This window comes from Cyrtonyx montezumae, unplaced genomic scaffold (assembly GCF_038088225.1).
Source record: "Cyrtonyx montezumae isolate F1298 unplaced genomic scaffold, pur_monq_1.0 scaffold_6, whole genome shotgun sequence".
NCBI lineage: Eukaryota > Metazoa > Chordata > Aves > Galliformes > Odontophoridae > Cyrtonyx > Cyrtonyx montezumae.
The window spans coordinates 4,577,379-4,819,358 of record NW_027072067.1 but is presented as its reverse complement, the minus strand read 5'-3'; the positions used below and the strand labels follow the sequence as shown (position 1 = coordinate 4,819,358).

At 45.4% G+C, this 241,980-nt stretch overlaps 6 protein-coding genes across 36 annotated transcripts; 4 read left to right on the top strand and 2 right to left on the bottom strand.

Moving 5' to 3' along the window:
- Positions 1-2,887: 2,887 nt before the first annotated feature.
- On the bottom strand, positions 2,888-19,722 carry DENND6A (DENN domain containing 6A). The gene is made up of 20 exons (XM_065749230.1): positions 19,537-19,722; positions 17,654-17,692; positions 17,518-17,560; positions 16,128-16,240; positions 15,044-15,124; positions 14,587-14,692; positions 13,464-13,543; positions 12,134-12,196; positions 11,423-11,478; positions 10,956-11,078; positions 10,685-10,780; positions 8,981-9,075; positions 7,771-7,836; positions 7,614-7,678; positions 7,009-7,098; positions 5,445-5,498; positions 5,250-5,359; positions 4,557-4,659; positions 3,943-4,017; positions 2,888-3,418 (listed from the first exon to the last, which is right to left on the bottom strand). Exons 1-20 carry the CDS (start codon positions 19,699-19,701, stop codon positions 3,287-3,289), a joined length of 1,755 nt encoding a protein of 584 aa, XP_065605302.1. The 5' UTR covers positions 19,702-19,722; the 3' UTR covers positions 2,888-3,286.
- A 6,161-nt stretch (positions 19,723-25,883) lies between these two features.
- Positions 25,884-99,279, top strand: SLMAP (sarcolemma associated protein). Of its 25 annotated transcripts, none has more exons than XM_065749776.1 (24): positions 25,884-26,747; positions 55,469-55,616; positions 59,435-59,507; positions 60,800-60,836; positions 62,239-62,301; positions 63,200-63,295; positions 63,620-63,691; positions 64,474-64,614; positions 66,247-66,384; positions 67,478-67,646; positions 67,732-67,782; positions 68,333-68,383; positions 72,189-72,251; positions 77,900-77,956; positions 80,671-80,751; positions 80,993-81,052; positions 86,102-86,224; positions 86,938-87,012; positions 91,038-91,358; positions 92,446-92,563; positions 93,225-93,396; positions 94,407-94,541; positions 97,888-97,977; positions 98,964-99,053. In XM_065749776.1, exons 1-23 carry the CDS (start codon positions 26,550-26,552, stop codon positions 97,969-97,971), a joined length of 2,526 nt encoding a protein of 841 aa, XP_065605848.1. In that variant the 5' UTR covers positions 25,884-26,549; the 3' UTR covers positions 97,972-97,977; positions 98,964-99,053. The 25 variants fall into 25 exon arrangements, with proteins under 25 accessions (XP_065605848.1, XP_065605847.1, XP_065605850.1 ...); XM_065749798.1 differs by lacking the exon at positions 97,888-97,977 and adding an exon at positions 43,965-44,384 and having other exon boundaries at positions 26,691-26,747; positions 98,964-99,279; XM_065749775.1 differs by lacking the exon at positions 97,888-97,977 and having other exon boundaries at positions 98,964-99,279.
- A 26,722-nt stretch (positions 99,280-126,001) lies between these two features.
- FLNB (filamin B) lies at positions 126,002-191,161 on the top strand. 5 transcript variants are annotated; one of them, XM_065749752.1, is made up of 47 exons: positions 126,003-126,336; positions 147,217-147,465; positions 148,419-148,516; positions 149,579-149,726; positions 152,226-152,344; positions 153,063-153,140; positions 153,786-153,948; positions 155,200-155,397; positions 157,052-157,189; positions 158,243-158,369; positions 158,816-158,952; positions 159,225-159,418; positions 159,766-159,879; positions 160,427-160,570; positions 160,883-161,006; positions 161,275-161,435; positions 161,999-162,089; positions 162,327-162,496; positions 164,674-164,791; positions 165,410-165,672; positions 166,275-166,872; positions 167,109-167,282; positions 167,669-167,831; positions 168,208-168,368; positions 169,346-169,513; positions 169,698-169,787; positions 170,612-170,735; positions 170,939-171,095; positions 172,326-172,515; positions 174,157-174,404; positions 175,295-175,369; positions 176,093-176,195; positions 177,065-177,205; positions 178,730-178,858; positions 179,371-179,544; positions 179,697-179,855; positions 180,201-180,404; positions 180,989-181,141; positions 181,457-181,579; positions 182,136-182,402; positions 182,744-182,881; positions 182,972-183,087; positions 184,868-185,000; positions 186,024-186,200; positions 188,404-188,622; positions 189,526-189,729; positions 190,019-191,161. In XM_065749752.1, exons 1-47 carry the CDS (start codon positions 126,045-126,047, stop codon positions 190,204-190,206), a joined length of 7,902 nt encoding a protein of 2,633 aa, XP_065605824.1. In that variant the 5' UTR covers positions 126,003-126,044; the 3' UTR covers positions 190,207-191,161. The 5 variants fall into 5 exon arrangements, with proteins under 5 accessions (XP_065605822.1, XP_065605824.1, XP_065605820.1 ...); XM_065749748.1 differs by lacking the exon at positions 169,698-169,787; XM_065749750.1 differs by lacking the exons at positions 169,698-169,787; positions 188,404-188,622 and having other exon boundaries at positions 126,002-126,336.
- Positions 191,162-192,959: 1,798 nt separating this feature from the next.
- On the bottom strand, positions 192,960-197,034 carry DNASE1L3 (deoxyribonuclease 1L3). The gene is made up of 8 exons (XM_065749335.1): positions 196,078-197,034; positions 194,967-195,055; positions 194,557-194,646; positions 194,318-194,430; positions 193,877-193,989; positions 193,627-193,784; positions 193,238-193,334; positions 192,960-193,095 (listed from the first exon to the last, which is right to left on the bottom strand). Exons 1-8 carry the CDS (start codon positions 196,207-196,209, stop codon positions 192,967-192,969), a joined length of 921 nt encoding a protein of 306 aa, XP_065605407.1. The 5' UTR covers positions 196,210-197,034; the 3' UTR covers positions 192,960-192,966.
- A 4,802-nt stretch (positions 197,035-201,836) lies between these two features.
- Positions 201,837-211,304, top strand: ABHD6 (abhydrolase domain containing 6, acylglycerol lipase). 2 transcript variants are annotated; one of them, XM_065749822.1, is made up of 10 exons: positions 201,837-201,855; positions 204,225-204,288; positions 205,841-205,983; positions 207,600-207,759; positions 207,966-208,079; positions 208,267-208,399; positions 208,795-208,952; positions 209,584-209,638; positions 209,936-210,036; positions 210,742-211,304. In XM_065749822.1, exons 3-10 carry the CDS (start codon positions 205,865-205,867, stop codon positions 210,916-210,918), a joined length of 1,017 nt encoding a protein of 338 aa, XP_065605894.1. In that variant the 5' UTR covers positions 201,837-201,855; positions 204,225-204,288; positions 205,841-205,864; the 3' UTR covers positions 210,919-211,304. The 2 variants fall into 2 exon arrangements, with proteins under 2 accessions (XP_065605894.1, XP_065605893.1); XM_065749821.1 differs by lacking the exon at positions 201,837-201,855 and adding an exon at positions 201,950-202,571.
- Positions 211,305-224,067: 12,763 nt separating this feature from the next.
- IP6K2 (inositol hexakisphosphate kinase 2) lies at positions 224,068-241,738 on the top strand. Of its 2 annotated transcripts, XM_065749818.1 has the most exons (6): positions 224,068-224,119; positions 235,000-235,296; positions 237,390-237,612; positions 238,329-238,504; positions 239,501-239,676; positions 240,954-241,738. In XM_065749818.1, the coding sequence occupies exons 2-6, from the start codon at positions 235,095-235,097 to the stop codon at positions 241,449-241,451; spliced, it is 1,275 nt and encodes a 424-aa protein (XP_065605890.1). In that variant the 5' UTR covers positions 224,068-224,119; positions 235,000-235,094; the 3' UTR covers positions 241,452-241,738. The 2 variants fall into 2 exon arrangements, with proteins under 2 accessions (XP_065605890.1, XP_065605891.1); XM_065749819.1 differs by lacking the exon at positions 224,068-224,119 and having other exon boundaries at positions 234,985-235,296.
- The last annotated feature ends 242 nt before the right edge of the window (positions 241,739-241,980 follow it).

Here is a 241,980-nt window from a genome sequence, read left to right as displayed (position 1 = left end):
CGCGTTCGTGTGTTAAGGTACGGCCCCCAGCTTTCGTTACGCTTTGCACGGCTGTTTCTCTGCAGGGCTGCCCCGGTTCCTCAGGCCTGGCCTCTCACTGCGCGGCTCTGTCTGGACTGCGCTCCTTCCTCGGGGGAGGTGATGGGACACGGGACAGAGCAGCGGGCAGCGTCACACTCCGGCAGGTCTGGGCAGCGGGGAGCACAGCGCGTACTGCGGTAAGACACTCTTGGGAGATGTTATCTTCACAGTAGGGAAGCACAGCTTTATGCATAGCTCTGTCCGAGCCAAAGTGTTACCTGAAAAGCTTCAAAACTAATTAAACGTTGGCTGTCTCTGCAGAAGTAAAGCTACTGAAACAACATGAAGTGCACTGAGATCGTTAGTTCTATTTCTGTGGAGCAGTCGCTACTAGCTGTTACTGCTGAGCAGTAAAAGGTCACTATCCAGCTCAAACTGCTGAAGGCTAGCTCTAAAAACTCAGTTAATGCTGTGTTAGGTATCAGCAGGAGAATAAACAGTCACCTTTAGGTAGGGACAACCCAAAGCTTGAGCAGGACATGAAGAAAACCCAACACCCACATATCTTTAGCTGAACCACCTTCAATACAATACTAAAAATCACATCTGTAGGTCAAAACGACCCCTGCCCCAGTAAAGACCCTTCCCCTGAGCACGCGTACTGCTGGAAGTAGAGTCAGCAAGGTTGTAATTGCAAATGACCAACGAATCATTGCAAGGACAGGCTGGAAAAATTGGTAAGTCTGTAGCACAGATAGTTCCACTTGGGGTGCCTGACTTGTGGGAAACCACTGAGCACCCAGGCTTGTGCAAACCCAAAATAAATACCCAGTGTCTCTCAGGAGCGTGTGATGATTGACTTATTGCACACCAGGCAACAAACCCACATTTCAGACAGCACAGCTATAGAAATCTCCTCTCACCAGCCAAGAAGTAACACAGAGACTGCATCTCCTCTCCTCACCATCAGCCAGTTGAGGCTTTGATTGTTTTTTAATAGGCAGATGAAAACACAGGTACTGAAACTAGTTGTTCTGGCAGTCATTTAGCCTTCAAGCCCCAGATGAGTGAGGCTATCACAAGCTCTTTGCCTTTACAACTGAGCTGGAAAAAAAAGATGGAAAAATTCCAGCCCAGCAAGCTGTCAGCTACTTTCTGCAGCTGATTCAATTCCTCTGCTGTAACAACACTCCAAATGGCTGAAGCATCCCAGGTTAAAATGTGTGCTCAGCATCAAAGGGACACAAGATTAGAAACCTCCGTGCCCATCTTTGTGATTACATTTTGCCTAGAGCTGCAGCATGAGGTCTTTTTGAACTACTAGCACTAAAAGCATTACAAGTCACTGACAAAGATGGCAAACAACCCAGCACAGCTCTTTTGTCTTCCTCTTGAAGAAGATTCTAAGGTGCAGCTGGTTCAGGGATTTGAGCTAATATCAATAAAGGACACAGCTCCATCAAGTTGCACTAAGCAGCAGTTTCCACAAAGAGCTGAGCAGCCTCACTTACATCAAAGAGAAAAGTCACACCCACGATCCAATCACGTAACTTCCAAAAACTGAAACTTTTATTTTCTTTTACAAAAATAAGTATTGCAGTCGTGATGATATTTATTCGCAGTTGTTAGCAGCTTACATAGTTCCAAGGAACTACACAGTGCTCCAGGTTACCTTCAGTGGAAGAATGGCCACTTATTAATTTCTCAATTAGAAATTATATTCATCAGGATGTGCAAACAAAATTCCAAGTTAGAAGTTAATGCTGAAGTGGTGTAGTTTAAGTAACACGAAACATGCATTAAACCCTTTGTCATGAATAACCGTATACAAATCATAACAGTATTAAAATACATATCTTCATAAAAATAGTTGCAACACTTTGTATCTAAATAAGACATTTTTAGGAAGAGGGTATGAAATATTTATTATACAAAAGCATTTTCTTATAGCAGGATTACAATGTCATATGTTTTTAAAAATTCCATCCAAGCACTTAGAAGTAGAATTGTTTATATTTGTCATATAAAAGTGTATGCTGTGCATACACTATAGCACTGTTTATTCTACTTAAATTGGTCGAAGTATAACACTGCATGTAGAGCAGCTGAGTATAATGTACCACTGAATCTTGCACAAGAACATTAACATCACAATTGTTGCATAGTATAGAAAATTAGTTTTTATGCACATCTGCCATATGCATATACCAAAATAACGTCCCTCTACAATCCTTCCTTGCCACAGTTTGACCTCTGCGTAGGCTTTTGTCAGCTGAAGTCAGCATCCTCTCCTCCCACCCTGTTAGCTCCTCACTGACCCTATTGCTGAAAGCAGAAATTAAAACTAAAAATAAAAAATACATATTTATAAAAAATTTCTAACAGAAGCTGACCACTGTCTCCAGTTGGAACAGATTGTGTATCAGCTAACTCCACTGAACTCACTGATGTTTAATGCTGTATTACAGCATCAGTCTGTTTACTGTGATGAATACATTTAAAATAGTGATCCACTTTAAATCCTGAAAGCCCGCAGTATAAAACCACAAACTGGAATACAGTTACTTGATATTTGTTTAAGGCATGTGAATAAAAGCACCCTAATTAACCAACATCAAATGGAAGAAATTTCTCTTCAGGAGATGTTTGTTTGTCAGCTGCCTTCTCTTCTTTAAAGATGCTAAATTAATATGGTCTCTTGAAAGAGGGTAAGAAGGTGAAAGGAAGATATAGCTAAGAACCACTGTGATTATTTCAGCTGTCCCTGAAACAGTTTCATAAGCTGTTAATGGTTTACAATAAAATACCTCAATAAAATGTGTACTGACCAAGTCACACGTTATGCCAGTTTTTGTTTTTTGTGTTTTATAAAAGAAAGCAATCAGATACTACATCAACAGGACAGAAGAGGATCTATATTGCTTACCCCTGAGTTAACAGTACTGGGTATAGCAGCACCAACTAGAAAACATTCTGCAATGCCAGCACTGCACTGTGGTCCTACACTGTGGAATTGTTTCGGATGCCCACAGATTTTTCTTTAAGAGCACTTATTTCAAACATTACTAGACACAGGAATTCCTTTAGTTGCACTGGTACTTACATGGGAAAAATGCTGAGAATCTTACAGTGGACTGCACTGTAATATTGTAGTGTTACTGTACTGTTTAGATCTCTGTCCTGAACTTTGTAAGCCACTGTCTTCTGTGACACTACATTTGCCTGTTTCCTGCATGCACACACACACACTCCCCCCCAGCATAAATCACGTTGTGCCAGTTTTGAGCAAGATGTCCTGCAAATCATCTGGAAGTGCAAGAATAATATCATGGATGTGCGTCTGCAGCTTTTTCAGTGTATCAGTTTTCACAGGAAGATGCTCTCTGTCAGCCTGCAGCTGCAAAAGGTACAACAAAGCATCACCTCTGCCAGAAATGCCAGCTTACCTCAAAAGGCACCAAAATGACATATCAGCAAACACAGACAATGAATTCCTCATTTTTTAACTAAACAAATAGGACCCGCTGGTCTGGTTGGGTTTTCTCAACACCCAACTACCAGCATGAACTAATGCTCATTTGGATTTCCGGGAATCACAGTAAAGTTTGGTTTTCTGCTTCCATGAGCATTCAGCCTTGCTCCCACCCAAAGCAGTCACAAAGTTCCAACTGGCTTTAACCGATCAAGATTTGTGCCATGCTAACACAGCAGGCTGAGCTGAGAAATTGGTCAGCTTCTCAGCCATGGCTGAAGTGTTTTGTGTTTTGTTTTAAAATAATCAAAATTCCTGATTTATGGAACTACCTTGACCTCGAGAAATATTTTCATTAAGTACCTGTAAACACAACTATTTAAAACACAACTATTTAACACCTCTACCTCATTTAGCAGACCATTTTTAGCCATATTCAATTCACTTACCAGTTTATTCTTTAACTTCAAGACAAGATCCACTGTTTCTACTTCAGTATGCTTCTGACTCCAGAAAACCAAGTTCTAACAAAATAAAAATTAAACTTTGATGTATTTATGTCAATTAAGTACAATTTTCAAATATAGCATTTATTTATATCTACTGTTCAGACCAGGTCTTCTACCTTCCCTTATTCTTATGCCATTTACTAATATCATATTACTTACACACTACACTCACTACAAAATCAGTTTTATTTGCATATTTGCCCAGGACTTGCATAAAAGGACCCAACCACAATACAATTGGATATGAAAAATATCATGCCAAACAGGCTTAGCTTAAATAACATCTAGAACACAAAATGGCAGTGACTATTTACCAAATCAGATCAGCCAGCATGATGAAAGACTGAAATAGTGCCAGGGCATTACAGTATACTTACCACATAGTGGGTAACCAGGAAATGTGCTTTTTTTTTGTTGTTTAAGTTGGTTCTAGCCTGCACTTGGTTAGCTAACTCATGTTTTGCTAGAATGTACTTGACAAAATTCTTGACATTTTTATGTTTAACCAAAGAATGCAGCAGGAATTGATAACCAGAAGTGCTTGTTTTTCTAACCTCATTACAGAGTGCTTCTAAATGAAGTGCCTCCAACTTCTGTGTCATTTCTTTTTGTCGGCTTCTAAACCAGCCATCAAAGTTCGGTGACTTCAGGAAATGCCTGGTAAAACACAGAAGAAAAATAAATTTTATATTTTAATTACAATTCTGATAAGCTCCCCACATCTTCAACAGTACAGCAGTTACGTTTGAGTTGAGCAAGGCATTGGGACCCCTCCTTTGTTTACTGCCTGAAGAATGCAGCGTTCTGAAGTAGAGTGTAACAGGTAGCTTCTGTTAATCCAGAAAAGGACTGAGGAAAAAAAATGTAAAGAAAAGGTGTTTGAAAGACAGTAAATGTTGGGAATTTTGTCAGGAGCAAAACAAGTCTGAGTTTTAAAAGGCCTCATTTTCGTGTTTTATTGGAAGGAGGTATCAGCCCCTCCACACACCCACTGCCAAATAATCCTTGCATACAGACACCCACAGCATTAGCAGCATCTTGTGGAAACTCGTAATGGGTTAGAGAAACCAATTTAAGCAAGTAAACTACTGTAACCATTTTCAATTTCTATTAAAGCATAGATTCAAGTAGTTGGTCTTGGAAAGCGTTACTCAAACCAATACTGATAATAAGCTTGCTCAGGGAAAGAATATTGATGTTACTGTTGTGTCTTCTGTTGTTTTTTTTATATTCATGAAATAAATGACCTGTAAAGTCCTATCCAGTCTCCTTTTAAACCAGAGGTGAGCTGTGGTCCCGCTTTTTCCAGCGTCTTCATGAAGTCATCTTGGCTAAAATGCCTCAGCTGTGGTGGACTCTATAAAAAGAGAAAAGACATCATTAGCATACAGTAACTGTCTTCTCTATCAATCTCCATCTCATTCCAGTTGTATTCTCCATACCTTCCATGGTGATATACATTTCTGCAAAGGCATTAGGCTTGCCACGTAACGTTCCTAGAGGAAGGAAAAAGGAAGGTTGTCTGAATAACTAGCATTTAAGATCCAGAGTCCACATGTATATTTACTTATCACTTGTGACCACGGAGTTTTCTAAGTACTGCTACAGGGTGGGGTCAATGCATATTTACCATATAAGAATATAAGGAGGAGCTTATCTAATCCCATTTATATTTCTCAACTACCAAAGCAGATGTTTGCACAGTTCTACAGGGACACGGGGAAAAGACTGAGCAGGAAAGAAAGGAAACAGACATATGGAATATATACATACTGAACTTCTGCCACTAGCTAATAGTTCCTTCTCCCATTCTGGTAGTCTGCAGGTACCTTCATATCAGGGGTGATTCTAAACGGTAACCTCTTTTATCAAGTATTTGGAAGTGTATCTTAGAGTGCAGCTGCTGCACCAGCTGTTGGCCTCTGCTATAACAATGCTTGGCAAAGGCACTGGCAGCACTCAGCCAGTTATCTGAAGTACCAGGGGTACTGTCAAGCTTCAGCTCTGACTACAGGAGGCAGTTCCACGTTGCCAGATCACACAAGCTTGTCAACACAACCTGTTACATGTCTTAAAAATCTGTAGGTGAATAGCCACATGTTTTGATAGATGAACGTAATCAGCTTTGATAATATTATAAGAAACCTGGTTCTATCTTTTGAGAAAACAAAGCTCCCTCCATGCTTTTCTTGAGGCAGAGAATGTAAAGGGTGATCTCAACCTGTGAATTTAAGATTCGTAACAAGTTAATTCATTTTCTTGGTTGAAATGCAAGTTTGAATACAACACTGGATATGCCAGGGAAAGGATTTAGGTTTACACTACTTGCCTATCCTATCTCAAAAAGACATGAAAGACATATTAAGAAAGAACTCCTCTAATTTGATTATCAAAGAGCTGTCAATTCATAATTTCAGTGAAAGTCAAAGCCCCCCAGGCTGTCAGTCAACAACCTCAACTCAACATTCATTAGTCAGCATAAGGTTATGCCAGCCTGTAGCCAGTAGAGTAAGATTTCCAACTGGTAACTTTTTACTATTACAGTAAGTAAGAAATCCTATATTTAAGTTTATTTCAGCCAGCTCTCATTTCAGTGAAGAACTAAAACCAATGTATTAAACACTGAGCATTCCAGCAAACCCCATGTCCCCATTAGAAATTGAGCAAAATTTTTGTCCTCAACTTAGTTGTAGAGAATTGAACAGGTGAAGAACTATGTTTAAAGAGCAAAACAACAGATATCTGCCATTTCTCCAAGAGCAAGATTATTCTGATTCAGTGAAAATAATATTTTGTGATGCCCTGACAGACACCAAGTAGATGTGTGTCCGTCTTTAATACGTCAGTCTCTCCTTTGTAAAAATGTAAATAACATCTTCTAGAGCCAACTGAACTTGCAGAGGCTGCTGGGAATCTGCTATGTGTTAGAAGAAAGACTACTTGCATTATCCCCTGAGCTTTCTTAAGAAATTACTATACAAATGGACATGAAGTCTAACAACTTACTAAAGGGATAATGAAACTTTCTGTCAATTCCAAGAAATACCGCCGAAGAATCACACTTTGTGCCTCCATTGGACGCTTCTGTTGGACACCCTTCAAAACGAAATCACAAGAAGTCCATTACTACAGATATTAAAAAAACCAACCTTATTTTACGTAATTATTTATTCCAGTACTTCTGTATACATTTGCCATAACATATCACACCCTCTATGCTAAAACATGAAAAGAAAGCAACAAGAGCAACCCTTCAGTTGCTGATTTATAGTTACAAGTTTGGAAGCTCTAGTTCTTGAACACATCATACATGACATTTCTAGATGTGAGAGGGATGGCAGCAAGGTAGAGAAGTCAAAACAAGACAAACTGATCTGTCACTTCAATTACCTAAACTAAAAAGCTTCTTGAGTTTTAGTTAATTTAGTCATGCAAACTGCTAACAAGAAGGCCTTTCTTCTACAGTGAAGAAGTATCTATTCAGTTATGAACTGGCGCAGAGGAATAAGAAAGCAGTTCCACTGTGGTTATGTAGACAGAGCTCAGCTCTAAATGACAACACGGTAGGACAGCATGCAAAAGAATTTCCATTAAGAGACATACAGTATTACCTTTTGTAACTGTTTAACAATTTCTTCATCTTTGTTCAAGTATGGCTTATAAGAGGTATAAACACCTAAAGAAAAAAGGCAGCAGCATATAGCCAAAGGAAACTGCTTTTTTTAAACAAAAAATATCAGTGATTTAACTCTCAGGTAACTTTATTACCAGGTTTGGAGTCCAAAGTTTTTAAGTTCTTCAGTTTTTTCACTTTCACCTGCTTTGGAACATCACCTGCCAAAACATTCAAAGCCACCTGTTAACAATCCTGGGAGCTTAGCAGCCAGAACTTCCCATTTATCTAGTTGGGTGTTTGACTTCAGAAAAGATAATGGTATGAACTCCTACTGAAACTGTAGAGTGGGATTGAAAGGAGGGGAAAAAAAAAAGAAAAAGGACGATTCTAGTTTCTAGATCCTAAGCACAGAATAGCTAGGTTTTTTTTTCCTCCTCCCTTCTCTCCTTCTGAAAGAAGTATTCTGAAGCTTGAACAAAAATGGTATGTTTTGAAGTAAAGCAGAAACTTCTTATACTGAACACAGTACCAATCCTCTATTACTGTGCTAAATGCAGCATAGCTCATTTTTACAGATGGCATGGTGCATTATCCTAACCAGATATTTATACTTCCCACTTGCAGAACAGAACCAGCCTGTTACAGTTCTGTGATTTGAGTTATGTTACTGATATTCCACATCACAGCTTCATGTAGTGTGCTGGGAGCCGGCGCTCTCACTGCCGCGGCCCGGGTTCGATTCCTGGTCAGGTATACCCAGAACACAGCTCGAGCACTAGCTCTTAACTCCCAACACACTACATGATGTTGTGATGTGGAATATCAGTAATACAACAATCACAAAACCATAACACAGCCACAGCAAACAGCCACATCCAGGAATTCCATGCCATGACTACAGCACTGCAGAATTCTAGTACAGACTTGCAACTCATACCATGCAAAATATTACACTGAAATTCTAATCAACTATGCAACAAAAATGCCCACCATGAACAATTAATAATTGGCAGAACATTACAAGATTAATTTATTAATGTGGCTTTTTTTATGAGTCCTACAGTTCTCTGCACTTGCTGTGACTGATCTATTACATTCTGCTACTCCTAAACTTAGGACAGAAAAAATGTTTCTCGACACTTGGTATGAATGTAAATTTTGAGAAAACATTTGTTAGTCATTAATATTGTCACCTCAAAATAATAAACTAGATTTGGCAGTACAAGACAGATAGCACTACAGAGCCTAATCTCACTGAACTGATTTGTAACCAGTAAATTAATTAAACCAAATTACACGTTCATTTGTAAACAAGCACACAGATGTTGTCAGGCAGGACTGCAGAAGACATTTATGTTTTACCTGGAAGTTTAATATCTCCAATCCTGATAATGTGGGGCCAGTGCTGCAGAGTTTTTGCAAAAAAAGGATTTGTCACCCCTAGAATGACAGATGGTCTAGAAAAACAATGACAGTGTTTAAAACAGGACAGCAAGAACACGTGTTAATGAACGCAAAAGGTCAGCTTTAACTTGAAGCTGTTTCACTTTTGTATTTATTTTCAGAAGTTAAAATTTAAGATACAGGTAAAAGTAAGTTTACAGGACAAAAATCTGAACAGGCTGCTCTGTAGCTTTGTATCACATCTGGGCTATGAAAATAGCAATTTTCATCTCTCAGCCCCATTACACCACAGAACAAATGGTGCCAAATTGCATCAGTTTCTCTGAAGTCTTTTCTTGTTTCTTGCTGACTCAGCCTTCCCCAGCAAATCACCTCTTCTGAAACTTACTGCTCTGCAAGTATGTTTCTCAGGAAACATTTTCTTTCAGATTTTTACTACATATTTCTTCCCCACTCATTTGAATTCAGTTTCATTATTTTTGATGTCTGTACAATCCCGCTAAAGTCATTAGCATTATTCATTTAAATTCACTTGGATTTGCAAATACTGTTCATTATTTCTCCATGTTAACACACAGTTTACATTATCTTTTCCAAAACAATGATAAAGTCCATCATCCATAAAAACATCCCAACACTTTATTCTGTTGAACTCAATTTGTGATGGCTAATCTTATGTTCTTCTCATCATCACAAGAAAAAACGATCAACATAAGAAACAAACTGACTCTAAAAAAGCACAACCCAAGGGATGTTTACTTCACATGGAATTAACACGTCACACCTATTTTGTGCGTGGTCAAAAGCAGCCTTCTTAGAGCCACTGTCTATTTCCAATCCTTTTATGTTTTTATTTTTCATAAGAAAGACAGAAATTCTAGCTCTGTTTCAGATACTAAGGTTCTTAACCTCTCTATTTTGCTACAGATGAATACATGTACTTATACGAAATGTGTGGCTAAAGCTTAGCTAATTCTTCTTGACATTATTTTTAGAAATTAAATTACATGCTGCATAACTATCCCCATGGAATACAATTGTAAGCACAATGCCTATGTTTAGATATTTTTCCACTGCTGCATCTCTAGCAGTGTTTTTTGTTTTGGTTTGGTGTTTGTTGTTGTTCCTTTTTTTTTTTTTTAACTGAGAGGAAAACAGTAAAAACCAACCAACCAAAAAAGCAGATACAACAACCACTGTCTGTTCAGGCGTTATGAAGAAAAACTGTTTAAAAAACATCAGTAAATCTAACTCACATAATGAAGATTGATGTGGGTATGGACTTAAATAATATAAGAAATAGTGTAGGTGAAATTCAAGTTACAAGGAGTTGTTAAAGGAGTTGTCTGAGACTCATGCTCTTAGAAAAAAATAAAAATAAAAAGGTTATTTCTCAAGTATTCAGAATGCTCTTCTGACGAATTTGCTGAAGAGAACTTATTTTTGGAAGGACTGCCTCAACTAGTGGCAGTGCCAATAGCCAACTGCTGTATACCATAAGATAATCTTTAAATATAAGCAGTATAAACTTAACTCTCTAATAACAGAAATTCAGAATAGCCGAGCAATAACTTAAAGCAGATTTACGGTTACAAGTGGCTTTTAAAGACACCCTCATAAGACACAGTGACTTTTAAAGACACCCTCATTTGGTTTACTTACGGAGCTTGCGTGCGGGTTGTATATTCTTTGAATTCACTGTCATGGATGGTAAAGTATGGCCTGAAATCACTGCAGTATTTTAAGGGTGAAATACAACTGCAGGGTAGAAAGATAAGAAGGTTTTGTATATATACAATTCAAAGTTTAATTAAAGAAAAATGAAATCTAAGATTTATAAGGCTTTGCTATATTCAGATAAACTCAAGTGGCACTCAGCTGCAATTGACAGTGACTCACTTGGTCATCTGTTTGGCAGCTCCACTACATTTACCTAACAAGTGCCAACACAGTTTCCGAAGATTCTGATGGTGATGGTGCCATGACAACAAGCGGTTCTCCTAGCAGTACCAGTTCCCAAAGCATCTGGATGTGAAAGAACACTGGACAGAAACACCTAAAATGAGATGGAGGGATTTTAGTACATTTAACATAACCAGAAGGAACATGTGTTTGATGGGTAGCTGGGTAAAAACAAAGTTTCCAAGAGAATTTGAATCATTTGAAAAATACAAAGTACATTGCAAAAGGTAACATTTAATGAACTTATTTATTTCAGTTCTAAACTGCATGCTGTCTGAATTCTTTGTTTAGGTAGCTTTACAGGAAAAAAAAAAGAGTATTAAAAATAATACTGATAAGCATTAGCTTGTGACCTATGAGCTACATGTTATGGAATCCTCATTAATATTTAACTAGTGGGAAGTTCAAAGTTAGGAATAAATTAGTTTGAATTCCTACCTGAAAAGATCTACTTCATGAACAGTTGGTAAGGTCATAGAAATCTGAGCATCTGCCTAAAAGACATCACAGTACTAGCTTTTTAGTCATTACAGCTATTAATTAGAACCTCCTTTTAAATGCTTACAGATAGAAAGATAGTACATACGCTGTGTACCATGACTGTACGTAATAACTACTGCAGCATGTAGTACATTATGTCCATAAGTAACTTTCTGTTATGCTAAAAGCAGGTTTCTCCTAACTCCACCTCCCACATAGACACACAGCTTTCAGTGCCAAAGTGACACAACGCACTGAAGTTGCTTCAAACAAGAGTTATATGCTTAAGAGCATATGAAGACACAGACAGATCTGTTTTACAAACGACTTCTATGGGAAAAAATTTTGAACGTGTTTTTGTCCTCCAAAAATAGCTCAGTATAGTTTCACTCATTAAAAGCATGTTGTTGTTAGCCAACTATCCTTACCCAGGAGCAGGACAACTCCTGCCATCTCCTGCAGTGCCTAGCATAACTGGGTTAAAGCACCTTTCATAGCAAGAACCCAATACTAGACTCTTCTGTTTGAAGTTTCAACAGACACTGAATTTCATTATCAGCAAAATATATGGGGATTTGCAACCAAGCTTAAAAAAAAAAAGCACAACAATGAAGACAACTATTTAGCTTTGGTTTAGAGTTATATAAAATAGCAGTATCTGATCTCTACCTGGTGCATATTCTGTACTACTGGGGTCGTTCCAGGCTTGTCACGATATGTTGGAATTCGTAGCTTTGAAAGAAAAAGAAAATAATTCCTTTTCCTTGTACTGAATCTAGAAGAGACCTAAAATAGTCACTTACAAACAAGCTGCAACATGTAAAGGCAACGTTATAGTACAGTGCTTAACAGGCTCTACAGAACATCCACACAGCAGGAAGGTTCTGTGGAGGGATCTGGATAGGCTGGACTGATAGGTAGAGGCAAACAGTATTTGATTTAGCAGGGCTAAGTGCAATGTCCTTCACTTGGGTCACAACAACCCTGTGCAGTCTGAGGGAAGAGTGGCTGGAAATCTCCCCGGTAGAAAAGCACCTGTGGGTGTTGGTCAACAGCCAGCTGAATATGAACCAGTAGTGTTTTAGAGCCAGCAGGACTAGGGAAGTGATTGTCCCCCTGTATTTGACTCACAGTGAGGCAGCAACACAAATTCTGTGTTCAGTTTTGGGCCCCTCACTACAAGATACTGAGGTGTTGGAGTCTCTTCAAAGAGTGCAACAAAGCTGATAAAATGTCTACAAAACAAGTCTTGGGAGAAGCAGTTGAGGGAACTAAACCCAAAGAAATGGAGGATCAGGAGAGACTTTATCAGACTCTACAACTACTTCAAATGAGGCTGCAGCAGGTGGGGGTTGGTCTCTTCTCCCAAGTAGTAAAGTGACTGGACAAGAGGAAATGGCCTCAAATTGCAGCAGGGGAGGCTTAGGTTGGATATTACAAAAGATTTCCTCAAAGAGGGTTGTGAAGCACTAAAACAGGTTGACCAAGGAAGTAGCTGAGTTACCATCCCCAGAATTACATAAAAGACTTACAGGTATGGCTCTTAGGAACATGATTTAATAGAAGACATGGCAACCCTAGGTTAACAGTTGGACTCAGTGACCTTAGAGGTCTTTTCCAATCTGAACAATTCTATGGTTTTATTTCATTTTTCTTGACCAGAATTTCATTCTCAGTATTTTCATGTAATACTTAATTTATTTGGCAAATTTAATTACCATTTCCTGCTAATCTCCTGCAAATACCAGAAGACTAATATAGACACTGCAATGAGCAGTGATCTGGAAACATCTCTCTAATATTCCCAAGAACTAAATGTTAACCTGTACACCAAAAAAAAGATTACTCCCTTATCAAGGAACCTTATCAAGAATGGAGTGTAAATCTGCTCCTGTTCTCAAGCACGAGACACTGAAAACAAGGCAGAGTACAGTGTGTACATACTCAGTAAACAGGGAGGAAAACACTGTCAGAGAAAAAGTAGGACTGAAGTTCTTACCTTCATTATGACACCCATAATAGGCAAATGCAGAACTTCCCCTGGAACTGGTGGGGGCCAACGATCAACATCACTGCAAACTTCAAGAAAAAAAATATACAAAGTACAATTTCTAAGTAGTTTGTACGCACAATAACTTAGGATATTGTAGTCAACTTCGTGCACGCTGAAGTTTTAAGTTAGTTATAGATAACACTGTTGTGAGATATTAGATTCTCTTCACCTCATACTCTAAAGTTTTACAGCACTGCTGATATTCGTCATGTATTATTTCATTAGAACTATGAAGGCTTTCATTTCAAGAAAAGAGTATTATCTCATCTTCCACTTATAGTGACCTGGTTCACAATTCTCTGAAGGAATGTTATGAAAACCCTTGACAGTACACATTAAAAAACTGAACAGAACACACACACACACAAAAAAACCACCACTGCAGGACAGAGAGATGTAAGCAATTAGGGGGAAACAAAAAAGTCTTAGGAGTGAATAATAAAGATTGCCTAGAAAGTTTTCTAGTGTTTTGTTGTAAACAGTTCTAAGTATCAGCACTCATTCTAGTAGTTATTTTGTTCTAGAACTTACTTTGTTCGTAATACTGTCAAAAAAGCTGTTTGTCTACAAATGATAATAAGCAAAATAGTTCTTTCATCAAGAATGGTTTCCACCAATTCCTGCTCAGTGTAAGCACAAAGACAGGGATTTTGTATGGGGCAGGGAGAGGGACCTGTTACCAGCACTGCCACGTTGCTGCTCCTATTTGGGCAAAACAAACACACTCCCTGCCAGCCCAAGAAGACAACATTTGTACAGCTGCCGAAGAACAATTGTCAGAATGCCTGAAAGGATTCAACTTGAGAGTACAGAGTAAGGCCTGATGTCAGCTGCTTGTGCTGCTACCCCACTACAGGGATCTTCCACCCTGCCAGAAAGGATCCAAAATCACATCAGTTCTGTTTAATGATCTAAATAGAAATCAAACAAGTTTGCTGAAGTTGCAGCCCTTTACCCTGCTGAAAGACAAATGCACGAACTCAAATTTGTTTGATATGACAGTTGTTATTTCTCCAAAACATATGAGATGCTACCCGAGCGTTTCTAGGACCATGTACAGTAGCACTACCTGCTTCCAGGAAAGCTTCACTTTTTTCAAAATATTCTGGTGCTATTTGCTTAAGCACACTGCGAAAGAGATGGACATAGGGTAGCTTGCTGATGAGGACCAGAGACTGGAATAAAGAATAACAGTACAAAAATATCATTTTAAGTTAACCCTCTCTATTGCAGTTCTAATTGTTATCCACAGAGAACATAAAACGTGAGCTCACACATACAAGCCAACTGCTCATGACCACAAGCAAATGCAAACAAAAATCTCCCGAGTTTCCAACTTTTTGTTTTAACAAAGTTTTCTTCCAACAGTGGAGCTGGAACATACTAAAGCTGATGGAAAATTGGACTAGTTTACTACAAATCACCACAGAATTTAGCTAAAAGAGCAAGATACTTGTTCTGCTTCTGATGTCACTGAAAAATAATTACTTTGAAAATATATATTGTCCTAGGAAAATCAAAATTACCTTCTGGAAATAGCCCCGTTTTAATGATTTATCTCGAACTTGTCTGAAATACACATAGCCATAGTAATAGGCAGGATCTTTCTGCAAAAGAACCAAGAGAATTCAACGTATTGATACTTTGTCTTTTCAAAGAATTCTATATGGCTATTAACCTGCAAGCTCCGGAAGTGGTAAGATACAGTTAAGAAGGATTAAAATCTTCATAAGTACTTCAAAGAGAAAGCACCACTGTGTGGAAATAGAAAAATAGTAAAGCTATGAATCACAGCTATCTTCATTCTCTTGAAATGCCACTGAAAGCAAACCCAGAATTAATTCCCAGAGGAATAAGTCAACACCTAAATTTTGCTAAGTTGCACTTTTTAGCAGATTAAAAAAAATAAATGACAAACTTTAAAAGGAAAAACTAGTATCCAATATGTTAGTGTTACAAAAGGACCATTGGAATAGTAGCATGCTCTCACATTTCAGTGATAAAACATCAGCTTCATACTTCTTACATGCAGGAATATATGCCACGTAAGCAGATTTGAGAGTCAGACTCCCACTGGCATAAGGGCCTCAGTAATTTCAGTATTCCATAAGAAAATGCTGATAACTTTTTGGCCATTAACTCCTCTGATAATGCCTCCATCTTGGACAAAAAAAAAAAGAAAAAAGGGGTTGGGGGGGAAGGAGGGAGAATGGGGAGAACAAACCACAGAGAGACCTCTCAACATTGTGTGCTTCTTTGTTTCTGTTTTGTATTCTGTTTTTAAAAAGTTATGAAGTGTTTTAAATGTAAGAGATTCTACAACCTGATCTCCAGATCTCCAGTCAGAACAGCTCTGATTTGGCACTGATTTGATTCATTATAGTCCAAAATTCATGAAAATTTAACACGTAGTGGAACTTATTATTAGTTAATTGTTATAATAATGACATACTGCAAAAAAAAAAAAAACATCTGCTCAGCTTTATTTCTCAGAACATGCAATTTTTGTTCTTCATGCACATATTTCAGTATTAACCTAATAGTTAACATTATTTAGCAGAACTTTTATATATGTACACACACAACTACTGTATTTTCTTTATTTCCAACCTTTAAGTAAACTGGTAGATCTCTGTCCAAGTGGTCCAGAAAACAACACAGAGAAGCTTTCCTTCCAGAAGACCGTCGAAATCTAAAACAAAACTGCGTGTCGCCAAGGCAGCCTGCACGGGGGGAAGAGATAAACAGCAAATGACAGCATTCCAAACTTGTTCAACATTAGAACTTGACCACAGAAAAAGGGAAATGCACAGCAATTGTGCCTGTTCATTCATATATATATATATATATGCTTGTTTGGGCTTTCATTAAGTAAACAATTAGACAGCTCTGTCAATAATAAATAGCTTCCTTTAAACAAGAAAAAGAAACAACTCTACCTTGTAGCAAGTTTTTTAGCTTTGTAGATTCAGATCATTATGTCCCTGAACAGCTCTACTGACAGCTGTTGCACTGTTCTTACATATTTTATTGGCCTGGCTGTACAGTTCAGACCAGACTTGGTTTCTCTCTTCAATGAAAGCATGTACCATTTGTTTCTTGTATACCAAGCAGGGGCAAGTTAATGCAGAAGTTGAACCGTAAGCAGTTCTCATGTGCAAGCTTAGGACTACATGAATAATTTTACTTACCACTCTTGTTCAGGGAAAATAAATAAATAAAGCAGCCTTTGTTCCTAACACATTAATTTGTACCTTCAGTACTTTTCAAAGGTTGGACAGATTTGTAACCATTATCAGTGAGAATCAGAAGAAGACAACTCATTTCCAGTAATAGAAACCTTTCCCCTGTTTACCCACAGGATATTAAGGACAGAGAAAATATCTCAATTTTAATGACACAAAGACAAAGGACAAAACAGCTAAGGCATTTTGTTATATTATGTATACTTTCAGTACATAAGAGCTTTCTGGTATACATCTGCATCATTCCGTATCAGAGTTGTTATGCTGCAGAGGAATCAAAAGCAAAGAGTACGTGCAGTCATGGGGACAAATGTGTTACTACAGGTTTTGACTTCCATAAAGAAATAAATGTGGAAAGACATGTCTGTACTTCTGCCATCTCTTTTTGCAGGTGGTCTAAGTCATCAGCCACATGCCTCTAATTCCTCTTTGGCAGCAGAACAGGGAAAGTTTAGATGAAAGAACTCAAAAAGCAGGACCACACACAGCAAATAAGGAAAGAATAAAACATTTAAATTATATATTTTTTTCCTTCTTTCTAAATGCTTTTGATTTTAAAAGTCCATTTCACTGTTAGGAATTTAGAAAACACACATTTAGATATTCACAAGAAGGAGATCCCAAACCCTTCCATCTGTATCATAATATTTTCACTGGAAGAATTTAATCCCAAGCCCTGGATATATACTGTCAAAATCCTGTTGAATATAGCTTAATCCAACAACAGATGACTATGGAAGAAAAAAAGCACTTACCTGAGTTGGAATCTGGAAAAGACAAGTAGCAAATATTGGTTTTCTAAAGAGTCAGGAAAAGAAAGAGGGCAGTCACATTTCCTGGTATTTCTGAACTAAAACTAGATGATCTATTTACACAGCAACCGTGACTTACCTCTTTATCTGTGAGTTTTGAATGTGGAGGATATATTACCTACAGGAAAAAAAAGGTAGTATATCATTTAAAAATATACTATATATAAGCAAAAAGCTTCGTTAAGTATTTCTACAATACAACCCTCAAATACTTGCCAGCTCTAGGCTACTGTCTGCGATAAGTTAATAATACCATGCGTCTGCTATTAGTCATGTGCTTTTTAAGTTAATGATCTCTGAGAGCAAAGATTCAAGAACACCTTTACAAGGTGCTCTGGGTGCCAGATGGAGATGATAGAGGTACATTCAAATATCCAGGGCTCTTGACACGTTAGTACAACTGTTCTTAAGGAAGAGCAGTTTGTATTTAAGTTGTATCTCAAAGATGCAGCTGATGATGCTACAGAAAACCAATGTGTTACAGCATGAAAGTGCAAGAATTACACCCACAAAGCCACTTACACTGACCAAAAATAAAAGTCATTACACACTGTTTTCAACGCACAAATAACAATGTGGCAAGTAAAAGTACAATGGTAACTATACCAGTAAGTAAAGAGAAGAGCACAGAAGAAAGCAGAACCTTGTAGCATCCTGCTATGCCGAGGTGGTGATGTAATCAACTTCAGTAATGCACTTCATCAGAAGTCCCTCAGCAGCTGAACAATGCTGCAGTCACCTGTGCCTAGTCAGGTCATGAAGCCTACTGTCCTGGTTGGAATTCATTCTGCTGCCCACCAGCTACTGTACCTCATCAGAAGTCAAGCAAAGATGAAACCAAAGGAAGTAAAACCAGCAACAAGCATTAATGTCTATCCCATCACATCTCAGCCTTTCTAAGCTGCAATGGGTGGCCACCTCAAGAGTGATGAAGGATAATGAAAGCAAGCAGAGCCCACGTGAAGGGTTTTTGTATTTGTTCTTTTTTTAATTACAATGTTTTGAATGACCTTACTAAAGAAATGCAAACAGAGAAGAGCAAGAACACAATTTGTGAGCTGCTGCTAGGCCAGAAGGTGCAGAAAATGAATCTGCCTATTGAAAGCACAGAAGAAAATGCAAAAAAGAGTACAATAGTACACAAAGAAGCGGAATGACAGGAGACCATTGCTCCCTGCTTTCCAAATGCTTTCCTCTGTAACTTCAGTGCTCTCACACACATTGTCTTTCCTGCCTGAACTGCTCATCTAACACGCTGGGCAGGAAAGAAAAGCAGCAGCCTGAAAGGCAGTGTCATAGGAGATCCCGTGCCAGGAATTCCTGCCTCCCTATAGATGCAGCTCTTCTTGTGTGTGGTTTGAAACTACACTGTGTTTGCTTTGCATACATGCACCTTTTAATGTGCTGTAACGTTAAGTAATCTAATTCTTAAGGATTCTGACTGAAACTGAAAATGTGACTGAAAAAACTCAGTCCACAGTTCCACACACGTTTGGAGTTTCATTTTCTGTGTGCATTCAACTAAGAGCAGTGGGAGTGCCACCAGAGCTGTCCGCGGACAGCACACGGGTCCTGCGCTTCCCTCCCCCACACACAGCACCTCTGCCTCAGTCCTGGGTAGCACAGTAATACCGCCCTTCTCGCTGCCAACATCGCATACCGTTAGGTGGGAATAACACAGGACAGTATCTATTTCCCATCCCCACGCAGAGCGGCGGCAGCAGCAGTCAGCCCGCCCTGCCCGAGGGACAGCGGCCGCCCCGGCCCCGCCGCAAGATTTCGCACCACCGCAGTTCCCTCCCGGGCACGGCCGCGCTTCCCCCGCGGCTGTGCAACACCGGCCCAGAGGAAGTGCCCGATTCCGGAGGGGCGAAGGGCCGCGCCGCACAGCCGGGCGCTCCGGAGGGAGGGGGGGATGCTGGGGGGCAGCGAGGCGGCCCGCGCCCGAGGGCCCTCACGTACCTCCACGGCCTGGCCCAGCTCCAGGTCGAAGCCCACCACGCACACGCAGTGCAGCCAGGCCGAGAAGCGGTCCCAAGGCAGCAGCGGCAGGTCCCGCTCCGGCCCCTCCGCCGCATCCTCCCCGGCCGCCGCGGAGCTCCCGGCGCCCCGCTCCCGCAGCGCCATGGCGCAGCCCCCGCCCCGCGGCACGGCGCCGCCGCCGGGAGTCACGTGACGCCGCGCGCCGCCTCCGCCGGGAGAGACCACGCGGGCGCCGGAGGGGCGCGGCGCCGGAGAAGCGGCCGAGGGATGCTGCCCGCCGCGAGCGCGAGGGAGCGGGGCGGCACCGAGTAACCGGCAGGCAGCGCGGGGACCGCGGCCCTCCCGCACAACACCGGGCATCGCTCGGCAGCGAGCTACGAACGCCAGAGCTCTTCTAACCCGTAACTCCTGGCATCCCGCGCCGGACTCGGGCTGGCTGCCGCCTGCAAAGCTCGCAGCGCCAAGCGGACGCGGCTGTACGTCCTTAACGGGAGACGCAGGATTTGAATGCACTTCTTCCTCAAGACTCATTAGCAACATTTGGTTAACTATCAAAACAAAACCGTAAGAAACTAAAGTACGCTTTCGTCTTTATCGTAATTTCCTAGACAAAGGGGAACAAGCGCATAACACAGACAAAACAACATTAGCATTTTCGTGGTTGAAGATACGGCAGCCTTCAGTTATCGTAAGCCATTAGCGGCAATGCGATCTGTAGATACAAAGGGAGATAGGAAGGAGCTGGGCAGCGGGAGTGCTGTGCAGGAAGGCTCTCACCGCCTGCAGCCAGCCCAGCTCTCTCCTTTGTGACATTTCAGCCTCACCAACTTGTACAGGTTCACTCCCACGTTCTGTAAAAGGTGCTATGCAGAATAACGTAAGACAGGCTCGGCTTCATCAAGTGAAACTCAGGGCAGTGATTTTAGCGCGGTACTGAATGTGCTGGTTCCACTTAAAGCTGAAACAGAGCCTGGCCAAGAGCTCTTCCCACTTAAAGAAAGGATACTACGTTGTGGCTTCTTACAGACCCTCCCTTGCTTATATTCATGCTCTCATTGCCACAACAAAATTACAGCCATTACTATGTATTTCCCTCCAGTTTTAGGTTTTAATGTGCAAAGTATTTTCTTAGCTGTATCTATGTAACTGTACATATGTAAGCTGAGGAGAATAAAGTGTTTTGCTGTCCCTGCTCATTTTGATCAGTATCAGCCAGTAACCCAACTGCATTGCATGCTTAACAGGAGTAACCTGGCAGGAAAAGATTTTGAGAACAGAGACGATCTTTGAGAAAGGATTCTCGCCTGGGACAGACTTTCTCCATCAGGAAGCTTACACTGGGTCACATTGGTGCAGGACAAACTTCCAGGCTGGAAATCCATCAGTGGAGAACACTGCTACAAGCTGCGCCTAAAACTGTACGGCTCTACCAATCGGTTTGCCCTTACAGAGCTCCCTGAACCCCATCTCAGTTTTGCAGAAAGAGAGTAATCTGTTCATACAAACATCCTGCAGGGTTTGGACAAGATTCTCTTCCAGGAAGAGCACCCTCTGTAACAGCAGCTCCTTGACTAAAAATGAGCATAGCCCTAAGCAGGACACGTGGGCTCTACAAGCCCAATGCTGTTCAGCATTTCAGTCTATCTTGGTCTCTCCCACCTCTGGGCAGGGTGCTTTCCATCAGGAAGCAGCACGCACTGTGCTGCTTGCCTGATTCCCATCAGCTTCAGCACAGAGGGACTGAGCAGATGGCACATTTCCTCTGAATACCACCAAAGAACCAGAGAAACATCTCCTGATCATCTCACCTTGCCTCCATGCCCTTTAATTTAAAGCAATACTTAATCTGTATTGGGAAATAAAGTCTAATAAAATGCACTTACATACATATAGAGGAATAGCATGTTTGTTCTTAACATCTTTTTCTTATTTTTCAAACAACCACAGAAAACATCAAACATTTCAAGATCTCCACCCCACGTTAATACGAAAGCAATTAGGGACTGGTCGCATCACAGCTCTGTCCTAAATGCAGGGAAAACACCAGATACCACAGTGGAGTGAATTTGGTTAAAAATGAGGAAACATAAGTAAAATCAGTCATGTATGTGTACTAACATACAACTGTAGTAAGACTGCATGCTACATTATGGATATTTATATGCTATGAAGATACACTGTTATCAAGAGTGTCATATACTATATATGTAAAATGTATTTTCAAATAGCAGCAGAGACTGAAGTCCTGATGAGATTTAAGGAGGAGCTTTGTACACTTATAAAGCTATTCTGTGACCATTGCAGCAGGAAGCAAAGGGGCTCAGCATTCAGATTCATTTCACTCACGTCAGTGTCTGTGTCCACACAAAAACTTTTACCAAAGTGTTTCACAAACAGTGCTTCAAAGTCTGAATAGCGAAGTTCAGAGCCAAAACAGAAGGGCAGATCAGCTCTTCGATGTATTACAGGCTCTGTGTTTTCTAAGATCTTTATTTATCTAGGATACTTGGGCTCTTTTTTAATGTGACCATGCAACTAGCAAATAAGTTATTAGCTAACTCCTGTTGTTACTTCCCAGGAACAGTCACTACTGTGTGGACACAATCTTGCTCCATTTACATCTCATGACATAACCACAAGGACAGAAATACACTGCTACAGAAAACATCTGCAGAATGTATATATCCACATTCAGCAGCTCCAACATACACATAGCTGAAAATTCTAATTGGGTTACTGCAGTACTGATATGCCCTGAAACAACACCACTCAGTACTGCAGCTGCCCAGGGATGCACACTATCATGCCTGCAGAGTACTGTACACTTAATGGAAAGCAGTGTGTTTTAACAAATTGTACAGAGAATCATCAGTGTCCCAACAACATCACCATTCCTTGCTTAACATATGTTGTGAGGCCACTTGTCCTGATTAAGAGAAATATAATTTATTTTCAGTCACTGCATCTAGAAAGCAACTACACATCAGCAAACTGTGTGAGAGCCAGCAGGACTGCCCCAGCCCTCGAGCAGACAAGTGATTGCTACGAACCTGACCATCATTGTCCCTTACCATCCAAGTTCATACATTCAACTGCTCTGAAACCATCTGTCGCCCTTTTACAGTTCAGCTTATTTCTGCAGCTACTTCTGTGGAAAGCCTGCTTTGCCAAAGATGAAACACTGCAACATAGACACAAGTTCAAACTTTGCTTTGTGTTCCCATATCGCTCTGCATAACAGTACACAATACATAGTTATATTTTAAAACATGCACTACCTGAAGCCATACCAATTACCCATACAATTTATTCCTGGAAATCAATGAAAAACCCATTTAGCAAACCGCTGCTGTTTCAGGGATGAGAACTCAGTAGAAAACTGTGCACTTCCAACTTTCTCCTCATCTTTTTGTCCTGCTTCCACTTTCAGTTTACATCTTACTTTTTATATCCCAAATGGACTTTCTATCTCATTCATTCCAAACCTAACAACTTTTCTTGACTCAAGATCTCCCACTAAGCCATTGTTTCACGACAGCTTCTCAGTGACAACCTTAAGCTAACAACTTTTTAGTGTCCTTCTAGATTATCATTACACAATATTCAGGAATATGCCACTGACATGTCTATAACGATGCTTGCTGTTTTTCTCCTCTAGGCACTTACAGGTAATTTAGAATTCTCAGCAAGCACCCTTCAGCAAAAGATCATATTTTTCAGTAAGTCATCAGAACTAAAGGATTTTTCCTGCAGACTGACACACTCAAGCCAAAATACAGATGTCTGGCAGGTATGTATGTCAGTTAGAATTTGCGTTTCTGAAACAAACACTTCTTCAGGGGATAAATGCAAGTCACCTCCCTTCCATTCCCTTATCCAAGAAGCCATAGAGCAGGCTGTTCTGCCCTCAGTTACAATGGCTATCATTAAATGTCATGGACTTTCTGCCTGAAAGAAGAACGGCCACCTAAGTGGCATATTGCTGCCCTTACCTAACGTGGCTGCCACAGCTACTGCCTCTGCATTTTGTGGCAAAGAGTGGTTTGCAGATGAGAAGCACGTGCTCACAGGTCCTCCTTGCTCCTGCAGAGCAGAGTGCAATGCATAAGCACATCAACTTTTTTCATCCACCTGTTGCCTTCCACAGTTCAAAGATAAGCATCAAATTGTTCATAGAACACTCAAGTCACAATTTGTATTTTCAACCCAGAATGAAAACACTTCTGTACTTTAACATAAGTACAAGCCTGCCTCTAACCTTTGAGTTCATTAGCCAATTTGAAATAGGAGTATAGAAGTCTGAAAGAGAACTATACCCATCCAACTTCTCTGTGAGCTGGCGTTCATGCAGAGGAGGACTTGGATTAATCCCTCTGATGAAATTAGGCAGAATTCAGCCGTACAGTGAGACACTTGGCAGCATCTAAGGCATTGGGTAGTTGGCAAGTGCCACTGCTTGCCCCTTAGGGTTGTCATAATGGGATCTCTCTGAGGGACAGAAGGAGAAGTTCAGGATATCATAATACATATGGCTTAGGGTTTAAAGGACGTGTAAACTCAGGGTATTCATTTATCCAGCTGGTCACAGAAGACCTTCAGATACTGTACTGATAATACAGTATGAAGCACGTTTGACTCTCAATAACCAGACTGGCAAAAATAAAAACACTCAGAGAGAACGTTAGTTAAATGCATCCACTGCTCAGCTGTTTACCTTTGCTGTGACTCAGTTCTCTTGATTCTTACTGTCTCTAGATGGTAACGCTTCTTCTCCAACTTGGATTTGACTTTCAAATTGCTTTCTCCGTGTAAATAACTCCCAAGGATGGTACTTCACAAAGAAATAGCATAGAAAATGGCATATTTTGAATAGCTCTATAGAGATAGCACACAAATAATACAAAAGAGAAAACGGCTCACCTTCAGGATGTCAAGGCTCGCAGGGGACTCCACGTGGAAGGGATCTCCAAGAAGAGAACCTTCCCTGGTGGTGGTCAGCCCTTAAATGGGGTTTGGGAGAGGTAGAGCCAGGCTCCACCCCTTCCAATCACACAGGTATATCACCTCCACCTGTGGCCCCATGGCTGACTCGGTGCCCACCTCAGGTGACCAATCAGTGGTTCAGGCCGTGATTCAGCAGTTCCCATAAACTCCATTAAACAGGCATACAAAAACACAAGGTATGCTCTCAAAAGCATTATTTTCATTCCAACAGCTGCACTAGCACTTGTCACCACTACTTCTTATCCTTTTCCAATTCCAAGCACAATTGATTATTTCTACTTTTGCAGCTCTTTCCCTCGAGTGGGACTCCTGATGGATTTTATTTTATTTTTGTTTCTCCATCCTCTTTTTACACTCCTTCTCTCCTTTTGATTAACTATGGCACTCTATATGCTACAAAGAGACCGTATCAAAATGGCATTTATTTAAAAATGAGCGATTTAGAAATATAGTTGTCACAACAGTAACATCTTACAGGAGGCTGTTGAAAGATATGAGGTGAGAATTGGTTCTGCTCCTAGGAATAAAATGGAAGATTACTAATTGGCAGTCCTAAGTGCTCTGCTTTTATCCTCAGAAGTCGGATTCGTCTCCCAGTTTGGATTTCATTTCAAAAGAGAAGAGGAAAAACTGAAGAGTGAGGTTTTGCTGTGAGCACAAGGTCTCCCGCCCCTTGCTGCTTTACCTCGAGCGCCGCCCGCGTCCCTCAGAGCGCTGCTTACCCCGCCCGGAACCCGCTCCCGCCTTCCGCCCTCAGAGCGGCGCACCCGGAAGAGGGCGGTCGCACGGCCTGTGCCGCAGCTTCACAGAGCGCAGTGCGCATGCGCGGGCAGTGGAACGGGTCCGCCCTCCGACCTCCGCCCCTCCCCGGCAGCGCCGCGGCTGTTACACCGGGTAGGTTTCCAGTCACTATGGCGGCCGCTGCGCTGAAGGTAAGGGAGGGAGCGGGGCTCCGCCGCGCCCCGTGGCTCCCTCTGGGCCGGGCTCCGCCGGCTGTGGGGAGGCGCGGGGCCGCGCGGGGCGGGGAAGGCGTCTGACCCGGTTTGTTTTCGGCTCTGCAGGTCGGAGGAAAGTTTTCGCAGTCGGCGGCTGCCTGAGAGGCAGAGCTACCGAGCGGGCCCGGCCGCCAGGCCCTCTCGCACCGCCGGGCCCGAGGAGCCGCGCTCGGCGGGCGCACAACGCTCGGGGCGGACCCACCTTCCCCCCCATGCGCAGCCACCTGCGGAGGGGCTGAGTGGAGCCGCGCGGCCGCCCCCTCCCCCGGAGCCCCGCTCCCCGCGCCGGGGGCTTCGGCGGGACTTCGTGGAGCTGCCCCCCCTCAGGTCGGGGAGGAAGGCGGTGTTGCTGTCGTAGCCCGGCCCGAGGAGCACCTGTCTGTTTTGTTTAATGCACGAAGATGATGAGATGCGGACTGCCCTGTGACACGACCCGGTCCCCGCTGCGGGGTGCGGGATCTGCAGCCACGTTCCTGCTCCGTGCACTCTGAGGGAGGACGCCGGTCCCTTTTCCCCCTTCCCTAAACCTCTCTTTGCTTCCATGGTGCGGTGGTCAGTGTTGTTTACGGAAGGGGGAAAAAAAAGGAGGCAGTCGAGGTCCCAAACAAAAGTATTTGTATGACTCATTCACTTGGATTTAAGACGTTCTCTCCTTCTCTTAAGGAGCCTTTCCTTCTCTTTGAAGAAATCAGATGCTTGTTCCTGTTCTTTCAGAGGAGGATGGATTGAAAGTGGTACGTTTTAGACGATTTCTGGGCCACTGCTGATGTTGTTAAGAGACATAATGGGGCTTTTTCACTGGATTATTGCCAGAATTAGTTTACACACTGAAACAGTGAGTTGTTAGACCTCTCGTGCGCGGTAATGTTTGTCGTGCTTTATTGTAAACTTGCTGTGGAGGTTTGACTTAAAAAGTGTGGAGGACGGTCTGCACCTGCGTCTGAAGAGCTTCTCTTCGTCTCTGGTTGGTGTGGCAACCCCAATCTGTCCTCGATGCCTTCAGCCTTGGCCATCTTCACCTGCCGCCCGAACTCCCATCCGTTTCAGGAGCGTCATGTCTACCTGGATGAGCCCGTTAAGATCGGCCGCTCCGTGGCTCGCTGCCGCCCAGCTCAGAACAATGCGACTTTTGACTGTAAGGTGCTGTCCAGGAACCATGCACTTGTCTGGTTTGATCACAAGACAGGCAAGGTAAGACGTTTTGCTTGCTTTATTTTGAAATAGCAAACTTAATATTTATTTCAACAAGCCCACAGATGTTGCAGTTTTATTTCAGTGTAATAAATGTGGTTTTGAGTGGAAGGAGTAAGATTGTGCTATGGTTAGTGATTCATTTTCAGGTAAGTTGGTAACTTCTCACTGAGCAGAAGCTTTGCCTGTCCTTAAAACTACTTAAAGCTAACAGTACTGAAAAATTTGAAAAATTTGTATGTTGTTCATTGATGGAGTTAAATGATTTTGAGGTAATAGTTATGAATCTGAGAGCACAGGCTTCTGTGAATAATAAGGTGCAGTATTTTTTTTCCCAAATATTGAGAAATGATTATCTGAGTATATAGGTAAAACTCACTGTGATGAGCTATCAGCAGATTTCAAAGCATGCTGGGTTTGTGTGGCACTCTTCCTATGCTTCTGAAATTGTATGTGGTGCGTTTTGTTTGGATCTGGTGGATACAGTGGGGATGTAGCAGATGGCATACAAGGTATTTTCTCATTGCTAGTGAAAATGATGTTAAAATACATCCAGTATTGTATTAACCTGCCGCTGTTCACCTCAGAAAGGCAGTAGCTGTGTTGTTAAGTGAATTACACGGGCTCTGTAGTACATGTTTTGTCCACTAGGGATTGAACTGGGACAAGTAAAGCCATTTTACTTAATGACTGTGAAGTTAATTTTAAAATTCAGCGAGAGAACGAAGTGCAGATTTCAGTTGCTCAGCGTGCTTCCAGATGTGTTGATGTTATGCCCTAGAACTTTGCCTGCTATAAATTAGCTCCTTTTTTAGCTTCCCCGCGTGCCCTTCTGTGAAATGTGGTCAGTGTAGCACTTGATTTTAGGAATAGTGAAGTCAGTAATTAATGCTGTGTTTTTAAGTAGTATGACACAGCATGAAGAACAGTAGAACGAGGTTCTTAAAACCTTCCATTGTTAGCTATCCCCTGTTATGCAACACCTGGGCATGATGGGACAAGACAAGCATTTAATTTCTTAAGGCTGGGTTACGGCATGGCTTTCAAGTTACTTGCGTGTAATTGTGTGAACTGCTATCTGTGATTCATTAGGAGTATTGTTTTCGCTCTGTGGTGTTTGTGATATACATTCTTGGACGCTCTTAAGTGCATGAAATATGGCTATTTTTAGTTTAAGCTTATCTTTTAACTATTTTTTGACTCTAAGTAAAAGGTTCCACTTTATTGTACTGATTTTTAAATTTAAAAGTATTGTGCATACTGCTTTTGATCAACATATTCATGATTTATAAACGTTTTAAGGCCCTCATGTGCCCCGTGATGGCTAAGAATACTCTAGGCATATTAAAGGTGGTTTAATTTGACAAAGCATTGGGTGTTGAGCAAGTCTTTTAACTCATAGAAGAGCTTAAAAGAGACCCAGTTGTTGTTTAGTGCTGTTCTTAAATGCTCAGTTAGCTTTGGCTCTTCTTACACATGTCAAAAAATGATATACTTATTCCTTTTATCTTTAGCTGATCTAAAATAGCAACTCTGTAGTAGTAAATAAGATGGTAACATGTGATAGCTCTTGAAATACCATCATGTGAGAAGTTGATGGGGGGAAATCTTGATGAAAATTGTGCAGATGAGTGTCTGAATCCGTAGCCATAGTGATAACTAAATAAAGAGTGGTGTTTCATATGATGTGCAGGACTGTGTTACTGTACTTTTTACGTGCTGTAGCATTGTAAAAGGCAGGAAGAATTGATAAAGGAGATTGTAGAGTTTTGGATTCTGCTTGTTTCATGGCATCAGTGGTAAACTTTGGGAAGAAAGAGTTGGAGGAGAGGGGAAAATGTGAAGAAAGAGAGAATGTGAAGTGCTGTTGAGAAAAGGCAGGTGGTGGTAAATGCGATCTTAATCTTGAATCACAAAAACTGCTCAAAATGCTGTGGTGTTTAAATGAATAAACAAAAACCTAAATTATGCCAGAATCTTTGCATGTGGGAATGTTTATTATCATTGTTTACAGAGCTTCTCTTAAGTGTTTCTCATGTAGGAACGTATCATTATCCTATCAATGATGTGTATTTAAATCTGCACAAGTTGCTTTTGCCATAGTAGTTCTAAACATTTCTTAGAAGCTTATCGATAAGGCTCTTACCAATTCCGCTGCTTTCAAAGAGAAGACCTTGAAATGTTAACTTAATAACAAAGAGAAATCCTTGAGAAATGTAAAAATAGTTCATGAATCATCTGGGGCCAGGCGTTGGTGAGCTGTGTGCTTCGATGGCAATAGCAGATCCCTGCGTTCCCAGTCGTGCTCTCTGCTGCCTCCTGAGCCGCCTTTCTGCTGTGCTGCTGCTTTTTCCCTTGAGGGTTCGGAGCTGTGTTTGTTTTGTTTTAGTGAATCGTGTGAGTGGTCCTGTGTTTGCTACATAGTCTGTAAATAATTCTATCACCGTAATCTGTAGGGAAGGGTGGGAAGTGGGGAGAGGGAGCATCAGTAAATATTGTCTGGAGAGCTAGTTAGTAAACAAACTTTGATGCAGAAGCAATCTTGAGATGAAGTGAAATACATAAATATGTTAATACATTAGTTTGGGTTGAGACATGTCAATATTTACATAGCATAAAGGCAGCTCATATGTGTTGAGTTGCCTGTAGTAAGGAGATAATGCCTGTCACACCAGCATTATTAATGATAAAAGTGGGACGAGTCTTCGAGACCGCAAGAAAACAGCAGCAATTACAAGTAGGTTTTTAAAGTTGCATTTGTTTTTTGGAATCTTTTAAGGTGGGTGAAACCTGTGCTCAGGTTTTTGATTATTTTTTGTGCTTTGCAGTGCATTTATAGCAAAATAGTGTAATGTCTTCTCTTGTGTTTATAGAAGCAGTGTGATGTGTCCTTTCACTTGTAGGTTTTTCATGCAGGAATAAAGTTAGAATATTAGTCTTCAACTTGATTTTGATTTGTTTATTTATTGGATGAGTGGGGAAATAGATACAAGTTAATAAATCTTTGTAAGGGAGGCCTGTAACAGCCAGTCACCAGGTATGTAGGAAGTGGATGCTGTGCTGAGCAAGCAGTGTTCTGAAAATGTGAATCAGAGCAAATGGAAGCATGCTCTGCTTCCTCAGCTTCTGTCACTGCAAGGGGGCAGAAACTCTTAAGTGCTTAATTGGAATAGTCTTAAACCTGATTTGTGTGTATACATTGTATGTATTTAAGCAAGTTGAGAATCATAGAAACGGGTTGGAAGGGACCTCAAGAGATCATCAAGTCCAACCCCCCTGCTAAAGCAGGTTCCCTACACCAGATCGCACAGGTAGGCGTCCAGGTGTTTGATAGTCTGCATGTGACATCTCCCAGGCTGGGATGTTTGATAGAAGAAGCTTTTGGTATAAATAAAGTATTCAGACTGTTTAAAAAAAAAAAAGTTTCTTGATTAATCCAGTGCCTTAAGCAGATTAATGGAAGTGGCTTTCATAGCAGAGAATTTGACTGTATGAGAAATAAAGGATCATTTTATACCAAAAGGACTATGAATTACTGGTCATTTTTAACTGAAGAAAATTGGGTAGGCACAAGTTTTCCTTCAGAATGGCAGCTAATACTGCTGTTTTCATTTAATCCAGTGTGGGTAATAATTGAGTTAAACAGGCTCGTGTTATCTTGGTTACACAAGTGCTAATTAGTAGATTAAAGCAAAAAAAAAAAAAAGCCAAATAGTCAATATGGTAGCAGATAAAATTTATTAAGGCTGTACTTCATGGCTTCTAGCCTTAAATTATGTGGAATAAAAAGTGTGAAAGAGTGTTCCCTGCAGGGAGCACCATCTTCAAAGAAAACAGAAACACCCCAACCCTAAAGGCATGGCCGGGGCAGTACAGGTGGCTCAGCTGTGTGCTTGTGTCTGGGAGAATCTTGCAACCAAGTTTTGGAACACATCTCTTGGGCACATGGAGGAGAAAGTTACTTGGTAACAGCCAGCATGGGTTTAGCAGGGATAAATCATCTCTGCTGAGATGACTTGCTTAGGTCCCAGGGTGCATGGCAGTGGGACAGTGCCCAGTGGTGTGCCAAGGTAGCAAAGGAGGGTAAGGCTGTGTTGGGCTGTAATAACAGGGGCGTAGCCAGTGATTATCTCACTTAGCACTTTTTTAGGCCATATCTAAGGTCCTACATCCAATTTACTTGACCAATACAGGAAATTCATTGGTAAACGAGTTGGAAGATTAGTTTGTTTTTTTTTCTTGTACAAGAGATACAAGTATATTGTCTGTGTAAGAAGAGCAACAAACTGCAAAAAGGAATCACGCTGTTCACATAACATTATACCTTGTATTGTGTGTGGATAAGAATTTGGCAAGGCTCAGGAAGGGTAGGGTAGCTTCTCTGGATGTGGAGTTTGTTCAGAAGTGTTTGGATAATTCTTATTCATAAGACTTAGTGGGATTTGGTAGACACTACCTGGAGCTGTGGGGTTTCCATGAGAGCTTGTTGCTGCTGTGTCCTGTAGATTCCTGTACAGTGCTCTGTTCTGCTTGGTGTTCATCTGTGTAAGTGATGTTTAATTTCTCATGTCAGCTGTATTTCTTTAGATGAATTGTGTATCTACTGCTTATTTTTCCTCTAATAGCTCTTTTCATCTTCGTTACAGTTGTTGCCTTTGAGAGCTGAACAGTGCTTTCACTATTTTCAGTGGTGCTTTCTGCTCACAGTCTGCAGTGTCTGTTGAGAGGCACTTTATCTTCCAGACATTGTTTGTTCCAAGTGCCCCACGAGACACAGATCTTCCGTAAGGTTCCAAGGTTAAACGTTACTGAGAGCAGTGAGATCTGCCAGTCCTCACAGATACGTGATGGTATTTTCATGCAAGTGATTATCCCCCTAAATGATCTATCCGATTTGATGCTGGTATGATTATAAGAGTGGTACAGAGCAGGGAGCTGTTTCAGCAGACTGCACCACAGTGCTGGTACTGGAGCGTGGTGCTGAAGGGCCGCTGACCGCAGAGGTGAGTTGCTGCCGGGAGGATTTCCCTGCAGTGATACCATCTAGAGCCAGTGCTGCAGAGCTAATACTGTCATTCTTGGAGCTGATCCATTGCAGTCATGATACATCTGCTCTGTGCCAGGAACACCAACACATTGATTAGGTTTTAAAAACAAACAAAAATCCCTTTTGTGTTTGAAATGAATTTTTACAAACCTCAAATGAATTACGTTACTTAGCGGAGATAAAGGCTGGTTAATGTGTTTTCCTTGGGCTTCTAGTGGCGTGGTCTGGGCTCACTTCTGGTCCCATGCTTACAAATGTAAGGCTTTCCTAAACCACTTCAATTATACAAAGTGTTTTCTTTGAAAAAAAATCTGTTGTTTGCAGTGATCCATTCATCTTTAGCAGGCGGATTTATTTACAATGGAAAAATGCTTTTGATTTTGTCTTTGCCTTCTAATTATCCTTACTGAGCTTGAAAAGTTTAAGTTGCTTCACTATCTAATGAAAGTAATTATAGTAAACTCTGAATAGCACTCTGGCACAGCGGAACTCTACTCCTGTTCATGGCTACAAAATTATATGATTGTCTCTGGGTTGGTTTGTTTATTAGTCAGATCAATAATTGCTTTCTGTTGATATTTCTAACATGCTGAGTTTGGACTTGGTGAGACTGAAGCTCAGTGAAGTCTGAAGTCTGACTGTGGCAAATCGTTGGTGTTCTCAATTTGTCTGCCTTCTCAGAGGTATTTGTTCTTGCAGCAGAACCGATGCAGGAAGGCTGGAAGAACTCAAGTTTCTATCAAGCATAGGCAAGCCTTTTTGTTTGGTTTGCAAGTGGTCACTTCAGGTAGAAAGGTAGAGAGGCTTGTAACTTCTTAAACCCCTTCAAGAACGTGTATCTGCCTGCCAGTGACCAGTAAAATCTCTGATAGAGCCAGACCCTGTCAGATACCATTTTTGTGTTATGTTGCACCAGACGCACATATTGGATTAAATGATGTCTTAGAGTTTATTTCACTCTTGAAGAAAATGAACTTCCAGCAGCCTTATGGTAGGAAAAAGTCCAAAACACAGAATTAGCACTGGTTGGGTGGAAGAGCACAGTGAATTGTAGCAGTAGTACATTTGCAAACTGTAAAAATTAACTATCCTTGGCAAATCCCAGTGCTTCTTCTAGTTAAGGGTATATAGAATTTGCAGTATCTTTGCCAAGCCAAGTTGTGCACTGGTTAGTTGGTTCTGTGTGTTCTCATTGTTATGACTGTAATGTCTCTTCCATTAAAAAAAGTAAATGCAGGAGCTGAAGATATAGCAGTTGGGGGTGTATGTGGTGTATTGACTAGTAACCTTTTTAAAGGAAGGAGTAGAAATGCTTATGTTTCAAATCAAAGAAGGAAACCCATGTTAGAGGCCAAATAAATATTTATATAGCATCTTTGGAAGGCATTGCGTACTGGCTGCTGTTTGCATATGCCATTGGTCTTGCCTGGTCTGGCATTTTATTTTCTCACCTGGCACTTCGGCAGTTGATTCTTTTCTGGATATTGAGCAAGATCAAGTTTACATAAAGATTTTTTATAACTTTGATGTATTTTCAATGACGAAATATTATTAATACACTATAAAAGGTTTTTGCTTGTCACCTCTCTGCAGAAAAGCATGTTTTGATAACTTAGTCTTGTTTACTATTATTGAATAACTTTTCTTGACTTAACACTAAGTATAGAAGCCAGATCTCCTGGCTGTGCAGAGCTGGGATGTTAACTTTTTGACTGCCTATTTGCCTTCTGCATTTTGGTGACTTTCCCCAGTAATTTCTGGCACAATTAATTGTCCACTCCCTCCTGCTTTGGCTGTAATAGCTGAATGGACTTAAGGGCTGTAGCATTATGAATCATTTTTGGCAGTGCTGTTGCTTGCAGTTTCATTCTAGCATTTCTACATTTAGATTTACCTTTTCCAACTGCTACAAAAATGTAATCTTTCAGGAGACTATTCAAAATTTTGTTTGGGAAAGGAAAAACAAGGGTTTTTTTATATTCATATGTGAAAGAATCCATTCTGTGGACTGACAGTTTGTTCTTGGCTTTGATCTTGGTAGGTAGTTGTGGCCCCTTGTTATTTTCCTGCTATCATTACAGGGACTCCATTTGCTAAATGACAGAGGGTTTTTAAGTCTACACGGAGTCAGTGTAATCACATATTATCAAGGGGCAAGCTATGAGTTTGTCGAAATGTTTTTGTTTCTATGGATTCCAGAGCTGTAAGTCATTATGTGTAGTCTGGGCGCTATCTGCTTTGAAGTTCATAAGTTCATAAGTTCATAAGGTTGGAAAGGACCTATAAGATCATCTAGTCCAACCATCCTCCTATCACTATCTCTACCCAACTACTGAAGGAGGTTACAGTACTGTGAGCAAGAAACACCAAAACTGTATGACAAGGACATATTGTTGCAGAATAAGTGAAACTGGAAGTTGCCTAGCCCAGTCCTGAGCTCCAAGGTAGGACTAAGTAGATTGCCTGTGGATTTGGGGTAGAATTTCAGGTATAGAATTTAATCTGTAGCTGCATTGTACAAAATAATTTCTGATGACTGAATCAGGAGTACTTGTGAGGTAGGCTGTTACTGTGCTGCTGTTGTGCTAATTTGTGTATGTTCTGAGGATCTACAACTTTCAGTATTTCTTGTTAGAAAAGAAGTTCTAGATAAAAGACAATAATGTTCCTAGTTCCATAGGGGTGGAAATAATGTAATACTTTCACTTACAGTTCTCAACCACGACTTCCTTTTTAAAAACTCAAAGAGGAAACTGGTATCTTTAAATCTTCCTCTTTGAGAACTTTTCCTCGACTGCATATTCCAGAGTTTCTGGAAAAGGCAGGAACAGAAAGCATCACAGAAAGAGAATATCTGGTTTTGGAATCTGTATGACTAGCTGACAAGGTAAAGATCCAGTTGTGCTGTTTAAACAGGACTTCTGGCAAGACTATCAGTATTGCTTGTGACCATAAGCCAGTAATTTGGTTAGAGGACAGAGGCTTCCCTATGGAGTTTAAGGAGGGACACACAGACTGCTGTTAAGTTAGCATAGAAACACATGGGTACTCTAAGTCTCTTTGACTGCTATGTACCATTGGCTTCATCCTAATTTTGAGTTAAGTTTGTAAGTCCAACTATTAATTAGAAAGTTAAAGCTGTGTCTGCTGCATTTGGGTAGTTGTTAACTTACACACAAGCAGAAGGGGAAATGCATTTGGAGTGCTTTGTGTTTAAGAGTTGTCACTGTAAGTCAGTACAAACTTGTGTTCTATTTCAGTACCTGTGTGCTGAACACTGAATTCAGTGCAGGTTATGCAACACATCCTATTGCACAATATTGCAATATTCAATATAGACCTGCCTTTTAGCTGAAGGTTCACTTAGTCTGACCCCGTGTTCCAGAAATGGGTTCAAGAGGCATTAATTTGGTTAAAACAAAAAAGAAATTAAAAAAAAAAACCTGTCCTAAACACCAGCCCTTCAACCAACCAAAACACAGCCTGCCCTAGTGCAGCTGTCCTGGTTTCTTTGAGCTACTCTGTGTGATCAGATTGCATTCCTGAGTGTTGTACTGGTCATCCTTGTGCTGCTTCACAGCACAAATGTGCCTGAACTTGAACAGTCTTGTATGCAGGTGTACACGAAGGTGGGGTTATTTGATCTCCTTTGGTTGATCAAATGAAAGTGCATTTGATTGTCTTTTCCCTTTATTGCAAAGCTTTGAGTCTTCTCGGGGTAGGTGTTGGATGACTTTTAGATGGTGATGTAAGTTTTAGGATGTAATCCTAAAGAATCTTGATGACTGGAGTTTCTTGTGAGATCTGTACTCTTTGATGTGTTTTGTATTTTAAACTTTAACGTATACTTTTTTATATTGCAGTTTTGTTTCCAATAGATTCACAGAAATAACTGCCTTTTACCTTTAATGAGGATGTAGTTTTGAGTCTAATGTTAGGGGAGCTGTAATCTTGTTACATTATTTTAGTGATCTGTCTGCTGGTGTCATGCCTCAACCTAAATTAAGTCTAAAAAGTATGTTACATAATGCTACTTTAAATATTGCTTTAGACAGTTCTTATATAGGTGAGAAAAGCTGAGTGGAAACTATATTGTCTCCTACACAGTGCAAACATTTGCAGTCAACAGAATGGTCTGAGAAATAATAAGTGCTTGCTTATACTTGTGGACAAAAGAATCTTATTCCATCATTGGATTCATGCTGAGATTTCCCAGATATCTTTTTCATGAGGTATTGAGGACCAAGACCTAGCTGCAGTAGATGGAAGAGCTATGTAACTGTTGGCAGTGCTCAAAATGTCTACGATCTTTTAGTGATCTAAAACTGAAATCCGTTATCTGCATCCAAAAGGAAGCTCTTGCTTTTTATAATTCTTTGGTGGAAGAAAAGGATGTTGGCAATTAATCAGCACAGGATGAGATGGGTGTTAGATGCACTTGCATTCACCCACACAGCTGCCTGAGCACCAGTCCTTTTGTTGTGTCACTGAGCAGCTCTCAGGGCTTGTTTAATTACTCTAGCAAGATTTTTTTTTCTTTTTATGCATGTGCTGTGTGCACTCTAGTTGGTGGAGAAACCCAGTTCTCCCAGCGGAGCAGTTTTTGAGCAATTGAAAGTGTAGGGCATACTGGAGTTTTGCCTTTTTAATGCAGTGTTTAAAGTATGAGCTCTATTTGTTGGTAACAAAGGGAGGAGAAAGTTTATCTGCATTGAAAAAACAGCCTTTGGAAAGAGCTCTGTGACCTTGCTTGAGGAAGAGCTCCAGTGGGAGGGATGCCTTGTATATTTATTCCTTATAACCAGAAGCCTGGAGTCAGAGTGCAGCTTCTTTGAAGTGCAAAGTGCTCAGATACCTGCCTACCCTTGAGGCATAGTAAGTGTATTATCATTTAAATGCCTAAATTACAATAATTAACATCTTTGCTTAATGTGCTAAAAGTGTATTGGGCCAAGTTTAGGAGTTTTGGAAGTACTCTCATTTAAGTACTGTAGTTGATTGTTTTTCTGAAGTATGATGACTTCAAGGCCTGAAAAATAGGCATGAAGGATTGCTTTCTACTAAGTAAACTATTAAATGTTTTTCAGATGTTCTAGTATTAAATTTGGGTAAAATTTAAACATCTCACAGCAGGAAGCTTGTATGTCTTAGGATTTTTCTGCCATGCTAATGAGAAATTAAATAATGCAGGCTGTGTCTGCAAGACTTAGTGTTGCCATTCAGAGAGGAATCGTGCTTCTTAGTTTTCAGTTCTAATCTCTTACAGGATTTTGGTCCAGATCAAGAAGTACTTTTCTCAATCTGTATTTTCTAGCTCCCTTCACAAAATAGCTAAAACAAATGGGGTGAAATAAAACCTAGTAACATGTTCTACATCTTTCAGCGAAAATACCTTTCAGAAAATCCAAGGTTACTGAACCTTCGTTGATAACTCATTTAGTGCAAGGTGTCCTGATACAGTGTTAGGGAAGGTTTGGTACAGTGGCAGGAAGAGCAAAATGGAGTAGGCAGAAAAAAAGCACCACTGAGCAACAGCATTGGAGCAGGGTGAGCCTTGTTGCATTTACCTAATCTTGTAGCAGTGAGTGCTTTGGTTGGCATGTAAGTTGTCCTGGTGGTGTGTGGGGTGGATGGTGGTTGTTTGTTTAGGTAGTAACCTCATTTTATTTGTAATACAAGCAAATAACCATTAAATGCTAATAGAGTACAAAATGCAGTTTCAGTTTGTAGACCTGCCTGAAGTTTCTCTTTGGTTTTTCTACTGAGATGGCAAAAAAAAAGTTCTGTAAAATACTGGTACTTAAAGTGTATAACAATATTGAAAAAAAGTCAGAAAAAAATCTGTGCTGGGAAAGCTTGTTGAGTGCGCAGGATTTTCCCAAGCTACTTCTCAGGTGGTACATGAGCCTTTCTACTTATGGGCTCCCATCCGTACACTGACACTTAGTCTGCTCTTAAAACAGCTGGACTATGGATTTCAGCTCCCTTGTCTGTGCTGTGCACCTGTGTTAACGGTTTGGCTGTGCATTCTGCCCAGTGATGGAGAGGAAGGAGATTGCAGCTTTACATAAAGAGCTACTTTACCTACTTGCCATCTGTTTTCAAGCACTGTTTTCTCACTGGGTACTACACAGTCTACCTGAGGCTTCCTGAAAGTCCCTTCCTTGTACTGCTGCCCCTCTCAGCAGAGGAGGAGAGATAAGATTCACAAGAACTATGGTAGTGTCCCATCTCAGCTGCAGCTTTGTTTCCTTTGTTTTATCTGGATGGATTCAAGGTAAGTCTTGCATGGCTGATGAAGTCAAAGATAAGCATTGTGAAGGGCTGGAGAGAGAAATCTGGGTGGAAAGGAGTGAGATAGAAAAATTTTATCTAGCTTTTCGATTCTGTATCTCTCCTCCAAATACAAGCAGTCTCTCACAATCTTGTGATTCTTTGATTCTTGGGAACACTAGTCACGTAGAAAAAGGTCTGGAAGTGCTTAGGTACTGTGGGGAGCAGGAAGCACCTCTGTCCAGTCAGGTATGAGACATGTGGGAGTGAGGTTTGTGCAGCACTTAGGCACAGATAGCTTCTCAGTATTAGGGTTAAACAAAGGAACACCAAAGAAGTGAAGATGCCATGGGATTTGATTTCATTGGAAATTTAGGGAAGGTGGGATACCGATGACTGAAGTTGCAAGTGGATGAAGTGATGAAAAAGGGAATATTGAAACTTTAAAACACTTGAAGTTGGACTACATGCTGCAGATTGCAAGTGCTTGTAAAACAAAACAACAGGAAACATGTTATCACTTCTTCTTTTTAAAATTTGCTTCACTTAGTGCTTGAAGAGCAGACTTCTGTGCTGTTGGGAAAAAGTCGTCATAAAGGTTACAATTATCATTTAAGGTAACAAAGCTTTTCCTTGATAGTTTTCTGTTCAGTGTTTGAATGTTTCATTTTTAAGAATGTGTTATTTCTGAAGTTCTATCAAAATATTCTTAAGGCATCAAGTAGAGCCATTGTTAGGACAGGGCAGCAGATGGGATTTCCTTGAGCAGGCAGGCTGCTCTCATAGCTCTATATTTGCAGTGACTCTTAACGTGATGAAAGGATTGTATTGCTTTAAAATGAATTGTGTGTGCTTCAAAATAAGAGCTAGCATTTTAGTAAATTAATGTTTTGATTGAATCAGGGTGGGGTTTTTGTTTTGTTTTTTCTTTTTTCAGTTTTGTTTTATGCTTGGAGCGGGTTAGGGAACAAACACTCGTGGTATGTATTGAATCTTCAGTGGCTGCACATAAATCTGAGAGAAGTTGAGCAGTTGAAGTGGTATGGAGATAGCTGCTGATCCACTGACTCACTTGGGCACACCTCTTCCTGAATTTGCAGAGCAAAGCATCTGTGAATTGTAAGTTACAGAACCTTTAGGAAGAGGGGAGTGCCAGAGTAAAAGGTGATGGTTGTTCCTGAGAGCAGTTCCATGATGATTGTTGTCCTGCTGGGGATGATGTAAATCCCAGGCATTCTGCCCCTACCCCAGTGCCATACTGCTTTTATTGTAACTTACAGAATGTTACTGTTGAGTGAATTGCTTTGTTTAGTGATTAAAATATTCTTTTCAGTAAGTGAAAACTAGGGAAAACTTGCCTGTTGGTTACTGGCTATTTGAATGACTGATTAAATACAAAGGGAGTTTTAAAAATGTCTGGTATGTTTGTAAATTATTGTAAACCCAGTAATTAAACTTTGATAGAACAGTACTGACTTCCAGTTAGAAATGCCTGCTAGTTTTCCTCCAGAACAGTATCTCCGAGTTGTCCTGGGATTTTCCTTTTATTTGTTACTCTGAACTATTACTGTGTCTGAACTGTTTACTGTTGCTGTTGTTTAAATTCTCAAGCTAAACTTTTCAAAAGGAAGTGGAGAAAATGTCACTGTTCCTGATGTGCCTGTTAGGAAATGCTGAGGTTATAAAAGCATTGAGAAATTGACGGAAGGTGACTGCTGCTGGCTGGTGCACATCACACTTTGAGCTGGTTGGTGTTCACTGCTTGAATGCCTGGGAGGTGTGGAGCTGCTGGAGTCTGCAGGCTGGATTGGTGTGTGTGGGCACTGTGGGTGGATAAGCTGTTCAAGCTGTCCGGCTTTGAATTGAGTGTGAAAAGTGCAGTTGAACAGTGTGAGGGACCATGGTTAACAAAATGCATTTATCTTGTTCATAAAGGTAGGAAAGGCACGAGGAAGGCAAGCCATAAAATACATAAATGCTGTTTTAAAAAAAAAAAGTCTTTTTGTGTCTTAATAAAAATTTCTTGTACTTATGTCTGCAAGTGCAGTGCCCCTTTTGTTTTTTTAAGATACCTTCTGCTGAAGTCTGACCCTACAGCACAGGATGTCCTGTGGTGTGCTTCTGGTGGCTCATGTGCTTTGGACACACTGAGATCTGTGGTGGGAAGGATCCGTCTGCACTCAGTTCCTCCACATGCCTGGTTTTCCTTCCAAGAGAAACCGAAGCTTGTAAGCAGGGAGGAAGCTGGGTGTGCTGTGGAAGGCTCCTGGAGCAGATGGCTGGGAGAGAAGAGTGGATGTGTGAGAGGCACAGTACGTCTGCAGCATGGACTCAGGGAGAGGGAAGGAGCTTGTTAGGATGCAGATACACAAAAGAGTAAGCAGAGGACTGATTCCTGATGATTCCCTGAGAACTTAGATGGGAGATACCGAGTGCTGTCAAGGAATGTACTATCCAGTATAACCAAGAGGCACATACAAGATGAGCTTGTGTGCACGCTTCTTTCCAGGAACTGCTGCTGAGCTTCCCTTAAGAGTATCTAAAATTAAGCTGCTGCTCCAGTCCTGTGCAGCTACTGTCAGGTGGCAGCAGGGAAAGGAGGCAACCTCAATTCCTGTAGGAAAAGACCCGGCTTATTCCTCAGGCTAAATACTGCCTGCTGAGGGGAGCAGTGTGGAAAAGTGCTTCATGTGCAGCAATTGTAACTGTATTTGTTGTCTGTGTCTTCCAGGTTATGTACCTTCACTGTACATAATCTTTGTATAGGCAAGCAGGAGAGCTGTTACTGATCTACCTATAAAACTATTATTCCCTTGTTATTAAGATACTGGCATCTCACTTCTTTTAAGACTGGTTGGCCAGTCTTTAATTTGAGCATTTCACGTATTTTTGAGTGCTAAGCACTTCACCAAAATTGTTTTAGCAAATTGTTCTAGCAAAAGAATTTGTTTTTTGACATCGATGTTGGGGAATAAATAAATAAATTAAAGCAAAATCAAAGCACTAACAATCCAATGAAACATTGCTGCTCACGTTATCTGTCGGGTTTGATGTGCCTGGTGTTTTTGTAGGACCCCAGCACTTGACCAAGTTGCAGGAGAAAACTTATTCAAGGAAACCAAAAATGGGGATGTGTGTTTCTCTGGAGTATATATTTAGCCATGTTGCTGTTAGTGCTGTCTACTCCCAGAAACCCAAGCTGTTTTCCTTTGAAATGAACCATGGATAACATCTAATCCTAATTCAAGTTTATTAAAACTTCATAGCAATGCTAGACTGCTCTACCTAATTATAGGTAGCGTAAAAGACTTGCTGATTTTTCTTTAATCAAGGAATAAATAGTCTTGTCTTCAGCCGTATTAAATTTAAGCTTGGATGAGAAAGCTCTTGGTACGTCAAAGCCCACCAGTTAACAGCAGATGCATTTTCCTGTGAGAAGGCCATGTTTATATTAGGAGCACAGAATGAGTTTCATGTGAGCTGAATTTGAGGGTTCTTCTTTCTTTGTTTTTCCACAGAATAGATGAGCCAGCATAAATGGGACTGATCTGATGAGTGCCTGAATGTGCTGAGTGTCTGTTCAAGGGCATTATCATTTTTAATGACTACAGAAGCTAAGCTTGCTGACTTTTCTTCCATCTTCTAGTGGAAGTGTAGGTTTTGAATTAATTCTTTAAATGTTGCTGCTTTGAGTTACCAGTGCATATCCTCCTGCCAGTCGTTTTTCTTCTTGTTCTTTTAGTAAATGATTCTGGTTTGCTTTAGTTTCAGGACTTTCTCTTTTGTTCTTCTGAGAGCTTGGATAATGAATGGTAGCAAAACTGGACACAGTAAATGTCAGGAACACGTTTCAAGAAATTGTGAAGGAAAAGCCCTACTGTTGTCAGAGCAGCAATATTTTTGAGCTGCTGAATAGATGTGGAAAAAATTCCAGTTCTTTTGGAGCATATGGCTTTATTCTGGCTAGATGTGTTTTCACCGCTGATCAGAAGTTCACTTCCTATGTTTAATCTGAAATGACTTTGACAACACTGATTTTTACACGTGCTTACTTATTCTGGATCGAATTGCAGTAGGTTACGTAATTTCAGTAGCAGGAACATTGAAGCTGAGAAACTTATTTTTCAAGTCTGAGAAGTATTGTGAATGTCAGAACTCATGTGAAAATTGAATGAACAGTATAGACAGCCCACAGCATATATTCTGCAATTAATTCCAATTTCATTACAGAAAAAACATTCAGAAAATAAACCAGAAGACTGCTTATTTTGATAGTGCTTCTTTTTCATAGAATTGGTTTGCTTTACTGAAATTCAGTCTGAGTGCATGTAATTGCCCTCTAGTGGTTTAAGTAGCACAAAGAGGGGCATTTCTATGCTCAGGGAAGGAAAGCAGTGGTCTTGCTTGTAGGCTGTAAATACAGCTTTTTTGTTGGTTGTGGGGCTGCTTGCTGCTCCCCTGACAAATGACTGTCACCAGCATTTCACTATTATGTAATTTCATAGGTGGGTTTACTGGGCATAATTATGATGGTGTAATTAAAAAATATATCTTGACGAATTTATTGTATGACTTAATTATTTTCTGTCCTTAAGAGATTATAATTTTGGTCTCACCAGTGTTAGCTCAGCAGCTTTTCTTGGTACATAGGCTGATTTTCTTGCCTTACAGGTTCTCTACAACTGCTCCCTTCCTCTCTTACACCATCCCCCCCCCCTCTCCCCCGCCCCATATTTTTTTAAATCAGTGTGGAGAAAGACATTATTCAAACTGGTTCATTAAAAAAAAAAGGTGGGGGGGAGAGAAGGCTGTTGCAGGGGGAGAAAGTAATTTTGCTTTTGATGGTGATACTGTAGTATCTGAATAAATAAATGTACAGAGCTCAGCAACTAATGCTGGTCATCTTAGACAGTGAACTGTACAAAAGACCCCTGTGTGTCTCTAGCCATAAAAAATGATTATGAAGTTGGTAAGAGCAGTGTTACACTGTGTTCTGACCATGGGGTGGTGTAACCTGGGATCTGCACGTAGTTGTCCCTGGTTTTCATACTCAGAAGGATTTGCTGTTTGAAAAATTACTTGAGGGCTGTATGAAAATCAAAACACCTATTTCCCTTTGTTGGTTTTACAACTTGGGGGGGGGGCTGGATATTCATTTGAAAGTCTTGAACAAGTGGTGCTTGGATGAAGTTCTTTTTGGAAGAGATTTTTGCTTTGCTTCAGAAAGAAAATGTGGCACATGGAGCCCAGAAGCTGCAAAGCTGAGTGGTGCTGGTGACAGCAGCAGGCTCCTGTGGCTGCCTGCTCTTCTGCTCCTGCCATGTGGACTAAGTACTTCTTTTGTTGACTAATAGACTTGAGAAGAAGGATTTCTTTATGCCATCTGAAGAATAGAAGTCATGTGTACAGCGTTGTCAGCGTTGTCCCTGCTGACTTTGTGGAAGTGCTGGCATATAACTAAAGGAAAAGACACTGGAAGGCGTTGTGTGGGAAGCTGTGCTGGAGTAATTAGCTTGGGAAGTTTTGCCACGTTTGCAAACCTTTTAATCTGTTAACCCAAGGTACCCTGTATGTGATTTTTGCCCTTGACTAAGTCCAGTATAACTGGTGAGTCACCGCGTGTGCCGCCGAGCACACGCATCGCAGTGCTCTGTGCACTCCTCTTGCCATCCCCAAAGCAGAAGGGCACACTGCAGCACCCAGCTGGGCACCCCAAAATCACCTATCCCAAACCTGCTCCTTCTCTGTCGCATACTGGAAGACTCCTGTTGATATGTGCACACGTGCTCCAGGCTTGTCTTTCCTTAAGCTTAAAAGAATGTTAAACCTCTGTTATTGCCCACTCGTGGGTCTCAGAGGGACACAGAATAATCTGCCTTTTGTTTCATGAATCCCAGCTTCCAGGTGCTGCCTGCTTCAGAATTCTTGACCCAGAAGTGAGCTGCACATGAGCATGGCCCCCTCCCAGCCTGTGTGCTCTCTGCTCTCACTTTGCTGGAGGTGCAGCTTGGAAGTGTCTGCAGTTCAAATAAACTCCCAATTGTCAAATTTCTCCTCTATCTGGAAAATGAATTTTCTGTCTTTGTCAGAAGGGCGCGGCTCCACCCAGTGTTTTGCTTCCAGTTAATTACATTTGCTCTCTGCACGGAATGGTGAAGTTCAAAACACAGAATGAAAATAAATTTAATTTAGTACTTAAAAAAAGTATGTTGATCTTTGCCCAGTTCAGAGGAATTTTGAGGAAGACAGAGAGGAGCAAAATGCTCTGGTAACCCCTCTTTTCAGTGTGATGTCTGCAATGAATTTGCCATGCTATGGTGAGTTACTATGGAAATGTTTGTGCTGAGGTCCTGCTACAAAAAACACCTGGTTTGGCGTGATTAAAATTATTAGAGTCATTTGTGCTTAGGTGGTTTTGAATTAGGACTTAAATCATAGAATCATAGAGGTTGGAAGGGATCTCAAGAGATCATCGAGTCCAGCCCCCCTGCCAAAGCAGGTCCCCTACACCAGGTCTCAATGCTTCTGCATCCTCACTGTCTGTGTTGAATTTATATCACCGTGGCATTAAATGCGTTCTCAGAACGGTCATTTTAACTGCAGTTAACTATAGCCAATCAGTTTCTTTTTCAGAACTCTCATAGTCTGGGAGAAAATGACGTTGGATACACAGAGCAAAGTTTTATTGCTGAAGAAGAGACAAATTAAGTAGGCCTACTCTGATATTGGTAACCAGTGCAGCAGTTACATTAGAGATGGAATCTGTCCCTTGCTTAAAGGGCCACTGGTTCTTCATAAGTTCAGTGTTTTTACAAGTGTTTATTCAATATTACTGAGAAAACTGCTTACCAAACCATGCTTGCATTTGGAAGTGTTTGTGGATTCTGATGGTTTTTTTTTCTTTTGATATCTGAATGTGTGATCAATGGGAGGTCTTGCTGTCATCAGACAGCAGTAGTATGGAATTAGTGATCGTAGGTAAATGCAACAGCGCCTTATGTAGAAGGAATAAAAATGGGGAAAGGTTGCAGTCGTTGCAGCAGATACTGCCTTCATTCTCTATACAGTTAAAAAGTGAACACGTGAGGAGAGAGGAGCAGAGGAACGTCGATGTAATGATTAACTAAAGGGAGAAACTTCAGTGTGTAGCAAGATAGGTAAGCAGCTTTTACAGTACTGCAGCAACGTCCTAACGCATGGGATTGTGCCGAGAGTTGGGGTTAGCTGATGGGCTCCATACCTGCCTCGCTCTGATTGCTTCTGTGGGGGAGATTCTCGTCTGACTCTTCATCTGGTGAGCTATCGGGTGATCTTGTTGGCTTCTGTTTTCTGTTTTGCTTGCAACTGAAAAATATAATTGCTGATAGGAATTCAATTAAACTTCTAAACAAAAATCTCAATTTTGGTAATATTTTTTTGGCATACAACTTAGTTGCCTGGTTACCTCAGGAATTTTGAGGAAGCAGAAAAATAATGTTAGTGTTGAGGTTCTTGTCCTAATAATGTGCTCTGCAAGATCCTGTTAGTATTTGAAGACATCATTTTTTAAACCTTTCTTTCATTCATTTTCTACTTTTTCTGTCAATTCTGCCTGTTCTCCAGTGTTTTCTCACTAAAACAATTCAGTGTTTCTTTTAGGAATAAAGAGATTTGTGCCTTACCTCCAATCTTAGAGCAAAGCCGTGTCCAAAGATGCCCAGCTTCCCTTTCTGTGTTTCACGTCTCATTGCTGCGCTCAGAGACGAGATAAGTTTTTGTTTTTTTTAGTTTTGAATTTGTCTTGTATTCAAGCATGCTTGTTACTGAGTTGGTAACAGTAGCTGTCAAGAGTGTAATCGTTTCCTCTTCATCATGAATTTAGGAATAAATATTTTAGTTCTCCGAATAATTTTACACTTCCCAGTGCAGAACTTTAGTACAGGTGCTTTTGGGAAATGGAGGTAAGAGAAGCTGCAAACTTTTAGGAACATACATTTGAAAAGAAATGAGTTATACATGGGAACCTGCTCTTTGCAGAGCTAATAATTCTTGGCTTATTTTACTTGGATATATGCTTCCTACAAAAACAATCTTTGGGACTTTGTATACTTTGTGATAATATTTACTTTCATTATTGCAAAGTTTAAGTATTTCATGTTGTCAAACCTCCATGAAATTTATTACAGCATACAATGGTATTTGGCCTTTAGTCTGGTTTCAGAGGAGAGTATTCCTGCAAGGGCGTCACTGTTGATGAGTATTCCTGCAAGATTTTGCACGTTGGAGCTCCTGAGTTATTTTAAGGGGCTTTCCTAAAGAAGTCTGAATTTTTGGGTGGTAGCCTAATGAGTCTTTTTCCCTTTATTTTAAAGCCATACTGAGTTGCAGTGTATTTCCATAATTGATAAATATAGGGAGCACAGTAACATGTTAGAAAGGCACTTTGCTGGTGTGCTTTCCCCAGGGTAAGTCTGTGTGCCATGGTGATAGAAGTTGATGTAAATTATACAAAGTAATCAGTGCCAATGATACATAGCCAACAAAATGTCTTATTACATAAGAGAATGGACTTTTTTAATGAAGTAGAGCAGAACAATCTACATGGCAACAAGTACAATATCCTTCTGGAAAACCTGGTTTTATCCTTTACCCTCTGTACCAGTCTCTAACACTGGCCAGGTAATGCAGAGCTACAGAGAGGCTTTGTCCAAGTGTCTGTGTGTTGTAAATGATACTGTCATCCATGACAGCAATAATGCAAAGTAAGTCTCTTCATTGTGTTGTTTTTATGTCATCTTGAACATCTCAGGACAATGTGAGTAATCTTTCTGAGAATTGCACTTTATTGTTCATCTATTTTAGCTTAGCGATTAAAGCAGCAATATGTGTTAAAATATCTCAGCATCTTTAGAGAGGAATGCAGACTAAAATTCGTTTTTTTCTTCTCAAGAAAATTATATAAGATTAGTAGCTGGGGAATGCTTGGCAGGAACATTTCTGCTTTGTCTGTTTTCAGAACGGAATTGCATCTCCTTTTCCGAGGCTGTCAGTGTCCTTCATCTGTTTTGTGGTTTGCTTATGAAGGGAGGTTTCAAGCATGATGTGTACAAAGTGAAAGACTTTAAGATTCAGCTGTGAAGAGAATTGAGGTTTTTTTCTTGCTATCCTGAAACTATCCAGCGTTTGTAGCAGATTTTTTGGGAATTCTTGTGAAATATGGGGACAAAAAGTTAAGTAAAAAGAGGTATTTTAAAGACTAGTAATTAGTAACTATGGTGACAGATGTCTTACTGTTGCCAGTCAGTCAGCTATATATAAACCAAATTACTTCTCGATTAGAACTCTTCGTCTAGATCTCATCCTCTTTAAAAATAGCCTTTTGCATCAAAACTAGTGACACTGATGGAGAGAGATCTATTTTTGCATACTGTTCTCACATTTTGTGTTAAAAAAGGTTTGTTTTTTCAGGAGCATCTTGTCATCTTGTTCTTTTGGACAGTGCGTGCATCTCTGGATCACTTGCACAGTCTGTGGATGGAGCAGTGTTGCTGAGTAACGTCAGCCTTCTTGAGCTATTTATTCTGTATCGTCTGCTCACCGCAGAGAACTGTATGCAGTAAAGGCAGTAACACGGTGCGTGGTGCCTGGGATTGCGTCAGGTCACATCCTTTAACATCAGTCCTCCACGTGAATGCTTAGTACGGAGTTTTGAGGTGCAAGGTGTTATAGTACAGAGTGTTCAGGACTCCATCTTCTACGGTGGGATGTGTTAATGCATTCTGCAGTTACAGAATGTGTTTATTGGGGGGTGTTAAATTCATAACTGTTAGGTTATAAACTGCTTTTAGATACAGTGTGTGAGGTGAGCAGTGTGTCACCAGCTCTGCTAGAGGAGTGGGAGTGCAGGTGGGTTAGCAAGGGTAACCCACCTTCCTGAGAATGGTTCTGCTCTTGTTGGTTCCAGTTCAAAAAATAACAATAACAGAAAAGCCAGGACTTAAGCACCTTTTGTGCAAAGCTTGGGATGAGAGCACAGCCCAGGAGTAAAAGCTCCACTCTCAGTATGAGCTGTCACTTAAATGTTGCTATCCTATCATGGTCTTCTGTGAAACAACATTTTCCATATAAACATTTGTCTTTTTTCCAGATGTTATGTTCCAAGTGTTTTGGGTGTTGATAGTTCCTTTTCTAAAGTAAATAAAAGAAATGTGTAAGTGGTTAATGACAGTCACAGAGCTCTGCCCTGATCTGTGGGATGTTTCAGGTTCCAGGAACTGCAGTGCAATTTGTTCGCATACAGTTTGTGCAAGCACACATGATGTAGGTTTTTATTGTTCTCTAAACAGACCCCTAGTTTCAGACTACTATCTCATAATACAGATCACCCCCAGTTTTGGTTGCGGGACCAACCAGGACCTTGGTCACAAGTGGTACTGTGACTGTGAGAGATGGGTGGGACTGCTTTGGGGCTGTAGGCAGCAGTGCACAGCTACAGTGAATTTCTGCTGATGGACAGTATGGTTATTTTCCCTCAAGCTTTTGTTTATATCCATGGGCTTTCAATGGTGACTGTGAATTTTTGTTTTAAACTGGAGAATTTTGATTGTGATTTGAGATGTTGAACTTCAACTTCTAGCCATCTTCTGACAAGTTTTGTTTTAATACAGAAATGCAGCAATGTGATTTGGGAAATTTTTGATAATGAATAGCCTGAACTCTTTGCATAAAATGCTTGTGAGGTCCACACAGATCATTCTGAAACTGAGCAATTAGAAAGTATCATTAAGTCTCTAATAGCATTTCTGTTAACAATGAATGTTTCCTAATATAAATGAAAAAAAAAAGTTTGGCATCCCATTTCTGAGTTTTCTGTGTCTAAAGCAGATTATGTGGGTAACAGTGGGTACTGGAGAACGGTATAGTGCTATTGCTATGGTTGCCTTGGGTCCTGAGCTTTCCTTCTCCAGGTTGTTACAGCTGCAGGCAGACATGGGGGTTTAATACTGGTTTAGAAAGTCGATCGCTCTGTGTGTGCCTGACATGGAGGTGGTATTTCCTCTGCAAACACACTGTACTGTGGTTGGTGGCTTTGTTTGGTGTGCATGTGTGAAAACTTGCAGTGTGTCACTGAAAATTCAGTTAAGTGTAGATTCAAAGCTTAGCTAATAAAGTAAGCTCTGCGACACAGTGCATCAGAAGGAAGGTCCGTCCCAAGTCCTTCACGGGTACAGCGCGTCTCTGTTTGCTCTGGTTTGTTGGGAAAGGTGACCTTTTGATACCAAGGAAAACACGAGAGTAATGTGTGTCTGAGTGTTGAGCACAGCTGCAGCTGTTGGTGTCCAGCTGTTTGGCACTGCCCTGTCCCGCAGTGCTTCCTCCTCCCCAGCCTCCCAGCCCCAGACAGCCCTGTGCCCATTTCAGGCAAAGCCGGCAGAGATCGCGCAGACGAAAGCTGAGCTGAACACAGGGCCTGCAGTGAATTTGAGAGCTCTCAAGCTATCAGGGCATGGCAAGCAGCGAAAGGATTCATACTTAAGAGCACTTCAGCTACGTCCAGAAAAGGTTCTCTGTTTATAACCAGACTCAGTTATGCTGGCACGAAGCTGCTTTTACTGCTACAGTTTATTTTGCTTGACAACAGGTATGAGCGGCCAGCAGGGTTGTCCTGGCAGTACAGTCAACAAACCTTCAAGGTGGGAACAGGACGGAGCTCTCGGTCAGCAGAAGGGCATGTTCCCTGCTCCCTCCTGCCCTAGGCCCTGCTGGCAGGCTGCAGTCACTCTCCTCAGCTGCCACACTGTATTTCACAGCATGCCCCTGTCATGGGGAGCTAGAATCACTTCAGGACTGGTCTGCTGAGCTCTCACAAGTTAAAGCGCTAGTTTTGTTTTCAAGTTGTTCAGTGAGCAAAGAACTATTAGATCCATGTGTTTAACTAATGCAAAACTAAATAGAAAAGCAATTTTGCTTGATGTACCCCACCCTGTGAATTATGCTTGCTTATGGAGAAAAATACTTCTACTTCCTTGATAGGTGGGTGGAGTTAGTCAAGTGAGTGAAAAGGAATTTAGGATGTGTCTAAGCAGACCAGAATGAGGAACTCAATCATTTGAATCTGGAGATGATTTAGCATTTGAACTTCTGTCATCTATCTTACAGCCAAAGGATCAACCTGGAATTTGTTGTGGCTAGCACAGTGTGCTCTGCTAGCAGAAGTGCTGCTCCCACATTCAGAGAATACGCAGTGTTAATATTTTAAGGAATGCTAGTGACCTGCTAACTGTATGGGAGAAGAAACCTTTTGGGTACAGTGTGATAAATGTTGGCCATATTGTTTTGACTCCATCTAAGATCCTTGAGATTGTGCAAAACAAACATTCTTCACCACTTAGTAGAGTACTTAGTGTAAGACAAATCCACACAGTTGTGTCTTGATTAATTTTGCATTAAAGTACTGCAATTTTTAGATCTGTTTATTTGCTACATTTGAGTACTGGCTTTAGTCCAATGCATTTGTCTACCAGCATTAATTGCTCAATGACTGATCATCCAGTGTGTAGTGTGAGAAGAGGGAAGAACCTGTTGTCTTTTGGTGTACAATTGGATGGCTTTATTACCGCAGCTGCCACCCTTGCTGCCCCTTTCTCATTCACATTATAGCAATAAATGAATTTGTCAACTCCCCTGCATCAGAATTTGACATATTTAAATCTTTCTGAACTAAACTAATGCCTCGAGAATGTGGAACGGGGCTCTGAAGCACGTGGTAGTTGTATGTACTTTTTTCACAAAGGAAATAAGAGATGAGGAAATTAGCAGTAACTTAAGGAGGTCCTGAAACTGAGAGATTCTTTGTACATCTGTAGCAGCCAAGGCAGTGAAAGTGTATTGAGTATATTAATGGCTGACTTTTGTAAAGGAGACAGTGGCCTACATTTTGGTGCTTCTTGTTTGCTTAACAACGTAGCAATGGAACAAGGGTGGCACACAAGTGTATGCTGCGGTCTGCATTTGTAGATGTAGATTTCAGTCCATTCATGGAGTGAATCTCACATCTGTGTAGATGAATTCCCTCAGTTCTTCAGTAATTCTCTTCTCTATGATTTTCAGTGTAATCGTCCTGAACAGATGTTTCAAGTTGGTGGAGTAGCAGTAATGTACTCTTCACACTGGAAAGGGAGGCTTTATGCAGAGATTGCAGATGTTCTGTGAATCTGTCACGATCTCCATTTTTCACTTGCTGCCTACTGCAGTACTGGTGTATTTCCACTCTGGAAGAGGCTTGAGGGGTTTTTTGTACATTGCTTTGTACTTGGAGTAGTTACCATAAGAAATTTAGGGGAAAAAAGAACAACACTATTTGAGTGACCAATAACTCTTTAAGAGAACACTTTTTAAACATGGATTTCTTTTTGTCTTGTGTGCGATGCCTTTATTCTCTGTCTTTACCTCGTGCTGTGTCACAAACAGCTATATGCAATAGGAAGCTGGTTTTTGAGATTTTTAATCTTGCTCTGAGGGAGCTAATATGTTAGACTAATGAGTTAAGAGCTCATTTTTTATTTATTTGGCTAATTCTAGAGCTTCATGTTGAACTTCTAGATTGGTTCTTGGTGATGTAATGTGGTGTGTTGAAACGCTGTATGTAGTCAAAGGTTAAGGAGGGGGTGCTTGCTGAAGGCAAGTTTTATAGTAAAAGGCTAAAACAAAAGCGCATCAGTTGTTTGTTCTACTCTTGTACTGTAATTAAATTGAACTAATTAAGCTACTGAAAGAGCATGCTTCTTTCTTTTCAAGATTCTTGTATGCATCTCTGAGCCCATCATTTCTTTTGAGATCCCTCAGAAATGTCTCATCCTATATAAGAACTGCACTCAGCCTGGAGAAAAGCAAACATCAGAAAAGCCAGAAACCATCTCACTTTCTCACTTGTCTGGTTAAGTAAGGAGTTATCTTAAGTCTCCCTCCTGGAATTAGCATGTTAGTTAAGTAGTAGCTATTAGGCAGAATGGTTGTTTATTTGGTTTGGCTTTATCTCTGTAAAAATGCTTCCACATTTCCTATGTAAAGCTACAGTCTGTCATTCTGGAGCATAGCAGTTTTCAAACTCCCCAGTATCACCAATAATCCATGCATAGTCTATGCATGCATTTCACATTTCTTTGACTGCATGAAAGTAAAATGTAGACTGAGATTTACAAGTTGTTGGTACTGTGAGTCATTGACCTAAAAAGCGATGGAACTTAAATGGTGTAAGGTTTTTCTGCCACATAGGTGAAAACAGAGGAGGTAATTTTGTTCAGTTTGCAAAACTCATCCGTAAACTGAAGTGTGATCAATACTGCATAATACCTTGTGAAGCACTGCAGAAACAAAGTTCTAATATTTTGGAAGTCCCATAAGGAGGCACCTAATATGGGTTCTCCTGGGGAAGCCTGACTTCTAAATAACATCTTACACTTTGTGGAAGCAGCATGTAGACAACTGAGTGAGTTTATTAATGAGGTATAAATGAGAGAGGATGCAAACAACCATGAAAACCACAAAATCAGAACATGGACTGAATTTATTTTTCTGTCTGAGAAGGCATTATGATACTGGAAAGTAAGTTTATTAAATAATTGTACATTGCCTCAGAGGGGAGAGAGCCATTCGAGCCGTAGATATCATTATCTGATTTAAAGGTGCAATAACTCTTTAAGTCTTCAAAGGTTCTGCCCTCACCTCTCCCAGCTGCGCTTAATGTAAGACACAAGAGGGCTGAGTCTTTAGTTTGATCTGGAGGGAGATGTGAATTACAAAACCAGGTGTAATTAGGGCAGCACACACTGCCCTTTGTTCTGGCACTACCAGGATAAGCAGTGTTTGCGTCAGCTCTCCAAACTGGTTTGCTGGGGCTAACAGTGCTTGAGCCAGTACAGCTGTGGAGGTGGTGGTGTGACTGCAGTGAGCGTGGGGCAGCAAAATGCCTTTGGTTATGCCCAAAGCTGGCACTGCTGCTGGAGTTGGGCAGTATGCACTGTAAGCAGGAATGCCTTCGTGGAAGGCACTGCATTACACAGCTGCTGGTAGGAGACATGGAGTACATAATACTGTATTAAACACCAGTATACTGCCATAAACAGTAGTAAATGTATACAAGTGAACTTTTCAGGTTATCAGCTTGCTTTTGTCTTATGAAGCACTTTTTTTTTCATTTTAGGAATTCATCTTTAGGAAAGATCAAGGCAGCTAGTGAAAGTAGGGAGGCAATAACATGTAAATTTGCTGCATGAAAGGGACCAAAGTTGTGGGTTGCTTGCCAACTGCTGCATTAAGGATGGGATGGCTGACCTTCTTCCTAAGTGCTGAAGTCAGTGCGTTTCTGCTTAGACACCAGCTTATTAACACATTGCTGGGGCTATTATTTCTTCGCTAGTTGCAGGGGGTAGAGTGTTTTAATCCTGTTTTTAAAGACTTCAAGACATTTTAAGAGCATCACTTTTCTAAAGTGTACATGATGAAATTCAGTAACGTGCTCTTAAATGGACATCAATGTGATAATATAAAATTGAACGTGTATTTTTTACAGCCATTTATTTACACTTATGTTGTTCCACATGGGTCTTTGTGAGTTTAGCATTGCTGATGGTGTGTTGCAGTTCCTCTCCTGTGGTAACTCTTCCTGCTTTTTTCTGTGCCATCTTCTCAGTGCTCCATCTGTAAATGCTGCTGAAATATGTTGGCATCCATGAGTCCAAAATGTAGGGGACTAAGAGGCAGGTATTATGTGTAGGAAATAAAAGGGTGGGGTAAGTAAGCATAAACATGTTTGTTTCTCCTTGTCAGTGACTCACTTCTTCATAACAGAAGGATTTTCAAAAGGAGCAGAGTGCTAATTGAAAACAAACAGGAAGTAAAAATAATCCTCTGCACTGAACCATGAGGGTGGAATACTTTCAGACAAGTAAATTAATAAGCTAATTAATTTGATTGACTTTAAACCTAGAACTGTTACAAAAGCCATATGACTATCATTTATTCTAATATATGATATTTAATAACATGGAGTACTGTTCAGAGGAGGCAGGTCTGAGAGTTAATGCAGTGAGAACAGTTGATATTTCTTGATCTGTCCACAATTCATCCTGATGGACATATGACTAGCTGATTTTTTTTTTCTAATTTAGGATCAAAGGCATATCTCTTGAAAAGAATGAGAAGCAGCACATGAAAGATTCTGTCATTACCTCCATCAAGCTGAGCTTGCTTGTTTTGGCATTCACCTTGATTGCTGTATTGAGTCCTATCCTGTGGACCCAACAGCGTTGAAGCTGTCAGCTGCTCAGGACAAGCATGTCAGATGTGTATCATGCTTGGTGTCATGTTCCAAGATGAAGTTTGAAAAGTACCAGTACTGATCTCTTTCATTTTTAAACCCAAGTTTTCCTTTAATATTTTTAGTTTTTACTATGTATACTTTTTTTTTCTTTTTGAGGAGTATGGTAACAGACAAAAGTATGATGTTTTTCCTTTATTGAATCCTCAAACAAAAAAAGTCTTGAGTTCATTTTATAGGTAAGACATGGGGATATGCTCATTTCTGCAGGCTGTGCTTGGCCCCGCACCTTTTACTTGACAAGTTTCCGTACGAGTGCAGGAAGTCAGGGACTTCTGAAATGCCATAGGATCCTTTAATAACCACTGTTGCCTTGAAGTACTGCCCGTGCCCACTTCAGCAGAGCTGCATCCGGCTGCCTAATATCATGGCAGTTCCTCTGCCATGGTGCCTGCTGATCGGGTCTCAGCCAGTGACTCACTGGCCAGGTGCTCTCCTAGATGGGGCAGTTCCCCTTGTGTCATAAGACACTTAAAGTTCAGTAAGTTGCTATTAAAATTTAATTAACTCTACAAATGGATATTTACAAAGTTACCTGATGATGAATCAATCCTAGGATTAACATAATGATGTGTGCTAGTTTCCTGAGAAGTAAAAGCAACCTAATTCTGTTTTCCTTATTTCAGTAAGGTGTTATTACAGTTCCTGAGCTCTGTCATCTTCCAAATCATTTCTTTTCACTCTCAGGCCTTGCCTTCACTGTAGCATGTTTGTATCACTCAACATGGACTCTTCACGCAGTTAGAATATCATACTGATGAACAAATTCTTATGTACAAGTGGCAAAACATATTCCTGCATAGTCTGATCCTTTCCATTGCGGGCAGTAGTGTCAAACAACTAAAAATCAAATCAAAATATTGGTTGGTTATATGAAGGTGTTATATCCTGAGGAGAATATCCTGAGTTTAATGTGTCAGTTCTCTTCTGTGTTGGGCGTCAAGTTGTATTTTAAAGCGAGTACAATTCTACTGGTGCTTCTGTTTCATCCTACTTGTTTTATTTCTCCAGGTAACATGATGTTCTTTTTGTTTGTTTTTACAGTTCTATCTTCAAGACACTAAAAGTAGTAATGGTACCTTTATTAATAGCCAGAGACTGAGTAGAGGGTCTGAGGAGAGCCCACCATGTGAGATTATGTCAGGTGACATCATCCAGTTTGGTGTAGATGTGACGGAGAACACGCGGAAAGGTAAGCGTATGGATCACTTTTTGTTTCTGTTTTTTTCCAGTATTCTGATTTAGAATATCTTACTGCAGGGCAATCTGTAAGAGTAAATAGTGTTCCCATGGTAAGAAAATAAAACGTTTTCCTTATTGCTTCTCTTCCCTCCGTTGTGCTGGCAGTGAGTCTTGTGACTGCGTGGTACACTGCATAAAGAAATGGATTCGCTGCAAACATTGACTCTGTCCCTCCTCCCACTCAGCCATGTCTTGCAGTTGGCTCAGGCCACCTTCTTCCCTGGCTCTGTGGGTGCTCATGTGTGTTTGAATAGGCAGTGGAAATGCAGAGCTGGGATGGGACTGCATTTAGATACTGTCTCACTTCAGCTGACTTTACAGCAGTTTTAAAAGTGCAGTGTGAGCGTGCGTGTACAGGGGATGTGTGCGTAGTTTTGGGGGTTTGGTTTGGATTCCTGGATGTTTAGTTGGTTTCACTTGGGAGTTACTTAAAATGTTACTGCATGTAACGTGGCTGCAAATATTAATGAAAAATAGTAGTGTATAGATCCAAGGAGTACTTTGCATCTCTAGTAAACCTGGACTATTTATTTCAAGTGGGGCTGTCCTCACTAAGAAGGCCAAATTTGTTTATGTATGTTTAGACATAAAACAATGTTAAAGATTTTTTTTTAAAGGTAAAAATGGTGTTCACTTGGTATTTTTTGGCAAATTATTTGCAGTTAATTTATGTGAAAGTCCATGGAAAAATGATTGGAATGACAGTAGCAGTTCTTCCTGGTACGTTAGTGTGCCCGGACACAGCCCCTGTGCCTGAGCATTATTGCATGAGCGATCTGGCTCTGCTGCCTTCCTTTGCTCTTGCCCAGCTTTGAAGATAAGAGCTGTGCTCTGTTGCTCCCGATGCGCTGAGCCAGCTAATGAGGAAGAGCATGCAAGGTCTGCGTTTCCCTCTCTGTGCCTCCCCAAGCAATGAATGAAAATTGTATCATCATGCAGGGGCACGAAACAGCTGCATCACAGTTACAGCGGTTGCACATGAATGCAGCTGGAATGCAGACAAACACATTTCCCCCCCCCGGTTCATTGCAGTAATCTTAGATGTTACTGTTAACTTAATCTCATCATAAAGCACCGACTTGAAAGCCGGTTTTAAATTAGTGGTTCCCTTTAAAGCCATTTGCATACTGGTATTTGTGTAATGCCTCCCTTGCAGAAGGCATCTCAGCACTTTGCCATATGCCATTACAGATAGGCAGCACGAACTTGCCTATGTAAATTCCCATTTGTATAAACATTGCTGGAATATGTTTATTTCCATGTCATTGTTCGGGCTGCGTTTTGGGAAGTCATTTCCTTGCAAATTCGGTCTTGATTGTGTCGCGAGGAGCGCGGCACGCTCAGTATGTGATGTTTCAGGACGTCTTACATAAGCGGTGCTTCCTCCAAGTTGTGCTGCGGGGCTGAAGCCGTCTCCAGGCCCCGGAGAGGCTCGCACCTCCGCCGCTCCCTTGTATGCCGGGGGAGCTCCCGGCACCAGACCCGCTCCGTTCCCCTCTCCGGGCTGCCCTATCCCGCCGGGGCTGCTGCTTCGTCCGTCGGCACCGCCCCGGCGTCCCCGGGTGCCAGGAGGGCACCGCGGCTGGCGGCCGCGCGGGGTGCCGCGGCGGGCACCGAGCGCGGGCGGACGGCGCTCCGCTTGCGGCGCAGCCCGCGCCCTTGGTTCCGCCGTGGCGGCCGCGTGGTTTGATCGCCCCCTGCCGTGCGCGGCCCTCCCGGCTCCCGCCGCTCCGTTCCCGCAGCAGTCCGGGCCCGGCACGCCGGAGCCGCTGCGCCCCAGGTGAGTGCGGGGCGCGTGGGAGCGGCGGGCGTGCGGCGTCACCCCCTCTTCCTTCCCCTATAGGGGTCAACGACAGAGGCAGGAGGCGATTCCTGCTGCCCTAGGCAGCCGTCGCTATTCCAGCGTCGTATGTGCTGCTGTGCCTTTCCTTCAGGATGTTTCTCCTTCCGTTTGTCGTGGTTTGTCATGACTTGATAGCTGAAGGATAGTATGTGATTTAGTTGTGATTTCATTTTATAAACAAACAGAAATGCTTCCGTACCTTCTTATGGGCACTATTTATAGCTCTGTTAAATCCCCTTCATCTTCTCATTTTTGTTTTAATAATGAAAAAAGCTGCTGCAGCTTTCAGTACATTTTTTTTTTCATTATATTAAGGGGAAAAACTTTAGAATCCTGTTATCTCATGGCAGAGCTACCCAATACGTGGCCCAGTGATAAGGCTGTCTCTTAGCTTTGGTTTTAGGTACAGTCCTACTTTCTTCCTGGATTCAGTGTTTCCTCACTATGCTAGATCCTGAGCTGTAAAAGCTCTCAGAGTGTTGCATGCCACAGATAATATCACTGATGGATTTTGTTGTGTTTTCTCAAGAGCAGAGTTGTGAATTGCGCAGACCTCTTATTGGGCATCTTAGAGCCAATTAAAAAAAAAAAACAAACAACAACAAACACTCCATGGATTGATCTCATTTGAGAATGGGTCTGATCTTCCCTGGCAGGTACATTTGGTGTTGTACCGGGGCAATTTACTGTGGTTCTGGAGCAAATAAGATGCTTCACCTTTGTATTTAGCTTGCAGTGTTGAGTGCAAGGAAGAGCTCTGTTTAGTTGGATCATCCCCCCTGTATTTTTAGCTTTTATCTGAGGCAGCTTCCTCAAAGACCTCTCTCTTTTCCCTGGAGTACCACCGTTGTCCTAAATCACCCGTTGTCCTTTTTTTACATAGCCAGATTAACTATTTTACTGATATTAATAACTATGAAAGTAGAGCAGCTCTGCCTCGAGTGTTGATAGGTTCTCTTGGTACAGCGATGGAGGGCCATGTGTTTGTATCCAGCTTGCTGCAGTGCTTTGGGAACAGCTTCCATCTTTCTTTCCATGTTACTGAGAAGATTTACATTATACAGAACTGCACAGGAGGAAAAGAACAACAAAACCTGGCTGTAATTTGTTTGGAGTCTTCTTGAAAACAATACAGTTTTGGGGAAACGTTGTGAAGAGAGATTGATCCTGTTTAAAGAATGTTTGAAGAATCTTGAAGAATCAAATACTGTTTCCTCCTCTTTTAGGATCTTTTGTCAGTTCAGAGAATCCTGGATTCAGTTCCAGGGAAGCACTCGGTCCCTCTGAAAGGAGTGGCCTCTTGTGAGGGCAGCGTGGTGTAGATACACACTGCAGACACACCACAATACAGAGATCATTCTGAATGCTGCTGGTGTTCACAGTGCTGAAGAGAATGCACTTCTTGTTGTTCGTGTGCTCTTCCTCTGTGCTCCCTTTTGATTGTTGTGTTAGTGAATAGTGATCTCTTGTCAAGTTCCCAATGCTGAAGTGTTTGGTGACATGAATTGGATGTGTTACCTTTGAAGTCTTTGGATATGTTCACAAGGATTGTGTCAAAAAGCTAGTTCGTTATTTTGTTGGTATTTCTGCATTCCCATTGACACAGGTAAGATGCATTCTTTGTTTTCCCCCTCGTTTTATGAACCAAACATACCATTTCAACTTGTTGCAGTGAAGAAATCTTGCTGGCCTTGCTGTGTTTGGAGTTGTTGGGGTTGGAACTGTTTGGTAGGCCAGGACCAAGTACCCAGCATAAACTCTTGGAGGTTCTCATGGTAGAGTTTCCATTCTCCAAGGAGGCCAGCAGTGCTTAAAGGCTTGCATGCCTTGTCTTATTCACCTGCTTTAGAGTTGAAGATAGTTGCCATATTTTTAGCCATTAAGTAATGACAAATCATGATGATGTGATATTTGTTTCTTTTCAGTTACTCATGGATGTATAGTCTCCACAATCAAACTGTTTCTTCCAGATGGAATGGAAGCTCGATTGCGATCAGAGTAAGAATAAGCATCTGTTTGCATATGGCAAAATTAGACTTTAGTGATGATTTGATGGATATTACATATAAAATTGGCAAAAGACCCGTTTCTTTGTATGTGATCCAGTAGATAAAATAACTGAGAACATGGTTCTTTTGCAGGCACTATGAAAAATACATCTCATTTGATTATCACTTGGAGAAATCCAGGCAGCTCTGAAAGCATAAAAAAGTTCTTAGCAAGTTGGATTCTCTGATTGGCAGTGTTTCTCAGGATACTAGAACAGATACTGAAAGCAAAGATACAGGAGAAGGAGGAAGCAAATGAGCCATTCTTGTTCCCTCTTTTATAATTTGACATTTTCTTTTCCTTTAAATGCACGTAGGCTTTCCTAAAGTGAAGCTAATATCTCTGTACATGGGCGCACATAATGCTGTTTATATTCTTCAGATAAGCAATGTGATGTTTCCTCATGGTGTAATTGTTCAGTGTTACCATGAAAGTAAGCCTTGTCAGACATGGGGGAGAATGAGTAAGGTTGGATGAAACAATATTTGGAAACTCAGATGAATACCAAGAGACTTCTCTGCACATGTGCTCATGTTGGAGAAAACTTCAAAGAGTAATAGAAACAAAAAGTAATTTTTTTTGCAGTAGCTGACTGATGATTACAAAAGACATAATTTGATTCAGCTTTTATCCTCAGCAATGCTATGTTTCAGATTATTTAAATATTCTTACATCATCAGTATCCAGAAATACTTGCATGAAGTTTTATATTTTGCTTCATTGAAAGCTAGGTCAAATAGAGCAGTATGGGAAATCTTCAGTGTAATTCATGAACTAATAAGAAATGATATAAATGAGTGGTATGGAGTTGTGATTCCTGATGAAAATGTGCAGGTGTACAAAGCTGTGGAAGTTGATGAACTATTTTACACTGTATGAATTTGTGAACAAGAGTACAAGATGAGCTGCCTTCTGTAAGTGTTGTTCTGTGCACATTGGTGGGTGGAAGCCCACCCTATTAAATAGTTCCATATCAAATATGGAAGTTACGCATCCAAATAAAATTACTCAAAGTAAAAGTTGGTAAGTTGTATTTTTAGAACACGTCTTGGAACAATTTTCAAGCTACAGAAGTGTCCCATAGTGTAGTATTAACTGTTCTTACGTGACTGCATGTAAATTCTTCGTTTTTATCACATGAAGAAACTTTACTAAGCATCTTGGTGAAATGCACATTGTGAACTGCTATTCTGGAGTGTAAATACTTCATGTTTACTTTTTCTTTTTTGTTTGTTTTCAAGTGTTATCCATGCTCCATTACCAAGTCCTGTTGATAAGGTAATTCAGTAATTTGTTGTTTTTTGCCTTACTCCACCTTGTGCTGTTTTCTGGCTTGTTAAAATGCAGAAGTGTGATTGAAGTCCAGTTACATATGGCTACTGGACCAATTTGAGCTAGTGTTAACTTTTGAGTGGCATTTAAGGTAGGGAAGAAACTACAATACCAAGATGTATATTTAAGATAGCTTGGCTTCTTAGGTATAGTATGGCATCTGAAACATGGCTTCAGAAAACCTAGTGCTATTGAGACGGTTCAATTTCCAGATACGGTTTGTGATTAACAGATGTTTTGTATTGCATAATTTGATACTCAGTCTGTTCTGTGGGACCCAAGAGTAGATCCTGTTTCATGATTTGGTGTTCGGATGAGGTCTGTTGTCTTTTATCTTCCTCTCATGGGGAGATTAGTTAGATGGATTAGTTGCACATCTCAGGCTAGGAAGCGCTCTGATACGTTCAGAGGACTGAGAGACCTCTGCACTCCTGCTGTGCAAGTACAGCCAGATCTGTTCACTGTAGAGGCAGTAAAATGTGGTGCAGTTGTTAAACTCAGTTTTGATTCTGTAGGGTTTCTTTCCGGAAGGTGTTAATAGGTATTACTTGCCTGGGACAGGTATCCATTTGATATATGAGTGTCTCCTCAAATTTGAGTGTCTCTCTCCTTTGTAAAAACAAAACAAAACAAAAAGATTTTGTTGAAGTCATCAGTTTCATGACTCTTGCATTTGAGTCAGGGTTTCAAACAGTTGTGAGTATTGTGAGTGCACGGGCAGAAGTTCTGCAGTGGGACTGAAGTGTAGCTGCATGGAAATGGTTTCTCAATGTGATACCAGCAGATGGATAACAGCAACAACAAACACATCACCTCCTTAGCCCTAAATGCAGGATGATTTCTGTAGCTGGGAAAAATGTGGAGTTAAAATAAGACTTATCAATGAAGCAGGCTTTCTTAAGCCTGGCTGAGGCAGGGCACTGAATAGTGTCATTTTGTTTAATTGAATTTGTATTAAAATCAAGTGAAGTGATGGTGCTGAAACACAGCAAGAACAGTTATACTTTAAGGTAATATGGCTAGTCCTCAAGTATGAAAATAGGGGGCAGGGGGAATGGTGAAGATGGTGGAGTTAGGTCAGCAGAAAATGTGTGGAAATGTGTGATGAAATCCTGGGTTGTTAGGGGTGGGGAACAAGGCACACTGAACTGCAGTATGAGAAAACTGTCATTTCTGGGCACCTCCCTCAGTTTCTATTTGTCCTTGGACAAAAAATGTTTGAAGACACCATTTGTTTGGTAAATCTGGTCAGGAAAGTAAATCTAAGATTAAATTATGAACTTTGCCTTATTTTAATCTAATGAAAGATCCAAAAACATTTAGATTGATACATTCTCTTATTTCTCAGGTTGCTGCTAACACTCCCAGTATGTATTCTCAGGAATTGTTTCAGCTTTCACAGTATCTGCAGGTAATCTTTTTTTCATGGCAGCTTTAATTTGATTAAATATTTAATCTCTGATTTAGAGAAAAAAAAAATCTGTATATTTTCATCCTCCAGTTTATTAAGAGGAACAAAACACTTAACTACCTTATTCTTCAGTGAATCAGTGCAATAAGTGTTGTAATTGAATGTAACATAGCTCTGTGTAAGCTTCTGGGGTTCTTAATGAGCAGTATGAACTATGACTTCTATATAAGGTGAAATGGTAATGGCATTTTTTTATTCCACTTAACAGTTAATGAGGTTTTTGAGACAGAGAATAACTTTGGGTCCATTTGCTACAATAGCAGGAAGCAGCTCAGGCAGATGCTCTTTTGTGAGAGGGCAAATACAGACTGGTAAAAAAAAAAATCTGTCTACTCTTGCATACTAGAATTGTTAAAAATTCCTTAGTGACCTAAAATAAATTCAAACAAAAATAGCAATTCTTGTATGGCATTTATCTTTCATGACCCGATTTAGGGGACTATCAGTGCACAGGAGATGCCAAATCTGCCTTCTGGTGGATACACCAATTTTATTGCCAAAATTAGTGACACAAGTTCAGCATGGATATGCTATTTAAAAGACTTGGAATTAATAACTTGTTACTGTGTGTGCTCTGCATGTGCAGTATATGCGTGACAAATTAACATCTATGGGAACCTAAGGTTGGAAGATAACATTTTCTAATGGAAGTATCCAAATGAAAGCGTGGATGTATATAGTGGGATGGTTTTACTGATGTTTTGAATATGTGACTGTGCGTGCTGTACACGCTCATTTTTTTCTTTAAATTTAGCATGCTTTGGTAGCTTTTCTATTGCTTCTGTTTTTGAGTTGCACTAGCAGAACTGACCAGTTGGTTCTCTTGATCTCATCATAGGAAGCCTTACATCGGGAACAAATGTTGGAACAGAAGCTGGCAACCCTTCAGCGACTACTTGCTGTTACGCAAGAGGCTTCAGATACTAGCTGGCAGGTACCAGAAAGCATCCTTTCCCTTTGTAGGCTGAAAAAATAGCAAAGTGTAAATTGTATCTGTTGCTTTATAAAAAATAACCTGGAAAACAAACGAACAGAATAAAAAAAAAAAAACATTTTGTGACTCTCAGACTGTGCAAAAAAACATGTTTAATAAGTTTAATGTTGTAATGTAGGGCTGATATAACTTCTAATGATAAATACTGCAGTAATATGACTAAAGCAGAATTCTACTGGAACTACTTAAAACAGTGTTCTGTTGAAATGGTCTGTTTGCTTTGCCTTGACTAATATTAATACAAAGGTGAAACTTCTCTTCTAGGCTTTAATAGATGAAGACAGGCTGCTATCAAGATTAGAGGTTATGGGAAATCAATTACAAGCATGTTCAAAAGTAAGTCCTTCATTTAGTAGAACTTCATGCTTGAGTATGATAGCTGCTCTGAGGTATTTTGAAATTAAACACTTAAGAAAGCAGTTGGAACACAAACTTCTTCAGGTGGGGCTGGGCTGTGCAGTTTTGATTATCTGATTAGCTTGAAAATTGTAGGGTTGTTCTGTATTTCACGGAGTCATTTTAGATTTAGATAAATGGCTATCTATCAGCATTTTTAAGCCCAAACTGATTTTTTTTGTAGAAAAAAAAATATAGGAAAGAAATTGTCATCAGTGAGAAACAACCAACCTGTCAGCCCTTTTTTCTTTTCAAATATGGGTTTGAGAAAAGGCACTATGCATATGTTGATATTCAGAAGCAAAGTAACAAGAATGGCCTGACTTGTGTGTTATTCAGGTCACGTGATCATTTATTTTCTTCCTCACAACTACCTAGATGATATGAGATTTTTTTGCAGGCCCTGTCTGAGATCTCTCAAATGGGACCTCAAAGAGTTTGGGTTTGTCTGACAGTAGGTCTCTTAGCCTTGACACTGTTTTGTGCCTCAAAAAATTACAGTTTTGCTTAATCAAAAAAATTGCAGATTGTAGAATGTGTGCTGTTGTACATACAGGTGGTTTAGATGCATCAAGAGTTGTTGTTCAGTGATTACCTGCAACATTTTCTCATCTGTCTGCATCTGCTGAATATTTTGGAATAGAACAGTTTTTAGCACAATGTCACATATTTAATCAGCAAAGTATTAATTCATATTCTTTGTATTCTAATTTAATTTCCAGAATCAGACAGAAGATAGTATACGAAAAGAGCTTATAGCATTACAAGAAGACAAACACAACTATGAGACAACAGCCAAAGAGTCCCTGAGGCGGGTCCTACAGGAGAAAATTGAAGTGGTCAGAAAGCTGTCTGAAGTGGAGGTACTGAAGTTTTGTAACAAGTTTGCTGGAAACACAGGAACAGTTGCAACTGCTGCTACTTATTAGATCAGTGTTTGTTGCTTCTAACAGGCCAATATCTGTCATATTGTGGCTCTTGCAGTATATTAAATTGCATTATTTCTGGATGCTAATCTTACACTTAAACTGTTAATGGGGGTTTGGTCTTTAAACACTTTTTTTCCCCACACTTCAAAAACTTTAAGCTTTTTTAACATATTTGGTGTGACTGGGAAATAACTGAGGGTGAAAATAACACATGCTTTAGAAGAATTTGTGTCGGACCTTGTTTAAACCATAGAAATTATGGAAATGTAAGTTTAACTGCTCAAAGTATGCTTAAGAATGAGCTTTTAAGATTACAGTGTGTTGGATGCTTTCTTCAAATGAGGTTTGTCCCTGTGATAGCTCTCATTACTATCTGTACCACTGTCATTTTCACTTTCACTGCCTATTTGCTGTGATCAATAAATGTCTGAAGACTTAATATGTTCATGAAGGGTGTACACGCTTCATGCTTTATGGAGAATGCAGTGCAGCTAGTGCTGTAGTAAGTAATCTTACGAGACTTCAGTCTCATTGTAATAGTTATCTTTGTAGTAGTTATTGACAGGTTTGCTAATGGTTAGAATTCCTTGCCTTCTCCTCCTTTCCAGTGCTATACTAAGAAAGGAATGCTGACTCTTCCATTATTCTTTTTCCTCTTTAATTTGACTCTTGGTGGAGAAATATTAATTTAACCTCAGCATGAGGTTTGCTTGCATGATCCCTACCACACACTTTCTCCTCCACACAGAAAAATTGTTGGTTCCTGGTTGGAAGTTGTGCTTTCATTATTAAATGACATAGTATTCCTTCCTCACCATCAAAACAGTCCAAAGCCACGATTTAACCAAAGGTGATTTCACACTAAGTTAGAGCTTGTTACCAAGAAATACAAGTACTTTTTTGTTTACTGTCTGTAATGCGACACAAATGAAGAAACAGATCTTGAGTAATGAGGAGGAAACTCTATATGCTGTTTAGCTGTACTGCTGGCACCAGCTGATGCCAACTTGTACTGGAGCACTCCTTACCTCCTGAAAACCTAGCTCCGTCTTGACTAAAGGGCATCTTAGCTGAGATGCTTATGTGCATCGTGGAGTTCAGAAAACAATTTAGAAAGCTTCCTTAGAGCCATCTGACTTTACAATAAATCTTTATTTTTTGGTGGATAAAAGGTGTGGTGAATTATGATTGCATCAAAAAAATCTGTAAAACTTTGAAAATTCATTATAAATAACAGTGAAGAGAATGAGGGAGATGAATCACACATTTCAGTTCTTTATTCCTATCAGTCTTTATTTTCGTAGCTTAATTTGGCTTTGAGGTGTGTTGTTTTTTTCACACTCACGAAGCTTCCGTCACATAAGTTTTAGTAAGAGACTATTAGAAAGGCTACCATTTTTGCCAGTACTTGATTTATTGTGTTTAGACTTGATTAGGAGCAAAACAGCTTGAAAGCAAATATTAGTTGCATATATTGTTTTGAGAGGACATATACATCAGTTGGAATGTCTGGTGGTTTATTAATCTTAAATTTTGCATTTGTTTCATGCTAATTTTCTCTCACAGCGGAGTTTAAGTAATACAGAGGATGAATGTACTCACCTGAAAGAAATGAATGAGCGGACTCAGGAAGAATTAAGAGAATTAGCTAATAAGTACAATGGAGCTGTAAATGAAATTAAAGATCTCTCTGACAAGCTAAAGGTAATGCCAGAATTTTATTGGACTTACGGTGATGTTATAATGCATGGAAAAAGATTTCATTTCTAATGCAGCAATCGAGAAAAGGTTAAGAACCTATTTAAGCAACAAGTAGATGAGAGGAAGATGTATATCAACTGTTATGTATTATTTTGCTTTACATTTAACGTGCCTGGAAGTGTCATAATCTAAATTGTTAAAAATTTACCTTTTTCATTCACTTCTAAAATTACTGCATTTTTGGAGCTGCAGTTTGTCTTTAATATGAAGCTATCTAATGGATGAAATTTCATGTTCAGCTGCTTTTCTGTGAACAAATAACTTCTTTGCATTTCACACTGCCTGTTAGTGCAGTTACAAGCACAAATTGCCAACCCCTGTAAAATTACAGCTCAACTCTTAGGTGGAAAGGAGCATGATGTCAGGTTTATTATTAAATCAAATTTCTAGTTATATTAATATTTTAATGTCATTTACGCTGGAGAGCAAAATGATGACAGTATGATATAGCATGTTCCCAAAAAGATTCCCACTGAGGTTAGTAGATGATATTGAGGAGCAAAGTGGCAGTGTTCTGTTTCTGAGACAATTGCATTTGTCCTGGATGCAGGAATTTTGATTCTTTTAGCCTTAGCATATCAGAAGACTTTTCCAAATTAAATGTTACATAGCTGGTCTCAGTTTTGCAACTAGGAATTGGTTGTTGGTGATGAGTTTACATAGAAGGATCAAAATTTAAGCGTATTACCAAGCTTTGCTGGGAGGAGAATGTATGAAATACATCATGAAATCCATCAAGGAAAAAAAGCTGTGGTTTTCAGTCAAGTTAAGCCCTCATAAGGGCTTTGGAATTTGGCTGGTTGTTTGTGATGGGAGACTTTAGGTATTTCTAAGCTCTCAGGTCCTGGTAGTGTTCTGTTGATGTTTTGAGATTCTTTTTATCAGTAAATTTGCCTACAGTGAGATTGTATTGTTTGTGTCTTCTCCATCTGACTTCCAATGTAAGTTACTTCAGTACGTTCAGTTATACAAAACAAGAAAATCTGTACCTCAGGATGTTAATTTTCATTTGTTTGGGAATTTTTCTTTTGAGCAGGTAGCAGAAGGAAAACAAGAAGAAATCCAACAGAAAGGACTGGCAGAGAAAAAGGAATTGCAGCATAAGATAGATGAAATGGAAGAAAGAGAGCAAGAGCTCCAAGCAAAAATAGAAGCTTTGCAGGCTGATAATGACTTCACCAATGAGCGGCTAACTGCTTTACAAGGTTAGTCACTAGTGGGGGAGAAATTATTAATATGTTTTTTTCTTTTAATCTGTGAAATACCTTTTTCTTGGAATTCTGTTTACAGTCCGGTTAGAACATCTTCAAGAGAAAACTCTTAAAGAACACAACAGCTTAGGTAGGTGTGATCAGTTTCTTGTTTAAAGCTGATTTCCAGATTATTTCTCTTCAATTCCTTTTATTGTAATAATCGTGTAATGAGATGTCTGGCAATGGTATTTACAAGTAAACCAGTGCTTGCACTATCTTACTGCTTGTTAACGACATGAAGAAATGTGTGACCGCAGCAGGGTGCCAGCAGAGGGCACTGCTGCTGTGCGTGTTCACACTTTGGGTCTGTTGCTCGGTTCAGGGCTTTGCTTGGTCCTCAGCCCCTTATCCACCATTCAGAAAAAGATACTGGTTTGTTGTCATGTTGCTTTTTTAAAAAAATCTATGTAATAGACAGTAATTCTTTGGATGACAGTAACTTACGTGTTGAACAGTCAGAAACATGATCTGTCCTGTTAGAAAATGCATTGTTTTGCCTGTTTTGTTTGATTAATCTAATCTAGGTAGTCAGAGGAAATATGAAAAGCCATTTGCATTTCACAGTGCTGTATTAATAAAGAAAGAAAACCCAAAACATTTTGCTTGATTCTAGAAATAATACCCTTTCTTAATCCTAGGCATACAAGTTGATGACTTCATACCTAAAATAAATGGGAGCACAGAAAAAGGTAGTGTATCTCAAAGCTACCTTTTGTCTTACTGTTGATGTTTGAAGTTGAACAAATTATTTTGTTCTCTAAAGTTTTGCTTGGATTAATATTCCCTTAAAGAGGAAATAGAAGTTGCCCACTTCTGACCAGCTTTTTTTTGTTGTTGCTTAGACTCTCAGTCTAGGTATTTTTTAGGAAGTTTAGGAAGCCAAATTTGGAAGTCAACCTGTTTTAATTTTTCTTAGTTTTTTTTATTGATTTTTACTGGAATCAGTGGGAATCTTATGAATGGTGTCAAACTTGTGACACAAAGTGGAAAACCTTCATTAACTGTTTTCCTCTTTATTTTCCTTGCAACACAGACTTATACCATTTTTCTATTAAATTGGTTATGGTAAGTAAAGTCAGCAAAAAATATATTTTTGCTGTCTATGATGTATGACACATGCAAGTAAATGACATACCTGTAGTGGAAACTAACTTTAAAACTTCTTTAAAACGTAAGAGTGTGTCTTTCTGCCAAACAGGAACTAAAACACACTAACTTTTTTTGTTAAAGACAAAGTATTTAAGCTAGGTTGTTTTTTTTTTTTTTTTTTTTAAACCAATGCCTTAACGTACACTGGAGATTTTTTTAAATCAAATTGATAAAAATCTGCCAATTTTTTTCATATTAGAAACTAATTCTATTCACTAAATTGTTCTGCTAGTTAAGATAGATTTGTTGTCTTCAGTTTATTTAAGCTACTCCAAAGAGAAACCTTCCTTGAGCATTTGCTGTGTATAGTGTCTGAGGACTCGTGGTGGTGTTAGTAGGATGGCTGGGACCCTTACATGGAGAACGATTGGTTCCAACTATTACTTATGTTGTTTAAGGATGGCTTTTTAGATTTTAGTTTATTTCTTTATATTATAAATGAAGAGCTTCTTAATTAGGGAGACTACAATCAAAATGAAATCATGACATAACGTCATGTCAATTTCTTATTTGGAGCAGGAGAGAGGTGTTAAGCATTGGCAGGAGCTGTACAAAAACTCTCCTTAGTCTAAGTGCTGGTTCTCCCTTTCTCTTAGTATTGTTTCATCTTGCTGTTGTGTAAGTTTAGGTTGGTAATACTCATCATGCTTGACAGAATGGTTAGGAAATAAACGTTGGTGGGTTTTTTTATTTTCCACCACAGAAAATAATAAACTTTATGAAGCAAAACTGAAGCTCTGTGTAGAGATTGTAATTCTTCATTCTAATCATGTGAACTTCCAACAGTCTACCTTACAAAGTCTTGAAGTTTTTGGAAATCCTGCAATACTGTGAAGAAAAATAGTCTATGATGCAACTATCACAATGTACCTTTCTCTTAACATTTTTTTCTAAACTGAAGAAGCAGTCCTTTTTTGATTTGTTGTGACTCATATATGAATCATCTGGACAAATGCATGAAAACACATTCTTTCTTCACATGAGTAACAGCAGTGCAAGCACTCATGCTTAGCAACGTTAGGAGGTTGTCTACTGCTTTCCTTGACATAGAATTGTTCATTCAGGTTGTCGTTGTGTGTATGAAGTCTGTCACTTTTCTCTCCTGTGTATCTGCCATAATGTTATTTTATTCTCTGGATTCACTTAGCTTTCCATATTTTGCATTGTACCACATAGTTTTGCATGTTTCTGCTATACTGAGCCCATTCATGTGTCTCTGACTCTGTGGAGCTTGTTGGCTTGTGTTCTTTTCATGACAGAATGTGTCTGTGTTGTTTATCCAGTCATCATACACTGACAGATGGGCAATGATTTTTTTTTCTGCCAGATTTTGGGTTTTGCCTTCTTGAGAGCAGCAGGAAGCAGTTACTGTGTTTTGCTGAGTAGTCTCAAGTTACTTTAGAACTTAGAATTTGAGGCTTATATTGTATTCAGCTGCTTCTGCAGTGAAGGAGTTTGTGGATATTTTGTGTCAGGGAAAGACTTCATAGAAAGGCAGAAATCAGAAATTCAAGAAGTGACTTTGTACCTAATAGATTTTAAGGGAGAAAAATGGTTTCCTCTGTTTGTATGTGATTACACTATTATCCTCTTTCAACACTGAATGCTACTGACCAGAAAACTAGAAACAAGATTTTATTTCTTCTTGAAATGTTGATGAGCTGCAGAGGAAGAAGGTAAAACAGTACAAACTTGGAGTGCTTTATAACGTTCCTTTTGTCTCCCTGTCTCAAAACATCAGGTCCAGCCCATGAGGTATACTTATTAGGTGTACTTAAACTGTCACAGCAACAAGGATTTTACATGACTTCTTAATTTTATGGACTGCCACAAATTTAAAAACAACAAAAAAACAGTACTCTGAGTAGGGAAACTAAGGGCCATCTTATAGTACATCTAGAAGCATAACAAAGTGCTTTGAGGTGTTGATGCCACCGACAAAGGTTGTTTAGAACTGAGTTGTTGCAGTAAGTTGTATGTTTAGTGGGCTCCAGCACACTTGGTTTTCCTATTTCAATTTTGTGAGCCATATCTTGAGTACAGAAAGGTACAAAAGAGCTTGTATACAGTCACTTAGAAGAGCATCTTGTGAAAAATATAAAATAAATAATTTAAAGATGGAAACCAGATGTTCCAGTTGCGGTGCTGTGCTTTAAAAGACTTGTCCTTGTGGATTAGAAAAAATGACATTTATTTATTGAAGTGATTTTCAAATACAGTGAAGGTTAACATTGCATCATTGCTCTTAACGGCTAGGCTGCTGATAGCTGAAGCTAATAATTGAGCACATTTGTTAAGAAGTAACACGATTTGCTGGTTTGTATAGGAGGGGAAAAAAACAGCTTTTTCTTCTTAAGCTGTTAGGCTCTTGAAGTCAAAGGGTTTTGAGGTTCTTCAGAATGGAAACATTAGCTTCATTTTAGTCGAAGAGACGCCAGGTTCTGATGGAGTTGGGAGCTGACCAAAGTCTCATAGAAAGGTTTGGGTGAAAATGAGTTGAGCCCAATTTTAGGATCTTTACTTTGGAATTCTCTCCTTTCAAAACGTCATTTTAATGCAGTGAAACCTCTTAAAAAGTGAAGGGAGATATTCAGCAACAGTTAAATATCTTTGTACTTCAAGAGAGTAACCCATGTGGAAGAATAAACATAAAGACTAAAAAAAACCCAAAGCTATTAAATACCCTTTTAAAACTAAGAATAAAATGGCAGAGAATATAGGTTAAAAACATGCTCCCTATTTTTCCAGCACTTGGATTTGGTATTTGCTGTTTATGTCTCATTCTGAATTTACAGATGGGTACCAGTGATGGTTCTCAGGAGTTGCATGTTTCAGTTATGTATCATCCTATGGATCCTGAATTCATTATAATTTAAATACCATTTGTGTGTTAATCTTTTTGCCAAAATTCTGGTTGTTAATGGAAGTTCAGTGAAGTTCTGTCACCACTTAACTTGAAAGAGCACTACTGTAAACGCCAAATGCAGAATTGGATTTTTGTAATTTGTTCCTACTAGATTTGCTACATAATGAGATTAATTAACTTCTGAGGTAAGGAACTTGTTGGGAGAAGCTCATGAATTTTATATTTAAAGTACTCTTTTGAAAATGCAGTCAAAAACCACTTTTTCTTCTGACCAGATCAAGAAAGTAATCTGCTTTCTAATATCATCCAATCAGACATTATCTCAAACAGGTGCTGTCTGCTTGTGTTAAAACCCAGACCTCAACAGTTAACTGTAAATATGCAGTGACAAATACGGTTCGTATACCTTTCAAATTTTTTGTTGCATCGACCTGAACATGACAAGGAGATGTAAACTGAAGTGTTTCTTTCTTTACTAGAGCACTTTCTTTCAAAGAGTGGAGGGGACTGCACTTTTATTCATCAGTTCATAGAATGTCAGAGTGAGTACAAGAGTGTTCATCACGTTCACTTTAAAAACAACAGAAAACTCAGTAAAGGTGGATGAAACCCAGAATTTGTCACTACTGTTCAGTCTGTAGTAGCACAGAATTGAGGCATTGTGGTATTATGCAGATGTCTGTAGTAGCAAAAGGATATCTTTGCTTTGGAACCATTTTTGTTGTGGAAATGATGATCACCTACAAGTTAATCATTCTTTTCCTCTGACCAGTAACGAGGTGGTAATGCTCCCATGTGATGTTTTAAAACAGTTTAAGTTTTTGTCTTTGTTAAAAGTTAAGAAGTTGAAAGCCTAACAGTGGCAGTTTAAGCAAACCCTGCGGGTTGCAGTGGGCCAGAGATGAGGTAATGATGCCTCTTCTCAGTTTTACTGTGTAATTTATCTGATATTTGAATGTTTTAACATATTTTTCTAATTAGTGGTTACGAAGTACAAAAAGGAAAGCTTTAAGTCTTGAATTTTTATGTGGAAATTTAAGAGCTTCTTTTAATAAAAATAGATTGTAATTATGTGATGCCAATCTTTAGAAAGATTCATTGCTCTGGAATAAGAAACTTGTTTTTCAAAGCAAATAGGTTTTGAAAATGAGCAGTGAAGCAGCACAGCCTGTGTATCTGTAATTAAAGAAAAGCTTCAGATGTTAATCCTTGCTGTCCAATCTAAAAGAAATACTGTTAGGATTGAAAGGAAGTGCTGTTCAGCTTCAAACAAAACCCCTTGGTACCCTAAAGAATTTTTCCACTTTAGATATGTAACTTCCATAAACTTGAGTTGAACAAAAATAAGACGGTACTTTTTTGACACAGGGCTCTTTTTCACCTTTAGATTTCAATAGGGAAATGTAACAGTTTTAACATTCAGTAAAGTCTCACGAATCCTCTTTGTTCATTACATGAAAAGAACTGAAGTTCGGTGTTATGTTTAAATCTGAACTGGTTGACTGTACTCATTGTTTGGGCATTAGCAAAACTTGTAGCAGTACCAGTTTTGCAAAGTAAATGTGAGCAGTCTTGTGCCTATGGAGAAGGAGAAGCCACCATCAAAATGTATTAAATTAGAGGTCAATTTTATACACCTCTCATCGTGGGTTGAAAGCTAGAGAAAGGAAAGGATTCAGCGTTGTGCATTTTTTGATGGTATAGGATTTACTACTAAATATGAGAGACTCAGATTGAGTGCTGATGTGTCAGTTCTTGGACTAAAAGTTTACCTTTCCCAAATTCACATTTAGTCAGGCCCCACAAAACCACGAGCTTAAAAACCTTTGGGGTCTGTTTAGTTTTAATTCTGTATGTGGAAGCTACCCTCTTTGTCCTGTTGCTGCAGCACAGAAGGTTGGTTGCTAATGAGGGTCATCGAGCGAGGCTCTAAGACAGGCTGCAAATACTGAGTTGTAGGACAGTGTCACAAAGATTGGCAGTTATTGAGGAGCAGTGCATAGTTAGCTATGCTAAGCTTCCCTCTCCTAATATTTCTGTATTCCTTAGGAAAGAACCAGGTTCATTAATAAAAATAAAATTCTGAAAATAGGAGTTGCATATTTAAGTAGTCTTATGTAGGGTTTGAAAACTATAGGATTTGCAAACTGTAAGAGAAATGTAAAAAGGAAGGAGAGAACCATGATGCAGTCTGTTGAGAAGACAAGGTTCTGACTTCTGCTATGTGAAAAGGAAAGCGTGTGCATCTGTAGCTGTGGGGAAGAAGCAGTTAAATCAGAAAAGCCTGAGCAGCTGAAGGAAGAAAAATGCCATGAGTCAAGGAAATAGAAGTATGTAAGGTAGCTTGAGAAGGAGAATTAAATGACCAAATAATCTAATATTCTGTATAAACAGCTGCTACAGATATGAGGCAGTATCGGTTGACAGCAGTCAAGATGTCTCAAGATACTCCAGTTAAGTTGTTTTTTTGGTAGGGAAGAAACAGCAGGACCCCTTAAAGTCTTAGTTGCAGTGTAGCACTGGTGCTTTACTTTGTAGAACCTGGCTTTTTTTGTGTTTTGTTTTTGGTTTTCTTCATTGAGCAGGCCTCACGACATCATCCAATAACTCTTCTTGCTCTACAAAATCTGAAATGTTATGAAATCATGCTCTGAGCTATCTGAGAAGTGTGCTACTTTCTGATCATTACACCCAGCTCACTCGTGGCTTGTTTCATAACTTCTTTCAGTAACCACTGATGAAATCCAGTGACGTCAACAGCAAAGAAAAAAAAAGGCTACTTTCTTCTAATTAGTACAGGGCATGAGTTATTGCCAAATGTGATGATGATTAATAGACAAAAGAGAGAGTCAGTGCTGTGCCAGCTTCCTATCTTTTGCTCCTATTTAACTTTTCTTTGTGACCTTATTTTTTCATTTGATGATTTTACATTCATGATTTTAAATGCAAGCTAAATTTTTGCCATTTTACTAAATCTACTCTTTCATTTTTTTAATTCTATTTCTTACTTTATTCTATTTATATAAAATGGAGTAGGTGTTTAATAGATTGAGTGACTGTTCTCCACTTTTCACACTCACATGTCATAAATCCATTGGGAATTAGAGCTGTTCAGTATAACTTCTTTCAGATGGTTTAAAATCAGTGCTGAGGACCAGTTTTCCTTTAATTGGTCTTCAAAACTGTCTTTCTTGAAAGATGAACTCGATGCAAAACACAAATATATTGAGAGGGAGCATTTATTTAAATAATCATGTAATGTCAGGATGTCTTGAAAATCAAATTACACACAGTAATAGGCAACCTAAATCTAAAGGGGATTTCTTAAATTTAATTGAGAAGAACTGGTTAAAGATGAATCGCAATGCTTAACTTCAAATAAATTATTTCAATAAAAAATATTTATATTATCAGGTACTCACTGATTTATGATAAGTAATTTCTGGATGACATGAAGAATCAAAATCTTTTATTCCAGAAGTTAATGCTGATCCTCAACCTCTTTTATTTTTTGCTGACCAAAAATGTATTTCTTGACTCAGGGGTAATATAGATATTTTTTTTCCTAAATTCAAATGATCAAGTTTATGAAGATGGTTTGGGATTTGTTTGTTTTTGTTGCTTTTGTTTTTTGTTTTTTTTTTTAATGCAGATACATGGGGGAAAAAAAACATACAGATACAGGAATATTGACTTTAACACTGAACTTCTGATTGTCACCTGGATTCTGCCGTCCTCAGTGGTTAGGGAGATCAGAATACAGAATAGCAGTATAAGATGCTATTTAGTTTAATTATGTCAACATCCAGTTTTCTATTTGTTACCTAAGTGCACTTAATCAAGCTTAAATAAAATATTTCATGTTAACTTTGAATGATACTAATGCTTTATTTGTAAAACACACAGAATGTTTACTCCTTTTCTAAACTATGAGAGGTGTCAGCCACCAAGTGGAGAATGCTCTCTGTACTACCCTTGGGTCACCCTGTACAAAGGGACTTCAGAGTTATTGTTGATCTAATTTTGGGAAGGTAACTTTCTTGCAAATATTGGAGTTGAAACTGCCACAGTGGACATAAGAAAACATTAAACCACTGTGGGGAAAAATAGAATAACCTTTTTAAAATTTGCAGTATTTTTCTTTAGTCCTAGAAATGGACAATTATTAAAAATATAAAGAACTGCTGACGAAGTTCAAAGAGGTTGGGAAACCAGTGGGGACAAGAAGACTAATTTTATTTGTTCTGTGCTACGATTATTCTGATTTTAACAGAACAGTGCGAAGACTTCAGGATCTGTTAGTTCATAAGGCCAAATTTTCTTTTGTAAACTGGTTATGGAAGTGTATCGTAAGCTAACCACCCAGCATGCAGATGATCAGCCTTTGAGATCAAGCAATTATAGCTACTTTGAGTGCAGTGCTTTTATGTTCCGTTTATTTTTGTAAACATAAAGGCAGAATTCCTCAGTATCTTTCTTGCTGCATTCCTGCTGTGATCCCACTCTTGCAGCCTCAGCTGAGTCCTGGAAAAGCCACACACAGAGGCTTTTCTTTAGATTTTTTTTGTGTTGTTTTTTTTTTAGGGCTCATGAAACCATTGAGTCACTCTTTACTTGTGGTTGCAGAAGCTTGGTGCCTGCTGTCATCTCCCTAGGCTTGGGAACCGTCAGCTCTGATGAATATGAGCTGGACACCAAGTGATGTCCTGCAGTCTGCTGAGTCCTGAATATATGGAGCACAGTTCATTGCTTTTCTGAAACAATATTCACGAAGTCTTGTGTCAACACAGGACAGTATTTGCAGCCAAGAATAGATGGAGGATCTGTCTCCTATAGTCTGGTTTATCATTGTGGGGGGGACAGGAGTTGGATGGGACAAGCTTCCAGCCATGCAAACAGTTCTTCAGAGCTCAGGTTTTTATAACTGAGAGCTTGTCCTTTTCTATCCACAACTGAAAAAGCTGTCTCCGGTCACCTCTTGGCCTGCTGCTGTCCTTAGCTTGTCACAGGCACAGCAACATGCTACTAGAGGAACACACAGATTTCTTAATCTTTAGAGCTACTTGGAGCTCACAGTGCCAACTGAGCTCACTGTTTTTCAATTTTAAAAAGTTGAGAAGTATTTGCTGCCCTTGGGGTTGTTCGCTCTGACCGTGTGCACACTGCTTGTCCTGTCTCCTCTGAATCTTGGTTACCTGCACTGAGCTCAGCTCTGTCAGGCTGTCAGGGATTCAGCAGCTGCAACCCAGTGTTCCACTGGCTGTAAGTAGCCCTTGGAAATGCTTCCAACTGCCAAAAGCACATCATCTTCTGCATTGTAATTGATGATACGATCTGTGAGATACGTGACCCTCAGTCATTTTTGCATGTTGACATCACCTCATTGATTGTGAAGAAATTTGCAGTATTGAAATCTTGTAACAAGAAGTTAATTGCTGGTTCAGTAGTCCTTTAGGTGTCTGATAAATCCAGACCAGTTCTTCACTTGTTCTTACTGTTTGCCTTCGTGTGCTTGCTGAAGTAAGATGTTAGCAGTCTAGTCTCAAACTCAGTTCTTAGGTGTGTTTTACATACCTGACATAAATGGATGGACTTCCCTGCTAGTGCTATGCAAACTCACATTTGGGAGCCCTGTGGTGTGTACACAGCCTTTTGGAAACTTGTTCAGTGCTCTGAACATTATGAACTAAGAAAGGCCATTCCTGTGTACCCCGTGGGCAGTGATGAATCAGTTGTGACATGGAAGTGGCTTCTCAGTTGCTCTCACTATGGGGTATTTCTAGATTTCTGCTGTATTTAGTGGGCGTTCATGTCAAGCCAAGCAGCTTGCAGAGTTCTTAGTCTTGAACATTTTAAATGGGCAATGTTTACTATTTTATTTTTCATTCTCAGATTGGGAAGGAGGAGTTCATTTAAAAAAATACAATTGAAACTTTTCATTAGTGAACTGGAACATTAATAATGTAAGTTAATAAATTGCAGAGGACATAATTATGTACTTTATCTCAAGGTTCCATTAGGTTTTAGTGCTTTGTTTCATTATTCCATGCCAGAATAAGGTTGCTGTTCAAGCCTGAGTAGTAATACTATCAGGTTTTAATTTGGTCATGGAATGTAGTCTACGTAGATGTGTGCAGGGAAAAGCTTGCTTAATTTGAGCTTGGAAAGTAACACTTATTTTGTTTGGCAGACAAGATCATAGATGAAGGACATCTAACCAAAGTGGAAGAAACAAAGCTTTTGAAAGGTTAGATTTATGGATTATTTAAAAACCATGCTTCAAAACACTTATGTGACTTTAATGCATGTTCTCTCATAAACTGGCTGTTTGTTTTGTTAAATATTCATGTAAGAAAAACAATCAATGGAAGGGGAGGTGTGTTGTGTATTGACTTCAAATGCTGCTTTAGAGAAAAAGGGTTTAAATGAAACAGTTTCTGAAGACTGCATGAAATTCTAGTCTTGACTGAGTTCTTACTGCACTAAAAAAAATTGAAGTATATGTATATTTTTTGCAGATTGATTAGAATCTCGTCTGCTTCAATTCAAACTTCTTTTGATTGTAGGAAGAAATAGAAATAATGTTTAATCTAACTAAAGATGTGAATGAAAGTGCATTTCAATTTGACATGTTTGTAACTTACCCCCTTATAGTTCTGTTAGAATGACTAACTTCCTAAATTTGCCTTTCACAAGCAAAATATAAATGTGCATCTCCAACTTCTTTTCCTCTTCAGTATAAAACAAGTGAAACACAAAGATTTAGTTCAAAATTTATCTTGACAAGAAACAATGATCTTTATCTTGCAGCGTCAAAACTGCAAAAAGAAGTTTTGAAGTATGTAGGTCAATATTTCCTGTGTCAAATAGTGTAAGGTTGGACTTGCAGGCTGAGTCTGCTTCTGTAGCCTTTTATTAATGTCTAGATGTACTAACTCATTTCTTTACTCTTTGTCCTTCTGCAAAGTGTTACTGCATTGAATAAATGTTAGCTTGTCTATAGTTCTGGTGGTTTAGAGACTTTTCACCTTCTGTGTGGAGTTGCACCTTTAATTTGTTTCTGTAGGTGTGCAAGCTATAGACAACGTGCCATATTTGGCAAAAGAATGCATACAATAACTGTAACTTAACACTTGCATGCCAGTTAACTTGCAGTACTACGAGCTATTTTTAGTGCTTGCTAATGTATTCAAACTCTTTGAGCACATATGATGTCAACACATTTTAATATACTTCATCATTTTGGCTATATTTATTCAGCTTCGTTTTATTATGGGAAATAGAAAAACTGCTGTGAAGTAATATAGTACAGGAATGAGTTTTGTGCTTTAGACTGTGGTTCCAGAATAGGAAGCAGGGTTCTAAACCATTTGTGTTTTTCACTTTTGCCATTTCCAACGTGGACGTTTGCACACTTTCCTCTGGTGCCTAGTGCCAGTGCCTGGTTCAGGGGGTGAGGGATAGCAGGGGGAGGGGAGGCATTGTACCTGAGAGCAAGTGGGAGGGGAGCATGGGAGGGAGGAGAGGGGGAGAGAGAATTAATTTAGAGCTTGGAGCTCACGCTGCTGCACTTAACACAGAACAAGGAAGCTGTGTCCATGTATGACCTGATATGGTAAGGTTAGTTGGATGCAGATACTGCTCAGCTTCGCACTCCTGGACTGGCCACTAAGACAGACGGCATGGGTGAGGCTTTCAGGATATACTTCTCCTTATACTTAACATTTAAAATCTTTTTTTACAGTTTTCATGGCAGTCTTGTGGGTTTAATTCTATCTGATACATGTAAAATGCTTTGTATTTAGAACAAGCTTTTAGGGAATAACATTTTTAAACTGGCGAAGTACTGTTTTCGTTTAGCAAAGAACCACCCCAACCATCGAATTCCCTAACTACATCAGTCACTGTGAGCTTTGATGTTAAATGAAGGCATATGATTTATGGTTGGGAAAGCTGCCAGGTCTGAACCCCTAATGCACTGTGTCAGGGCGCTTTCCTCTTCTCCCTCTCCAGTGATTTCAGTCCTATTAAATAGCAAGAGCCTGGCTGTTGATCAGCTACTTTGCTTGTACTTGTCATCTTCCATTTTGTTTAAGTTTGTGTTCTGGCACAAAGAAAGAAGACTTTTCATGTTAGATAGCAAAAATGGTTTCTTTCTGTTAACCCATCATCTTGCTCATTTCCCAGTGTTGCTCCTGTTTTCATTTCTCACTTCTAGTTTAGGGGGCATTTGGTTCCTTTTGTTCTCTTGTTATTTGTAAAAGCAATGCTCCCAGGCTTCCTCATGACTCCTGTGTTACTGTGTGTCAGTGGTTTCTAACACTATTTGTATAACACACCTTACTGTTTATTATTGTGCATCTTCCTTGTCCTCTTCTGGCACGTTCTTTTTTAATTTGCAGTACCTATATGTGAAGAAATTGTTCACTGTGTTTTTTCCACATATACATATGGGCATCATTCCTCCCATGTATAATGTTGTAATGATGCCTTTAGTGTGTGTGTGTATATATTGTACAGTACAATATATACAAGGCTTGCTGCTATTATTTTTTTGTCTAAAATACTGAAACACAGTTTTATTCATCACAGCAGTTTATTTCTGACTCATAACAGTATCTGCATTGTTCTATTTCTCTTTTCGTATTTGTTCTCTGATTGGATAAAACAATCAGCTTTTGCATAGAGTTCCAACTGGCAGGAATACAGCTTTGCACAGAAGTTCAAGCTGTGCATGAGACAGTTGCATCCCCAATTAGATGCCAGGCTAGATTAACGAGTTCAGTAAAACTCGGTCCATTATACCCCAGATTTATAAAGAAATAAGGAAACATCAGGTTTTTGAGAGCTTTCTTCAGTTCTTCTTTCTAGTGACGTTTAATAATCATGTATGTATACATATAATATGTAAATTAGGAGCAAAGCATTTATACTGTACTTGATTTTCCCTGTCTCTCACAGAGAATCAGGCAAGAGTGAAAGAATTGGATTTGTCAGACACTCTTAGTCCGAGCAAGGAAAAAAGCAGTGACGACACTACAGGTAAACATTCAACTGAAGTTACACAGAATCTAAATACCACTTAATCGTGAGTGTTTTTTAAGAGTGGAGAAGTGGAGGAGTCTTGTATGAGGTATCATGAGCTACATACATCTTAAGCAGTATTGTCTGCTTTCAACCTTATAAATAGCTGTTGTAAAATAAGAAAAATATAAGTTTCTTGAATACAAGTATGAAAACTGTCAGTAGTCTGCCTGTTCTCCTGAAATGTTTTTTTTTCCAGATGCCCAAATGGATGACCAAGATCTAAATGAACCTATTGCTAAAGTAGCTCTTCTGAAAGGTAAAGAGAAATTTTTTTTGTATGTTTTGATATGTAGTCTACATTTAAGTACATAATCTGTATTTATAAGTTAGTATTCCTATTTTTTTTAATCAAATGTGTGTTCATATAGAGACTCATGAAATATTTATATCATAGTATTAAGGAAGAATTGCACTTAAATATTAATAATGTTTTCTTTGGATGGTATAAAAGTGTACTGCTGAAAATCAGTATAGAAATAATCTGTGCTTAAAGCTAGTTAGCTCTACTTACCAGTGCTCTTCTATGAGCTTAAGTTGTAATTTAAAGTACTGTTGAGAAATAGTATCAGCGTACGCTCAAGTTACGGCTGATAACCCCTGAGAGAAGAGATTCCTCCATCACTGAGAAACACTTTCTGCCACTGTCAGAAATGCTCCTGCTAGTTTGCATGTGGTGGTATAAAAATCATACATTTTTTTTATTGTAAATGCAATGAAGACTTGAATTCCCCATTTGAATTATGTTTAGAAGGACTGTTAAACCTTGGTATAATCTTTATACTTTTAAAATTAAATTATTTACTGCTCTCTGTACCGAAGGTGTTTGTACTGTAGACTTGATTAGCAAGCTTTTTACATATTCATGGTCTGAGAAATGTGGGGTATTGTTACATTTAGTGTACTGAAAGTTAACTGGCTTTTTGTACTGTTATGTTTGATAATATTGGTGTCACAAATGAAAAGAATGTGACACTTCTTTGTAGTTTAGAAAGACAGGAAACTGTAATTCAATTTTGGGGAACTGTAAAAGAACTTTTTCCTCTATTTGCTTACACTTCCCTATTCTCTGATAGAAAGGACTTAAAAATATATGGCACAGTTTGGTTTTTTTTCCCCATACAAGAGACCAGAAGTTGAGTATGATATTTTCCAGTGAATTTCAGTTCAACATAGCTTAAAATAATTTGGAAGTTGTCACTGTCTTGAACACTCGTTTGTTTTAATGTATATGATGAATAGCAATGAGTAATAATGCATGTAACCTTTCTGTAAAGTGTATTTAAAACAAAAACACTTAGCAAAATATCTTAAACAAATACTCTGGGGAAGAAGACAACAAGAAAAGAAAATGCATCAGTAGGTCTACTGATTTCATGGTATTTTTACCTTTCTGAATTGTAAAAAATATCTATATAAATATATAGAGAGATATCTATCTAAATATGTATATCTTTGTAATCAGTGAAAATGACTGTAGCCAACTGGAGACTACTCATGTTTGGCTAGATGCCTTAGTTGTCCTCTGCTGACACATCAAAAGTAGATCATAGTCTCTTAGGTTGAAAAATCTGTGACTGACTTCTCCCTAAGTGCAAATTAAGTCTTCATAGGCTCTGTCAGAAAGGTTCCCTTCAGTAGCCCCAGAATGAGGTAAGGCTGTGAGCATTCTGCTTCTTGGCTTAGAAGGTTGTCACGTCTTGTCAAGGTTTGGATGAAGTTACTCTTGCTCTGTCTAGGACATGTGTGTCCAGCCTGCTAGTATTATGGTTTTGTTGCCCTCTTATTTTTCGATTAAAAATGTGTATTAAAAACCATTTTGTTACATACATTAACTATATTATATGTGCATCACAAGACTATTCCTCTTCATTCAGAGTGGTCCAGGCAAGCTAAAATCTGGACACCTGGGTCTAGGGTATGTTAACTGAAGAGAAAGAGTACATGAACTCTCAATAGACTGAAGTAAAGTTTTCTGTAACATGGAAACAGTCTTTTGGACTGTCATGTGGATGTTTGGCATTGTTTCATTTGTCTTCATCCAGATGAAAAATGTCTATTTCCTATTGAATTACATGGTATAATTAAGTAGCATAACTCTTCTTCTCTTGAGGCTATTTATGGACATTCCTATTTTGCTCTCATGAAAACATTTAAAAATATCTGTACAATGAATCATATGCCTGTGTAATTCTTATGAAGAGTCCTCAAGTTTAAAGATTTATTTGCAGTTTTGTCAGGGCTACTTTATACGCCTGATTTTGCCCTAAAAAGGATCTGATTTGCTACAGAAAGATTTTCAAGTGGGTTATGCATTCATATTATTAAGGAAGAGTGAGAACGTTTCGGATCTGGCAGCTGTTAGGAATGCGGAAATGGCTGCTGGAGAAGGCAGTGCTCCTTTTTGTTCAACTGCTGGAATGTAGAACACAAATACATGGGACAAGAAAACGATGAGATGTTAAATTGCTGTAGTTTCCTCCAAGTGTATTTTCCATCAATAAAGTACATGCAGGATCAGTTTCAACTTTCTACGAGGCGGAATCTGGCAAAGATGAGGAAGGGGAAAAGCTTGCACAGATTAGCAGAGCTGCTTTTATTTTTTTTCAGGAGGTAAACATCTCTATGGGCCATTTATAAGAGTTCCTTGGACATTTCTATGCAGGCTGCCTGTAACTGTTTATTACAAAGAAAAATTGCAAAGCTGAAAACAAGTATATGTTGAACAGATGGTTAGAAGCAATAAATGCCATTGGAAGTTCAGTGGTCTTGTCAACTTCCTCATGTTTATTAGTAACTCCAACAATGATCCATGGAATCTTATTTAAAAAAATGTTTATTCGATCATTTAGTTCTCTGAATAGTGTTAGTTTAGTTAATAAATATTGAGGATCAGCAGTGGTCTTATTCAGAAAGTTTGTTAACCTTTTTTTTTTTTTTTTAAGTGTTGCAGTAATAGCCAAGTATATATTTCATGTCTATGACAAACACACTTGTGGCAAAAAATCTGCTTCAGTACTCAGTCTGCCTGTGGGAGGGGGCTTGGGACTTGGTAGTCCTTGAGGTCCCTTCTAACCCAAGCCATTCTGTGATTCTGTGTGTATGATAGGTTTTCTGTGAATCATATAAAACTGAACATAACTTGGGTTCTTATATCTGAATGGCATGAATACTCCGAAAATACTCATCTGAGTAACCTCGGAAGTCATATCTAACTCTGTAAGGGAGTTACTGTGACACTTGGGAGATAAACCAGCCTACATGCCAGGCTTACAGCTAAGAGATGAATCAACATCACAGCCTGTCTGTGCGTGCTTCTATAATCTCCCCTATCAAAATAAAAATATAAAGGCAAACTTGTAAACAGAGCTTCATTAATATCTTCATGTTTGTAAATGTTGATTTAATCTGTTTTATTGGTCTTTTTTTTTTTAACTAAAACTTCATAGGTTCTGAGATTGCAAAATCTGTTAGATGGAAGAAATACCTTCACACATTATCGATCTGGAAATAGTTACTTTTCCTCAAAACTGACCCATGGGCTAGATGGGCTAGGCTTCTTTTTGAGAGCCAAAATGAGGGAGAAGGAGCTTTATTTTACTTAAGGAATGATTTGTTACAGATCACATTAACAATTCTCTATTTTTTTTAATCTACCAGTAGAGGAAAACTTAAAGAATATTGATCTGGTGTTAAGGATTGTGTTGGGTTAGGAGCAGAAAAAGCAGGGTTAAGAATCTCTTACAAGATAGCAAAAAATCTGGTCACAGATGGAAACTTTCTGTGAGGATGGGTGCATTTTGTTGTACTTTTTGTTTGTTCATTTGGTGGAGGTTTTTTTTAAATTACATTAATGGCATACCTCTGCTTAGATTTCTATAAGAACAGTTAGTACTGTATTGAATACTTAATGGGTTATGTCTACATCTCATAGTAGTCAATATTTTTACTAGTTATGAGTATAGCAATACCATCAAGATATTTTTTCCTTTTTTTCAAATCTCAGTGTTAGCACTAAAGTGATGTTTGCTTTGTAATAGAAGCCATGAAGGAATTAGTCAGTTTGTGTGAGACCGAAAGCCTTTTTTTGTTGTTTTTTCATAGTCATGTTTATATTTCTTGGCTTTTGGTTTAGAAGCTTAGCAAGTGTATGGAAACTACCCTACTGCGTTTGAGTAGGAAAGAGTTTTTACCTTGACGCATGCTGTCTCTCTGCTAAACTGATTAAGCTGTCCCATAACTTGAGTTCCTCATCTCCTTTAAAGCCTTGTCATCTTTCATGATGTGTCCTTTCACTGGTTTGAAAGTGCTGTCCACTAGAGCGTTCATTTAGTGTGTCTATTGTTTGATTTGGGACACTGCTTCTTTATGAGGCATGATTTGAACATAATTTGTCAACTTTCTCATCTGTTTCTTCTGAACAGTCTCATTAAGAACTGAAAGTCTAATTGCCACAAATCTTTATCCATGAGAAGCTAGGAACAAAATGTCTCCAGTAAAGGGAAATTTGGACTAGAAATTCTAATAAGCTTATAAAAGAAAGTATTTGGATGAAATATTGGGTACTCTTTGTTCTTTCTGCTCTCATAATTTTGCTCTGAAAAAGCCTAAAAGTTCATGTGTATCCATATCTCTGCCCCTTGATCCCTCCAGTTCATTACTGTGAGAGTGGAAAAGACATGGCCTCTTTTCTTAGAGAAACACTGTATGAGAACTTTAGAATAATTTCATCAGTTTCCTTACTGAAGAAAACAAAACTTACCTTTTGGGTTTTTCTTCTCAGCAGTCTGCCTTCACCTTAAATCTGTAGTTATGAATGTCCATCAAACACAGGGCTAATGCCATACGTGTATGCCTTCTTGTTCTGTCTGTCCTGTCTCCCATGAGATAGGAACTCTGTGAACTGTTTCACTGATTTTCCTCCTTGCTCAAAGTGTGTGCTAGGGAGGTTACAGTAGCTTCCTTTTAAAGGCAGATGAGTGGCAAATCCAGTTAGGGATTGTCTTGCTTATTGTTTCTTCATTTATGTCAATACAGGAAACTTTGCTAATCAATGCAGTATTTTTTAAAACTCTTGAATTTTTTGTTTTGTTTTACTGCATGTGTTTGTAATTAATATTTTAAAGTATGTATATGTTTTCCTCCTGTTAAAATATATTAATATTGTTTCTAATATTTACCTAATCCAATTTTGAGTTTACTTAACTAACTCTGGATTATTTGAATAGCAGATCACCAGACATCACATAGTAGTGCAAAATAAACTGTTGTAGATATGTGTGCTTTAAAGAAAATGTTCTTTTATCAGATGAATTGCAGGGTGCACAATCAGAAACTGAGGCTAAGCAAGAAATTCAGCAGCTGCACAAGGAGCTGATTGAAGCCCAAGAGCTAGCTAGAACAAGTAAACAAAAATGCTTTGAACTTCAAGGTGAGACACAGATCAACTTGGATATGTAGGGTATCCTTTAAAATTATATTTATCAGGTAGTTTTATTGACTGTTAGATTGTTTCCTAACATTTCCTGCACAGCATATTTGTTTTGTTTCCTTATAATATATAATCAGTTAGATTGAGCCCCTGATTTTTTCACTTAATAATGACCAACTTCTTTTCATAGCATTGAGTACATATGTGAGCTCCATATATTTAATCCTTATCAAATATATTTTAGAATTATTGATTCCTCCATATTTCAGTCAGGTAATGTACGTAGTTAAATGCATTCAGTGATAGATCTTTAGATCATCCTTTCAAACATGGAGCTGTATCTTTGACATCAACAAAACTGGTTGTTTTTAACAAGAAGTTGCATAGTCTAGTTTAATTGCATATTGTTCAGTGTTCTGAGAGATATTTACAGCATTTCTTTTCTTTCCACCCCTGTACCAGTTGTCATTTATCTCACATAGTTTCTGGATCAGACAACTGGTTATATTAGTTTCAAATTAATTGCAATACTACATGACGATGGAATAATACCTCTAATTTGATCTTTTTATTAAACTACTTACACAGTTAACTAGCTTTAACTTACTGGATTCATTTGATTGTTTTAATCAGTTAAGAGCAAGTCATGACTAATTACAAAACTGAAATACTTACTAACAAACTTTTGGGCACATATTCACTTTCATTTTTAGCACTATTGGAAGAAGAAAGAAAAGCATATAGAGTGCAAGTTGAAGAATCTAACAAGCAAATAAATGTTCTGCAAGGTAAGAAATTACTTTTTCACTCCATTTTCTTAGGGAAAACATTTAGCTTTAGCTGTTTTTGTGGCACTAATAAAGGAAAATGTTAAGTGTATGTATGTTTCAAATCTGATTTTCTTTACAGTATCTCTAAATATTACCTGTCAATTTCTACTTTTAGTTATAACTTAGAAAATGCAGAAATCTAGTAATCTGTAACATATTCCTCTTCTTCTCCTTGTCAGCTTTTGAGTGATCCAGGGATTCTTACAATGACTGTTTTACCTTCTTAAACATTCAGGGGGGTTATCTTTTTGTTCTTTTCGATATCTTCACTTTATTGGTAGAATCCTCTTAAATGCTTTCTAATCCCTCCAAAGCTGCATTTAACTTTAGTATTCTGCAAAATTTCTTCAACAGAGACACTGTGCTCTGTGAAAAACTTGTATGACCACTGTCATGCTTCTTTCAGCCCAAAATGATTATAGCAGAATCAAATCCAGTGATTTATGTAACTCTTAATCATGACACAGAAGCTACCATTTCCAAACTAGCAAAGCTTTGTGTTGACAGAGCAGAACTAACCAAGTCTGTCTTGATATGGCTTTGTTGAGTACCTCAACCCCTCCTACATCCTTGAGTTGCCTGCAGTATTAAAAGAATTGTGATAACTCAAGCTCTTGAGAGTTACTTGCCTATTACCCTGGGCTAGTGCTAGCATGTCATGTAAAAAGTTCTGGCATGACATACCAGTTTGTTTGTTGTCTTGTACACGTCAGTGAGATCACTGGTCAACAAGCTGTCTAGCCTTTAAATCAGTAAGGATTGTACTAGGACTCTTCCTTAGAGCAAGCATTAGTGTGAACACTGTTTGTGATTTCACCTGTTGATTGTTAAATGTAGAACCTTCATACCTCATTTGGTTTGAACAGAATTGTGGCTAGAAGACATGCACAAACAGGCAGATGTACGAGCATTTTTTTCCCATAAGAAATAATAATGGTTTGCTAAAGATATTTTAATGTATAGTAGTTTGTTGTGGTATGTGATACTTGATGTATACCAGGTACATTCCCTGAGAAGCTTGTGTGATTGCACTGTTTTATAGGGATGTCAGCAAAGCATATTTAGGTCTTCTGCTATTGCTCCTCTAAGAAAGAGGAGCTTACGTCCCTTCCAAACCAGAGAAGTTATTAATTTTGAATTTTGTCCTGCTAATAATGAAAATCTTCCAAGAAAAGAATGCCATAACAGAAATTAAAAATTACAGTCTCATCGTTCTATGCAGAGCAAAGAAATATATATTTCTCTCTTAAAAAGAAGAAAAAGTGGCAGTAGAAGCTTTCTGGAGCCACACTGAACTGCAGTGTGGTTAACTGCAATGTGGCTTTGTCTCTTGAGCGCTTTCCAAAGCGAGTCTCGCAAATGTTTCTTGTTCATCTCTCTCCATTGTAGTTTAAGACATTCTGATGTTAGTCATGGGCTGCTGCTTCCCAAACTCTCAGGGTGTGGCGTATCTCACAACTTGGGAAAAGTTGCCATGATGTCATTGTTCTCTCTTGGCAGCCTCCCTGAACTGTAGTGGAGAGAAAAATCTGGACAGCCTCATGCAGTAACATTTCTTGAAGTATTTTCATGGAATCAGTTATTTTAGGTCAGCCAGTGCTACGTGACTTCTGTGTTCCTCATACAGAGGAGAGGGTGCCATAGAAACAACCAAAATCCTCTCTCTATGAGTGAAGCTCCTCAGATGAGCAGATAAGTAAAGCAAGGAAATTCCTGTCTCAATTATCTAGCTATTACTTTAAAAAAAAAAAAAAAAAAGTAACATTCGGTTCAGGTGAGGTAATGGTTTACGTAATTAAGAGACGTAATGGAAGCTTTATTTCTAATCACCCTTCCAAATTACATGCAACGTTTCAGAGACCATTCCTGTATTCTTCCTGTGTAAGGTACTTTTACAACTCATCAAACTTGAGAAACACTTGTATGTTTCTGTATTTTTGTCCATGCCATGCTTGTTTTCATGCCTAAGTATTTCAAGGCAGAGCTGTTCATAAATAACACAGAAGAATATGACAATTTATTTGGAAAACTACAATTACTGATAAATACTGATAGCTTGATAAAGAAAATAATATCAGGAAGACATGGGTTGAAAAATCACTCCTTGATGGACTCCTGTTATGTAAGCAAGTCTAAAATCTTGGCATTTTAGAGACATATCATTCCCTAGCATAATGGTTTGGGATGTTCAAAGCCTCCAGTGTAACAGTATGTGGCAAGGCAAAGATTAATGTTCTGCTGTCTTACTGTCAGATTGTTCTCATCTATTAGTTTGATTACCCTTCTGTTAGAATAATCGAATAGAAATTGTTTCCAATCTATGGGATGGTAATGAGCCTCATATTGCTCACATATGCAAAAGTTCGTTGTGCTGCTGTCTGCTGCAGAACAAATGTACTGCTTCATTTTAGACAGGATTGCTGTGAAATCCTACTTCGTATAGTCTATAATAGCCTTTATGTATTATAATACATAATAGCAATCATGGGTTTTTTTCCGTGCTGTATTTTCTCTCTAGAGTGTAGAACTGTGTCATTCAGAGATTCTTTAGTTCATCTAATAAGTCTTGATAGAGTCTTGTTGGAGCCTGTTGAGAAGAAGGGAAAAAAAGTTGCCTTTTTCTTTACTGTACATCAACTAGCAGCAAAGCTTCTAGATTGTACCTGTGAAAGAATTGTACTTATGTCACTGTATATGAAATGACTGAAGGGCATTGAGCGTCACATACAGCTGTTGTGAATGTCTCTCTTGAGCAGTTTTTACACTACATGAGTTCACAGCATGGCTCGTTTACACTCTGTCATTTTCTATATTAGATTGAGGGAACAAAAATAAGTACAAGAAATCTGTGGAAGTTCTTCGACCTTGGTTATCTCTCCAGTGCTTTCTGTTGTCCTTGTTTGCCCTTTGCTTCAGAAGAAGTAACATACAGCTATGAGATTATAGTTATTACCTTCTATGGTATCTTGTATTAGGGGAACTAAGAAATTTTTCTTCTCAGAGCAGTTTTTAATTAATTTTGGTAATTGCTTTATCCAATGATTGAAAATCATTGAAATACATGTGAACACTGATTGGTGTGCTTCAAAAAGACAGACAGAAACACTTAGGAAATTATACTTGCTTCCATAAATCAGAGTTTAACTACTTTATTCTTCTCCCTTTCATGCTTGCCTTTTCTTTTAAGTATTTACCCAGGATTCTGTTTGCATGCATATTTATGAAATATAGTAGTGCTCAGAGGAGACATATTTAGTAACCAAGCAGTTTTGAGTGGGAATTATTTATAAGGTTTGCTATATGCAGTTGAGAAATTCTGAATAACCCAGCACTTATGTGACTGCTGCACATTTGCAGTTTACAGCCAGTCATGACCAGTAAAGGACCACTTTTGGTTCAGTATATTAGGTGCAGCTGTTACTTTCTGTCCAAAATTTGTCTTGACCTTTGCATAATGCTTTTTGCAAAGAAGTAAATTTAATTCCTTCTACTACAAGGTTGGAGAATGAAATAGAAACTAGACTCTGCGCCTCAAACATTTTATAGACATCACAAATTAGCTTCAACTTCTGATCAGGCAGATGTTTCCAATGTAGCTCTGCAGATCTGTTTGACTTGTCACAGAAGCTTTCTTGCATTCCATCTTGTTCCCTAATCCTCAGCATCTTTTTCTATAATCCTTGTTTTGCTTACAGCCAGCTTGGATCAAAATCTTGGTTTCAGATTTCAGGAGAGTTGCTTGTATGTTACATGTGAGAACTCTAAGAAAGCTTTGTCCAACCCCAATTCTTGTTTCTTTTAACTCAGTCATGCATGACCACATGTCTTTTTTTAAAGGAAAATCATTTGACAAGGTTAACATACTTCTAATCGCATTAGGCTTCTTTAGTCCTATTAAATATAAACAAGTTGAGATTTTGTCAAATTATTTTAGTTTTTCTGTAAATACAGTTTATAAAATCTTAACATGGTGTGTTTTCCAGCTCAGTTGCGGAGATTACAAGAAGATATTGAGAATCTTCGTGAGGAGAAGGAGAGTGAAATTTCTAGCACTCGAAATGAACTAGTCAGTGCTCAAAATGAAATTCTGTCACTTCAACAAGTAGCAGAGAAGGCAGCATCAGAACGAGATACAGATATTTCTGCTCTGCAAGAAGAACTGCAAACTGTGCGAGCAGAACTGGAACGGTGGCGGAAAGATGCCTCAGATTATGAAAAGGAAATTGTCAGTCTACAAGCCAGTTTTCAGCTTAGATGTCAGCAATGTGAGGAGCAGCATAAGGAGGAGGCTACTCGTTTAAAAGGTACTTGCTTAATAGGGTGTCACAGACCAGCACTAATGGCATCATCCTTCTTTTAAGTTAGCTTAGATACAGTTTTGATGTCAAAAGCAGGCTAAATATAATGCCACTTTGAAAACTCGTGCTGTTAGAGGGGTTGATACAGCCACAGGTTTTCAGCCAAGGCTGTAAATGACAGCTTCTCAATTTATAATTTTTAGTGAAGCTTCACTTGAGACAGCGCTGTATGGTTTAATAAAACTGTTAATGCTGTCTCCTTCTATGTTACAATACATCTAGAATTAAAGTTGAATTCTTTTTGTATCCTGATACAAAAGCAGATCTGTGAGGCTCATTCATTTGCACTTCACTTTACATGTTGTGCATCCACAAGGACTGGTTGAGAGCCACCATTCCAGGCCTATAGCCTCAGGTGTTGGATGATCTGCTAAGGGAGTTAAAGAGCTGAAACATTGTACACACCACTGAGAAGCTGGCACACCTGAGATGTGTTTTGATTTCTGGAGTAGTCAATCTTTGTGAAGTTGTCAGAGAAGCTTTTTCCAATTCAGATTAAAAATCAATTTTTCCATGGATTGATATATTTCAAAGATCTCATTTTAACCCTTTAGTTACTGTTCTCAACATTCTGTTCCATGTAGCAGAGGCGTGGTATCTCAATATTGTTCATTATTGTCAATTTTTTCCCTGTTTTCTGCAGAGAATTGAATTTCTCCAGACATGCTTTTCTATCACTGCTTCTAATGTACTAGAGTAGACCCATAAATGAGACAATTTTCTACTGCTTTGTACCTTAAAGAAACTCACATTAAGAAAAGCACTAGCTTGTGTAATGGCCCACAAACTCTTCCTAACAGCAAGCAATACAGTTGTATGTTTTATAGATCTTTGTGATAGAATTTGTGTAACATTACAGAATCACAGAATCTTAGGGGTTGGAAGGAACCTCAAGAGATCATTGAGTCCAACCCCCCCAGCATGATTATAATCACTTGAGATTTACAACTAATAGCAGCTTTTCCAACACTTACTAGCAGGTACTGCTTGATATATTCATGAAATTGCTGTACTTGAATGATATTAATTACAGGTGAACTTGAAAAGTTGAAGGCAGAGTGGAGTGCTCTTGAAGCTGAATGTGCTACTCTAAGGAAGGAAAATACTTCGCTTGCGTCTGAACTTCAGCGACAAGAGAAGGAGCTTTCTAGGTAAGGGTACAAGTGTGTCCAGGGAAGTATCATAGAAGATTGAGAAGCTGATTGTTCTTTTTATTTCCCCAAAGTGATTCTTAAATGTCTGATGGTGTTTGTAATAAGTGTGTTAAAATTTCCTTATAATAATAATTTTGGGCAGAACATGCTTCCAATTAGTTATACCAAGTTTTTTTTTCGCCCTGCAAATGCTTCTGTATTACTGCTCAGATATTTTAGAAGGTATCTGATTTCTTTTGCTGTTATCTTATGCCAGTGAAATAAGCAAAGAAGCATGTATGCAAGTAACTGAAGTGCTTCTAACTATCTTGTACAGGCTTCTTCAAATTACAAGTTTGTTTTGAAATGCTTTGGAATATTTAATAGCAAATAATAAAGAAAATAAGAAACTGAAAATATAAGAATGATAGTGCAATCTATAATATAACTTGATTTAAACATGCAGTAATAAGTGCACATGTATTTAAAGCAAGTCTATGGCCCATCTTTTATATCAGTACTTTGCATAGGGAAGTGTTGCTCTTTCTGTTCTGTGGTTGCTTCATAATAATTTCTATGTATTAAATAAAAATAAGATGAAGCTCTGGTGAATGGAAACTGGTTTAAAACAAATAATTTCTGTTTGAATTAGAAGAATCAATTGGATTTTATTTTTCAGCTCTCAGAAGCAGAGTCTAGCTCTAACCAGCAATATAAGTGTTCTTGAAATGTCTCGAAAAGAACTTGAAGATCAGATGGGATCTTTGAGAGAAAAACATCAACAGGATGCAGCTAGTCTAAAAAGCCAACTCAGTGAAGCTGAGAGTCAAGCAAAGGATGTTCAAAAAGAGGTAACACAAAATATTTATGTTTTGAGTGGTTCCAGTACCCAGTGACTTTCCTTTTAGTTCAGTATAAAGCTTGCAGGTGAAGAATACAAACTTTTTTGTAACAAAATTTCATCTTCCTTTAATTGCTAGTGCATTTGTGTTAGCTAGCAATATATAAATTGGGGGTCAAACTTCAAGGAGGATTTTAAAAGAAATGTGTATATGTTCTGGGAACTTTCTGAAGTTTACTTTATGCATTACCTTAGTGGACGTACTTACAAGCTGTTCAGACAGGTGAACTGCTATTCAAGATGTTCCTGATCATCACTGTATTAAATCTTGTTAGCTATTATGAATCAAAATGGATTTTTTTGGTCAGTGTGATCTTCCTAGTTAGATTTAAATTTTATTTCACAGCAGGCCTACACATTTGTTAGAGGTAAGTATGTCCTTTCTTCAGAATGGAGAATCGGGCTTTTAGAGATGATTAAAAAGTGCATAAGGAAGGCTAACATTTTGAGCCCAACTTCTGAAAATCATGTCTGGAAGAAGGGCTGTCGTCTCTATCAATTCCTTGTTTATTTTTAGGGGCAGCTTGAGTGAAGTTTCCGCCAGTCACTGCTATTAGTTTGTGTTTCACAATCTTCTTCTTTGTTTTGTCATGAAGTCATCCCTGTTGCATTCCTTACCATTTTAGGAATTTGAAAGGAGCAGTCTTGCTAATCTGTGTGTTTGTAATCAGATGAGTCTGTAAAGATGCTTATCCTTTTAAGTTATGGCAAATGCCGGTACTGAACATCGTTGGTTCTGTGCTTTCTAATTCCTATTAATGACAAATACAAATAAACTTATTTTCAATAGATAAAATCGAACTTGAAGTAAGGTTTTTCTACCTTGTTTTTATAAAGAGAGGGTGCATGATCCAAGGCAAGTTACACTGGCCACGTGACAGAAAAGGAAGCTGTGCACTAAGCAAATGTGTGCTTTTTGGGTGTCCAGAGGTCTGTAGCCTTCTTTCTCTTTGCATTTAGTATGAAAGGACACAGACAGTGCTCTCAGAACTGAAGGCAAAGTATGAGATGGCTGAGCAAGAAAAGCAGTCCATCACAGAAGAGCTTAAACAGTGTAAAGAGAACTTGAAGCTGCTACAAGAAAAAGGAAACAATGTAAGTCTGTACAGAATATTTGGGGAAGTCTGTTATGACACAGGCAACTTTCTTGATTAAGAGAACATTTACGTATTGAACAGAAAAGGCTGGGCTTAAGGAGCTGTGTAACATATTGCATGCAATATTCTATGCTGACACTACTTAATAAATTTGCAGGACATTACACTGGTACAGTCGTATATCCAAATTAGATTTACAGTTCCATGACAGTTTTAAAAACAGCCTTACTGCTGTCTTGGGAAAAAAAAAATCTAGCTTAACTACTCATTAAGAACTAGGCAAAACTTCCCAATTTCAGAGACTGACACATGGGTAAAAGCTGAGAAACGTGGATCCAAATGAGTTAAGCAACTGCCTTCAAGGTGTATTTATTTTATTAGTGATTATTACAACGTGTGTTCCCTCCTCAGTCTTGCTTATGCTTCTTTATTCCTGGCCAGCTCATGCTTTATACATGCAATTGAACCATCCTTTCTGTCTACCAATGGAAGTAATTCTTTTCTGGTACAATTGTTAGGTTGTGTTGTTAGCATTGAGTTTACAGCTAGAGACAACTCTTTTTATTATTTTTATTTTTTAATACTGAGTCTTCTGAAATCCTTTGAATGTTAAGAATGTGGCAGTCAAGTTATAAAGTAATTGCAGCCTTTATACTGCTCAGATGGCTGGTTTATTGTCTTCCTACTGCTGTTATGAACCTCCCACAGTGAACATCACAAAGTACAAAGTTTACAGGTACCATTCTCTAACGTTACCTGTGTTACAGGGGCACAGAATAAATACTTTTGCCATAGCCCTCTTACTGAAAACAAATCTCTGACATAGAGTTAACAAAGATGTGAAGAACTCAAAGCCATTCTCAGATTTTTTGGCTGTATTTTAATGAATAGGATGGTAATAGTCTCTTGGAACCTATTTCCTGCTTAGAATTTTCTGTAATGCCTAAGAAGTACCAAAAAAAAAATCCCGAAAAACACAACTTTCTGATAGATCATACTAAAATAACTGCAGATGTGTGAGATTTTCTGCTCTGGTAAATTGTTAATCTCAGTGTTAAGGTGATTCATGAAAAAGGGAGAAAGTTGAGGAAAGAAAAACACTGTGAAGGGAATTGGAGAAGCAGATGAGAGCTTGCAAGGTAAGGGAATTTTTAGGAAGAATTTGAGGTGTGTGTCAAAATGAAATGAGGAATCACAGCAGTTGCCAAAACATCTTTAAAGAAGAGGTACAAGAGTTGAAGCCTGGAGGTTAGGCTGTGATGAAGAGCATCCAACCATATAAGGACTTGCAGGACGAGCTTGCTATTCAAGCAAGCATTACTCACAATCAGTAATGTAAAATATGTCTGTCTTGTGGAATATTTGAAGCATCATGAATACTGGGCTGACTTCCAAGGTCAAATTTTTAAAGTTCTGTTATACCCTATTTGCTGGAAACCTTATCTGTTACTTTATTTGTGAGGACAGTGTCCCCGAGAAGGCAGCTTCCCACTGTGGGATTTATTCAGTTTTTGTGGCCAATCTGTCTCTGAGTTTGCATATCTGTGTATTCTAATACCAAACGCATGGTTTTGATGAACCATCTAATTCTGCATTCCTTCAGATTAAGGAGATTTTAAAAATGTTTTTTAATAAGCTCATGAGGGGTAAAATTTAATCATTTGAAGGAAACTCCATCAGGTTATCTGGTGAAGTATGAGAAAAGAGCTTCTAACTAATAAGTATGAGAAAGGCTTCTCTATTCCATTTAGAGTGTCATTTAAATATTAAAGTTTTTATGCTTTCCCTTTTCAGAAAGATAAAACTTATTACTCTCAAAGAAAAAAAAGCCAAAAAACCAACCAAACAAAAAAGAGCTGCAGTTTTATGTTCTGAACTGCTTAGCAGTGTGGTGTATTGCTTGTGCTTGCATGTTTGTAGTCACTGATTATTTCCTAGTGCTCTTTACACGACGGATTTGTTTATGTGAACAGTTTGAGGACATGAGCTGCTGTCACGGAGTTGACTTAAGCTTTTGGCGCTTTATTGAACACTGCTGTCATCGTTTCTGCCCATGTGCTTTCTTTGGGAAGATGGCACTGATTTGTGGCACCAATGACAAATAATAATAATGCTGCATGGAAATTACTTGAAGAGTTGCACACGATTTGTCTAATATTTACCTTGATTACAACAAATCTGAATTACTGTAATGACAAGGATGGAATGGCAAAGATTAGAATACCTGCTAAGGTAATCCTGAGATTTGTGTTCTTAACCATATTGGAGGTTTTATGATTGACTTCCACAAATTCAAAGCAGTATGAGATTTTATTTATGGATCACAGTCTTTCAGAAAGTCTTCAAACATGTATTTATCGTGTATTTATTTGGCTGAACAAAATCAAGGTGAGTTCAGCACAAAGTTCTTAAGAAAATATTTAGCATGATTTGAACTTAACCTCTGTGTGTCTGTGTACGTGCTCAAAATATGTAGACTGAGGTACAGAGAAAGCAGATGTCTTCCTGGGACTGCTTTAAAAATAAATTAGGTCCTTTTTTGCTTCTAGTGTATTCCTTTGAGGATAGAGGCTACCTCTCTAGAATGTGAAGCAAAGTAGTTTCCAGTTGATTGAAAATAACAGAAAATGTGCAGGTTCTTGTGATGAGGCCATAAGCTAAAAGAACCCTGCAGCCTTGCCAGCTGGTAGTTCAGCTGAGCTGCATCCTTGGATCAGTCTTCAGAACTGCATCTGCTCACAAGGCTGATGCTCTAGCAGAGATGCTGATCTTTGTGGTGTCTCTAACAGAAGCATCCTTATCTGCTTTATAGTAACCTAGTGCTGATTGTACATTGTGTTATAAACTCACAAATGTCTGAATTTTGGGTTTGCCTCTGGACCCCACAGTCGAGATTGTTTTTCTTGGAGGCTGATGATGGAAAATAGGAAAGGCGGAACGAAGAATCAGCTGAAAAATTCAGTCTCTGCTATGAGTCTTTCTGCCTTACGAAATCCATTTGGGATTTCCAATTACTTGCAATGAAAAACTAAAACCAAATAGATAAAAAATACAGGCAAATCAATTTGAGATTCGTATTGTTTTTAAGTGCTAAATTCCAAGTTGAGAAGAAGCTCCTTAGAGTATTTTCTCCTTACTCCCCTTTATTTTTGAACGTTCCTGTTCATTTGAGTAGAACGGTGTACTAACTTTGTATACCAGATTAGATAATGCTGTATTGTTAGTTGTCTTTAATACATTTCAATTAAAACAAAACTCACTGACTTATTTTCCCCTCTCTAAATCATCTTTACGTGGTTGATTTATAGCACAAAGTGATTTTTAATATCCCTTCCCTTCTTTAGCCTTCCATATTACAACCCGTCCCAGCCGTATTCATCGGCCTAATCCTGGCTTTCCTGTATTGGTGTTACGGCCCATTGTGGTAGCGAAAGGTACAAGCACTACTGTTCAGTCCATGTATGTTTGTCCCTCTCACCTGTTTGTGCCATTTCTGTATAAAATAGTGCATGGTGAAATGCTCACAGGTATTTCTTTACCTGAAGCAAACCCTTCATTTAATACGCCATTCTGTTGGTACTGACGAGCTGAACGATCAACTAATCATTTAACATCTGTCTGATTCCTTTAATTCTAACGATCAACTTCATTCGATCTGGTTCTGAACGTGCCTCTTCTAACTTGGTCTCAGTTTGTCTTTAGCAAATGGGGCTACCTTTTGCACAATGCTGTGATGCTAGGGCCTGTAAGAAAGCTTATTCGCTTAATTAACTGTGAAAAATGAAGAGTTTGCCTCTAAATAACAATAAAAGTCGAGCTTTGGTTCTTATTTACGGACTAAGAAATTCCTCTCTGGCTGTAAACACTTTAATTTTTCTCACTTGCTGTGAAGAAGATGGAAAAAAGACGAGAAATAGGTGGTTGGTTTGTATTCTGAGCTCTCAGCTTGCATTTTCTCTACGTCTCCCAGTGTGTTCTCTTACTGTCATCATAAAGTGTCGTGGCAGTCTGCTCGAAATGATTTTGTTAGGGTCTGTTATGAACTAATTTCATAGATCTGGATTTAATCCTTCAATAGCCAAGTTAAAGATGTCAGTACTGCGTAAATCTGTCTGGCAATGACTTCGCTCAAGTGCTGTTTGAAACTTCTTAAGCCCTCACAAGTTGAACAGCCGATTTCTTTGAGGTGCGTATGGTAACGAAGCTGGAAATATGGAACTGCCAAAGGTGCCTCCTCAGTCACCAGGAGTTATGTTCTTCCCTTTGTTGGCTCCAGGTCAGGGTTAGCCTGCGATAGGGCTCGTGGGTAACGTAGTGATGCCTATCAACAGGTACTCAGGACTTTGAGGAACCACGGGGTAAAGTGATCAGTGTGAATCAGAACAAATATGATATTGATTTTTTTTTTCTCTCCACACAGAGACAATGGCCTTGGATGCCTGTGATGGCAGCTTTGGTTGCTGTGACAGCCGTGGTGCTGTACCCAGGCCTAACCAGAGCTTCTCCATGAGAACTGTTGTTGAATCCATACACCGTCCTCCCTTTAGAAGCTGGCAACATTCATATACTGAGGGAAAACAGATTAATTCTCTTCCTTTTTTTTTGTTTGTTTTTTTTTTCTTTTTTACCTCTTAATACAGCACAGCTCTGCGTGAGAACAGCAGTAGGGTCATTTGCTTTAAACTGTATAAAATGTATCTGTCTATAAAGAGGGAATAAAATTGTGATTCATCGTACTGTGAGCAATATTTTTGCTTACAATTTCATGCAAGTTTTAAATTAGCTTGTTGGGATTCTGAATACTATAACAGTGGCCTAAAGGAGACTTCTTGGTACCAAATGGTTTATAATGGCTAGGTTTGTGGACACGTACTTTAGAATCTGATTGCCAGATTTAAAAGGAAAAACACGTTTTGGATTTGGACACTCGAGCCAGGTAACCTTGCAGAAGCTTGGCAAACAGATGCAGTGTGCTCAGTGCCTTGCAGTGTGATGTTTTTTAGAAGTAGTATGCCATTTTACTTGCTGTCAGTCACTGAGCTGTTGGGAACAAGACTTAAGAGACCTTCTTACCACGCCTTCTGAAGGAAACGTATTTTTCTTTGATAAAGATTGTTTTATTAATGATTCTGGGGGGGGAGGGGGAATAAAAAACACAATTCATGTCCAGCCTTAAAAGAGATAGATATCGATGGTGGAGACCAGCCCTGGAGTATTTTAGTGTGCGAGTGTAAGCATGTGTGTGTTCTTGAGTGAGCTAAGGTATTTCTGGGAGCAAATACTTGGTCATTTGATGGACATAGTGCAGTGGTTCAACTTACATTAACTTTACTTTGAATGTAATTTATTAAATTTCATATATTTAAAGAGGTGCGTTCTTTAAAAGTATGAATACTTTTTCACATATCGCATTGTATCGATTTATTTTTTCAGTCATTTGATACCTTCTGACTGAGCTGGGGAAGCTCTTTAAATAAGCTTTTATTGATGTAACTTCGTTATGAGAACTGCTACAGTACATTGTGATTAGCTGAAAATATTCTGAGTTGCATAAAATACTGCAGAATTGGAATCATCCCTGCTCGTGTGTGGTCAGGTGAAGATGATTTTAATTTGGTAGTAGAACTTTGTGCATCCTCATCACACGGCTGTAAGTATGATGCAGTGGTCCCCATTACAAAGTTTATTTTCCTTATCAAAGTACTATGGCTATTGCTACTTGCTGACTTTTGGTGGGAATCACTGTAGATAGTGCTGAGTTAAATGTAGACTGTAGTTATTCTGTTCAGCTCAACAGTTCTGTCAAAAAAGTTTATTAAAGACTTAAACAAGATTATGAAGAATGGTGAAGTGAAATGGCTTTGCTAAGGGAAACTTCGACACAGGGAGGTAACCTCAGCAATTAAATTGGCTTTAAAAATTGTATGGCAATCGACAGGTAGTTTAAATATTTAAATAGAAATCTAGTATATAACTTACCTTGTAAGGTTTTGAGGGTCATTGTCCTTTAATTAAAGGTTCTGTCTTAAGTTACGTGGGATTTTCTATGGGGAGGATTATTAGTTATGGCAAAAATAGTCCACGAGTGACTTGTAGAAAATGTTGTCATTTAGTTCATTCATTTCATCACTTTCAGTTGCAGGAAGCCACCCGACCACAGAACACTCGTATGGCAGTGGTACTCAGTACCTCTTGTATATAGGTTATTGCAAATATTGTTCTGAAATGCTTACCTTCAGAATTACATTTTTTAAAGTAAATAATTGTTTTAAATCTATTTTGTAAAGATATAAAAATACAATAGAATTTCTGGAGTACAGATTAAACTATTTGCACTAACACACGTGATGTGCATGATTTAATAAAATAACTTTACTCTCCCTATGCATGTTTGAGTTGAATCTCATTTGACAAACAGTAGACTCATGCTAAGTTTCTTTTGTGCTAGATTCTGCCATGATTACTAGGCACAATGTCTGCAGCATGTCCAGTAATACCAAAAACCTTTTTGTTTTTTACATTGTGTTTCACATTTGCACTGGTTTTTTTTTGTGTAGCCGATCTCTCTCCTCTCTGTGGCTTTCAGATAGAAAGGGGGGAGGAGGGGGCCATGAAGAACTTGGGAACCTTACTGCTGGGGAGTAAATAATAGTGATTACAGCTGAAAGCTGGATTGTGCCTGAGGCCGAGGTCAGGAGCTCAGGAGCAGTGGATGTGGAAAGCCCTTCTGGGGGAAGGGAGCCTGCTGCTGCCTCCTCGGGTCTCAGTACCCCAGCTCCCATTTGTGTCACTCCTTCAGCTGCTGTTCTTTTGCAATTGATTCTCATCTCTCCTCCCTGCTGGTAGCACGTAGAAGCGGTGTGAGGAGGTGGAGCAGAGGCCAGGAGTGCATCCTGCAGAGCAGCATGCCCTGGGGCTGGCAGTGGGAAGGCTGAGCTCCCTGGGACCACCCCGGGGAGCCCACAGCCACTGGGTGCCCTGCGCTGCGCTGCCTGGGACGTAGGGTTGGGTTGGTATTAAAGACAAATGCTGCGTTTTGAGAACTCTTTAGTGCATCAGAGAGCTGAAATTTGAGACCCAATGTGGATGTATTGAAGGAGAAAGATTTAATTATATGCATGTGTGCATATTTGTATTGCATACACAGATGCATAATACGCACTGCATGGTGTTCATGCTTACGAGTATTCCCGTGTTTCCCTAATGTGCTTTTCCCAGGAGTTATTGACATTTGCATGCTTGAAGTTATCAGGAATCAACTAAAATACACAGTTCGCTCTTTCTGGGGGTCCCTGGTTGGAGAAGGGGACTTCCCCATTCTGCAGTGCTTTGACACTGAAGTTCTGTAAGCACTCTGTCCACAAACATCTCTTCTCAGCTGTTTTTCCTCGTTTGCTTTTGGTGAATATCTGTGCTTTTGGGCATTCAGATTTAGGTTCTTTCTTTTTGAAATGTAGGCCGGGTGAGCTGAGCCTTGCAGATACTTCAAGAGCAGCTTTTCACAAGCATTTAAGATGCTCTGAATGTTCTTGTAAACTAAGTGCTCTCAGCTCGCGCTCTACCTTGAAGTTTTAAAGAAGATTTTTATAAGTAAAGTCTGAGAATTATTGGTTACTAGCTCCATTTGGAAGATTTAATGTAATAAAATATCTGACTGCTTCTTGTGATGTCTTGACTGAGGCACTTGTTTCTTTTCTTGAATTTTCTTTCCATTGAAGTTCTGCCTGCCTGGGGAATGCTGCAGCAGCAAGCCACCTATCTGTGGCATAAACAACGCAGTGTAACCTTGCTGCTCCTGCAGCTGAACTGAAGGTGTTTTTCCAAGATCTTGGTCTGAACTTTCTTTCAGACTCTGGATGTTTTTGTGCTAAATGGAGAATTGTGAAGCTGCACAATACAGTGCGAAGTTCTCTTACAGAACAGTCTTAGTGAGACGTAGTGCCAGGTGACTGATGGCTGAGGCAACAGGAATCATCTCTACATGCATTTTTGGAGTATATTCTTAAGTGTTGAGGATTTTTAATCAAGTCTTCCGAAGCAGACGATCTGTTCACATTTCCAGTGTGCTTTATGTAACGTTTTGAATGCCTCCTGCCTTAATCTGTGTGGTTCTGCCACTAGCAAGAGCCATTTCTTCAGCTTGAACCTTCTCTGTGACAAATGTGCTGCAGCTGTGCACTGGGGCTGACCAGATCCCACCTGCAGCCTTTATTCCCTCTGGGTTTTCGTGTACCATAGCAACTCTGAGTCTTTGTTAATATAGTGATAGGGCATAGGAAGGAATTAGAAGCCATATCCCTCTCTGTCCATGCTCCTCTCGTGTGTGCCTCTGGATCTGTATGAAGGGTGATTGTTTCCAGCAAATAACTGCACCGAATTCCTCGATCCAGCTGTTTTGCCTCTCCCATTGTGTGTGTGCTTCTGGACACGCAGCTCCTTCCTTCCCGTGCAGGAATGGGGCTGCAGTGTTTCTGCTCTTCCAGCCTTCCTGCCTTTTTCCTTTGTGCCAAATACAGATCAGTGAGCAAATGCCCACGTAGCCAGGATCTTCTGCTTGGAAAGGGCTGCAGCCACTTACTGCTTCAAAAACCAGGTGCTCACAGAATTGGGCCTAAAACATGAGGGCAAATCAGTGGTTGAAACAAAAGTTTCAGTGGTGGTGGTTCTCTGAGGCTCTGACTTCCATTCGTTTGTGAAGGTGGAGGGAACACGATTGTCATTTCTGATCTGACTATCACGGTCACGAAACTTAACTGATTGGTTTTAGCATCAGGAAAGCATCATGTCAAACAACAGCATGCGTCTTAGAAGCAAGGAAATCCTGATTTAAGAACTTCAGGAAAAGAGTTGTTCACCCATCTAGGTAAGTGTATTACAGAGCAGTCCCTGGACTCCTGTTTCAAAAACAATAGCAATTTGCTGTTAGAGTTCATCTCCTGTTGGCTCCCTGCCGTTAGGCTGCACTGTATCTCTTCTGAAGGATGTCCTGGTAGGGCAGAAGTTGCCCCGATCCAAGGATTTCACCCTCCAGGATCAAAGTACCTTCTTAATCCTGTTTTATGGGAACGGATTGAGCTGCTTACTTTTTTTCTTTACCCCTCTAGCTTTTGCTGTCCGCTTTTAAATTCTTCTAATTTTCTGAACGTTCTTTTTCTGGAGTGGGTGTCAGAACAGAATGTGCTCTTACAGCAACGACCTTGCTGGCATCGTGCAAACAATAACTCGTGTCCTGCTCTGATGGTCCTATTTGGCCGTCTCCCACATCCCCAAGCCCTTTCTGGTATTCACCAGCTTCTAGCATTTGGACTTCAATCTTGTGAATCAAATCTGCATTCCTCACATTGGCGTGGCCCCGTGGTGTCCGACTTTGGAATACTGCTCAGCAGTCACAGTTGCAGGTGGGCAGTACGGGGCAGTAGCCCCATCCCGCTGTTGCTTCCTCCTTCCCTCATGTGGGGTTGTTGTTTTTATTTTTTCACTCCTCAGATTTGAGCAGCACTGACTGTTGAAGCTTTTCTACATTATTGATCAAAACCTTTTGAATTTAACAGGCCGAAAGCAGAGCCCTGCAGCATGGTGGGGAGAGCACTCATAGGATGACTGCATAGCCTTAGGTTGTTGGGTTTTTGTTTGTTTGTTTGTCTTACTGTCAGCTGCTTTTTAATCTGGATTATTAGTGGCAGTGGTAGACCAGTGATCACTTTTCCTGGGCTGTTGAGTGATTACAGGAGTCGTACAGGAACACCAACGCGCTTCTTGAGGAGCTGCTTTTGCCCATCACTGCCTCTTCCCTCTTCAAGGCATTTCTAACTCCAAATTAGGCCCAGGTTCTTCAGCCCACGGAGATGGACTCAACATTGCTTCCAGTGCTAGAAGTGAAATGCTTCTGCTGCACGGATGTGTGTGAGTGCTGGTGGAGGCCGTGCTGCTGTGTGCTGGATAGGTGGTGCTCACTTGCACGTGAGAAGGAAGGGTAGCACTGAGGTGTAACCATTAGCTCCCGTTTCTTTCAGTGCCCTGTGATGGGGTTTTGTGTTTTAGGAGCAGCACCCACGTACTATGAGTACTGAAATAAGAGCTGTGGTATGGAATGGTGTTACTCAAACCTTCTTGCACTAAATCATTCGGTTTGTATTCTGTGCGTGTTAGGAGTTTTCACTCTGGAAAATACTTCTGGATATGTCATCAGTTTTGGTGTGACACAAATGCTTGTCTTGGAGGATAAAGCGGCTCTTTAAAATGTTCCAAATATGCAATATGTCTTTCGAGATGAATAAATGGTTTAAAATAATAATAAAAAAGATGGGAATAAACCTACAGCACCCCGGAAAGCTGACGTGCATTGTGCATAGTCTTTCATTCAGCATCACTCCAAAGCTCAGCCTGCCCCTCTGCTGCCCTGTGTCACACAGCAGCAGCTGTAAGGGATGCCATGCTGCTGTGGGCCAGCATGATAGGACAGGAGGTGTAGCTCAGATCCTTCCCTGCTTTGTGGCTCATTGTGCAGGCGTGGAAATGAGCACAGAGCAGTGTTACTGTCACGTTTGGTGTGGCTGTGTGCCTTGGCTGCTGTGGCACTGTGTGTTGCAGCAGCCCCGCGTCCTTTCTGTGCAGATTTCTCCGACTTGCATCTACTTTGTTTCCAAACCCTTCAGGTTTGAAGGCTCTCGGTCGGTTTAAAAGCTGCTGCCGTGGTGCACAGTGCCATGTTTTTCTGGTCTTAATTATGTCCCAGCCAATGAAAAATGATTTACAGTCCCCATGATTAGGATCTTACACGGGACGCTGTGTGTGCCGTGAGTGAGGGTGTTCCCATGCACACCCCTGCTTGGGAGATGTGGCAGATAAACAGCGTTTCTCATCTCAAGTTTAGACAGAGTAATAAAGGCCATTTGTCCCAAGCTGATGCTTTCCCTCGTAATTAAGAAACAAATACTGGAATAATCCCACCAGGATGACTTCTGGGATCGTTCTGTGGTGGGAACTGAACTGCTTTATCAGGCGCATGGGGTCTGCAGGTGCCCGCGCTGTGCTCTGCTGCCTCCTGCCCTGGGGTGGGCACGTGGCCTCGTGACAAAGCTGTGGTCAGTGATGGGATGGAGGATGTGGTCGCTGTGCTGGCAGAGGTCTCTCTCAGAAGTGTCTCAGTTCTCATGTAACAGTGGTGTTCGTGTGCTTCGTGTAACGTAAATGGGTTCCAGTGGCCTTGAAAAATTTCACACTGAAGATTGTTAAAGCATGGTAAGTTCTCGCTCTAACAAATAAAGATGGGTTACTGGGTGGTTAGTTATATGCTGCAGTTAGGTGGTCAGTTTCTGTTTTATTCCATGTACTGTAAGTGGGGCTGAGGGTCGGCCGCATCCTGCTGGCCGGGGTGCTCCGTGGGGAAGGTGCTATGCTGGGTTTTATTTCTGAGAGTTGGAGTGCGTGTTGGAAACCTTCTGTCCTGTGGTGTGAAAATATGAAGTTGCAGCTCTGTGATGGGAAGGTTGCAGCCTGCAGGGCTGCCCGTCTTGATGGGCGGTGGTGGCGGTGGTGGTGGTGGTGGTGGTGTGCTGTGCCAGCAGCTGACTGATGGGGAGAAAGGGCCGATGAGTCACGGCACAGTCACATCCTGCCAGCGCTGGTGAGCCACATCACCACCTCACCCTTCCTTCTTCTGAATGATAAAGCTGGAAGAATGCGGGAAGAGCACTCTTGGAATGTGATAAAGGGAGGGCCGGTCCTTCTGTGATCCGTGGCCGTGCAGATGGTGTGTGCAGGTTGCTCACCTGCCCGAAAGCGGCCCAGGCCTCGCATGGATTTACAGAGGTCGTGGCAGCCCCGTGAATGCTTCTCCCTCGTGGCAGCTGTTCCTTCCCCTCCTTTGTGTCACAGCAGTCTGCAGCCACCACGGGACACAGCAGCCTTGCTGGTGTCCGGGCAGCAGAGCCCAAGCTGTGTGTGATGTGTGTGAGCACAGATCCTTGCTTATACGAACACAGCCAGGCACCGACGCTGTGTATTGGCACGGCTGTTTGAGTCAGGCGTGCAGCATAGCAGCAGCAGCTTGGTGCAGCACAGCATGGCAGGAACACCCGGGCAGCTGCTCAGAATGAAGCTCTGCTTCTCAGTGCTGTTTAATGGGACAGGTTCAGGCCAAACTAAAAGCGTGTCAAGCTTTAATAGTTCCGTATGTCGGAAGGGGGATGCTGGAGCTGTGCTGACCTCGGTTGAGGCATCTGTTTGTTTTTGAGGAGCAGCTCAGAAAACATCCCCAGATATATTGGTTGCCTCTCAGCGCCTTCTACGCTGGCACTGAAGCTTGAAAGGATTTTTTTCCTCCTGTTTAGGTGCTGCACTGCCCATTTTGTTGAGCAAAACCGACTGTTCCGCAAGGAGCTCTCCCTGACAGCTTGTGCTGTCAAACACAGACTTCAAATGCATTTCATCACGTGTTTCCTCGTGGAAAATCCTTCCCCTGCAGCCTTCTGGAGGATCCCTGCCAGCAGCTGCTGCTTCTGTTCTTCCTCAAGTGTGTCAGGCCGGTTTTGCTACCTGTCACTGCAGCACATTAGAGCCCCCACATCCATGGCTGTGTTGTCTCAGTCCGTATGGGCCCCGTGCCGTTGGTGGTGGCTCCAGAGCTGAGCTGAGGGCCTGGGAACACGGCTCGGCCCCGTCACTGCTGGGGCAGCAGGGACTGCTAGAGGAGGAAGCTCCAGGTGTCCTGAAAGGAAGGAAATGGGGGAGAAACTGCGTTTGGGGAAAGTTCCCACCGAGTGCCTGGGGGGGACGGGGCATCGGGAAGAGGAGGGTTTGGTGCAGAGCTGGGAGTGCTCCTGGGGTTTGCTCTGGAGGACACTGCAGACCTCGGAGGGACACTCTGGTCTCCTCAATCCTGTCCTGCTGTGCCCATCCGAGGGGCAGCAGTGAGGGTGCAGTGATCTCCAGGTGGAAAGTGTGGTCCCCTGTGCAGAGCCCCCTGCACAGTGTGAGCCGCCCGCTGTCCCCTCGTGTGTCCTCATCCATGGGGCTGCACTCGCAACAGACAAAGATGGTTTGGGAAATTTGAGGGGATCTTTGTTCTCGTTGTGTTTTGTCTTGTTCTCTGGCACGTAACAACGTACAGAATGCGTATGGAAAAGATTATCTTGGCTTAAATGGTTTCTTCTCTGTGCACGTGGAAAATGCCTTATAGAGACTTCCTGCGGTCCCACAGACTCAGACAATGCAGTTTACGGCACTGCTGTAATGTAAATTCAATATAAAGTGAAATGAGATGGTTTGTTACTTTTACCAGAATCAGATGTCAAGCACTGAAGTCTTAAAGCAAAACCAAACCACCAAACCAAACCACCCCAAAGGAAAAGGACACAGCCCTGGAGAGGCCGCGCTGTGTGGCCTGAGCATGGTGCTTCTGTGCACTGTGCCCCACCGTGCTGCTAATTGGGCCCTGATTTTTGCCCTCGTTAGCCCTTAGGGCTGGGTGTGCTGCCCAGGAGGAGCCCCACTGACCCCACTGTGACTTCAGCTGCTACAGCAATCTGTCTGTGGGAAGACACTCAGTTCTCATCCTGTAAGTCCAAACTATAAGGTAAAAGTAATCCCTTTCTATTCTCTCCTAAACAGAACTGCTCCTGGAAAGCAGAAACAAACCCTAGTAATTGCTCTATGCCCCGGGAGTCCTTAACAGAGCATCTGCAGACATGACAGGACCACGGCTGCTCCGGGATCACTGCAGTGTTCAGCAATGGCAGAGATCAGTTCATGCGTTACTCTTTCAGTGCTGTGTGTGTGCTCGGTGTGGTGGCATTGCAAAGAAGATGACTTTGTTTTCCTGCTGCAAGGAGGGTGAAATCTTAACGTCCCGAACGTATGGAAGGAGAGTTTTCTCTGACTGTCCAAACTGGCGTACAATGTAAGCTGGGGGAGAGGGAGGCTGTGTGCATGCTCGGTGTTAGAGAACAAGCTAGTCGTGCTTCGTGTAATGGCAATACTTTTCAGTTGCAGCTCTCCTATGCGGAAGTTTAATCTCCCTCATATGGACAGAGGGAGAGCACTGAAAACTACATCACTTTCAACATAGCCAGTTTTCTAGGAACGAGAAAAGTAGGTGTCAAGTATGTGTTTTAGGTCACTTTTGCACTTTTTTTCCCTCTGTTTCCATTTATACCCCGCTGAGTTCCTACGCTGTCCTACTCGGTAAGAAAATTAACATGGTTGCCAAGCTCTAAGAGGGAAAAGACTGCTTCCTTAGGTCTGATCTGAGCAATATTACCTTTATTAATGTAAATAATGACATCATCATTGCAGCACGGGGATCTTAAACAGTTCTGGGAGAACAAATTAGAAGAAGGACGTCCCCGTGAGGCACATGATTCATCTTCACGTGTGTGTGTTGGAGAGATGCTGTGTCCCGAGCCAGATCAGCTCTGTTCATCAACTTGTACTTTATTAGCAAAGCCATTCGGGTTTTTTTGTTTCTTTCTTTCTTTTTTGTTTTCCAACCGTGTGTAAACTGGTGCTTTCAGCCTGCTGGGAAGTGCTGGGCAAAGCACAGGCAGCTCTGTTGTCCTTTTCAGCCTTAGAGATCTGTTCTTGCACTCCCAAAAGCCTTTTGTAAAGGATGCCTGAGCCATAAAGCTCCGGTAAGCGCTGTCTGCCCGCGGTGACTCAGTGTTAGTCACTCGGAGCGCTGCTGCTCGCGGCTCTGATGAACTGCTGGGGAAGCACTCGGTTTCCTACTGGAGAAAAGTTTGCTGCTGTCTATTAGGAAATATCACCGCATTCAAATTCAGTTTCTTCTGCGCAGCTCAGAGTGTAGGAAATGTGCGTCCTTTCTGGCCAGAGCTTGAAAAGCAAAGTGATACACTGGCTGTAGCTGCTGCCAGGGGCGAACATCTGCTCTACAGCTTGTCATTCAGCTTCTAAAGCCCTCCGATCCCTCTGCCTGCTGGAGAGAGAGAGCCCTGTTTTCTCTCCACCTGGATTTCCTGTACCACAAGGAATATGTGTCTGGTGTGAATTGCCATGAGAAACGAAGGCAGTTCTCATTTCCTGGTGCCTGCTTCTGTGCCTGAACGTGGCCTCGAGCATCGTACAATCAGAACGGTTTGAGCGGCCTCCTGCTCCAGCTGCCCTGCAATGAACAGGGACACCCACACTCCATCAGGTGCTCAGAGCCCGCCCAGCCTGAGCTTGAATCAGGAATAGCTTCACCCGCACTGCCCATGGACGGACAGAACGTTGCACTGGTGTTGCCACTTCTCTCTGGCTTTGAAGCCAGCTCTGTCTCACACAGTTTTGGGTTGGATTCCTGATTTCTGTCATCTGGTTGTTGCCTTTTCCTTGCTGCTGCTTGCAGCACTGCTGAGCTATTGGCTGAGCAGGGAGATGCTGACAGGCTGACCCATCAGCCTGGCACCCGGCCCTGCCAAGGGTTGGGAGCAGGCCGCAGATTTCCTTTTTGTCATTTCTACCACATTTCCCTGACTCTGATACCCAAGTCTCAGGCTGAAATCTGAGGAACGACATACCCGAGGTTTAGATTGGGTTTGGAGGGCCTGGACTCATTGGGTTAATATTTTGGGTGCCAGCTTTGTGCACAGGTTCTCAGAAGCACCTTGAGATGCCGTTTACATAGAAAACCTGCTGTGCCCGGTAATGACAGGGACACACGCTTCTTCTCTGGTCTCCCAAAGATCCTGGTTAGCCATCTGGAAATCCCATCCTGTGATTGCTCCAGAATCTGGAAGACCTTTTTTAACTACTAATCCCAGAAACAGATTTTCCCTTCATCCTGTCTGTCAACACAGCCTTTAACTTATTTTTATGGGCTTCAGCACATGTTTGACGCATCATTGCCTTAGGATACGGGCTACGTGTTCCGGGCCCTTTCAGTGGTCATTATATCTACATAGAGCACTTTCTGGAGAAGGGCTAATTGTGTGGGCATTTAGTAGGATCTTCTGTGTGTCCTTCAAAACTCAACACATCTTTTTGCACGCCTAGAACAGGAGTCAGCATAATTTGGAGTATTCTGAGTCTGAAATCATAGGAGATTTTATTTTGCAGTGCATTTTGTTTTTCTTCAGCAGAGCTGAGTAACGTTTTCATTATGATATGATGGAAACTGTATTAAAATGTACAGGGATAGGCCTTGCACTACCAGCTCATTCCACCCGCTGCACGCTTGAAGAGCATCACGTAGAGGCACACAAAGGGTGTCCTCTGCCAGCCAGGAGCAGAACAAGGAGAAAGCTGCTGCCTGCTCTTTCTTACTTCTTAAGGAAGAAGTCAGATGTAGAAATATCTTTCTTGAAAGCTCTAAATATATGCTTATGGGCTTTGCAAGGCCCAGCAGGATATAAAGCCACCAGTTCCAGTTCTCATTTTTGCCAGAACTTCAAAGCATTTCCTTTTTTGCAGTAATCTTAAAACTAGTCCAAGAAAACACGCACACAATTACTTAGATATTCCAGTTATGCCACCAACATGGAAACTTAAATGATGATATTTTCCACAGGCAAAGCCTCTCTCATTAGTTCAACGCAATAGTGTTCTGCTTGCTTGCAGCACAGATGCTGCCACCATGGTCTGAGCAGTGGTTGCTGCTTCCATGATGTTGGTGAGCCAAGAGCAATGGCTGCGATGCACTGAGCAACGGGGCCGTGGCACAGCCACCCCAGTCCCGTTCCATGTACAGTCTGAAAGGTTTTTAATTATAGTCACAACCTTCTTCTGAAGGAGGAGCTTTGTGTTGACTATCTTGTGCTTATTTATTGAACAATTTCACTGAATCGTAGAATCCTTCAAGTTGGAAGGAACCCTTAAAGGCCATCTGGTTCAACTCCCCCACAGTGATCACCCACAGCTCCATCAGGTGCTCAGAGCCCTTCCAGCCTGGCCTTGGCTGTCTCCAAGGCTTGAGGCATCCACCACCTCTCTGGGCAACCTGTGCCAGTGCCTCGCCACGTTACTGTGAACAACTTCTTCCTTGTATCCAAACTTTCCTTGCATCCAGTCTCCCTTCTTTCAGCTTGAGGCCGTTTCCCCTTGTCCTGTCAGAACAGACTCTGCTAAAGAGCATTTCCCTTCTTTCCTAGAGCCCCCCTCTAGGTACTGACAGGCCACCCCCATGTTTTCCCAGAGCCTTCTCTCCTCCGGGCAGAACAGCCCCAGCCCTCAGCCTGTCCTCGCAGGGAGGTGTTCCACCCCTTGGAGCATTTCTGTGGCCATTTTCTGGTCATGCTCCAACAGATCCATGTTCTTCCTGTACTGAGGACTCCAGATGTTAACTAAAAGCTCATGTAATAACTAAGCAAAAAATTAGTTTGGGCAAGACACCTTTCTATCCCGGAGTCTTAATCTCTTCTTGAAAATGTTTGAAGCTGTAGTTCACCAACTTCTGCCAGTGTGGCTACGTCACTCAGGAAAGGGTTCATTTTGTTTGCAAGCCCATTGCACAGGCTTGTTCTGTGCTTGCTCACTGGGCCATGGCTGCTTTGCTCCGGAGATTATAACTGCATCATATAAATATATTATACATCGCGATGGGCACGTTATGTTTGTTACTATAATTGTATTATTTGGGAAAGTGCAGCTAAGCAGGCAGAGCCTGAGATCCTTTTGTGCTGCAGTGACATCATGGTAGCACTTGACCTGGCAGCCCAGGCAGGATGGGTTTGTCCCTTGGTGCTGCAGCAGATGCTCCGGGTCCTGGTCCCAAAGGAATTCCTGGAATGCTGAACAGCAGCCACAAGGGTCAGCAGAGACCCATCGTGCTTCAAGTGTTTTCAAGGGCTACAGGAAGTGTGGTCAGAAATGAGGAGATCATTCAAGGATCGTTTAGATGTGGAGAATTCCTCCTGGTTAAGCAAATATCCTGCTGAGCTTCTCCTGGAAAAGAATTCCGTGTGTAAGTTTGTGTATTTTCCAGATCATTAGGGATGGGATGCAAGAGAAACTTCTATTTCTACCAACAGAGTCTGTGCTGGGGCCTACAACTCCTTTCCCAGTTGGAAAATTTGCACTTAAGAAAATGAAATAGGTTTCTATGAGCAATATTTAGTTCAAGCATTTGGCTGATTCTCCTGCTGCAAGCTTTAAGGTCAAAGTTTGCTTCACTGACGTGTGGTGGCTTGAGAACTGGACTGTAAGAGATGAGGAGGGAAAGTAGTCCCAGGGGTCTCTATTTTCTTGTCCACTAATACTTTTTTCCTACCCATCCAACGTATGTCTGACCTATGTTTCTAAATTAAGGGAAAGAAACTTATTCCTACATGTTTTCCTGCCCTCTTTTTCTGCCCATTGTCATCAGTTCTGCCATGGGTGTGTCCACTTTTGCTCGTTCAGGAAGGGAACCCGATCTTTCCATATTTGGAGACATTGTTGTACAGATGCCGTGAACTTAAACATATATTCCGTTAGCTTAGGGAATGGAAAATGGGTGTTTTATTATTCTTATTACTCATTAGGAATGGTTTTTAAGCGAGCGCCCTGTTCTCCGTGGGATGTTCTGCAGTGACGCAGGCGTCGCGGGAAGCCGTAGCCAGTGCCCTCCTTTTGTTGCTGCGTGTTGGTGTGTTTGCATTGGTGTGTGTTTGTCCAGGATTCCTACAGGGATTACTTTGGGGGTCCATCTGTAATCCTTTCTCGCAGCAGCAAGGTCCCCCTCGCTCTGTCTCTCCTTGTTATCTCCCCATTGCTGTGTGACCCCCAGCTCTAGCACCTGCAGAAGCCCTGCCCTTTCCCTGTGCTGGTACTTCCACTGCTACTTCCTACAGACGTGCTCGTAGAATTACAGAATCATTTGAGTTGGAAGAGACCCTTAAAGGCCACCTGGTCCAACCCCTGCAATGCACAGGGACACCCACAGCTCTGCCAGGTGCTCAGAGCCCATCCGGCCTGACCTTGGCTGTCTGCAGGGATGGGGCACACCACCCCTCTGGGCAGCATAGTGGTCGTCAGTCCAACATCATTTAGAATACCCCATAATATTCTGAGTGATGGTTCTGAGCTCAAAGCAGCTGTGAAACGAGGCTATCGGAGGAGACAGGTCCCTGTCCTGCCCCGGCTCTGTTACTGCAGAGCTGCAATTGATTTACTGCTTCCATAAACACAGCGAGCAGCATTGCCAAACCCGGTGATTTATCTGGGGCCACCCATGTGTTATGCCAAAAAAAAAAAAAAAGGGGGGGGGGGTGGGGAAGCTCATCCTTGGAGAAAAGAATGAATTGTCTTTCTTTTTTTTTTTTAACTTTCGGAGCATGCAGTAATTTGGGAATAATTACAGTGCTCAAAAGACAGCTGCTTCTGATTGTCAGTGAAAAATGAAGGTGAGCACAACGGGAGCTGAGTGCGGGCAGCCCCGGCCCTGCCTTCCCTGCGAGCAGGGGGAAGTGCTTGGTGTCCACCTTGGGGCAGGATGTTGGCAGGGGGAGTTCTCAAGTGGATTGAGTGGGGAGACAAATATTTTCCACAGGGAAATCAGTGGGCTTGGGCGTGCAGAGGACCCCGTCGTTTTCCTCCCGGTTTTTGCCGTGTACTTCATGCTTTGCTCTGTAAAGCACTGTGATATAGTTTGTATACATTCTGTAAAATAAGTTGTATTCTATTACACTGAAGAAAAATGGATATAAAATAAAGTCAAAGGATGGAGCAAAGTAGCTGTGTGGTAACTGGACACCCTGTCCCTGGTTGCGTTGGTTGTCCCATTCCCCAAGTCCATCCCATGAGCTGTCTGACCCCACAGCCAGCAGAAAAACCCCAAACCCCTCGGCCCCCCAGCACGTCCGGGCCATTGGCACCGGGGTTACTGCTCTGCCCCTTCTGCTCTGTGGGAAATTCCCCCTCTGGCAGCTGCTGAAGCAGGAGATTGATGGAGCAGGGCCGTGGAAGGGCCGGCCATGGGCTCGTCACCCCCAGCCGACACGCACCCGGTGAGTCACGGCCCCGCTGACGCCGTGCTTGGAGCTTGCCCAGCACACGGCCCAGGCCCAGCCTGGGAACTTGTGAGCAGATCACCCCGTGCTGCGGCTGCAGGCTGGTAACGCTATAAAGTAAGAGCTGATGGAGATTAATTACACTGCACGTGATGTTCGGCTCTAACGCCGCTCCTGGGCCGCTCTCCAGCAGCGCTCCCCATTGGGTTCTGTGCCCTTGACTCTCGTTCTTCCGAGGGGTGGGAGGAAGGTGCCCTCGTCCCCATGTTGAACCTAAATTCAGCCACAGCTCCTTCCCAGCAGCCAGGCGTTGCACCAAAGCTGCTGGCTCCCTCCATTCAGACATTGGTGCTCATGAACGAGTGGTAGCTGAGCACCGTTGCTGCTCTGCTCCTGGTGCTGGCACTCAGCAGTGGTAAATGTGTTGTTGCTGTAAGAACCAAACAATCACAAAATTGTCTGAGTGGGAAGGGACCCTCAAATGCCACCTGGTCCGACCCCCCTGCACTGAACAGGGGCTCTACAGCTCCATCAGGAGCTCACAGCCCATCCAGCCTGACTTGGGTTTCTGCAGGGACGGAGGGCAGCCTGAGCCAGTGCCTCACCACACGTACTGTAAAAATCATCTTCTTAAAAGCCCCCAGCATTTAAGGACCAGCACGTCATGGGAGCACTGCACACGTATGTACATGTGTTTTTACTTCAAACAAAGCAGACCAGGCAAATATTTATTTCTGCCCCCACTGCCCCGAGCCAAACTTTCCCACTGCTGCAGATGGAGGTAATCCGGCCATGGGTGGGTTTGCAGTGCCAAGCTTTCATTTAGAGTGCTTCAGAATTTCCTGATGGGTTCTCATGCAATTACTGTGATTAAGAAGAAGGTTTTCAGACCGACTTGAAAGGGTTTGCAGGGCTCAGCACGGCCCGGCCCGGTACTTGAAAGAAGAGACTGTGAGCCCAAGAGGTGGGACAGTGAGACACAGCCCTCGGAGCTGCGCTGTGTGCTCACAGGGTCCGAATCGGCCGTGGGTGCCCCTCCAGGACCTGAGCTGCCTTGCCCGGGTCCACGCTGCTCAGCCCGTATTTGCCAGTGAGCCCCCAGTAAGCGAAAGGTGTTCTGAGCTCTGGCCATCACAGACAGAGCTGTCCGCTTGTAGCCAACGAGCGGTGGGTTTTCCTTCACACTGCAGGGTCTGGGTGCCCCATCCCTGCACACAGCCAAGGTCAGCCAGGGAAAAAATCCCCCAAAATACTGTCAGAGGTTTTCCTCCTCCCTCCTCCAGCATAAGCGGCGGGAGGTGGGGGAAGGCGGGGGGGGGGGGGAGGAGGTGGGGGGTCTGCCAGCCCCAGAAACAGAGCGAGAACGGCAGGCTCCGGGCTGCCCCAAGCACAACCTCCGCGCCTCGCAGCTCCGGGCGCAGCCCGGCCCCAAAACAGCCGCCCCGGGAGGGGCCGAGCCCGCCCCGCTGCCGCCGTGCGGCATCGCCTGTGCCGGGCGGCGGACGGACGGAGCGCGGCGGCGGAAGCGGAGCTCCCCGGTACGTGCGGGGGGCGCTCCTGGGGGCGGGGGTCGCCATGGGGCTCTGTGGGAGAATCCATCGCGGACAGCGGTGCGGGGAGGAGCGGGGTTACTTGGTGCTTTGCAGGAAGGGGAGCTGGATGGGGGCTTTTTCCCTCGTGTGGCGGGCGGCGGTTTAGCAGTGAACGGGGAAGGCACGGGCTGCTCGGCTGCGGTTTGCGAACAATGGAAGAGCTCCGTGTGAGCATCGGGCTGCGCTGTGCGGGGCCGCGCGGGGCTGCACCGTGGCCCTCGGTTTCGTTGGATGGAGGCAGTGCTGGTGGCTCGGATCCACGGGGCTGTAGGCTGTACCCCCTTTATTCCGCAGCAGTGAAGCAGAGATGTCTGGCCGAAGGTTTTTACTTAAACATTGAGTGCTATCATTTGCACTGTAAAATACGGTAACTTTATAGAACCATAGAATTGAGTGGGAAGGGACCCTTCCAGGCACCGGGTCCAACTGCCCTGCGATGAGCAGGGACACCCACAGCTCTGTCAGGTGCTCAGAGCCCATCCCTGTCACTCAGAACTCAGGGCTGCATCAGAAGGATGGTTATTTCTGCTGGAGAAACAAGAGCTGCCCTTAGCCCAAGGAATGCAAGGAGCTCTGCATCCCAATGGAATTAAACCCGCCTAGGGTTCCCCTCACCCCAAAGAGTGCCCTCCGGTCTCCCACCACTCTATGCTTTTCCCTTTGAAAGAAAACAGAAAAGATATCTCCCTACAGTCCGAGCCTCACGGTGTTCATTTTTGCGATGACAACGCTGTTGGTTTGGTGCCTGGAGCTGGGCTGCTCAGCAGGAGGTTCTGCACAGGGTAGTGGGACTGCAATCAGCACGGTTCAGTAGGAAGAGCTCTGGCTGCCCTTGGCTTGCTCCCAGCTGCCAGACCACGAAGCCCACGATGTGCTCCTCACAGCACTGCAGACCTCTGCTCCCCATGTTTGATTTATTCTCCCCCCTCATGGGGAACAGGTCAGCGTTGCTCCGGGAATGATGAGCTCCTCCAAAAGCCAACGTGTTGGGAGAAAGAGAAGAGAAATGTTGATTATCTTCCCTCTCATGGCCTCAGGAAAGTGCACGCAGCGGAGGAACCACGCCCTCTGACTCTGAGGGCAAAGACCCCAAAACCCAGTGGTGATGCAGGGGCAGGATGGGGTGAGGGGAGGATGCTGGGTGAGCTGGGAAAAGCCATCAAAGCTTGACATCGTGACCCGGGGACCTGAGGGCACCCCAGGGTGTGGGGCTGGGGGGAGCATCTAGTCTGGATGGCATTATCTGGACCCAGAGCTCAGCCCCTTGGGGCAAAGGAGCAGGGAGAAAGTGCCGCTGTGTCTTCGTAGGCACTTTGTCCAAGGGGAGCAGAGCCTGCCTGGGGTTTGCTCATCAGGGACTTCATGTTGCTCCCATTCAGGAGGATAATAAAACTCCCCCTGATGGTTTCTATTTCCCTATGGCTTTCTATAGCCTCTCAATGAGTGCTGGAATGTGCCCTGAGTGCGGGGGGCTGCGAGGCAGAGGGCTCTGCTGCATCCTGTTTTTGCAGAGGGCTTTTCCTCTTAGCACTTGTAGTGAAAACAAACACGTGGGAGAACAATGGGATTTTTTTTTTCTCTTTTCCTCTACATTTTAAAGGCAACAAAAAGGCCTATTAATATTAAATAAAGCATCTTAGCAACAAGAAAAGGGGGGTACCTACAGCCTCTGAGAGCTCTGCGTGCTGGGGCCTGGCTCAGGTTCATAGCAACGCTAAATTTAAAGACCCTTTCAGAACTGGGCCCAACCTTTTCGCAGTTCTCACGGTGAAAAGCTGGAGGTTGAAGTGCTAATGCTCAGAACAAAGAGCACTAAGCATAAACAGGGAGTGTGCACTGCGTACACGATGCTCGGCCTTCCCGCTGCATGGCTGGTGACAGCTCACACGGCTGTGCCCTGCCCCGAAACACGCAGCACGCATCCCATGGACACGGCTGGGAAAAGCACCGCTGTCACCGAGCCCAGCTGCTGTCAGCAGCACGTGGTGGGAGTATGGATCTGGAAACAAACAGATCATTAGAGGGTGAGTTAAGGTTTTCTGATTTAATTCTAAACATGCTGAGTGAGGGATGCAGAGATGTGTAGCTCCAGGTAAGTGGCACCACGAGGCCTTTCTCCGCCAAGGAACATCAGTATTTATACCAAACACAAAGTGCTTTGGGTGATAAAGACAGTTCGTAGGGAAAACATGAAGGTCCGTTTCTTCTGGAAGGTTGGGGAGACCGTTTGATTAGAAGTAACCCTGCACTGGTGCAAGTTGTACGTTATTTCCTTTCCGGGAATCACCCATCAAGCGATCAGGTCTGGTGGCAGAGGGACATTGCCCATAGGGATCTGCAGGCCTTCAAGGGCCACTGCAGGAGATCTGGAAGGCCCAGGGGAGGAGCAGGAGGGGTCAGCAGACAGCAATGGTATCGCAATGACTTCTCATTTCATCGTGGGCACGGTGCCCATGCAGTTATAGCACAGCTGACTCTGATTTTCGTATAGTTCATTGTTTACTTATGACTTACTATAAAGTTGAGCTCGTCTTATTTATGAGCAGCCATGAAGAGATGGGATTTCATCCACTGGGTGATGAGTCATTCATTGGGTTGGACTCTCTAGCTCCTAATACGTGACATATTTTGGACTATTGGATGAACAGCATTTCTCTATGAGCCCAAATTAAACGAGGTGAATGGAAATAATTAGTTATTTGTTTAAGACCATGTTGTCACGGGGTCTGTACTGGGTCGGCTCCCTGCTTGTCCCCTCATAAATGTGTTTGGGGTCAGCGTCAGGGCTGACAGCCCCATTCCTGCTGCACAGGGGAGGCCTGAGCAGCGCAGCAGTGTTCAGTACTTTCTATGAACTTTAATGACTGCAGCATTACTTGTGCTGCTGCAAACAATTTGAGAAGCTAATTTGTAAAATTGCTCATAAAAATCTCATGTTCTTTCTGTAATCATAAAGCTCCTCTGCTAGGAAAAGAGCTACAAATCTCCCAAAGCAGCCACTCGGTGGGTGAGCTGCTCTGCCCCGGCCGTGCTTTGCCTCCCATGGACATATTGCTGCCAAGGAGCGTTGCGGGCAGGGCTCACACAGACACAGGTATCACTCCTAGCTGCAGCCCCGTGGTATGCAGTGACCATTCATTGGGATTTACACCCCCAGCCCCTCATCAGGATGCTCCCCAGCCCCGGCGTGCTGGCGGATTGCCGCGAGGCAGTGGCAGGGCGTGTGGGGGACTCGCCATGACATAACCGCATTCCTGCGGCATTAGGAGATATTCCCAGGCGCAGCAGGGGCAGCACATCCCCTTCCCTGCCTCCTGCTGAGCCACTGCCTTTCTCAAGGCATGGGGAGAGCAGCCCAGCTCCCGCCTGCCTTGGGCTGAGAGCGTTCCTGCTGCGGTGTGTGAGATTTCCACCAAACCGAGCTGTGTACAAGTTCCACCAGCGCTTGCCTGTCCCACACTGCAAGGAGCAGCCACAGGGACAGCTGTGGTGTGAGCCCTGCGATGGCCAGGCAGTGCCCCTGGCATGGTGGCAGCAGATGGCAGCATTGCAGAATGTTTCGCCGGGGGTTTGTGACTGCTGGGGCACAGGGTAGGGAGCTCGCCCATTTGCTCCCACATACAGCCCCACTGCCAAGCTGTTGTGCTGGGGCATGGGGCCATGTCCCTTCGTTCTCCTGTGCTGGCAGCTGAGTGCACTTTGTGCTGCTCAGTGCCCCTGGAATTGTCAAAGGGGCTGGCACTGGCCCCAAAGGCAGGCATCGGGGGCACCTGGTGCCCATACCATGCCCGTGTGCCAGCTGGTGCTTCAGAGAGGGCAGTGGTGGGGCCCCAGGACTCTGCTCCCCAGAGGCAATCTGGGGGGGCATGGCTGGGCTACTTCTGTGCTGCTGCAAGCCGTGCGAGGCTGAAGTCACCCACACAGAGCTGCCAGCTCTACCTTTCCCTTTTCCCTCTCTATTACAGCAGTGGGGCATCCAGCATGAGGCCACGGGGACCACTCTCCAAAAAGGGTCACAGACCATGCCCCGGCCCCATTACACTTTGTTCCTGCTCCCTCCAGGTTATCAGGACCAAGAAGGTGCTTTCCCCTCTGCCAGCTGCTCCGCTGGGGTTTTAGCCAGCAGGGAGCTGTAGAGCACACTGCTTGTTAAGAAACGTTCCTTGCTGGGAGCACCGTGCCAGATGTCCGCCGAGCAAGGGTGTGCCCATTGCCCCACTAAGGCTGAATTGCCCTTGGAGATGCACAGCAGTTTGACTGAAAGAGATCTATTTTTATGTTTTGGTCCCTTTCAATCCAACAGCATGTGATCGGGCCCGCTGTTGCCATCACCTCCCATTTCAGCTCTGCAGGCACACGCAGCAGGAGGCACAGCTGCTGCCTCCAGCAGCAGCACCGCCCCGATGCTGGTGTCCCCAGGAGCTTGCATTGTTCTATGCTGGTCCCATCGGAGTTGCTTTGCAAAAGCCAGGCAGCCCCATCATCCCCATTTTACAGCAGGGCCATGGAAGTCGTGGGCTTTGTCCTGCAACTGTCCTCCTGTCACAGGGCGCTGCGGGACAGAGCTCAGCCACAGGACATTGCTGTGACACTGACATTAAATGGATGGACTACACGACCTTAGCAGTCTTTTCCAACCTTAGTGATTCAGTGATTAACACTGGATGTCAGCAGCAATCACATGGGGGGTGCTGGCTTGAGGCCGGCCACTGCACAATCGTGTTTTAAAGGTTTGCTCCCTTGCCTAATAAACCCTTTAAAGGTTTACTCCCTATGCCAAGCAGTGCCCCCAGATACAAGTCCTCCCATACATGGAGCCATTTGTGCAGGAAGTCAAACACGCTAATTGCTGGGCTGGATGGAGCCCAGGTGCCAGCACCTCATGGCTGAGCAGCAGAACAATGTGCTGCCATTGTGTCCCCGTGCTCCAGCAGAGCCTTATCGGCCCTCCGAGGGGCTCATAAAGCAGCTTGCACAGCAGGCAGTGGCCTTCAGGCTTCTTGTTTCTGTCTCAGAATATGTTTTGTGAGAAATTTATTATTATTTTTTTTAGAAAGAGTGACGTCAGCCTTCTGCAGAAAGCAAAACCATTTAAAGTATTTTTGGGGCTGATTATTCACCGTCAGGAGAGCAGCACAGGGTCACTGAATGACCCCCTGCTTTCAGCTGCCTATAGCTCAACAGTATTACTTACGCTACACAGAAGGACTATGGATTGCTTAGAAATATGCTCCCCTGGAAAGTGTTCCTCCCCGTGCTTCACCTGGCTGAGTCTGGCCAAAGACAGTGTTCGTCATGGTCCAGAGTGAAGTGATGTGGCCTAGAGCAGTCACAGGCATGGGTCGATGGTTGGACCAAATGATCTTAGTGGTCTTTCCAGCCTTAATGATTCTATAATTCATCTCTGTCCCAGGTTAAAACAACCTGTGAGGCTGGCAGGGGTGAGATGTATTCTGATTTCACACCGTCCCTCTAAGGAACTCGTGGAGTAAAAACACAAGGAGAGCTCAAACTCCAAAAGACGTGCATGCCATCTTGGCAAGAGAGCTGCGATTACTCTGAACGCAAATAGGAGCAGCAGGTAAAGCTGGAGGTAACCACAGCGCCTGCAGCGATCTGATACGGGCAGGAAGCCACGATTAGATGCACACTGGGGCATTGTGCTTCTTGTATCAGCTCTGGCTTCACAGCTCATGAAATCAAATCCTGAGCTATTTTAAATATGAGTTACTATTTGAAATCAGTTGTCGACTTAGTGTTGCTATGTCGAGGGCCGCTGGGCTGAGAGGGCCGTGCTGTGCTCCAGGTCCTGGAGGGGTCCTGGGGGATGGAGTGGGGCACCACAGAGGTTCTGCAAAGAGAGGGATGCCCACCCATGGCACAGGGTGCATGTTTCTCACTTCATATTCACCGAGTGGAAGTAAATGAAACACACTGCTCAGATGTCAGTTCCTGCTCTGTTCCTTATGCACCCAGGGAAAGCGATGGGCTTGGCAGCACTGCCATAAGATCCAGCGGTGAGTGGGGTTTGCGGTAAGAGATGAGGTGAATTCCCAAATGAGACAAGCTCCCAGGGAATGCCCATCCCTCCTCACCCAGCACATGCCAGATGGGTCCCGGTGTGGTTGCCTCCCTGATCTCAGCTGCCATGAGACAGGAAAAAGCAGGAGCAGACTCATTGTAGGGCTACTTCCAGCCCGTGTCAGAAACAGCCTTAAATCCCAGCTGTGGGGCTCCCTGGGACGCAGCACTGTGAGTTCTGGCACAGCCCCGTGTTTGCCAGATGGATGGCTGCTCCTGGCACCATTTCCAGCTTCTGGATACATACATAATGCAGCGAGACCTTTATGTGCGGAATAAAAATCATGTTCTTCCAGGCACGGGGGGGTGAAAAAGTGCCCCACACACAACTGCTACTGCAGGCAGCCATTGCCTAAGAAGGCAAATGATGGATTTCCAAGTTAAAGTCTTACATTTTCCAGCATATTTCTAGAGATTTCTTTCTGATTGACATCTCTCTGCCCCATTTGGGTCGAACTGCCGCTGCATGCTCCCACATTGCTGTCTTCACAATCCCAGATAACAAAGGGAGGAGGAAAAAAAAGCTGGAAAACCTCAGGACAAGTTGTATCAGATGTCCTACTGGTATTTGTATAACGCAGATCTTTGCTGCTGAATAAGGAAACGCAGCCCATGACGCAACCTATTGAATTCATGCTTTGACTTGAACGACGTGCCTCAGCTTTGCTTCACTTGGTAGAGCTTGTGGTAATGAAAGGAGAGGCATAGCGACTGCTTCATCAATAGAGAAGTAACACTTCTATTGTCTTATGAAACTCAGCAAACAGTGCACAGGGAGGAGGAAATATACAGTGTGCTTGGGAAGCTTGGGGCTGGAGGCCAAAGCCCCAGCAGCAGTGAGGTGATGCCACGCACAGTGCCTCGGCCACACCAGGGCCGTGGGGCTGTGCAGCCTCAGAAGGTGTTAATTCTGACCCTTGAATCCCTGTCCTCCTAACACCAAAGCAAGCTGTTGCTGAGCAAGGCATAGAGCAGAGGACAGTGCCCTGGATGAGGATGTCTGAAGCCCCAGTTCAGCAGTGCGTTGTCACAAGGCCGTGATGTGCTCGGTTGCTGGGGAGCAGACCCCATTAGTCACTATCACACTCTGTCAGCGTGGCCATGCCACTGCTCCCACACCCTTCTGCTTTTGCAAGGGAGGTGCAGAAAGTTCCGTCCTGCTCACAGCAGCCAGCAGTCAGAGCTGCTGAACCCACTGCTGGCGTGCTCCAAGAGCACAGCACTGGGCCCCACGGCACACCGGCAGGGCACTGAAACTGGGGATCGGTAACGAGTGCTGAGGTTTGATGTCTGCGAAGGGTTATCACTGATCCCAGCAGGAGCAGCAGCAGCCCCGTGAAGGCCGGCCAGCTTTCGCTGACCGCTCACATCTGATGTTGTGAATTTGCAGCTCTGGCTGCCATGGTCTCTTCTGGGACAGTCTTTGGTGTCTTTTTGCCAAAACGAAAGACACAAGTGCCATTGCTGCTCCTTCCGTTTGTCAGTGCTGCACTCACAGAATATTCTGAGCAGCCCTCTGGCAGAATGGTGGATGTGAGGCAGTGGAAGACCTTTGCTGTTGAACAAACAGGGTCTTTCAAATCCTATTGCAGCAAATTATCTTAAAGAGGGAGGAAAATATTTTTAAAGCACTGAAGTAATCAGTGCTGCTTTTTTGAAACCGCTGATGGAGAGCTGAACAAGCAGTGACAGTGTTCTTCCTTCCTTATATCTGCATCTAATGAGCAAAGGAAGAGCTGGGATGGAAAGTTCCTTGTCAGACAGGGCAAGAAGAAAGCATTTGCTGCAACCCCTCTCTCTGCACATGTGCATGCGATCACACAAACATTTATCTGTATAAATACACATTCTGCAGGGCATGTATTAGTTCATTTGTAATAATACACAGTGCTGGGATGGCATTCCAGCAAGGACAGATCCACGGGGTAGCTTATTTTCACTTCCCTGGCTCCTGGTAAAACTTGAAACATGTGTTCACTTATGTTAAAATGTTTAATTTCAAACTAAAGCTGGTTTCCAGGCCAGATGTGACCCCAGAACAGCCTGACCTGGCCTCTCCCATGGGCTGCAGAGGACCCAGCCTGCAGTGAGGACTGGGCATGGAGTTGTTAGAGCACACTGCTGGGTGCGGGAGGGGAAAGGAGCTAAAATTAAAGTGTTACAAGCAATCTGCTAGTCCGGATGTGGGGTGGTTGCTAATAGTCCCAGCCCAGGCCAAAGTCAATATGCAATTAGCATCTATCAAGAGACAAAGTGGAGAACAGCCCTTGCAGGAGGCTCACCCACTGCTCCCAGCCTGCACCAGCTGGGTTGGACCAGCACTGTGGTGCCATGAGATATGCCTGGGTGCATTACATCTGATCTCTGGTTCTGAGGCATTCCTAGAGCAGGAGGTGGTGCTGCCCGTTGGCTGGGAGCGACAGGAGCTCACATGTGCCTCCCACTTCACCCAGCCTTCATCTTCACTCCTTCCCTGTGTGTCACAAACAGATCTATCAAATAGAGCTTAGAGCCTGCAGGGGGAAACCACAGTGCCACGGGGTCATAGAGACAACACGACAGAACTCTCAGAAGAATCACTGGAAATCTAATGGAAAATTCATTGGAAATCTTCTAATTTTAGTGGAGGGTGGCTACGCTCATTTAATTAAATTAGATGTATTGACCGCTTGTTAATGGGTTTGCTCCTTCGGCAGGCTCCCATCTCCTGGTGTGTGAGTGGGGACACGCAGACATCGCACCCAGAGGCAGCGCAGTAGTGCCAGGAGCAAAAGTAAGTGAGCGGGGTGGGCACGGGGCCATGGGACACGCGGGGACGCCTCCTTGATGCCAGGATCGAGCGGCTCGGGGTCATGGGACATCTTGGCAGCCCCTGCGGAGTCAGCGCGGAGCACGCAGATGGGATAGTTCTGTTGACTTTTGGCTGTCATCAATGAGTCAGCGGCAAGTCCCAGTCTGTACGTCGGCAGGGAGGGGCCAGCCAGGAAATCAGTCACAAAAATGGGAAAAAAAAAAAAAAAAAAAGAGAAACCCCCGAGAATTCGAGCCTTACTTGGTTGCTTTTTGAAGTTTACATTTTGTTTGACCGGTTGATAAGAGCGCGTTAGTCAGCGTGCCCCTCCGTGCCAGCACGGCCCCGTAACGCCGCCCCGCGAGCAGCGCTGCGTGCAGCTCCTGCACTCACCCCCGTGCACCCCGAGGAGACCCAGCGAGGGGTCCTCTGCGCCTGAACACATCGGGGACACCGCGGCAATGCCACGGGGCCGCGCCCCGGCCTCATGTTAGTACCGTGGGGCTGCGCGTCCCCGCCACGGGGGTCGCGCACTGTTCACGCGTTACTGCCATGGGGGCCGCAACTCTGGCTGCGCATTAGTGCCATAGGGACTACACTCCCGGACCGCAGGGGCTGCACCCCCGGCCGTCCGTTTAGTAACACGGAGCCCGCAGCCCGGCCCCGCGTTACCGCCCCGGGGGCATTCCCGCACTTCCCCCCGCACGTCGCAGCCCGGCCCGGCCCATCCCGACCACGCGCGGCCCCTCCGCCCGGCCCGGCGGGGCGCGGAGGTGATGCAGGGGAGGGCGTGCCGCTCCCGCCAGATAAAGGCCGGGCGGCGGCGCGGGGCCGCGCAGTGCCGGGCGGCGGCAGCGGAGAGCGGAGAGCGGAGCGGAGCGTTGCACTGCACTCAGGGGCGGCGGCGGCGGCGGCGGCGGCGGCGGCGGCGGCACCAGGAGGCGCGGGACGGCCGCTGAGCGCCGCGCTCCGCCCGCACTCCTTCTCTGTGCCCGCAGGCGGCGGGCGGTGCACGGCGGGGCCGGGGCGGAGCGGGGGCGGAGCGGGGCCGCGCCATGAGCACGCAGGCGCGGGGCCAGGGCGGGCGCAGAGCGGCCGAGCCCGACGGCGAGATGCCGGCCACCGAGAAGGACCTGGCGGAGGACGCGCCCTGGAAGAGGATCCAGCAGAACACCTTCACCCGTTGGTGCAACGAGCACCTGCGCTGCGTCAACAAGCGCATCGGCAACCTGCAGCATGACCTGAGCGACGGGCTGCGGCTGATCGCGCTGCTCGAGGTGCTCAGCCAGAAGCGCATGTACCGCAAGTACCACCAGCGGCCCACCTTCCGCCAGATGCAGCTGGAGAACGTCTCCGTCGCCCTCGAGTTCCTGGAGCGGGAGAGCATCAAGCTGGTTTCCATCGGTGAGTGCCTCCCCGCTCGCTCCTCTCGTTGCTTTGCTGTTGTTCTCTCCGCTCCGGACCTTTGCCCCTCGGGCCGTGTCCGTGGGCGCTGCCGGGGCCGGGGGCTGCCGCATGAAGCACGGTGCGGTGCCGTCCCGCAGCATCGCCCTCCCGCTGTATTCCGAGCTGTTACTACGAGACGAGCCCGTGCTCTTTGTGGCTCGCCCTCCCGAGGAACCGCAGCGCGTTCTCTCGCTGTGGTTTTCCTTAATGACCCTCCACACCTGTCTTGCAGGAGCACCGCTCGCCCCAGCCCATCTCCAGCCCGGCTGTGCTGCTGCAGGAGGTGGAGAAATGGGGTGGCTTGTGTCGCTCGCTGTAGCCCGGCAGATGATGCCAGCGCTCGGGCTGGTGCACCTTGTCCACGTGCTGCTTTCAGGCAGAGCTATGCTTAATCCCATTGCTGTGTGGGTTGTGGGTAAGAAACGTGCACAGAGCACTGCTGGCGCCTGGGGTGGATGGTTGGCATTAGTGCCACTAGTGGGTCGCTCTGTCTGTGCCACTCTTGAGCGTGCACCCGGGGAGCTGCGGTCCCCGCTCGGGGTATGGAGGCCGCTGCAGTGTCCCTCAGGAATGCACGGTGGCTGATCGGGGTAGCTCAGGTGTGGCCGCAGCACGCCTTGTACACCGTAATTTGAATGCCTGAGAGGACTGTGGGAAGGAATGTGAGTGCCTTGTAGTTCTCTCTGCCAGATAACTCTAATTGCTGGCTGCTGATGACTCTGGCCTCAATGAGTTACACAGCTGAGTGTGGGTGAGTTCGGCTCTGTTCACTTCCCTGAAACTCTTGGCCGAGGTGAAAGCTGTTTCCCTTCAGAGGCATTAGTGACAACGGCAAGAAAACATAATCTTGCCTGGGATGGGAACCCTTCTGGACACCCATGCCTGGTGGAGAAGGTGGGCAGCTCCTCACACTGACGAGCTGGGGCCTGTTGGGTGCCATCAGAGTGACAGTGGCTGGTGCACTGGGAGCAGGGCTGGGGCTAGTGAACCGCTTACGTGCGTTCCCTTGATCTGCAGCTGCCCAGCTCCGTGGCTGAGCTCTTCCCTCCTGCTGCATTGTTTGCCCTAGGAAAGTGTAGCTGCTCCAGCTGCCTTCCTATTCCTCTGCAAGGCTTCCTGACAGGGTCCAGAGATCAAGGTTGCTCTGTCGGGCCTGGCTTTGCGTGGCTTCCTTCCTCAAGGCACGGCTGCAGCAGCACCGTGCTGCCACAAGATAAGGTTTAGCTGTGAGGTGGCTGTAACTACTGAAGACATTTAGCTGTTCTGTGGATTACTTGTGCTGTGTTTCCTATTTAAAAAAAAAAAAAAAGTAGATGGAGCTTTGGAGAATGAGGTAACTGTGGCTCTGCATGAAGGAGTTTGCAGCCCATCCATGTAGTGTGGGTGGAGCAAGAGCCAGGTGATAGTACAGGCTCTGACTGCACACACAGCCCTGGATAAACTGTGCCGCTCCTGAAAAACATCCTCACCTGTCTGTCCAGAAATGACACTCCAAACAAACCTTGTGGCATTCTGCCTGATGGGGTGAAGCCCATGCTGCCTCTTCTGCAAGCTGCAGAATGCTGCTTGCCCTTAGTGCTCCTCTCCCTGTGGCTGTGTGTTCGGCAGAACCTGGGACTTGGTCAGTTTTCATCTCCTTTGTGCTGCTGAGCAAACATGAGGTCATGCTGGGGTCTGGAGCTATGCACAAATAAGGGCTTTTAGGTGGAGAACTTTTATGACCAGGTTGGCCTTTGGGGCCTGGGGTGTTTAGGGCCAGCTCTGAGCCAGATCAGCTGGGGAATCCAGACGGCTGCAGCTGCTGGGTTTCTAGCATTAATAATGCCATCAAACTTCTGCTAAATGGATGCAGTGCATGTTCCAGTTATTATTTAACTTCCAGGAATGCTTTAGAAGCCATGCAGTATGGCTTAGCTACTGCTGCTGTACTACAACCTACACCTCTAAAAGCTTGCTACTGGAGAAGTTTGATATTCCAACTTAGTCTCATTGATCTGATTGATTATATCCGGAGAAATAAATCAAACTTATGTTTGACTGCAGACTTTGACTGCAGACTTTGACTCAGTTTGGAGCAGGAGTTAGCCTCAGCTTCTCCTGCCCCTTGTTTAGCCAAGTCCATGGGCAGTCCTGTGATGCTTCTCCTTAAGGCATGGGGTGCCTTCACTACAGTGGAGGTTTGTGACTTGTCTGCATGATCTAAGGTAAGAACAGCTGTAAAGCAGTGCTGTACGCTGTGCCATCCAGCAAAGATGGGATGGAAAGCCTTAAACTTGTTGGGGCAAGTGATCTGAATGTGAAGAGTCTTTGGCTCAGTGCAGGGTAGCACTGAAGTGTTAACAAGCACTAAGTCTGGCTTTTTTTCTCTGCCAGACTGAGGATAATTGCAGATTCCTGGGTGCTGAGTGGTGTGCAGGCGGGCTGCAGAGTAGGACGCCAGGAATGCAGAGCACAAGGGCTTTGCTCTTGGCCTAAGGAGCTGATCAGCTCTGGAGATTACTTTGTATGGGAGCCACATTGTGCCTAGGTAGAAGCCACAGAAAATTGCTGGGAGGAGGTTGAGGTTCCGTTTAGCACCGGCATGCTCCCAGAAACCCTGTTATCAAGTGGTAGGAGTCAACTGATTTTAGCTTAGGAGCAGAGGGTTTCAAGGTCTGGAGCCTGGCAGGCAGTTTCTGTCACCTGCCCTGCTCACCCAGCATCTCCTGCAGCAGCAGTGTGGGTGCTGAGCAGCTGGCTGCTCTTGTACGACGTAGAGGTGGTAATCCTAGACTGCGACGCTCTGATTGATCAAACCGAAAAACATGTGGTTTCTCTTCGCTGGGCTGTGCTTTCATCAGATAAGTGAGCTGATCTGACTTGCCTTCCAACTGCAGGATGTTGGACAGTAATATGAGAAAAGAGGTGGGGAGAGGTGGCAAGGCTGTGCAGCAGCGCTGCTGACTGCTCCTGTGTCACCGTGATCTGGTGTTGGCTGCAGTTTGGCTTTAATGCGTGCTTTTGGTTGTTGACGCACTACGGGATGACAGTGTTGGTTGTGAATTCCTAAATTCCTTCAAAAAGTTAGTGAATGTATTATCCTGTAATACTTTGAGCTAGGTGCTTGACAGCTGAAAAAAGGAAAATGTGTTTTCAGCCTGTATACACTATGGGGCTCTCTCTGTCTCACGTCGGATGCTATTAACACGTCATAAGAAGGTAGTCAAAACACACTTGCATTTTGTCTGCCACTTACCTGGGACTTCCCTAGAGGCTGTTTTCTGGAAAACATCCAGTGTTTCTTGGAAGCAGCTTTCTGCTTCTTGGAAATGTGACACTTAATCCTTCCCATCTGAAATTATTTCGATGCACTGACAGTGGGCCTTGCTGCTGGAAAGGCTCTGCTTTCTGAGAGCCACTTGGTCAGGCTCCTCAGGACTGTGTGTTTCAACAGTCTGCCTGTTGGTCAGAGGAGTATAAAACAACAGAATATCCTTAGTTGGAAGGGACCTGTAAGAGTCATCAAGTCTAGTGCCTGGCTCCATGCAGGAGTAAGTGGCTTTACGAGCGTTGTTTGCTCCAAGTTAGTGTAAGGTAGCTTAGGTGGGCTGTTCTAGAGCTCTACATCTGAGAGTGAACTTGTGAAGTGATCAGACTCTACTGTAAAGTAATTTGGGAACGGTTAGGCTAATGTATTAAACATCTTTTTTTATTCAAGGCACTGGAAAACTATACCCTCCTTTCAATAAGGACTGAAGTCTTCACTGCTCTGTATTCTAATGCTATTCTAATGCTGTGCTCTGTATTGGCTTACACAGGGATGTTTAAATCTAAGTGGGGAAGGATAACTATTTTCCTAGCCTACAGTGTAATCTAAGAATGTGGTTAACCTTGTGTGTGGCCATGCTTCTGAATTCCTGGTATTGTTCTGCCTGCTCCCTGCAATGCAGAGTAAAACAACGAATCCCTCAAGCTTTGGAGGAATTCTGTTTTCTCTTTGCCCCTTGGAAATAGACTCTGTGGGACCTCAACAAGGGTTTAGGCCAGTACCTGTGTGTGGATGTGTCACCCTGCTGTCTGATGTGGTACACAGCTCACAAACACGGTGCCTGGCCTGTAACATCTTACAGTAATGAAAGGAGAATGCAAAACTCTGTTTGGATTTGGCCCTGTCTGGGCTGGTACCAGTGAAGAGCCTGGCCCACCAGTTGTTGCTTCCAAAGCGTCAAAGCTGACTTAGGCTCTTGAGGAGGCAGCCAGGCTTTCTGTAGATAAACTTTTAGGGTCCTGTGGGATTTTATTTTGGTTTTTTTTTGTGTGTGCCCCCAGTAGTGCTGTGGTTCTGTTCCAGGGCAGCTGCCCGTGGATGGGGTTATCCTCTCTGGACAGATGCACCCAAGGCAGTGATGGAAGCATGTGGCAGGTAGCAGTAAGCGAGGACTTGTTGCTGCAGTCTGCTTGGAGCTGGCAAGAAAAGCAGAATAAGATGTTCCAAAAGCATCTGTGCTGGAGGAAGGAAACACTGTGTAGCTGAGTGCTAACTGTTTGGCGGGGGAAAGGATCCCAAACAAAATCTGTGTAAAAAAAAAAAAAAAAAAAAAGGCTAAGGAAAGGCACTGCCCATCCCTGTAAGGAGATCTGTGTAGTCTTCGTTACAGGCTTCACATTTTTGCACTGCGTTCATGGGGCAGTTTATTGCAGGCTGAATTCACACTTACAGAGGAGCAAGTACATACCCTCTCTCATGGTGTTTTGGGAAATGAGTAGCAGTTTTCATGAGAAAAGAGTGTGTGAAGCCTGCACTTCATACTTTTTTTTTTTTCTTGCCTGCTGCAGTTGTGGTAGTGGTGGTAAGGACCCAACCCTGTAATGGCTGCCTGGGTGGGGTGCATTGGGGCTGCTCTTGCTCCTCCCAGGACCTTAACTGTGGGTTCAGAGTTGAGTCAACTGAGGTCTGAGGTTATCGCTTCAGTGGGCTGAGCAAGCTCTGCCTGTTCACTTGGATTAATGCAGTGAAGCTCCAGAGAGATTTATTCCCCACATCTTACTTTTGCTTGGCACAGATATTCTTCTCTACCCACAAGGCAAAAAAAAAAAAAAAAAAAAAAAAAAGCCTGTAGTTCACACTCCTTCTGCCTGTTCACATTCCTCCTGAGTACCCTGTAATTTAATAAGGAAGACGCTTCCTTCTGCATTGTTAGGAGCTAAATCCAAGATCCTGTAGTTGAAGGCCTTGCAGTGAGTTTGTTTTATCATAACCAGATGGTTCTCTGGACTATAACACTGTCTCTGAGCTTTCTTCAGCTCTGTCACTCCACAAGTAACCTTGAGTGTCCACATAACATCTGGCACATCATAGGGAAGAATGAATCTGCTGCAGTGGGCTTAATGGCTTGCAATTCCTAATGCAAAACACTATTGTGCTGTAAGTCGGAAGTTTAACATCTGTAGTATGATCCTTGCAAAGCAGAAGCAAGACATTGTGTACGTGTTCCAATGGTAATACTCAAGACCCTTGCAAGGATAGAAACAGCTATTTTTTTCATTAGGAAAAATGAGTGAGGCCACTTCAAACAGCAGCCAGATGCTGTCTTGCCCAAGTTCCTGGGGAAGCCTTGTGGTGACTAACACAGCAGCAGATGTTCTACCCTGGAGCTGCCTGGGGGTGGGCAGGGGCTGGAGCAGCAGGGTCTGGTCCCTGCTGCTGTGGTGAAGTGGCTTGGGCTTCCTGCTGGTGCTGCCCTTGGAATGAAGCAGCCATAGCTCTCTAGCAAACCAAACCGTCTGAGGACAGTGATCATTCGTAACTGTACAGTGTTCTTGTTAATGGGATGCTTCCTCTGAGTTTGTTTGTAAGGTGATGCTCCTCTACTGTTCCCTGCAGCTTAGAGCAGCAGACATCTCATCTATTGGGGAGAAACTAGTCAATGCTGAAGTCAAACTTTTGCTTTGAAGCATATGTTAATCCATTTGTATCACTGGCCTACGGAAAATAACTGAAGTAGAGCAGACTGGCGGTCAGACTGCAGGTTGTTGGTGGCATGGCTTTGAATGCCCAGGCAGGGATCATTCTTGCAAGGGGGTGAGCAGTTCCTCCTGACAGAGAAACTTGTGCGGCATGGCTCCCAAGGGCCGGCACCTCTGAGGGCAAGGTGGGCATGGACAGCCCCAGGACCCGGACTTCAGCTCTTGTCTCCAGACCTGCTGCTGTGTGGGGAGGAGAGCAGCCCACAGCGCCTGACATGGGGCAGCGGGAGATACCGGCGAGCAGCTCTCTCTTGCTTCACACCAAGTTTCCTAAAGTACTTCTGGAACCAGAACTCTTCAGCTCAGGCAGGCTGGGTCAGTGCAGGCACACGCCGTCTTCTGCAGCCAGCCTGGGTGTGGTGGAAGCGTTTTTGTGGCTGTGGAGCTGTAACCGAAAGCTGTGAGGCCGCCCTTCCTGCTGGCTCATGGCTGGGCTGTTCCTACCCGTCTACTGCACTGAGCCCTGCAGGGCCGCACCTGGGGCGGCCATAACCCACTCTTGCCAGCGGCCCTGTCTGCTGACGACTGCTCCCGGCTGCCTGCTGGTCTTGATTAGTCTACAGCCGCCCTTGCAAGGCGACAGGATCCGTGTGCACGTGTTCCTGAGGCTGTGAAAGGACACTGGCGTGCTTAGTGGGCCTGAAGCGCGCTGTAGGTGGCGGCCCGTGCAGTGCTGTGTAAATAAGCTTTGAAATGTCTCCTCCTGGGCACAGTGCATGAAGCTGTGGGAGCAGACCAGCACTCCGAGCAAACATCCATGATATGTGAATCTGAAGGTTATTCAAACACAGAGGAGGAAATGCTGTTCTCTGTGGCTGGATGCTTACACGCCCGAGCTAACCTTCCTTTACTTGGTGTAATTAATTGCTTTACATCCCCTTTTCTAACAAAAATCTTGCAGCAGTCAGTGCAGCACAATTTTGCTGGACTTCCCAGAGCAGTCCTTATGTGTCTGAGAGCCCTGAAACGTGCACCCTGGAACATACCTACCTTCAGTGCAGCCCTTCCTTTGTCACAAGGCACGTGTGCTTGCTTCTGCTTGGGAGCGAAGTGCTGAAGCTGGAGTCACCCCATGAGGTCCTGCATACAGCTGTGTACATCACCCTGGCTGGGAAGGGGTGTGGTGAGAAACATGCCTTGCAGACAGCGGTGCAGGTTGTGTGTTAACCAGACTTCTCATCCTTTCAGTGAAACGGGGAACACTGGCTTGCTGAACAGTGTTGGTGCCAAACTGTCATCTTGACAGTGCAAGAGTCTGAGTGTTACTTCAACAGATTTTTTTTGCAGTGTTTCCTTCTTTGCAAGACTCTGTTACTGTGTTTTATTGGTTTCTCTTGTGATCTGTAGCTCTGGTACTTCTGAGTCTGCTGTAAAACACTGAATTGAATGATCTTTGCAATGATCTGAGTTGTTCTAGAAACACAGAAAAGTGAGCTTTGGTGCAGGAGCTGGGAGCAGGACTGCTGTTTGGATGATCAATGTATGTAAACTGTGACTTGGATTTACCTGTTCCCAGTGCCTGGATGCTTCTGCAGAGCTGCTGCTTGTTGCAGTACCTGTTAGTCACAGTGGTTCTCTGTCACTCTCACAGTTTGTTTTCAGATTCCCCTGTGGGGGAAGTGTTGTTGCCTGAGCAGACCTAACATACTGACTGTGGGAAGACAGGGATGCTAATCGCATTGTTTCAGCTCTGTTCTGGCTGCTGATTAACAGTGTGGCTGCATGCAAATATCTGATAGCTTATGTAACTGCTTGAACAAAATCAGTGATCTAATTAAAAGTCAAATAGAAACAGCTTTGGTTGTCTCTGAGGATTACTTCTTTCAGCAATTATTTTAGGCTTGGGGTAAAAATGCAGCTATAAAGGAAAACTAAGCTGTTGACTGCTAGGGAAAATGTGGTGCCTCTTAAAGGAGTGCTAACTCCAGTACCACAGCCTGAGCACAGTACCGGACGCTGTGGCTTCTGGATATCAGAACAAAGGCATGAAAGCTGCTGGACTGGCTGGGCTGGGCTGGAGGTCTCTGCTGAATGGCCAGAATGGGTCACAGTGAGTCTTCTTGAGTACTCACAGCCTCGAGTGAATGGAGAAGAGTGACTCTGTTCATTATGGAACTCAGGCTAGGTGATGGGAACTACCTGTGCTGCATCTTACTCTCAGCCAAAACCTGGGTAAGGATAACTGGGGAACCTGTGACTGGTCTGTGATGCACTCATGTTGATGTACTGCCCCAGAAGGCCAACGTGAGCATCCAGGGGTAACTGTATGCCTGAGAAACTGTGCCTGTGTCATCTCCAAAGAATGCAGAGTATTCCCTTCCTACAGGCAGAAAACAAAGCCTATGTGTGAAAAGGAAGCTGGTGAGAGCTAATGTTGTGCTGGGTATGGAAACTCCTAGTCTCTTGTGTGGGCATGAGCTTTGTGGTCATTGTGTAGCCCTATGGTGTCTGGTGCTGTTGGAAATGAATAATTAGTCTTAGCAGAGTACACAGTGTGTATGCTGGACAACTGAATGGCTGTATCTGTTAGGAGTGGTCGAAGGGAGAAGTCCTACTGTGCATCAGTACAGCTGCTACCCTAGAAGATCCCTTCTGGCAGAGGTTGTGTTCCTGACCTCACCTAGCAGGTGAGGATTGCCAGCTCAATCCAGCTGCCAAAAGCAGAGTGAGATTTCTGATGGTGGACTACAAAACCAGGCTATTGAGGATTACTGTGGTCTTGGCTGCTGCGTGTCCTACTGCTCCCCAAAGCTGTACAGAAGAAGCACAGCTCACAGCTTGCCAGTTAGTTTTTTACACCTGAAAAGAAGCTGGAAAGGTCTGAGATTATCTTCCAGTGGTCTAGATACTCCTCTGGTACGTAGGGATAAAAAAAATAAAATGCACCAATTTACATTTTTCACTCTGCTCACTGCTGCTTTAAAGGCTGGATGGCACAGCCCTGACCTTGGTGCTGTCACAGCTGGATGATTAGTGGCTGCTCAGTGCGCATTACTGAGCAAGCTAACAACTTGCAGACATCTGCAGTTACAGAGACAGGAGCATGTGGGACTCCTGAGCAAGGATATTGCGAAGACCTTGTCCCAAAGAATTAACCCTGTCACCACCAGCATCCTTACTTGCAATAAGTTATGGCACATGAGGAGTATATCACAAATATGACTGGGTGCATTCCTTGACTTTTCCCAATGTATGGCACAAAGCAGTGTGGTGTGTTCCCAAAATCTGTGCTGTTTCTGTTTTATGAAAGAATAGTTCCCCATTCCTCTATACATGTGGTATCCACAATGTCATGAGGCATGGTGGTGGTGCCCCACTATGTCAGGGTGGGGGTGATTGGCAGCACCCCCTGGGTACAGCTATGATATGGTCTGGCCACCAGATGAGAGGCTCACAGATTCTCCCGGTGCATGTGGGAGTGATGGGAACTTAAAAATAACAGTTCTCCAGAAATGAGGACTCACCCTAGGAAGAGCTTTGTGTGGGGAGGTGGTTTGCAGTATCCCATGAGGGTCCCAGGGTGGCTTGCTCCATGATGCAAGCAGGAACCAGGGCCCCGGGCTTGTGCCATGTGTCTCCCTATGGTTGTTTTCTTGCTCTGGAGCCAGAGCTGTGCCTTCTCTGTGTTGCCTCTGGGAGCATGGGTAGCCCTTGAGCTCCTGACTGCTGAGTCTGCAAGAGTGCCTGACCCAGGATCAGGGCACGGCATGGGATAAGCTCCTGCAGGACAAACCTTCCCTGCAAGGTGCTTGTGTAAAGCAGTGATTAGCTGTGGGACAGGGGCTTGCCTTATGCTTTGGTGCTGCCAAACAGGTAAAACACCAGTTTGGCAGCTGAGGCCACAGCACCAGGGGCAGCAGGCATGAGTGAGGTACTGTTGGATCTGTCCCAGGGAACAGCTGAGGTGTGCGAGGTTTCCAAGTAAACTCTGCCCAGCACCCATGGCTGAGCCAGGGAACCCCCTGGAGCCAGTGACACGAAATCTGCCTCAGTACATCCGCTTTACGTGTTGCTATGGTATCACAGCATAGCACAGTGCTGAACTCAATATTTAAAAATGAAGTAATACTGCTTCTGATAGAGCTAAATAGCTGAAGCTAGGCTTTCTGTATACAGCTAACGGTTGTTTTAATTACAAGGAGGGAAAAGTGAACTGCTTGACACAAACTGCTGCAGCTATTGGTTGAAAGCCCTGCCTAAGGCAGGGGAAGCTTATATATTTTAATTAACCAACTTTATTACTTAAACATGGGCTACAGAATATTTCACACTCTATCTGTAAAGAAAGAGGGCTCCTGAAGCAGAAACCTGGGCAGCAGATGTTTTCAAGCTCAAGCATCAAATTGAAGAGGTGCAGCCTGGTCCCCATCACTTGGAGAAATAACTCAGGAGTTTTAGCTGCTTCTGAAGGGAGGTAACAGTGAGGCATGCAGCTAAATGTTTTTATGGTGAAACTGAGGAACTGATAAGGAGCAGGGTGGGCTAACGTGGCACCAATCCTGGTAGTCTTCTGGGTAACTGTAAAGAGTATGGTCATGGGTGCCTACGTCTGAGTGCTAAAAGCACAGACTGGTCTCATGCAGGCTAGACTGGACTTGCCTGTCAGGATTGGTGTGCCATTAATCTGTTCTTGGATAGCATGGATTTAGTCCCTGGGAAGTGAGAGTTACTTAAATAGCAAAGCTATAGTGTGTGTGTGCAGAAATGCTAATGGTATGTAGACTCTGGGGTGGAGACGTGCTGTGGGACACGCGGTGACCGACTCTGGGCATAAATCTTACTCCTGGTTGAGCTTGTCTTCAGTGCTGCTGATGGGTGTGAAATGAGGTGGTACAGAGGGAGCTCAGTAAGAGCAGTGTGCCCCTAAAGCCAGTGCTTCATTTTTCTGTATTGTGTTAGGAATGCAGAATGCAGTTGGCTCGTGGTGTGAATGACGTGAGGCTGCAAGAGCTAGGTCCCATGGCTGGTGTTTGGGTAGCTGGCTGCACCCTATTCAGTCCGTGTGTATGTGGCAGAGCGCTGTCCTCACAGGCCATGCAGAGAGCTTGCAAAGTTTGGAAGGGTTTGTATGAAGCATTTTGTCAGAAGGATCCAAGTCCAACCTCCAGAGAGGATAGGAGGTATCCCTGCAAGCTGTCTGGGAAGCACTGTTAGCAGCCAGAGCCTGTCATGCTTGAGCAGCTCCCAACAAAGCTGGGTGAGGCTGGCCGTGGCAGAGCAGAGCTCCTGCCCACTGCAAGCAGCGGGTGTGTTGGCGGCAGGGGAGAGAGCAGGATGGTCCTGGGCGTGGGGTGGGGAGCAGCACTGTGATGGCCAGCTGCTCAGGGGGAGGCAGGGCTTGTGTATCTGTGTGTCCTAAAGCTTGGCTGTGCAGTGAGCACAGACGGTGACAGAGTGCTGGGAAGCGTGGGTGAGAGGGTATGTGCTTTACGCAGGCACGTGTCGTGCAGCTGTGGCTAATGTGTGCTGAAGCTGTGCCATTAATCCCATCTGGCCCTTCTTAAGGTGCTCAGAGACCACCCGTGTGACTGTGCCTCTGCAGATCTGCTGCCACCCTCCTGCTTCCGAATGCTTCTCTCCCAGGGCGACGGTCCTATAAGCAGCTCCCAGCCCCAGGTGAATTATCGAGGCCTGGTCCTTGTGTGAGCAGCTTGTTGCTGGGGGGATCTTAAACACGATACTTTCCTGTGCAGGATGGTGAGTGCTCTGTGCAGTGAGGATGTGATTGTGTTAGAGATGAATCAATCTCTCCTATCGCTTTTTGGGGGAAACGTTAAGGCAGAGACAGCTGACCTCTTGATAAGTTCTGCAATAGGCTTATCGCAAAGCTGCAGACAGCTATAGAGAATTTGTAACAGGGTTTCTGGGCTTAAATGCTTGCAAAAAAAGTATAATAATCTCAGAGCTGTGCTATTAGGTGCTCAGTATCAGAGAAAAAGACTTGGACAAACCACAAATCCTGTCAGAAGCTGAAGTAACTGGTGGGATATATTCTGATGTATTACCAGCCCAGGACCACAAGGCATGCTCCAGTCTTAAGCTGTTCGGTGCTGCAGGATGGTGCAGAGATTGCTGCCCTGCAAGGCCCAACCATGAATGGGGATTTCCTTCAACCATCCTTACAGCGATTCTGGTTTCAGATGGAAAAACTGAATCTCACTGTATGTCGTGGCCAAGGATTTCCCCAAACAGTAATCATTTCTGATAATTTCCGACGTGTTGGTTTTGGCTTCAGGAACTCCATCCACGGCAGCCTTCATGCCTGCTGTCTGCTGCACAGAAGGCGTTAGACAGCCCTATCTGAACAAGCTCATTTATCTCTGCAGAGCTTTGCGTGCTGTTTCTTACAGCCCTCTTGACCTACTCCCAGCATGAGTAAATGTGCTCTTCAGTAAAGCAGAGGTCACCCTGGCATCTCGAAGCCTCCGCAGCACATGTGACTGCTTGGCTTCACGGTGCCTGTCATTCAAGCCATGCTGGCAGCGTGGTACCCAAGGTGCAGGTGGGGCCCAGTTCCATTTCTGTCTCCAGCGCATGCTGATGTCTGATGGTGGAGTTGCTGACTGATCCCCTTCCATTTATTAAGCTTTGTTACCCCAATAATTTAAGATACAAGACAGTGCTAATGACTTGTCACATGTCTGATGGCCCCTGGAAAGTCTTTGCAAGATTTTAGGCTTGCTGCAGCCCATAGTGAATAAGGTAAGTGGTAAGAGAATAGTGGTAAGGTTTAGGACTACCTTAATCCAGAGATGATTACAGTGCTGTCATGCTTTGGTGCTTTTGTTGTGTTACACTTGCAGAAATCTGACTCCATGGCTGCTTTTATCAGTGCAGCCTTGCTGATCAAGGCTTGGTTTATCTAGTTGTGTAGGCACAGAATGTGTTGCAAGAAGGTGCTTTTTTTGTTTGCGTGCAACAACACCCTCCAGTTTATCAGACTCCTAGACAAGTATTTCTTGCTAAGTTTTGACAGTCTTGCATTTGACTGAAGTATTCATGTCTCACTTAGGATAGAACCACATTCCTCTGACTTGGGTAGCGATGTTGCTGACCTGCTGTGATGGGAATGCAAAGGCTCGCTGTGCTGCAGCAGCACTGCTGACCTGACTAGGGTCATTCCCCTTCACCATCCTGTGCCGGAGGAGGGACGTGTAGTTGCTTAGTTTCAAAAGCAGAGGCAAGCATTTCTCATGGCTAACTCAGCAGGATGTGGCAGAGGCAAGAGAATGCTTTTCTTCTTGCCCCCCTTTTTCTACCACTTAGCAGAAATCCACTTTCCAGTGTGCTTGCTCCCAGAGGACAGGGACTTTCCTCTGCATGTAATTCCCAAATGACTAATCATCCCTTGATGGCTTGCTGTCATCTTTCCGGCCTCCTGGTGCTTCCCTGCTGGCTTGGGGACGTGATCCCATGCTTCCCACGCCTTTCCCAGGCCTTTCTCACAGTTGTAGGGGTCTTTTAGGAGTCCCATGTCCCTCAGCCTTTCATCATAAAAATGATGAGGGACCTGGAGAATCTCCCTGTGGCCCTCCACTGGACTGTCTCAGCAGTTCCCTCTTTCTTGAACTGAGGAGTCCAGAAGTGGATGCTGTTCCAGATGTGGCCTCACCAGTGCAGAGCAGAGGGGAGGATCACCCCCCTCAAGCTGTCGGCCATGCTGTTTTTAATGCACCCCAGGATACCGCTGGCCTTCATGGCCACATGGACGCCCTGCTAGCTCCCAGGGCACGTGTTCCAGTGGGCTCGGTGTGGCCGCTCATTGCATGAAGCAGACCTGGGGCTGGGGCCCGCCATTTGCACCCTCACCATGTGCTGGAGTCACAGTGCTCCGCTGCTGAGGGCATACCGCAGTGTGTGGGTGTCCCTGTGGAAGGAGAGTGGGAGCCGCGGTGGCCGGCCGGCACCGGATGAGCTCAGCAGCGGGGAATGCGCTTTGTTTGCGTGCGGCCGTTGTCTGGCAGTTTTGGTGGTGATGTCATGGCCTGCAGCAGGCCCGCTTCCCATCGGCAATCCTGGGAGCTGCAGGGGGCTCGCAGGAGCCCGTGGCATCGTGCAGGGGCTCGTCAGCCTCACTGGGGCATGGAGCATGGCGTTGGAGGGGGCTGGGGCTGGTGTGATGCCTCCCTGGGCTGGCAGCGAAGTAGCACTCGTGGAAGCTTGCTGGGGCACGGAGGCTGGACATTCACACAGACTTCTTTTTCTTGAAAAGGAAAATTAATAATTAGCATGGTGTTCCTGTGCATCGCCTGGTGTCTGGGTATCTGCACCTGTGGTTCTGCAGCTGCAGACCAGGACTTGCTTGGCAGAGGGCAGCTGAGTCTTTAACAGCTCGTGTGAATGGTAGCTCTTACCCTTTGTGTTGCATCCTTGCTCATCCCTGCAGCGTGCAGGCAGCACTGAGCTCTCCTTGTGCCCTGCTTGTCCTTCCCATGCTGGGACGCTCCTGTGGCAGTGCTGCCAAGGTGTCTCTAATGTCCACATGCTGTTGCATGTGGCTCTTTCTGCATGTCAGATCAGCACATTTTACTTGTGTCTGTAACTTGGTATATGGCTCTTAAGGCAACAGGAGCCCTAGGTCAGTCAGAGAGTAGGAAGGAATTTGATCATGAGCCACCCTGACTGTTTTCCTCCACTCCTGCCCTAGCAGTTCCCAGCTCTGAAATTCCCGACGCCTCCTTCCAACCACACTGGGTTTCCACTTGCTTTTGGAGAAACTGGGCTGGTGGTAGTTGCACTGCCAGATTAAACACCCTTCGCGTTGTGCCTTACTCTTCTGCACATGCCAAAGTGGACACTGCTAAGTAGGTGTCCATTAAGAAGTTGGGCAAAACTATTTTAATGAGCATTTTACTCCTCAGAGCCCCATTGTTTTCATTCTTTGTGTATTAAAGGCCCTTTTTCTTTCCCTCCAAGCTTGCACTGAAGGGGCTGAATTTGATCTTATTTTTACAGTTGCCTGTTGCCCCTCCTGAGAGTTCCTTCTCAGAGGCCCAGCAGGCATGCAGTAGAGGGGCATGGATGTGATAGCTGCCTGAGGTCTTTCACTGCTCTGTATGGTTTCAAATCCAGTTAACCTAAAAACTGTTGAAGTCCCTGAATTGTAGGGTTTAATCTCCTGATTCCTAAAATGTCAGATTCCTCTGAGGGGCTCAAATTTCTTAATAACTGATCACATGGGTAGGCAGAGAGGAAAATGGTTTCCCTCCTCTTGCAAAAAAAAAGCACTGCTTTCCCATCCTTCTGCCTGTGTCCAGATCAGACTGTTTACTGTTCTCCACTGTAATGCCACCCTTCTCAGGAAACTCCTCGTTAGAAAGGAATTACAGAACTTCTTACAAAGCTTGGTGGAGCTGGCGTGTCCATGGTTTCACTTACACTTCCTGAAGGTGCAGATCCTGCTGTGGGGCTCGTTAGCAAAGCTGACCTCTGGCAGCATCTGTGCTGTGACATAGCACAATGCAGAGCCTCAGCTGGGGACGGTGAGCTCGTGTTCAGGTGAGCTGGGTGCAGAGAAACACTTGTATGGGTCACAGCACAAGCTGCAGATGTGGCTGAGATGCAGTCAGGCTGGAATGTGTTGCCATTGGAGGCTACCAGGTCTAGCTAGGAATCCAAGAACCTGGCTGCAATTCAATTGTCCTGATGCCAATTATGTGCAATGAGCACAACTTGTGCTTTCCCTGGGTAAGCTGACTGCGCACGTCCTATGTGCTGAGCTCCTAGGAGCTGCGAGGTAGACCTAAGCATAAGGGGTCATTGAAGGAAATAATTGAAGTATGTTCTCAAAGCACAGAGGCACCCATGTAATTGACTTAAAGACATACTATCCCTACAGAGGATGTTGCTAATGTCTTTAGCAGGCACAGTAAGCCTGTGAACACATACTGTATGTTTTGGCAAAGAATTTCCTTAGACAGCTCCATCTCATCTGCATACTTCTGTTTGGCATGCACAAACAATATGTAGAAGGGCTTTGAAAGAGCTCGGTTCAGTGTGAGGTTTAGTTGTTGCAGAATATAAAGCCTTAATGAGTGCTTCACTTTTGACCCCCCTACAATTACTATAACTACTCAGTGCTGGATGAAAATAATTGGAGGTGGGGAAGAGCTCATAAGCTGCAAGATAGCAGCACTTTGAATAAGTGATCTGTAACTGGGATGAACTTTGCACCATGCAAGTTCCTTCCATGTCTGGAAATGTGAAGAAAGTGCTGTTATTGGACCGCACCTTTGTTTTTTATTATAGACCATATATTTGGAGTTTGTCATCTTCCTCCACGTAAGGCATAACGTTGTAGTAAAAGGCACCAACATCAAGATTGGAGAGAGTGACTGCTTTTCAGAGGAGCTGGATGTGAAGATTAGTCTGAGCTGTGGTAAAGCTTTTACACATGAAGGCTGACAGCAGAATGTATGAGATGGCTTTGCTCAGGCAGATCGGGCAACTGCAGCCATACCTAAGAAGCAGCTTTAAGAAAAAAAATCAGTACTCAGAAATGCTTTCTCAGTCCTTCGTTTATTTCATGAGACTTAACTGAGCTGTAATTCGGACTGTGCTTAGTGAGGAAGCTGTCTGCTGCAGTGGCTTATCTTGTTTCCACTAATTGTCCAACAGAAAATGACTTGCAGTCCTACTGTGGGGCAGAGTTCAAGGAACCTTGCCACAGTTAGTGTAGTACTTGTGCTTAATCTCAGCCTAAGGCAGGCTTGTACATAAGCAGAAGATGCTGTTCCTAGGCTTGCTTTTAAAATTGGGACTTTTTTGATTTGTGGAATAATTCCTTTTCAAAGGGACTGCTGAAGGTCATATTCTCCGTGACAAGTCATTGTTAGGTTCAGCTCATTTAGGTTGCTCCAGACTGTGTCCAGTCGAGTTTGAACACTCTGACAATGGAGCCTTCTCCAGTATGCTCCAGCCCTCGTGGGGAAGACTTTTTCCCTTTTTCCTGGAAATCTGCTTGGAATTCTCCGCGTTGTGACTTGGAAATTTTTTAAGCAGAGGGGTGAGGGACCTCTTGTGCTGCATGTGGGATGATTTATTATTCTGATCTATTAACACTATTATTATTTTTAACTCTGAAATCCATCCTTCTTCTAGCATAAAGCTGACTGATATAATGAATGTGTGCTGGGCTACAGAAAGCCCTGAGGAGGGCAAGGGAAGCTGTTGAAAGAGATGGATAAGAATGCAAGAATTTCACTTAAAGGACTATCTCTTTGAAATCAAGCAGTGATTATTTTTATATCTCTGAAGAAGCTTAGAAATTTAGAGTACAGTTATAATGTGTTCAAAGGCAAAAGATGCTGAATGTTCTTAGTCATGGATATTAGGACCTAAAAGCCTGAAGACAGCTCTGATTTAAAGACACAGGGTGAAGTGGGAAATCTTGGTATCCTGCTTGCTATGGTGGACAGCAGAGTTCAGATGGCACACATTTGTCTTGAGGTGGTCACATTTGAGGCTCAAACAAGTTATACTGCTGGCTCTAAAGTAGGCACTGTAGTGCCTTTCTCTGCACTCTAAACAGTGCAATGTTAACCTGTCCAAGTGTAACATATCATATTAATATTTAGTATAGAGCAACAATTATAAATCAGCTCAAGCAGTTAGAACTTGGTTCCGTTTCAAGACTGAAATTGGCGTGTACTGCAGTCCTATGGAATCTCCATAATCCATTTTTGGGCTGGTTGCCACTTAGTTAATAGGATAATAAAAGGGTCAGAATTACAATCTAGACTCTGAGGTGTGATGGGGGAAGCAAGCTGGCTCTGGTTCGGTCTGTTTTCCTCTTTACCCTACCGGGCAGCCACTTAAAACCTAATAGCTGACTAAGAAGCAGGCTACTCCTTCATAAAACTTAATGTTGTAGGCTATATATAGGCTTTTTTCTTTTCTTTAACAGGAGAGCGAGTGCTTGAGCTGTTCTGCAGAACCAACACCAGCACTGAACAAGCAAGTTGTGCTGGCAGCCATCCCTGAGCACTTAGGATGGAGACTCCACCACTTCCCTTCCTATTTCAGAGCCCTGCCACTCTTTCTGAGAATAAATTTTTATTTTTATTTTTAGTATCCAGCCTGAACCTCCCCTGGTACAACTAAAGACCATTACTTCTTGTCTTATCTCTGTTACCTGGGAGCAGAGGCTGACCTGTGACCTCATGAACGTGGTGCAAATCTTCCCATTTTTGTTGCAGAGTGAAAAGCAGATGATTTGTTCTCACCTGCCTAATTCATCAAACATGGCTGATGGTGGAAGTGTGTGCTGGAGGGGCTGTGTGGTTGCATTGTGCCTCTGAAGCAGTGACTGCAGTAAACGTGCATCCCCGTGCTGTAGACTTACCACAAGCTTCAGAGGAATAATCAGAAGAGTGTTGTCTGAAAGGCTCTGTAAAGCTTCAAAGTGTAGATTGTACGAGAAATAAGTACGACTAAAGTAGTGTTCATGGTAGGAAAGCAGTGCTGCGAGGTCTGCTGTTTGTATCATCCATTTTCCAGTCTGGTGCAGCCAGGAAAAGTGTCTTTAGGCAAACGGGGGAATGGGTGAATTCCACTGGAAAACTGGCCAAGCTGTGGTACATGACAGTGCCTGGAGTAATAATTGTTGGTGCTTAAATGTAACTGGAAACAATTTTTTTCACTGTTCCAGACTTGGATGTTTTACACTGGCAGCGTACACTTGGTGGAGATGGTTGCAGGCTTGGTTGTTCTGGGCTGGGTTGGTGCTGTGCCACTTGTGCAGGCCCAGCTGCTTGCCTGCATCTGGTGTTTGCATGTTAACACCAGGAGACCTCCAAGAGGACAGACACTACATGGTCTCCATTCGCTATGGAAAAGAGATCCATCAAAGCAGAGCCTCTCCCTGAGAGACAGTGCTCCAGCAGAGCTGAGCTTTACGCTGCTGCTGGGAAATGAAGCTGTTTGGGCTAGACTCCTATTTCTTTGTGAACCTCGGGGGGTTCTTCTGGGTTCTGAGGGATTTAGTAGCCCAGGTGGGTTAGGGCTAAGCTGTGTTGGAGCCTGGGAGGGATCCCTGTGGGTGCTCCATTGGGTGCTGAATAAGATCTGCCCTGCCCAGGAGTTCTTCTCCCTCCCTTCTCCCCACCCCAAAGGAGAGCAGACAAGTCCTCCTGCAAGCAGGCTTGGAAAAAATTACATCATGAGATCCCTATGCATGTCAGGAAGTGTGGAGACTGTTAGAGCAAACTGACTTTGCTAACAAAATGCCGCTGCATGGATGGCATCAGCCCCAGGGAGGAAGAGCTGCCCTGCTCCTGCTGTGACCTCTTCCTGCTTGCTGGGGCTGGGGGTTCCTGTGCTGCAGGAGAAGCTTTTGAGCACAGGCTCTTAACCCTGCTTTGTGTTGTGCCCTCAGAGGTGGTGGGGCTGGAGGAAGCTGCTCGTCTGCTGCAGCAACCACGGTACAGCTGCACTGAGACATATTTATGTGCTGTAATTATAGAATGGGCCATTCTTTATCTGGAGTAACGTGCTTGTAGCAGTGTGCTCGAGGTGACTCTGTCCCGCTGGCTTTTATCCCTGAGAATGCTGGACGGTGTTCTGAGGCAAATTTATTTGTAGCACACTAAATCACTGCTGTGTCCATTCTAGTAAAAATGCTGATGTCAGTCTAAATCTGAAACTAAAGCTGAGAGATGTTTCTGGCATGAGGCTGCAGTGGCCTGTGCTGTGTTGTGAGGATGGTCCTGCTTTGGGATGGGTGCTGAGGCACTTGGTTTGCTCCAGCCCTGATAACAGCATGAGGAGCTCATGCACCATGCAGAGCCTGCCGGCGAGGCTCTGGGGTGCTCCCTTGTCCAGAGAAGCAACGTCCCTGGAGATGCTTTAGGCCAGGTTGAATGGGATCCTGGGCCGCCTGATCTGGTGGGTGGCAAGAGAGTTGGAACTCAGTGATTTTTAAGGTCGCTTCAAACCTAAGCTGTGCCTTCTGCTCTGGTGCAAGAAGTGCTCCCTTGCAACTTTCTGGAGAAGGATTTCCTCTGCTGAGCAGCTTGCCTTTCACCTGGGAGAGGGAGAGGAGCACGAGGTGCTAGCAGCAGTGTTTGTGTGATGCTGTCTTTCTCTGCACAGCCACTCATTAAAATCCAGCAGGGTTTACTCACTTTCTGGCTGTCTGTTGTACATCCTAGACTGGATGTGAGATCAGCTATGAGCATTTAAGTCGCAGACACTTAGCATTGTTCTGTAGGATCTGTCAAAACTGATGCTTAAAAAATGCAAATAAAATACAAGCAAAACAAGATGTTAGCTGTTCAGAAAGATAACATGCCATTCAAGGTCTGATGAGAGTATTATCTGCTCAGGACATACTGTCCTATTGTGAAACCATCTGAATATTAAAAGCTTCATGAGAGCATGCCCTGTTGCTTACTTTTCTTGGTAGCTGTTCTGTATTTTTGAAAGCCAAGGCCTTTGTATGTTGATAACGTGACATCAAAGTATTGCTGTGGTACATGAGGTGAGCAAAGCATGCCCAGGACCTGTTGACATTACCTGTAAGCGCTTTGATTTTGAACTGGACACTGCTGAACGTTTTTCAGGTGCTAACCAGTGCTCATTCAGGTCCCTGTGCATTTATTCTAGTGGCAGTTGCTGCTCTGAATGGAAAGATCACTTGGCACAAGGCATCCTGAAAGGTTGCAGGACAGCCCTGGTTTGGCTGAGGTTGGACAAACCAGGGTTGTTGCCTTTGCAAGTGGCTGTGGCAACCTACGTGCTTCTCACCTGGATTACCTGGGCACAGGTGAGGAACTTAAAAATGTGCCTCTTACAGGATGGGAAATAATCAGATATCTGTCTTTTGTCTTTCAGATAGTAAAGCCATAGTTGATGGAAACTTGAAGTTGATCCTTGGTCTGATATGGACCCTTATCCTCCACTACTCGATTTCCATGCCTGTGTGGGAGGATGAAGGTGATGATGATGCAAAGAAGCAGACTCCCAAGCAAAGACTGCTAGGCTGGATTCAGAACAAAATCCCTTACCTGCCCATCACAAACTTCAATCAGAACTGGCAGGATGGCAAAGCACTGGGGGCTCTTGTTGACAGCTGTGCTCCAGGTAGGCCCTTTGGTCAATGTTTCCTTGCTCTCTCTTCTTGGGGCTACTCTGCTGTTCATAGAGGGGGGGGTGTTTGAGGGCTGTGCTGGAGGTGGGAGCTAGACTGTCAGGAAAGCTGGAGTCCAAAGAGGCCAGCTGTGGGAAGCAGCACGTTGTAAATGATCTCGCCAAGAGAAATACTGGCCTGAAGGAGAATGTGTGATTGCATTGTTGGAGGTGCTGCATCTAAGTTTTGTATTGGGTACAAGGGACAAAGGCACAAGTGCTGGCTCCCAAGTGCAAGACAGTCTGGTTCCCACAACGAGTGCCAGCAACCTCTGAGCTTCAGGGTGCAGCAGGGGGAGGCTTCGTGTGTCCTCCTGAGAGAAGATTGCACAGGAGTGCAGGGCAGTCAGTAGCTGCATGCTGCCTGCAGCTTCAGTGTTTAGCAAGTTACAACTGTGCAGATTAAGGCAAGCAATGTGATGAAGTGTGAAAAAGGCAGTTTCCTCACTTTCTGGTAATACAGCCTTGCTAATGCAATCTGGGTTAGTGTTGCAGGCAGCTGAAATTTCTTTTTGAAATGTGCTGTAGGAGAACTACCAGCATGTAAAGGATCCCTGGGTGTATTTGTGGTGAATTCAGAACAGCGTCTTCCATAGTTTAAATGTAAAGCTGCATGCTGTGTGGCTGACCCAGAAGCTGTATGTCTTTTGCGTTGACAGGCAAGGTGGGTGGGAAGCTTTTGGAATGGGCTTTTTAATACTGAACTGGAAGAGCCCCTAGAGATGCTGGTTGTTGTCTGAGAAGTGTTTCAGTGAGCAGCACGCACTCATCCCATTCGGGTTGCTCTTGCCAGGGTCCACATGTCTTTATGGCAACATCATTACAAGTAGCTGTGGAGTTTGTACCTGGTTTCATCAGCTAGGGAAGCTTCTCTGCAGATAATGCCTAATGATGGTATATCCTTACAGGCCTGTGCCCTGACTGGGAGACCTGGGATCCAAGCAAGCCTGTTGACAACGCTCGCGAGGCCATGCAGCAGGCAGACGACTGGCTGGGTGTGCCACAGGTAAGGCGGTGTAGGAAGCACCACATGAGTTGGTTCTTGCAGCTTGCTAAGGTTGGGGAAAGCAGGTGAAATTGCTTGGACACTTCTGAAGGTCACAGTTTACTTAAAACTCCCTGAGAAAGGGCGGATTGTGATGAAATGCACCTTTACATTTCAGAGCTCTGGTTATGAGGTTTTGTGTAGGGGTGTGTGCTGCAGGTTGCTAGTGTTGCAAGTATGTGGAGTGGGGAGATAGTACACTTTTAGTGATGTCTGAGTGGGTTTGTTTTGCTGCATTGGATGTTAGGAAAAATTTGTTCTCCGAAACAGTGGTGAAACACTGGCACAGGTTGCCTTGGGAGGTGGTAGGGTCACCTTCCCTGGAAGTCTTCCAGAACCATGGAGATGTGGCACTGAGCAACATGGTTAGGGAACATGGTGGGGATGGGTTGGGGTTGGTCTCAGTGGTCTTTTCTAACCTCAGTGATTCCATGGAGTAATTCTTTGAAATAAAAACTCACTGGACTAGGAAATTGCTTCCAAAGGTGACTTTTAAACAGAGGACAGCGTATTTATGCACCAGGTTATTTTCATGCTGATAGAACTGAACAAAAGTGCTGGAGTCTCTGGAGTTTTTGGAGCACCTTGTATCCTGGGAGCAGGAGAAGAATCTGTCCCAAGTCTCGCTTTGCAGGCTTTGCGTTTCAAGGCCCTTGCACACAGAGTTATGAACCCCTAGTTCTTTAGTTTCAGTTATCCTCGTGCTTCTTTTTAGGCTGTGTGTGGCTGCATTGTCTTGGCTTGCCACCATTTACCTTGCTGCAGTCTCATGAGACCCTCCTGATAATCAAAGTGCAGGAACCCCTTACCTCCCAGACTGCATTGGGACCGTAATGAGCTGCTTGATTTTCTTGCCATGAGATGATAAATGAACTAGTTTTTATCACAGAGAAATGAATGCAAGAAATCACGTTAGAGTGTGGGAGTTTTGAAACACAAGAATTTGTGCTGTAGCTCTGTTTCTCTGTTGACATGCCGTATCCAAGCACTGATAACAATATATTTAATTGTGCTGTCTTTCAGGTTATTACTCCTGAGGAAATTATCCACCCTGATGTGGACGAGCACTCTGTAATGACTTACCTGTCACAGTTCCCCAAAGCCAAGCTGAAGCCAGGAGCTCCTTTAAAACCTAAACTGAATCCAAAGAAAGCAAGAGCTTATGGCAGAGGTAAGAACTCAGTAAGCTTAAGCTGTGCAGAGCATTTAACTCTTCAGAGAGCTGGGTGGAGTTTTCTGCTTATGTTGAACTCCAGGCCTACTGTAACAGACTTCAAAGTTTCACTTGTGTATTCTTGGTGTGGTGCCTAGTTTCAGAAATACATGGATATAGTCCAAAAGACACTCCTAGTTCTAACGTGAATTCCCCAAGCTCTCTGAACCTGTTTTGCAAGCTGTTGGTCTTACAGTCTGCACATGGAAGGAGAAACTAAATGGAGCTGAAACAGCCTTGGTATGAAATTTAAGTTAGCTGTATTGCTGCTAATGGTCACTGCTACAGTGCCAAATGCTTCTGATGATGAAGTACTTCTTTAAAGAGGGAAAACATCTTTCCATTTATGTACATCTCTGAGCAGGTGCTCTGTAGGGGAGGAGAATTCGGTTTCCCAGGTGGTGGCAGGTACGCATTAGGATACATTAATCCTAAATGGGTTATTTGAATTGGTTGCTTGGTAAGAATACTTTGTTTGCACATGCAGAAAGGTGTGTTGGTAACCCTTCAAACATTAAATAGTGCTGAGCTTTTACTGTAAAGACTGCATTAGCTAATTGGAATGACTCATCCATGAACGTTTGTGCATTTGTAGATTTACATGCACATTCATATTACATTTTACATGTATAATTCCTGTTACTTTTGAAGTGGTTCTACTCTAGATTGGAATACAATAACAGCTAAATGAATAACAGATGTCTACCTCTAATGTTGTTGGGATATAGCACGGCATCATTTATGTGGTGCTTTTTATTCTCCCTTCTGTATTGTTTCAGACCTACAGCCTGTTGCTGGTCCATCGAGACTTTTAGCATTAGTGGATTTCAGAATTGGGTGTGTAAGGGTGTAATGGAAAGAAACAAGCCTTTCCTTAGTTTTTGTTTTGATTTTTTTTTTCTTGGTTGTTTTTTCAACTTGAAACATAGGTAGATGAATGGACATGAATGCTGTCTGAGCACTGATGAGCAATTAGTGTAGTCAGAAGTGATTTAGCACTTTCCCTTCTTTTGAGGGTTTATGTTCTTTGTTGGCAACTTCCTCTGCAAACTACAGTGTATGGAGACATTTGTCAGGCTGTGAATGACTGATCAACCTGCATCAGTCTGCCAGGTCTGGCTCTAATCACGTTCACACTCTTTCAAAGTCTACCTTAGTGCACAGAGAGCTCTGTGGCCATTGTATTGGAAATTACAATGAATGAGCAGCTATTGAAAGATGAATGTTTTCCCCATTAATTGCCAAAATTGAGTCACTAAACATAAATGACAGTTCTGACTGCTGATGCACTTCAAGGCTGGAAGGTAAATCCATCAGCAAGGGGTCACTGCCAAACTGGGCAGGGTCTTTGGGGCAAATAAGTAGCAGATTTTTGTGCTTCCAGAAGAAGTAATTGTCAAGTATGAAGTTGATCAGTCTTAATTTTTATTATTATCATTTTTCTAAATACTGAAGTAAGTTATTCATGACCTTCTGAAGTGAATCTTGGGTGTAGCAGCCTGGATACTGCTAATTTCCTTCTGGGGCAGCTGTCTGCATGCGTAACGTGAAGTGAGCCTGCAGAGGCACTGTGCAGATTGTGAGTGATGCATGATGAGTTATCATTTAATCAGCCAAAGCAGGTCTCTGAGAAGAGGGTGAAATTTAGATTAAATGTAGGCTAAGAAAGTGCTGTGACTAATGCCATCCTGTCTGAAACCAGCCTTCTTCAAGCTGTCCTTGTCTTTGTGCCTGTGGCTGGAGGGATACTGAAATACCAAGTCCTAATGCTTGTCCAATGAACTGAAGATACGCAGAGTGAATTTCTAGTTGCTTAAACTAGATGATAATCTAAGGGTTAGTTTGGAAGAATGCATATGTCAATTGTTAACACCTTATCAGAATGCTCAGATTTCCTAGTAAAAACATAATCTTCCTTGCATTGCTCTCAAGTTATTGTTTTCTGAAGATAAACAAGCTCAGGAATTCTGTTGTTCACAACCACTTCCTTTATAATCTATCAGACATTGCACTTTCCACTAATTGTGCTGTGGAGTGCCCACGGTTTTATGAATAAGTTGAGGAGTAATACCCTGGGAAGGAAGGTATGTATGTTCAGGCTAGTCTGGGACCAGCAACTTTGGGAAGTTCTTCTTCCCACCCAGTCTGACACCACCATGACAGGTGTAACAACCTGGGGCTAAGTGCAGAAATGTGATGAAATCCTGCTGGTAACTGCGTGCTCTAGCAGGCTCTGTGCTAAGGAATGAAGAAACTCTGATTGAGTTAGATGGAAGTGATGCTGAATTGCAGGATTTTAATGGTTTGAAGAGGTTCCTGCATGCCATTTCTGTAGGCTTGACTGGCAAAATAGAGCAGCTTTCGAAGAATGGTAAATCTGAGCAGCTTGTGGGTAGGCTCTGAGTTGTCTTTTAGGTGCTGTAGCAGCTAACATACCGCTCTGCATCTGCCCTGCAGGAATTGAGCCTCATGGGAACATGGTGAAGCAGCCTGCCATCTTCACGGTAGACACCATCAGTGCTGGGCAGGGAGACCTGATGGTCTTTATAGAGGATCCAGAAGGAAACAGGGAAGAGGTACGTATGCTAAGTATTTTGTAGGGGAAGACATAAAGCCAGTCAAAACACCAATGATTTTGTAGTAACCTCTGTCCTGCTGCGAGGTAAGTAGTCTAAAAAGAAGTCACAAAACAGTGTCTATCAAAAATGCAAACTTCAAGCTTTTCCTCGTAATTGCCTTATTGGATGAGCCTGAAAAATTTTTTTGCTATTTGCAACTAAGCAACACAAGTCAAATGTCCAGTAGTTGTAGTGCTTTAGCTTGACTGGCCAAGCACATTCTGATGGGCGTTTAGATAACACACAGCACTAAATCACTATCTGCCCTTACTCATTCTGCAAGAATGGCTAAAGCAGCTATTTAGAAGCCATGAATCATTTTGAGTTAGAATACTGGTTTTAATGTTTATAGAAATTTCTCATCCAAGTACTCCACTTGATCATGTTACGACATTCCAGAGAAGTACAGCTGTACATTGGACTTAATGTCTCCTCAGTTTTGGCCTGCCTTAGTAGAGCAATTAACAGCAAGGGAAGGAGCAGGAGAAAAGATAGCTTGCTTCTCAGCTGAAGGCAGATCGTTCTTCTGTATGTATCAAGGAGTTAGCAAGTATACCTGCTCCCACAGAAACACAACTGATGTTGCTGGCTGTTCGCAGTATTAAGTGCCAAACAGAAAAGTCTCAGGCTGCTGTGTGTAGACACAGCTCGAAGACAGCTGTGTTTTCTTTCCTAGGCGAAGATAATGCCGTCCAGTGACAAAAACAAGACCTATTCAGTTCAGTATGTGCCAAAGGTTACTGGACCTCACAAGGTAGGTTGTGTGTTGAATAACCAGAATTCTCTTACTAAATGAGCCACTCAGCTGATTGTTAATGTGAGCCCATGGGGGCTGCATGTTTACTGCTGGTGTAATAGCCTCTGGGCATCCTGAAGGACCAGCCATGTCCTGTGGCTTTATTTCTCTCTGAGCTATTGGGTTGCCCTTTCTTGAGGGGAAAGGTGTGCATGTGTTGTGAGAAAGTGAGTGGGTGCTCAGTGAGGTGGGGGCTTGTAGGCAGTGCCACAGCTGGCTTTCCTCTCACCTGGAGCCACTTCTTGCAGCTCATGAAACCAGTTTTGTGGGTTGTCAGAGAGGTGTGGAGGAGCGTAACCAGTTGTTTTTGTGAGATGTTTCCTTGCTGATCGTTCTGTCCGCTGTAGGGCTTTTTCTGGGAAGGGTCTCCACCCAGCTCTGTCACCGAGGGCCTGCAGAAGCAGGTTTTTGGTGGGTTATGCCTTTGCTTGGCACTTGCATAAGTGGCTGGTCTTTACAGCCAACCTGAATAGATACATACAGCTCTCTAGGTTGTCTGCTGTGTTGTCTCTCTTGCCTCTGAGATATGCAGGCCCTTGGCCCTGGGAGAGCTGAGCCGAGCTCTGTCCTGTTGAGTATCAAGCTGATGCTGTCTGTCTCTAGGTTTCAGTCCTATTTGCTGGACAACACATCTCAAAGAGCCCTTTTGAAGTGAATGTTGACAAAGCTCAGGGAGATGCAAGCAAAGTTACAGCGAAGGGACCAGGACTGGAGGCAACAGGAAACATTGCCAACAAGCCTACCTACTTTGACCTCTACACAGCAGGTAAGCAGAAGGAAGGAGTACTGAAATCCTGCAGGTTCCTCAGATGTGAGGAGAGCCCGAGTCTTGAAGGAATGAGGATTTTCAGCTCATAGAGTTCAGAGGTGAAATAATAGTTGGGTTACTCTGGAGGCTTCAGCTGTGTGAGAAGCATTTGACATGCTGAGCTAAGTTAGGGCAGGAAGATGCGAAACGTTACCCAGAAATTTGTCATGAACTTGTCACTTGGCAGCAGTCACATTCCTGGGTGATTTCTTCCTGCTACTCATTTTGAACAGGGATGTGAAGTACCTACCTCTGAATGAGGTAAATTGACTGTAAAAGCTTAATATGTTCTGTAGTTAGAGTTGCTGAAAGAATCTGGTCCAGTGCTCCTGTGAGTTGAGGCTTCACTGACAAACTGGTTTCAAACTCTTTTCTAATTATGAGTGGGCTGCTATCTTCAGTAGAGCATCTCCATCGTGTAGCTTGTTGCCTGCTGTTAGGGCGATGCTGTAGCCTAGAGGAGTGAGTCAATAAGATGTTGCAAATGCTAATTCATTTAGAACAATGCGAAACTACTTGGGGCAGCTACTTGAAGTACTGAAACACTGAAATATGCTGAGTATCATATCTTAAATTGCATTCTACCCAAGGGTGCTTAGAAATAAAATTAAATGTGATTATGATGAGGGGAAGTGCTATATTCAGCCTCTAATTGGGTGAGGGTGTGGTCTGAATCGTGTGCAGACGCATCTGGCCTCTGAAAGTGAAAAAATGTTTTTGTTGTGTAATGAATTAAATAAAACTGGTAAGGAGCAGGTGTCCAAGCAAAAGTGAATATATATACTCCAGCAGAGAAGGAATCCTTGTGCAAACGAGGGGACATGTGCTTAACGTCTTAATGTCTTAATCTAAACTGCTGTAAAGCATGAGAGAATTGATCTAACTGGGAAAGTTGTGGGCTAGTCTGTGACTGGCTGTGGCAGTGAGATAATCAGGCTGTATGTGTATCTGCTGATGGAGTACGGTTGTGAAGTCTTGTGCAGGGGCTGGCAGAGCCCTGTCAGTTTAATGGCCTTGTGGAAGTGCCACCATGTCGCCTTGTCCCCACCTCACTTCTGCCTCCGGTTGCTGTCAGCAGAGGCTGAATGTTTAAACTTGCATGGGGGTGATAGTGGAGCTCAGTTGGCTGAGCCCAGCACTGGCTGTGATCCTGAACACGGCACGTGGCTGTGGGGGGGCCAGGCTCGGTTCAGCTGGTTTCCTTTGCAGGTGCCGGTGTGGGTGACGTGATCGTGGAAGTGGAGGATCCTCAGGGGAGATGCCTTGCTGAAGTTGCAGTAGAAGACAAGGGGAACCAAGTCTTTCGTTGTGTCTACAAACCTGTTCAAGCTGGTCCTCACGTTGTCAAAGTGACTTTTGCGGGGGAGGCGATCCCCAAAACTCCTTGCAGTGTTCTCATTGGAGAGGGTACGCTTTTTTGAGATGCACCTAAACATGGACTGTCACTTTTCACCTTGAATGGGATCACAGAATTTGCTTGAATCTTAACTTGGGTGTTTTCTTTACCTTTCAACACCTTAGACCTGATTCACTGAGTGTTCACCCGGACAAAACAGAGATGTAGTGCAAGAGTTTCCTTTCTGCCTAGACCTCTGAACATTAAGCTACCCCTTGTATTATTTTTGAAGTGTTTTACGCAGCTATGCAATGTCTTGCTATTTTCCACCTTTGTTCCTCAAATGACTATATTTACTGTTTTCCTCCTTAACTGACACCTAACTTGCTTTCTGTTCCATCCTTACGTGCTCCTATGCTTTTAGATCTCTGCTCATCTCTCCTGAGCTACCCTCCATTTGTGGAATTTTGGACTTCACTGCTAATGGCTTCATAGTTGGTAAGAGGTGTGCAGGATGCTCTGTCACGTTTGCTTTTTGTAAGCTTCTAGCCTGCAGCTTGCCCCAGCCAAAAGGGTTTTTGTTTTTGTTGGGTTTGGGGAAGAAAGTTGCAAGCTGAAACACTGTGACCCACTCAGTGAAACTTGCTTAACCACAGACTGCCTGGCATAATTGTGTAAGGGCTCTGTGAGCCATTCCCACTCCCAAGTAGATTTGCTCATGTATGTTCTCACTGTGTTCTCAGAGTTAGCAGATGGCATGCAGTATTTGCTTGAACCGTGCAGCATAGGACGTGTAGCAGTGTGGCTGCAAAAGGGTTGTGAGCTCTTGAAACACGTAAAAACCTCATGAGCAGCTTGGCAGACTTGTGTTCCTGCTTTAAGCACGGCATATCTGGGGGACGTGCATGCTGGGATTAAACTACTGGGAAGCAGTGATTTCTGAGTCTTTTCAAACCCTTTAGGTCCCTGGAATTGAAGACCATCTGATAGGTGGGAGTGTGTAACAAGAATTGTTCATAAGTGCACATTAGCTTGTTTATGTAGCAACTCAGCAGGCCTGCAGAAACACTTGAGTAAAGGTGTAAAGCATAAGCTTGAACTCAGACATACGTAACCTTCTGCCCTTAACTATTTCTGCTTCCATCAGTGGAGACTTTATGGCTCTGCTGCTGAAGGTGTGAACTGTGACACACGGGGGGGTTGAAGTGACATCTCTTAGAGAAGCATGTGCAGAGCTTTGCTCTGGTAATAGCTGCTATTCCAGTCATGCTTCTGAAAGAACAGTGCTAGGGCTTACGTACCCAGGAGATCTTCACCTGTGCTGCAGTGTGCCTCTAAACCTGAAAACCAAGAAGATTATGCCTAGTACAGCAAATATCTGGCTGTGATAGCCCTGTAGAAGTTTTGATCTGATAACTGGCATCAAGATGGAAAGCAACATGGCTTCAGAGTTTGCTTTACTTCTAAACCCACTTCAGTGGCTCTTGTAGGGGTTCAGTGTTGCCTGGCTGTAATGAATGCTGCTGTCCAGAAGCAGTGGGACATGGACAATGGCTAGGCAAACTCCACATCTGTTTTCCTTCCTACTATAACATTAAGACTTGTGCTGAAAGCTCAGCTGTGGTTGCCCTGAGTCAACATTTAACTAAAGGCTGTTCCAAGCTGGCTAGGCTGCATGTGTTTTGAGAATCAAAGACTGCATTGATGTCTGAAATTCCCTTGCAGCCTGCAATCCGAATGCTTGTCGTGCCACCGGTCGAGGCCTGCAGCCCAAAGGCGTCCGCATCAGGGAGACAGCCGACTTCAAGGTCGATACGAGAGCAGCAGGCAGCGGAGACCTGGGGGTGACTATAAAAGGACCAAGTACGTGTGTTGGGATGAATCTGTGCTCTGACTGCCTTTTGGAGAAGGGGACAATGGAGGGGTTGCGAGAAGGGAGAGTAGTGAAGAGGTGGTAGCCCACTGGAACTGGTGGGATTTGCATCACCGTGGCATAACTGAGAAAATCTGCACTACTGTTTGTCTTGGTTTTGTGGATTTGCATGGCATCTTTGATCTCTGGAAGCAAATCACACCCCAGCGACGCTGGCAAGGTGGAAATCCTGCTCTCAGAATGCTAGGAATGCCTTAGAGCAGCATCCTGGTTGCACTGAATGCTCAGCTCACGAGCAGAAAAGGATAGGGTTGAGGGAACCTGGCATGGAGACCTTCTGCCAGGGTCTAGTCCCAGGTCCTTCTCTTTACCACGACCTCAAGACTGTGGGCACACTGGTGGCCATGGGCTGGGGGGCTGCCCAGCCGTGGTGGCTGTGCTCTCCATGCCCTGCACTGGAGCTCAGGAACTGGTTTTGTTTTTGTCGTGCTCTGAGGCACTCACCTCCCCCCAGGCTGGGTCTGTATTAAAAGGTGCATTGTATTGCCTTCACCTCCTCCACACACACAGCGTTCTGACTGTGTGGCTTTAATGCGGTCACAGGGGGGAAAGCAGCAGACGTGGGGATGTAAATTTTAGTGTATTAGGCTTTTCTCCCTAGATTCTTCATCTTGAAGAAAATGAAAAGTAGGCATTCCCTGCATATTTGTGGTTGCAAAGTCTGACAAATGTTAAGCTTTTTTGTTTTAACATATGACATGCATCATACTGCAGACTAAGAAAATAAAACACAAGGGAACCTATTAAGTCTGGTAACTTAAAATACTTTCTGCTGTATTTCTTCTGGAAGTGTTTGCTGTCTTTGTCCTAGAGGGCAACTAGAACTAACTTCCCTTATAGCCTGACCTTTCTTTTTTTTCTTTCTGTTGGAAGAATTTTTTTCTTCCTAGCTAAAATAAATACTAGAAAACATGAACTTGCCTGAGTAATTGACGGCAGGATGGAAGCTGTTAAGTTTTAACACTGAACTGATCTTTCAACAGAGGGCTTGGAGGAGCTGGTGAAACAAAAAGGCTTTGTGGATGGTGTGTATGCATTTGAGTATTATCCCGCTACCCCGGGGAAGTACACTGTCACAATTACGTGGGGTGGACACAACATCCCAAAAAGGTGAGTGAGGAGTAGCTTTGTTTGAGCTTCTTGTGGCCTTCAGGGGTTTGTGTGGTTGGCTGGCTTTTTATCTGCAGCCTGTTTTAGGGCTTGGGAAGGCTTGTGAGGTTGTACCCAAAGTGATGGGTAAAAAAAGAAATAATGAACTCTGGTGGCTCACACAGCTTGGACTTGGATCTGAGTTTTTTTAAGAGATCTGTTGTTTTAGTGTCAGGGACTACAGCAAGCAGAGCAAACCAAATATTTGACACTCAGGACCTGCAGTGCAAAGCGTAAGTGTGTTATAGGTTAGATGACCTCTTTGCTTGAAAGGCTGCTGGGCCCCGTGCCACCACAAGATAGCATCTGTTAATTTGGGAAATCCAGTGTAAAACCTCATTAAAATGCCTGGAGAGAAAAGCATGAAAGCTGTATGTTTCTAATTGTGCTTTTCTTTTCTCTTGTAGCCCCTTTGAAGTTCACGTAGGTCATGAAGCAGGCCCTCAGAAAGTTCGGGCCTGGGGGCCAGGACTGCATGAAGGCATTGTGGGCAGATCGGCTGACTTTGTGGTCGAGTCCATTGGCACAGAAGTTGGTTCTCTTGGTATGTTACTTTACTTAGTTTGCCTGAAATACTTAGATATTGCAGTGCTGGTAACAAACTCATGAGGAGCAATAGCTTTCACAGCATGGGATGGGGAGTGTGGTTTTGTGGGATGAGATACAGAAGGAAGTGATAGATTATTGCACGTGGTGCTGGAGAGATAGCAAGCATCAGTTATGGATATGGCTTAAAAAAGCAGTTTGAGGGAACAGTGTTAGATTAGCAGCCACCACAGCTGTAGCACAATTGGTAAGTGAGCATTTCTTTTTCAGGCTTTGCAATAGAAGGTCCTTCTCAGGCTAAAATAGAGTGTGATGACAAGAACGATGGCTCATGCGATGTGAAGTATTGGCCCAAAGAGCCTGGTGAATACGCTGTGCACATCATGTGTGATGATGAAGACATAAAGGACAGCCCTTACATGGCCTTCATCCGACCTGCGTCAGGAGACTTCAACCCGGACAAGGTGGTGTAAACTGCTCACTGGGGCATAACGTGTTTTGATAGAACTGTTACAGAGCTGCTTCTAAAGGCTACTGGTAGCATGCTTGACTCTTGAGCTGCCTCTATTTAAAGCTCTGTATCTGTATACTCCAGCCAGATATTAGTCAGCTTTTTCTAGTAACGCTGCTGTGGTTTCAATTTAATATAGTGCAAACTTGCTGAAGTAGTCAAAATTCTCAGCCTTCACACTAGCCTCTACCTGTATCCTGTGCTTTTTGAGTTTTGTAGGAGGAAGAGGTTTGTAGAAATAAATCACTTCGTTCTACCACTTTCTAAATTGCAAGCTTAGACTCTTGGTTTGGTTTTCAGGTGAGGGCTTACGGTCCAGGCTTGGAGAGAAGTGGCTGCATAGTGAACAATCCTGCTGAGTTCACAGTTGAAACCAAGGACGCTGGGAAAGCACCTCTCAAGATATATGCACAGGTAAAAAGCCAAAGGCAGCTGCAGCAAAAGGGCTTTAATACCACTGAGAAAAATGCCCTAAGTATTTCTGTTGAATTACACACCTCTTAATTCTGAACGTTTGTAGTTCTGTTGCAGCTCTGTGCTTTGATCCATATAATGTATTCAGACAACAAATCTAACTCAAGACAGGGTGACTTCTTCCCTTAAGTATTAAGCATGTGGCTTTACTTCACACTCAGAGCTTACTCAGAAAGGCAGGCTGTAATTTTCTTGAGTTGTCATTCAAAAGCACCTGAAGTGTCACTGGGCCTGTGAATCTCAGGTGAACTTGCTAAAATGTGTTGTGGGATGGTATGAGAAATGAGCAGTTTAGATGAGAGAGGCTTACAGGAGTGCAGTCTGCACATTCCTTCAGTTTTTCTGAGCTGCACATCTGTGGAAGGAACAAGGTTTTGGAGCAGTCTTGGGATGTTCAAATTACACAAATGTTTTTAAGGTACCTAAACTTTCTGCTTGTACTCTCTGCCACTTGTACTCACTGCTGCTTGTACTCACCACTCTTTAGGATGGAGAAGGACACCCTATTGATATCCAGATGAAGAGCAAGCCCGATGGTGTGTTTGCCTGTTCCTATGTGCCAGTTAAACCCATCAAACATACCATTTCTATTGTCTGGGGAGGAGCCAATGTGCCCAATAGCCCATTTAGGGTAAGTAGAACATCATTGCTCATGACTGCTTGTCATTACAAGGATGATAAAACCTTTCTGGGAACTTGAAAGTGGTGTTCCCTTCTGCTGTCTCTTACGGGCACCCTTCCTGCTTGAAAAGAGCTTTCTGGTTTTACAGTCTCACGTGCTGGAGGTCTTGTGTCAGTCCAGCTGCAGCCTGGGGGAATCAGGGCAGTTTGTTCTTAACTCAGTACTATTCTCATGTAGTCTCCACCCAAGCAATGCTTCACTTTGATTGTGATCTCAAGTGTGAATCAGGTGTGTAATTCTGACACTTGTGAATCCATTCAGGTTCTGATAGGTCAGGGGAGCCATCCTCAGAAAGTGAAGGTGTTTGGGCCTGGTGTGGAGAGAACTGGCCTGAAAGCGAGCGAGCCAACGCACTTCACTGTTGACTGCACAGATGCTGGAGAAGGTAAAGGCAGATTATTGCTGTGGTATCCTGCAGGTCATGCGTGGTCAGGTGTTATGTTCTGTTTCCTGACACTGTATTTTTTGTCTTTTTTTTTTGGTTTGCTTTTAATAGAAAAACCTTAGGAAGCAGAATGTGAAAATGAACTGATATGATCTATTTTCTTAACTGTCATGGTGTCTTGAACAACTACTGGGAGCAGGAACTTGCTGGCTATTTGGCTAGCAATGTCTGTACCATCCAGTGTAACACTTGCATTGGCTTTTCCTAGGTGATGTCAGCGTTGGAATCAAGTGTGATGCTCGCGTGGTCAGCGATGAGGAAGAAGACATAGATTTTGACATTATCCACAATGCTAATGATACGTTCACAGTGAAGTATGCACCACCTGCTGCAGGGCGCTACACTATTAAAGTGCTTTTTGCAGGAGAGGTTTGTAATCTTCATTTTACAGGCTGATATTTCCAGAGTCTGTTTATGTGTTCCCCCACGCACAGCACCTGCCACTTATCAGCAGAGTGTGGTGGTGTGCAGGTGGCTCCTTTCACTCCAACCCACATGCACCTTGCCTAGTTGCTGTTTTTAAAAACTCTTTTCTAGCACTTGGATGTACACAAATGAGACAAGTGTTGATTATAAATTTCAAGCCATGTGATGCATTTAGCTGGCACAATCAGTGTGGTACCAGTGGTAGCTTACCTACTGGGTCTAGAGGCAAGGCAATGCTGTTTTCTAAATGGTAGAAAACCTAAATTACTATCAAAGGAATAGACACAAAAATAAGTTCTTAAAGAAAAGAGTGGGAAAAGCCCGTGCAAACAATCCAGCTGTTAATTTTATGCTAGTCTTTGAGTGCTGCCACCAGTAAGGCAGAGCATTTAAGCAAGATGCTGCTGGAGCTAACCATTTTAAGATGCTTCTGCTTCAATTTTATCTGTCTAGTTTGAGCAATGAGGAATGATCTGGTTTTATTTAGAGCTGCATTTCTGTTCCAGGAAATTCCTGCCAGCCCTTTCAGAGTTAAAGTGGACCCCTCTCACGATGCCAGCAAAGTGAAAGCTGAAGGACCTGGGCTGAGCAAAACTGGTGAGTCCTAGCAGGAGGTGGCATTGGACAGTGCTGTGGGGCGGTCTCTGCTTAACTGGGCACTGCTGGGGTTCAGCAACACAATGCTGGCTGCAGTTGGTAGAGGTGGCAGACGTTTGGGAAGGACTCTGTTCCCTTGGCTTTTTGCTTGAGTGGGATTTATAGGTACTGAATGCTTCTTGGGAAGAGTTTCAGCGTGCAAGCTCTGCATAAATTAGAATTAACATTTTTCTTCAGGAGTGGAAAATGGCAAGCCAACACACTTCACTGTGTTCACCAAGGGAGCTGGGAAGGCACCGCTGGATGTGCAGTTCAGCAGCCCTGTGCCAGGGGAGGCAGTGACAGACGTGGACATCATTGACAACTACGACTATTCCCACACAGTCCGGTACACTCCAATACAGCAGGTAGGTCTGGACTCTCGTGTAGGAGTACAAAAGGGAGCAGCTCATGTTGCTGTAGCACTGTGACCTGGTGCTGTGCACAGGGGAACTTGCAGTTAAAACCTGGTGTCCTGTTCCCCTAACACAAAGCCTGCAGGACAGCATGGACTGGAAAGCAGTGGTGCAGATTTCTGGTTTAGTTACTGGTGGCTTGTCACTGTTTTCTTTTCTGGGACCAAGTGAGATATTGAAGCACGTGGCTCATACTGCCATTGCACAATGGTGGTGTCTTTTTGCTGCCTTATCAGTTGAAAGGAAAAGGTGACAAGCCATTATGAGATCTGAATTGGGGCCAGCTGCTGCATGGCCAGCCTGGGCTGCCGCCGCATGCTGCACTGGGGCTGTGGAGTGTGGCTGTCAGCCAGCTGCAGCTCGGCTGCAAACCAGAGCATGGTGAAAAAGTACAGTGTTTGGATGACTTCCGAGCAGAGAAGTGAAGGAATTGGGCAGGGAAGCTGGGCTGCAGATTAAACAGGCCGAAGTATTTTGCCTGTATTTGAGATTTGCCCTCGGGTTGGAAAAAAGACTTTAGTCAAACTCATTTTGGTTCAGACAGATACTTCCTAGCAACACCATTAAAGCAGAAGCTGCTAATAACTAGAAATAGTTTTCCTTATGCTGTGCTCAATTCTTGTGTATTTTTAATGAGCTAGGCACTGTAGTGGTGAGATGGAAGTGTTTTGATGTCTGTACTCTGCTGAGCAAACAAGTGAGCTACTTGGTCAACCGCACTGACTTCCTTGAATGTAGCTGTGTAAGAATGAAGTGACACAGAAGTCTGCAGCACTGTTTGTCTGATAGTGCTGGATTAGCGTTCTTGGACACACCACAGAGCTAGCATTTGTTTTTGGATAAAGCAGTTGCATGATCTGAGGATGTGGTTGGTGTGTCTGTTTGGAGAGGCTTTTCCTTTTTCAGTCAGGGTTGGTACGTAGAAGGGAGCAGCTCTGTGGCTGTGTAAGAGCAGTAACTGCTTTGTGAGAAAAGCAAAGATGAGACAAGGCAGGTACCCAGACCAGGTATCCTGTGCAGGGGTTGTGCTCAGGATAACTGTACCCTGTTGCCAGATTTAGAAACTCTCTGGCTTGTTGCCTTCTTGGGAGAACTAGTTTCATTAGTGAATGAGTTTGGATTTTGCTAAGCCGTGGGCAGACTTGGCTGCTTTTTCATGTCTATGAGAACAGAGCTTTGATTGCTGGACTGTAGCATTTGGATGCTGCAGGGATAGCTCTGCAGCACTATAGGGGGCATCTCTGCTGGTGGCATTTGTACAGTGAGTCAGAACAAGTTCCCTGGCTGTGGTGTGTGTGTACGTGGCTGTGTGTGCACGCTGCAAACTTGCATCTGAGGAAGCACCTTGGGTCATGGAGGACATGTGGCCCTACAGGAGATGCTCACAGGTAGCAGTGGCAGGAGAACAGTGCTTAGTAGGAAGTAAAATTAAGCTGCATGGTAAATAGTAGCCTTGCTTTCCCTCCAGGCTGCAAGCATGTAGATCAGTCCTGAACTCTGCCTTCCTAGGGTTTGTCAGCAGGAGCTTATCTAAGAGCAGGTCAATGAGACTCTGGACTCTGTGGAGTGGTTGGAGGACTGGCTGGGTAGTTAAATTCCTGAGGGACTGTGTCAGCAGTGGAGGAACCTTGGTTTAATGCAGTTTACTCAGCCTTATCTCTCTCACGTGTGATGTTGCTACAGCTACCCGTGCGTGTGTTTTCCAAAAACAGCTAAGAATAATCATGGAAGCTATTCACTAGCTTGCGTGAAACATCCATGATTATTTCACTTGGGAGCTGAACTGGCCAAGAATGAAAAGTAAGCAAACAGTGAGTATAGCTAAAATATGGACTGTGGTAGAAGGGAATAAAAGGAGCACACATCTTGGGCTGGAACTTGCCATGGCTGTGCAATATTTCAGCCAAAATACACAAGAGCATTAATCTTTCTGACTTGTGCAGCTTAAAGCCCTGGTATTTGAAATGCTGTAATAAAGCAGCTTCGGTGCTGTGGTGTGGCTGTGGTGTGGTGGGACAGGATACCTGTCTGCAGCACCCAGCTGAAATGGATTAGGTGATGAAATGGTTATGTATTAATGCATCTGTGTGAAGTGAGACACTAAGCTAACTCATCAATTCTCCAACTAGGGACCGATGAAGGTTTTGGTAACATATGGTGGAGATCCTATCCCTAAAAGCCCTTTCACTGTGGGAGTTGCTGCTCCGCTAGACTTGTGCAAAGTTAAAGTCAATGGACTTGAAAACAGTGAGTACAACATGGGCTTGGAAGCCCATAGCCTACTTCTGAAGTGTTTCCTGGTTCGGTTTGACAGCAGGCATGTTCTGCTGGAACGTACGTGGGCAAAACAAGCTTTTCTTTAACTTGCTGTTTTAAGGGGAAAAAATAGCTGCCTGTACAGTGTGGGTGAGGTTTGTTTTGGGGTTTAGTCCTTGGTGGTGAATGGGGCTGGACTCCTCACCAGACCAGCAACCTGCTGATATAATCTGGTTTCTTTGGGTCTAGATCACTGTTCAAAGTGGTATAACGTCTTAAGTGTGGAATTTCATTCATACAGTCTCATTTTCTGAAAGTAGAATAACTTAGGGCTGTAAAATGTTGTGTTCCTTATAGGAGCCTCTCTGATACTATCAGGCCATGCCTTGAAGCCTTGTTTAGCATTGTAGCTTTGTAGCTTCCAATTAACCAAGGCACTTAGTTATTTTTTTAATTTATTTTTTTTCCTTTTCATGTGGAAGGATGTTGACTGAGTAGGGCTCTGGCAGTGCTTGCTCCCTTGGTAATATTGCATAAGAGACTTCTTGGAGTGTTGTCAACCACTCAATACTTAATGTGGTAATATAGATTTTTTGGTCTTCTTTTCAGGAGTGGAAGTAGGGAAGGATCAGGAATTTGTAATTGACACCAAAGGAGCTGGTGGACAAGGTAAACTGGATGTTAATATTTCCAGTCCTACGAGGAAAGCTGTGCCGTGTCTGGTGGAGCCAGTTCTGGGTAAGGAGTGCAGTACAGCAAAATACATCCCAAGAGAGGAAGGATTGTACGTGGTGGATGTGAGTTACGATGGCAATCCAATCCCAGGCAGCCCTTATACTGTCGAGGCCACTCTGCCACCAGATCCCTCCAAGGTGAGTGGCAATGGCTGTAACAACAGCTAGTAAACTGAAAAGTGAATTGTCTGCTGTCACGTGAGGCCTGGCTTGTGTTTGGCCAAACTAGACCCCTGAACGTGTTTTCTCAGAGCACTGAGTTGTTTCCTTTGCAGACTCTGTGACTCAGGAAAGTCAATCTTAAAATGCTACCTGGAATAATTTTGAATTAATTGCAAACATTTTGCGCAGTGTGGCATGGGAGTGTGTTCTAACTTAATAGAAGTTGGTTTCATGGCCAATGTAATCCATATAAAATGGATAAAGTGAGGTGCTTCTTTGCAGAGAAATAAATTTCAAGAGTAATTCTGTACCGCTGCCCATTATTCAACATGCCTACCTCTTATATTCAGTGACTGCGTAAAACCAGCTGTGGCAAGTGTATGATTATCTGACTAGAAACTTGTTTGGAGGAAAGAGATACCAACTTAAGACAGGGAGGAGTAGCAAAGGAGACTTTGCTTTATGTGTATTTTTAAGAGCTTGTTAGTCAAGTCCCACATATGAACAAGTCTGTCTAAGGTCATCTGTGGTACAGTAGCGTGAAAGAGCAAGTATCTCAGCTGCATATTCTATTCTAGGTAAAAGCTCACGGGCCAGGTCTTCGAGGAGGTCTTGTTGGAAAACCAGCTCAATTCACAATAGATACCAAAGGGGCAGGAACTGGAGGTTTGGGTTTGACAGTGGAGGGCCCATGTGAAGCTAAGATTGAATGCTCAGACAACGGTGATGGAACCTGCTCTGTCTCCTATTTGCCTACCAAGCCTGGAGAGTACTTCGTAAATATCCTCTTTGAAGAGGTTCACATTCCTGGTTCACCATTCAAAGCAGACATAGAAATGCCATTTGATGTCTCTAAAGTCATTGCTACAGGACGAGGTCTCGAACGTGGCAAAGTAGGTGAAGCAGGGCTGCTGAATGTTGACTGTACAGAGGCGGGTCCTGGTAACCTGCGGGTGGACGTGGTGTCAGATAGTGGTTCAAAAGCTGAAATCCAGATTGATGATAACAAAGATGGGACCTACGTTGTGACGTATGTGCCACTCTCAGCTGGCATGTACACAATCAAGATGAAATATGGAGGAGAACAAGTGCCTAAATTCCCTGCCCGGGTCAAAGTGGAGCCAGCTGTGGATACAAGCAGAGTTAAAGTGTTTGGGCCAGGAGTGGAAGGGAAAGGTAAGAACAACCCCACTCCTGTTACCAGAGTTTGTAGGGCTTAAGATCCCTTACCCTGCATGTGTATTCAGAACAATGCAAGTTGTAATAATTTTGCATGTTCCCATGGTGACCCTTGAAGGGAATGTTTCATTATGTTCCCAGAATGACTTGTTTATCGTGCTGGTTCACAGAATGTTCTGTTGCCTGAAATGCATGTGGGTCTTGAAATGACTCTTCAAAATGTGGTCCTGCAGATGTCTTCCGAGAAGCTACAACGGAGTTCAGTGTGGATGCCCGACCTCTAACAAAAGCTGGTGGTGATCACATCAGGGCACAGATCACAAGCCCATCTGGCTCCCCCACAGACTGTCAGATCCAAGACAATGCTGATGGCACATACGCAGTGGAGTACACACCGTTTGAAAAGGGTAACCCCCTGTGGTGGTTCTGTCTTTTTTTTTTGTTTTGTTTTGTTAAACTTGAGAGGGGCAAACTGGCAGCAGCTCTTCTGATACTTCCATTTGGCAAACTGCTGAGGTCTGCCAGGAACTTGTTGGCATCTGAGCAGGGTTTTTCCAAGTGGGGGAGCTAATTCTGCAGAAAATACCTATTTCAACTTGAAGAAATGACTTACAGTAGCTTATCTACAAAACAGCATGTAGATGGAATCTCAGTTATGAAATGCTGCTGAAGTCTTGTGAAATGCAGGAGGAAGGTCTTATCTATCTACTGACATCTAAGTCTGTAGGATCTCTTAGGAGTGATGTGGTTAGAATATTTAGGGAGTTCAGAATGTGTTTTCCTCTTCTAACAGGTCCACACACAGTCAGTGTAACATACGATGGCGTGCCTGTGCCAAACAGTCCCTTCAGAGTGAATGTGACAGAGGGCTGCCATCCATCACGTGTAAAGGCACAAGGACCTGGACTCAAAGAGGCTTTCACAAATCAGCCAAATGCCTTTTCGGTTGTCACCAGGTAACCAGGCCAACTTGATCTTCCGAGAATATCTGAGGGAGGGAGGACTGTAGTGGGCTGTGCAATGCAGGATCCTAAATCCAGTACAAATATTTATAAAACAACCAAACTATGTCCTCTTGATTCATGTGTTTGCTACCTCATAGGTTAGTGAGCTCTCTGTTCTGCAGAGATTGAGCTGATAATGGTTGAGGATGAAATTCTGGGAAATGTGAGTGAGGTTGTGCTGAGCTGCTTTGCTTTCCAGAGCACACTAAAGGCTGGGCATCAGAACTCAGATTGCTGCTTTTCCAGTAAGGGCAGAAATGTAGCATGAGTGCTGTGAAGCTACTGCTGCATATGGGTAATTCTAACAACGTGCCTTTCTCATTTGCAGAGGGGCAGGAATTGGTGGCCTTGGAATAACTGTTGAGGGACCTTCAGAGTCTAAAATCAGCTGTAAGGACAACAAGGATGGGAGCTGCAGTGCCGAGTACGTTCCTTATGTCCCAGGAGACTACGATGTCAATATCACATATGGGGGAGAGCATATTCCTGGTAAGAACTCTTGTTCAGTGGCTTTCAAAGGAAGCAAGGCGTTGAGCTGGTGCCTTTGCTGTGCCTCGCTCTTGCTTGGGGGATGTTGAGGTTTTGATGTTCTGTTCTGTTTTTTTTTTTTTTCTGGGAATAAAGGGTGAGAGGAGCAAAAGAGTGTGTCCAGACAGGTGAGGTAGGAAAAGGGCCACTAGCTTTGGCAGACAACTGATACAGCCCATTCTGGTTGTGCTGGGGCAGGGGGGGCATGACTTCAGTAGTGCACAACTTGTTGGGTTAAGAAAATAGCCCTTTCATTTGTGGATGTGTCCAAGACTGTTCTGCAGTAAAACAGTCTAATGGAGATTATATTAAATGCATATTGTCATGGGAACTGGCAATATATTAAGCATATATTATCATGGGGGTTACATAAAATGCAAGTTTCCATCAGTGCAGAAAGAGCAGTGACTGTTCTGAAAACAAGCATTTGTCTGTGCATGTTTGCACTGGATGTAAAGCTGAAGTGGTTTAAGCAATGTTCCAGATACATCTGGCAAACAGCAGCTTACAATTAGAAGAAGGATGTTTTTCTCGAGACCAGTAATTAATGCTCCTAAATGCCAGGCACGTTTTGCTGCAGTGTGTGCTTAAACACTGCCATACAGCATACATCTAGGTATCATTTCCCAGACATTCAGAGGGAGCTGATTCTGTCCCGTCGGCCCTCTTTTATTTATCAACATATTGAAATTGATAAAATGTGAAGGAAGTGAGTGCCTGTGTTTTCATTAGTTGCTTGTGCCTCAGAGACTTCATTCTTTGTTGATTTAGTGCATAGTGTAGGCTGAGCTGGTGCTGTCTTTTATCTGTAGTTTGTCTTATTCGAGTACCACAGAAGTGCCTGTGCTATGATAGAGGCTCAGTCCCAAAGCCAGAGCCAACCATTTGCATTCGTGTGGGCATTTTCCTGTAACTGTTCCTTCTCTGTTAACTTCCAGGCAGTCCTTTCAAGGTTCCTGTGAAGGATGTTGTGGATCCCAGCAAGGTGAAGATTGCAGGGCCAGGCCTGGGAACAGCTGTTCGAGCCAAAATCCCACAGTCCTTTACTGTGGACACCAGCAAGGCAGGAGTGGCACCCCTGGAGGTGGTGGTGGCCGGACCCAGAGGTGAGAACCAAAGCGCTCCATCTGCATTGGGGTGGGGAGTATGGTCCTGGCCCTGCTTGCAGGGGTGCTGATGCTACTTGGTCCTTTCTCTCAGCTCCTTGCTAGCAGGCGAGAGCCAGTTCATTGCCTCAGGGTCAGGACACCCTGTGTGAGTGCCCCCCAGGTAACAGTTGTTTAATTTTAGTGGATGAGACGGATTCCCAGGGATGGCGCTCTCCATTGAAAAGCATTTCGGATTTTCTTAAGGGTGACCCAAAGGGTGACACTGCAACAGGTTTGAACTCTCACTAACTAATGGCAGCTTTGGCTCTCTGAAATCTAACTGGCAATAACAGCAAGAATCGTCTGAGGGAGTGGGAGCAAACTGTGCTTCCTTTACAGCTTTCCATGACAACTGTACATTTCTTCTGCACTTGCTATACTGCTAATCCTTCCTGTGTTTTCAAGCCAACTTGTAATTGCAGACTGCTTTGTGTGATCTGTGCTGATATGTCATACAATCTGCAGTAGATTTAGCTTAATACAAATTGAAATAATTGATCCTGCTTTCTTAGAACTTTGGCAGCTTGCAGGGCTCTCCTGTCTAGGCAGTGAGCCTGCCTTTCCTAACACCTGATTGTGAAAGACTCAAATTGGTAAATGCTATGCACTTACTGGCTTTAAGGCTCAACTCTGTGCAGTGCATCTCAGTATGTAATCTTGTAAATGACAGTTCAGGCAGTTGTAACCATTACATACTCATTTTCTTTCTGGGAGGACCTTTAATGTATTTTGAGCAATTGCTCTGGACCTGGCTTATGTGGAAAAGCAGATTTTTCTTCAGTATTTTCATGCTAGCTTGTGTTCACAATAAGATAGGAAGTCAAAGAGCAGTGGATGACAGATCTGTCTTAAACTGATGGCTCTTGAATACAAAATAAGGGGAGCCATGCCCTCTGCCTTCATTAGAAAAACAAAACAAAATTTAAAAATCACCCAAAATCTAGCTTTTTGCAGACTGTAAATCAGCAGAACATCTCGGAGCTTCGTGCAGCAAATGGTTGATGAGGAGCTGAATTTTAGTGGCCCAGCTGAGAAAGTTATCTGTTGCTTTTGTAGGAATTGTGGAACCGGTTAATGTTGTAGACAATGGAGATGGCACCCACACAGTGGTGTACACCCCTACACAGGAGGGACCATATATGATCTCTGTCAGATATGCTGACGAAGAGATTCCTCGCAGGTAAGGTACTAAGGATAAACATGCATAGTCTGAAGAGTTTGTGACTGATTGTATCTCATGGATAGGCTGGGCATATGCTAAAAGCTCAGGTAAAGCTGGAAGCAGTGCCAGTGCCTGCTGTGTCATCCACCTGTCCAGTGTGTACTGCAGTAATGGTCGACCTTGATTTAGGAGTAGAAAGCATTAATGAGTTACCCTTTCAGTCCCTTCAAGGTGAAAGTGCTTCCTACGTATGATGCCAGTAAAGTGACAGCGAGTGGACCAGGTCTCAGTTCCTATGGCATACCGGCCAGCCTGCCTGTGGAGTTTGCTGTGGATGCTAAAGATGCTGGGCAGGGACTTCTCACTGTGCAGATAACTGTGAGTAACTGCAAAGCCATGCAGGAAACCTCTGCCTTAGTCGTCCTCTGTACTATATTTGGCTCAGAATTAACCTTATGCTCTGCAAATTATCCAAATGAGATGAGCACAGCTTCTTACAGGATTACAGAAATGATGGGATTTGAAATGGAGGCAGCCTCCTGTCAGCGTGGTGCAGCCAGCTCACATTGGAACATCCACACTGGGCATGGTGTGGTGAGAAATTAAAAAAGTTTTAAGTTTGCTCAAAGTCATAAGCCAATTAAAGAGATACTACATGAGTGTTTTTGTTCAGATTAGCTATTGCTTTCCCTGAAGTTTCTGATTCTTGGTCTCTGGATCCTCTGTGGAACAGTCTGTTTAGCGGGCTGTAAAGCACATTTTTCAGCCCTGGCATGCATAGGTTGTGGCATGGTGGCTGTACTTGCTGTTCTGCATTCTTGCTCCCGTGCAATCCTGTCTGCTCAGGGTGCTGCAGAGTGACTGGCTTTATTCTGGAGTGCAAGTGTGCTCTTGAAGGATCGGTATTACTTATCAGAGCTCCAGCATGACTGCTGCTTTGAAGATCAAGTTCTACAAGCCCTGTGTGGTGGGAATGCTTGTGTTTGCTACAATTTCTGGTTCTGAACTCTTGAATATCAAATGTTTCTCTGGAAGGAGCAAGCTCTTTCATGCTGGACCTGAAATCTCAAGTGCTTTGGAACTTTTTAACTGCCCAGGGTACAGTATATCATATATTATAGGAAGGTATCAACTTGTAGCTCCCTGTGTGAGTAACCTGGAAGGCCTTCCAGAGTGCTTCATGCTTTGCAGCTGATAAGTTGCTCTGAAAGCTTGGGGGTTGCTTCTTCAGAAATATTTTGCACAGTGCTGATTGTGGTTTTAGATAAGAAATCTTGATGCTAAAGCACAGATCCTTATATTCAGTGTCGAAATGGTAGCTGAAGGGATTACATAGGCCTGCTTCTAACTGCAGGCTTTGCAAGGTCTCAGGAGCTGGGTGCCTCACTGAGGAGCATTGCTTGGTATTACCTAAAGAGCTGTTGCTGTTAGCCCTGATTATGTTACAGTAGTCTGACACCTTTTTGCTTCTATTAGTCCATTCCTGGTGATTCACTTCTGGACCTCTTTGAGACCATCTAGGTGTCAGCGTGAGCAGGTTTGCTGTCTTGCTGAAGGGAAACCTAACGGACTTCAGAGTGCCTAAATCTTCTGCTTTGCTTTCCTCAGGACCAAGAGGGCAAGCCTAAGAGAGTGGACATTCATGACAACAAGGATGGCACGTACACAGTGACCTATGTTCCTGACAAAACGGGCCGCTATACCATCGGCGTGAAGTACGGGGGGGATGACATCCCATCCTCTCCCTACCGAATTCGGGCATCTCCAGCGGGGGATGCCAGCAAGTGTTTGGCCACAGGTGTGTTTGCTGGGGTCTGCTGCTGTTGTTTGCGTGGTGTAAAGCTGCTGCCAGAGGGTTGTGCTGTGACAGGCTGCACGTGCCCCCTGTGCACTGTCTGAGAGTGAATTCTGCAAAAGTGTGAATTTGAAGGGAGAAAAAGCACAAGGGGCTAGCCATAGTAGAACACGTGAGAGACTTATGTAATCTGGCTGCTCTTACAAGAGGGGTTTTCATAAAGATAAAGAGCTCTCCACCCCGCGGGTGAACAAGAATCTCTTGTAGTCTCCAGCAAAATCTTTCAGACTGCCTGGGGTGCTGTTATAAAGAGCCAGATGCAACTGAAGTTTGATGCTTGTTTTGGCCTAGGTAAATTCTGTGGAGAGTTGCAGTGAGGTTGATTTAAAACTAACACATCTGCACATGTTTGCTGCATTCACGCTGCTTCCACTGCTAGCATTGCGAGAAGCTTTTCATTGTGAGCAAGAGCAGAATTCATGCTGGGGGTATAAGTGGTTGGCTGTGTGCTTCAAGACTAGCAAATCCTGTTCAGGCTGGGTATTACTGATAGTGTTTTCTGCTGCCTTTCTGTCTGATTAGGGTTGGCCAGGGTAAAGGTGGACTTTTGAAAGAGGGATCTTCAAGACTAGGAAGTTACTACAGCTCAAAAAATCTGTGCCTCGATAGAGAGAAGGGATTACAGCTGTGGTGCCACTGGAGCTCGTTTATAGCAACATCCCTTACTCCTGGTCTCAGCCCAGGTGGTCACCATGCAGCTTTGGGCCACTGTGGCCTGCTGCCACCTCCCAGCCAGCCAGAGGCTGTGGGAAGGAGCAGGACGGGTAGGAACTAGTTAGGGTAACATCACTGAACGTTACGTCCAGGATTTAGAAATAAATAAATTGGGCGAGGCCACATTGAACAGGGAAACTTAATCTGCAGTTGTAGACCCGTGAGAAGTGGGCATTGTACCGACCTGAACTGTGCTTGAGAGTTTACCCAGTGTCAGGCCAGCAGCTGGCTGCTCTCAGGCCTGTTTAAACTAGAAATATGTTCCTGGCGCAATGGAAAAAACAGAGCGGCAGGTATCCCCTCTGCTTCCAGATTTGTTTAAAAGAGGCCTTAATGGCTCGGTCTGATACAGTTCCAAGTAACTCAAGTTGCTAACTATTCATAATAACGGTAATGGCAATTCCTCTTAGATGCCAGCTTCAATTTCCCATTTCCAAGAAGTGCCTTTGACTCTCAGCTGCAAAGCTGAAATGCAATCTCTGTAGGAGTGGATGCTGGAATGCTGCTCAGGTATTAAAATGGCAGGTTTGTTGCCCTCTGAAAGCGAGCCATTTACCCACTAACAAGCGGTGCTCCAAAGCACGAGTATCAAATACGCACTGCAAATACGAGTTAATAGCTCTCATTTAAACACAGTGTTCCTCAGGCTGGATCTGCTCGACTTGGGCATTGTTTCATGGTTTTTTTTGGACGTGTGGCAGAACAGTGGAAAATGGCTCGCTGGAAGGAGATGTGGCCCTGGCTGCTACTGTGCCCACTGCGAGCGTCCCTGCCGTGCAGCTCCCCAGCGTGTCGTGGGGTGCTTGGTGCTGGGCTGCCTGTCCCGAGGCTGCCCTCTGAGTGACTGCTGCCCCAAAACTTGCCTTGCAGGTCCTGGAATCGCACCCACGGTGAGGACTGGTGAGGAGGTTGGTTTTGTGGTAGATGCCAAATCAGCAGGGAAGGGAAAGGTGACGTGCACTGTCCTGACGCCAGATGGGACAGAAGCTGAGGCAGATGTTGTTGAAAACGAGGACGGGACTTACGATATCTTCTACACTGCTGCCAAACCAGGAACCTACGTGATTTACGTCCGCTTCGGTGGGGTGGACATTCCCAACAGTCCTTTCACTGTGATGGTAAGCCAGCTCTGCTCAGAAATACCTCCCACTCAGATTCCTGCTTCCACGTTTTGTTCAGTGATAGGTTAATTTCTGTAGGCGTTTATTAGACCAGCAGGAGCTAATGAGTCCTTGTTACTCACAGAGCTTATTTTGAGCAGTTAGGTGAGCCATTGGAGGGTGAAAACTTGGCTATTCTCATCAAAATATTTCATTTCCTGAGCACGTAGTTGTTTTTCTAAACGATTTAAGAGTGGTTATAATCAACCTCTAAGATCAATTATTTCAACTGTTGTCGGCTACGGTGCTCTGACTTATCTGTCTTTCACTCTATAACGTTGACCCCAAAGTAAGAAACAGTGTGCTGACAGATCCCAGGGAAGCGGGCTGTTAGCTCACACTTAAAAATGATTTGCAAAAGCTCGCTAAAGTGTTACAGCCAAATTCCCTTCCTAATTATATCCTTTCCCACATGCAGTCCTTCAGCATGCTTAGCAAACAAAACCCCCGTGTGTTGCTGGGAGCAAACTAGGTGCCTCTGAGCGCTCACAGAAGCCCTTTGAGCAAAAGCTTGGAAACAAAATGCAGAAGGGTAGCGGGGGCTGTGGCTGAGCGTGGGCTGGGTTGTGCACAGAGAGTCTTAGGCCTAAGCCTCTCACCTCCCTCCATCTGCCAGACCTGTAAGGAGTCGTCTCTGGGGCTCAGTTCCACCCAAGCATAGGCGCTGCCCCCCTGCTTCCCTCCAGCCTCCCAGAGGTGTCCCTTGGCTTATGGGTGACGTTCTCCCCTGATGTCCCCAGTGGGTGCGGGCGGTGGGAGGAAGCTGCCCAGCAGCAGGCAGTTCACGCTGTGTGAAACACGAGGGGTGCTGATGGGAGCAATGCTAACCTACCTTTACCACCAACCAGGCTGTAGATGCAGATGATGCTGCTGTGCGGTCGCAGGAGACAGTGGGTGCATCCCCCCCCGGATTCCGCCCTTGGGTACACAATTTTTACTTCTTTTTTGGTTGTTTTCCCCCATCTGTGTTCCATTTCAGATGACAGCCTGCTTATTGGGACTGCTTGATTCTTTCTGGTCGTTGTATTCATTCTTTCTATTTGATCAATTGTTCTCGGAATCCAGACCTGTTTTTTCCATGCTGCTTGAAGGGAGTCTCCAAGTAAACTCTCAGTAACATCCTAAACACGAAGAGGATCATTACACCTACAGCTTCTACTTCTGCAATGTCTCCTGTTGGCAAAAGCAACCTGACCGCATCGCTCTGTTTTCCCAGTAAAATAGCACCGTGTCTTGAGTCCAGAGTCGCATTGTGAAACTCGTTTCTTTTGTCAGTTTTGTGTTGCAATCACTCTGCCACATTCAAATCACTTTCTCTTCCAGGCCTTAAGCAACTAAATCCTTTCCGATGGAGCCACTCTGGGTCTTGTGTTTGCTGCGTTGTCTCCCACGCTCTTGTTCCATGTTGACCGCTCACTTTTTTCCAGCATGCCTTCCATCCGCACCGTGTCTGATTTGCTGTGCTGTGCCATGTGGTGGTGTTATGGAGGAAAGCTTGACGGGGTGCTCTAGTTGGGCCCTGGCCAGTGGCTGCTGACCGCCATAATCACCGCGCCTTGTCCTGCTTCTGCTCACAGTGGAGTGGCTCAGTGCTCAGCTCCCTTGTGCTGCCTTTGTGTTGTGATCGAGCCTTGTGCTTCCTGCAGGTCACAGAAGAGGCTTACGTGCCAGTTGGTGACATGAACGGCATGGGATTCCGGCCCTTCGATATGGTTATCCCCTTTGCTGTAAGGAAAGGAGAAATAACAGGTACCAGTGAATGTGGAGCTTCTCGGGGAGGCTTTCCCCTCTGTGAGCTTGTTTGTCCTCTTGCAGCTAGCAGTCTGTGTGGTCGAGATCATAGCATGTGGAGGAGAACTGTATTATGCCAGGAGCTTAGTTGCTTAATTTCACATCAAGTGGCATCCACTGGGGTTTGAGTGGGATACGCCCGTGATAGTCTGAATTCTTGGTGCTGCCACAGCCCTTGGGCTGGGCTAGGAAGTACTGCAGTGCAGGACCTGCTGCTAATTTTTACCCTCCAGAGCAGCTATGCACATCCTTGATTGGCTTTCTATGTATTTTGTGCAGATGCTGCAAAAAAAAATCTGCTCCTCAACCCCACTGTGTCCCTTCTCCAACACAACTGAGCCTTCTGAGCAGTTGGACTAAAGAATCTTAGTGTTTTTTTCCAATGATTCCTCTGCACAGGCATCACTTGGCAGCACCCTGTTGTGCTAAGCTGCACATGTTGGCTGGGTGCTCTTGCTCTAGCTCAGCAGTCCCACCCCAAGCCATGCACTGTCCCTGATTGCAGAGGGAGAGCATCTTGCAGTGAAGCACATCAGTGCCTTTCTTCCTGGGGCTTGCCTTGCAAATGTCAGTGGCTGCAGCCAGCAGCCCTGCCTGTGGAGTTTGTAAGGTCACAGAACTGCCTGCCAGATGTCTACTGCTGTGCTGTATTCATGTAGCTTTAGTAGAAAACATGTCTGTTTAGTGTTCCCATTAGTCTCCTGTTTGTGCCTGTGGGTAAGTAGTTTAACAATTGCTCGTTTAAAACGGCTAGACAATTCTTTGTGGGTGGGAGAGGGCAAGCAGGCAGTTTCTCCTTCTGTGGCTCACACGATGCCTTTCTGTAGGTGAGGTACACATGCCCTCTGGAAAGACCGATACACCAGACATTGTGGATAACAAGGACGGCACTGTAACAGTGAGATACGCTCCTACAGAAGTGGGGCTGCATGAGATGCACATAAAATACATGGGAAATCACATCCCAGGTGAGTCTGACAAAGCAGGTGGCTCACAGAGCTGTGTCCTGCTGACATCGTTTCCCTGCTGAGGTTTCTGTAGCCTCGTTGTAGCACTGCTGCAGGAGCTGCCTGGGACATCGTAGCACTCAGCAGCAGTTTGTCTGCATGCAGTCAGTTGAAAAACTAAAGCAAAGGAGTAAGTGCAGGCACATGTGAGCTTCCATTGTGGTTTAATAGTACCAGCCAGGCTTAAAATGGATTTTGGTTTTGGAAGCTAGCTTTTGTGGCATTCTACTATGGAGAAGAAATGTACAATTTTCTAACTACCATCTTTTGGGGGGTTGAAATTTATGGCCTTGTTGCTCAGCAAAACTAATAGTTACGGTACGTGTTTATCCGTAGAACTGCATTGGCATAAAAGCTACGATCTGTAGAGAGAACTGAGTGGCTAAAACACTATGGTTACTCTTTCCATCTCAGCGCAGTAAAATAAAACACACACGCATGCTATGCTGTAATCTTTCTTTCTTCTTGGCTGCTTCTGTACAAAAGGAAACCACACTGCCTTTCATTCTCTTTCTCTTCTCTTCTTTTGTCCTTAGTTCCCCAGCTCTTGCAGCTCACCACTGGCACTCTGCCCCCCTGGCAGCTCAGGCTGCCCCACAGGCATGGGGGAAACAGGCAGCTCCGTGGCATGGTGTGCAGATATGGGGCAGAGTACTGCCAGCACTGCCTTAACAGGGCTGCTGGTACTGCTGGGATACGGAAAGTGGCTGAAGCAGGGAGCTCAGATAACGAGATGCATAGTGCTGCTTCAGTACTCCATTTGGCTGTAGCACTTCTAAGTTCCAAACTGTCTGACGTACTGGCTCCGTGAGGCCATTGTCCCATGCCTGGCCAGGGGGATGCTGTGCCTCAGTGCTTCCTTCTCAAAGGCTGTCATGAATCAAGCTGGCTTCTGTCTCAGCTGCAACATCTAGCTTTGGACTTGGAAGCTTTCTTTGCCTTTTTTTGAAGCTATTACTGGCTGTTGGTGACTGTACTTCTTGTTCTTGCGCGCCAGCTTTACTAATCTGAGGCTGGCAAATGCATTTCTGGATGCCCTTCAGATGTGCTAGTTCAGGTTCATTGAGTCAGGCGATGTGCAGCACTCGCTCTTAATTCTGAGCTGACCAGATTCATGATTAGTATCTGAACCGAGAGACTGCTTCTCTGAGTCATGCTCTGATTTAACATGCTAAATATAAACTGGTGATGAGTAAGACCCTTTACAACATCATTTAAGCTTATCTGTGGTAATTGGAGTAGCGCTTTGTCATGACTAAGCTGTGGAGCAGTATTTTTTGAAGATGAAAGGAGAGGCATATTCATTTTGAAGTGCACTAGAGCGGTGTCAAGGTTCTTCAAATACCAGCTGGTGAGAATAGCACTGGAGAATGTGGCTGTGAATAAGCGTAAGATCCCGCTGGGTCAGAGCAGCTCGGTGCCTATTTCTTTCTTGTAGCCCAGGCCACTAATCCTTACAGTGATTATTGTTTTCTTTTTCTTTAGAGAGCCCTCTGCAGTTCTATGTGAATTATCCAAACAGCGGCAGCGTGTCTGCTTATGGGCCTGGCCTCATTTACGGGGTTGCCAATAAACCAGCAACCTTTACCATTGTCACGGAAGATGCAGAGGAGGGTAAGTCTGTTCTTCAAGCCCACCCTCCTCTAAACCAGGAACTTCTAAGAAGTGTGATGTGGGTCAGCGTTAATTTGAAGCATAGTTTGCATTGGTTTGTTCAAATACGAATCTTTGGTATGATGTGAACAATGACTTGTGCAAATGTAATGCAAAAACAGCCTTTGTCAGGCTGCATTGCATGAGCAGTAAAAATTGTTTTATTACTTCTTCTCGAGAACACTAGGTTCAAACGTGGTATAGAGTGCAAATGATTCACTTGATTAAAAGTAAACTGAAGGCAAATTAGGTCTAGCAGATGACATCTTGATCTAGAATTGCTGTTAAGTAAATCCAACAGATTGAATAGAGTTGTGGCCTCGGTGAGTTGGCCTGAGCTCTTTGCTGCTCTCCTTTAAAGAGGTAAATCTGAACTGTACTTCCAGCACCATGTTCTGAATCTTCCTTTTTAAATGTCCTGGGTCTTGATGTGCGTGAAGATTTACAGAACTGCTGTTTTCCTTGTTTCCTAGGTGGACTGGACTTGGCTATTGAAGGACCTTCCAAAGCAGAGATCAGCTGCATCGATAACAAAGATGGGACGTGCACTGTCACCTACCTGCCTACTCTGCCTGGGAACTACAGCATATTGGTCAAGTACAACGACAAGCACATCCCGGGCAGTCCATTCACAGCCAAGATTACAGGTGTGAAGTTTAGACTTCTAGAAGCGTGTAAGAGTGAAAGTTGACCTCTGGTAGCATGGAGGGCCTGGTTTGTGCCAGGAAAGTGAAGTCCTCCAACTTGTTCTGCATTTAACCTACTAATTTTTCTGACTCGTTTCTCTTTGTTTCCACAGATGATAACAGAAGACGGTCCCAGGTTAAGCTTGGTTCTGCTGCTGAGTTTTTGTTGGATATCAATGAGACTGATCTCAGTCTCCTAACAGCCAGCATTAAAGCCCCCTCAGGTCGTGATGAGCCTTGCCTTTTGAAGAGGCTGCCCAACAACCACATTGGTAAGACCTGGCAGTCTTCATCTGAGCGCAGCGTAGCAGCCTCTCCTCTGCTCCTCTGTGGTACTTAAGATGACTCGATGCTTTTCCACCCTTTCCTGAAGGAGATGTTGTCAAACCAAACGGTGCAGCTGGTGAATCAGGCTGACCTTTCCTGTTAGTAATCCAGCCTGTGACCGAACTGCTATTTGTCTGCTTATGTGAATGGTTTTGTGCCCACTTGAGAACAACACTTTGATATGCATAGAATGTTTTTTCAGTACATCATTTCTCTGTGTGATTAAGGCTTTATAATCGTGTAATGTGCTTAAAACTTGAATAAGTTTGTCACACTTCTCTGCTTTGTAGGTATCTCATTCATTCCACGGGAAGTAGGAGAACATCTGGTTAGCATCAAGAAGAATGGGAACCACGTACCAAACAGCCCTGTAACGATCATGGTGGTCCAGTCTGAGATAGGAGATGCCAGACGAGCAAGAGTTTATGGACGTGGTTTGGTAGAAGGACGAACCTTTGAAATGTGTGACTTCATTGTAGACACAAGAGATGCAGGTTAGTTTGATTGTAAAGGAACTCTCTCAAGGTCAGCGTTTCCTTTGCAAGGAGAGGATCACCAAGTCACAAGCTGCCAAGTATTCTGCTTGTAATGCAAAGAGAACATTAGACATGCATTTGTTGTTGTTCTCATTTATTAGCTCCAAGCAATGCTATTAATTTCTAAAATGCTTTTCATTATCTTGGCTAATGTCTTACTTTACAGCTAGCAAGGACTATCACTGGAAGGGATTTCTTTCATTTGTTGAGGCTGGTTCTAGAATCATCATGTACAGCAAGAAGGAAATGAGGAAGATACAATTTATTTTCGTGTTCATTTAATGTGGAGCCTTGACCACAGTCTTTGAAGCTAATATTTCAATGTTAATGAAGTAAAAGAGACATGGTCAGAGCATCTTAGGAGCTGAATGCATGCTTAAATGCGTTCTTACCTTCTCAGATCACAAAAATTCTTGTAAAATGACGTGCAGCCCCACACGGTCTTTTTGAAACAAGCTGGCTAGTGATTAGCTGCTGTTTTGGGTTTCAGTCATGTTTATTATATCACTATGGAAGTCTGAGGTTACTTATCTTTGTTGCAGGATATGGTGGGATCTCACTGGCAGTTGAAGGACCCAGCAAGGTAGATATCCAAACTGAAGACCTCGAAGACGGAACTTGCAAAGTGTCCTATTTTCCAACTGTACCTGGCGTGTACATCGTGTCCACTAAATTTGCAGATGAACATATTCCAGGTAAGTGGGAGTGTTTCCACCTTTGTTTAGTACAGCAGAGGTCTTGCCTAGCTGTCTAGTGCTGGAACTGCATGTGGGTTGGCTGATCTGGTGCAGATGGTAAGTCCCGAAGATTGAAGGAAGTTTTACTGGTACCCTCCATGCCAAGAATCCAGAGCTGTTCTGGTTACATGGTTGTATTTCACCTGGAATTCTCTGTAAGTTGACTGTAAGACTTTCACTTTGATATGGTACCAGTTAGAGGAAACATTCACGTTTCTCCTTGGTGCAATGTACGGTGAGCAGAGGAGGAATGAATTGCTGTGCTACTTGCAGGCAGCCCATTTACTGTGAAGATAAGTGGTGAGGGAAGAGTTAAGGAGAGCATCACACGAGCCAGACGGGCTCCTTCTGTTGCAACAGTTGGAAGCATATGTGATCTGAACCTGAAAATCCCAGGTAAGCAATATCCTTTTTCCCATAATCATAGCTTGTACTTACGTGATGTAGGTGTAACTTGAAGCAATGGAAGTATGAACTTCAGTGCTGAGTTATCCTCGCGTTAAGACAGCTTAGGGAAGAAGCACTGGTAATGTGGTCTCTTTGAACTGCTAAAGATAAACATATCCATGATCACCGTATGGAGAAATAAATACCAGGGGAAGCCCTAATCTGTTCTGTGTACAGCAAGCTGGAAAAATGGGCTGCTCAGCTCAGCCTGTCTCCAGGGTTGACTCTTAAGTGTTTGTACTGCTGCCTGGCACAGGTGAATCACGTAGAGCAGTTCTGGCTGGCTGCACTTGCCCAACATTCTCACCCGCCTCCATAGCACCTGGTGAGCTGTAACTGGTCGGGCTGGCTGCTTTGCAGCACACACCTAGCTGGGATAACACCTACATGCCCCTTCTGTCATCTGTGCTGTGTAATCTGCTGAGCTGAGTTTAAAAAAAATAAAAAAAAAAAATACACAACCACTTTGTCACTCTTGTTCATTTTGTATTTTTTTTCTCTTTAGAAATTGACTGTGGGGACATGACAGCCCAGGTAACCAGTCCCTCGGGAAGAAACTCTGATGCGGAAATAGTAGAAGTTGACAAGAACACCTACTGTGTCCGCTTTGTGCCACAAGAAATGGGGGTCCACACGGTGGATGTCAAATACAGAGGGCAGCCCGTACCGGGCAGCCCCTTCCAGTTCACTGTGGGACCGCTCGGTGAGGGAGGAGCCCATAAAGTGAGAGCTGGAGGCCCAGGGCTGGAGCGTGGAGAGACGGGTGTCCCAGGTGAGTCCTATGCCCTCAGCTTCCAGTGCCCGCTGTGCACAAACGCAGTGGTTTCTGTTGGTCCCTATGGGAGCCTCTCTTTGGAGAGCCTGAGCAGAGCTCAGTGTGACGCTGCGAGGTCACCTCAATCACCAGGAGCCATCAGCAGAGAAACAAAGGAATAGTACTGCTGCATCGTGCAGGTGGATAAACTCATGTTTAGGAAACTGCTCCCTGGGGCCTTGGCATGATGTACCATTTCTTATACACATAACTATGGATGCTGCGCAGTCTGTCAGAAGGAAGCTGGAGCCCAGCTGCAGCAAACTTACAGTTGTATGTTCTCTCCTGTGCTTCAACAGCTGAGTTCAGCATATGGACACGGGAGGCTGGAGCTGGAGGACTGTCCATTGCTGTGGAAGGTCCAAGTAAAGCAGAAATAGCCTTTGAAGACCATAAAGATGGATCTTGTGGTGTATCTTACATAGTTCAAGAGCCAGGTACGTACCAAGACCAAAATACACTGAAATAAAACGGAAGGCTGCTTCCAAAGACGCTGACGAAACTCACTGCATCTTTTCTCCCCACAGGCAACTATGAGGTGTCCATAAAGTTCAATGATGAGCACATTCCTGAAAGCCCCTACCTGGTTCCCATCATCGCCCCGTCTGATGATGCTCGCAGGCTCACTGTCACTAGCCTTCAGGTGAGACATAAGGAAACATCCCACAGCTTGCCACAGAGACTGATTCCGTCCTTGTTCTCTGAGACCAAAGTGGTGGTTCTTTTTTCTTAGTGATAACCTTGCCTTGGTTAGTGCTTGGTTTCAAGTTCAGCTTGCAGGCAGAGAGAGGTTTTTGGGAGCTTGGTACTACAGGCTGGTAGAGTTGGCCTGGTTCTAGCTAGCTTGGATTTGAAGGCAGAAGGCTAGAATACATGTACTGCAGCTGTTAATGTCTGACAGTGAAAAAGAAAAGGAGGAGATAAAACTTGCTTTTCCCCTCGATTTAGCTTGGGGTGACCCAGTCAAACCTGAAACGTGAACACGAAGCAGTGATCACGCTGATAGTTGAGTTGCTGTGTCAGCATGTGGGCTGAAAGCTGCATTTCTGCGGGCAAGAGAGTGTAGGCCATGTAGGAACATTACTGCAGCCTTGTTTGAGTGCTGGCATGGGCATGGACAGGGCCCCACACTGGAGTCAGCGCACAAATTCGCTCTGGCTGACATCAGGAAACCACACAGTCACAGATCAGCTCATCCACGAATGGCAGCAAAAGTCTGTATGAGTGAATTCCAGCTTTGTAGTTGGTCTGGGTCCATCTGTTAACCTCACTATTATGTGTGTGTGTGGTTACTTGCATTAAAGTACAAGTAGCATTAAAGGTCTGACTTAAGCCTCTGAAGCCAGAAAGTTGGAAGTGAGACTGAGAACGTGTGTCTAAATATACTGTACCTCAGTCCTCATCGAATGGCAATTAGCAGTTAAGACTTCAGTTGAGGCTTTTTTGATGTGCTCAGCCCAGTCTTTGCCTGGACATTCACTGTGTGAGTGAACTGTGACAGCCTGTTCCAATAGTGTCTCTTCTAACAAGGAGTTACAAGGGCGTTAATTAGTCACTGTGGTATTGATGTTTCTCTTGTGTTTCATTTAAAGACTTTTGACAGGAATACCCACTTCAGTTATGTCCTGGAGAGGCAGATAAAGCTGAGTGTTCTGTAAAGGAGCTCAGTGTGCAGCTAAACCCGCACCAGGGATTTGCTTCGTGTAGATCGTTCCTCAGTTCTACTCGGTTGCATTTATTTACCTCTCCAGGATTTAATTGAAAATGAAATCAGGTAAAGTATGTTCAGCAAAAAACATTGCCTCTCGTAGCTGCACAAGCTTTGCAGTGGCTGTGAGGAGTGGTGCCACACGGATGCAGAACGGAGCTGCCTTCAGCAAGCAGTGCTCTGCAGCATGGCCACGTCTGGTCCTGTGCCTTAAATTGCTTTCTCATTTTAAGACATTTTGTGGCAGCTTTCTAAATGTAGCCTCTTGTGGCAAATATAAACATGCCTATGACTCTTTTCAGACAATGGGATTATCTGAGGCTTTCCCCCTGAATGAATCTGGAATGAATGAACGGGCTGATAACGGAGCTGTCGCTTAAACATCCTTTGAATCAAGTGCCTGAATACAGGGGCCTGACCTCAGTGATAGCGGGTGGCCAGGCGTGTAAACATGCCTTTGCCTGATCTGGAAAAGTGTTGTCTGCCTTCCAAAAACGGTCTGGGACTATTGAAAGAATCAGCCCACGTAGGTGACTTAAATCAGTCACTGTGTGAGAGTGGAGAACCTTCTGACCTGAGAATTACTCTAAGTCACTGTGCTGTCCTTTGTTGAAATCTGAAAGAAATTGTGCCCGAGCGGTTATTTCCCTTCCTCAGATCTTGTGCTGTTTGAAACAAAATTTTAAATTTGGTAATCTGACTGTTGCATTCCCAGGAATCTGGATTAAAAGTTAATCAGCCGGCATCCTTTGCCATAAGGCTGAACGGGGCAAAGGGCAAGATTGATGCTAAAGTCCACAGCCCCTCCGGAGCTGTAGAAGAGTGCCATGTGTCTGAGCTGGAGCCAGGTGAGAACGGTTTGATGTTAATCAGAACACACACAAACATTCCCTGCCTCTTAGCGAGCGGGTTTAATCCCTTGGTTTGCTGACAGCCCACTGAGGAGTGAGCTCCATGCTCATTTGTTGTCAGCAGCTTCAGCAGGAGTTGTGTAAGCAATGCTTTTCCTAGATAGCTGGTGAGCTGACAGAGCCCTCACTTCTCTAACGTACTGATATTAAAGGGCAAACTCTAAGTTAGAGTTTTCACATGAAGCCTTGGCTTGCCAGTACAGCGACGTTATTCATAAAGGAAGGGGGTGAAGCATGATGTGGTTGTTGAATTTAGCCAATGAAGGAGTTTATTTTTCAAAGCTACGCTTCCATCTCTGACCAGTAGTTTATTTTTAACTCACACTCGCTCCTTCATATAGAACGTCAGGGAAACTGAACATAAGCAAACACTACAGAAAGCTCAGCACCTGTTTCAGCACTGAGCTTTCCTTTTTCAATTGAAGCCTGAGTGAGTGATGGTCTGCACTGTGCCAGTCTCTCTGCTTCCCAGCTGGGGAAGGTCAGCCGCTCCTCTGGGTGAATGTGCGTTCGAAAATGTGAAATACCAGCAAATTGCTGAGTGGCTCCTAAATAAAGGTGCTGTCTCTGGTGTCGGTGCAGCACGCTCAGCCTGCCTGGTACAGCTTGGCTTGCCTTCCCTAGCTGTTCTGTCTGCCACTGGCAGGCTGGGCTGTGGCTCAGCAGTCACGTCTAGCTCTGGGCAGGGCAAAGCTCTTAGCCTGGGTTGCAGGCTCAGCGACAGCTGAGATCAGCTCCTAGCAGACAAGGTGAAAATGCAACCCCTCACACCTCCTGCGCTAAAGACTTCATTTTCCAACTTAAAAAGGAGCGTAGCAGGTTGCGTGGCTGGGTTTGCTTATGCCGGGATCAAAACATGTTGAAAGGGTGTGGAGCCTTGCTCAGGCTGCTAGCCGGGGCTGAGTTCAGCTTCTGCTGATGTCACCTCTGGGACATCAGGACGGCCTCTTTTCTCTGCAGACAAGTACGCCGTTCGGTTTATCCCCCACGAAAACGGCATCCACTCCATCGATGTGAAGTTCAACGGGAGCCACGTGGTGGGCAGCCCCTTCAAGGTGCGCGTTGGAGAGCCGGGCCAGGCGGGCAACCCCTCGCTCGTCACAGCCTATGGACCAGGCCTGGAGAGTGGCACCACGGGTAACCCTTCTCGTACAGCTCCCTCGCTGGCCTTTGGCTTTCTGGAAAGGGCTAGAAGCTATTTTCTAGGCGTATTTTTACATCACTGCCATTGCTGAGACAGCTGAACTGACGCACGTGCTCTGCTGACCTGAGTGCAGACTAATTTTGCTTTCTCGCATGCTCCTGAAGTCTTATAACCATCGACTAACAGGTCTGCATGCTGCACTGAGCCTCAGCAAACTTAACACCTCTGTGAACTAGCAACTGTGGCAAAAGCTCCTTGGTCTGTGGGGCGGCTGAGCTCCATGTAGGTGGTCCCCTGCAGCTCTGGAGATGCTTTGGCTCAGTTCCACGTGGGAACTGCTCACATGAGGTCTGCAAAGCTTTTGCAGAACTCCACGGCCGTCAGAAAGCAGTCAGCAACTGCACTGCATGTGTGCTCCAGAGTGGGTGGAATACCGAGGGGGAACGAATGCCATCGACAGATTTATTTTGCTTTGTCCTGAAACTTGGTAACTTGGTAGTAGTGGAGCAGGGTTTCCAGCAGCTTGTAGTGAATGCAGTCGTCCAGCTGGCTGTCTAGTCTGAGGAGTTTAACTTGCATACCCCTGTTAACCCCTTGGTTGCAGGGTGCACCCTCTTAGCTTCCCCTTAGTGCTTGCACCCCCAAGAGATTTCAAGTTACCGTGCAACATGTAGGCAATGTGGTGTGTTGTGTTCTGTTTGTAGTGTTCCGTACGTGCTTCAGGTGCAGCATGAATACTGACCCTATTTATCTCCTTCAGCTGCCCCAGCTGACAGTTCTCAACCTAAGAACGCAGATAATTTTTTTGTCATTTATACGATTTTGGTCTTTTTGAGAAAATATGAAAGCGTTCCAAAATCTGTGCTTTGATCTGTTAAATGGTGTGCTCCCGTGGGCCGCACACACTGCTGAACAGCAGAGCAGAACTGTTCTTTTTTTTCCCCTTTGATGTGCAAGGTGACAACAAGTTTCCTTTATCTTATCTACTTTCTGTCTTTTGTGGATTCTATTTCATATATATATATCTTTTTCCTTGTAGGGAAAAAAAAACCAAAACGTTGCAGTTATTTGGCCAAAGCTTGTGCTGCTCTGGAGAAACCAAGCAGTTGATTTTTGGAAGCACGTAAAATAAAGATATTACTGCCTTCACTGCGCTAATAGGTGGAAACAAAAGCCTTTGTTAATACTAGCCACTGATACTTCAGGGACAGGGGAATTTTTCTCTGCCTATAAAGGTGCTCAGGGTTGTTTTTAATCTAAATAGACTGTTCAGCTTCAGCACTGTTACTCTGTGCCCCTTGTTGGCTCCTGGCCTCTGCTCGTGGCGTGCTGCCCTGGGAGCTGCGGAGCAGCAGTTCTGCACAATGCCCCAGTGTGAGACAGCCATGACTGGGGGCTGAGCACCTGAACCTGGGGCCGTGTGCCTGCAGCCTCCAACAAGGCCAGCCTTCATGTGTGTGGCTTCCTGCTGAAGCAGCCGAGCACGGTGCTGCTCCCAGCGTTGCAACACAGCCGCCTCTTGTGCAGAGAGGACAGAAGTTTCCCCCAGCTTTGCCGTCGCACTGCGTGCTTCGGTCTCACTGGAGTACACTTTCCCATGGCTGTCTCGGTTTGGTCGCCCCTGAGCCCTTTATTCTTCGTCAGCAGCATCTGATACAACAACCCAAAGGTCGTAAATACTTGAAGCTGGAGTTTGACAGTAAATTACGTGGGGGGACTGAGAGCCTCGCTCGAATTCTTCTCGCGCTGCTGGCACTGTGTCACTGGCTTAGTATTAGCACCAGTAATTCGGTTCTGCAAACCAGATGCTGTAATTAAACAAGCTTTTGTTTCCACACACTGCTTGGAGTGTTGTTGCAGAGCAGTTCAAACAGCCGTCTCCTCCAGGAGACCTCTCAGCCCTTGTCTCTCTCGCTTTTCTTGTGGGCCCTTCACTGCTGATTTATGGCCTGAGTGGTGAGACGGCTCCAAACTGCCCCGAGCTCAGGCACGGAGCAGCCCCAGGCAGGAGGGCCCCATTTTGAGTCGTGCCTTTCCCTTTGGAGCTGGCTTTTTGATGCCGAAACACTTCCTTTTTGGTCCTGAAGGGATCTCCTGACCCTTGCACCAAGTCACCGGTTCCTGTTTAATAAGTGAGGCTGCTTTTGTATCAACGGTGTCAGGAAGAGTGTGTCTTACTGTGCTACGTCTTTCTAGGGTTACAGTCGGAGTTTTTCATTAACACGACCAAGGCTGGTCCAGGTACCCTCTCTGTTACAATTGAAGGGCCATCAAAGGTGAAAATGGACTGCCAGGAAACTCCAGAAGGTTACAAAGTCATGTACACACCCATGGCTCCAGGAAACTATTTAATTGGAGTTAAATATGGTGGACCTAACCACATAGTGGGCAGCCCCTTCAAGGCAAAGGTTACAGGTAAAAAGCTAACCAGTACTTACTGTGGGCCCGACGTACTTTGTGTCACTCAGCAAGTTTGTCCCTCGGAGACAGCAGTCAGTTGAGATGCCTGGTGCCAACCACTCGAGAGGCAGCGTGCTTCTCTCCACCACTGCCAGACCCCGGGGCAGGAGTGCCAGAGGCAGAGGCTTTGTGTGGGTTTCAGAGCTTGTCAGCTAGACTCCGTGAAATGGTGTCATGGGGAGATGCTAGATCGTGACCTAGCTCTAGGGTGCTGCCTCAGCAGTGGGGATGTGTGGCTTATTTAGCCCTGTTCCTCCCCGAAGCCTGAAAGCTGCACGCTGACAGCACCATTGATACCCCTCTTGGTTTCATCTTGGTGCATCTCTGGCCTGACTGAAGGCCCTTGTGTCTGGGAGCTTGCAGGTGATGCGAGGAAGGCTGGTCTTACATCTGAGGGCTCTTTCTCTTCGGTGCTGTGTTGAAGCAGTACTGCTGCCCCAAGCTAGAGGAACGTGGTGGTGGTCTTGGGGTGGGCAGCAGGGACCACGCTCCCCTGGCTGGGACATGCTCTGCTTTCAAAATGGATTGTTGCAATATTGCACCTGCTTTTCTGCCAGCTCGAGCCATTTTTGGCGTTTTGGTGATTGGAGCACAATTAACTCTTCTCCAGCAGCAAGCTTTGCTTAATGAATCCTGAAGTTCCTGTGGTCCTTTCACCACTTAAGGGCTCTGGGATGGGATTGCTGGCAGTGTTACTGGATGATGTCGGTTTAAATACCGAAGAAGGAAGTTGCTCCTCTCTGAAAATGCATTTTGGATGCAGAATGCATGCTAGTCACTAGGAGGATTGCAAAGCCTCCTTCTGACTGCCTTTCAGATGGGGTGAATCTGAGCATCAGGACTCTTCTCTGTTTCCAGGACAGCGACTGGTCACCCCAGGCAGCGCAAACGAAACCTCTTCCATCATGGTAGAGTCGGTGACAAGGTCCTCAACTGAAACTTGCTATAGTGCCATTCCCAAATCCACCTCAGATGCCAGCAAGGTGGTTTCCCGTGGAGCAGGACTCTCAAAGGCTTTTGTGGGTCAGAAAAGCTCCTTCTCTGTGGACTGCAGCAAAGCAGGTAAGGGAACAGGAGCCAGCTGAATGGTTTAGCTGGATGTCTTTGCACTAAAACAGCTTTTGGTTCATTGTTAAGTGCTGCGTTAGGGAAGAGGGGGAGCGTGAGGTTGTGAACGGGCAGCTGGGAGTTCATGGGAACTCTTGGCAGCGCTCTGAGAGCTGACCCGTGCTCTAGCTGTAAATCTGCATTTTGCAGAGTTAAAATTCAGAGCTTGAGGTGATGACCTGGCTGTGCAGGTGTCGTGGTTGGGTGTCGAAGCGCGGGAGTGCTAACTGTGACTTTGCTGTAGGTTCCAATATGCTGCTGGTCGGCGTCCACGGACCTACAATCCCATGCGAAGAGGTTTCCATCAAGCATCTGGGCAACCACCAGTACAACGTGACGTATGTGGTGAAGGAGAGGGGCGACTACATCCTGGCAGTGAAGTGGGGTGACGAGCACATCCCCGGGAGCCCCTTCCATGTCACAGTTCCCTAAGCCCCCCCGCTCCCGTCGGTCTGTGCGCTCGTGGTGCGGCCGTGCAGTTACACTGGGTGCAGCCCCGTTGCAAATTGCAGTATCTAGATACCCACGGCTCACATTTCAGTACACTCAGAAGTAACCTCTGTAACGTTGTTTTTACAAGCATTTCACTTCTGTCCTAGTTACCAACGTAACGCGAATCTGTTTCACATCCTCCTCAAATTGTACCTTTGCAGTGCTGTCCGGGTCACTGTCGATGTTCAGAGAATCAGACACTAATTTCCCTCGTGGATGTTAAAGACTCTAGATGCTAATTGAAAACTGGAATTTGTCTTCGTAATTGGGTATCTTAACTACTGATTTTATTTGACTGGAGACCTTACGTTTTAGTTATGGAATATGACTTGGGCTGTCCCCAGTTCAAATGCTTTTCTGTAAAGAAATGAGATGAAACTGGTACTATGATAGGTGCCTTTGTATACTTGATCCATTTTAACGCTTGACGTTATAGAAGGCTACTCCAGGTGGCTGTACCACTCACATTTAAAACGTTTTTGAAAATGCTTTGCCTAATGGTTTACATTTAGGAAAAGTGTATCTTTTATAGCAGACCAAAAGCAGACTGGAAATTGCTTCCAGGCTTTACGTTAACGCTTTGTCAGTGTGTACCGGTAGCTTTTTGGCCACGATGCTAGCATTGCCTTTTTTAATTAGCTCGGGATTCTGGAGAAATTCCCCAAATGTTGCTTTACAGGTGAAACTCCCAACTGATTTATTGCCTTCTTAAGAGCAGCCCCAGCTTGGCTGCGTTCAGTGGAGCTCCTAGCTTGCCACGCCAGTCACAGCTCTCATCTGAGTGACCCACAGCCCACGAGGGTCAGAGCATGGCACTGTGGAGGCTGCCAGCTGATAAGTGAGGTGGTGCAAAGCCAGCCTGGGTGTGGACCCACGTTGTACTCGGGTATCGGGGGGGAGGGTGGGTGTGTAAATCTGCAGACAGATGAACCGCCAAACCTTGTTTGCTGCGTGCCCTTTTATTCTCTCTCAGTCTGAGGATGTGACCCAAATCAACGCTCATCTCCTCCGAAATTCCTTTCTGTGCTGTGGAGGGGATTCCTTCCTGGGGTCAAGGAGTGAAAACTCCCGTTGTGTTTGTCCTGGATTACTCAGTACTGCTTTCCAAGCATGTATCTGAATTGCTGTTGGCTGCTGGGGCTTTAGCACAGCTCTGCACGTGAGCTTTTAACTCGAGGTAGGATTTGTTGAGAAGCTGTCGAGACGTCGCTGTGTGTCCCTATGGAGAAGTTCATGCTTACAGTTCTGTAGCTCAGTCGGATGCACTACCCTCGAGCACAGTTGATTGGGGAAATAAAGGAAGGTGGGTTTTGGTTTTTTTTTTTGTTACTGTGCTTTTTTTTTTTGTGCCTTAATGTGAAACGCTCACGATGGTTGTAAACTAGGAAGCGAAAACAAAATAAACTGGAATAAAATGCAGGATTGTAAAATTGTATCTTATAACTTATTAAATAGAGATGTTTGCTTCATTAAAATGTGCATGTGAAAAACAACAGTGGGTTCTCTTCGTATGTAGTCCACCCCATCCCCAGAGGGGCTGTGGCTCAGGGCTGTGTGCAGGAGGTGGAGGAGGCAGCCCGGCCGTGCAGCTGCGTGGCGTGGCTGGGCGTTGCTCAGCGCAGCACTGCCGTGTGCATTTCTACAGCTGCGAATCCGTGCTGCGCGCTCCCGCGGAACGCGGCCGTCCCCTGCGTGGGCCCGAGCAGGGCGCAGCCGTTGGGCTTTGCGGCCGTGCCACCAGGGGACGCGCTGCCCCCACCGGCCGGGTAAGGCAAATAAGGATGAACTTCTTCAGCACGGCCGAGCCGCATTTGTCGTGAATGAATATCTCCATTACAGCCGTCCTGGAGGGAGCGTTACTCCTCCGTGCGTTGCCCCTACCTGAAAGACTACTGTGTGTGCTGAGATATGGGGCCGGGGACCCGGACTGATTTCAGCCTTCGCATGAAGCACTGCTGCTGTCAGCCAGACAGTGGCATTTCCATAAGAATCCCAATGTAAATATTTGTTCTAAATCAGGGCTCTTTCTTTCCTATTGCCTCGGCTGGAGCATCAATCAAGGCAGCTTATGAAACGCCGTATCGCTTTCAGATTAATTGCTGAAAGTCGGGGTGCTCGCTGTCCCCCATTGGCACGATCTGCTCCAGATTTATTTTCCCTCTCCAGATTTCCTCTCCCCAGACAGACCCCCCTGCACAAAGGCCAAGCTCTTCCCTCCCCCACACGAGAATCTGTTTGCCAGCAGACAAAACGAGGGCCGTGTGCTAAGATGAACCTTCGCTGTTTTATTTACACGCTGCTGATGTCTTCCATGTGACAAGGCATGCACTAAACAGTGATCTGGGGAAGCATATCTCTGTGCTGTGAGGCCAAATAGGTGCTGTACAATGAAGTCTGGTTTACTGCTGCATTCCCGGCTGCCTGCAGGGAGCTGCAGAGCCCCTCTGTGTGTTACAGGTGCAGTGTGAAACCTTCTGTCTGTGCATCGCCGCCTTGTGGCTGTGAGCGGTGCGGGCAGCTCAGCGTGCTGCTTCTAGCTCATTTATTTGCAATCGAGAAGGTTCCGTTCACCTTCGCACCCAAAAACGTTTGAAGCATGACAGAATATGTGTGTTCCCGCTAAATACTGCGCTCGCTGCGAGCGGGTGAGCCGCGCTCGGCTGCGAGGCCGCTGTCCTCGTGTGAGAGGACCTGGCACGCTCATGAGCCCGAGCGGCGGCTCTTTCTTGCTCTGCCCATCTTGGAGAACTTGGATTTCATCCAGTCTATGAAGCCGCCGCGCGCCTTCAGCTCAAACTCCACGGGGAAGTGGTCGCTCACCCCCAGCGCCTGCGGGAGATGGGCAGGGGGCGGTGGGGAGGGGATGCGCGCGCCGCTCCGGGTGGGTGCGCAGCAATAGGGACGCGCCGCACCTCCCCTGCACGGCTGGGCGACGCCGGCTCTGCTGGTGCACGGGCTGGGCTGTGCCTACCTGCTCCTCACTCATCTGAAAAGCCGTCTGGAAATCAAAGATGTTAGCAGAGTGTGGCACGACGGCCTGGCTGAGCTGCTCCCCGCTGACCACGATCCTGCAGGAAAGGGGCACTGGTGAGGGCTGCATTGAGGCCTCCGCGTGGTCACAGCTGCAAGTGGCACAGCCCGCAGGCAGCCATCGCCTCCCTTGGCAGTGAGACACCCGAACTCCTCGGCCCTCAGATCAGGAATGTGAGAGCAAGAGCCACAGTGCAAAACCACAGGCGGGGCACCTCCCCTGCACCGGGAAGATCTCACAGCCGCTCTGAGGGCTGTGTGCCACCAGCACCTTTCCGTGTGCTGTTTTCTCATAGGGTGTTACAAACAGGGGAAGGTTGGGCTGGGAACCTGTCATAGGGGCAGCTGGTGCTCCTCCTGACCGTCGTGTCGTTCGTGTCGCCGATGAGCCAGGCAAACTCCGAGCCCGTCCTCAGGCGGATGTTCTTCCAGTGCTTCCGCGGGACGTAGCTGCACCCCGCATTGAAGTCCCCCATGAAGACAAAGTTCTGCAAGGCAGAGCGGGGTTCAAAGGCACTTATGAGGATAGCTGTTCAAAATGAGACCAGCAAAGGCCCCTGTGGTGCCCGTGTCGACCAACCTTGGTGTCCCAGCGCTGCTTTATGTCTAAATACACGTCGTAGAGCTCGTCCATCTCCCGTACCGCCATCTCCGGCGCGGTGTGCAGGGGGACTATAGCGAACTCTTTGACAGCTTAAAAACAAGGCAAAAGAAACCAAAAATAAAATAAAATAAAAAACAAGAAGAACGAAACGCAGTGGGTAAACACGCAGTGAATCACAAAGAAAAACAGACTGGTTGGGAAAGCAGGTTTCCTAAAGAAGAAATGGCTTTGGCTGCACATCAGAGGGTGTTCGCTGTGTCACTGCAGCATTCCCAGCTCGAGCTCATCAGCCGAGGCCGGGATGGGGACACCGGGACTGCCCCAGCCCTGCCACCAGCACGGGCACAGCTGTGAAGCCCAGGCTGCTGAGCTGTGGCCATGCAGTGGCAGGACGATGCGATGCTGAGAGCACCTCACCAGTGTTTGGTGACTGGAACCAGACGACGAAGGGCTCTCGGGAGAAGGCGTCCTCGTCCCCAGGCTGGGTGTCGGGGTACTGGTAGGTTTGTTTCACTGACACCAGATTTCTCCTGCAACAGGACAGCAGAGATCCTGCTGCTGACGGCAGTGCTGTGACACTCAGAGCAGCTGCCCCAGGCCTGGCCTGCGTGCTGACCCCACAGGTGATGCTGGAAGGAGATGCCAGCAGCCCATACCTGTAGAGGAAGGCGTACTGCTCCTTGTAGCTCTTCCTGCCCAGCCGCCCGCTGACCACGCAGCTGTACTCCCTCTTCCCTTTCGTCTGGCTGGAAGGAGAGGGGATGCTTAGTGAATTCCCCAGTGTGAAAGGGGAATACACTGATCACACTTCTCCAAAAACACATCCCCCGCATCAGCCCCGAGCCAGCTTTGCCCCGCCCAGCCCAGCTCTCTCCCCACCACTGTCCCTGCAGCACAGAGGTGCAGAGCTGAGCACAGACCGAGCATCTTTCCCAATAGCTGCCTCCTGTAAGGGGTATTGTCTTTAGAAATGCCCAGCCCAGGCCATGTTCAGAGCAGGTTGGGTGGCACAGGGCTGGCTGCCCGCCCCAGCTGCCTCCTTCCCATGCACAACACACTGCCTTACCCAGCCAGCTGCTGCACGAGCAGGGGACACGTCCTGTTCTTGTTCTCCTTTATCTCCATCAGCAGCATGATGTCACAGCGAGAGATGATCTGCAGTGGGAAAGAGCAGAAGCAAGCCTGTGCTTGGCGTGCTCGGGGGCCTTAGGAGGGAGCAGGGAAGAAGTGGCTGCTGGGGTGAAGTTGGTGGAAGCAGTGTGAGCAAAGCCCTTCTCCTTTCGGCCCTGGGAGAGGGAACTGGGAGCAGAGTGGTTTCAGCTCTGCAGGGAAGGGGCAGTGTGAGCTGCTTTTGTTTCTCTTCAAATCCTGCGGGTGATATCTGTGGGGAAAACAAAACCCTTTCTGCGCCCTGACACTGTAAATACACTGCTCCTCATTTATTTATCCCACCCTCAGTTCTGACTGCAGTGCTGCCAGCCCAGAAGTGCGGGTCTGGCCTCTGTGCAGTGCAGAACTGCTGCCTGCACTGAAGGGATTGCAGCACAGCAAGCAGCAGCAGCCTCAGAGCTGCAGCCTGGCACACGGTGTGCTGCATGCTCCTGCCCCGTGTCCCTGCTGCTGTTGCAGGGGGCACTGCCAAGCTGTGAAGCCCAAGCGTGGTTCCTCGCACGTTAAACCAAGTTATCTTCAGCTCCACAGAGCCAGCACGGTGGTGAGGTTTTGTCTAAAGAAATTAGCAATCAGGCTTTGCAGTCCCACACCACTCTCCGAGATGATGCTCTGCTATCTTGGGGATACATTTAATTAGGTGGGAATGTTTCAGAATAATTAGCACTTAAGCAAGATAAATAGCGTATCACAAAGCAAAGCTCTGTGGGTTCTGAGCAAGGGCTGCTCGTACCGTGCAGAAAGGTTTGCATCCATTCCTAACTCAAATTCCAAAGGAAATAGCAAGTGCTGTGAGTGCCCTACTCCACGCAAGCTGAAAGGACTGCAAGTGCCCTACTCCACTGCAGCCTTGATTTTCTCTTTTACAGCATAAATGGTTTCAATTATTTACTCATTCATTCTTCTACCTGGAATTCAAGTATGAATAAAGAAAGGAAGTGCAAGATGATGCAGAGGAGAAGCCCACGCTGAGCTCCACGCCCGTCCCACCCCGGCGGTGGACGTACCTTCACCACGGCATCCAGCACCTCGGCTCTGGCTATTTTGGCTACTCCAAAAGACCTGACATTGAAGGAGCAGATCCTCAGGCTCAGAGACGGGTTGAAATAGAGGAGTGAGAACAAGACAAAGAACAACATCTTTGGGGCCTTAGACAAAATGAGCAGCTGTGTGCGTGCCTATTAATATGTGCACACGTGTTTTTGTGTGCTCGTCCCCCTGCGGCCAGAGGAGAGGTCAGAATGCTCAGCTGTGTCAGTCAAGAACAGGAATTGCCATTTCCTCCTTTCCCTCACTTCCATCTTCCAAAGAAGTGCTGGGACACTGACGCTGCTCAGAGGACAGCTCGCTTTTCTGAGCTGAGCTCTGTGTCCAGGAGGGGCTGTGGCTCTGCCAGGCCCTCAGTGAGAGGCAGAGAGCCTGGGGAGCAGGGGGTGCTGGATGGGCACTGATGGTGGGCACCAAAGGTTCTGGTGAAAGGTGCTGGCACACCTTGAACATGGAAGGAAAGAGCCTTTCCATACACTTACCATCTCTGCATCTAAAAGCAGATGTTTGCTGCAGGGCCCATGGGGGCTGTAGCCCTGAGCTCCATGCCCTGCCTCTCTGCCCAAGGGCAGCTTCTATGTCAGACTGGCTAAGCTCCCATCCCACGAAGGTGGCAGCACGAGGTGGCCTTGCTGGGGACCCAGCTCCTCCCTGCACTGCTTTATCTCCTTCTTCCACCCTTTGTACCACGCTGTAATGAAGAGGTGGTTCAGCTCAGGCTGTCCTGTTCTTGCACAAGAGCAGAGGAGGTGCTGGCTGCTGGGCTGGGCACATCCCCACACATCCCTGCCACGTGTGGCTGTGGCCGTGAGCACACCTTCTGCTTTGCTGCAGGCTGGCTTTTCCTTTATTTTTGCCTCTGAGCAGCAGATTCCCACAATCATCACACAGAGCCCCTCCACGGGGTCCCTTCTCTGGCTGGAGGTGTGGGTGGTGAGGCTCTGGGCTCACAGCAGCACTGTGTAGGACTTGGGTTCTGCTATTTCTGGAGCAATGCTTCAGCTCTTCATCCTCCTCCCCTCTCAGGAAGATTCTGAGGGATAGGCAAGGCAGGATGTGCCCCTTATCATGTGTCTGCATGTGCCCTGTGGCAAAGCGGGGGCACAGGATGTCCGGAGCAATCCTCCACCCGCCGGCTGGGCCGCTTCCTCTCATAGAGTCATAGGGTCATGGAAGGTTGGAAACGACCTCTAAGATCACCTAGTGCAACTGCCCACCTACCAACAATATTGCCCACTGACCACGTCCCCCAGAAACGCATCTCCACAGCTCTTGAACACCTCCAGGGAAAGTGACCCCACCACCCCCTGGGCAGCTGTGCCTGTGCCCAACCCCTATTTTGGAGAAGAAATTTTTTCCTAATATCCAACCCGAACCTTCCCTGGTGCAACTTGAGGCCATCACCTCTCATCCTATCACTGATCCCCAAGAGTCTGATCCCCAGCTCACTACAACCTCCTGTCAGGCAGTTGTAGAGGAGGGATAAGGTCTCCCCTTCACCTCCTCTTCTCCAGACTGAACCATCCCAGATCCCTCAGCTGTTCCCCATAAGACTTGTGCTCCAGACCCCTCAACAGCTTCATTGCCCTTCTCTGGGCATACTCCAGGGCCTCGACCTCTTTCTCGTAGTGAAGGGCCCAAAGCTGAACGCAGCTCTGGAGGTACAGCCTCACCAGAACTGAGCACAGGGACGATTGCTTCCCACTCCTGCTGGGTGCACTATTGCTGATGCTGTTGGCCCTCTAGGCCACCTGGGCACACTGCTGGCTCATCTTCAGTAGACCAACAGTACCCCCGGGTCCTTTTACTCCACAGCTTTCCAGCCACCTGCCTCACGCCTGTACTGTTGCATGGACTTGTTGCAACCAAAGAGCAGGACCCGGCTCTTGGTCTTGTTGAACTTCATTCCGTTGGCCTCAGCCCACTAATCCAACATGTCCAGGTCCCTCTGCAGGGCCTTCCTACCCCTCGGCAGATTGGCAGTTCTCCCCAATTTGGTGTCATCTGCAAACTTAGTGAGGGTGCATTTAATCCCCTCATCCAGACCATAAGTAAAGACATTGAACAGTTCAGGCTCCAAAACCAACCCCGGGGGAGCACGGCTTGTGACCAATTGCTAGCTGGATCTAATTCCATTCATCACCACTCTCTGGGCCTGGCCCTCCAGCCAGCTCCTTACCCTGAGAAAAACACATCTGTCCAAGCCATGGGCTGCCAGCTTCTCCAGGAGAATACTGTGGGAGACAGAGTCAAAGACTTTGTTGAGTCCAAGTAGACCATGTCAACAGCCTTTCCCTCATCCATCAGGCAGGTCACCCTGTCATAGAAGGAGATGAGGTTGGTCAAGCAGTACCTGCCTTTCGTGACCCCATGCTTGCTGAGTCTGATCCCCTGGTAATCCCACTCACTGCTGCCTGGCTGCCACAAAGGGCACCATTGCTCTGTTGGCACTGTAAATGGTGGCTGGCTGCACAGGCTGTGGGGCAGGCTGAGCCAGGGCAGCATGACCGTGTGCCTGCTGCTGGTTGGCATTGTACCGGGCACACACACGGACCTTTGGGCTCCTGGCAGACTTGGACAGCCACTCGATAGCATTTCGTTGTCCTATTTGGAGTTTCGGGTTAATAAATAACAAAGCACTCAGGCTGCTGAAGTTCGAAACCAGGCCACAGACCAAATATGGCCATTTGGGAAGGGAGGCTCAACAATAGTTGTCCTTGTATCACTCTGAGGTAATCACGAGTTAGCTGGGGGTAAAAAGGTGACACGCAAGGCAAAGGAATCAGAAGGATCTTGTCAATACCCAGCCCTTGTTTGCAGCCCTGCCTTGAGCAAGTCTGCACAGCCGAGGTGCAAAACGTGGGGTGCTCATGTCTCACATGTGAGAGGAGAAGGTTGTCTGAGACAGCCAGCATGGCTTCATCCAGGGGCCTTCTGTGATGGAGTGACAGCACTGGTGGGCATAGAGAGGGCAACTGGTGTCACCTACCTGGACTCATACAAGGGCTTTGACATGGTCCCACATCACATCCTTATCTCTAAACTGCACATATGTGGATTTGAAGGCTAAATTGTTTGGTGGATAAAGAATTGGTCGGATGCTTCATAGCCAGGGGGTTGTTGTCTATGGCTCTATGTCCAGGTGGAGTCCAGTCACAAATGGTGTTCCCTAAGGATCTAGCATAGAAAGCCAACAGTACTCTAGGCTGCATCAACAGCGGCGTGGCAGCAGGGTGGTGGGACTGCCCTGCTCTACTCTGCCCTTGTGAAGTACTGTATCCCCTCCAACTGAAGCCGTCCTATGATTCTATGAAATGAAACCTCGAGGAAGCCCTTGGTACATGCTGATTACACCAGGCTTCAGGATTACAGGTCCACAAAGGCATTGCAGCCACCGAATAACCACGCTTTTCTGGCAATTAGTGCACGGCAATTGTTTGCACTGAAGGATTTAATTACAGCATGCGTAATGCATGCAAGGCCTTCGAGCAGAGTTTAAAAAAACATTATTCAAAGCTGCTAATAGGCAATGGGAATTCTTGCTGGGTAACGTTTCAGAAGCCAGGAGTGTTTGTGGATGCACTCCCGGGTTGTGCAATGGGGAGGTGCTCAGGGGCGGCAGCCCCGGGGTTGCGATGGGAGCTGCTGTGGGGCTGAACACGGAGCGTGTCCCTGCCCTGCAGGTGGCTGCTGGCCTTGTGCCATGGGGCATGATGCTCCTTGCAGCGGGCCTGAATGTGCCAGGGGCACCTGCTGGCCCGGGGCTGCTCATGGCATTGCACTGGGAGTGGGAACAGACGGGGCTGTGTCACCCCAAGGCGGTGATTCACGGTGGCAGAGCGGCATGCCACCACTTGTGGTTGCGACTCATCTCGCCTTGCTCTCTGGGGCTGCCTGAACCAGCAGTGGGAAATGGCGTGGAAGCTTCTGGTCTGGTGAAACAACACTGCTCTCCAGCTCAGGGAAGACAAAGCCTTGTTGGTTGTCCAGGCCTGGGTATAGCAGTTTCCATGTTCCTATGGGAAACAAGGCAGTTTCTGCCTTTCTGCACTCATTCTGAGGACTAAGGCTGTGTCCCCATGCTGTCCCCAGCCCCAAGTGCTGGCTCAGGGGGCCCAAAGTCTCCCCTTTCCCACTGTGACCGAAGCAGGCACTCGGTAACCTCTTTCCCTGGGCCCTGGCCATGCAGTGATGTTGGGATTGCAGAGCAGGTTAGCACAGGATGTGGGAGCTCCTCAGTTGTCTCACAGCATGGTCTAGCACAAACCCGCTGCAGGTCTCCGCTCCGACTTCCCTGCTCTAAGTTCACCACAGCTGCTCACAGGGTGTTCCCTCTGGATGATCTGTCCTGATGCCTGTTGCATTGCTCACATCTGTACATATCCCACAGGACATGTCCCGGGCTGCTCCCAGCCCTGTGCCTTGGTACTGGGCTGTGCAAATAAACAGGGCCACGAACAGCACTTAGAAACGTGTGGAGCACCTCCCATGCCTGCTTGGGGCACCTTAGCCAAAGCTCTTTGCTCGGTCTAACTTTGCTGGCAATCCCTTGGGATGAAAGCCCTATGAAAGCTACCCAAAGCATCTCCAGCCCCATCCACAACCACAGGTTTGGTTATTGTCACATTCTGAGTGGCAGCACAGCAGGGTTCTGCCTGTTTCACTGGCCTGTGCTCGGCCTCATGAATGCCTTCTGGCAGCTCATGTTATCAGACGCTTGGGGTTATTGTGAGGAACTCTGTCCCATAAAGCCCTTTGCACAGCACTTCTTGCAGCTCTCACTTCCAGCCAGGCCAAAGGGACGTGCTTTATCATAGCACGGATATGGTGCTTGCATTTATTCAGGAGATTATGTTATTTCCAATCTACATTTTCTGCTCCTTCTGGGCCTGGTGCATGAGGGCTGTACAATCTGTTCCAAGTGCCGCACTCCCCTCTACATCCCTGATGTAACCCCAATATCCACCCTTGTATATTCCTATAACAGCCATACCACATCCTGTCTTACATCCTTGTTGCATCACCTGCGTTTCACTGCTGCAGCCTCACTGCATCCCCTTGTATCCCAGTTACATCTCTCTCTATGCCCCCTTTTATCCCCAGTGCAGCCCCGCTGTATCCTACCTGCTGCAGCCCTACCCCTCAGGTACCCACCTTGCAGCCCCTTTGCAACCTGTTTCAGCCCCCCACCTTCTTGCTGCATCCCCCTTGCACGTTCCCATTGGTACACTCCTTGTACCCCCATGGAAGCCCCACTGTGTCTGCAGTTTGCTCCCCGGTCGCATCCCCACTGCAGCCCTATAGCATGCCCTGCATGCACCCCCATCGCAGCTCCACTCTTATCCTCCTTTTGCACCCCTATTACCTCCCCCGTCGTACTCCTGCAGCAGCCCAATTACACCTCAAACCAATCCCCATCACCTCCCCCCACCGTGTCCCTCCTCGCCACCTCGTAGAAATCCCACTACATCCCCTATTTCACCCGACCTGGCAACCCCACTGCACCTCCCCCTGAACCCCTTCCAGGCTCCTTTCCCCCCCCCACCTCCATGCACACCCCTTCTCACCCCCCTTCCACCCCCATTTCACCCCCACTGCAGCTCCCATCGCACCGCCCCTTCCATCACCGCCCGTGCGCTCCGTTGCGCCCCCGCGGATCCTCCCCGGTACCGGCGCGGGGAGGCGGGCGCAGCGGAGCCGCCGCGTTTCTCTCGGTGCTGCCATTGCCGCCCGGCCCGGTAAGCGATGGGGGAGAGGAGCATGGGGTGGGGGGACGGTGCTGGGGCCGAGGGGCACTGGGGAGGGGTACCCGGATACCGAACCGGTGCCCCCGGACCGTGGTCCTGATGGAGGCGGGGAGGGAGGAGGAGACTGCAAGGCCTCACCGGAACGCAATTTGGAAAGATACGCTTAGAAACGGTCGTTATTTTTCCTTCCTGTTTCAAACAGAGTAAAATAATTCAGGGCACAAAGAGGAGGAGAGCGGCGACGCTGCTCTGCCATCTGAAGGATGCCGTCATTTTGCTGGAGCAGGTTTTTGGGGAGGGATATACGCACGAGCGGAGAGGGTGGGGGCGGCCCCAGCGCCCCGAGCCCATCCTCTGCAGGGGGCTGAGGCCGCCCGCACTCGTGACATCTGCACTGGGTTGGGGTGGTGCTGGGGTCCGGCTCTCAGCTCGTGGCCCCGAGCCGCGCCGTGCAGCTGCAAGTGGGTCAGAGATGGGTGCTTTGTGAACCAGCACTGTAGAAATAATGATCTCATTTCTGCCGTCTATAAATAAATGAAGGTGAAAGGGCACATTTCCTACTTCCAGCCCTCCGGAGACTGGATTAAGACAGAGAGCTGGCCGACGCACAGAGATCGGCCGAATGCGAATAGATCTTAAATTATTCCTTCTCTGGGGCTGGTGTCTGGAAGGTCACGCTGCGAAGCATAGCTCCGAGGAGCCGTAATGTCAGTTCTGCCATTGCTGATAGTCAGTAGTGTTTTTCCGGCAGCTGGGGACGCCGGGGGGAGGCGGTTCCGAGGGAGACGTTTATTTGCACGGTGCCGGTTTTCCCTGTGCTGTTAGCACTGTGAGCTGGGCCTCCTGGGGGCCCCATTTGTGCTGCTGAAGCCCACTGCAGCCCCCTAGTTTTGCCGTGGGATCTTAAAATTGCTTTCACTCAAAGATTAGAGGTTGAAGCGTGATTCTTTGCGTTCGGGTGTTCGGAGACGTGCGGTCTGTTGGGCTGCTGGGAAGAAGCGGGGAGCTGTGGGTGCAGGGATGTGTGTGGGATGCAGCCCTGCCTGCCCAGCCCTGCCCAGAGCAGACCCATAACCTTTCTACTTGAGTTTGGACGTGCTTGATGAGCAGCTCAGCGTGCATGGGGGATTTCTCGGCATGAAAACACTCCCTGGCCGTGCACACAGCTGCACAGTGCATCGCTTCCCAGCTGGAGACGCTCTGCATCACAGGGGCTCTGTGGCCACAGCCCCCCTGCACCCCCAGCACCTCCTGCAGCCCCACCAGTGCTCGTCCCATTGCAGGGGCTCACCCCGTGCCTGCTGCAGCATCTCCAGAAGCTGCTCTAGGAGAGGCACTGCTCACTGCAAAGCCTCACGGTTTCCCTGGGAAACGATGCGAGCTGCTTTCACATCCGTGGGCTCGGGTTTTGTTTTTGAGCTAAATGCAGGTTTCTGATCCCACACACTGCTGTGTGCTGCTGCTGCATCTTGCACGAGGCTTGGAAAAAAATCACCATGTATACTTGGGCTGCACTGCTGGGTCTTGTCCGGCCTCCATGGGGTGCCCCAATGAGCTTGGAAGAGAGCAAATACTAATGAGGTTTCCAACCTGGCTCCCAGCCACTTGTCCCTTTGGCTGGTGGCCCTGAGGACCGTCGCTGACACATTGTCCTTGCAGCACCCTGCAGCCCCCTTCCATCTCCTGGCCTCTCTGTTTGTACTTGATGCAAAAATTTAGCACAGGGGAGAAGTGGGCAGACAGCTGGCATGGTGATGCCCTTCCTTGTCGTGTGTCAGTGCCCACTTGGGGTGCCCGGACCCCAGCTCTGGGGTGTTTCCCAGCCCCTTCCCAGCTGCCACGGGTTGCAGAGGCTGAACCGGTGTTCCTGGTTCAGTGTCCCATACCCTGCCAGGTGCACAGCCTTACTGCTGTCATCATCACAAGACATTTATCAGACTTGCCTAATGGGTGTTAGTGTGTTAACTGATGTAGGCAGGAGCCTTGCTTTGCTCTGTTCACCACTACTCTTGCAGCCCCGTGCTGAGTAATAGGCGGCAGCCCGAAGCAGGCAGCCAAGGACTCCCAGGCAGCCCTCCCTCCGTGGCTCTGGGCTGCCTGGGGCCACGCTTGCTTTCCCGTTATCTCCCTCTGTAGTACACACTTTGATCCCACTTGGAACAAGTGCTCTGCTGGCACAACGTTGCAAAGTTCTGCATTGACACAAGCAGGGGAAAGGTTAGTCAGAAGGCACCAGTGATGAGTTCGGAAGAGGAGCTGGTGCCTTAAATACCCCAAACTGGCCACTTCCCATGCCTGTGGGTAGGCAAGGAGGAGGAAAGCAGCAGAGCGATCCTAACCTTCTTTTTCTCTTTCAGCAGTGTGCCACAACACCCACAGCAAGCAGGACCTGTGCCGAGAGGAGGAGGAGGGGATCACTGCAGAGTAAGCCAGGCTTTGAATGCCTCTCCCCTTTTTGCTTTGCTTTCCAGGGGTGGTGGAGGCAGAGGAGTTGGGGCAGTGACCCCAGGGATTGTGTCCCCATCCCATGGCATCCTGCCCTGCCCTTGCTGCAAGCTTTTCTTCCTCATGGGCTGCAGCATCTGAACTCTAAGCTTAATTTCTTCCCTGTCTTAGTGGCACAGCTGAAGGCACCGTGTGCTGGCGGGTGGGTCAGACTGTGTGGCCCTGCTGCTGCACATGGCGTTCCTGCTGCTCCAAGGACTTGATTGTAGGCAGGGAGCACAGGGAGCAAAGATCCCCCTGCAAAATGATAACGAAACGAGTAACTGTGTCATTCAGGCTTGAGGAAGTAGCTGATGTTTGGCTTTGTTAAGGAGGGGTCTCGTGCAGGCATTCGCTGCGTTCCTTAAATTGCAGTTACTCTTCTTTTTTCCCCGGGAAAGGTGGAAAACTGGATTTTGCTGCAGACTTTTTGTGAACTTTTCATCTCGGTCACATACAGCGTGTGTTTGTAATGTGATTCAGGAGTGCAACATCAGTGTGGGAGAGGATATCACCGCAGTGCTTTGGTTCCTGTTTCACAGCACAGCACGCCAGCCTGGCTGCTAAGGAAAGCAGAAACACATCTGCGTGTGCTGACATGGGGAAATTTGGGGCAGGAAGAGACGTGGGTGAGAGGACACCAGGCACTGCAAGTGTTTGGTTTTATAGCCAAGTGTGACAAAAGAGGTAGTTGAGGAAACGGGCAAGACATATGCTGGTGAGCAGCAGGAATTAAAGGCTCTGTGTGGCAGGGTATAATACTTTAATGAGAAAAATAGATCCTTGCTGCCCGCAGCTGGGAGGGCAGAGCTGTGGGCACCTGTCCCAGTGCGACACCTGGGGGGACTTTGATGGAGGTTGGTTGGGAGCTGGGCTGGATCCTGAGAAGGGTAGCCAGCACAAAAGGGCTCCTGGGCATTAGGAAGGACAGGGATGTTTTGGTGCCACATTGGGAACAGGGATGAATGTGTCTCGGATAAGGGCTGGTGGCCAAAGAGCACCCTGCCAGGTTCCTTCCATCCCTTCCCAAGACCACTAATAGGCTCTGCTCCCTTGATTAGTCAGTGCCTGTGCAGAGTGGTAATGAGCCTGGAGCTGGGCTCAGGCTGTGGATTCTAGGTCAGCAGCTGTGTGCTGGGGATTTGGGAGCGGGCAGGGCCTGCGTGGGGCCTGCGTGTGAGCTGCAGGGCTGTGAGCACCTCACGGGTGGGCTTCGTGCTAGCAGGGCTGGCCAGGAGCTGTTGGCATCACCATGCCTTGGGCTGCGTCTGCCTGGAGCTCATTGCCCTTTGACGTATGCACTGTGGAGAGGATAACATCGTGATAATTAGTCATACTCAGCTTTAAAAGAGAAAGACGCTTTATTGCCCTCCTGACTGCTGTCCTTTGCCTGACACCGTGCCATTTTCCTCTTCTCCTGCCTGCCAAGATTTCATTTAGCCTTGACTAGCTTCTGGTGTTTAACCCCTGATCCCTCGCTCAATGCACCCAGGTAAGGCCGGGCCAGAGGAGCAGCATGGACCTCGATGTGCTCAACATGTTTGTCATAGCTGGAGGCACCCTGGCCATCCCCATCCTGGCCTTCGTGGCCTCCTTCCTACTGTGGCCCTCAGCGCTCATCCGCATCTACTACTGGTGAGTGCTCCCCTTTGAAAACAGGGCTCAGCTTCCCAGGCAGCGCCTGTCCTCGTGCTGACAGAAAGCACTCTCCCCATTCTCCCCTTCTCTTGTGGGCGCAGGGATGCTTCTCCTTACCCACATGCACCCTGTCCTTCTTGATAGCAGCAGAAGGACACCACGTCCTTCATCCCCACTTGTCCCTGGGAATTAGCAATAAGCATGCTGTCGGCTTTCATTTCTGACCCTGCTGGAGGGGAAAGCTGGAACCATGCTCCTGCAGCGAGCTGGGCAGCATCTCGGCATCTCACCGGCCTCCCACGTGCCTGCTGTCATGTGCTGGTGGCAGATGGTGGCTCCCGCAGCCTGGCTCAGGGGTGTTCCCCATCAGAGTGACCTCTTGTAAGCGAAGGATGTTATCCCGCCCTGCTGCTCAGCCACACACAGTGATTAAGTCTGTCCTTCTAACAAAGCATTTAATAGCAACCCTCTAATCAAAGCATTTGGGAGCTGGTGGGAGGGGTGAGGTAATGCAAACCTCAGCAATCTAACACAACAGCAGCTCCCCGCTGCGCATCACAGGGCAAAGCATCACCTTGTGATGCTGGGGGGAGGGAGGGGTGTCAGAGAAGAGCCCAAAGCAATGTCCTTCAGGGCTGTGAATTCAGGGCTGAGAGCCCATGGCACAGCCCCCAACACCCTTCCCACCTCCCATCACTCAACTCCCTCCTCGTCGTCACTGAGCTGCCCCAGCACTGGGAGCAGGAGGACCAGCTGTGGGGGCTGGGGGGCAGCTGGGGCCAGCCCAGCAGGGTCAGCCGCTGCTGCCGGCGGGTTAAGCAGTTTAGCTGTGATGGCTGAGCCTGTTAACACCTTGCAGGGGATCAGTTCAGCTTTGCACAGATTATTTTGTCTTCTGCTGAATTGATCCATCAGGATCAGTTGCTAAAAATGTTATCAACTCGCCCATCAGTAGTTTACACGGGTGCCTTTGAGGCGAGCACTCTTAAGACACTTATTCAGGGAGAAATTCGCCTCTCCTTGTAGGACCCGCAGACGGCCATGATATCACTTAAGTCCCACTAACTCCCTCAAAAAAGGGATTATGATAAAAGAGGATTGCACCATGCATAAGCTTTGAGTGGGCAGAGAGCTAGGACAGCCCAGCACAGTGTTGGTGACCTTGATTCCGTATCTCATGTAAATTCTGGCGTTGTATATATAGGTATTTGGAAGCGTCTTGGCTGCCAAGAGTAGCCCAGCAGCTGCTCTGACAAGAGTCACTTTTGACTGTAGGGGAAATGCAGACAAACTGTACCTATTCCGTGGTCCTGGACTGCACGTACACATCATCTGTCCAAAGTGTCACCCATAATCTCTGCCCAGGTCCCCTCTGGCTGGTAGTTTTACTGCAGCATCTTTAATCAGGCTGCAGGCCTGCTCTGGTGGGAGCTGTCTGCTTTCGGAGGAATAGCACGGTTTTCTGTGGGGTCAGGCTGGTACCTTCTGGGTGGGGGACAGTCACCAACAGACTGCTGGCCTTCTCAAAGGCCGTTGAGGTGGCATATGGGAAAGGGGTCCCAGTGCAGCCTGATCTTGCCTTGCTCCTGGAGCTCTTTTCTCCTTGTTTCCAGGTACTGGCGTCGAGCCCTGGGCATGCAGGTCAGATACGTAAACTATGACGACAACTATCAGTTTTGTTATTCCTATAGAGGAAGATCTGGGTACCGGCCATCTATCCTGATGCTACATGGCTTCTCAGGCCACAAAGACATGTGGCTCTCCATAGTCAAGGTGGGACTCCAATTTTCCTGTTGCTGCTTATGGAGCCAGTAGTCTGGGGCTCAAGGGTGGTGCAGGGCCACGTGGGCAGTGATGATCATTATAACGTGCTAGGAATACCCTCAGCTCTGTAACTGCTGTCCGTTGGATCCTTTTCATCCCTGTGCATGCAAATCTGCCTTCCCATTGGTGTGACTGCCCCTATTTTGTTTTGGCAGTTCCTCCCCAAGAACCTGCACTTGGTGTGCGTTGACTTGCCTGGGCACGAGGGCACAACCCGCTCAGCCTTGGATGATTACTCCATTATGGGACAAGCAAAGAGGGTCCACCAGGTAAAGCCTTCTGGTGCTTCACTTCCACTCCTGCTGCATGAGGGACACTGGTACCCATGCGGCCCCGCAGTCCTGCCCAGGCTGCCGGATCAGTCCACTGGCCTCATGGTTTTGGGTTGAATTTCTCTTAAGGATACCACGCCTTTGCTTCCTCTGCCCTAACAATGCTCCTTCTGCTCCTGTGCAGTTTGTGGAGTGCATCAAGCTGAACAAGAGGCCCTTCCACCTAGTCGGCACCTCCATGGGTGGGAACGTCGCCGGGGTCTATGCCGCGCAGTACCCGGAGGATGTGTGCAGCCTGACTCTGATATGTCCTGCAGGTGTGTAACGTGAGGCTGTCCTGCAGGTGTGTAACGTGAGGCTGTCCTGCAGGTGTGTAACGTGAGGCTGTCCTGCAGGTGTGTAACGTGAGGCAGGCACAACATGGAGGAGAGCGAGCGGGAGCTGCTGCAAGAGCCCAGGGTAGTGCTGGGGCTGAAGTAGTCCTTGTATGTCACATAGCACAGAATTTGTTGAAACAGTTCATACATACAGTCTGAAATTCTCTGGCAAGGCTCAGAGCTCAGGGGAGAAATTTTCAGCCCTACTCGGGTTGCTGCTCCAGAGCTTCGGGGTTTGCCCAGCTAGAGCCTTAGGGCAAATGCAGGGCGGGGGGCTTCTCCTGGGGGCTCTGCTGCAGCTGTGTTGCACTGTGCTCATCCCTTCTTCACCCCAGGGCTGCCGAGCTTCACCGATAGCAAGTTCGTCAAGATGCTCCGGGAGCTGAAGGAGTCTGAGCGCACCGATAGGATCCCCCTGATTCCCTCCACACCCGAGGAGATGGCCGACATGCTGAAGCTCTGCTCCTACGTCCGCTTCAAGGTGCCGCAGCAGGTGAGGAGCCAGCAGCAGGATTTTGGGGTAGCAGTGGTGTTGCCTCACCCCACAGCGTCCCTGCGGCCTTCCCTACTGCCCTCTGCCAGTGCCAGCTGGGATAGCCCTGCATGAGGGGCTGGCTGCGAAGCAGAAGTGTTTTTCAATAAATATGGCTGTCAGAAAGCGTTAACTAAAGAAAGAAAAAAGCTATTGTCCGGCCTGGAGGGGGATTGTTGGTTGCTTCTTTAGCAGAGGCTATGGAAATGTTAATCGTCGCATTGTGAGGTGAGAGGAACTTGGCAAGGAGTTTGCTATTTAGGCCAGGTTTTCCTTAGGAAGTCTGGGACGAGTAGATTGGAGAATAAGAAAGAAAATGTGAGGTCATGCTGAGACCAATTTTTTTTTGGCAAAACAATAAAAGAAGGAAGAAAAGCAGAGTCATGGTTGAGATGGACAGCCTGCCAGCCACTGGAGAAAAATGCAGTTTTGCATCACAAAAGGCTGAAATAGTTGCTGGTGAGAGGCTTGTTACCCAGGTGCTGTTGGGGCAGCCAGACATGCCCTGGGATAGCTGCTGGTGGGCCTGGCATGCTCCTGGCCCCATGCGAGGTGCAACCCACCCCAATATGTCCCTGTTCTCTCCCTGCAGATCCTTCAGGGCCTGGTGGACGTCCGCATCCCACACAACGATTTCTACCGAAAATGTAAGTGTGTCCATGGTGAGAGCCCAAGGGGGCAGTGGGGTGGATGGATTTAGGGATGCACAGGCAGTGGGGCTGCTGCTTTGTCCTCATCCCCCTAGCTGACACCTATGGGGAGGTGGTGTTGAAGAACGCCTCTGTTGCAGTTTGGTGGAGGTGCTGAATGCCACCACTTTTGCAAGGATGGCCCTTCATGGCTTATCCTACTACCCCTGCTCATGAGCTGGTTCCCACCCGTGTCGCAGGGCTGCACACAAAGCATCCTTCTCCATAGGCTCACTCTCCCCCTGTCCACCCCAGTGTTTTTAGAAATCGTGGATGAGAAGTCCCGGCACTCCCTCCATGAGAACATGAACAAGATCAAAGCACCAACGCAGGTCATCTGGGGGAAGCAGGACCAGGTATGTGACCACCTCTTGGCTTTGGGCTTTCGGGTGCTGCCAGGACTGACAAAGTCTGGGAGAAGGAATAAGAGGAACAATGTGCCAGCAGAGTTGTCCTAGCAACCAGGGAGAGATGTGCTCTTCTGTGGGCAGGTGGAAAGGAGGAAACATCTCCCCATGTGGTTACAAGGGAAGGAACAGGGAGATCTGGAGGGTGGGGAGGGGCAAGGTGCAGGCATAGGGTGGCACCCCATGCAGAGTCCTGGGGAGATGGGTACAGCGTGGCCTCACCACCCCCTGCTGGCATCACAAAGGCCGTGTCTGCATCCTTGCTCGGTGTCAGCATTTGCTGAGTTGATAAATGCAGCGTGCCATGTGGTGCAGTGCTGCACAGGCTGTTTCTGGTTGGGATGGCAACAGAGCCCTTTTGGCAGGCCTGGTGGGCTGCTGGATTAATGGTGGCCAAGCACTGGGACAAGGAAGTGGTGCAGTCACTGTCACTGGAGGTGTTCAAGAAACATGCAGACATGGCACTGAGGGACAAGGCTTAGTGGGCATGGTGGTGATAGGCTGATGGTTGGACTAGATTAGATCTTAGAGGTCTTTTCCAACCTCAGTGATTCTGTGATCTCCATTGGGCCTGCAAAAGCATCTCCAATGGGGTTTCCACCACAGCCAGTAAATCCCAGGGCTATGGCAGTGACTTTTCTCCCCAACGTCCAGGTCCTCGATGTTTCTGGTGCTGACATCTTAGCAAGTGCCATCCCAGACTGCCACGTGTCCATCCTGGAGAACTGTGGTCACTCGGTGGTGGTGGAGCGGCCACGCAAGACAGCAAACCTCATCCTGGAGTTCCTGGCGATGCTGCACAGTACAGGCAACAGCAAGAAGCAGGCGTGACGGGGCCGGAGCTGTGATGGGGCTGGAGCCGTGCCGAGCCCGCGTCTCAGAGCTGTAACACTTCGAAGCATTGATGAGTTCTCAGGGATTTGTACAAACCATGGTGAACGTGCCAAAGTCCCTGAGGCAGGCAGAGCCACTGACACACCAACCTATAGCACTGCTGACGCAGTGACCCAGGACCTCTGAGCAACACACGTAGATGCAGGAACACGACCTGAACCTTTTCTACTCCTAGGTTACAGTAGAAATGAGCAGAAACCGCAACCCGCTAGCCATGCAGCGTGCTAAGCTCCCTAAGCAGCCCACGTTGCCCACGTCACCGGCACACAGTTGTAAACGACACTCACCTGGACTCTCTGACAAACGCAGGGAGGAGGAGGAGGTGTCCCGGAGGTGACTCGCCGCGTCCCCATCCCCTGACCGCCGCGTTGCATGCTGCCGTGCTGTGCGAACCCCGGGCACGGCGCTCCTTTCCTTGCTCAGATGATGAGAGACAACGCGTGGAAGTCACATGGCTGTGTGTGTGTGTGTGTGATCTGATTTCCTCAGATCCCTGAGCAGCTCCTGTGCATGTGTGATGCCTTAACAGCCTGCGAGGGCGGGCGAGCGCGGGGCGAGCGCGTCTCGGCTCTTTCGTGTCCCCTTGTGCTGCAGAGTGCTCCGATGTAAATAACGAATCTCTTAATGAATTCCGTGAATTCTGTGAATGGTGACAGTGCTGAAAATGTGTGCAAGAGGGGAACCGGCCGGCGCGGGGCGGCCGTCACGCCGAGGTACCTGTACATACATTTGGAGCTCCCCTGTGCTTTCTCTGCCCTTTTGGAGAGAAGAAACATCTGTTCTTTTGGAAAAATAAATCAGCCGTTTCCTGTTAATCGCTTGGTATGGTTTCTACTACAGGAGTTGATTAAAAAAAAATAATAATTGAAAAGAAAAAAAAAATCTCTGATAGTTTCGTGTGGTAAAAGACAGAAAAGAAAGCGTTAGGTTTCTGTGTGGTTTCTCATGTGCCACAGATCGCTGTCAGCAGAGGATTTCTATGGCAATTAAAATCTAGGAGTTTAAAGAGCACTCTGTGTGGTGATTTCTTTCCTTTGGGATGGAGGGGGCTGTGTGGGATGGCAGTGTTGGAGCATCACTCTCTTCTTCCTCTCACACTCCTGCGTGTCCCAGGTTTTGCCACGAGGAACACTTGGTAATATCAAGAGAGCAGGAAGGCTCCGTGCTCACCTCCTCTAAGACAAAAGGTGAAACTGCTGTCTTTTCCTTTTTTAAGAGGAGATGGCCCTGAACGGTCAAGAAGCACAAAAAAACCTTGGGGGCCAGGCAGCCTGAGTTGAGTATTTGAACTCCAAAAGTAAAACACGGTGACAGAATGCCACGGGCACCTCCTGGCTGCAGCTGGACATCACTGCAGGAGCAGGGGCAGCCCCTGCCGGGTGATAAATCCTCCCCCAGCCCTTTGCCCAGGGGCCAGCAGCAGCTGGGAGCACTGATGGGCGCAGGGAGCACCTGGAAGTGGGCACTGACACCTCGCCTCTCATTCCCTGCTGGGAGCTGGCACACTGCTGCATGCCAAGGGCTGCCCCTTGGCACCAAAGCCCTCAGCCCAAGGTAAGGTTGTGGCCCTGGGAAGCGGGCAGTGGGGCTCCCACCTGGGATCTGGTTCAGCTATGGGACAAAGTGGGATGCTGTGCTGCTGTGGGGCTGAGCAGTGCAGAGTGCCACGTGGGAGCTGCCCCGCAGTCCTTCCCTCGCTGTCTGAACCTTCCCCTGACTCACAGTGTTTCACAACCTTCCTGGCAGCAGAACGTGTTTATCCCGGGGAATCCAGGACCAGAGAGTGCTCTGGGACATACAATTGTATGACACGCTGCCTGCGTGGGACGGGGCGCCCACAGAGGGGCACGGTGTCCCACCAGCCCTGTGTGTGTGTGTGTTGATGCAACCCGCGTGGGGAAGGCAAGGAAGATGTGTGGGGTCTGCATTCTGGTGGGCTTCATTTTTCTTTGGGGGGGGGGGCTTCTTTTTTCACAGCAGAGGGCTGTGAGAATGCCCTCCTGAGGAGGGGGCACTGCACTGAGCTGCTTCCGAGAAGGCCTCTGTTTGCCCTGCAGGGTAGGACCTACATGCGGCCTTCACGTGCTGCTCTATTGATTTGTGGCTTCTTTTCTCTTTTGATGCGTTTCGGGGAACAGCTGTGTGGGTGTGCAGGGTGAGCACTCAGTAGCACTGCTGGGCTTTGTGCTTCCCCCCCTTCCCACCAGGACAGGGTTTGCTTCTCATCAGCCCTCTTTAATGCAGAACTAAAACTAAAGATCGATAAGGTCGATGGCACTTGTTTTTGCCAGACGCTCTTATTCCAGGTCAACCTCAGGAAGTGACAAAAGTGCTTTATCACAGCAACGAGGGCCTGGGGAGCCCAGGCTCTGCCAGGTGCACCCAGCAGGTGATGCACGGGGTCAGAACAACCCTGCCTGCTGCACCTGAAAGCAGCATTCTGCTTTCACTGTTCCAGATACCCGCTCCGTTTCTTTCCCCTGGGGAAAGAAGCTCCCTCTTGCAGCTCTGCAGGGAGCCCTGATGGAGCTGGGATGCATCGGGTGTCTCTCCCATCCCAACAAGGAGTGTTGGCGGCCACCTCGTGGGCTGCGTTAAGCCGGAGGTCCCCCAGCTTCGCGGCGTTGATGACTCCATTTTTTTGCGCGACAAAAGCCCCGCTGAAGAAATGCAGCTTCTCCCTGTCCCCTTGCCCCGCCGCAGGAGGACACGGGGCCGGCGTAGCGGAGCTCCCAGCCTCGGTCGCCGCCACTCCAGCACTTGTGTCCAGGTGGCACCAGGTGGCAGCAAGCGACCGCCGCGGGGACAGAGGCGGCCGCGGTCCCCCCCGCAGCAGCGGAGCGCGGGGCGGCACGCAGCGATGCGATCCGCATCCCCCGCGTTGTGCGAGCGCTGCCCGCTCAGTGTTTGGGAGGTTCGTGGGGGCTTTTGTGCTTCCAGATCGTATTTGTTTGCTTGTTTCGGCTCTGGCTTTCACAAGCAACGGGTTGAAATAGCGCAGGCTGAGGCAGGGCACGAAGCTTGCTCCCTGAGCCCCACAGCCGCCTCTACCTGCACTGTGCCCCGCACGCAGCCCTGCTCTCCTGCTGGCCCGGGGTTGGGTTTGGCACTGATGTTATTTCCATTTTCACTGCTCAGCCTTCCCGCAATCCTGTCTTTATGTAGTAGTTCAGGGTGGGATGGGAGGCTGCTCTGCCAGCCCTGCCCAAGTGGGGGGACCCATGGCTTTGTGCAGATCCCCGGACCCTGTGTGGCACTGCTCTGAGCTCCTGCAATTGTCCATTCCCTGCACCCCCAGTTTTGGCTCAGTCCCCTCCTGGATCATCCCCTGGTGCAGCTCGGGCTGGGAGCAATGTGTCCCAGCAGAGCTGGGGTCCATGGCACAGGGTGGACCACAGAGCATGCCAGCACCAAGTGCTGGTGGCTGTGTTCTGCTCTGGTTTTGTTGCCACTGGGGTTTTGCAGCTTTGTGATACAGGGCACCACGAGCCCCAGCACCTGGGGAAGAGCCACAGAAACCTTTGTGCAGCTCCTTTTTCCCTGGAATAAGGAGCACAGAGTCTTCTTGATAAGCTCTGCTGTAAATCGAAAGTTGAACGGCCACCAGGAGCTCTGCAGAGAGGTGTCCTGGTGTCCTAGCCAGTGCAGACAGAACGTGGCACCAGTAGGAATGGGATGTGTCATGGCCATGTGGCCAGAGCACTCTGCACGCCAGCCTGCTGTTCTTCATGGGCACCCCTTCTAGGCACCGGGGGCAATGGGGTTTTTACAGCTCCTCTTGGGAAATGAGGGTTTATCTGAGATTTAATCACACTGGGTCATTCTCCTGTGGCCATGACTGTGGTCACAGCATGTCCCCTGTTGCTGCCAGCTCTGTGTCTCTGGGCTCCACACGGCTCTATGTGTTTGCATAATGTGCCCGAAGGTTAACTACCATCAGAGCGTCCTTCCTGATGGTTCCTGTGAGTGTGCTCAAACAGGGGATCATACAATCATAGAGCTGGCTCACAAGACGTGCCAGCACAGCCTTCAGCTGGCTTGGCCATAAAGGCCAGCTGGATGCTCACAAAGCAGTGTGGCTGTTGTAGACTGGACCCCAGCAGTTCCCTTTAGGGAGCTTTATTCTCAGAGCTTGCCTCTACCTGGTCCTGGCCATGTGGGCTGATGTTTCCCAAAGTTACAGAGGCCCCTGAAGGGAAAGCAGCAAAACCTGTTGGCATCATGCTCCCCTGAGAGCATGGATTTGGGATCTGTAGGAAGGGACCGGGCTCATCCTGCAGCACGGTGCCAGCTCAGGCTGTGCCTGCTGGGTCACCTGTCCCAGCACCCAGCCATGCCCTGCAGGTGGGACAGAGTGTGCCCGAGTCAGCAGAAGCCTGCTCCTAAAAATAACTTCCTTATCTTCCACTCCATCCAAATCAACATCAGCTCAGGCTATAAATAGCTTTGTGTGCTGAGTGAGTTTCATGCCAGGAAGGGCTGTGTTTAGGGGCTGGGGGGGTGGGGAAGCAGGGGCTCCTCTGGATGTGAGGACAGCCATCCCAAACCTCACTGAGCTAGGGGCTCTCCAAGGTGGGAAGGATGCTCACCCTGGTTTTATCTCCTTGCAAAGCAGCTAACAGAAAAAGTCTGGGTAAATAATGCCCTGTGTGCCCTTGCTGAGTCAGGGTCTCATGCAGGTCATCACCTGAACCCCCCCCATGCTCTTTGGGCTACAGGACCCTGCGTGGGTCTGACATGACCTGGTGTCATTCTGCCCGTGGTCTGGCCTCATGCTGCTGTGCCGTGCTGCAGCCCCTGCCTTAGTGCCTGCCCCCTGGTTCACTGATTTCCTCAGGTCCCAAGCTTGGCGGGGTGAGCATGAGTGGGCAGTAGGCTCAGGAAATGGAAATGTGATCCAGCACTGGTCCCCAGCAGGTTAAATGGGAATTACTGTACCCACTAATCCCTTGGCTCAGCTGCCAAGAATGGCCCAGCTGGGACAAATCCTGGATTTTACAACCCTGTGTACTTACTGGAAACAGACTGAGTGCCCATACATCCTGCCCCAGTGCTGGGTGAGCCACGTCTCATGCCCATGGCTCTGCATGGCCATGGTGGCAGTGGCTTCCACTGATCCAGGCTGCTCCCTATGGGAATGCCCAGCCCAGGGCTGTTTGGGGGCTCAGGGACATGTGTGGCCCAAGCAGAGGTGCCAGCAGGGCTGGCAGCCCAGGGTGTTGTGGTGTCCTGCGCTGGGCCCCAGCCAGAGCCCTTGGGTTCGCTCCTCCAGGCACTAAAATTAGTGACAACATCAGAGCAGAGGGGAAAAAAAAAAAGAGAGGGAGAGTCTTTGTTTACTTTAATCAAAAATAATTTGCGGCAACGCATCTTCTTCCAAAGCAAACAGAGCACGAGCCTGCCCGTGCTAATTCGGGAAGCTGGAAGGGAGTGAAATGAAAGCACGGACCTGGGATGAGGAAATGAGCAGTCTGCAGGGCAAAAATAGAGCAGCATGGCTGAGCAGCCCGGCTTTCTCACCTGGGGGGAATGCAGGCTGATAGCATCTCCAATGATACCATGTGATTCTTCCCCCTGCGGCCGTGTCTTTAATTGGAAAATTGGGCTGAGGAGAGACATCCTGCCACACCAAGTGGTTGCAGCAGCCCTGACTCAGGATGATGCGGCATTCCCCACCCAACCGTGGGGCAAAAGTGGCCCTGAAGCAGTGCAGGGGCTGGGCTGCTGTCTGCAGGCTCCTGGATTATTTATCCTCCTATTTTATTTGATTTTTTTTTCTGCCGTTAGCTAGTCCCTGAGAGGACTTCGGGCCACCTCTCCTATGTTAATTTCCACTGGCATGTTATCATCTATTAATTAGGTAATGGGCACCGTGGGTGAAGTTTGGGTTTCAGCAGGATGTCAAGCGCGGGTCAGGCACAGCTCATCCCCACCCTGGCTGGAGCTCTGGGGTGGGGGCACATGCTTTTTGCTGGAGCTGTTTAGGGTTGCAGATGCATAGTCAGTGCTGTGGGGGCTGGAGGTCCCCAGCAAGAGGGTTCTGGGGGCCCTGGGCACCCAACTACTGTGTAAATTCTTCGATGTCCTTACAATATATTTTTGCAGCCAAGTTGTTTTCATGACAAAATGGAAGTGTTTTCCACGGGCAGCTTTGAAATATAAAGCTGAGCTAGGAGGCTAGATACAGCCTCCAGAACCACTGCTGTTGGAGCTACTGGGTCTGTGCTCACTGGGGGGACGTGGTGCATGGCCCTGGGGGACCCCCACTGCTTCTGTGCTGGAGCATGGGGGCTGGCTGCAGGGCTGAGCTCAGCTGTGCCTCACTCAGGGTAGCGGTGTCCCCTTCTCCCTCTGTCTGCTAGAAGTGACACTACTGGGAACACGCAGGCCACCCCTCCGTGTGAAACAAGCGTCTCATTAGCAGGAAAGTTCAGCCCTGCCTGCCCTATTGACTCACTGCCTTCCCTTTCATCTTCTCCCAGAAGCAGCTCATTATACACACTATAAATAGGTTTTTCTACTGATTACCCTTACCCAACTATCGCTGTCCCCTTCCCAGTCATGACGCCAGCAGCTGGCCCCCTGGCAGGGATCTCAATGGCAGTGGGTGGGTGGGTTTGTCTGGGACCACCTCCTTGTTTTGTGTGACTTCATTGCACTGGCCCCCTGATGCCTCTGACTGTGTGTCCCTGCATCGCCCCTTCCTGCTGCTTGCCCATGGCACCAACCCCAGCACGCCCAGCCAGAGTCCTCAGTGCCACCTGGGGTGGTGGCATGCTCTTGGTGGCCATGCAGGGACACTGTGCTGGGATGGCCACCCTGTATGTCCCAGCAGCTATGCAGGAGGAGTGGGGAGATGAAGGGGTGCCGGGAAGGATGCCAGTGCCCTGTTATAGAATCGTTAAGGCTGGAAAGTCCGCTAAGATCATCTAGTCCAACGATCAACTCATCACCACTGTACCACTAAACCATGTCCCTCAGAGTGACATCGTCCCTGGGCAGCCTGTGCCAGTACCTCACCACTCTTTCTGAGGATAAATATTTCCTAATATCTTCAGCATGAGTCTCCAATGGGTTTGAGTGCTGGGTGACACTGGCAGGTTTTCAGGGCTGGAAAGAACAATGGTCTCCATTTAATGTTATCCGCCCTGTCACAGGGACCATAGTGACTCTGGCATTCCTTGGCAGCCATCCGAGTGGCTAATTGCCTTCACTTATAATTAAGTGAGTAATTGTTCCTTACTGAGGGGTGCAGGCTGCAGGGAGAAGAGGTTGGGTGTGGAGCTGCTTCCACATCCAGCAGCCCTTGTCCATGAACCCACAGATTTGTGTTTGTCAGTATTTGGGATGGTTTAGTGACGGGTTGGTGGTTGGACTCAAAGATCTTAGTGCTCTTTTCCAACCTTAATGATGCTATGATAATGGTTTCAAAGTCAGGACTGAGATGCTGGAAGCTGCTCTGTCAAGAAGGAGCCCATCACTCAGGGACAAGCCAGCTGCACTTGCCCTCCGATGGCCCCCGCTCCTGCTGAGCAGCACAGAGCTCATCCCCACGCAATGACGGAGGCACCAGATAATGACAGCAATAACCATAACAATAATAATCCTTCCCAGCTATCAGCAGAGGAGCTCCGTGTGCTCCACAGCCAGGCAGGAGCTAAGCCTCGTGGCTTCCCACAGCATGATGCCAACCCTCCTGCGAGGGGGGAACTGGCTGGGAGGGCTTTGCAGGCTTCTTCATTAACCTTGGCCCAGATAGTTGGCTTTAATAATCCCTGCATGGCTTGTCCAGATCAGGGTAGCATTTGCCTCATCTCTGGGATGAGAAAATCATCAAGAATATTTTTTCCAGTACCCTTCCCAGCACCATGGCTCTTTTGGGACCAAGAAGGGCACAGCAGCACATGCTCTGTGCCAGGCAGAGCTGTCACATTCCTCACTTGCTATGCTTGCAAGCCTGCCCTGCTCCAGATCAGCCTGTGACACCTTTTATTTTGAGGTCAGCAGCAGCTGCTGGCAGCCTGGCCTCACTCCCTGTTTACTTTTAAAGCAGCTCAATGCAAATACAAAATTAACTGCTTCCTCAGATTGCTTTAACCATTTCATTGCTCCTGCTGACAGAGTGGTGCTGGTCGCCTGCATGCAGCTTTTGCTGTGCAGCAGATGAAGCTTTGGTTCTTCTGCCTAATCCCAGTTTTGGTCAGCAAGCCCAGACTAATCACTGGGCTCACATACAGTCCGCAAGGTTATTCTGTCACCGCTTCACCCCTGGAGAATAGAGGGGAAGGGGATCTGTGCAGCTCTGCAGTGATATCTGTACCTTCTGCCCCAGGGATGTGGGGGCTCTGGTGTTTCCCTCAGCAGGGACAGCAGCCAGGAGCTGCGGGCAGCCAGCAAGACGTCATCCTTGTGCTGGGAGCACACACTGTTCCCTCTCTGCAAATGACTCCAGAGGAAGGAATTTCACACAGAATTTCCTCCTTATGGGCTCTAGCCCTCGTTCTGGACACAGTCTCCCAGGAGAGGGATTTTGTGATGCAGAAGGCTGGGGTTATGTGCTCAATATCACTGATTTGGGGTTATGTGCTCAATATCAATGATTTGGCCATGCAGGGATCACCCTTTTTCCTTCTTTCTGCTGAAGAGCTTTCCACAGCAGGCTGAACACTTGGGCAGTGGGGAGGAGGGCAGAGAGCTCCCCTGGGAAGCGTGGTGACAATGACAGTGGCGGGCAGACCAAGGGCTCGCTGCCTCGTGCACAGCAAGCCTCCTCCCAGTGTGCAGCCACGTGGCTGGGCAGCACATGGACTGCTCTCACCCAAAAGCACGAACCTCTGCCTGCTGGAAACCATGAGCTCTTTGCAGGAGCAGTGCTGTTATGTGCACCATGGCTGCAATGTTCGGCGTTTGCAGCAGTAAGAGGGGTGCTGGGAATGGGCAGCAGCAGCTGAGCTTTCGGTGCCATCCGCTTGTCACAGGCACCAAAGGCCTTTGCAAATTTCCCTTGAAGAAGTAGGTCAGCATCTGATCTCTCTCTGGAAAGAGGAGAAGCACACAGGATTAATTAGCTTTTTTGGTATCACACAGTCAGGCAATGGCCGTGCTGCTGGGAAGCATCCCCAGGGCTAGGGCAGTGGGGTTCTTATGGTGTGTCCCTCTAAGCCCAGCTCGTGGCTGCATCCCAGCCACCTCCCAGCCACTGTCACTGCAGGAACACGGTTTGCTGCAGCTGCTGCCTGGCTGCTCGCAGCCTGCGCTGGTTTCAAAGCAATAGGTGGTGATGTAACTCGGCACTAAAAATAGCCCAGGAAGAGTCCCTGGAGCAGCAGGAGGAACTGCAGGGAAGGGCTGTATCAGCAGGATGATGTTGTCAGTTGACACTGGCTCGCACTGTCCCCTTGGTGTTGCCAACTCTGTCTGCTCCCTGATGGTTGAATCCAGGGTGGGCTGATAGATGGTAGGAGCTGTGGGATGAGTGGGCAAAGGAAAGGAGCAGGAGGAAACCTGCATCCGGCCTCCTCCGTGGGAGATCATTGGTAGAGCGGCAGTTGGTTTATTGGTGCAAAGTCTTGGAAGCATTACATGAGTTGAATGGGGACGAAAAGTTCTCTGCAACTGGTTCTTCACCAGGATGGCTCAGAGAGACATCTGATCTCCTCTCACCCTGTCAAAATGGCTCATATAGGGTCTGCAGGGACCTTATCTCACAGAGATGCAAAGGGTCCAGAATCTGAGTGAAACCAGCTGCACAGAGCAGTCACAAAAATGAGGATGGAAATCAGAGGGCGATGGTGGTGGGAGGTTGAGAGCAGCTGACAGATGTACTGGCTTGTTTTGATTGATATTTATATCTGAAGTGGCTTTTCCCTACCCTGAATAACTTGCATGGCTGAGCTCTGAGCAGCAGTGCAGACATCCGCACAGCGCTGTGCAGAGAGCGGGGATTTATTCACTGAGAAACATCTCAGGGAGGCTCAGAAAAAGCAGAATGGAAAGTGAAGCTGCTGGAGGGTGTGCAGTGGGGGATAGAGCTGCATAAACACAGAAGCAAGAGGAGGAAACCAAAATGGCCAGTGCTTTCCTGCCCCCATGTGCTGGGGCTGCAAGCCCACCTGCAGGACTGTCTTGCCATGCAGGAAAATGCAGAAAAATTGTACCAAAAATAATCCTCTGTCCTGCCATAACCTTTGGACTATCTCCTTATTGTTCTGTTCATGTATCTTTTGTCAAGGAATGGTTTTTATCTTGCACTAGCACAGAGGAATTCTGCTGTGCCAGCAGCTCACTAGGGAAGGGAGAGTCATGCTGGAGCTCCGCCGGCACAGCAGACACAACCGATAAGGACTGGAGAAGGAGGGGACAGAGCAGTAGCTGGAGTTTTGTTATCAGGAGCACAGGTTGAGTCTATTGTGGTAGCAGCCTGGCAAGAGTCCCTGATCTCCAAAGGGGGAAGAGGGCAGAGAGCACTTTGCCTGTTTTGCTGGCTCAGAGGCGGCCTTTGGTGCTGCCTCCTCGCCTGCAGCATAGCCAACAAACCGAACCCATAAACCATAAGCTACAGATGTTTTTGCTTGTGGTTTCTAGGTCAAATCAAATCAGTTAATAGAAACTTAGAGGGGAGAGAACACGTCCCGTTAATCACATGCAGCCTTCTGCAGGGAAGCACTGCTCCAACACCTGTGACCCCTCTTGTCCTGGCTCCCTGCAGCTCTTGAGAAATCCCAGAGCTGAGCTTCCACCCTAGCCAACAGAGCCTGGCTGTGCTTTGCTGTGCTTATCCTCAGCCCTCGGCCTTCAGCTGGAAACTGCTTGAGGCCGACAGAAGGTGCCTGGCCAGAGCTCTGGCATCTGAAAGCTCACCCCTCATCTTCCAGCTTCATTCTCACATTATTATGTTTGGTCCCATCAGGATTGAGTGTAGAGCCTGGAATCTATTTCTGTGCAAGGCATCTTTAAAGCATGACATCTCCCATCTTCCTTATTAAATTAGGCACTGGCCTCTTCAGTGGCCTGCCTTGTTGTGTGCTGAATCAGACACAACATCTCATGAAATGTTTTGCAAGTAAATAGTAATGAGAACCATGTGCATTCATTTGAACTAATGTAGGTACCACAAAAATGGCACAGACCGCACTGTGCAGACAGAGCACAGGCTGTGTCTGACTGCCCGTGAGGACTACGTGGTGAGAAGAAAGCTGTCTTGGGTTGGAACTGGGCTGATTTGTGAGGTCACTGCTTTTTTTTTTTTTTTTTTTTTGTCTTATGTCTTTTGATTCATAGAATCACAGAATCATAGAGGTTGGAAGGGACCTCAAGAGATCATCGAGTCCAACCCCCCTGCCAAAGCAGGTTCCCTACACCAGGTTGCACAGGTAGGCATCCAGGTGGGTCTTGAGTATCCCCAGGGAAGGAGACTCCACACCCCCCTGTGCAGCCTGTGCCAGTGCTCTGTCACCCTCACCGTAAAGAAGTTCTTGTGCACACTCATGCGGAACCTCCTGTGCTGCAGTTTCTGTCCGTTCCCCCTTGTCCTGTCTCCACACACTGCTGAAAAGATTCAGGGTCTCAGTTTTCATATAAGTGAAATGTTGCATCCCTCATCATGACAAGGATAATATTGAACTGGGGAACATTAAAGCATTCCTCTGTTCCCTGTAACAGGAACAGCTCCTAGGCAGGGAGACAAAAAACAAAACTATCTACATGAACTTAACACTCAAGTGTGCTTCTTCCAGGTCATGACACAGCCCAACAGAGGGGATTTTTCTCTGCTGCTTCCTATGTTCTATGAGTTCTGTTCATAAAGGGAAGTACTTGCTCCTTTAAACTGTCAGTCTGGCCCTTTTCAACAGCTCTTTTAAAAGTGTATGTACACGTATACACAGGCGAGAGAAAGGTGCCTGGGGAAGCTGGATGCTTAGTGCCTGCTTTCCAAATGCCCACCTGAGCAGATGCTGAGAGCCTGCAGTGCCACATCCCCTTCTTCTCAGCGAGAGGAGTGCTGCTATTGCCAACTCCCAGGGCCTGTGGAGCCCAGCATCTCAGGCTGCACTGCCCAGGGGTGATGTTCTCTCGCATCCAGGGGAGCAGCCCTGTGCCTGCAGGCCCGTGGCAGGGAGGTGACCAGTAGGCACATGTGGCCAAGGCCAGCAGGGAAATGGAGAGCTGAGCAGCAGTATACCTCTGCCAAGCCATGCTCCATGTCTTCTTGTTACAGGCATGACCCAGCTCAGGAAAGCTGATCACTGGGAGGCAGGAGGCAGCAGAGTGACTTGTAGCCTGGAATCGTTCCCTGGCTAATTAAGAGGGACAGAAAGAAGAGTAAGTCCCAAGGAAACCTAATGCTGCTGCGATCCCATGGGAACACCCCCAGAGCTCACAGCAGGAGCAGTGCCATGGGAACACACACCTGCCAGGAGCCCTGGCCAGGCCCATGGGCGTTCACAGAGAGTGCAGATTAAAACCAGCAGCAGGAGCTGCTAATCTCCTGCCACAACTGCTAGTTCCTCGGGTAAATTACACGTCTGCTCGTGGTTAGCTTCAGCCCAAAGAGACCTGGACTTTTAAGTACCCAAGGAGATGCCCATGCTGGGCAGCTCTCGCACACACAGGGTCCTCCTGCACCTCAAAGCACAGCTGTGTCGCGCAGCTTTCAGCTCGCTGACCTTCATTTCAATGCCGCGTGGAGCAATGTGTAGCTAAGAGGAGTTGCTCAGTCCCATTAGAAAGTGGTGGCAGGGCGTCACCGAGCTCACTGTCAGCGCCTGTTGCGCAGGCATTTAAACCACAACACTCGTTCTCCGGTGGTGGCTGCACCAGAAGCGTCAGACCCCGAGGTGTCTGACGGGGAGGCTGGGGAGCCCCGAGGGGACACCGCTCCCGAGTGACGGCCCAGGGCAGCAGGCCCGGAGCGCTGAGCGTGACAAGGCCTCCCCGTCCCGGCTCCCCTAGCAACAGCGCCGCCAGCGACCGTCCAATCAGCGCGCGGCAGGGCGGGCCGAGCCAATAGCGAGAGGCGAACGCGTGAGGGGCGGGGCTTCGGGCGGGGTGGGGGAGGGCCGGTCCCGCTCCGCGCCGCCATTTTATCGTCTGAGAAACAAAAGCGGCGCAGCCGCCACCGGCGCCTACCTGACCCCAGGTAACGGCTCGGGCCGCCCGCCGGGGCCGCAGGGCTCCGGGGCCGCCTGCTGCCGGGGAGCGGTCCTCATGCGGGCCGCGTGGTGGCGGGGCGTGGGGACCGCTGCACTGCGGGGGCTCCGGGCCGGCTGGGGGGAGCGGGAGGCGGGAGGAGGAGGGGTGGGGGACAGCGGTGCGGAGCGGGAGGTGCCGGCGGTCCGTGGGCCGGGCGGTACGGGTGGGTGCGTTGCGTAACGCTGCGCCGCCACTGCCCCCGGTGCGTGGAATCGGAAGTGCGCGGCGCGCTCCTTCCTCCGTGGGGCGGCGGGCGCGGCTGTGACGCGGGCCTGGCGGTGTGCTGTGTAGGGTCGTTGTTGCCGCCCGTGGGAGTCGCGGCCCGATGTGTCCTTGGCCCCGTTTCCTCCGTGCGTAGCGCTGATCTCTACAATTGAATTGCCCTTTGCTTCTGGTCCGTCAGCTTTTTATTTTTTGTCCCTCGTCAGGGATGCTGGAAACGCGCGCGGTGCCCGTGTGATTTCGTCCTCGCGTGCCCTTTGGGGTCAGCTGTTGGAATGGGAATTCAGCGTCGGGTTGGGAGCGGTTTTGAAGCACTGCTGTCCTTGCTCGTCCCGGCACGGTTAAATGGAAGCTGGCTTTGTATGCGGAAGCTCACATACGTGTGTGCGCGCGCTTCCAAACGGAGTCGTTACGTAACGGTCACTTGTTTGTTGTTGTTTACTACGCCGCTGAAAGTGTGAAAAGCAACAGTTTAACTGCCAGAACACAGAAAGCATTGATCCTTCTTCTTAAGCACAAGAAGTGATCAGAGGAGCCCGGTGGGAAGGATTTCGGGGGGGTGGGGGGAGCTACAAGGTGCTCGGTGAGGATGGCAGCCATCCGAATGCACTTGCTTCTAATAAAAGTAAGACCTGAGACTTGGCCGAGTGTTTCCTCATGAATTGAGTTTCATTAGCTTAATTGAAAAGCTCTCTTCCTACCTCTTCTGTCATTGAACAGAAGCCTGGCTCCTGTAGTATAGCTTGGAGTAATAAATTGCCCGCAGTGCATTGGTAATACAAATAATACAGTTTTATGTTGTAATAATGCAGTTTTACTGTTTATTCTTGAGGCAAAGTAGATCACAGTCAGGGTGGGCATGTGTGGCAGTGACATGGGATGGAGCTGGACAGCTGGGTAGCAGTGGGATGTGTGTGCTGGGCTTTGTGCTCTCAAACATTCCTGCCCTAACACTTGCTTGTGGAGAATGCTTCGCGTTTATCAGGCGTGCTGCTTTGAAAGAGGAGAGTGAGGCAAGATGTTAAAGAAAGAAGCACTTAGCTGCCTATCAGTGATGGGGCGGTGCTGAGGTCATGCCTCATTGTTCTCTGATTGCTGGGGAGTGAGGCGGGATGTTTTAGGGACTGTTTTGTGTTGTGAAGCGGTTAGGGAAAGTGGGTGAACCTTGTTGTGACTGAGTGCCCTGCTGTGCTCATAGGTGTCTGCCTTCTTGATCTGGGAATAGGTTACTCTCAGGGTGACAGGGAAAATCCTAGCAGTGATGGAGCGTCCATAAGGAAGCCCCACGTAAAATAAGCTAAATGTTAGTCGCTCGCAATCATGACATCTTTATCGTCCAAATCAACTCAATTAGATAAGGTTTCGGATTTGGAGCAAACATGAGCTGCTCTCAGTGGTTCTGATCTGAGAGTGTGTGCCTCTGCAGAGCAGAGCTCTGTGGGCAGGGGCTGGGACTGAAGAGTGCTTTGATGTGGCTTTTGGCGTTGGGCTGAGGTATAGCTGCTTTTCTGAAGAAGTTCATTGGTTTCCTTATCATTTCTGCACCAGTACTTGAGTACAGAACTTGTTCAGTGGGTAGAACATGCTGCAAATGAGATACTGCAGTAAAAGGTGAAAGGAGGGAAATCAAGTTGCAGATTAAAAAAAACAACAACAAAAAAATAACATAGAAAACCAAAATAGAGCTGTCTTGATTGCACTTCTGCTCTAGGTATACCTATAAATTTAGAGGTAAGAAATAAGTGTGGTGAATTCTAACCTACTAGGCTGACATCTCTATGCTCCTGACTGTTCTTGAGTATCTAGTGAACAGGGGTACTGCTGTGATATGAAAGCAGTCAGGTTTTTTACACTAGTGCGTGGAAAAACTCGCTGTCTCCCTTTCACTGCATCCACTTATCAGCTGTTGGGTTTGCTGATGCGTAGCTTGTCCCTGTTGGCAGGAGGCTGTACTCGGTGTCTAGGCAACGCTGGTCCAGCTGAGCATCTCTGTGGCTCGCTTGAAGAGATGAAAATTTTCCATTGCAGGGGAGAGTGTTTTGAAGCTGAAAAAACCGATGAAGTAACTTGACACACCAGTGTGTTATGTCAGGCAGGTATTCCCTTCATTTACAGTGCTGGGTACGTGGGATTGCGCACCAAGGAGAGAAATGGCAGCATGTTTAAAGGCACAGCACATACATTGCATTCCAGGGACGTGAGCAGGAACTCCAGGACATGGCTGACATCTCTGGTGGCTGCAGGATGCTCATGGTCATTTTCACTGTAAATTTCCAGCCTTTAAGGGGGGATGGCCTGAGCTGGTTCCTCTTGATGTTACCTTGAGCTGAGGCGTCTGTCTTGGCATTTTAAATTGGCAAACACATCAAAAACAGGATGTCTATTCTGCTTTCTTCACTCGACAACAAGTTTTGTGGCCTCTGCGTTTTGTTCTTAAGCTTGAATTTACACAAGCCTCTGTCCTTCAGCTTGTGTCTGCTCAACTTGTTCTCACAATGTTCTCATCCAGTTTTTCCCCTCTCTCGTTCTTCCTTCTCGCTTTTCTGTCTTGCTCAAGGTTCGTGCATCTTTGAAACAAAACAGGGCTGTTTTTTTTTTATTCTAAGAGGCTACATTTTGTAGCTTTAAGGTATAACTGTAGGTAGTGATTTCTGTAGGTTTTCTTGGAAATATCTCATGATATTATTTTGGGCCTTTCATAATAACGAGGTAATTCTTCTCCTCAATTTTGAAAAAAATAAAACCAGGAAAAAAATGATGACCCAATGTAATGAGCTGGGAGTAGCCATATATTTCTGCTGGGGAGTCTGAAATACTGCAGATATAATGGAGGTAAAACTGTTGAAATGAAGATTTGTTGGTGGTGATGTTCAGTAAAGCGCTCAGGAACTTCGAATCATCAGTGATGCTTTTTAGCACTCTTTGATTTGTAGGGTACCGAGTCCTTGAGGTCTTGAGTGCCCCTCTGAAAGATGGGCTGTGTTGGACTGATGATTACTTTCTATACCTATGGTACAGGTTCTCTTTTGTTGTACTGTTGTCAGCTATTTATTACTGAAGGTAGCCGAAGCCAGGCAGTGCCTGGTTTTGCATTGCTTTACTGGAGGAAAAAAAAAAGGTTTGTTCAGATAGCACTTCTGATCTCCGAGAGTCTTGCTTGATGAGTACAGACTGTGTGCATTTGCTGTGATGAATGGTTGGGAAGGATTCAGTGCATGAGCCATGGCTGTTTTGGAGCAGGTACGTGCTGACCAGCCAGTTAACAGGCCAGACAGGAGGGGTGATGACTGATCTCACACTGTGGCCCAGTGGAACTGGATGTCTTGATCCGTGTACTCTGTTCCAGCTGTGCTGATGTTCAGAAAGATGCAAGGATCTAACAGAATTGGGGTGGCTAGCTGAGACTGCTTAATGATGCTCCAGGTTGTTGACGTCTAGAGCCTGGGGAGCTCTGTGCCAGGAAAGAGTGCTCGTTTGACAAGCACTGTTGAATCTATTAAGAATGAACACTAGGAAACTGCTGGGTTTATTTTCTTGAGGCACAGATGGCTTTGACGACAGTACCCAAATAGCAGTGCGGTGCTTCACTAGTGCCTGAAACCTTACGGGAACTGTGGGCACTGCCTAACTTTGTGCTTACTGACGATGGCAGTTTCCTTTTAGCAATCACTCTTCTCATTTATTTTTGCCAAAGAACAGCACGTTATCTTGTACTTAGGGTATCTGGTTGAGAACACGATGGCAAATCCTTTTTCAGCAGGTGTTCACTAATATGCCTCGCTATAAAGTGGAGCTGCTACTTGGTAGGCTTCATCTTGATGTCTCTGGGGTATTGGCTCTTCCAAAAGGTTGGTTCAGCGTAAGTGAAGGTATGAGGTTGAACTGGATGGATGTGGTGTGTTTGTACTGAAGTAATCAACCTGGGGGATAAGTTTAAGCTAACTTAGGGGAAGACAGTGGGTCTGATTATTTAATAGAGATATTTAAAAACATCTCTTCGGAAATCTGATCAAGGATGTGATTCTGGGTGAGCAGGGAACAAAATGCTTTTGTAGAATCATCTCAGCATTGGTGGAAGCGAGCAGCCTCTCAAGGGTGAGGAATGGACAGGAGTGCAGAGGCAGCCAGGTTGAGCTGAGTGGTAACGGGGCTGACGTGCACTTAATGACTTTGCATCACTGAACACTGTTTGGCTTCAAAAAATGCAGTCTTCCATGCTCCGCTGTAAGCTTGGTTTCTCCCTGACAGGTTTTGTTTTCAGACAGTGTTGTTTTTCAGAAGGATGCAGTTGGAAGATGAGCCCTGCGTGAAAGATGGTGCTGTATTGCAGGGTTCTGATGAGAAAATAGGTCTTTGGCAGCCATCCTGTCTGAGTCCTCCTTTTTTTGGCTAGCGGATGCTAGCCATGCTTGCTCGTGTCAGAGAATGGCTGCTGGTACAAACCTGCTGTGAAGCAGCAGCTGTCCCGAGGGGTGTAAGAATTGCTGTTGGTTATGCCCTGCTACCTGGGTTAATAAAATGTTCCTTTGCATTACTGAGTTTCAGGCTGCTGTGAAAGCTTCCTTTTCTAGGTTGCCAAAACTTTGGGATTTTCTGCAGGTGTTGTACTGCTGTTGGAATAGGTAAGCTGTGAGATTAAACGGATCAATTCTTTCGCAGAGGTGGTTACACTGAGGCCGTGGTTGGCCCCACGTGCTGTGCTGTGACATCACCAGAAGGTGAAGTATGTGAACAACAAAACAAGGAGTTTGTAAGTGTCAGCAGACACTTTTGCAGAAGTCTTTTTACAACAGACTGCGGTCACTTTTAATAAGGAGAAACTGTTCTTGAATGAGTTGTGGTTACTGGGGGGAATATCCCTGACTTTTCCCTTGGTTTTACTGTGCCACATCAGAGTCTTTCTTGTAAAACTCTCCTGAGCTTGCCCGTTTGTGTCCAACCTGCTGCGGTTCAACAAGGAGCACAGTGAAATTACTCTTGTGCTTTGGGACTGAACTCCTGCGATCTGTTAGGCATCTTAAAGGAGCTCTACCTTTGAGAGCTTGGGATCTAACCTAGTTCCATGGTACCTTTATCAAGCATGCAGGGGGGAAGGAGGGGCACGTAGAAGTCATTCAATCACATGTGATCCCTCAAGGATGCGAGTTCAGGTTGTGTGGATGGTTGGAGATGTGTTTTTGGGTGGTTCAGTGTGTTGTGAAACAAACAGTTAAAAGGATGCGGTGAATGACTCATGAGCCTGTGCTGATTGATAGCAAAAACTCAGTGACTGTCATCTGAGGTAAAGACTCAAACCCAGTATTTGAGGAACTGTAGAATGAAATGCGGGTGGACGTGTCACGTCGTACTGCTGTGTCTTGCATTGCTGTGGCTGCTTCCTGCTGGAAGGAAGGAAGCTTCATTTGACGTATGCTGATGGCATGAGTGAATACACACATAAATAGGAGATGTGAAATGTGCAGTTGTGGGTGCCATTCTGGTGGCTCACTTACAGGAGATCTTCGGTGCTCCTTTAGGAGCCTTTTTCTCAGGGAGCTAGAGTGGATTTTAGGATTGGGACAGCAAAGCTTATCAGGTTTGTCCAGCTAAGTATTAGGGACTGGGATTTCTGAAGGGAGTGTAGACAGAAGAATGCTTTTTGTCATAAAGCAAACACAGCTGTTGGGAAAGACTTGACAGGTGCCCTTCAGAGCAACTTCATGTGCACGGCAGCTGAGTCTCCCCTGCTTGGAGGGGTGCCCAGCCCTGTTATTGAGGGGTTAGAAGCACCAGGCTGCTGAGTTTGTGGTAGCAAGGAAGGTGTGTGCGTGGATTTATTTTAACCATGATACTTGGATTTCTGGGTGGCTTTTTGTATCTTGAATAGCACTTTCGCTTGTGTAATCCACATAATTTAGCTTTTGCTGTCATATTTTCAGAAGATTAAAGGCTGGATGCTATTTTGGTTTCTCCATGACAAAGGGCAGTATTGTCCTTTTATAGCAACCGGTGTTTTTAGGCAGTGGTGCCAGAATACTGTTCGAGGATGGATCAGTTTCTAAATAGGAAGTTTAAGTAGCTTAGTTTTGATGGTTCGGGTTTCTTAGTTTCCATGGCATTTTTACGTGGAAAGGAGGCAAGCAAGCTCTTAAATTACACAGTCCCTGGAAATACAGCACGGATCAGAATTGCACGCTCTTTTCTGGCAGAGTATGCTTAGTAACCTGTAACTTGGCTTTATTTTTGTTTCAGGGAGATTAAATAGCTTGGAGACATAAAGCTGGTGTTTTGCTGGAGCTTTGTTTATGTAATGGTTAAACTTCCAGGTTACAAAGGACGTTCAGAGAGCCGACAGCTCTCGCTTTTTGCCACTTCTAAGACTTGTTCAGTACTCCTGACCTCCTTGATGGGGCTTTAGAGTTCCCTCCCTCAGCGCAGTGTCTTCATCTGCTAAGAAAAAGGAGCTGTTGGATTGCCTTGGATACTCTCTTGTGTTTGAGGACAGAGTGTGGGGTCTTGCAGAGCTGCCTTAGGCCTGGTGAGGGGCAGGGATGGAATGTGATACAGCTCGGATTTGGCTGGTGATGCGTTGGTGCTGTTAGTGTGTTCTACATAGACACGTGTGCTCTGTAATTCCTGGTTTCATCTGCCGGGGCTGTGCTCAGAAGTCCTGCTGGTACTTGTTGCAAGAGCAGCTCTGCAGCTGTTTCAGACTTAGCACTGTGAATGCATGTCTTAACTTGCGGGGCAGTGTTTTTCTCGTAGTAAACATTGCTGCTCGCATTTAGAGGAAAACACCATGGTTAAAAGAAGCTAGCAAAAATACTGCTTTTAGTTTATGTGCTCAGTGTACATCTTCATACATGTGTAGGCACTGGGATGCCTTATCTTTTGTCTGTAGGCTGTGGTAGTATTGGCTCAGAAGGGCACAGTGCTCTGGTTGCAGGAGGGGCTGCCTGCTGCAGGTGCTGATGCACACTCCTGCCTCCTGCAGGCAGAGCTGCACTGCCCCTGTCTTCCCAGTGGAGTTGTGCCTGTCGGTGTGGCATGCCTTGCTTGAGCTTAGGGTATTTCCAGATATCCTGCTGTGCTGTGGTTTTAAACAAGCTTGACCTTTCTTTTTCAATTTCTTGCTGATTTTGAAGATCTGTAAGGCTAGTAGAGATTTACAAAGAGGCTGAAACTTTTTTCAGAGCTAAATACTCGGCTGCATTTTGCTTGCCATGCGCCAGTGATAGCTGAGCTCTGGCACAGAGTGCAGAGCTTTTTTTAAAAGCTAATGCCAGTGGATTTGCTTCGGGCTTTATTGCTGCATTTCTCCAATAATACAACAGGAAGGTGTATACAGCTTGAAATAGGAGTTTCTGTAACAGGAGGAGGGCAAGTGCTGCTGCTTTAATTTCTAGATGAACAGATACTTTCCATCTGGTAATAAGTACACGTTCTTTCTTGCTGGGAATCATTTGTTAGTGCTCTGATGTCAAAAATAGGATTAGATTTCTACCTTGATACAAGCAAGGGCTGCTGCCTGCTTAGCTCTGCTGCTTTCCCTAAGGGATTTTGTGTAACTGTGTTCCTGAATTATGCATAATTCTGGGTTTTGACTAATTTGTGTGATTAAGTCAAGAACTTAAAGGAATTTTCTTCCTTTTTGTCTAGTGAGGCCTTTTTGTTGTACCAGCCTACATGAGTGCATTGCCACAGTTGCCAGCAGTTTAATAAGAACAGATGAGAAGAACCAACTGCTTGCTACTGATGTGTTTCTAAGAAGCAGGTGGGGTAGAAGAGACCAAGCACTTTATGTTCAGCAAGTAGAGCTTGCTGCTTTATAGCTGCTGTTGGTGAGCCCATCATTCCAGTGGTGGACTCCTCAAAATTCACCAGTGAGGGCTGAAGCCAAAGTCTTGTTGCTTGGAAAGTGAAGGTACATGTTGTCTCAGCGTGTAGGTGTGGGGAAATTGATATTTAACTCCTGTAGATGTTCCTGCTGAGTGTTTTTACGACACCTCATACTTACTCATCTGAGTGCATGTCACCGAGTGCCAATTTAAGGATCGTTACATTGATCGATCAGCTGCAGAAGAACTCAAAAGCTCCTTTGCAGAGAAACTTAGAGCTCAGCATTTTTTTTCCTTACCAGTATTTATCAGTAACAAAGTAGTGTGGGTAGTCACAGACCCATGGTTTAAAGTTCTACTTAATGGAAGGACTTTTTACCCCCAGTCTTCTAAAGCAGGTCTGGTGGGGCAGCCTTCTGAGATGCAGGCTGGGGTGTTGCAGACCCTGGGTGGATTTGTTACCAGCTATTGCAGACCTACAGCATCCTACTGTTCTTGCATTTAGGGGAGCCAGGAAGCCTTTAACCTGTCCAGTGGTTTTAACATCCTCATGTTGCATCCCTCTGCTTTGTGGTTTGTGTTCAAGGAGTGTACCTTGCTGTTTGCAGTAGACTGATGGTGCTGTTAACAGAGGCAGAGGCATGCCTGTAGTGTGGTCACTTCAGGATTTGGAGTAACAATGCCACTTGGATAGGTGTGTTGCAAGTTCTTGGTGTGTTATGCCGTTCCAGCTGTGAGGAGCTGTTCTCTTGGCTCAGAACTTCAGCTGAGCCCTGCAGCAAGGTCCTGGTTGTGTGCACAAAGCAGGTGGTGGGTGTCTCACAAACTTCCTGTGCTGCTTTCCACTTTGGTGGTTGCATGTTTGTCCATCCCTTTTCAGCTGGTTGTCGCTTGCTCAGGTTGAACCAGCTTTCTCTTTGGCTTCTCCCATGGGTCAGTGATCTTTCTCACGTTGCCCATCTGTGTGGTTTGGTTTCCTCGGAGCCTGGAGGAGGGGCCCATCTTTGGCTCTGTGGGCTTGGGGCGCTTTGTAGCAGCTCAGCTCAGCAGGCAGCTTCCCTTCTGTGCAGTGAGCTGTGGGAAAGAGGGCAGAAAGCTTTGCTGCCTGGTTTGTGTCTCTGTGCAGCTGGCTGGGGGTGGCGGTGGCCCCCTGAGTGTGTAAGTCTGTGCTCAGGGGAACCCAGCTTTAATGGGGGGCTGGGAGGGCGGCCTAGTGCCAGCAGTTCTGCTGTTGGGTGTTGGGAAAAGCATTACTCAGTGAGAAAGCAGTGTGAGCTGCTGTGCTTATCCCAGCTGAGATCTCTGCTGTTGGAAGCAGCTAGTAAAAACCAATCTGATGCATTCGCCAGGTTGTTTGTGCAATTAATGGGATGGTAAAGGGGCAGTTCAGATTGGGTGAGGCTGAATGGCAAAATTCCCAGTATGAAGTGAGAAGAGCAAGTGCATCATTTGTAGGGGAAATGCTTGGGTTTTAGCATCACAGAGCAAAATCTTAAGGCTTTTTTTTGTTGTTCATGCAAATGAGAATACCTCTGAAGGCTGCTTCATTGCATGAAAACAGCCTGAATTTATTAGATATCTTCTGTATCTTGAATGGATAAAATACGTCGATTGTTCCCAGTGCAAACCTATGCTGCTTGGTTCAGTGAGAGGAAAGCAGTGGCAGGGCCGTGCAGGCATATTGCCTTCCTGGGCACTGCTGCCCTGCTCAAACCTTACGTTGCAGGCTCACAGCAAGGCAGGAGCAGCAGCTTATTCATTACAGGCACTGAGCTGCTGCTGCTGAGGTCCCTGAGGGTGCAGTGAGTGAACAAGGTGTTGAGTATTGGTTGTGCTGCAGGTGCTTTGTGCTCCTCAGCTCTGCGCTGGAGCGGCATCTGCAAGGCTGAGCTCCTGGTGCAGCTCCTGCAGGGGCAGGACTGGCACTCGGGAGATGTGGCAGTGCTGCAGTTGGCAGCAGGCTGGGTGACACGGAGAGGTCCCAGGCTGCCTGTCTCCAAGGTGTGCCAGGTTGTTGGCTCTGGGGACACAGTCACCTCACGATGATGGAATGTGCTGGAAGGGGAAGCTTGCTAATTTGGTAATACTGTTACAGTCCAGCAAGGGAGAGAAAAACAACTAACTGTTGTGTAGTGAGTGAAATATTGATCTGTGAGCCGTGGTGCAGGTACACATTCCTGGAGCTGAGCGATCGATCTGTGTCCTTAAGTGGTGTTTTCACTCCAGCCGTGCCCCCTCGGCCGGGCCATGCCGAGTGCTGCTGCCCACTGCTCTGCTTCTCGGCTTGCTGGGAAGCTGCTGGGTAGCGAAGGAAGGCAAATAAAAGCAGAGCCGTGACCTGGAACGCTTTGTGGTCCCTGGGAACGAAGTGCGTTATTGTTTGTGTAATCGTCTAGCAGCAGCCTGTTTTGAGCCTGTTTTCGCTGCAAAAAAAAAGTTAATCATTACAGTTTCGGACTAAAATGAGAGCGACCCGACTAAAAATTTACAGGCGGCGGCAGGCCGGGCCGAGCCGCGCTGCGTGACCCCGTGCCCGGTGGGTGCAGGGCACGGCCGCGGGCGGCGCTCGCGGGGGCGGAGGGGGTGGGGGAGCAGCCCGCCCCTCGCCGGTTCTGCGCAGGCGCGAACGCTGTTGGCTCCGCCCACCGGCGCCCTCCATTGGGCGAGGCGCGGTGGGCGGGGCGAGGCGCGGCGACCTGTCTGGCCGCGTCCCGAGCGCGCCCGCATTCCGGCGCCGGCTGAGCGGCGTACGGGGCTAAGGCCGGGCGCTCCTTTGCTTGCCTTACAGACTGCTGGGCTGGAGCTTCACCTGCACGCCTCCGCGACCTGCTCCTCGGAACCGCCCTCGCACCGTCGCCTTCCTCTGTCTAATGCACTACAAGGATGAGCCCAGCGTTTGGAGCCATGGAAGTGGAGCACTATTCCAAGGGAGTCCTGCTCGAGCCCTTTGTCCACCAGGTCGGGGGACACTCCTGTGTCCTCCGCTTTAATGACAAGACAATCTGTAAGCCCCTTATCCAGAGGGAGCACCAGTTCTATGAGACTCTCCCAACAGAAATGCGTAAATTCACTCCGCAGTATGAGGGTAAGTTCCCAAACCGTAGGATGGGGCTGGGCTGCCACTTTGCACAGTGCCAGTTTGCTCCGCTGTCTCTGAAATCTCTTCTGAGTGGAAGAGGTTTTGGGGCTTTTCTTTTCATGTATTTTGATGTTGTCTGAGGCAGGCTGTGGAGATGCAGGGTGGAATTGCTTGCCCAGCTGGTGTTTGGGCTGCCTAACAGCATTAGAGTAGAGCAGCTCTGCTGGCAATAGCCCATGTATCTCCCTTAGGCATAGGTAAGTTGCTGACAGCTTGTGAATGCTTTCAGTGATTCTCTGCTGATTTTTATTTGTAGATTTATAATTGTGACTGTTTGTTTAAGGTCTGTTTACAGGGATTTGGTAAGACGGGTGGTGTTTTGTGTAAGCTTAATTGTGGTCTCATTTATTTTGGGGTTTGTTCTCTCACTCTCATTTTGATCACAATAAATACACGTTGGCGAAGTGTGTTGTTAAATATTTGCAGCATTGTTTCTGTCATTAAGGAAATGAAAATCCTTGGCATTTTAGGTAGGCAAGGATCAAATAGCCCTGATGAGGCTGAGTCAGATGTTATGTAGGAGTGGAAATTCCAGTTCTCCTAAGCATTGCTCTAGTTAACAGAAATACTTTTCTTTGTTATTCCATCGATGGCTGGCTGGTGATTAATAAATAATGACTGAAGCATTTTTTAAATGGAGTTGCTTTTCCTGGCACGCTGAATTGAACAGCTGTTAAGGGTGACCGTTTTGCACTGTTTGTGAAACTGGCAGAAGACTTCAGAGATGTTTTCCAGTAATGCTCTCTGCATCTGACACATCTTACATGAGTTCTTTTGGACTGGAAGAAAACATCGTCTTTGAGTGATGCTTTTCAGAATGTAATAGAACGATTGTACGGGTGTATGTGGCTCTTTGGGGGGAGTGTGGGAGGGGTTAGGGGGTAAGGGGCCTCACTTGGGCCTTCTGTGTTGTTTTTTTTTCCCCAGGATAAAGGCCATTTGTTAGCTGGTTCCCCCTTTTTTTTCTATTCTTTCCTTTGTGGTAGCAGGAGTGTCAATCAGAGCTTCTGCACCCCCTCCCCCTGGGTACTGTAGGTGTCAGAGCTGCCTCTCAGAAGTGCCTCTCTCTCATCGAGACCTTTTCCTCTGGCCCAAAGATGAGCTGCAAGAGCTGTGCAGATGGCTTTGATTTGAGGGTAGGGAGAGGGGGCTGGAAAATGTAAGACTAAAAACCAATTCAGACAACTGTTATGGCTTCTATAAGTAAGCATGGAGATGTGTGAATGTTAGCACTAGGGGCATCTGTGTCAGAGCACTCTGCTAGGACGCTCAGAATGCACTGCAGTGCTCCAGAGTCCTGGAGAGGGAGGATAAGAGAGAAGTGTTTTCAAGGCTCACCATCTCTCTGTGTACCACAGATATGTTCTGTACTGCATTTTGTTATTTATTTCACAAGACTATTGCATTACTGCTATCAATAAAATATATACCAAAATGAAGAACACATGTAATTCAATGTAGTGATTGAAGAGGGAAGCTCTTGGACTAGTGTTATTGTAATGTGACATCTTCTTGTTTTGCTTTGCTTGCAAGTCTTTCCCCTGGGGTTCTGCTGACCAAATATTGTTTGGACAAGTGGATTTTGCTTTGCTGTCGGGCAAAACTTAAAGCTTTCAGTGTCTGTTTGAGTTGGGGTTTTTTGTGCAGGTCACTTCATTGCAAGTTGTTAATGTGTTTCACATCTCCTTCAGGGTCAGACCAGTCAGGTTTTTTAATAAACATTTTTATTAATTGAAATTGTCTCCTGTTATTATTTAATTCTTACTTGATTCTGAATTGGAGAGAACAGATTTTTTTTTGTGTTGTTCTTTTGTTATGATGAATTGTCTTTTTTGAGGTATCATATTTGTCTAGGTCTTTTGATATTTGTTAGGTTGGCAGATGAGGTTTGGCCTGTGGCAAGATAGAAACTAAGGACTGGGGTAAGAGGAAAAAAAACCCACAAAAGTTGCTGTATTCTTAATGTAATGTGTGTTGTAAAAGGCTTGCTTATTGCTTCAGCAATTCACAGCTTTCTCTCTTGTCCTTTCTCTCTCCAGGTGTGGTGTCAGTGAGCTTTGAAGAGGATGAAGATGGAAACTTATGTCTAATAGCATATCCATTAAATGGGGACCACAATAACATGGAGAACTTAGATAACTCTGACTGTGAACCCAAAAGTAAGCTGTTGCGATGGACTAACAAAAAGACAGTGTTGTTAGAAAATGAGAAGATATCGAAGGAGTGGGTCCGACAGCACAGGAAGGAGGAGAAAATGAAAAGGTGGGTTTAACAGGGAGGACTGGGATGCAAAGGGTTGAAGCATAAGGTTTTTGCTGTCAGACCTGGATAAGGTCTCCAGAATTCCAGAGAATTCTCCAGAGCTCTGCTTTCAGTTTCTGTTCTCATTTCTTTTGTGTTTTTTTTTTTTCCTGACCTCTTCAGTGCAGTCGGGCTCAGTGGTGAAACTACCTTCTCCTCAGCCTGACAGCATGGTGACCCCTAACTAACCATGGCAAAAAAAGAAAGGTTTTCCAGTGCTGTACAAGAGATGTATTACAAATAAACCATCTCATTCCAGTTGTGCTGCTGTGTAGGGAGCTTTATCTGTGTTAAGTCATATTCTCCCCCACGTTTTCTAATAATTATGGCTGTGAGCTCTCTGAGCTGTGCTAGAGCACTAACCTCAGCAAAGGATAAACCTTAAAGTGTCCCTTACTTCTTTAGAAGTAGTTCAGTTGGGTAAAGAATGTATAAATCAAATTAGTTGTTTTATGACATATTTGACTGTATGCTAATTTACACCAATGTGAAAGTAGCTTACAGTGGTTGATGTGTTGCTGTTGTTCAAATGGTCTGAATGTACAGAAAGGAAAACAACCAACTTAATGCTAATTGTTAGAGAAGGCAAGTAAAATAGCTTATGAAGTTAAGCCTAGTGAGGACGAAGTGCTTGTCCTTGTTTCACTTCTAACATGATGCTTTTTTCTCTTTTCTAGTCATAAGCTAGAAGAAGAATTTGAGTGGCTGAAGAAATCTGAAGTTTTATATTATACAGTAGAGAAAAAAGGGAATATTAGTTCACAGCTTAAACAACATAATCCTTGGAGCATGAAATGCCACCAGCAGCAGTTACAGCGGATGAAGGAAAATGCAAAACATCGAAATCAATATAGTATCCTTTCCTGAAAGTGCTTCATGGCAATGGAATAGTGGGGCTTTGCTTTCTCTTTCTTGGATATGACAGACAAACATTCAGTGTGGGCTTAACTGTAACCCAGAGAGAGGCTCTGTGAGGCAGTTGCTTGTATGGTGACTTGGAAGGGACTGCCAGCACTTTCCAGAACAGAGGTTCTTCCAGCATGCTGGGAAGTAGCTAGGCTAGGAAATCCAAATAAATCTACAGGCTGGGACTTAGTTAATGGAAGGGTTTTAGGGACTTTGGGATCTTCCACAGAACCAACCTAATTGACTGTTTTTCCTTTGGTGAGAGGCATTGCTGTGTTCAGTACTGGGGATCTCAGAAACTAGTTGCTGCTTTCCCTTTTCTGCAGCTTCTCAATGTTGTCTCAGGGTAGTATGTTCTGATGCAAAGAGTTGTCTGCTTCAGTAGTCCTTTTGTAGTGAGCCTTTCTGATAAAGACAAGCTGGGTATAATCTGTCAGGATGGGATGCTTTGGTAAGCAAGTTCTCATGTGTGAGGAGTTCTGGTGAATGATTACCAGGGCATCTCAGTGACTAATAAGCTGTTCAAAGTGAGAGAAAGTACTTTGTGGCTGCTGTTCTCACTGCTTCACTGCAGGTGAGTATTAAATTATCGAGGAAGTGTGATATTTCAGAAATGGGTCTCGTGTTCTGAAGTATTTGCAGGCTGCACTTTGTCATTCTGAACCTGTGGTTTGTCTGCCAGATTTTATCTGTGTGACCTCAGTTACATTTTTCCCACTTACTGTTAAGAAAATCAAATCAGTCACCTCTCTTGTCTATCTTCTCTAGAGACCAATGGAACTAGGAGTAGATAAGCACTTGGATACCATGTGTTTGCAACTGAGTTTTGATAGGGTGCTGTTTTCTGGTGTGCTTACACTGGAGTTATGACACTAAAATGTGGTAATGGTTTTAGCATCCCATGACTGTACTGTGAGGATTGTTCCTTGACTAGCACTTCCAGAGTTCATTTTGCTGGAGAACCTGACATCTCGATATGAAGTACCATGTGTGTTGGACCTTAAAATGGGAACTCGACAGCACGGGGATGATGCCTCGGAAGAGAAGAAAGCTAACCAGATCCGAAAGTGTCAGCAGAGCACATCAGCTGTTATTGGAGTTAGAGTTTGTGGCATGCAGGTGAGAGGAGAACTAGTTGTGTACGGCAACAGATAAGTGCCTGCTTCTGTTGGTGCTTTATGCTTCGATAGTAATCCTGTGTGTTGCTGCCTTTGGGATGCTGTGCTTCATTTCCATCAGTGAGGGGAAATAAGCTTTTGACAAGCTGGTTGAAGGTGACAGAATCTGCAGGAGCAGCCTGTAGCAATTTCTGCATCACAGGGATTGTGTTCTGAGCAAGAAAATAGACTCCTGCACCATCGCAGTAATTGAAAGCTGTGCAGGAAAACTGCTGATTTGACTAACATCGTGGAATAGAAACAGTTGAAGAGAAGATCTGCTGGCATGTGCACCAAAGCACGGGTGTTTGCCAGCATTTTATCTAGTATCACATCTGTCTTGCAGACTTTTGGGTCTTTTTCTGTTTACAGTAGGCTTGTTGTGAGGTGGCTTAGGAAGTGTGGTCAGATGAGATACTCGCATGGACTTTCACCCACGTTTTTTGTTTACTTGTTTCTGTCTTTCCTACGGTGACAAGTGGGAAAGAACTTGTTTGTTTCTGAGGCTTTTCCGAAGCCTCTCTCCTCCCATCCAATAGATTCCAGGAATGCCAGCAGTGTTTGCTAGGACTTGTTCCACAGCGTGACTCTTGGCATGGTTGGTGTTCAGCACACTGTTGAAATTCTGAGAAAAGCACGAGACAAACAGAAGTGTGAGAGCTGCCTTGTAACCACACTGCTGGGATTTGGGCTGGCTGGCTTGCTGCTTTGCCTTCCAGGACAGACCTGAGGTGGAAAACAAGAGCTTGGGAAGTGCTTCTTGTGCTTACTTTACTTTTTTATGTTTGGGGGTTTTCTTCCTGTGTGATGCATGGAGCACTTTCCCATAGGAAGCAGGAGGGTGGAGACTCTGGGTGGCCATTCAGCCCAGCTTTCTGGGGATGGAGAGGTGCCTGTGAGCAGAGGCAGGTGCAGTGTGAGTGGCTGTGTATGAGCTGTAGCTCCACAGAAGTTGGCCGCAGCTTTCCTGATCTTGCTTCAACTCCTCACTCACACGTTCCGAGTGGAAAGGCTCAAATCTCAGCTGAAGGAACTTTCCCCTTCCCCTGAGCCTCCAAGTTGCATCAGCACTGCTGGGCCTGCTGTTGTGGATGGGCTCTGTGACTCCAGAGCAGAGCTAACCGAGCACTGTATCTGTGTAAGAGCTTTCACAGCAGTCTTCCGCCCCCCTCAGCCTTCAGGTCAGTGCTGGCAGCGATTTTAACTCTCCCTTTCCCTTGGCTGTGCTTGAATACACAGGTGTACCAGGCAGGCACTGGCCAGCTGATGTTCATGAATAAGTACCATGGGAGAAAGCTGTCAGTCCAAGGATTTAAAGAAGCACTTTACCAGTTCTTTCATAACGGCAAATACCTGCGCAGGGAACTCTTTGAATCCGTTATTAAAAAACTGACTGAACTCAAGTCAGTCCTGGAGAAACAGGAGTCGTACCGCTTCTATTCGAGCTCCCTGCTCATCATCTACGATGGGAAGGAAAGGCAGGAAGTGGCTGTGGACTCGGACCCGGAGGACTTGGAGGACCTTTCGGAGGAGTCGTCGGATGAGTCCGCAGGAGCGTACGCCTACAAACCGACTGCCAGTACTGTGGACGTCCGCATGATAGACTTTGCCCACACCACCTGCAAGTACTACGGAGAAGACAGCGTGGTGCATGAGGGCCAGGACACGGGTTATGTTTTTGGACTTCAGAATTTAATAGATATAATTAAAGAAATCAGAGAAGAGAACAACGAGTAAATGGTGTGAACGCACATCAGTAGGAAGCGCACTCTTGTGACTCTGTATTCCAAAATTATTGGCCACTTTCTGGTGGTAGGAATCCTTACAGACTCTGCAGGGATGGGCCCAGCAGAGTCACACTTGTTCAGAGGGCATTTACTTACCTTGGTGCTGGACCTAGCACTGGCAGAACTTAGTATCCTTATTTATTTTAACTTTCTTAAACATTCCATATTTGATTACTAAGATACCTCTGTTATCCCTGTGTGTATACGTTCCAATAAAATCCTTTTTGTTCATTGTAAGCGATGCTTCTGTCATGGCTGCTGGCTGAGGAAGAGGTGGAGGTCCGAGATCTTCCTGAGCAGTGTCAGAACAGCAAAGCTCCTTAGACCAGACATGGAGTGACGCGTCACTTCTGGGCCTCCTGGCAAGAGCAGCGAGTGAGAACCACGGCAGGGGAGAGCTGGGGCCTGGAGCACCTGCCTCGGGGAGGAGGGCTGCGTGGCACCAGGAGAAGGCAGCTTGGAGGGAGCCGGGGGATGAA

Coding starts and splice junctions, on each gene's coding strand:
- ABHD6 (XM_065749822.1), top strand. CDS start 205,865: ATGGACCTCGATGTGCTCAACATGTTTGTCATAGCTGGAGGCACCCTG. Junction 205,984..207,599: donor CTCATCCGCATCTACTACTG/GTGAGTGCTCCC, acceptor CCTTGTTTCCAG/GTACTGGCGTCGAGCCCTGG. Junction 208,080..208,266: donor AAGCAAAGAGGGTCCACCAG/GTAAAGCCTTCT, acceptor GCTCCTGTGCAG/TTTGTGGAGTGCATCAAGCT.
- FLNB (XM_065749752.1), top strand. CDS start 126,045: ATGCCGGCCACCGAGAAGGACCTGGCGGAGGACGCGCCCTGGAAGAGG. Junction 158,370..158,815: donor GGACACAACATCCCAAAAAG/GTGAGTGAGGAG, acceptor TTTCTCTTGTAG/CCCCTTTGAAGTTCACGTAG. Junction 170,736..170,938: donor GACGAAGAGATTCCTCGCAG/GTAAGGTACTAA, acceptor TTACCCTTTCAG/TCCCTTCAAGGTGAAAGTGC.
- IP6K2 (XM_065749818.1), top strand. CDS start 235,095: ATGAGCCCAGCGTTTGGAGCCATGGAAGTGGAGCACTATTCCAAGGGA. Junction 237,613..238,328: donor AAGGAGGAGAAAATGAAAAG/GTGGGTTTAACA, acceptor TCTCTTTTCTAG/TCATAAGCTAGAAGAAGAAT. Junction 239,677..240,953: donor TTAGAGTTTGTGGCATGCAG/GTGAGAGGAGAA, acceptor TTGAATACACAG/GTGTACCAGGCAGGCACTGG.
- DENND6A (XM_065749230.1), bottom strand. CDS start 19,701: ATGGCGCTGCGGGAGCGGGGCGCCGGGAGCTCCGCGGCGGCCGGGGAG. Junction 11,079..11,422: donor CATGAAGTAGATCTTTTCAG/GTAGGAATTCAA, acceptor ATCTCATTTTAG/GTGTTTCTGTCCAGTGTTCT. Junction 7,099..7,613: donor TTGTTAAACAGTTACAAAAG/GTAATACTGTAT, acceptor TTCGTTTTGAAG/GGTGTCCAACAGAAGCGTCC.
- SLMAP (XM_065749775.1), top strand. CDS start 26,550: ATGCCTTCAGCCTTGGCCATCTTCACCTGCCGCCCGAACTCCCATCCG. Junction 77,957..80,670: donor AGAAACAAAGCTTTTGAAAG/GTTAGATTTATG, acceptor TGTCTCTCACAG/AGAATCAGGCAAGAGTGAAA. Junction 92,564..93,224: donor CAAGAGAAGGAGCTTTCTAG/GTAAGGGTACAA, acceptor TTTATTTTTCAG/CTCTCAGAAGCAGAGTCTAG.
- DNASE1L3 (XM_065749335.1), bottom strand. CDS start 196,209: ATGTTGTTCTTTGTCTTGTTCTCACTCCTCTATTTCAACCCGTCTCTG. Junction 195,056..196,077: donor TGCTGGATGCCGTGGTGAAG/GTACGTCCACCG, acceptor TTCCCACTGCAG/ATCATCTCTCGCTGTGACAT. Junction 194,647..194,966: donor CTCGTGCAGCAGCTGGCTGG/GTAAGGCAGTGT, acceptor CTCTCCTTCCAG/CCAGACGAAAGGGAAGAGGG.